Source organism: Notolepis coatsorum (genome assembly GCF_963971535.1).
Source record: "Notolepis coatsorum genome assembly, chromosome: 20".
Taxonomy (NCBI): domain Eukaryota; kingdom Metazoa; phylum Chordata; class Actinopteri; order Aulopiformes; family Paralepididae; genus Notolepis; species Notolepis coatsorum.
In genome coordinates, this window is record NC_140184.1 from 39,158,066 (window position 1) to 39,402,029 (window position 243,964).

The 243,964-nt window shown below is 43.7% G+C and overlaps 1 protein-coding gene across 1 annotated transcript; it reads left to right on the forward strand.

The window, feature by feature from the left end:
- The first annotated feature begins 81,677 nt into the window (after window positions 1-81,677).
- On the forward strand, window positions 81,678-242,531 carry kcnq1.1 (potassium voltage-gated channel, KQT-like subfamily, member 1.1). Its single transcript, XM_084337483.1, has 17 exons — window positions 81,678-81,872; window positions 135,106-135,196; window positions 179,532-179,658; window positions 179,990-180,068; window positions 180,650-180,746; window positions 187,394-187,534; window positions 196,447-196,557; window positions 197,429-197,524; window positions 197,755-197,859; window positions 200,271-200,409; window positions 205,398-205,454; window positions 208,063-208,180; window positions 231,125-231,200; window positions 238,302-238,396; window positions 238,631-238,677; window positions 238,799-238,860; window positions 242,272-242,531. The coding sequence occupies exons 1-17, from the start codon at window positions 81,742-81,744 to the stop codon at window positions 242,515-242,517; spliced, it is 1,818 nt and encodes a 605-aa protein (XP_084193609.1). The 5' UTR covers window positions 81,678-81,741; the 3' UTR covers window positions 242,518-242,531.
- The last annotated feature ends 1,433 nt before the right edge of the window (window positions 242,532-243,964 follow it).

Sequence of the window (243,964 nt, forward strand, 5' to 3'; positions counted from 1 at the left end):
TGTGATTGCATAGTATATTCTCTTTCATTCACAAACATGACTAATATGTGTGTACAGACTTGTTTGATGTGGAAAGCCAATATGATGGGCTCAAAGAATGTGTAAGCATCAACAACCCTTTGTGCATCATGCTTGATGAAATGATAATAATCCCTGTATGTAATAACCTGCTTTTCCACCTTTTGGGCCTCTGGCAATAAATGAGTTGAATTCTAGATTGGTTGTCCTGACTGCACAGTTATTTCCCCTCTAGCTAGGAGTCATAAAGGGGAAACCATTCCACAATGTATATCTTCTTCTATCCAGTTTAGCAAACCTGTGTATACTGTAATTAACCTAGAAATCTACATAGAATATACGACACTCTGTAGACACACAAAAAAGTTATTAGACATCAGACATCCATACATTTCAGATTTCAAATTAAGTGGTAAAAGCCTACTTTTCAAGTATTGAGTACAGTAAGTTTGTGAATGGAAATCAGACCTCTCTCCACTAACGTGAGACTACCTTTTCCCCAATAACCCCCATTCCCCCCTGATAGCACACCTTTTATGACAGACAAACAGTGACAGACCATGACAGTAACAGACAGAGATAGACCGTGACAGAGAGTGAGTGACAGTGACAGAGAGTGAGTGACAGACAGACAGTGACAGTGACGGTGACAGACAGACCTTTTATTTCAATATGCCTTTTCAATGTCACCATGCGGGCTGATCCAATCTTATCCAGTGGATAAGTATCCAGGAGTTCACCAAGTGCCACAAAAGTGAATGTTCTTGTGGGTGCTGGGCTGAGTTCGAAGGCTCTATAATGCTCTCTGTACCAACCACAAAGCTCTTTGACAATGTAGAATACACTCTTGTAAAATGCAGATTTTTATCAATTTCACTAAATTCAGGCAATCCCCCTTCTGCTCTGTGGGCCACTATCATTCCCTTCCTATAGGTTATGCCATTGGTTGTCACACACTGTGCAAGTCGAACCTCAGGCGTGTCAGGGAACTTTTGCCTGATGACTTGTGATATTTCCTCTTTGAGTAAGTCTACTGGTAGAGTGGATACAGCTGAGACCTCTAGCTTAGGCTTGCTCAGACATGGAGAGCTCAGATGGTAAGCATCATCATCTGATGCTTTGAGGCTAAAGAGAGGGGCACATTCTTGAAGCAGCTTGTGTGTCTGATAACCTGTTTAAAAAAGCTATGCTTAGCCTCAAATCGCATTGTCCACTGTCCGACAAGTGGACCAAACAGCCTAATCATCTGGGGGTAGTGCTCCAGATAATGGTGTTTTGGTAGCAGCCTGATGGCAGGGAACAACTCCTGGTATCTCTGCCTGTGCTCTAGGATTTTACTTTCTAAAAAAGCCAGCGAGTCATCACTATGTACAGGGGCAACTACAAGCTCAGTGATGTCCTTCAGATCCATAAGAACAAGCCATGCAGGCTCATCTTCAGGTACAAGTGAACCAACCAAAAAAGGTAAGAACCGGAGCAAACTCCAATTTTCATGAGCGTTTCCTCCCACTGTTTTTCTGCTGGAGAAACTTTGTGACACTACATGAGGTTTGTTTGTCCTGTCGGCCCATTTGTAGGGAAACTTCAGAATGGCGCTGTTCAGATAAGCCAATGTGAAAAGCTTTCTGGATATAAGCACTTTTTTTTTTTTTTTTTTAGCTTTGACCAGTCAGCTGGTTCTTTTTAGCGTTTATCGCTTTTTTCTTCGCATTCATACTTGGTCAAGTTCGACCGACAGAAGCAGGCTGAAAGGGTTCAGATGGGGGGAAAGACACTCTGGGAAAGGCACGGCTGCCGTCCGGGATTCGAACGCGCTCAGCCCCAGATCCGCGCGAGCGCGGTTGTCCACGGCGCTGAAATAGCACTCGCGGTACGTGGTGAGCTACTGGAGCTCCCCCGGATATAAGCACTCTTAAGCAATGAGCTAGCTCTGCAGGGATTATACCCTCCAAAAGGTCATGGGCAAGATCAGGTGGATAGCCAAAGATGATGTGAAAATGAGAGACATTATTTGTGAAGACGCATTCCCTTTTCACTCCACAACAAAATGTCCCTGTATCTTGGGCTTGTTTGACATGGGCCTGATGGAGATCCTTGGTTCTCAGACTGAAAGCACCAGATGCAACAGAATGTTGCTGAATATCACTGCTCTTTCCTGTGCAAATCTGCAGTAGTATTCCCCTGAAAAACTCTCCAAAAATCCAGCGACACTGTGTGCTCCTAGGTTGTCAGCCACTACACTGAATATTGTACCTTTAACTGACTCACCCAACAGTGGGACATAAACACCCAGCTCCTCCAAAGTTTTCAGATCTTGTAGAAGCGGTTCAAAGATTTTTGCATAACCATAGATTTTAACATCATCGGTTTTGCACAAAACTGACAAGTAGATCGATGTTAACGAGGAATGAGAACCCGGAGGCAAGTTAGCCAACACCCAATAAACAGCACAAAGCTTATGCTTCTTTCGCGAGGTGCCAAGGTTTTTTTTTTTTTTTTTTTAACATACACATAAACATAAACATAACAACATAAAATTAGATATACAAGCATTAATTAACAGTACACATCCAATTAAATCACCATTTAAATAAATGTATTATACGAGATATATACCTAATACTTGCTATCTAATACCCTACACACATATGCTCTCGCTCGCTCCCCCCCCCCCGGACCCCTACTTGGATAATCCATCCATTATCATTTGCTCCTTACCAGGCACTACAATTCATATGCTAGCTTTTATTCTCTCCACCACTTCTAACCACATTGCAATTTTGGATTCACTGACACCTAAAATCCTTGCTGTGGATATTTATAGATAAATCACATCGAGATATGTAAGAATCCAAACCTTCCTACAAATTTTTTCCAGTTGAAACCATCGTGATGCTATCAGCTTTTTAGCCGCTGTGATACCTGATAAAACTAATCTCTTTAGCTGTATAGGGACTGCAAACTCAAAAACATCATTCAACAGCAATACAGAGGGGTGTACAGGTATATTCAGAATTAAGAAATTTGATAATTGCTGGGACACTTCTTTCCAGAATTTCTTAACTGGTGGGCAATCCCAGTACATGTGCATAAATGTACCCTCCTCCCCTTTTGTACATAAGGAGCATCTGGAGTTACAGGTTTCAAAGTCATCCACATACAAATTTAGGATGATAGTTGGCTTTTCTCCAGCGAGGAAACTATTACCCTTAAATAGGGAACCATCTCTTGAGGACTTGTACTGATATGTGCCTTCCTGTCTTTGATGGCACTCAACAACGTTATCAATGATATCCCTTCGACCCAACAGTTGCTGCAGGGACTTCAATAATGGGACATATTGGAAACTGTGCTTGTTTTACGATCTAGAATGTATTCCACTGGCTCTACAACACTGAAGTTCTCCTTGTAATACTGCTTACGCAGATGTGCTGTACTTAGGGGGCCACCTTTTTGTATGGACCTTTGCACAGGATTACCAGAATAAATTGCATTAACAGTTTCTCTAATTGTACATTCATCAACAGTGAGAGAAAACAGGGTTTATTCAATGTATGTGATGTATAGATTGGGGGGAGGTGACCACAGCTAAAACGGTGAAATGTGCATGGAAGACGGTGATAGAACGGTGACCAGTGGATTGAATACACTGCCAGCGAGGGTGTTTGTTGACATTCCTTGTGAGAACATCTGAGATAAGGAGCGGTACAGAGCGAGGGAGAGCGGTTCACAGTGAATGAAACGTTTAATGTGTGTAAAGGTTAAACGCAGTTGTCAGACAGCACGTCGCATGACAACCAGAAGGCGGGGCCGTCGTTGTTACGACGAACATCTATAAGTCGAACAGTGTTTCCGGGTGTTGAGCAGACTAGAATCTGACTCAGACTAGAATCTGACCAAGAGCGAGTAGGACTGAGATCACACAGACACTCTCTCCTCTCATTGAGAGAGAGGGGGGGGGGGGGGGATGCCACATCACCAGTAGCTTCGGCTACCACGAGGATGGTCTCGGTAAACGAACATGCCTGACCACTATTGGACTGAATAACAGCAGGACGATAGACGAACACACCGAAAGATCATTAGAATAGACTCTCCAAGGACGATACAATTTGATAACATCTGATAACATCTGATTATGAGGTTCTGTTTATAGCAATAAAACAACGCTTTTCCTCATAAGGTATCTCACGGTGTCGGAGTGTCGAATTCTTACGGAAGTGGAGAATTATTATGGTTTATGGATTGCACTAACGGGGGAGATAAGGATCTTATCTGCCAGTATCGGAGACGTCAGGACCATTAAAATGACACAACGCAGAGGAATTGGATGGAGGGCCAAACAGACGAAGACGTGATACTGGCCAGTTTGATCAGGATCTTACAGTTGGTGCCGATGACAGCCGGATTTGCAAGAGATTAAAACAACGGGAACAGTTGGTTGTTGATGACAGCCGGATTTGCAAGAGATAAGAACAACGGATAAAGACTTTTTCAATAATGGGGCGACAGTGGACAACAGTCATCAATGTGTGGGAGAATCATGATCGAAGCAAGGCCGGCCAGCCCGGGGAGAGAGCGTCGAGTCGAGCGGTCATGAGGCGGACCAGCGCTGTAGGAGAAACATTGTGAGAACATCTGAGATAAGGAGCGGTACAGAGCGAGGGAGAGCGGTTCACAGTGAATGAAACGTTTAATGTGTGTAAAGGTTAAACGCAGTTGTCATGACAGCACCTCGCATGACAACCAGAAGGCGGGGCCTTGTAAGATCCTGATCAAACTGGCCAGTATCACGTCTTCGTCTGTTCCGGAGAAAGATGTGAGTTCACTGTGCACACATGGTTGTTTTGATCTTTTAAGCCAAATAAAAACGAACGAAGATAGTGCATCCGTAAATAAGTAGCGACAGAGAAGCCAGCTGTAATAATATGAGCAGAGAGCCATGTTGTTTTGAAAAACCAAGATGGGTTTTATCTACAGGGAATGAAAAACAAACGGGCCGGTGAAGGAAGGCAGTGTTCTAAGGGGTTAATTCCATTTTTGTTGGTCTGTAATATAAGGGTTGTTTTCCTCGCAAGAGGCGGGAACGCGGGACTGTGAGTCGGGAGAATCTACCTACTTTTTCAGACCTACCGTCATTTGGCATTCAGTCTATTTTTGACCTGTTCAGTACTTGCATGTTAGTAGATCATCTATTGTCATGTGACCTGCAGACATCATTATGACCTGTTTGGCCGACAAGACTCTAAGAAACAGTTTGTTTTGTTGTTAGGCCTTGAAAAAGGAGGGCAGCGTTTGTTTGTTTGAGTAGCCATTAGGAGCGAGACAAGATGGCCGCAAAAAGGAGCCACGAGGAGATAACAACAGATAAAGAACCAGGAAGTGACACGTCAACTAAAACACCATCGAGGAGGAGTAGGTCGCCACCTAGTGGCGGAGGGGGGGGTAGTGCTGGGGAGTTTTCATTACCCATAGGGGAATATTTAGCACAGAGAGTGGATTATTATTATAATAATAATATTAGATATAGAGTTAAATTATACAATGGATTAAATAAGAATTGCACAGAAAGATGGTGCAGTTATTTGAATGGGTTAATTATGGAATAAAGAGGGAGTTTGAATTCCAGTGGGGCCTTCTCACACCTAATAGATAGGCAGGGTCTTCAGAAGACACGTCACCAGAAGAACTGGCGCGCGCTGGGGGTCAAACTGGGATGAAGAGTTGCGCGGAGTGGGTATCGGAAACTGCAAGTGTCACGCCGGAAGACAACAAACAGGGAACCGCCCTGTAAGATGGATAATAGGTGTGGAGAAGGTGGTAGACTAATAGCAAAACAAGGGAAGTCGAATGTACAGACGACTGCCGGTGTTGTGTTTCTGCTTTCAAGGGGGGAATGACACCGACAGCGATGGAGATGACCAGGAGACAGACTGGAGGAGGAGGAAGCCGCAGGGGCCAGGCACCGCAGCCTGGGACACAGATCATCCGCGACGAGAGGGAGGAGACGGCGGCGGTGGAGGAGCAGATGTGGAGAGGACAGCCAGAGACACTGAGCAGTAGCAGACCAGGGGGGACATTTTTGCCTAGGGGACCGCGCCCTGGAGGGGGGACCAGCTCAGGAAAGGAGCCGTCACTGAAAGGGGCCCTTGCCCTAGAAGACGGGACCGGCCCAAGATGGGAGGTGTACTGTAAGAGGGAAGGGAGCGCTCTGATTTGGACGTGGGGTACCTAATAGGGGGGCCGAAGGGTTTAGGGGTGTCGTCTGAAAAGTTGCAATCTGTGTTTTTCTCTGTCTCTCTCCCTCTCTCTCCTCCATGACCGTTGTTTATCCTTTCTGGTTTGGGTGTGATGCGGGTAAAGGAACAGCAGACGGCGGGGCCCTAATTGTTATGAGTCTATTTTTGGTGTATAATTAATTGAAAAACCAAGTAGTCTGTTGATTCTGAAAGTTGATTGAGAATCAAAGGGGGGAATGAGAGAAAACGGGGTTTATTCAATGTATGTAATGTATAGATTGGGGGGAGGTGACCACAGCTAAAACGGTGAAATGTGCATGGAAGACGGTGATAGAACGGTGACCAGTGGATTGAATACACTGCCAGCGAGGGTGTTTGTTGACATTCCTTGTGAGAACATCTGAGATAAGGAGCGGTACAGAGCGAGGGAGAGCGGTTCACAGTGAATGAAACGTTTAATGTGTGTAAAGGTTAAACGCAGTTGTCATGACAGCACGTCGCATGACAACCAGAAGGCGGGGCCATCGTTGTTACGACGAACATCTATAAGTCGAACGGTGTTTCCGGGTGTTGAGCAGACTAGAATCTGACTCAGACTAGAATCTGACCAAGAGCGAGTAGGACTGAGATCACACAGACACTCTCTCCTCTCATTGAGAGAGAGGGGGGGGGGGGGGGGGGGGGGGGGAATGCCACATCACCAGTAGCTTCGGCTACCACGAGGATGGTCTCGGCTAACGAACAGGCCTGACCACTATTGGACTGAATAACAACAGGACGATAGACGAACACACCGAAAGATCATTAGAATAGACTCTCCAAGGACGATACAATTTGATAACATCTGATAACATCTGATTATGAGGTTCTGTTTATAGCAATAAAACAACGCTTTTCCTCATAAGGTATCTCCACGGAAGTGGAGAATTATTATGGTTTATGGATTGCACTAACGGGGGAGATAAGGATCTTATCTGCCAGTATCGGAGACGTCAGGACCATTAAAATGACACAACGCAGAGGAATTGGATGGAGGGACAAACAGACGAAGATGTGATACTGGCCAGTTTGATCAGGATCTTACAACAGTGAGGTTTTTCTGATGAAAGATGTCACTCACAATGTCACAAGATAATGGAACAGGTGCAGAAGAAATCAAATGATGGAGTTCCCCTAAAAACACATCAAGAGCAGTGCTTGGTACATGGACCAAATGCTCCAACTTCAGCAAAGCAGCTGCAAATCCTTGCTCTATGACCTCCTGCAAGTCCTCAGTATGATAATGACTACTTGAAGGAATGGCAGTATCTGACTGCTCTACACACTCCTGACTATTTGCCTCCAATTCATTCAGAGATGCTATTGTAGTTACAATCACTCCAGGTTTAAAATCAACCAATGTGTGATGGCAGTGTTTTCTGTTTTTGTGTGACTTAAATGTGCCAGAAATGTTTGTTTTAAAGTCACAGCCTAAAAACATACAATCAACCGTCTCACTTCTTTTGAGATGTGCATTTATATGACAAAAATAATCCTTCTCTGATACTAAATCCCTGCAAGCACAAAGGCTGCAACTGAATATTGCCTTCTCTTTCTGAGTGACCCCAGTGGAATGGGTTTTATTGTGGTGGACAATAAGGGCATTCCACGTCTTAAATGTAAATGGGCAGTGCAGGTACGTACATGGAAAGGGATAACTACTTCCAAATCGTGGATGCCTTAACCTGTAGTGATGCAAAAGCTTGAACCTACTTGATACAGTTTCTGTGCACCCCTTACATCTCCACATTCGCAGCACCTAACCCTGAAACATAAATCAAGACCATCATTAGTTACATTATTAAAGCTCCGATCTCTAGGCCTAATTATAATAAAAAGGTCTACTGCACTAACAATTCAAAACATTATGGAAATGTACTAGTGCTATCAATTCATAAATAATGGATATATCTTTAAATACAAGGATAAACACTAACCAGCTAAATGTGTTTTAAAGTGTTATGATGCTGTTAAAGAATGCCTTAATAGTGATGCAAAAGCTTGGGACCTACTTGATACTTTATGTTACATTCCCAGCACCTGTAACATAAATCAAGACCATCATTAGTTACATTATTAAAGCTCTGATCTCTAGGCCTAATTATAATAAAAAGGTCTACTGCACTAACAATTCAAAACATTATGGAAATGTACTAGTGCTATCAATTCATAAATAATGGATATATCTTTAAATACAAGGACAAACACTAACCAGCTAAATGTGTTTTAATGTGTTATGATGCTGTTAAAGAATGCCTTAATAGTGATGCAAAAGCTTGGGACCTACTTGATAATTTCTGTTACATTCCCAGCACCTGTAACATAAATCAAGACCATCATTAGTTACATTATTAAAGCTCTGATCTCTAGGCCTAATTATAATAAAAAGGTCTACTGCACTGACAATTCAAAACATTATGGAAATGTACTAGTGCTATCAATTCATAATTAATGGATATAACTTTAAATACAAGGAGACAATTTGACCGTAGACACCATGAACCTGAAACAAACAATAATTTCACTGATCACTGCAGGGTTGAGCTTATTTCCCCTAATGGCAACACACAGAGGTTTTTAAAAAGGAGACAGACCGTAACTCGTTCTTGCATTATTCCAGTTATCACACCCCAGCCTTGAAGAACAGTCTACCTTATAGCCAAATACTTCGTTATAAGAGAATATGTGATACTGACGATAGATTTATTGCACAAGCAGAGGTCCTGCGTGGCAGTTTCCACGAAAGAGGCTACAGTGCCGATTTGACACTCAAAGCCCTGAACAAAACCAAACATATCGATAGGGCCACGTTGTTCACCCCCAGAAAGAAAGAAGACAAAACAGACAAAGTATCTTTTGTGTCTACTTACAGCCCGATCACGAGATACACACGGAGTATTGTCAATAAACATTGGCATATTCTGCAGTCCGACCCTCTTATAGGGGCAGCGTTTCAGCATTCGCCTAACTATTTTTGCCCTTAACTGATTTGCCCTTAAAGAAACCTTCTCATTTTATGTCCAATATCCCAGATGGGAATTTTCCCTGCCAATCCTGTGTACAGTGCCAAGGCATGATTAAAGGTAAATTTTTTGCACATCCTAAAACGGGGAAAAATATACCAGTCAAAGGACGGATTATGTGTAATTCGTCTAATCTGGTGTATTTGCTAAAATGTCCTTGTAATTTTTCTTATGTGGGCAAAACAACGAGAGCCTTTAAATCAAGAATCAGTGAACACAAATGTGCTGTGAGAAATTCAGAAGTCAAGTCGTCGGTAGCTCGACATTTCTCCAAGTGTAAACATACCGTCAACGATCTCAAATATATGGGACTAGAGTTAGTGCTCAGGCCCGCGCGAGGTGGAGACAGACACAAGTTGCTGTTGCAACGTGAATGCTATTATATCCACCTGTTCAATTGCATCGAACCTAGAGGAATGAATGAAGAGAACGTTTTAACCTGTTTCCTCTAACCTCCTTACACCCACAGTGTTATTTCTGGTTTTATTAAAGTTGTTGTTTGTTGCTAAACATGAGGTATGTTTATCAAGGATGCCCAATGTATAATTTGAAACTATTTAATTGAATATGTAAAGGGGCTCAATTAGCCCTAGAAATTAATGGGCATGTTATATGTTATAATATCAAGTTTCTGGTCATTTTGTTTTGTATTGTTTATAATATAGATTGGTGTTAGATATAGATATATCTATATATATGTATAATTTATGGATTTATGATTGGACTCTACTTTGATAGGTCATTCCTTTGGTCACATTGCACCGGCACACCTGCGTTGTGATGTCATTTCCTGCCGTGTCATGTCATGTAATTACCTGCCAGGTGTATTTAACTACCATCTTGAATGTTTTTCCACTGCTAGCCATATCATTGAAGAAGGACATTGTCCGAAACATGTCTGCTATCTATTCAGGCTGCCATTAAAAACATTGAACCTGAGAGTGCTGGTCCGGCTACCCTGCTTTTTGATATAGTTCATTATCTACAAATACCTTATAAAGGTCTTATAACTGAGTGTTATTATTGTGGTAAAGTGTTACCGCATATTATATTAGTTATATATATCCCATATAATCAGTTGTCCCATATAATATTATTGTTTAATGGTAGACTAAGCAACTAACTAGCCAACTAGGTTAGACCACCCAAATCTGTGTTTTTATTTAACTAGACCTCCCGGAGTATGGTGCTAATTGTTAATTGTTGTTAGCATTTTCCAATGCACATACATGTAACGGTTAGCATTAGCTTTGCAGGTTGTTTCCATCCTGGAAGCTGATTGGCTGACTGTGACTGATCCCAGTGTGGTCAGGGGTCAGTTATCTCCCCGACACACTAAAGATTAAGGTTAGGATTTGGAGAGGGCAAGCTGATCCTAGACCAGAGGGGTAACTTCACCCTGCAGAGTCAGACCAACCCTAGCGGCACAAAGTCAACATTACAATCGAGCAAACACAACACCCCCCCCCCCCCCCACATCCACCAGCCAAAAAAGGGCACTTTTTGACTCTGAGGGCAAAAAGGCAGGGGCTCATATCCCCCTAGAGTCCTGTATGTGCATGTGCATGTTGAATGCCAATTCTCATCTCTGGCAAATAAATGTGAACCTATTACTGCTATTGTAGCTCCAGAGGGAACAGTGAATGGTTTCTGCAATGGCTGGCGAAAGCTGACAAAAGCAAAAGGCTTTGAATCCCCACAATACCTTGCAGTGTGTTATGTAAATGGTTGACTCATCATGACCCCTCATGATATCTGGACATAATGACATGTCTTTTAACACTGCTAATCTGACAAATTGGGGATATCTTATTAAATCAGTGGTGTATAGTACCTTGATCCCTTAGCATTAATATAAGCATAATGCTTATATGAAAATTGTATTATGCTGGCCATTCTATACACAACTTGCATCGTGCCTGCACTGTAGATTTATACTGTATGGTCACCTATGTTGATTTAATGATTTCTGCTCTCCCTGCACATCAAAATCAAATCTCACCTGGATCTTCCCTTTTTTATTTTTTTTGCATTTTTACAGCTTTATTGGTCACGCAGGACCGACAGAGGAGAGGGCGAACGGGAGGAGAGGTGGGGAGGACATGCGACAAATAATGACGGGAGCTGGGATCGAACCCGGGTCGGCCGCGTAGGTGCGCGAGGCACTATGGTATGCGCCACGAGGGCGCCCCTCCTGGATCTTCCTTTAATGCGGCTTCTCTTTGTGATTATTGTCAACCCTGCTGTTTCATAAAGGGACCCAACAACTCAACAGAGACATAGACAAAGAGCCACATCTCAAGAATGGCTGGTTCCTCAACCAAATCAACATCATGCAGGCTACATCAATGGCCTTTGTGCATGGTAGACATTTCAATAGCTAGCGGAAACCATTCATAACAATAATTATACACTCTGCTTGTCATTATATTGAGGTCACCATGGTAATGGTAATGTTTTCAGTAACCTACTTGACAGCATGCAGTACACATGCTTTTTCATAGCTTGTAAATTGCTATTTGTTTAGTGTAAAGTCCATAATAACTGTAAGTCTATAACCATAGAAATATAGGCTGCTTTAGATTCACTCTCCCCAAACGGGAGAACACATGAGAGAGACAGAGAGGGGGAGAGAGAGAGAGAGAGAGAGAGAGAGAGAGAGAGAGAGAGAGAGAGAGAGAGAGAGAGAGAGAGAGAGAGAGAGAGAGAGAGAGAGAGAGAGAGAGAGAGAGAGAGAGAGAGAGAGACATTTTATAGAACACACACAGAGAGGGCGGTCAGGTGGCGTAGCCGGAGATTGCGTTCGTCACCAACACCGGAGACGCTGGATTCTCCTGTTCGAATCCAGCTCACAGCTCCGGCGTTGTCACCAGCTTGGCTGGCCGTTCACACTAATACAATTGCAGTATTAGAGGGTGGGAAAGCTGGCGGGGTGGGTCCGGGTCGGTGTAAACAGCGACTCCTACAGTTCGGTCGGGGCGCCTGCTCAGCGCGGATAGGATCTAAGGGGGGTAGTGTGATCCTTCCACACGTTTACACCCTCTCAGTGAGAGTCCGCGCTGCCAGGTGAAAAGAAGCGGTTGATTGGCTAGACGTGTGTCGGAGGAAGCACGTGATAGCCTCCACTCTCCCAGACCGACTGTGGGGGGTAAGTTGCGCAGCGACCAGGAAGGGGATTGGGAATTGGCATAACGACTAAAAAGAAAATCGAGGAAAAAGGAGGGGGGAAAAGATAAAAAAATAAAAATAAATAAACACACACAGAGACTGAGATAGACACAGATGGAGAGGGGCAGAGTGATTGGTTACTGAGAGAGAGGGAACTTCAGTTTTACTGTACAAAACATATTCTACTCAGTAGCAGGTTGACAGGAGATACATATTTGACTCAGTGGAAAATCCTATTGAAAACCCTGCAACACAAGACTTCCAAGTCGGTAGGCCAACTGGACTGGTCAGGTGTTTTTTGTGTGTGATGCTGTTGCAAATTAGGCCTTTTAAATTGTGTGTCCTTGAATGTCCCATAACCTACCCCTATTGCAATTTGATCATTTATTTAGCCATTTTAGCTTCACGTTAGCATTCCACTGACATAATGAGTGTGCACAGGTGCAGAGCGTCCGCCCAACCTGAGAACCATTGGTAGTTCATTCAGAAGGAGAGGAGACGGGGCCAGAATGTCATACTGTAAGTCAGTGGTTGTAGATAATGGTAAATTCTGAAAAAGCAACATTGGATACATTAATTAAAGAGCTGCAACATAGTCATAAAAGGTGCACCACACTATACTTCAGAATTTTTTAATGCAATTCATACAAATACAGAATGCATATTTCTATATTTCTTGTAGATACTTTTTCATCTTAAACTCAACCCCTAAATGATGTGCTTACTCCAATGTAATCCTGTGCGTTCAAACGATCGAAAACCTTAGTGCATATTTAAATGTATATCCTTTGGCCTTGCAAATCCTGCATTGGACATTGGTCAACTGTTGTCTCTATTTGAGAACATTTGCATATCAGATTGGATGCGTCACTGCTTGGTCAGCAGGAGTCGTAGGTAGAGCTGCCGCGGTATTGATTATTTCCTTACCGCACAAATTTGCAAAATATTTCCTACCGCCGCGGTTATTACCGCATGCACACAAAAAAAAAAAAAAAAAGTTTGAATGCATTTTTTTTTTTAGTAGTAGTCTACTCTTTATAGCATATAGCCTGCCTCTAGTCTAAATGTCTATTTTTAGAGGATGACTTTGCAGCATGAATATTGTTTGGGATTCGGCAAGCACGCATTAGTTATTGAAAGTGAAACACGGATTCGAAGTTTACCCTCTGGTCGTGCGCCGTTCACTCGGTGTCGCGGGCAGGAGTGGTTACCCCTAACCCCCCCGACCCTTTCTTATTATTATTACTATAAAGTTACTACTTTATAATAAAGGCATTCGTTTTGTGGCATTAACATTATATAGTTATACGTTCAATAACATCAGCGTATTTACCGGACAATAGCAAGGCAAGCAATACTCTATTCATATCTCAGTTCCTTTCTTTGCTCAGAGCGTGCCGAGTTGTCCCATTCTGCGGTCTGTTAATAAAGTTTTCAATCAGACAAGTGTATAGAACGAAGGGCTTTTATTATAACATTCGTTGCAGACAGTAAAATCATTATGTCTCGTTTAGTACTCCTTAGGAGCGATCGTAGTCCACTCCGGCGGAGAGTTAAAGCTAACGTTATTAGCCGTGTTGTGATGATCTGACATTCAGGAAGTAAAAACCTAATACTCGCTTGCCGATTGGTGGTAACACACTGCATGACGCTACAACGTGTGACGCGACTCTCTTCTGACCAATCAGTGGTCTGCAATGTTTCACGTGACTTTTCTGGTACCCAATAGGGTCGCTTGGAACCTCGAGAGAGGAGTAGGGTATATCTGCAGAGCCGCAAGCCCAACGAGAGGAGGATAATTTATTATTATTATTATAAAAAACAGCAGTGACGCGGTATTCAGCCTACTCTGCGGTGGCCGTGATGTAACAGCGATACCGCGGTAATGCGGTAATCGCGGCAGCTCTAGTCGTAGGCAGCAGCAGGCATCACCTTTTGTAACCTGGAATGGTTGCAACGGAACGGGAGCATTTCACATTCTGCTCCAGTGTCCCAGGGGAGAACTTGAGAATACACAGGGAGGTCTCAGCAGCCTTCAGATCGTTAGAGATGATCGGCCTGTGAGTCACTGCAGTTCATTAGTGGAATAAAAGCCTCTCTTTTCTCACCTTCTCTTCCTCCCAGTTTCCTGTTCTCTTATGAGTTGTCTTTTTCCTTCCTCCTCCAAAATGTGCTCCTCTATCGCCTCTTTCTTCAACCGTCTTCTCTCTTCTTTCAATTAATTTCATCCTTTGTTCTCCATCCCACCTCCTCTTATTGTTCCGCGTCATCTACGGCTCTGCCTTCTTCTCTTTCTCTCCCTCTGTTCAGTGGCGGCCGGTGGGTGCTTCGCCACTAGGGGCGCTATACCAAACATTTTGCAAACATGTACAAGGCACGCATTGGCGAATATTATCACCATTGCCATCGATCAATATATGATCAGTCAGTCAAATGCAACCACGTTTCCAATAGCCCAACACAAACACGCACAGCTCTCTCTCTCTCTCTCTCTCTCTCTCTCTCTCTCTCTCTCTCTCTCTCTCTCTCTCTCTCTCTCTCTCAGATGATGTCAGATCCATTCAATAATAAACACATTTGTAAAGCTCGTTATTTTAAACAAGTTACCATTCATTGTCTGAGTGGTTATGCCCCACATGCGGCGAAATTAGAGAGAGAGAGAGAGAGAGAGAGAGAGAGAGAGCGAGAGAGAGAGAGAGAGAGAGAGAGAGAGAGAGAGAGAGAGCATTTTAGTAAAGTTACATTTTCAACAAGATTGCTGCTATTTAAACACTTCATGGAAACGGGGTAACGTTAACCTTATGTCGACTGTAGTATTGTATGACCTCGACATAACGTTTAAACGTTAACGTTACTCCGTTTCCATGAAGTAATTATAAAAGTGGCCAGCTAAGATAACGGAGCTAACAGCTAGCAGTAGCTAACGTTAGCTGAAAGCTGTAACGTTACAACGTTATGCGGCATCAGTAGACAACGTATCATGTATTAAACTAGAGTTAAGATCGCTAATCTACCTTGTTGTTGGCTTGTTGATAAAGTATATCCACTCCATGGCATTGTCCATCCAGCCTGTGTTGATGTCCATCCATTGTTGTCCCTCCGCATCCATATAGCTTGTTGTTAGCCAATCCATTGTTGTCCCTCCGCATCCATATAGCTTGTTGTTAGCCAACAAGCTGTGTGAGTGAAGAGCTGTGTCTTTGTCCATTTCCGCCTCGAACAGCCTGCAAACTACCTGGCGTTCTATCGCCATGCTCTAAGACAAACTCTAACCTTAACCAACTTTGAAAGAGTGCCTAAGCTTAACAGTCTAAAGAACTTGCAGTCACGGCACGCTCTGCTGCCTGCATCTCACAACAACATCACAACAACACAACTATCTCTCACGGACCAACCTAGGAATAAGCTAGAAATTTGGAACATTAGAAATTGGATTCGGCCAATCAGAGATCGTCTCTGTGAAATTCTGCTACGGAAAAAAATACTGGCGTCGGCCAATCAGAGAGCGTCTCCGCGAAATGCGACTACAGAAATTCTTGACGCTACTGGCTAGACCGCTTCAAATCACGCCCGGATTCCAACATAATAGTCATATTTCAACGCACAACGCGTTATGCACTGATTGGCTGTGACGGATACAGCGATCAAACTGTGACGCCCACTCAGAGCGCTATCGCGTCTAGCCCGGGCGAGAAATACGAAAAAATATAAAAAAATTAAAAAAACGTCACTTCCTGCTCAGGAAAACGAGTGTTTTTTTATTTGAGATAATAACGTTATATTGTGCATTGGAAATACAAACATACTTAAAATGAGTAAATATTATTCATTTTAAACATGTTTATATTATTTATAAGGCTATAAAACAAAAAACAAGGTGCACATAATTCTAATGTATAGAACACATTGGGCCTTGTTTGCCACACATTTTATTATTAAACGATGATTCATCTCTAAAATTAACACCTCACAAAAAGAGAGTGTTTCTGGCCGGTATAACGGCAGCAAAGAAAATGCTCATAATGAGATGGTAACCACCTCATTGTCTCAATATTTACCGTTGGAAGCTGTCCTTCTACGAAGTATTAAGATTAGATGTAACGCTCTGGGTTCTCTGGCGGCTTCCCGTTTTGCGCTCTGATTGGCCGCTGACCTACGCTAGTACGCCCCCCTCGCTATGAGCGTAGCAGGAGGACGGACGCTGAAATTGAACAGCTGTTACCTAACAATGCCCGATGCAAAATGGTTCTCTCCTCTTTGTATACCTTTGTCCTCACAAGTATTCTGCCAGGGAACTTATGGACACGACAATAGTAATAAGTAATAACATTCTGCAATGTTAAATAACGTTTATCCATTCAACTAGCGGTACTAGGTAGCTAGCGTAGCCGCAATGCTATGGTCGATCCCATTGCCGTTAGCATGTAAGCTAACAACAGCGTCTTATAACTACTACTATTGTCGTGTCCATAAGTTCCCTGGCAGAATACTTGTGAGGACAAAGGTATAGAAAGAGTAGAGAACCATTTTGACACGACAATAGTAGTAGTTATAAGGTGTTTGAGCTTGTAACGTTGTACATATTGTGTATACAACATGAGTAGCTAACGTAGCTTAGCTTAGCTTGATAGGTTCGAAACCTAACAATGCCCGATCTAAAATGGTTCTCTCCTCTTTGTATACCTTTGTCCTCACAAGTATTCTGCCAGGGAACTTACAATAGTAATAAGTAATAACATTCTGCAATGTTAAATAACGTTTATCCATTCAACTAGCGGTACTAGGTAGCTAGCCTAGCCGCAATGCTATGGTCGATCCCATTGCCGTTAGCATGTAAGCTAACAACAGCGTCTTATAACTACTACTAGTGTCCATAAGTACTCGCGGAAACAGCTGTTCGATTTCAGCGTCCGTCCTCCTGCTACGCTCATAGCGAGGGGGGCGTACTAGCGTAGGTCAGCTGCCAATCAGAGCGCAAAACGGGAACCCGGAAACGCGGACGCATTGCAAAAAGGCTACACGCGACCAGGGACATTTGGGAATAGGAAGAGGCCGGAGGAGACCTGCTGGTGCACGGCGAGAGGTCTTACTGCACGCGCACACCGGGCAGGCCACCACAAAGGAACGCGTATCCCCCTCCACTGTCGACCACCAGAACCTCCTACGGATAAACTCCAGGGCCCTCATTCACCAACGTGACTTACGCACAGATATGTGCTTAAGCTGTGCGTACAACCATTTCTAAGCAAAGAGTGGGATTCATCAATTTCAACTTGAACTTGACTTCGTGCTTATGTGTACGCACAGCTCTGAGCATGCTTAGCTGACGCCCAGTGGTAGAATATCGTTACTACGGCACAAGCGCTCCTCAGTACATGCATTTGTTTCAACGCGGAAATAAAGACACTGGCGCGTGTTCTGTATGACCCCCGTAATTCATTATAGTTCATTGTGAAATAGCGATATTAGTGTAATTATTGTCAAACCCTAAATAGCATGTGGAATAGGTCTTTCTCTCCGAATGAATGCAGGTTTATATATATAGCGTTATCGGGTGCACTGACTGCGCTCGCAGGAACTGTTTTCAGAGATAGCATCAGATAGGGATGAGTGAATGAATGAGGGGCAGTCTAATTGCAGAGAGAACATAATATTAACTAGAGTCCACTACCCGAGACACCTCCTTCATTTGTACCGCAATTTGGGACCCAAATTGGAGCTATGAGCTTAAAAGCTTTTCCGTGCTTATTTGAAAAGGTCCAGCTGCAGAGCCGGAGAGACAGACAGCAGAGAGACAGACAGACAGACAGATAGACACTGTTCCACAGTGTGTGTGTGTGACCACTAGTCTCCTAGTAGAGACCCCCCCCCCCCCCTCTGGACCACCTCCCAGTAGAGACCCCCCCCCCTCTGGACCACCTCCTAGTAGAGACAAGTTTTCTGAAATGTATGTTTATATATGCAAATGAGGCACTTCCCCATTAAATATGTGGACATGGATGCAATAAGGCAAAATGAAGTAAAATGAACAACTAAATGTGTGTTATTGACGTTTTATTGTCACTAGTTTCATAGAAGACATGTTTAGGAAGCAAAATATAACAAAATCTCAAAATCAACAAAAAAAGTATATTTGCCTATTCACCTGCAATGTCTCGCCTTAATCCTCATCTTCTTCCTAGAGAAGTCTCTACTAGGAGGTGGTCCAGAGGGGGGGGGGGGGGGGGGGAACTGAGTCTCTACTATTAGACTAGTAGTCACACACACGCACGCACGCACGCACACACACACACGCACACACACACACACTGTGGAACAGTGTCTGTCTGTCTGTCTGTCTCTCTGCTGTCTGTCTCTCTGCTGTCTGTCTCTCTGCTGTCTCTCTCAAAATAGTATAAGTGCTATCTTGGCCCTGAGAGTTGCTCTCCGGCTCTGCAGCTGGACCCTTCTCCAATCAGCACGAAAAAAGCTATAAGCTTATAAAACGATTTAATATGCTAAACTTCGTTTTAAATTCCTTAATTCACTTTTGTTTATTTCATAAAGATTTTCCCGACATAATGCTACCTGCCCCGACCAGATCCGTGACTCTGTTGCGATACAGATGAATTATCTACTCAGAAAGCTTATAAAACGATTTAATATGCTAAACTTTGTTTTTAAATTCTTTAATTCACTTTTGTTTATTTCATAAGGATTTTCCCGACATAATGCTACCTGCCCCGACCAGATCCGTGACTCTGTTGCGATACAGATGAATTATCTACTCAGAATAGTATTATAAAGTGGCTATCTTTTATGCTGTAGATCACTGCTGGTATGTGCGTGCAGAACCTTTATTTCAGCGGGGACTGTAGTATTTATTTGACGTTACTGTACAATATATGTGTATTAAAAGACGGAGCTGTCTTTTATTGTATTATAATAATTATTAATATTAAAAATAAATTAAGAAAGGCATTCTTATTCCAGCATGCATTAATGACACTAACGGGCAACGGCAAAACAGTGGTTAATGGTCTTTATTAGTGTTTGCGGTGTCCAGGCAGCAATGGTCTTTTAGGAAGTTAATAGATATAATATCCGACAGTGTACAACACCCTCGGCTTAGTCCACTTTCCCACATTTCATGGGGGTGGTCCATTACCGTATATGGTTAATCGGGGCGGTTCTGGTATGCAAATACGTGAAAGTGTGCACGAGCCTCGGCGCAGGGCCAAGGTGATATTTATCATGACAGGTGTGCGTAGAACCTGCGTACGCACGTGTGGTAAATCCCGTTTATTTTGTGCGTGCACTCATTCTAAATTCTGTGCTTACGTGTGGAAATAGAACATTTTCCACGTCACGTTGATGAATGAGGGCCCAGGGTTCTAGTGGCCCCAGGGTGGCCGGTGAGTGAAGAAGTATGCGCCCACTGCAGCAGGCGTGATCGTGCAGCCTTGGGCACATACAGCCGTCGCGGAGGACCCCCACCAGGATCAGGCTCCCGTGCCAGAGCCGATCTTACCACCTTATCTATGCCCCAAGACACGGGTGCCAAAATCAAGGCCTGTGGAATAATGGGATGGGGGCTCTCCTCTCGACCCGGAGGATCAAATTGGCGCGACAACGCATCAGGTTTAACGTTTTTGGAACCGGGTCGATAGGAGATGTTAAATCGAAATCGAGTGAAGAATAACACCCACCTGGCCTGGCGAGAGTTAAGGCGTTTAGCCCCTTGGATGTAAGCCAAGTTCTTATGATCAGTGCAAACAATGAAGGGATGTGCCGCCCCCTCCAACCAATGTCTCCACTCCTGTAGTGCCAACTTGATTGCCAATAACTCCCGATTACCCACGTCGTAGTTACGCTCGGCCGGAGACAACCGGCGAGAAAAAAAAGCGCAAGGATGCACTTTACCGTCCTTTAAACATCTCTGAGAGATCACCCCCCCCCACCGCGATGTCAGAGGCATCCACCTCCACAATAGACTGAGCCTCTGCATCGTGGCGGATCAGTACAGGGGCGGAGGTAAATCGACGTTTGAGGTCGCAGAAGGCCGACTCTGCCCTAGGCGACCATTCAAAGCCAGGGAGAGAGGACTTAGTGAGAGCTGTTAACGGATTGGCTAAGGCGCTAAAATAGCGAATAAAACGCCTGTAAAGATTTGCAAAGCCCAAAATCCGTTGTAACTCCTTGAAGGCCGTGGCCAATCCAAGACTGCACTCACCTTGGCTGGATCCATGCGAAGATCACCCTTCGTCAACACAAAGCCCAGGAAGGAAATAGTGTCAGTGTAAAACACACACTTCTCTGCCTTAACAAATAGCTGTTGCTCAAGGAGACGGCGAAGCACCTCACGAACATGCAGTTGGTGCTGCACCATATTGCGAGAAAAAATCAGGATGTCATCTAGGTAAACAAAAACCGACACCCCAATTAAGTCCTGCAGCACGTCGTTAACCAGGGCTTGGAAGACTGCTGGAGCATTAGCTAAACCAAAAGGCATGACTAAATACTCATAATGCCTGTAACTGAGGGGTACAATTCCCTGACTGTATTACTAGATATGATACTTACTACCACTACCTTTGTACTTAATATTCGGCCACCCAGTACTCGGCATAAATATATTATGATGAACACTGTCACGTAGATGAAACGGATCCAACACAAATGTACGAATTAGAAATAGGTATTTATTTCTACACAGCGATGGTGTGTAGAGCAAGCACTTAATCAAATCAATCACATTTATGAATGGAAATTAGTATGCACTTTTATGGCAAGAGTATTCGTCGGTATATCAATAGAGAATGTCCAATCTCTGAAGGCGCAGGTGGTACATATATGACCTGGAATAGTTAAGGAATAACAGCAATGATACTTTAATGATTATAGACTGGATACACTAGGGGGGTTAATCCGGTCGCTTGTAAGCCGACAGGAGTAGGAAGGGGGGGGGGGGGGTAGAGTCCGGCTGCCTCATCCGGCCAAGGGTATCCCAGGTGAACCCACTGTAGTGCCGTTCAATGCGCCGGCGATCCTTGGACCACAGATGAAAGCAGGTGGACTCTTTGTGGGCCGGCGTCCTCCGGTCCACGGAGGAGAGACGTGAAGCGACCTCGTCTTGCAGAGCGTCTCCTCACCTTGCGTCCTCTCCAGGGGGGGGGGGTTCCAACACACGGCAGTGTCGGGGGTCTTTATCCATGGAATAATCAACGTATACAAAGCATAATCCGTGCCTGGGAAGGCGGGCTGTCGTCGGTAGAATAATCCGGTATACAGGTCCACTCGCTCGTCGGCTCTGGGGCTCCTCGGGTGCAATCTCACATGGGGTCGATCATCCTGGATAAGCAGCCAGTTTTCTGCCCGAAACGATGGGGTGCTGACTACGGTAGTATTCTCACCGCACGAAGCACTATATATTAACAGACTATTATTAGCTTAATAGACTACGTCCAACTCGACGATATAGTGCCAAATATGACTATTCAAATATTAATATACACGATGTCTCAATACCGATGGTAGGCCGAACTTGGCCTTACTCCCACACGTGGCGTCGCGGGGAGGCTTTACGTCTGTCACTCTATTGGAGGGTAAGAAACTGGACTGAAAAGAAAGTCCTACTTTAGTAGCGCAGTATATATACGCACTATGAACAAATAGTCCCATTAGTGGTGCGGTAGCCAGATTCCTACGCGGAACTAGGACTTGTTCGTACATGTTGAGCGGTACGTTTGAACTGGGTCTGGGGGGTATGGCAGCCTGGCACCAAGGTCTCGACCAATAGTAGAATGGAGACTATTATGGGATGTTCAGTAGGCTAGAATGGATATTCAATGCATATTGTACAAGGAATATACAAGGGATATCAAGGAATATTAGAGAATATACAAATACAATTAAATATATATATATAATAAATATATATATTCGGTTTAATCTGGCCCTTCACAACAATGCCCATTAGGAGTATTAAAAGCAGTCTTCCACTCATCTCCTTCTCTAATCCTGACCAGATTGTATGCATTACGTAAATCAAGTTTAGAGAAGACCTGTGCCCCCTGTAAGCACTCAAAGGCGGTGTCCATGAGAGGTAGGGGATAACGGTTCTTAACGGAAACGTTGTTCAATCCCCTATAATCAATGCACGGTCGCTGACCCCCATCCTTTTTTGCAACAAAACAAAAGAAGCCAGCGCCAGCAGGGGATGTAGAAGGACGGATATGCCCCGCGAGCAATGCCTCCTAAATGTAATCGTTCATAGACACAGTCTCAGGGCGAGAGAGGGAGAACAAACGCCCACGGGGTGGAGAGGTACCGGGTAGAAGATCAATGGGGCAGTCGTATGACCTATGAGGCGGTAGTGCTTTAGCACGCGTTTTAATAAAAAGTTTTCAAGTTCAAGTTTCTTTAATAGTTGTCATACAGAAGTACAGAATACTTTTATACAAAATGCTTCTTTCTGTTACGCTCCAGAGACTGTGCTAGACAAGAGATAAGTATGAAATAAAATAGTATAGCATGTAAAAATAGAAGTAAAAATAGAAGTCACGTACGTAGACACAGTGTTCAGTATATACATATGTACAATGTTCGATGCAGAATAGAAGTAACTGAGTTACCATACAATATACAATATACTATGCAATACCAATATACAATACTATATAGTGCAAAGCAGAAATGGGATGAGGTACGTCCCAAGGTCCCAATAGATCTCGGGTACACCCATTAAATCAGGATTAGGAGGTATGACAGAGTCTGCAACGCTCACCATCATCCTGGAGAGAGAAGAGGGAGACAAAAAAGAAGAAGAAGCCGGGGGCCGCTCCCCATTGAAAGTTCACCCGTTGCCCAATTAATGTCAGGATTGCGTTCGGCTAACCACGGATGACCCAAAACAATAACACACTGAGGAGATCTGATAACATACAATTTTACCCATTCCCACCCCCCACCGGCCACTTGAATGTGCAACCGCGCCGTTCTCTGGGTAATGATCCCATCACCCAGTGGCTGTCCATCCAACGCCTGCACCGGAATAGGCACCTTTAACGTCTCCAAGGCTATACCCCACTCTTCAGCCAACCCCACATGTATCAAATTCCCCGCTGCCCCCGAATCCACCAATGCCCTGGTCCTCTTGAAAGTCTCCCCACAACCCACAGTAACCTCAAAAGAAGTGCGCAAATCACGGGTGAAAGGAGAAGGAAGCCCACCTGCTAAAGCCTCTCCTGAGCTTAGCGAGCCCTCCCGTTTCACGAGTCTGCCCGACAACTGCCGAAGCGATGGCCGGTCCGCCCACACCGGAAACAGCGTTTCTGCTCCACGTACCTCCTCCTCTCGGCGTCGGAGAGCGACAGTGCTCCCAGCTGCATTGGTTCGTCACCCAGTGGTTCACCTGTGTATCGCGGGATGAGATTGACACCGGAAGAGAAGGGGAATCGTACCTGAGGCTGAGACGCTGTTGATCCTCTCTCACGTCCTCTCTCCCGGTGCTGATTGTCCATTCTAATGGCCAGGTTTATGATGCCATCCAGGTGCTCCGGCAATTCGCGAACTGACAGCTCATCCTTCATGCGAACCGAGAGCCCCTGGACAAACAGGACACAGCAGGGTATTTCGGGCCAGGCCGCCTCCCGGGCCAGAATGCGTAAATCAATGGCATAATCTGCCACGGTGAGGAGGCCTTGCCGGCAAGCGATAAGCGGCCCACCGGCTTCATAAATAGAAATGACTCTGGAAGTGTCGAAAACACGTCTTAACTCCTCTGTAAAGGCGTCCGCATCGTGGCAGATCATCGACCCGCTTTCCCATTCTGCCGTAGCCCAGGGCCCTCATGCATCAACGTGTTCTACGCACAGATCTGTGCTTACCCTGTGCGTACGATCATTTCTAAGCAAAGAGTGGGATTCATCAACTTCAACTTGAGCTTGACTTTGTGCGTACATCTACGCACATTTCAGACCTGGCGTACCTAGCGCCCAGTGGTAGAATATATTATTACAACAAGGAAATGAGCTTCTGTGCATAATAACACTGGCACGTTCTGTACGAACCGTAGTTCATTATAGTTCATTGTAAAATAGCAACAGTAGTGTAATTGTGGTCAAAACCCTATAAATAGCATTTGGAATAATAGATCTTTCTCTCAGAATGAATGCAGCATGGTTTATATAGCGTTATCGGAATATACGGGGTGTAGGCTACTGACTGACTGCGCTCCGCGTAGCTTGATTGATTGATTGATTGAAAAGTTTATTAACAGATTGCAGAATGGGTACAGTACAGTACAGCTCAGTACATACAATTGTTAATTGGGGATGCAGACCAACTTTCGTCTTGTTTACATCAGGGTCCCCCATTTTCAATTCATCATAAATCATAAAGCTCAACTCGTTATTATTCTGCGCAGATCGCAGAAACACGGGAACATTTTGATTATATTTAAAAGGCTTTACGTTAAACGAAACAAGTGGAACTTCGAAGCTGTAAGCAGAATACAAGTCATATTAATATAGTGTTCTTCCCCCTTTTTACTGTATAAGAAAGAATAGAAAACGCATTGCAATGACACTATAGTGGACAGACTATGTATATGATGGGATTCAAGTTCATGTATTGAAAGGCAGGCTATCATACATGCAGTGAGATTCATTGTTCTTGTATATGCTCTCGTATTATATTGTTTATATAGGCTACCCAATACTGACGTCAAAATAGATTGTAGTATGCCTCTAGAAATCATATGCAGCAGGTAGAAAATTGACGGGAGATCCATCGCGATTTGGAATAAAATTGAGGAGAACTTTAATCCATGGGGTATTAATCAAACAACACAGGAAAAGGCAGTCATATTCCAGCGCGGTCTTTATTAGCCGACAACAAAATAGATGCATCTAAAAATCATATAGCCAATCGAACACAACTAATAAAGGCATTCATATTACAAGCACGGTTATAATGACACACAACCAACGCCAAACAGTGGTCAACGAACGGTCTTTATTAGTATTTTGAGCTGTCCAGGCAGAATTGCAGCAATGGTCTTAGGGAGCCGTTGATATCTGACATCACCGTTTACAAATCCGCCTTTTATTTATCCCACAATACGCGATAGTGTCTTCTTGGTTCGACAGCAGTGAATTCTCCGTGGAGTTTCTCGGAGTCCCGCTCGGGTCGGTCCATTATTTCACATCCCATGGGGGGTGTTTCCTCATTTTCATGACCATATATGGATAATCATGCACGAGCATTGACGGTAGAACAAAGTGGTATTCATCAACACGGAGGACCATAGAGCCTGCGTACGCACGTGTGATGAATGCCGACTTCCCTGTGCGTACGCTAGTTCTACATTCCGTGCTTACGTGTGGAAGTAGGTCAAGTTCAAAGTCCACGTTGATGCATGAGGGCCCAGGAGAGGGCCCGGCCGGTGAGGAGGGTAATGATATAGGCCACACGGGACATGGTGGAGGGAAACGACCATGGCTGGAGTTGAAACACAAGTGGGTGACAAACTCCCGACAACCCTCCGGGGCTCCTCCGTAGCGCCCAGGCGGCGTCAGCCTTGGCTCCCGAACCTCCTCCGGAAACGCGGAATGCGTTCGCCCTCCCTCGCTGTTGGAAGCCGCATCCTCCAGTGATGAATCCCCTGTAGCCCTCGCCCCGGCAGCCGCCTTGCGAGCGATGTTGGCCGAGGCCAGGGCTGAATCCGCCGTCGTCTGAGCAGTACCGGATATACTGCCCAGGCGACCCAGCTCGCTGCCCACCTCCTTCTGACGTTCCATCACCACCCGCAGACCGTCCTTCTGCACCTGGAGTTCCGCCCAAATTGCCTCCGTGGACAGTAGCGGCTCGTGGATGCTTCGCCACTAGGGGCGCTATACCAAACATTTTGCAAACATGTACAAGGCACGCATTGGCGAATATTATCACCATTGCCATCGATCAATATATGATCAGTCAGTCAAATGCAACCACGTTTCCAATAGCCCAACACAAACACGCACAGCTCTCTCTCTCTCTCTCTCTATCTCTCGCTCTCTCTCTCTCTCTCTCTCGCTCTCTCTCTCTCTCTCTCTCTCTCGCTCTCTCTCTCTCTCTCTCTCTCTCTCTCAGATGATGTCAGATCCATTCAATAATAAACACATTTGTAAAGCTCGTCATTTTAAACAAGTTACCATTCATTGTCTGAGTGGTTATGCACCACACGCGGCGAAATTAGAGAGAGAGAGAGAGAGAGAGAGAGAGAGCGAGAGAGAGAGAGAGCATTTTAGTAAAGTTACATTTTCAACAAGATTGCTGCTATTTAAACACTTCATGGAAACGGGGTAACGTTAACCTTATGTCGACTGTAGTATTGTATGACCTCGACATAACGTTTAAACGTTAACGTTACTCCGTTTCCATGCAGTAATTATAAAAGTGGCCAGCTAAGATAACGGAGCTAACAGCTAGCAGTAGCTAACGTTAGCTGAAAGCTGTAACGTTACAACGTTATGCGGCATCAGTAGACAACGTATCATGTATTAAACTAGAGTTAAGATCGCTAATCTACCTTGTTGTTGGCTTGTTGATAAAGTATATCCACTCCATGGCATTGTCCATCCAGCCTGTGTTGGACAACACCAGAGGGAGCTCCACAAATCATGTCAAACCCAGATTCGGCTCAAATAAGGGACTAAACACGTTTCGCAATTATGCCACATCAATGTGGAACGCCCTACCCAAAGCTGTAAAGGAATGTGGATCACTACCCACTTTCAAAACCTCTCTCAAGGGACACCTACGGGAGACTGCAATTCAACACTGGCCCCTGTAAATATCCTAACCCAATCATTCCAACCCCCTCCAATGTACAGTCATTTACCTAGTATGGTTTTGTCAATAGTTCAATGTACAATTGTGTTTGTTTGTACAGTGTCTCCTCCCCCCCCCCCTCAATGTACAGTGTTACTTGTTTATACAGTATGCCCCCCGCCCCCCCCCCCCCAACCACCTCCAATGTAAATTACCCAGTATGGTTGTCAATATCCCAATGTACCCAACCCCCCCCACCCAACCTCCAATGTACAGTTTCTACGTCAAATGTATATACTCCCTTTTCTTGACTCCTTCTGTATCACAAACAGTACTGTATTTGCAAATCTGGTATGTCATAAATGTATAGATGTAGCAGTACTGACTATCTGTATGTCATGTATGTCATATATGTCTATATGAATTGAAAATGGGGGACCCTGATGGAAACAAGACAAACGTCTTTCTCAGGTCTGCATCCCCTTAACAATTGTATGTATTGAGCCGTACTGTATTGTACCCATTCTGCAATCTGTTAAATAAAGTTTTCATTCATTCATTCATTCATGCTAGGTCGTTTCAAACCAGCGCCCGAGTTCCATCATAATACATCATATTCAACGCAAAGCGCGTGGCTGCGACGGATACAACGATGAACCAGTGCACGGCGGGCACGCGCACTCCAGGCGCAATTGCGCCTAGCCCAGAGAGAAATACGGCGAGGAGAAATGCCTGCGGCTACTAATGAAAAGGTCTATATCAGACAGAATCGTCACTTCCTGTTCAGGAAAACTATTATTAATCTTTGTAAAATTAAGTTATATTGTGCATTGGAAACACAAACATACTTAAAATGAGTAAATATTATTCATTTTAAACATGTTTATATTATTTATAGGGCTATAAAACAAAAAACAAAAACGTTTTTTTTTCTTCTTCTCTCAATTAACAGGTGGGTCGGCGCCCTAGCGCCCCTAGTGGTAGAGCCGCCACTGTCCGTGGAACTCATCTTGGTCGGCTCTTCTGTTACGGTGGTACCAGGTAAGAGAGTGGAGTTCCAATAGTGGTAGCAATAAGGAGACAGAGAGTAGGTTCGCTCTTCACAATTCGTGTATCCTCTTTATTCAGGAACACACTATAGAGCAGTTAGGTAAATAAGAGTACTAAATAATAGAGAACCATAGAAGAGAATACAAGTCACAGCAGGCACTTGTTCTTGGTACCGCCGCGTACTAGTTCTGGAGAGTGTGAAGAGCCGACGAGGAACAGAGAAGACAGGAGTTATTTAAGGGTCAGCATACCAGACATTCCACACTTTCCACAGAGTGACAGCCAATCCCAGGTGACAAACAATAATACAATCAAGAAGGTAAAGTGACAGGTGACAGAATGGTAGCCGGGATCTCAGGTCAACCAGACCCGAGAACCCAGAACGGTACAGTGGATAATGACTTCGATCGTCTCGGGTTACTTGTCTGACAAGTAAAATGTGGAAGCAGGATTTTTTTTCTCCATGCGTTTCATTCAATACAATCCAAAGGGGTGCAGTACCATCCGGAGAGACGATAGGGGGCAGTATTTCCCCAATGGAGATCAGAGAGAGTTCCAGTGGTAACGTGAGGCTAGATTGATGAAATATGAATGGAAATCGCTAATAAAAAGAAAAACGAGATCTCTCGTCGTTGGCACTCAAGTGTTAAAAGGGACCTCTGTTTGACGAGAAATCACTCTCTCCTCTGTTATTCCTCCACAATGGGACCTTACCTGCATACGTAACATTAGAGGCATCCAGTGCTAGAGCACAGGGCGCAAGGACAGAATGGATCCAAATATTACTTACTGCGGCCCAGAAGGTAAATTCAGTACTCCACTAGGTTGAACACTTGTACCTTGACACCAGAGAATGAACAAAAAGCATGTTGTTGTATTATTTATTTATTCATTTTTTCTATTACTTTGTAACAGAATTAGAGGTTATCTAACAAACACAATTATGATTAACTTTTTGTTTTTCATTTCATTGCATTCAAAAAAGAAGAAAAAAAAGGAAAGGAAGAGGAAAAGGAAAAAATGGAAATTGTATTCTATATGTAGCAGGGTGGATAACCTCCGCTTTGTGAGGGTGAGATTATACGAACACCGGATAGCAGGGACACGGAGGAGCTAAGTCCCACCGAACCTCCAACTGTAGTGGCCGCGCTGCTAGACGTTAGACGTCCGGTCTAACAAGCGGCGTACCCCCTCACACCCGGTGAAAGTAGTGATCAATAGTCTCCCCAACATGTTACCTAATTGTTCCGCTGTTGAGAAATCGGGTTAGCACGGGACCCCTTTATACACATTGGCAACTGGCAATAAAAGGGCGACAATTCATTCTCCGTAAATAAATATAGACACAGCAAACCAGGTATACAGTTCTCAGCAGAGTTTTACTGTAATTCAATCTCAACGCTCAACAGTCACAAACATTATGGTCCCCAGTACTGCTCCCTCCATACACAACGTCTCTGTCTCTTAGGCAAAGAAAGCACTACGTTACTCAAAATGCATACACAGTGACCGTTCCCTTTAAAGGCGCCCGACAATAGTGACATGCGTAGCAGTGTATGTCATTGATATACCTTCGCCCTGTGGCGGACTGGCGGCACCCTACTAATACCTTGCACAGCTGTGCTACTGCACGGATGAACACTCGCAGCACACACTTTCCATTCTGACAACACTGGTACCATCACACAATTGAAATAAACCAAACTCAAGTGGGGCCCACACTTTTAAAAGGAAAAGTCACTATAACTAACGTGGCTCCAGCACGCGTGTTCATAACGTCTGTGCTTATTTGACGGTGAAATCAAAATGGTCTCTAGCGACCGTCACCTGGTACACCCCCGCTTGGGATGATGCAGAGTTACAGACAGTCAGTTGGTGGTCTCCGTGGCTGCCAGCGACGTCCAGTAGAGCCCCGGCGAAATGTCCTTCTCTTTGCTGTAAACTGCGGGACTCTACGAGCTAAGCTAGAAAGGCTAACTCAATGCTTGGTATTAACTGGTAGCCGGTGTGGCTACAATAGCTACCGACCTATACTTCTAAAACACCAAACTCCAGTAGTCTTCTCCCGTAGGTCGGCGACCGTCGTTCCAATAACACGACGCCTCGATGCCTCGTGTTCTAATTCGCAAATACTCTGCGCTATATACTATTGTTCAGCCACGTTGTTAGCCTTTAGCTTTTTACTCGGTAGAGCCTCTTCACACGCAACTGCTCCCGTTCATGGACGTCGTAGGAAGGGCGTGCACCTCGCTTCGTCGTGGGTTACACAGTACACCTCTCGTCATTCTTCTGACCACCAGTCTGACTGTCTTGCAGCACCCCCTAGTGTCCGTCCTCCTAAAGGAAATTGTCTGAAAGTCTTATGGAACGTATTCCAATGTCTTATATGAATACCGGAGTCTCTGACAGACACATTCATGTGTCTATGTATGCATCATGGTTTCCTCCTTCCCCTAAAATGTCTATGCAAACCCGGGGGGCTGGGAGGGGGGTTAAGAAGCGACCTGGGCTGTCTTGCAGCCACAGGACCGCCAGAACACTGTCAGAAGACTGTCACAACTGCAAGCAGGCAGGCTACACAGTATATGACTATACTGATGGACAATCTATACTGAAAAGACACTTTTTTATGCCACTGTGGGAATTAGTATGAAATGATGATGTGAATGTCTCTTTCCTCTGAACTTGTTTTAAAAAAAAAAGAAAGAAATATAAAATAAAAAGTTGGTCACAAAAAAAAAGAACACATTGGGCCTCAGCCCAGAGACTTTCACATTGCAAAGGCCTAACCCCCCTCTCACACACACACACACACTTTAATTATTATGGCTGCACAGTCAAATTGTATTACATCAATCATATAGTGACTATGCTGTACGCAAACAAAGTCCAGGAGAAATATTAAAATTCATGTGGAATATCATGATGCAGATAAATAATAGAAAGCATTCACAGAGAGGCGGTTAGGTGGCCGAGCGGAGATTGCGTTCGTCACCAACCCCGGAGCTATGAGCTGGATTCGCCTGTTCGAATCCAGCTCACAGCTCCGGGGTTGTCACCAGCTTGGCTGGCCGTCTGCACTAATACAATTGGCTGTATTAGAGGGTGGGAGAAGCTTGCGGGGTGGGTCCGGGTCGTTGTAAACAGCGACTCCTACAGTTCGGTCGGGGCGCCTGCTAAGCGCGGATAGGACTTGAGGGGGATAGTGTGGTCCTCCCACACGCTACGCCCTCTCGATGAGAATCCGCGCTGCCAGGTGAAAAGAAGCGGTGATTGGCTGGACGTGTGTCGGAGGAAGCACGTGGTAGCCTCCACTCTCCCAGATGATCTGACTGTGGGGGGTAAGTGCGCAGCGACCAGGAAGGGACTGGGAATTGGCATACGACTAACATTGGGATGGGAGAAAATCGGAGGAAAATGGAGGGGGAAAAAGATCAATAAAAAAAAAAAAAAAAGCATTCACAGAGAGCAGTCCACCACAAATATATATATATATATATATATATATATATATATATATATATATATATATATATATATATATATATATATATATATATATATATATATATATATATATATATATATAAATGCATTGTCATGTAGAGTATAAAAACACAACCATAGTCTAGTATTCACTGGACCATACTGTTCTGTTTCTGTTAAGTGCCCACAGCTTTGTATAGCACAATAAAAAAAATGCTTTACCGCTCAAGATACTACACCACATCTCAAAACCTGACATGAACTCGAAGAATGCACTCAAGAGAGTGCAGACCTCCATGAAGGCTAAACAATCTCTCCACTTTGCCATTACTTTCACATGCAACATTTTCTCAAAGGTTTCTTTAAGGTGTTATGAATATTCACAGAATATGTGTTGACTGTACAACTATTTCAGGAAATACATTCATTTGAATATCGAAGGTTTGGCTCGATGGAAAGGTCACAGGGTCAGCAAAAAGTCAAAAGTTTCTTCCCCTTGGGATCATGAATGTGCACAGCAGATTTCATGGCAATCTGGCCATTACCTTTCGAGATCACCTATGACAAACAAACAAATAATTACACCACTATTCTTTTTCAAATTGATTTGAGTAGGCTATCATGTAGTGTAAACTATTCATGCAAATTTGTCTCCAGATACTACTGCTGCCCGAACCACCTACTGTCAAGCTGCTGGCTGCATGTTCAAAGTCAACGACTAGGGGGTTTAAAGCAATTCATTTTGAACTTTCAGCACAGAGCACTGAGCACTGCATGTCCCACTCTGGCCAGTGGGAAATCTGTTGTCATTGAACACAATGGCTCGTGCAAAACCTTTCTTGTACTAAATGTGAACGTGGCTTTACACAGCAGCCATGTCTCATTCGGCCTGGTCTCATTCAGCCTTGTCTCCTTCAACTTTGTCTCCTTCAGCCTTGTCTCCTTCAGCGTTGTCTCCTTCACCCTTTTCTCCTTCAGCCTTTTCTCCTTCAGCCTTTTCTCCTTCAGCCTTGTCTCCTTCAGCCTTGTCTCCTTCAGCCTTGTCTCCTTCAGCCTTGTCTCCTTCAGCTTTGTCTCCTTCAGCCTTTTCTCCTTTAGCCTTGTCTCCTTCACCATTTTCTCCTTCAGCCTTGTCTCCTTCAGCCTTGTCTCCTTAAACCTCGTCTCCTTCACCCTTTTCTCCTTCAGCCATGTCTCATTCAGCCTTGTCTCCTTAAGCCTTGTCTCCTTCACCCTTTTCTCCTTCAGCCATGTCTCATTCAGCCTTGTCTCCTTCAGCCTTGTCTCCTTCAGCCTTTTCTTGTTCAGCCTTTTCTCCTTCAGCCTTGTCTCCTTCAGCCTTTTCTCCTTCAGCCTTTTCTTGTTCAGCCTTGTCTCCTTCAGCCTTGTCTCCTTTAGCCATGCCGCTTGCACTCCCAATTAAATGCCATGTTCCCATTTACTTAAACTTACTTGAATCACAGTGTAAAACTCTACATGGGCATACCTTTAAAACTGCAGACTCCTGTTGTAACAAATATATTCTCTAAACAAAATAATTGTTTTATACATATATTGAACTATATATATACTATTTAATTTGCTGGTTCTCGTGCTGCAAACATTGCATTCTCTGAGCAGCAGTCTCATCCTGTTTGGTCAGGTCTGTTCACTCTTAATTTATTATACATTGCTTTCTGACAGGCTCATGATTTCCCTACAGTATGTATTTTACCTGAATCCTAGAGTAACTGGTATCTTCTGTGTTCTGACAGGGGGAAACGAAAAGGCTGCCCTGGGTGATTGCATATTTCAGAATTGTGACTCACTCACTGTGCTGTGTACCTTGCAATGGCTTGGCAAGTACCCTCTGTACTGGCTTTGTATGAGTTACACATAGATGAAAAGACATGTGGTCTTGCCCTCATTTCAGGATTTCAGGATTTTGAAGATCAGAACAACGGCCATAGCATTGATGTTGCCCTTTCTCATGTGAACTCAAGTGATTCTAACTAAATAAATACATATCAAAAGATCCTTCTCATTCCATGATCTTAAGGATCGCTTTTACTCCATTTGACACTTCAAAGTGTCCTTGTACAGACACTTTGTAATTCAATATTGCAATTTCAATAATGCATGTAATGTCACCTTGTTCAAAAAGGAACCCTCAAGACAAGGCAGTCATCCATTTGGTAGATCAAAGCCACACCTGAAGAAATCTGATCTGCGGAAATAGCTTTGTTGAAGTGAATGCCGCTTTGAATTACAATTTGGTGAAATGTTACCCAGGGCCACTACACTTGACCCTTTATATTCCCCATATTCTCCCTTGGATGAAATCTAATATAGGAGGAGGAAGAAAACCTTTGATGATTTCTACAGTATGTTCAACCTATAGAAAGGTTGAGGTGAGATGGATGCTCATTGGTTATTACGGTACGTACCTCGGTTTTGAAGTCAAGGTTCGGTACGGGTTTTCGGTACAGTGGTGGAAAGTTTGGCTTTCCATGTTCCACTCAGGGGTGATGTAGTGTTGAGTAACTAATTGTACTTGTAGGGCTGTCAACGAATATTCTATATTGAAATTAATAATCGACTTGTAAAAAAAAAAAAAAAAAAAATTATAATAATTATATTAGATTACCGACCTCTATACAGGTGAAAAAACTCATTTTGGCTGGCCTCACAGCCGCAAAAAAATTTATTGCCTCACGTTGGTTTCACCCAGACAGACTCTGTCCAAAGATATGGTTTCTCACCTACAGTACCTTGACGTGATCTATTTGGAGATATCCACGGTACGTGTTATAGGGGTTAGGGAATCTGATATCGCAATTTGGTTGGCTGCAGTGGCAAAGTTGAGGGAACGCATATAATTTTGGAAATTTTTGTTTTGATTCTTGTTTTTTGCTGAGTGATGTATTGTGAGTGTGAATCATGTTGAGGTCCTGGGGTGAGCGGGGGGAGGGGGGGGGGGGGAAGAGAACGAGCGAGTGTCCATGTAGGATGATCACTGTACAGTTGTATCAGTTGTTGTCTTGTCATGTGGTGTTGAGTTATTGTCTTGGGAAGTCTTTTCATGTATTGTTGTTGTATTGTGATATGTTTTGTGTCATGTTGAAAAAAATAATAATAAAAAGAAAAGAAAAATATTTGATCCAAAAAAAATTAATTATATTAGATTGTGAAAAAAACAGCCCCCGGTGGGCGGTCGTTAGTGGTTAACATACCGTTGTATTCATTTGGTACACAGCTGTTCGGTACGGTACACAGTGAAACGGTTCGGTACAGATACGTGTAGGCCTTACACCCCTATTATTTACTGATTTAGCATGACAGTTCTCTAATGCCTTGAAGGTATAAAGACACTCTCAGAATACCTTGACATTTTGAATTGCAGTTGGTTACTTGACACTTGTTTGTGAGTGAGTGAGTGGGGGGGGGGGGGGCTGTCTGATATTTACTATCCTTTAAATGGGATACTGGAGGACAGATGGACCGAAATCACAAATAGCACTTCACATTGAAACATCCAAAGAATATTCAGAAATTTTACTAACAGTTTTAATTAATGTTATTATTTATTGTGCTTTATTGAGATTATTCATATATAATAGGGACCAATAGATTTGTTTTGTATACACACACAGTTGTGACCCTTGCTTTCAATGAGAAATGCTAACAATCCATTTTCATTACTTTATTCCCATATACTGTATAGATGGTTTCGCTGGAATTATGTTGCTGGGGAACAATTGGGACCCAAATGTATTTCCTGTCAATACATCTGGGTCCCAAATAAATATGGGTCCTTTTATAATGTTACTGTGACTTTAAACAGTCTATATGCGGTGCAAAGGCATACCATATTTGTGTGGTAAGATGCTACATTCTGTTTCGGCTCTGCAGTCATACAAAAATTACTGTTGCCAGTTTGAACTTTACAGTGGAGTAGCTGTGCATGTCATGTCATCAGTTTCCTCTTTAGAATTCTCAATACAATTTTCTAACAGTGAAACCCATACAGACTGCCTTACAATCCGTCCTCTGTTGGACATCAGATGTCTCCTGTTTTGTATGCTGCTACTGCTAGTGTGAACAAAACCAATCATTAGGCAATATACTGTATGACTGTGCATCAAGGATGATTGTCCATCACAGTATTACCAAAAGATGTCGCTATAATTATATAGGAAGAGCAAGCATCACACTTGGATCTGGATCATACTGAGTTATATAGTATTCAGTGTTGTATGCTGCTGTGTGGTATCTTCATTACCACAAGAAGGTTCCAGTGTATAAACAAAAAGAAAAGCTGAGATTACAAAAAAATTACAATATTTGAAATATATTACACTGCTGCAAAGTCTTGTACAAGAAGGAGGAAAATTAAAGGAAGAGAGACATGACTGGATGAAAGCTGGTAGGCTACAAGCACATTGTGACTCTGGGCACATCAACAGCTGTCACAACACACCTTGTCCTAATGGTCATGGGAATCCTCTGCTGGGGTACGATGCTGATTGATTGATTGATTGATTGATTGATTGAAAACTGTATTAACAGATTGCAGAATGGGTACAATACAGTACAGCCAGGGAGCGAAATTTACTTTGACTCACCGGCCAGTGGCGGGTAGATGGGAAGAGTCTACCCGCCAAGCATATTTCTTACCTGCCAAAAATGTTTTGATTAAAAAATATATATATATATATTTTATATAAAAAAAAAATTTAAATAAAATATATATTATATAATTATACTTGTAGTTGTATTATCTGCGAGACATCGCCACCACGCAATAAGTCAAAATGCTTGCTATTTGCAAACAGCTCCACTGTCTGTGTGTGTACTGTATACTTGAGTAGCCTCCAGCTCCAGCAAGGATTCTCCGGCCCTGCAGCTAGACCCTATATTCAGCTAGACCCTACATTCAGCATGCAAGGATTCTCCGGCGATGCAGCTGGACCCATTTATAACGTTACTGTTCTTGTGTCAAATCACATTCAACATGCCCTCAGCTAGAATACGCATTCAATCAATGTTATAAGACATTGATATCAGGAGCTATCTGTAGCTACTGCTAGCCCGGTAGATAACGTTAAGACAATTTAGTTTACTGGGACAGATCGACTAACGTGAGCTAGCTAACGCGAGCTAACGAGGGAACGGAGGTATTATGCACTCGAGTCGACTATTGCTGGAGCATTTGTTGATATCAGCAGCTATCAGTAGCTAGCCAGCTAGATACCGTTAGACAATGCCTCGTAATGTATTAAACTAAAAGTGAATAGTTGACTGGGTCATTGTTTAAACAGTAACGGAGGTCCGCTCTTCTAGAGCAGACTGCCTGTGTTGACATGAGCACTGCGAGCAGAAGCCCTTAGCCAATAGTATCCCGCTGCAGGGCTGGGCGGATATGACTCGTTGCCACAGTTTTTTTCAAAATAAGAGTATCATACGAACCTAATTGTTGCTAACTGCCAGAGCCATCGATATTATGACTGGAGATGCGCTTGGGGCGGAAATGAGACCCGCACAAATTTTCAAAATAAGAGTATCGTTATGAACTTGATTGATTACACGTCACACGGCGGGCAGCCCTCTAAGTGTCAAGCGCCAACGGTAAAAACTGACCGCCCCTGGCGGGCGGCGGGCTTTAGTTTCGGTCCCTGAGTACAGCTCAATAGTCAATACAAATAACAAAGAGGATGAAGACCAGAAAAATACTTTCATCTTGTTTACATAAGGGTCCTCCATTGTCAATTCATCAAGACATTTGTGACATACAAGACATACAAATATACGGTACTGAGTAAGAAAGAGAGAACATCATAAAAAATATATATATCCAAAGGGGAAGAAACTGTACATTAGAGGGGGTTGGGGGAGTGGGGTGGGAATTTTGACATTTACAGGGGCCAGTTTCTAATTGCAGCCACCCGTAGGTGCTCTTTGAGTGCGGTTTTGAAGTTGGGTAGGGATTCACATTCCTTTACAGCTGTGGGTAGGGCGTTCCACATTATTGTGGCATAATTGCTAAACGTCTTTAGTCCCTTGTTTGAGCCAAATCTGGGAAGTTTCAATAACCTTGCAGATGTATTCTTTGAGTAAAGTATAGGCTTCGCTATTGCTTAGTCGTTTCCTCAATATCCTAATAGACACACACACACACACACACACACACACACACACACACACACACACACACACACACACACACTCCAGTGCATGGTTAAGGGATAAGTCCCAGTACGCAACAACATTATATGCATTATAACATTATAATAACATTGATTCATAGGCAACCATAATGTTCTGATTATGTCTCTCAATTAGGGAGTTAATTTCACTAACAGGTGAAATGACTTATTATAATAAGTCAAATTGTGCCTCATGGACTACACTATGCATCTGTGAGGGAGGGGTGGGGAAACTTGAGCTCCCCCATTTTCCAATCTCATAACAATGAATGTCAATGAATGGCAACCAAAGTCACCTTGTCTGACTGCCCCCTGGTGTCAGCCTCAGTAAATGGCACTTTATCTACCTTTTTATACTTTATCTACCTTTTTATACTTTATCTACCTTTTTATACGTTATCTACCTTTTATACTTTATCTACCTTTTTATACTTTATCTACCTTTTTATACTTTATCTACTTTTTTATACTTTATCTACCTTTTATACTTTATCTACCTTTTTATACTTTATCTACCTTTTTATACTTTATCATCTACCTTTTTATACTTTATCTACCTTTTTATACTTTATCTACCTTATGTTTGTATTCATCCACTGTTCAACATGGATATGATTGAAAAGCATAGATGCTATTTAAAAATGTTTTATCTAGCAATACTCAGTGCAGACAAAGGCTGTCAGACGATTTTCGTATTAGACTAAAGTACAAATGGGTTCCTCTTGATGGGATATTGTATAACCTTGAACTGTGCTACCTCAATCAAAATAAATTAAAATGTGAAAAGAAACCTGATGAGAAATCCATTCTGTGTGTGTGTGTGTGTGTGTGTGTGTGTGTGCGTGCGTGCGTGCGTGTGTGTGTGTGTGTGTGTATGTTTGGTATTTGTGTTTGTGTGCACCTATGCATGTGTGCATGTTCTGGGTGTTTGTGTGTTAGTGTGTGGAAGGTGGGTATGTGTGTGTGATATCCACTCACATTTTCTCTCACAAAGTCAAGTAACCTTAGATTGCAAGAAGCAATGTTTACACACATGCACACAATCAAATATGGGAACATGGTTGACCTTCAGGATTATTATCTGCCCTCTTTGTACTAATAACAGAATGTAAAATCTGGTGAATGGCATCTATGAATGGCAAGGGTTGGTTGGTAGTTTAATATCTACCTGGCAACAGATCCTGTCAGCACAGGGATACCACCTGACTCCTAAGAAAATTGGCTTCAGTAAACCAGTGTCCTCCTCGTTCCTCTAGGTTGGCCAAGGTCATTATAAAGAATTCCACAATGCAGACTCACACTGTAGTCAAGAGAAGCCATTGTCAGAAATTGTGCGTCAGAAGATGTGTGACTAAATACCAAATGTAATCCTTTTAAGCTTGTGATTTTGATAGCATGCTGCTGTTGACACCTACATTTCCCTCAGGATTAATAATCATTTGTCTATCTAGTGTAAAAAAAAAACTGGGTTTATTTGGACATTAGCCAGAAAAAGATAGAAAATACTGTGAAAACCCATTGGTATTTAAATGTAAATGTATCAATAAGCCGGATGTCAAGATATTCAGATTCTGAAAATCTCAATGTCAGACCCATTCACAGTGGATATGAGCAAATATTAGAAACAATATCTGACTCTAGAGAGCATTCATTTAGTTGTATTTGCATTAAAGGGATAGTTCAGATTTTTGGAACCATAGCCCTATTCCATAATTACCAAATGATGTTGATCGGTAGAGTCCTTTCTCAGCACAATTCATGCTGTTCCTCACGATAGCTCCGGTTAGTTAGCCACAAAGACTAAATGTAACAAAGACTAAATGTAAATATCATGTTTTTTAGAAATATATATAAGGACAAAAAACCTGCTTGTCTATATGACAAGATACAATTCACAATAAACAGACACAGTTACTCCACCAGGCATGTGTCAATGGAAAGATGTACTGTAAGGATGCCAATAACAAATGCAATGAAAAGGACTGTGATGTATAGAGCCACGACTGCATGGAATTCCTTACCACCTGCACTAACTAGGGTTGAAGAAAAACAGACATTTAAAAAACACCTTAAAAATCATATAAGAAAGAATGGTACTGTCAGTTAATTAAACATAGTGGGTGATTGAGAAGATGGGTGATTGGTGAACTTAGATATTTTATTAAAATGTTGTATGTGTTATTGAGGTGTATTGTATTGTTTTATTGTATTGTATTGTATTGATTTTATTGTATTGTATTGATTTGTGTGGACCCCAGTAATAGTAGCCTATGCCTGTGGCAATGGCTAATGGGGATCCGAATAAACTAAACTAAACTAAACAAACGAATGCAAAGTCAATGGGGCCAAACTCCTGTCTGTACACACTGACTGAAGCTCATTCAAATCTACTATCTATGTGTGCACTGTGGAGTAAATTTCATTCAGCTTGTACAGGTGGGAGCTTGACCCCACTGACCGTGGCATTAGTTTGTGGCTAACTAACTGGAGCTAGTGGGAGTGGTTAAGGTTAGGGCTAAGGTAAGGTAAGGAAACTATGATGAGTTATGGCTTTGCAGCTAGGTCGAAAAGTGGCAATTCATGGAGACGTATTTCCAGGCTATGGGATCTACAAATCCAACAGGGAACCCACTTTTAAATATGTTCCCTGGCAACACAATTCCACTGAAACTGTCACTGTCTATCTTTTCAAACTTGATAACATAATGAGATGGGGATTAGAGTCTGCGACTCGGACTGGAGTTATACACACAGCTGACTTGAGACTTGTCTTGGACTCAAGATGTGGTACTTGTTAAGAATCTTTATTTCCCTTTTTAATTTTTTGGGTGCATTAGCATTAAGGAAATGTCTGACAAGCTGAATGTCATTCCCTCCCTAATTATTGTGCATAACCTTATCGTGCGCACAGCCACAATATGCCTGTAAGCTGCAGGAACAACATGTCCCTTGCGTGACATTCTCGTGCTGGTCCCACAACCTCTGCGTGTGTTCACACTACAGGCTACAAAACAACAGGAAATCATTCATGTTCAATCAGGCTGTGAGCCAGGGCCCCAGATTTGGGCCATGGGTACCATCTTTGGGGACTAACTTTAAAAGTGATTTTTGGGAAGGTATACACCCCTACTGCTAGAAAAGATGTGATAGCAATGCAACACTACCAAGCTTATTTTTCAGGCCTCCTGTCCGAAATTACATGCCCCAAATTAATCATGATAGTTCCTGAACCATAAGGCCTATTTAGGGGTATACAAAGTACCCAGAAATCATACTTAAGTGAAAGTATGGGGACCATCTCAAAATTGTACTCAAGTAAAAGTCAGAGTATCTGACTAAAAACACACTTGAGTAAAAGTAAAAAAGTGTCTACTTTTAAATGTACTTACCGTAAGTACTAAAAAGTCAAAGTTTAAACTTTTTTTTATTCCGGGGCAATGAAATGTTCCGTTTCCTCCTCTTCATCACTCGTACTATCGTTTGTGGCCATCTTCTGTAGCTTGTCACTCTGACTGTCTATTCTTCTGATAGCAGGGGTTTAATCAAAGACCACTTTCTAGTCTTGCACAAGGACCAATCAGCGGGTTCATTTTCCATTGATGGGGATTTGATTGGCTGTTTTTAAATAAAGCGCGGCCGCGGGATTAATAACGTTAACGTTAGTTCGGCCAGAGAAACAAATATACTAATTAAAATGGTTGAACCTGCAAGATTTTTACTTTGTACTTTGTAGGTCTGCATTTTAAATCTAAGGAATAAATGTATTTTTTCTCTGAAATGTAATTGAGTAAATGTACAAGTATCCCCAAAAACAGTACTTAATATTGTAACAAATGTACAATTGTAACAAATGTACAATTACTCAAGTACTTTACACCCCTGGCCTATATGCATGTTGCTGGTCTCCTTTGATAGGTAACAAGCTAGGACATGTGAATCCAGTATAAGTAAACCCACATCTATTACCATTCCAGAGTAAATGGAGATACAATGAAGGAAAACATAATATTTGTATCGTCGACAGGTACATATTCTACATTTAAAGGGGACATGCATTGCTATTCCTTGCACTATTTGGGCAACTTTACACAATTCCTGTGAGTCTATTGAACACATCTGTAAGGTTTTTTTCAAAAAAATTCATTGTTTTATATTTCTAATCAAATACTCAAAAGCATAATTTTTCAGCCTCAGGATTTCAGGATGTTATTGGATGGTCTCCGGCTCTCCGCCCCCTAAGCGCTTTGAGTGACAGTCACCCACACAGCATGATACATACGAGAGAGAGATAGAGAGAGAGAGAGAGAGAGAGAGAGAGAGAGAGAGAGAACGAGCAAGAGAGAGAGAGAGAGAGAGAGAGAGAGGGAGAGAGGAGAGATGCGTCCCGACACACACGCAGTCAAGTTTGTGTGTAAATGCTCCGACGAGGGAGAGAGAGGAGAGATGCGTATGGAAGCAAATGAGTGCCAGAAGTATTTGAATTTAATCAGACACCGCATTTATAGCATTGAAAATAATTACTTTGAAAACATGTATAATAACTTTGAAAACATGTATCTGAATTTTTTCCGACACCGCATTTATAGTTTCAGACACCGCATTTATAGTTTGAGACACCGAATTTATAGCATTGCAAATAAATACTTTGAAAATCTTGTATCTGAATTTTTCATCATGTTCGGAAGAAAGGAATAACTTTATTATGTATTTTCACAGCAGAAAAACACTCAACACTGGAGTCAATGAACACCTCTGCTGGAATGCACCCTTGGAACGCCCCCGAGTCACGTCTTGAAATCAACTTTAGTAATAGCTGGGAGTTACCATGGATAGGAGTCTGAGGCAGGGTGTTGAAAGACGACGATAAACATTTATTAAACATCAACGTCAACACTGTTTACTTTGCCAACCGGAAAGTAACAAACAATATGGTCGAAAGACAACGATAAACATTTATATATTTTTTTATCAAATTTCTTTATGTTTCCTTTTCCACAAGAAACAAGACAACACAATACAGTGACAATAATAATAAAAAAGACATCACAGGACAATAACAGCAATAATAATAATAACAATAATGACAAGATAATCAATTACATCAGGGCCCCGTTTCATGTACCGGGATAACCGAGTTAGCCGGATAACTTTAGCTGGATAACTGGGTTAGCCTGACTTTCCGATTTCATGTACGTGGATTTCCCAAATCACCATGACAACATATCCAAAAGTTTGAGCCTGCTCGAAAGCAGAGTTCAAGTTCAACTTAGCCGGATCACGCAGAGCCACGCCCCCGCAAAGAAAGTGACAGCTCGTTTCCTGAAATTATTCCCACAGTCTACGATCTGCATTATACCATTCTGAATTACGTTTTTGTGCTCCATTCTTCCAGAGGGGGCTTTTGAAATGTAAAATAGACCCAAAATGCTGATATTAAATTCACTTTGTCCTAAATAATGCACGTTATATATACCGTGGCGACGGTGGCGCTCGCTCGTGCGATGTACACATGATGTGGTTATTTTAATTGTAACTGGGATTAAGATGTCTGATGAGATGCGCTGTTTGACGGATTTGAGAAATTGAATGAGCCGTTGACGTCACATTAATGAATGAGGATAAAGAGATAAACTTAATTCAAAACAAAGGATATTCTAAACACGGGTCTCTCGTTCATTAATGTATAAACAATGAATTTAACCCATCTGGCCCAGTGGCCCAGCGGTAGTGCTCATGCCTGCCAGTCCAGCGACCGGGGTTCAAATCCCCGTGTTTCCAATATGATTTTTTTTGAATATAATATTAATGATTATACGCCAAAGTAGCCTGGTTTTAAGTTAAAATATTATAAATCTACATGCATTGAGGATGTCATTCTTTATATAGCTCTCAACGTGCACCAAATTGAATTATTCCTATATTGCAAAAAGAAGGACCCCGGTCTTGAACCCGGGTCGTCCGTGTGGAAGTCAAAAGAACAACCCGTTGGACCACATTGGAGATAAGTTAAACATTGACTATACATCAATCAATGGGCAAGAAAGCCGTCTCGTAATTCTGTATAACAGTTAACTAGTTATTTTCGCTAGCAAGATCTCATTTGATTATTCAATCCAGCAGGCAAGTTTAAAGAAATATAATCTGATTGATTGAGGTAATGAGGGACTTAGAATTAGCCTATAGATAACGCATTTAACTTGTCGGCGAGGCGATTGAGCCTATTGCAATCTGTCAATAAAGTCTTAAATCAATTAATCAATCAATGCCGTTGAGAATCAGGGTCTCTGCCATCGATACGTGCTGGCTTTCCACCTAAAACGGGAGCGCGCATCTAGCCTGACTTGAGCCTGACTCTCAAGTCTGGCTTGAGTTAACGAGACTGAATCCTCCTTTGTGAAACAGGAAAATCCCGGCTTTGAACATCGGGTTAACTGAAGCTGGATAATGGACATGTTGATCGACTTAGTTGAACCACGTACATGAAACAGGGCCCAGAGTAATGCAATATCCTATAAAGTGAGATTACCTGAGCAGCACCCATCATCCCCACACTGTAAAAAATAAAAGTTTTTTCACGGGAAATTCACTATTTTACAGATTACTTAGTTTTTTCTACTTCAAGTATAAATGCCATAAAAATACAGTAAATTAACGATAAACATTTATTAAACGTCAACGTCAACACTGTTTACTTTACCAACAAACAATATGGTCGAAAGACAACGATAAACATCAAGGTCAACACTCTTTCCATGTTCCACTCAGGGGATGTTGGGGTGAAGTCATGTCTGCAAAAAGAAAATAAATTGTAAACTGTGATATGAAGAAACAAACAAATAGATTTCTGTCTACTACAAGGTCATTGGATCAAAGAGATGTCTAACTTCTAGAAAAACTTCTATGAAGCACAATCTCAGGAGGCTAATAAAGAACCAAGTGTTTCACTGTAATGTACATGTACCTTATGTGACAAATAAAACAAAACCTTAATTCATTATATTGTTTAAAATATATAAATCAGTACTACTGAGTAATAATGCTAATCAGATCATATGTATGTACAGAGTTGTAGTATTATTATGTACATTGATACAGCAGGTATAAAGACACTATGGTAGTCATACTGGCCAGCAGCGTAACTAGTAAGAGTAGGTAAGGGATATGTACAGATATAGTAGTATCTACAGATATGTAAAAGGATTATATGCAGTTATATGTACAAACACATGTGGATATATATACAGTACATTAAGAATAAATATAATTAGGGTATACACAGCATTATTGTACATGCATGCCATCATACACTTGCCATCCTTCTTATTACTGTGTTGTGTCATCCAAAAATACTTTAATTTAGAGGTAATTCACACCACGACCATGTTACTATCACAAGATAGCGACTTAACAATAACAACAGGTAACGTTTTGTATTCTGGTTGTCACGAGACCGCCGGCCATCTTCGTATAACAGTTAGGGGACAACAAACGGGGTTCTAGATCAAATGTATGCGTTGAGCTGCGTTTTTATTACATATTACATACATGTTCATTTCATAACCTTATATAAGACTTTTGATTTGGATTCTTGATTTTCGATTTGGATTCTAGCTAACGTTACCTAACTAGTAGTAGTACCTAATGTTAGCCTAGCCTGAATGAATGATTGAAAACTTTATTTAACAGATTGCAGAATGGGTACAATACAGTACGGCTCAATACACACAATTGTTAAGGGGATGCAGACCAGAGAAAGACTTTCGTCTTGTTTACATCAGGGTCCCCCATTTTCAATTCGTAGTGGTGCCTGCCATTAGCCTACCTGTTAATTATTGTTTATCATTGAAATCAAACTTACTGTATCAACTTCAGGCTTCAGCCACCTTCTCTTCTCTTTGTCGTCGGGAGGAAAGCGGTAATAAGATACTGTTTTGTTGACATCGTTGAACGTTTATTGCAACACGGAACACAGAACTAACTGACTATTACCGGAGCCCGGCTTCCTGGGTTGTTGTGATCACATGACTGACAAAGCCGTGCAGTGATAGGCCAGAAGTCAATTCGATTAGATCTAGGCTCGATTGCTTATCCTGTCTGAGTAACCCGGATGTTGGGTTTTTACAGCGAAATCCTTACACCGCAATTATGCATTGAATTTTTGACATCGAATTATATACACCGCAATTATGCATCGAATTTTTTAATGAACACTGCATTTTTACATTGAATTTTATTATGCATTCGAATTTTTTTATTAACACTTCATTTTTGGTAAATTCGGAGCAAAAAAATTCAGATACATGATTTTCAAAGTATTTATTTGCAATGCTATAAATTCGGTGTCTGAAACTATAAATGCGGTGTCTGAAACTATAAATGCGGTGTCTGAAAAAATTCAGATACATGTTTTCAAAGTTATTATACATGTTTTCAAAGTAATTATTTTCAATGCTATAAATGCGGTGTCTGATTACATTCAAATACTTCTGGCACTCATTTGCTTCCATAGATGCGTCCCCGACACACACGCAGTCAAGTTTGTGTGTAAATACTCCGATGAGGGAGAGAGAGAGAGGAGAGATGCGTCCCCGACACACACCCAGTCAAGTTTGTGTGTAAATGCTCCGACGAGGGAGAGAGATGGCGCACACACATTTACACACACTCCTGCGAGCGGTCCCGCCGCTCCCTCTCTCTCTCCCTCTCTATCTTTCTCTCCCTCTCTCTCACTCGCTCGTTCTCTGCCTCTCTGTCAAAACCCATTTGAGGAAGTGTCGGGTTACACTATGCGCTACAACCATAGAGGGGCCATTACTGCAAATCAGTACCTTATTCACGTCAGCAATACCGTCAAATCAGAACGGCTTAGTTGAGTGAGGGAAGATCCCGTGAACTCGAGACTAGACTGATGAGTCAATATGATAATTAACGACACAGACCACATTGATATAATCCCACATTGCTAGGAGACCATGCTAAACACTGGAAAAGGCCATTTATAATGCATGGGACCTTTAAAAGGCAATATCACCATTATAAGCAAGATCTTACTTAAACCCTCTTGCTCTTTGGGGAGCATATGTCATTCATGAAATCTCTCCAGCTGGTTCGGTGTTGGGAGATTTTCTCTGCTTCCTTCCATGATGTTCTTTCTTCCTTGAGATCCGCCTCGACAGACCTTCTCCAGCTGTTTCTGGGTTTTCCTGGCTTTCTCTTCCCCTGTGGGTTCCAGGTTAAGGCCTGCCTGGTTGTGTTGGAGGATGGTTTTCTCAGGGTGTGTCCAATCCAGCCCCATTTCCTGCGTTTGATTAGGGTTTCAAGTGGTTCTTGTTGAGTGGTTTGCCAGAGCTGTTAGTTCTGTATCATTAGGGGATCCGCTCGGCATCACTCATGCACTCCCTCGCGTACGTGCACGCGCACTGAATAAATTCCACAAATGTACCTTTAATACCAGTATTCGTCTGACCACACCCCTCATTAGCTTACCTTCATAAGCAGGTGTGTGGTCACCTGCTCTCCTCCTTCTCGCTTTCACCACAAGGAAGTGCCTCGGTAGTACCCCACTTGACGTGTTGTTAGTTGAAAAGAGTTGTGACGAGTTTACATTGTGCTTAGTTTTTTCTTCTCTCATATCTGTTCAAAGGAAAAAGCTAAGTCATAATGTCTTCTTCGGAGAGTAGACCTACTCTTCACCAGCGGTTCTCCATTCCCGCCTCCGTCGTGCGTTTTGGTGCGGGGCTGCTGCCACTTTCGTGGTTGCCGACCCAGCCCAGGAGGCAGCCGATGGGTAGTTTGCCTCTCCGAGGAGCCGAGGCATCGGTGCCGTCGCTCCGGAGATTGGCCTGATCTCGACTCTGGTTCCAGGGAATCGTCCGTTGTTGAACGGGCGGTTGTTTTGGGTCCGGAGGATTTGCGACGCAAACTTTTCGCATCTGCCCGTTCACGTCGCAAGATGGTGGCATGCAGGCGCGAACGGCCTGGGTTTGGGGAATTGCTGGAGACCAGCGAGGATGCGTCCGGCTCTGGATGTCCGATGGAAACTGAGGACTTCATGGAAGAGTCGGACGGATTCTTGTTTAAAGGTCCTGTGGAGGCGAGTAACCCTCCTATCCAGGAAACACCGGAGGGGGTTGAAATGGCTCCTTGGGACGCCTTGTTCGAAGATGACGAGGAACCACCTCGGCCTCATCAGCAGGATGCCCTGCTATCAGCCACATCAGACTGTGGCTCCTCAATGAGTCGAAGCCTGCTGCATGTGAGGGATGCGGGTTCGGTGGAGGAAGGTCAGCAGGGGGAACTGCAGGCTTTGTTTCCCGAGCTCATGGCGGTAGCCGCCGCTGCAAACGGCGTGCCGCTGCCGCTGCCATTGCCTGCTCCTGTCCCTGACGATCTCATAGGTCATCTCTGGCAGCGTCGCCCGGTGAGAGGGGTGGATGTTGTCTACCCATTTTTCCCCTCAATGGGGGCCTATGTTCGTCAGGGTCAGGCGGTTTCTAACATCATGGGACTTGCCCCCGCCTACGTACCAGTTACTTGGGTGTCGGGGTTGGTCAAAGGTATGAGAGAGGGCGTGCCACGGCTTGATAGTCCGATGGCCGCTCTCCTCTGTCCGGATGTGGTGTGGGAACCATTATGCAAGCCGGTTCTCCATGGAAGATCGGCTAGGCGATTGGCATATTGGGGTGACCAGTCATTTATCGCTGGTACACAATCGCTGGATGCGGCTTCTAACATCGCCCACCTAGCTAGATTTGTATCTGGGATAATGACGGGCGGCATGGATCTGACCGAGGTAAAATGCGATCAGATCACCCAGGCGGCAGGAGCTGTCCTGCACCTTACCCAAGTGCGCGCCCTGGCCACCCTGATCCAGCGCCACCTTTGGCTGGAGCAGGCTCGAGTGCCGGAGAAGAAGAGAACCCCTCTTCTGACGGCCAACCTCTCCGATGCTGGACTGTTCGGGAAGGCCCTGCGGCTGATGACCTCAACGTGCAGAGAGATGGCAGAGGAGAGATCCGTTCTCCAACCCCATTTTCCGCCTCCCGTCCTTGCCGGTGGAGTCAGAAGGCTTCCACGACGTCGAGCTTCCTCCGCCGTGCCTACCACTGCCTCTACCGCCGCTGCTGGCCCCTCCAAGAAGGCCAGGAGAAGAGACGGCGCTTCTGCTACCGCCGACCCTTCCACGACCGGAGGAGACGGTAGGGAACGTCGAGACCAGCAGACAGTTAACTACCGTCCCTCCGGGGCTCCTCGGGGTGGCAAGACTCGAGCGGCGCGAGGTGGCAGACGCCGCTAAAAGTGACTTTTTCCCTCTGTGTCCCCTCTCCTCTACACCCTCCCCGGCCCCTTATGATTGTGTTTTGTGCCATGTAAAATAAAAAGTTCCCCGATATAAGGGGAACTATGTTTTTGGTCAAACAAACTGTGTGTTTCTTCAACAAATCATATGATGGGGTTGCGTAAATATGAATCTGCACTATTACGTTGAGAGATGAGTCATGTTGTGTTACGAGATTAAGCAAGGTCTGCAAGCATACACTCAGTCGTAGGAGGTTCTATTAGCCTGACGCTCCACATGCAGGTAGAAACTGGTGGTATTCCATTGCTTAAACAAAGTATATGTGTTCCACAACGCTGTTGTGTTAGTTGCAGTAATACTCGTACACACGTTCCACGGCCTAGCCGTTACTCTCGGTCAGCGTTTGCTATGTACGACATAGACAATGGGTGTAGGATTCACACACATACGACTTGTTTTGTTGTAAATCCTGTTCACATTTTGTGGGTAGCGGGCATTGTATTAGCTCACGCTATACATTAGCATTCTACCGGAGGTTTCAAAATGCTACAGTTGTTATTGTGTGTAGGGAAAGAAGGGTTTTTTGTGAGGGGGTGTCGAATAAACCCCTCCTTCCCACTTGGTTGGTTTAGGAGATTTTATCTCATTCTGCTGAGCCAGTCAGGGCCGAGCCGTTAGAACGTCTTGGCAGGGAGGGGGGGGGGGGGGGGGGGGGGGAGGGTTGTCCTGCCGACTCCTATTACAAACAGGAGCCGTGTACAGGGTTTCCCCCGTCATAGCAATGTTGCTATGGCGACGCCTTCCGTGAGTTAAAGAGTGTTAAGGTGTCGAGTTAGAGCGTAGGGCTTACGGGTCTGCTACGCTCGATTTATGTGTAAACTTGAGTCAGTTGGTCACGTGACTCACAGTTGACATGTCTTTTTCATGACTACGACTCATGTGGGAAGGTTTCTGGGAAAGTTCGGTCTTTACTCTTTGACTAAAGGAGTGACTGGATGTAAAACATGTAAACGGTTTTTTACTCCCAGCTGTGCAGTTGGGTTCATACGGGTGATGCTTCTTCTTTATTATTATAAAGAGTTGGATGAATCTATATGAATTGGAAATGGGGGACCCTGATGGAAACAAGACTAACGTCTTTCTCAGGTCTGCATCCCCTTAACAATTGTGTGTATTGAGCCGTACTGTATTGTACCCATTCTGCAATCTGTTGAATAAAGTTTTCATTCATTCATTCATGGAGTTGGTTGCATCCCGCCCCTCTTGAAGTTCCCCTGGGCGCCTTGGGGATTCAATAAGATGGTCTACATAGCCTATTATTGATGTGGATATGCCCGACGCTCACATAGTGCTAGCTCAGGATGTTCTGCTGGACATTAGGCAACTGACTGGCGCGCCTTGGTTGCTTGGGGTTAAAACAGCGTTTTTATAAAGCAATTGGGATGGGGGTTTTCCTCTTCCGACGACCTGTGTGGTTGTCGACGGGTTCTCGTTCATATCAGGGGATGATAACGGAATGGATCTGAACATATGTAGAAGGGTCTCACGCCCTGGGGGTGGGCCACCGGGCGCGGTTCGCACCGAACGTCTGAGTGGCGCCTTCTTTTTATGTTTAAGATCAACACGCATATCTGCCCCTTCTCCTGGAGTTGGCATGTCGGCGTGGTTAGGGCACGGGACTGGTTCTGGTCACGCTGGTCCGGATCAGTTAAACCCATTGTCCGCCGGGGATGCAGATCTGCTGTTCTGGTACCCTGAGGGACTTGGGCTTTTTTCAGGGGGAAAAATGCTAGGTCGGTCCGGGTGTCGCAGGGTTAAGTGCTATGGAACCCTTGTTGGGTGCATTGTATTCTACACTGTCGTAATGGCTTACGGCCGTGCCAACCTGTACACGCCCGATCTCGGCGGATCTCGGCCGCCACGCAGGTTGGTCTTGGTTAGTACTTGGTTGGGTGACCTCCTGGGAATACCAAGTACGGGGTGTTGGGGCTGGTTTTCCATTCTTGCGCTCTTCTCTTACGCATGGCGAAGAGGGGCCTGTTGGAGTGGTCTTTGACCTCCTCGGGGGACCCTGTGCTCCCTGTATCACCGGGCCCGGTCCGAAGTAATGTTTTCGTTGACCCGTAGGCCCGGGATAACCCTGTTGGAAACTGGAACACAGGTACTGCGGCAGTGCCGCAGATATGTTTTGGAGTTTTTTCCTGAGGGGTTATGGGACCAACCACCGCATAGGGTAACGACTAGGTGGTTGGTTCTCTGGTGTGTTGGAGCAGTGTCAACTCCCGGGTTAACCGGTTGAGGGTGCCCCTGCACGTTCATGACGTCTGCCAATCGTGTCAGCCTTCTCTGCCTCAACCCCTGTGGGTGGGGGTTTTTAAATGGAGGCTTGGTCATGCAACAACGCCAGCATGCGCCCCTTCCGCAGGGGCGGCTGTGTTCAGCTGTCCCCTCTGGCGCCTGTCTCGTCCGCAGTCTCCAGGCTCGGGTTAACAGCCTGTTGCCTGGTTTTTCCCCGGTGCGCTGCCTGCTTCCGTTGGTTAACCTTTTTGTGTGCTTACGGCCATGCTGACTGCCTGTTCTGCAGGGTCAGTGTGCCAGGTGGTGTACTATTGGGGGGACAGGGCCCGCTCGGCTGAGGGGCCTTTGTTCGAATACGCTGGCGATGTGGGGGGCGGGGTCACTAAGTGCCCACCTGGTGGGGTCTTGATGCTGGCATCATGGACTTCTCCGGGCCCCCGTTCCAGGGGGTCCAGTCCCTTTGGTAGGTCTGGGCCTTCCTTCGCGCTCCGCTGCTACGGCCTTGCCACGGGGTTGGGTTTGCCCTTGACCCCGTGTTTCTGGGGGCAGTAACGAGGTTGTTCCCTCCGTTCGTTCCCGGGTGGCATGCGGGTTGTGCGTGTGTGTAGTCGTGGGGTCAGGCCATGGCTGCTCACCCTGTGCGTTGAGTTGCTTGAGTGCCTCTTCGCACGGTCGGGTCCGTCGCCCTCCCGGGAAACCTCTAATAGGGGGGGTGTCCTCCATTAGGGGGGGTCGGGGGGGCTCGGCCCTCCCTGTTCTGATGGTTGTGGGGGGCCTTCAGCGGGGTGTATTTGTCGGCCGGTGGCTCCGCTCAGCCTCCCTATGTGCATGAGTGATGCCGAGCGGATCCCCTAATGATACAGAACGTTAGGTTATGACTATAACCAAGTTCTGTTAATTAGGGGTGACGCTCGGCATCCGACGCCGCTGCAGCCCTTGACCTAAAAAAAAAAGCTTGGGAAGGAGGAGGAGAGCAGGTGACCACACACCTGCTTATGAAGGTAAGCTAACGAGGGGTGTGGTCAGACGAATACTGGTATTAAAGGTACATTTGTGGAATTTATTCAGTGCGCGTGCACGTACGCGAGGGAGTGCATGAGTGATGCCGAGCGTCACCCCTAATTAACAGAACTTGGTTATAGTCATAACCTAACGTTTGTGATGGTGTTTGGCCAGTAGATTCCCAGGATGTGTCGTAAACATCTGTTTATGAAGGTTTGCAGTTTGTTTGAGGTTGCTTTTGTGGTTCTCCATGTTTCTGCTCCGTACAATAGAACTGATTTGACATTGGTGTTGAAGATGCAGAGTTTGGTCTTTATGGAGATGTGGTTTGAATTCCATGTTTGCTTCAGTATTAAAAATGCTGTTCTTGCCTTCCCTATTCTTGCTTTGATGTCTTTGTCGCTGCCTCCGTCCTTCCCCACGATGCTTCCCAGGTATGTGAAGGTGTCCACCTCGTCCAGTGCTTCTCCGTCCAGTTGTACGGCCTCTTCTAAATTGTGGTTCATCTTCATCTCCTTTGTTTTTGCTTTATTGATGTGTAGTCCTGTGGTAGCTGCAATTGTGGCAAGTTTTGTGAGTTTGGTCTGCATTTGTGTTTGTGTGTGTGAGAGGAGGACTATGTCGTCGGCAAAGTCCAAATCCTCTAATTGAGACCACATTGTCCACTGAATGCCCAGATTTTGTTCGGCTGTGGTTTGTTTCATGATCCAGTCGACTGCCAGAAGAAAGAGGAAAGGGGACAGTAGGCAGCCCTGTCTGACTCCTGTCTCTACTGTTGGCCGTTGTGTATTACTCTGCAGGATGATTGTAGGTACAGCTGTTGGATGATGGTTATGAACTTCGTTGGGATACCGTAATGTGCCATGAGTTTCCATATAGTGTCTCTGTCTAGACTGTCGAATGCTTTGTGGAAGTCGATGAATGTGAGGTGGAGAGATGTGTTCCATTCCAGGGTCTGTTCTATGATAATGCGGAGGGTGGCAATGTGATCTGTACATGATCTGTCCTGTCGGAAACCTGCTTGTTCTTCTCGGAATTCTTTCCAGGATGATCCTGCTAAAAATCTTACCTGCCTAGATGTGAGCATGATGCCCCTGTAGTTGTTACAGTCCTTCAGGTTGCCTTTTTTGGGGAGCTTCACCAGGTATCCCTCTGCCCAGTCGCTTGGCACCTTTTCTTCATCCCAGATCTGTCCAAAGAGTTTGTGGAGTAGTGTTGTTGCCATTTCTGGGTCTGCTTTTATGGCCTCTGGGGGTATTCCGTCAGGTCCTGGTGCTTTATTGTTTTTTTTTGTTTTTGAATGGCCTTTTTTATTTCTTGTTTATTGGGCTTGTTGGTATTGACCGGTAGGGAGTGTACCGCTGGATGGATGTTGGCTAGCGCTGTCGGTTTGGGTCTGTTCAGTATGTCTCTGAAATGTTCTGCCCATCTCTTCAGCTGAGCCTCTTGCTTTGTGAGTGTTTTTCCTTCTTTGTCTAATATTGGTCTGTCCGGAGTTTTGCGTTTATTAGCCAGTTTCCTTGTGATGTCGTAGAGTTCCTTCATGTTGTGTTGAGCTGCTGCTTCTTCTGCTTGAGTTGCCAGGTTGTTGATGAATTGTTTTTTGTCGTTCTTGATGCTCCTTTTTACCCGCTTGTCTGCCGTGGTGTAGTCTTGTTGTGCTTTTACTTTTGCAGCTCTTGTGCGACTATTGTTGAGAGTGTCTTTGGCTTGTTTGCGAGTGTGAATTTTCTGTAGTGTTTCTCCTGTCATCCACTTCTTGTGGTGCCTTGTCTTCCTCCCACATGTGTCCTCACATGTCTCCGTCCATGCCCTCTTCATGTTCTGCCAACGTTCATCGATGGATTGATGTTCTTCCAGTTGGCTCAGGGGGTGGAACCGGTTTGAGAGGCTGATTTAAAATTTCTCTCTGGTGTTCTGATCTTGGAGGAGGCTGACATTGTACCTTGTACTGACTTTTTTTGCAGTGTTGGTGAATTTCTTGAGTTTTAACCGGAGAGTTCCTATCAGGAGGTGGTGATCTGTAGCTGCATCGGCTCCTCTTTTCACTCTGACGTCTTGGAGGGATCTCCTGAATTTCTGTCTGATACATATATGGTCAATCTGGTTCTCTGTTTTGTGGTCCGGTGAAATCCATGTGGCTTTATGAACTCTTTTGTGCGGAAAGACGCTGCCTCCTATGACCAGGTTATGGAATGCGCAGAAGTCTGTGAATTGTTCACCATTGTTGTTAATTTCCCCTAGACCATGTTTGCCCATTATTTGCTCTTTTCCTGTGTTGTCTTGTCCTATTTTTGCGTTGAAGTCTCCTGTCAGGATGATGATGTCTTTCTTTTTCTGCCGGTTGATGACTTGCTGTAATATCGAAATGATCTTTTGCTTGCTGTTCTGCCTCGTTAGTGGGTGCGTAGCATTGTATGATTGTGATTTTTTAGCTTTTGGTGAAAAATCTAGCTGTGATGATGCATGCATTTATTGCCTCCCACTCCATGAGGTACCTAGCTGCTTCTCTTGAGAGCATGAGTCCTACTCCCTCTGTGTGTGGGGCATTGTCTTGCTCATGACCCAAGTATATTATTGTTTCTCCACTTGAAAGTTGTGCTTTTCCTGATTGAGTCCATCTTGTTTCACTGAGTCCTATTAAAGAAAGGTTGTACTGTTTCATTTCCGACGCTATCTGGGTGGCTTTACTGGCTTGGTACATTGTTCGAATGTTCCAGGAGCCGATCTTTGTAACGTGTTTAGTTGTGAGAAGGGGGATCAGCTGGGCAACGTCCTTTCGGCTTGAGTTGTCCAGCACCATACTTGTCTGGGGAGAGACACCTTCAACGTCGAAACTTCGCTGTGTATTTTCCATGAATGTTTCTGTAATCATTTTGTTCCGCTAAGCGGGTGATTGGCCCACCTAGAGGTGCTTTTTTTGTCAGGGTATTGCTCCCTTAGCCCTTTGCCCTCTCAGGCCCACCGGGCAGTGGTTGAACCATTCTTCGTCTGTTCCCTCACCCGAGACCAGTTTGTCATGAGTGACCCTACCAGGAGCACTAGGCTCCAGACAACATAGCTCTCAGGATCATAAAGACACGCAAACCTCTCCACCGCAATAAGGTGATGGTTCCAGGAGAGGATAAGCAAGATCCCATGGTTAATAATGCAACTGAATGTGTCCTCCTACTTCATAACTACAAATTTAACTCTGGATGTGATGAAAATACACAAAAAATACAACATTTATGATACCGTTTAAAAAGGTTTTGGCCATGGTTACCATTTACATGTTGACTGTTTTCTGGTAATTTTACTCCGAAACACAATTTCTTTCAATACAGCCATGTTACAAAAACATAAATCTCCCCAAAACATTGAAATAGTAATAAAAAACCATGAATATTGATCAATATGCATATTCAACAGAGCTTCATGCCACGTGACCTATCAATGTTTTCTTAGGGAGTGTTTATACTTAGGGAGGCTGAAGAGTGGGAATAAATACAAGATACTTCTTAGTGGAGGATTAAGGGAGGCTGCCATGGGGTTGTGGGGGCTTGATGTGCTTTCGTTTTTTTTTGCTGCAGTGTGGCTTGTTCTTGCTGTCGCCCTTCGCACACCGGGAATACGTGCACGGCTGTCTGCTGCTCATGTGGGGCGGTGGTTGGTGTAGCCCGTAGTCTGAACACCCCATATACACACTATCCTTTAGTGGACCGATGGGCGTATTTCACGCATTGGCCTGACATTGGGTTGGGCGAGCACACCTGCAGCTGCTGTGCTATTTGTCATAACCTTTGGTTATTATAATAACTTCACCCAAGGCCCAAGCAAAATAATTGTAATGTCTGTAGTATCAAAATAAAGGATACTGGATCAACCACATCAAACATCAGTCACTTTGTAATTGGAAAGTTAATGCTAGCCCCTATGCATGGTTATCTAATGTTAGCTAGATACTAGCTTTGTTGCTAGTGAGGTTACCTCAAAAAGATGAGTGAGTGTTTGTTTTCTTGCCATACTTGCTGGCTTTGCCATGACTATAAATAATCATCCACATTCCGCTACTACCATCTGCTAGCTAAAATTAAACTGAGAGAAACACCATGTTAATTATTAATGTCGGCTACAGGCAGGTTTGGTTACAGGTTTATTGTTGACCACTTAACGTTACTGACTTATTAGGTTACCATTAACGTGGGTTTGAGAGGCTGTAGTGTTAATTTACAGTAGAAAGCTAGAATTACAGTCATTAGTTAGAGAACCACTGTAATTATACAATACAGTTGTACTCTAACTGTTATTGAAAAACAGGTTACAGTTATTAATGCATGACTAATAATGTTAGCAATATTTTCTTGTTACCCTGAGTAACATTAGTCTATATCCATCTTTTAGCCACCATCTCTACATTCAAAAAAGAACATATTGATATAGCCTGATATAACTCTCATTATAAGCATAAGAGACTTACCTGTTCCACCCCTTAGGGTCGGTACCGACCCCAAAATGACATTATGATCATAAATCAATATTTTTCAGTGTTGCATATTTTTTGCGATTTTTAAATCAAACGTTTTCAAGTATTAATCACTAACATGTCACAAAAGCATGTAGAATGTATATTATCATCAATATACGTTAGTTTAGCAATATGTTAAAAGTGCCATTAGAAGTTTTCGATTTTCGATCGTCTATCCAAGCCGGAAAACGGAAATGGACATTTTGAACCATGGGAATTGTCGAATTTTTCCAAACTACACTTCCTGTCACATACTGTGGGGGTTCAAAATTCAGCGTTCTGTATGAATCATATCAATAACTGTTATGATTCGCGATAATAAGCCACAAAAGGTAACGTTTTTGACAAATATTGAAACGCAGTTAGTTTCTCCTCCCTATTGTTAGCATGTAAGAACAATTAGATCTGAAATTAGTTTCAAAACGGTTGCACTGTGGGGAAAATAATAAAGTACACTAGATTACAGTAGATATCATTATCTGTTCTTATGCACGCCTGGTGATACTAAATCCAAATTGAACTCGGGCATTTGAAAGATAATATATGTATATATATATATAAATGTGCGAATTGGCTATAATAAGGTAATGTATAAGCATCTATTCTATATTCTATAATAATATTTCAAATTGGATTGGTCCGGATGGGAGAATTCAGTACTGTATCTACAGAACCTTCGGTTTTATCATCTTCCCTTTATTAATTTCCTTCGATTTTTTTGTACACATGATCTCAAGAAGGTACTGAACGAGATCAGTGGCAGTTTTTTAAGTTTGGTCATTATTATCATGGTGTTATTCACTGTCAAAGATGCAAAGAAAAATCACAATTCATATTCTCCTTTGTTTCATCACAATTTAAGCAAGCCTAGTAATAGACACAATATTTCTGACACTGTGAATACATTCCCTGAAGTCCATAGATGTACCTAGATACCAAGAATATGCAAATAGCCCTTGTAGAAGTGGAGCAATATTCCATTTACCTAGGTATATATTTTATGCGGATTTTCACATCGTGTGGAACAGGTTATGACTTGACTTCGACTTATGACCAAATACTTGGAATAGCCCCTTAACACTTTCCGTGCCGGCCGTGTTTTCCTTTTTACCCCCTTGAATGCCGCCACCCACTTCAATGATAGCGCTCTCATATTTGTGAACGCATAATCTATGTCTTAAATTATGGCTATGTGTCTAATCTGGCCGTCGCTTATCAATGACTTGTTTGCGGTCAACATTGACGAAACAGATTGTTTTTTTAATCGATTAATTTCCGTTTTATACCATTTTGAAAAACTCTCGTTTTTTGAACGTTTCAGGAAAATATAAAGATTCCACATGAATCACCCTTTACTGGAATATTCTGGAATACACAAAAAACTGTAATTTTTTCGGCCTATTTATGAATCGTTTTCAAATAAACGCTAGATTATCTATAGCATATGTGTACTTATGCACGCTAGAGAAGCGAGCTGAAAAATCGAATCTCTCATTTCCTGATCAGCACACACACACACACACACACACACACACACATAGGGCAAACGCTGATATCTCTGTGAGAACAGCTCTGATTATCCCAAGACTGGTAAAATAGATTCCTTACCTGAGATCAGATGTTCTCCAAAAAGATTATTCCAATTCCTGATCGCCATTCCATATATCGATCGCGTTTATTGATCCAACGCTGCATACTTGAAATATGTATTCCACGCTGTTCTGATGGTCCACAATGAGTCTGATGGGCTCGGATTACTTGCCTGAGAAGTAAAATGTGGATTCCGGATTTTTCTTTTCTCATCCATTTTCATTGAGTCCATTCCAAAAGGGTGCATTACCATCCGGGAGACGATAGGGGCGGTATTTTCCCAATGGAGCTCAGAGAGAGTTTGAAGCACTAACGTGATACTAGATTGATGAAATGTGAATTAAAATCGCTAATAAAAAGAAAACGACATATAGCGTCGTTGGCATTGAAAGTGTTAAAGACTTGAGATTTGACTTGGACTTGAGACCAAATACCTGAGAGACTTGACTTGTACTTGTGAGCATCTCTGCAACATAAACATTCTACAGGTTTACACTATGACCTGCTGGGGTAGCGGACTGAGAGCGGGGGACACAAACAGGCTGGAAAAGCTGGTCAGGAAGGCCAGTAACGTGGTAGGGGTGGAGCTGGACTCTCTAGAGGAGGCGCGTGGCTAAGCTCCACGCCATCATGGACAATCCCTCCCACCCACTACACATGGACTTGGCTGATAGAAAGAGCATGTTCAGTGTTAGATGTAACACTGAACGCCACAGGAAGTCCTTCATTCCGACAGCCATTAGACTCTATAATGCATCACTGTGCCTCACTGCATCACTGAGCACAGGGTGACACTACAGCATGGTGAAATCTTCATGGACACTTTACAATTTTTACACTTCTCACAATCTTCCTGGACACTTTACAGTTTTACACTTATTACTGTACATTTGACTGTATATTTCTGTATATTTTTGGCTGTATAGTTTATATTTAAGATTTTAGAATGTATATACATACCAGAATGTATATCCCGGACCGTATTTTATTCCTTATTCTTATTTATTTTATTTCTTATTCTTTTTTAGTCCTATTGACTACCTAAATGTTTATTGTTGTTCAATGTGAGTGATCTGTAGTACCGAATTTCCCTCAGAATTATTAAAGGATTTCTATTCTATTCTATTATTTCCTGTTGCAATAGCTGAGAGGAAATGACAGTTACAGAATACAAATATCTTGGCATCTGGCTTGATGAGAAATTTACATTTAAATACCATATAGACAATCTTGCCAGAAGATTATGGCAAAAAAATTACTTCTTGCACAAACAGAACCAATGATTAGCAGAAAGAAGGTTGTTGAAGCAGTTTTCCTATCAGTGTTGGATTATGGCAGTGTTTCTCAAAGTGTGGGGCGCAGAGGCATGACAGGGTGGGCCTTGAGATTAAAAAAAAAAAAAAAAAAAAAAAATGGATTACAGAGAATTATCACTAAAGTGCTATCTGTTGCCATATTTGGATAAGTTTGACCATTTCTCAAAATCTGAAAATCATTATTTAATAAAACACAGAAAAGGATCACCAAGTTACTCTGGATAAAAAAAACTTTACAGACAACATTGAGACAAAGCTTCCTGACACATCTCATCCAAACTCTTGGAAGAACTCATTGAAATCTCATCTGATACCACCTGGAGAGCTAGTTTCAGAGTGTGGTTCTGAGTACCAAGTATCTCATGATGCAGCAGTTAAGGTGTTGATACCATTCAGCACCACATATCTGTGTGAAGCTGGCTTTTCATCCATGACAGCTCTGAAAACAAAATATAGGGCCAAGTTGAGCCTTGAGGATGACATGCGTGTTGCCTTGTCAAAGACTGACAGCAATAAAGACTGTTTGCTTATTTCCTATGTTTGCTTTGTAAATTCCCAGTCACTGAGTGAAGATCTGCTGTTTTGCAAATATGTCAAAAACAGAGCGACAGCTGATGAGCTTTTCAAAATTATTGACAGTTACCTGACAGAACATGGACTGAAATGGGAGAACTGTGTGGGCTTTTGCTCTGACGGTGCGCAGGCCATGGCAGGGAAAAGGAGGGGGCTACAGGCGCTCATCAAGGGGGTCTCGCCAAACGTGCAATTCACAGAGAGGCGCCAGCGTCAAGACAGCTTAGCCCTGAGCTGAATGAGGTTTTGACAGAAGTTATAAACGTGGTAAATTTCATCAAAACCCGACCCCTGAAAGCGCGCCTGTTCTCTGCGCTGTGTGAGGAGATGGGAGCTGACAATTCTGCAGGCAAGGTGGCTCTCGCGAGGGAAGGTGTTGTCAATTTGAAAGGTCACGATATTGGTGTTATTTCAATAAATTTAAACATGGCCCATTTCATGACTATTTTGTTGAGGCGAGGGAGGGGGGGGGGGGGCCAAAATATTTTGGTCCGCCAAAGGGGGGCCTGACAGAAAAAGTTTGAGAAGCACTGGATTATGGAGATGTGATTCATAGAAATGCTGCTCCGTCCACTCTTAAACCTCTAGACATGGCCTATCATTCTGCTCACAGATGTATAGGGAGTTTTGATTTGATTTGATTTTTATTAGGGATCCCCATTAGCTGGTGCGCCGATAGCAACCAGCTAGTCTTCCTGGGGTCCACACACAAAAAAACATACAAAAACAATCACCATTGCAAAAACATAATTATTAAAAGTCAGTACACACAATGCATAAAGAAACTACTGTAACAATTAAGATAGCTAAAATTACATTAGTGTAAAACAAAAACAAAAAATTTACTTTACAGTGTTAAAAACTATTTAAAAACAATTTAAGATTATTTTAAAAAGTGAATCTACTGTAAATGCAGCAGAGGTTCCGAGGCAGGCCATTCCAAAGAGTTAATGCTCTAAAAATAAAAGATCTCCCCAAAGCGCTGGTTCTAGGACCTGGCAATTCAAGCTGCCCACTACTGGAACCTCTAGTGTAATGCTCATGCACAGTATTACTAAAAACAACCTGATTATGTATAAAAACAAGAGTTTTACTGCTCATGACCAACTTGAACAGCACAAGTATATTAAAACTAAAAGACAATCTATTTTCAACATTAAGCCAAGAGAGGCGGGCATGCATACGGCTCACATTAGACCTTAATGAGCAGCCCAGTACCAACCATGCTGCCCTGTTCTGGACCACCTGGAGCTTCCTGAGGTCACCACTGGCAGCAGATGACCACATCGCAGAGCAATAGTCAAGATGACATAAAACGATAGGTTATAACTATAACCAAGTTATGTGAGTAATGGTGATGCTCAGCGTCACGACTGCACTATACTTCACTAGTGCACGCGCACTGAATAAAAAATTCCACAATGTACCTTTACATCCCAACATTCGTCTGGCCACACCCCTATCAGCTTACCTTCATAAGCAGGTGTGTGGTCACCTACTTGCCTCCTTCCCAAGCTTTCACCACAAGGTGAGATCAAGGGCCACAGCGGCGCCTGACGCTGAGCGTCACCATTACTCACAGAACTTGGTTATAGTTATAACCTATCGTTCTGTTTCGTAATGGATCTCGCTCAGCGTCACGACTGCACAAGGGAGGCTGAGCGAGAGCCATAGCCCGACAAATGTACCCCGCTGAGGCCCCCCACAACCATCAGACCGGGGAGGACCGAGCCCCCCCGACCCTCCCTAATGGAGGTTACCCCCCCTATTGGAGGTTCACAGGAGGGCGACGGATCCGACCGTGCGAAGAGGCACTCAAGCAACTCAACGCACAGGGTGAGCAGGCCGTGGCTTGACCCCACGACTACACACACGCACAACCCGCATGCCACCCGGGAACGAACGGAAGGAACAACCTCGTTACAGCCCCCAAAATCACGGGGTCAAGAGCAAACCCAACCCCGTGGCAAGGCCGTAGCAGCGGAGCGCGAAGGAAGACCCAGACCCACTGAAGGGACTGGATCCCCTGGAAAACGGGGGCCCAGAGAGGTCAATGACGCCAGGCATCAAGACCCCACCAGGTGGTCACTTAGTGACACCGCCCCCCACATCGCCAGCGTATTCGGATAAGGCCCCTCCAAGAGCGGGCCCTTTCCCCCCAATAGCACACCGCCTGGCACACTGACCCTGCAGAACAGGCAGTCAGCATGGCCGTAAGCACACAAAAAAGGTTAACCAACGGAAGCAGGCAGCGCACCGGGGAAACCAGGCAACAGGATGTAACCTGAGCCTGGAGCACTGCGGACGAGACAGGCGCCAAAGGAGTCAGCTGAAAACAGCCCCCCCGGCGGAAGGGGCGTATGCTGGCATTGTTGCATGACAAAGCCTCCATTAAAAAAAACCCACCCAGAGGGGTTTGAGGCAGAGAAGGCTGACATGATTGGCAGACGTCATGAACGTGCAGGGGCACACTCAACCGGGTAACCCGGGAGTTGACTCTGCTCCAACACACCAGGGAACCAACCACCCTGTCGTTACCCTATGCGGTGGTTGTTCCTATAACCCCTCAAGAAAAAACTCCAAAACACACCTGCGGGCATACACTGGCTATACCGCAGTACAAGTGTATCAGTTTTCAAAAAAGGGTTATCCCAGGCCTACGGTATCAACGAAACTTTACTTCGGACCGGGCCCGGCGGCACGGGAAGCACAGGGTTACCAGAGGAGGTCCAAGACCACCCCAACAGCCCCCTCTTCGCCACGCGTGAGAGAGGAGCGAAAAGAATGGAGAACCAGCCCTAAGCACACCGCACTTGGTATTCCCAGGCGGTCTCCCAACCAAGTACTAACCAGGACCGAACCTGCGTAGCGTCCGAGATCGAACGAGATCGGGCGTGTACAGGTTGGCATGGCCGTAAGCCATTACGATAGTGCAGAGTACAACATGTACCCAACAAAGGGTCTCCATAGCGCCTAACTCTGTGACACCCGGACCGACCCGGCCTTTTCCCCCCCCGAAAAAAGCACAAGTCCCTCAGGCAGGGGAGGAAATTAGGCCACTTTACTCGCCAAATGCGAGTATTTTTTAGGTTTGGCGAGTGATTCATGAAGACCACTCGCCAGTCTGGCGACTAGTAAACAAAACAAAAAAAAACATTCTGCAATCACGGTCACTGGCAAACGGTGCACGTCTTCTGAGTGCTCGCTCTAGTTGACAGTGTCACGAGAGCACTGCACAAGACCCGCGGACATATAGAATGTTTAATAAAAGTTCCCGCAGTACTGGCCAACCCGCGGCGGACATATATAATGTTGAATAAAAGTCCCGCGGTACTAGCCATCAGTCAAGGGAGCACTCGCAAACGGATAACGTTAAACACGGCAGAAGATGGAAAACAGACAGACTGACCAACGGGGAACTACATCCAACCCTAGTACAACCCTCGAGTATAAGGCAAGGACACATTTAAATCACAGAGGTGTATGTTAGTCTATTTGAACAGTATACAGTAGTTAGCTTCTAGTTAGCGTTTTAGCTATATAGCTGCTTGCTAGCTAACGTTAGCCCTGTGTGTGTGTGTGCTCAAAGCAGCCAGCCCCATGTTAGCTAGGTGTATTTGTTATGACTATAATGTTTCCAAAAACGCACCGGACTACGACGTAAGGTTACATGTTTTATTGCATGCTCAACCAGTGCACAACAACACACCAACCGAACTGACGATACCACAACACTGACTGTATTTCACAGCCCTGCCCCTGTCGTCCAGCCCACCGTGCCGTCTTAAAGGCACAGTGAACACCGTTGTGATGCCTACCCAGATGCATACACAACATTGACGCGGCTTGACAACCGAGGTTCAAAGTTAACTTGATTGATTGATTGATTGAAAACTTTATTAACAGATTGCAGAATGGGTACAATACAATACGGCTCAATTCTCAATACACACAATTGTTAAGGGGATGCAGACCAGAGAAAGACTTTAGTCTGGTTTACATCAGGGTCCCCCATTTTCAATTCATCATAACATATGACATACACGACATACAGATAGACAGTACTGCTACATCTATACATTTCACATCTATCTATACACTTCACAACATACTTCAGGTTTTTTCTTTCACTTCCCAACCCAGTCCAACCCAGCATCTTTCACTGCCCAGTTCAGCCCAACCCAGTCCAGAATAGATCCCTCTTTCATGTTAATATGTTTTATGCTAATATTGTGAAGAGTAGAGACACTGTTATTAATGTTTTATGTTAATAAATATTTTAAAGAGTAGAGACACGGTGTGATTATTACTAAAGATTGAAAATCAATTTAGACGAAGACATACAAAGAAGTAATTATCACAATTAGCAAAATTTTTTGGCTGGTAAAAAATCAGTTTGGCTGGTAAAAAAAATCAGCTACTCGCCAGTTGGCTGGTAAGCCAAAAAGTTAGTTTCCTCCCCTGCCCTCAGGGTACCAGAACAGCAGATCTGCATCCCCGGCTGACAACGGGTTAACTGACCTGGACCAGCGTGACCAGACCAGTCCCGTGTCCTAACCACGCCGACATGCCCACTCCAGGAGAGGGGGTAGGTATGCGTGTCGATCTAAAACATGAAAAGAGGGCGCCACCCAGACGGTCCCCATTTAGACCGTGCTCAGTGGCCCACCCCAAGGGCGTGAGACCCCTCTACCTATGTTCAGATCTATTCCGTTAACATCCCCCAGATATGAACGAGAATTCATTGAGACAACCTAGTAAACTGGCGCTCGGAAGAGACAAAACTCCATCCCAGTTGCCCTATAAAAACGCTGTTTTAACAAGCAACCAAGGCGCACTTAGCCCCTGTGTGATTCTGTCACAGAAACACACCTGAGCCAGCACTATGTATGCGTCGAGACCCAAACACATCAATGGATAGTCTAGCAAGACACCAAACATTGTTCCTCCAAGTCGCTTGGGAGAATGACACGGAGCCGTCGTGCTTCATGTACCTTCCTCTTTTTATTCAAAAAAGAAAGAACACAGACTGACATGAATCCCTCGTGACGCCGCTGGGGGTAAACATTTTTTACATTTTTACATCCCACCACCCTCCCATAGGGAGGAGAGGGAAATCCCCAGAGACTTCCCACGCAAGCTGTATAGATTGAAAAGAATATATTGCAACATTGAGCCATGTAAAATTTTGGGTTAGGGCTCTCCGAGGAGGAGGCACTGAACCAATACACACTCAATAATCGAATTGAATCGAATACACACACAATAGAGCAGGACTCCTTTTTGAAGTTCTACTCACCTTGACAATCTGAGGAGGAGGCTCTGAACTCTGAGGAGGCTCCCTCACAGGGAAGGAGAGTCCTAACTCACAGAAGGCCCGAGTAGGAGCTTCGTGAGGAGGAGCCCTGACCACTCCCTGAAACAGATCCATCATATGGACCTGAACAGCTCACGGAAGTCTTACCAACAGAGTGTACTCGTACTCTATGGCGGGGCAATTTCTGCGGTGCACACGCCCAATATTCCAGGGCGTGGGACCAGGAAACTCCCTCCCTCCCCCCCCCCCCCCCCCCCTCTTACCCTGTAACGTGCCGAACAGCAACGTGACAGGAACCTTGAAGGACAGGAGGTTGTAACCCCTGCCCATCAAAAGGGGAGGAAAGGATTACCAGTTCACCCCTTTACGACCCCACACCCATGATACGATGTAATGACAAAAAAGAGCATGACACAGTCACAGTCAGCTACATGAAGTGTCTAACAGCTTCACACAGCTCATGTGCTAACCTGCTATCTGATTTTTACTAAGGAAAAAACACAGAATAGAGAGGGCCCCCTTAAGAGCCCCGGTACCAGACTTACACGTGTGCTTCTGTGGCCAATCTAACCCAGTTGTAGATCACAAGACACACACAACCCTTTATCACCACAAAAAATGGCAAATACACTCTACAGAGGAACGCCGTTTTTCATAATGAGAGAATACACAATTCTCGATTAGTATCGGCCACAGGCCTTGCTAAGCACACACGAAAAGTGACCAAACAATCTTTTCTTTAGGAAAATATAGTTTCTCAAGCGGTTTTAGCACAACCCCAGCAACCAAGCTAAGGGTTACATCGTATCCCACAACACAGTGACACAATATATTGTAAACAACATGTCTGAGAGGAGGGTGGGGAAGTCCCCAGGGAACCGGGGGGAACACCCCTCCTACCTTACCCTTAATACGGCCAGTTGAACAGGTAAACCCGTTAATATGTGAACACACTGTTCATTGTCATTACAGGCTGAGAAAAGAATTCATTCTTCACTCATATGTCACTGAGCATAGCTTTATAGGTTAATTTAACCCCCTTAGTTGTGAGTACACGGTACATGAACACACATGATGTTTCTCAACACAACAAACCAGATCATTTTTACATATGTAACAAAAAACCCGATATGCATGGAGAAGCTAATACCAGTGACAAGACAATTCACACACAACTCGCGTCGTATCCTAACTGTATTGCAGCAACACCCGTTTTGGAAAACATCGTTATTACAAAACATTAGAAGGGAAGGAAGAAGACGCGTTTTAAGGTCTGGTCGGGACCTTTCCTACCGTGAGCGCAGACCACGCGAACTGCAGTCTGGCTAACAGGGCACCAATAGTAAACACAGCATCCTGTGTTGACGACACGGGCAGCGTTGCTGCTCCACCCCGCCGCTACGGTTCTCCTTGTTGACGCAGTCCTCGCCGGCCGGGCTCCCGGTAGGTTCGACTAACATCCTCTGTCAAAGATGATGTCGTAGTCAGAGTGTTTAAAGCATGTTATAGTCTCAGAACGTTCAACAGTGTAGCATTTAAGCTAACAGCCGATCGGCTGATAGCCACAAGCTAACGTATACCAGCCTGGTAAACACAGCGAGTTAACGCTGCAGCTAACAGCTGCGCGGCTAACAGCTGACTGGCAGTAGGCCATAACTAGCACGCAAGCTAACCAGCCAACACCTGAACTGTATACAATGACATAACAAGCTACACTGCAGACAGGCTGCTGTCCCAATCCCTTCCCTAACAGGGAAAAGAAAAAGAGATGTCAGAACACAGTTTCAACGGTGATCCAGACACACACGGGGCCCTTTGAGCATGGAACTTCTGATAAAGAAGATCTTATGCCCACATTTCCTCGTTAGGGTAAACTTTCATTTGTATAAAGATGGGGCCTACACGGGACAGAGAAGCATCCGCTCTAGAATCCTGGGATCACCAGAACCTAGCGCGGGCCACTAGATTAGTCATCATGGGCATCAGGCCAAGATCCTCCAACCACCGTTTTAAGCCGAGCAGAGGACCTTAGCCTGGGGTCGGCGTTTCGTAAATTGTTAGCTAACCCCCATAGCATCAACAACAACCAGAGCTCGCAATCAAAACAGTACATACCCAACCTGGAACCCACCGCTTCTCACAACAGTTGTGTGTCCTACAGTCCAGCTGTGTTGCTGGAGGGTCTTACCCCATCCAGCCGCAGCAAGCAGGATTGTAGTTGGGAAGCATGTCAGCGTGAGCTCCTAATACGAAAAAACCAGTGGAGGTGTAGAATGATCATCATCTTCCAGACACTCCAGTAACGAAGACAATATCGCCGTATTTTCTCGAAAATAGTGAGAGAGAAAATAAAGATATGATGTCAACGTATCTCTTGTTTTCCAACTTTCTTCTACTAACAACCTCGTCAAGTGGGGATCTACCGAAGGCACTTCCTTGTGGTGAAAGCGAAGAAGGAGGCGAGTAGGTGACCACACACCTGCTTATGAAGGTAAGCTGATAGGGGTGTGGCCAGACGAATGTTGGGATGTAAAGGTAGATTGTGGAATTTTTTATTCAGTGCGCGTGCACGAGTGAAGTATAGTGCAGTCGTGACGCTGAGCGAGATCCATTACGAAACAGAACTAAACTTTGCACTATCTGACATAAAAGGGGACGGGTAACAAAAGAAGCACATTTCCTGGAAATACCAATTGCTCTTCCCATTTTTAAAACAATATAATTAATATGCTGAGACCAAGACAGAGTGCAATCCAGCATCACTCCAAGGAGTTTAGTACTTTCAACTTGTTGAACTGCTGAATTACACAAGTTTAAATGAAGCTTTGGAGTTGTAGTCTGACATCACTTTGGACCGGCCGTATAGGGATTTATCATTGGGAAAATGGATTATCGGCTATTGTAACAATTCTACCTCATGAACATTGAAAAGCTTTCCATTTTTGCACAAAATGAGTTCCCTTCGAAAATAAAATTCTGCAAATTTTTTTTACGATTAAGTTAATATCTGTTAACCTGCAATGAGTCTCCTGGCCATTTTCGTTTTTGTTTTTGAGGACTGCATACTTTTTTTGCAAACCAAAACAACATACTTTATGTAACACTTCCTCCGGTCCTGGTCCTGTCCAGCTCACACACCAACTCATTATTATTTATTGTCAGTTGTGTTTGTTATGTGTATTATCAGTGTTGTTGTTGTTGTTGTTGTTGTTGTTGTTGTTGTTGTTGTTGTTGTTGTTGTTGTTGTTGTCTCCACTGTGTTAGTCTTGTGTTCCCCTGTCTGTGGTTTGTAAATATGTGTTAGTCTGGTTGTTTAATTGTTATTGTTTTCCCAGTGTACTCTGTGTTCGGTTGGTTCTGTCTATCACACCTGTGTCCTGTTTGTAATTACCCTCTGTTTCTATCAGTGTCTTGTCAATTAGTCTGTGTATATTAGTGTTGTCTGTCCTGCCCTCCTGTGCGCGATCATTGCTAAATGTTACCTTTGTATGTCAGTCGTGTTTTTGTCTTGTGAGGTAAACTGTTCATCACCACGTCGACTTCTGTCTCATTATACTCTGCCACCTGGGTTCATCACCATGCCGAAGAAGCATACTAATCATAACAGAATGATCGCGCCGCCTAACCTGAATCCAGCAGACTGGAGAGATGGAGCGAGCTTCGCGCTCGGGATCCTGGGCGCTTCCGTCCTGCGTGCCGACCAGGCGACCGCTCGGGGTCTGGCACCAGGGGACGCAGTGGCTGGGCCAGCGGCGCCGATGACATCGGGTGCTTGCGCCGCGGCCACCCCTGTGCTGGATTCCTGGGTGGGGAGTCGCCTGGTCCGCAGGGGAGCGTCGGGGAAGGGGCGCGGATCCCGACGTCACAGCCCCAGGGGAGGGGGTTCCCAGGACCACAGGTCTTCCTCACCGGCCTGGTCGAGGTCTCCTCAGCCCTGGGAGGTTCCAGAAGACGAGCCATCACCATGGCAGACCTGGAGGACGATGTCGGATTCCGCTGCCGGAGGGACCCCGGTTGGGGGTCCTGCACCGCGTCCTGCCGCCAGGGAGCCTCCGGTTCGGGGTTCGGCGGGGGGTCTCGCCACCGTGGAGACCCCAGCCCCAGGTCGCGCTCCGGAGCCGTCGCCTCTTCCCTCCATCCTTCCCTGCTCCAACCCTCCTCGTCAGCCCCCTCCCCCCGATCCAGTTCCCGCGAGCCCTGTCCCTCGAACCCCCATCCTCCCCCCTCATCTTTTCGCTGATGCGGCTTCCATCCCCCCCACCCTCCCCGTTCCCGGGGGGCCTGCTGGGTCGCCTGGGAGTCGACCTTCGAGGGCGGGGTACTGTAACACTTCCTCCGGTCCGGACCAGGACCCAGACATTCACATTCACAACCCCCCATCAATAACCCTCAGAACATAACATTGCCAACCGGTGGGCTGATGCAGATCTGGCATCAGCTCACACACCAACTCATTATTATTTATTGTCAGTTGTGTTTGTTATGTGTATTATCTGTGTTGTTGTTGTTGTTGTTGTTGTTGTTGTTGTTGTTGTTGTTGTCTCCACTGTGTTAGTCTTGTGTTCCCCTGTCTGTGGTTTGTAAATATGTGTTAGTCTGGTTGTTTAATTGTTATTGTTTTCCAAGTGTACTCTGTGTTCGGTTGGTTCTGTCTATCACACCTGTGTCCCGTTTGTAATTACCCTCTGTTTCTATCAGTGTCTTGTCAATTAGTCTGTGTATATTAGTGTTGTCTGTCCTGCCCTCCTGTGCGCGATCATTGCTAAATGTTACCTTTGTATGTCAGTCGTGTTTTTGTCTTGTGAAGTAAACTGTTCATCACCACGTCGACTTCTGTCTCATTATACTCTGCCACCTGGGTTCATCACCATGCCGAAGAAGCATACTAATCGTAACAACTTTATACTTATAGCTTATAGACTCTTTTGAAAGATGACATTCTGAAGTTTCTGATTCCAGAAAATGTTTTCACTTTTAGTGCTAACGTAATAGAGTAACATAGGTCTGAACTTGAGTTGTAAAAAAACGTGTTACTCAAGTTTTTCTGTAGTAGTTAGTAGTCCAGAGGTAGTATTTCCCCAGAAGGTGGTATGGCTTACAAATCCAGAGGGAGTCATAGCCTGAAGCCTTATGTAGTACATATCCACATTTCATAAAGATCCATTCAGAAATGAGTGATTAGGAGTGATTTTGGTAAACTGTGTACAAATAAAAACTCAGTTTTCTCATAGACTTCAATTCATTCGGCTGTTTTGCTCTTCCTGTTTTCGTGTTTCTTCGTGTTTTTTGTTTTTTTATTTAGATCCCCATGTGGGGTATCATTGGAAAGCCACACTCATTGGCTACAACGATCCACAATCATTTTCGAGATCGGATCTAGATTGATGGAACTACTGCAGCCTGAGTCGGGAGTGGTATTTTGCACAATACCGTGTACTGTACTGAACGGATTCTGTCGGATTTTGTCACTATCGACAGGCAACAAATAAGCCTTCAATTCGATATATATATTGTATTACAAAATATGCACACCCGAGCCACTAGGGGTTGCCAAAGTGCCGGTTGCAAAAAATCCGAAAAACGTCCCATATGACGGACGTTGCAGCTTAAGAGGTTGCGAATATTTTCATGTTGAGCTATAGATTGTGGATGAATACGCACAGAAATGCTTTATTTGTTTTAAACGAGACGATTTAGAAATGGGCAATGGGGAAATACGTTACAATTTTGCAAGGTGGACCGGCCGGAAACAGCAATGATGTAACCACTAGGCGGGCCATACTTTTTTTTTTTTGGAAAATCAATGGAGTGGGGTGTCTAAAATATGTGTTTTCTTGTGGGGAATTCAAATATGGGATTATTTTTCTAATCGGATAACTCCTACCTACATTGTTTTGGATTTCAAAATGGCCGATTTGACCATTTTTCACCCCTTGGCCATACATGGATGCCAACATGAATCTGAAGGAAATCCTAACATGCAAGGTGTCTAAATTATGTGTTTCTTAATGGGGAATTCAAATATGAGTAAATTTTTGGCATAGGATAACTCTAACCTACATCATTTTGGATTTCAAAATGGCCGATTTTACCATTTTTCACCCCTTGGCCATACATGGATGCCAACATGAATCTGAAGGAAATCCTAACATGCAAGGTGTCTAAATGATGTGTTTCTTAATGGGGAATTCAAATATGAGGTCATTTTTGGGATAGGATAAATATAACCTGCATAATTTTGGATTTCAAAATGGCTGATTTTACCATTTGAACCCATTGGTATTGTATTACAAATTTGCAAAGATAGAAAATATATGGGAAATCATTTATAATGACAAAGCCATCAAATTTATTAACAAGTGAACTGTATATAACTGGATACAACTCCAAAGATCAATAATAATAATACTAACAATAATAAATTGTATTTGTAATGCACACAAACACCTAAGTGCTAAATCTCGATCTCCTGACTTCTTGAACTTTGCCAGGTTCCAATATCTTGATTGGACTCATTCTTGGATGGCAAGATCTCCTACTGTACTGCTTTAGCCACCAACCTACAAACACAAACTTAAAGTCAACGTCAGCCATAAATAGGTGAGCTCTTTCCAGAACTACTCAGCAGAAACCTCTGTAACCATTTTAACAAACGTCTCAATGTATTGAGAAAATCCATGGGCCTCCATCAATCCTCTATCTTCTTAAATTTGATCAGGTTGCACAAGTCCTGGTTGGATTCATTCTTGGACATCAGCCTCCTGCTGGTCTCCTGAGCCCTGATCCCTCCATCCCTTTTTTCTTGTGAAAAGTACTTAGCAGAGGCCTCAGTCACCATTTTAACAACCCTCTCGATGCTTTGTGTGTGGCAAGGCCAGTCGAGAACCTCCATGGGGGTGTTGATTAAGTTCTTCACCTCGGAGGTGCTTAGGGAGCAGGTGAGAGGTGGCTCTGACAAATCTTCTGACCAGCTGATTAAGCCACCAATGCTGGAAGCGTCACTATTGATGTGAGGTGTTCTTCTGATCCTAACACAGGAGTCTCCCAGCTGAGTGTCTGGATCCCCCTCTCCCCTGATGGCCAGGATTCTCTCCACCCCCTCAATTCTCTCTTTTTGATCCTCAGAGCACAGCAGTGTTTGGAGGATGGCTTCACTGTGGGCATACCAAGCAGATCTTCTCACAGTTGGCATCACAACATCCAGCACCTCCTTCCTCTGAGACTTGAGGCAGTCCAGCTGAAACAGGATGTGCCTAGGCCCTTCGATCCAGGAGTGCTTGACCTTCATGTTGAACCAACATGGATAATACACTCCAATGATGAATTCCACAATGCATTGTAGATTATTCAGGTTCTTTCTTTTAAGTTGATGCTTTGACACCCAGAGCCTGAGGAGTCTGTTTGCTGTGGTGAGCCAGCGGCTGTGGTTTACCGGTCCAATCTCCAGCAGAGCCAGCCTTGCAGAAAGCACTCCATCCCTGATTGCACAGACCAGCTTATAGCCATAGTGTTGATCAGTTGAGAGATCTTGAATGAACTTCTCAGGCAGCTTGATCAGCGGAGGGCCAAGAAAGATCCTGGTGAAGTTAGGATTGATCTCCAAGTCTGTAACAGAATCAAGGAGCTGTCCTATTGGCCCAGACAATTTGTTGTCTGACAGAGTAGCCCCATCAACTTCAACAATGAGACGGCGCAGTGGAAGTTCACCAGTGTGCAGGTTGCACACCAACCAGACCAGCTTTCTCCCCAGGTGCAGCTCCAGCTTCCGCATTACACCTGCCTTCACTCCAGTGTTGACATTGGTCGAGTCTCCTCCAATGGCCCACAAGGTCTTATCAGAACCTCTCTCTTTCAGCCAGGCAAACAGGACCTTAGCAATCTTCTCTGCATGGGACTCCTCTTTAGTTGCTTTCTCTGGTGTAAAGTGGAACAGATAGTTGCTGCCAGGCTCACTAGCAACACTATAGTGTTCTTCCTTGATCTTTGCAGGAAAAGATTGGTCACTGCCCTCAGCTTCCATCATCACATTGGTCATGTCAATCCGGCCATCAAAGAGGATACAGGAGATCCCCCCCTCCTCCCTGCACTTCTCCTCAAACTCTTCCCCCAGCTCTTGCATCAACTTTTCTTGTGCTCTCTTAACCTTGTTCTTATCAATCACTTTACTTGTGTCATCTTCTAAGATGAGTCCTGCATCAATCAGAGCTGCAGTTGCTATAGCTGCAGTTGGCCTTAGACCTATGCCATACCTTACACTAGCAAGGGCGATGTTTGGAATCTCATCATAATCTTTCCGTAGCTTTGCTGAAGCTGCAGGGTCAGTTTCAGGAATGAGCTCAACTTCAGGGATTGTAAGGAAGCTCTCAACATCCTTCCTGGCAACCTTGTCTGCTGCTGCAAAGCTTTCTTCTTTGCCCCTTCTCCTTTTCTCTGCCTTCTTTTCCATCTCCTGCCTTTCCAATGTTTTAAGAAGATAGAGGATTGATGGAGCCCCATGGATTTTCTCAATACATTGAGACGTTTGTTAAAATGGTTACAGAGGTTTCTGCTGAGTAGTTCTGGAAAGAGCTCACCTATTTATGGCTGACGTTGACTTTAAGTTTGTGTTTGTAGGTTGGTGGCTAAAGCAGTACAGTAGGAGATCTTGCCATCCAAGAATGAGTCCAATCAAGATATTGGAACCTGGCAAAGTTCAAGAAGTCAGGAGATCGAGATTTAGCACTTAGGTGTTTGTGTGCATTACAAATACAATTTATTATTGTTAGTATTATTATTATTGATCTTTGGAGTTATATCCAGTTATATACAGTTCACTTGTTAATAAATTTGATGGCTTTGTCATTATAAATGATTTCCCATATATTTTTTTATCTTTATAATTTTGTAATACAATACCAATGGGTTCAAATGGTAAAATCAGCCATTTTGAAATCCAAAATTATGCAGGTTATATTTATCCTATCCCAAAAATGACCTCATATTTGAATTCCCCATTAAGAAACACATCATTTAGACACCTTGCATGTTAGGATTTCCTTCAGATACATGTTGGCATCCATGTATGGCCAAGGGGTGAAAAATGGTAAAATCGGCCATTTTGAAATCCAAAATGATGTAGGTTAGAGTTATCCTATCCCAAAAATGAACTCATATTTGAATTCCCCATTAAGAAACACATCATTTAGACACCTTGCATGTTAGGATTTCCTTCAGATTCATGTTGGCATCCATGTATGGCCAAGGGGTGAAAAATGGTCAAATCGGCCATTTTGAAATCCAAAACAATGTAGGTAGGAGTTATCCGATTAGAAAAATAATCCCATATTTGAATTCCCCACAAAAAAACACATATTTTAGACACCCCACTCGATTGATTTTCCAAAAAAAAAAAGTATGGCCCGCCCTACCACTACACCTTCCTATTACTGGTGATATATATGGTCACCACTGCATCCTCTATGATAAAGTGGGTTGGTCCTCTCTGGCAGAGAGGCGAAATAAACATTGGCATCTGTTCATCCATTGTTGGGATATTACCACCTTATACACCTGATTGGAACTATGGACCCTATGCTGAAATAACTGGCTTAATATGCTTAACTCATTCCCTGCCAACAACGATTTAATGCGTGTTTGTCCGCCAATCGTTGAATGCCAACCACGTATATATACGTTATTTGATCGTTGTTTCTTTTATTCGCTATTTCCAATCGTTATCCATCCAGGGAGCCTGTGTAACCATAGGGAATGAGTCTGAGATCGCAAAAGTCCAATACCGCCGCCTGGTGGTATGCGCCCGATGTTGCACTCCCTTTGAGATGTGGCTGTGTGTCAATGAAATTCTTCCGGGCAGACCTTTCTAGTAGCCTGGAACGAGGGCTATACCCGATCGCATTGAATAGTTTTCAGGACCCCCGATTCATTATGCTGTGGTGGGTTATGTCGTGGCCCAAATGGACATATGATCTACCAGATGGCAATCAAATAATTGGAATATTCTTTTTGGAATCTCACCAGCCACAGGTAAGAGCAATTACCGTCAATTTCAGCTTGATTGTGCCTTGTTTTCATATATCGCCCTGATCAGCGTATGCTGTTGTACTAACGAATGCCGTTATTGACAATCAATTAATCAGAAACGACCCCCCCCCCCCCTTTCATGCATTCATGATGGAACATAATATACTGATCATATGCATTTGATTTTTTTATTGTAGCGTGTATAGGGACGAAATGCCAATGGATTAAGTATAATATGCGTCGCAGCCTATTACTCCCAGGAATTACCCTAAACCGCTCTAAAACCATACTTAGATTCACCACGGTATAAAACGGGAATGTATGGATGGAAAAATTATTTCTTTTTCACATCTTGAACAATAGATACTGGATGCCAAATGGGCCATAGTATTGCATCCATAGATAATATATATAGTTATAGCCCTGCAAACAAGGTGAGCGACTCCATAGACACATAGCGTGGCAGCACAGTCATATCCCGTTCCCAGCATGGCGATCAATGAGTTAAGGTCCCCAGAGTACAGACTGAACTTGGACAGTCAGCATTTCTTTGTAATAGCTTTTTTGTGGGAATGATCTTCAACTCACGCTAAAAACCAATACCCCACTATCCTAGGGATAATTACAAAATGATGATTACAAATCTCTCTGCTTCAGGTTGTAACTGTTTTAAATTTTTATCTTTATTTTTTGTATCTGTGTTTTTGTCCTATTAATTCAAGGTATTATTTAAACTGATTTTCTTTTCCTTGTCTTTATTTTACCTGTTTTTATATGCTTGAATCTCGACAGCACTGTCTGTTTTTTGTAAGCTCTGCATCATTGTAAATCAGGGCCACCCTCAATGATTTCCCGAGATATATTATAAATAAAGGTTTGAATGAATTAACACATTAACTGCCACGGAGTTTGCCCGTCTCAACCACTCTCTGCCACCACTCTAAGCCTATGGAGATGTTCACCTTCTTTGCAGGGCTATAACTTTTTTAATTGTATTGCTAAATTGACATTACTATGGCCCATTCAACATCGATTATCTATCGTTCAGGATGTAGTAGGAACGTTATACTTTTTCATTCATAGATTCATATGAAAATACTGTCTAGAATATAAATATGTTTTTATCGTTTTCTGCAGTAATTCCTAGAACGTGAGTTGCATAAACGCATATATAGATTATCAACTGCCGTTTGTTGCCGATACACGCTATATTAAAAATGTCAACTGTACATGATCCTAAACGTTATGACTCATCATGCGCGGATGAACGGGGGGGGGGGGTCGTTTATAATTCCGTGATCGTCAGTAAATGCTTTATGTAGTATGGGTGATATATTGATCAGAGCAGTTTGCATTAATAATAATAAACAAACACGCTGAAAGTATCGTTACTGTCCTCTTACCGTTCGCCGATGAGACTGGAGGAAAAAGATCCCACTTATTTGACGGCGATCTACTAGATCGATTTCCTGTTTGTATAATAATAATAAATGCCCAAATCATATCGATTATTGAGTTATGGCAGCGATCCATATACAAGGATGTGTGTCTAGAGTCCCGCAACAATATGTGAGTGCCGGACGCATTTCCCAGATGCACGGAGATCACCAGAGATCCATTTCCGGTTGTAACTCGCCCGATCATCCACCAGGCGGCAGTATTCAGGGATTAAAGCAAAAAAAATCTCCTGACTGAACTTTTTTTCAGGCCAAGTCATATTCTTATTTTAACCTCCACTGCATTTTTTTTAATAGCGTTAGCGTTTTAAGGGAGCCTACTTGTAGAGCCTACTGTCCTGACTGTGACTATAGACCCTACTGTTGTAGTCAGGCATGCGTTCTTCATGGGACGGGGTTGCACTACGTGCAAACCCAGATAAGTACTCGCTATTTGCATATCAATAGTGCCGGTCGTCAGGTGTGTTAAATACGTTCTCAGATACATTCACACCTAACTTGTTGTGAATGACATGTGTTACATTCCATTCGTAGAGGCAATTAGGCACTGTCTGTAGTCTGTGCTCAAGCGATGGGACATTAAATGCGCATTCGCGGGAGCGTGCGCACGCGCCAGGAGTGCACGTGACGCCATTATGTGCGTGCAATCCCAGTTGATTTCAATAACGCACCACTGGTTGTAGTTGTTGTGCCAGGCAGGGAGGCTGTGTGCTGGAGAGCGTGAATGCAAGTCTTGTGGCTAGCTTCTGATTGATGGCGAGCTAGCACCCTTTTCCAATTACTTTGAACCATGAACTAAATGGCTTGTTATCATACAAACAAGGGACTAAACACGTTTTGCAATTATGCCACAACAACAATGGACAGTCTCCTCCCCACCTTTTGTATTTTTTACCACCCACCCACCCCCTCCTAATGTACAGTCTCCTCCTCATCATATGTATATATTTACTGTTAGGATCTCTGGGTAACAGTACAGTATATTTGCATATCGTATATGTGACAAATGTAACAGTACTATATACCTGTAAGTCATGTATGTCCCTATGTCATAAATGTCATGATGTCATGTATGTTGTGTATGTCATAAATGTCACTATGAATTGAAAATGGGGGACCCTGATGATGTAAACAAGACAAACATCTTTCTCTGGTCTGCATCCCCTTAACAATTGTGTGTATTGCTACTGGATTTACCAGATCCAGAGTGAATGAATTAATGAAAACTTTATTTAATACACGAGACCCTCTTCTTGGGACCAAGTAAGGTTTCGTCGATAATCCAATGTACAGTTACCCCCCCCCCCCCCCCCACCCACCCGCCTACCCAACCACCTCCAATGTACAGTCCCCCCACCCCACCTACCCAACCTCCTCCAATGTACAGTTTCTTCGTCAAATGTATATATACTCTCTTTTTTAGACTATTTTTGTATCACAAACAATACTGTATTTGTAAATCTGGTATGTCATAAATGTATAGATGTAGCAGTACTGTCTATCTGTATGTCGTGTATGTTATGATGAATTGAAAATGGGGGACCCTGATGTAAACAAGATGAAAGTATTTCTCTGGTCTGCATACCCTTAACAATTGTGTGTATTGAGCTGTACTGTATTGTACCCATTCTGCAATCTGTTAATAAAATGTTCAATCAATCAATATTTAACAGATTGCAGAATGGGTACAATTAGGGATGCTCGATATTGGCTTTTTTACCGATACCGATATTCCGATATTGTCCAACTCTTAATTTCGATACCGATACCGATACCGATATCAACCGATACCGATATATGCAGGGTTTCCCCCCAAAAAAACGGAATAATTTCAGGTAACTAATAATTTCACTGGATGCATTCAAAAGGCTTTCTAAATGTAAGCATTATCTGTGCAAAATATGATAAGTAAAAATTAACATTACATATCTCTTGTTGTTGAATTAAACCAACATGCATACTTTTGACAATAAATAAAATAAGAATTGGTTCTTACTTGCTTGCCTGGGTAAATAAAGGTTAAAAAAAAAAAAAAAAAAAAAAATTTTTTTTTTTTTTTAACCGATACCGATATTTTCCGATATCACATTTTACTGCCGATATCGGCCGATAATATCGGTCGGCCGATAATATCGGACATCCCTAGGTACAATACAGTACGGCTCAATACACACAATTGTTAAGGGGATGCAGACCAGAGAAAGACTTTCGTCTTGTTTACATCATCAGGGTCCCCCATTTTCAATTCATAGTGACATTTATGACATTACACAACATTGACATCATGACATTTATGGCATAGTAGGGACATACTACAGGTCAGGTATATAGTAATGTTACATTTGTGACATATGATATGCAAATATACAGTAATCAATGTTACCCATAGATCCTAACAGAGAATATACATTATGATGGGGAAGAGACTGTACATTAGGAGGGGGTAGAAAAAAGATGCATACGGTGGGGAGGAGACTGTCTACACAGATACACCTGTGTGATGTTGCTACGGAGTTAAGCTAATAAAGGTGACTCACAAGTCACAACCACAACAGGGGACTCACGTATTTGTACTGTGAAGTAACTGTTAACACAACAATGACAAATGTGTCGTTACTGTTTTTCTTTTTGACATACTTGCGGCACAAGTTAACTCACCACTCTACAGCCGGCAGTAGCCTAGCCAGTCTCTTGAAACACCGCTATCTTCAAACTTCCACTTAACGTTCTTTTGTTGGGTGGTGGTGCTCATCCTTTTCGTCTGAGAAAACCGCAGCGAGTGCAAGCAGCGTGTTGGCTGTGACGTCTGTAAACAAGGAGAGTTGATGCGCGACTTGGCTGCAAAAAAGACGACTGTCGTAAAACCAAAACACACCAGAGTTTTTAATTATTTTACATTACTATTTTGTTAGCCGCCATGTGGCGGACAGACCTCACAGATGTCACTCCAATAGCCTCCAGCTGCAACCACGGAGCGAGCAGCGTCCTGTCTCTCGAGTCGCTGAGTGATGACTCTGCTTGGCGCGGCGCGATAGGAAAAAAAATGCTATTTGGCGCCTCTGATTGGCTAAATTTTGTTTAAATCTGTATGCATCTACAAATCATATTATACCAAGGTCGCCAATTCCGTCAGACTGCGAATCAAATGGACGGATCTCCCCAATCAAATTGACGGAAATCCGTCTGGAGACGGAACGCTTTAATGCCTGAGTATTGAAGCGTTGCAGAGTTGTGCAGGCTCCCACTATATCAGCCGAGGCTGGGTGAGGGAATTATGAATACCATGGCGAAAAAATGAAATATGATATCAATAACGTCGTACGCCGTGGTTTGGCAGAATTAGCATGACCTTGAAACACGTTGTACGACGTTATTGGCGCCCAATGTGTTAATGCAATACACTTCGGTCCAAGTTGTTTACCTAACAATTGAATTCCACTGAAAAGGTGTGTAGAGGTCTGTAGTGGCTATAATATCGTTTTTATGTTCTCAATGTGCATTTTATTCCAATTTGCTATAGTTTGTACAAGCATGATTAAAAGTTGTGTAAAATCATGTTTGTGTCAATAATGTCATTATCAAAATTACAAGGACCAATCACTTTACTGTAACCCTCTTGTAGTTACTTGCAAGTAGTGCGTGCGAGTGTGTGTATGAGTGAAACAGTGAGAGAGAGGGTGGGGGGGGGGTCCCTCATTGAAATTAAGATTCATGCAGATGCAGATTATGCACAAACGTATCGGGGGGGAGTCCACTGCTTCCGCATAGAAAAAATGCTGGCAACAGCTGGGAACTTTTCACTGCGCGCCCTGCCAAAACGCTGGGCTCTCAAGCGCAACGCGCTGATAAGTAGGCTAGAGGTACCTGCAACAGGTACATACTGTACAAGGGATATTCATTCAGGACAAGTCCCCACATCGAACTGCGCTGTAAATAAACAACAGAAGGGATTACCGCAAATTGAATCGAAGATGAATATGGCCTAACCAGTTGACAGCACTATTTAAAATTTCGTTCTGCTTCTTCCCGTTACACTATCAACTGCGCAAGAGACTGTGTGCACTGGCGCATATCTGTCCTTTTGATCCAGTAAAAGAGACTGGACAGCCAGAATGTCATCCTCAGCCCCGGGCGCGACGAGCCAGTGGAATTTACGGAGGTTCTCTGCCACGGCGCCACAAGGAAACAAACCACCGGAGTTGGAGATGACAGGAGCCATGTCTAATGCACAGGAGCCCAGGACAATTGTCAGCAACAGCAGGTTGTTAGAACGGGACCAAATTACCGTGGAAAGTAACACACGAACCGAGGATATTCCTGTCCACGCCACGGTCACTCACCCATACCTGTCTCATCCCCGGATGTCTATGCGGATGTCCGTGTACAGCGTGCATGGCACTCATCGCTTGACCCGCGCCCCCGCCCAAGGTCGCGTGTATAACTTTCTGGAACGACCATCTGGCTGGAAATGCTTCGTTTATCACTTCAGTGTGTGAGTGCTTTTTAACTGCAATGATTCCTAATTACTGTGTTGAGCACATCCATGTCACTTTCTGAGCTTTTCAAACCTGTACAGAACATCACATGAATGCGTGATGTTATAGTTTATAGTTTAGGAGACAAGAAGGAGGCATTGAATCCAAACAAACAACACAGTCTGTCCAAAATGGTCATATTCTTCTGTCAGTAAACTGAGTGCCGTGATGCATACTGTTAGGGTATCTAAAGAGTGACCTGACCTTGGAAAACGGAATAATGGGTCTGTTGCAGCTGTCAAATGATGGTGCTTGTGCTTAATCTGGGGAACAGAATTATAAATGTATATGATTGCTTATTCAGATACTTTGGATATGTGTTGTTTTGGCAGCTGACTTGAATAGAGTTTGATTGCTTCCGACACCATTCACCTCACAGTGTGCCACTGGTCGCCTTCCATGAAATACTGTGATACATTCGGTTATTATTGTTGTTATCGGCTCACAGTAAACCAAGTTCTGGAAACTGACCCTTTACAGAATGGATCCAGGTTTCAGCGTTCAGGCTTCAGGCTGTGCTTGCTTTGGGAATGTTTGATATGCCTAGCCATGCTATTCTCCCATTCCATCCCACCTTTGTGTTTACTATCTCTCTCCACTTGCTGACAAAGATAGCGGGCAGCTAAACTTTGTGATCTGGCCACACTGGAAGAAGTACTGTCCCTGCCAAGCCACATCAACTTGTGACCCTGTATTGTTGGAATGGGATGCAGGGGCAGCGGAGATTGAGAGGGTGGTTATCATCTCCCACAGTGATTCAAGGGAACTATACAATACAGTGAGTTCAGCGCAACGCAACTGAACTTAGCTCAACTTAACTTAATAAAACCTAAATACTAAATACAACACAGCTTAATATGGCTCGATACTCCACAGCATGACTCAACACCACATGACTTAACACCACATGACTCAACACTGTATGCCAGAACACCACATTAACACCACACGACTCAACACCACCCATTACTTATTATATTATAAATGAAAACCATTATAAACCATATATAGATGTGATTCACATGAGCTTGCATGCAAGCAAGCTTTACTGTGGAAAGAATTGTTTTGCTCATTATTTGTATAAAGTGGTGTATCTGTAGGCTACATGGTGGCGCATCTGTTGGCTCATTTCTATCTACAAATTGCTGCACATAAAATCTTTCATAGGCCATGTCTTAACATTGGGAAAAAACAGCATGTTGCTTCTGGATCATACCTCCTTTGCTTGTATTTTTGCATTATAGTCCAATTGGGATTCATTGTGTAACCTCCTGTTGCTTATGAGGCACTAAAGTGGAGTACTCTTCCACTTATTGTTGACTGGCGGGAGTGTATCCCTTTGTTGGCTTTGTTGTACACAATTGTAAGTCGCTGTGGATAAAAGCGTCAGTTAAGTGACTAAATGGAAATGGGAGTGGATAATTGATTATTATTTTGATGTGTTACATTTGAGCTTGATCTCATTTTGTCTCAAAATTTACACAAAACTAAAGGAAAGGGTTTCAATGACAAGAAAGGAAAACTGATGCATTTGATTTCCTGGGTACTGAATCAACCCTGTAGGGCTACCCCACCTTGGTCAATGGTCACTTAGGCCAGAAGTCATGTTTTATGTTTATTATGTTGAATTCTGAATGTCTTGGTAGTAAGAAATGCGTACTGGAAAATGGTATTTACATAGTATGTACTTATGTAGATTAATGTTAGATAGACAGTACTATTCAATATGTTGTAAAGATTATGTGACTACAGTATTGGTCAACTGAGAATTGTTTTAGTTGAAGACAACCCTAACACCCTATGTGACGGGACATCTGCTCTCTGATTGGTGTTTGCTCTTGCAAGAGGGGCGAGATTGAGAAAGTCACAAAAGTCTAGTTAGCTTTTTTGAACAATGTCTTACTACAACATATAGGGAACAATGTCTTACTACAACATAGGAACAATGGGTCTCATTCCCGAAAATGTTTCAAAGATATATTCTGGAAGACTTATCTTGGAACCACTGAGACATAATCTATGACAAGTACACTCTGAGTCCTGAACGTGCTGGTAATATGTCTTAAGTGGCTGAAAAGGTTGCACAAATTATATTATCTGATATCTGCTTGGAGAATGGCATTCTGTCTTAAACTCGAAAGCGCGTTCCCGTTCAGCTCATTTGCATACAAAACAACGCCTCCATAGCTCCTTATAAGGCAACTGGTGACGCAGCTGTGTGAAATGCAATGGCGGAAGTGCTTTGCAAGTCTTGCGAGCCGCGTGATTACGAAACCTAGCGTCAGTCAGTGCCAATCAGAGAGCGTCTCCGAGAAATGCGGCTAGGTTTCGTAATCACGCTTGCGCCAATCAAAACTAGATTAGATTAATGTATTGGCATCATATACAGCTCGCGGTACACACCTGCCGCAGCGCGCGCACACACACACACGTGCGCGCAGTACTGTATATGAATGAATGAATGACATATAATATATATAGCCTACGGCGGGCTTAATGAATGAACGCAGTATGGCTTATTATTCCATAATTAAGCCTATAGGCTACTGTTCATTCGTAGGTGCACACAAGACTTGTTATGGAATATGAATGCAGTCTATTTCCACCGATTAGCTTTAGTTCTTATTTATTTATCCACTGTCATTTCAGTGTTGGTGTATAGGCTATATAGTGTATTTCAATATAAGTTTAATTGATTAATGATATATTCGAAGGAATGCAGGTTTATAGCTATATCAACCCCCTCCAATGTACAGTAAATGACCAAGTATGGTTTTGTCAATATTCCAATGTACAGTTTTGCTTGTACAGTGTAAGTCTATCCCCCACCCACCCCTCCTACCCAACCTCCTCCAACAGTTTATACGTCAAATGTACTCTCTTTTCTGGACTCTTTTTGTATCACAAACAGTACTGTATTTGCAAATCTGGTATGTCATAAATGTATAGATGTAGCAGTACTGTCTATCTGTGTCGTGTGTGTCATATATGTTATGATGAATTGAAAATGGGGGACCCTGATGTAAACAAGACGAAATTCTTTCTCTGGTCTGCATCCCCTTATGTAATTGAGCTGTACTGTACTGTACCCATTCTGCAATCTGTTAATAAAGTTTTCAATCAATCAATCAATCAAACAAAGGTCTGTCCCATTGTATACCAATCAATGGGATACATTGCATGTTGACCTGCATTCTTTCAAATGTATATAATTAATCATTAAAACAGATGTGTAACAAATAAGAAATACAAATTCCACAGAAGGCATTAAATTATTATTATTTTCAATCATTTCACAATAATTGCATAATTGTGTTTGAATATCTGAGTAATTAAAGTAATTATACATTTGTCCAAAATAGCTGGTTCAGATATGGTTAAGCAGCTGCCCTGTGATCAGATGAATCCATATTATTTATTTTTCCGACATCAAATGCGTAATTTCTTATCGTACAAATATTGTCATATTTATTTTAATTATGATTAAGTAATTAATTCCAAGGAGGCCTGTAGCGTTGACGTGAAGGAATCACTATGAGAACACAGTCTATAAATAACATTTTAAATTAGTCAATCAATCATGAGATTTGATCGTGGGCTGAGAGCATATTTAAGTGTGCTCCTCAGCACTCTTAAATCTGCTCTCAGCCACGATCAAATAAGATCTCAGGAAAGTTTGGGGACTCCCACTCCAAGCCCTAATATGTCTTAAATGGGCCGAAATCTGGCTAAGACAAAATATTTTGTCGTAACTTCGTTCGGGAATGAGACCCAATGTCTTACTACAACATATAGGGAACAATGTCTTACTACAACATAGGGATTTCACTCGCTCCGGTCACTCTTCACCTCTCTCCACTGCTCTCCCCTGCCCCTCGCTCTTCCCAATAGTCATTGAATCCCCAACAATGGGATCCTAGTGTTACAATATTGTGAGTTGCATACATTTTTAGCATGGGTGGCCCCAATGGGAATCAAACCCTTAACCCATGCTCCACGCATTGAGCCACAGGAGTAGTTTTGGTCTATATGCACAACATCCCTGTTGTGGGTGTTGTTTTGCTGGTGTGGAGTGTAGGGACAGCTCTAGTGGAATGGGAGGAAGGCAGGAACAGCCAAAAACGTCCTTATCACTGACCCAGACCTAGAGATTCAGAGGCCTTATCAAAGCTACCCCTGTGTGTGTGATTGCTCCTGACACAATTTCCTCACTGTTCCTTTATAACCCTGTTAGAATCCTTTTATAATCCCTATATTGACAAAAGGGTTCACATTCTGCATTGTATGTATGCTGTTACATTATTTGACATCTTATTATTATCTTGAGAGACACAAAAACAAAAAGGACTATATTTTCTCAATTTGTAGACTGGTCTCAACACAACACTTACTATTGTTCTCTCTCTCTCTCTCTCTCTCTCTCTCTCTCTCTCTCTCTCTCTCTCTCTCTCTCTCTCTCTCTCTCTCCAAAACAGTAACCACAACACTATTTGAATAATGCTTCAGAATTAGGGCTGAACGATTAATCGATTTTAAATCGAAATCGCGATTTGGAATGATGCAATTAACACTTTAATCGCCGATGACGTGTTTAGACGTCATTCCTCGCCATGCTCATTCTGCCAAAGACGCCGTAACTCGTCTTTGATATCAATAATTCAAAAATCTGTGATCGAAATCATATTTCTCCTCCGGAGACATGAGATGTACTGGTGAGCTCCACTCAACTGTCTAACGGTTCAAGAGCGCCATCTGGTGGCCGATCGGCAGAGAGGGAGGGGCGCGCCAAACAGGAAGTGCTCATCCATAATCCGTCCGGGCACTCGCGATCGGTAGCCGGACTCCATCTCAACACACTGGATAATCAATCGCTCGCCCTAACTCAATAAACAACGTTATTTGGACGTATATAGTATTATACAACCTGGAAATGGTTCATCAGGATCAACATCCCATAATCGAAAACTGTCTACTCCACGCTGATCGTCCAACGGGGCGAGGAACATATGGTAAGATCCAGATATTTTCTAACGTATTCTATACTAACTGATCTGATGATCATATGACCCACACTAGATGAATGGTATAACGTTGCCCACGGAATTATAAACGCCCCCTCGCCCATCCGGTCAATATCAGATGATACGTAGTAACTTCTAGAAGTACCTCCAGTTGACATTTTTCATCTGGCAACGATCGCTACCAAACTGTATTTGATCATCAATATAATGCATTTGGAGCTATAAATCAAGTTCTGGAGAAAGCTGCAGAAAACGATAAAAACATACTTATACTTTAGACCATATTTTAGTATGAATATGTGAATGAAAAAGTATATCGTTGCTACACCCTGAACAATGGATATAGGACATTGAATGGGCCATAATAATGGCAATTTAGCAATAGAATTAAAAAAGTTATAGCCCTGCAAAGAAGGGGAACTTCTCCATAGACAAATAGAGCTGGCTAGGGATGGTAAATTATGAATTTGAACCATGGCGATCAAAGTGTTAACAAATCGGAAAAAAATTAAATAATCGCAAATCTTTTTTTCTTCTTTTTTTTCTTCTTCTTTTTAATCGATTTAACCAGGAAGTCCCATTGAGATACAAGATCGGTTTGGGAGAGGGAGGTAAGGGGTTTTAGATTGTGTGTTGTGAAGTTTAGACATCAGAGAGGGAGAGTAAAGTACAGAAAAAATTGTACCGTTGGGTACCGGTATCGATTCCCAGGTAAAAAGAAACATTTTCAAGCCGCATTTTACAATAAACCTCTGTGGGGCTGCTTTAAAAAAAAAAAAATTATAATCGCAAATTGTATCGCAATCGCAATATCTGTCGCAATTAGATTATTTCCCAAAATCGTGCAGCCCTATTCCGAATACTGTTTACTTTCAAAGATTGGATAGACATCCAGACACAATATTGGGCAATTTCATACACTAGTAGTTAGTGGTTTATGAGTTTTATGCCAGTTATTGAGTCAACAATGCAGCTTCTGAATAATCATTGTGCCATAGAATATGTGTGATAGTATACCTTGTGATTTGCTTAGTACTTCTCTACAGTGCCCTTGCTAACCATTATCTCCTTCTCTGCTTTGTCCCTCTGCTCACTGGCCAACAAACTGCAAGTGATCCTAACTATTAATAATGGATAGAGAAAATGCTTTGTTCTTTTGTCTACCGTCTACAATGGCCCTATGAATGCCAGTGCCATAGGACCAATGTTAGGAACAGGCCTAGATGCAGTCAGAGTGTTTCTCTTGGGTAGGTACGATAAAGATATTTTGTGTGTTATACTTAATTACTTACATACATATTGGGGAGGACCAGCCAAGGGGGGGGGGGGGGGGACACACTGTACATTGGAATACTGACAAAGCCATACTTGGTCTTTACTGTACAACTGGGTTAGGACATTTGTAGGGGCCAGTTTCGAATTGCAGTCTCCCTTAGGTGTTTTTTGAGAGTGTTTTTTAAAGTGGGTAGTGATTCACATTCATTTACAGCTTTGGGTAGGGCGTTCCACATTGATGTGGCATAATTGCGAAACGTGTTTAGTCCCTTGTTTGTGCCGAATCTGGGTTTAACATGATTTGTGGAGCTCCCTCTGGTGTTGTGATCGTGGTATTCACTGACCTTTGGGAAGTATTTTGACATGTACATGTAACGTTTTGGAAAACGTTAACCAATGGCATATATTTTGGAAAACTGAGTATTTTCTCTGCAATCAGGACCATGGAGAGATCCCAGCAGCCAGGTTAGTTCATGTGAGTGTAGGACAATGGACGATGCTTCCAAAAATACTTCCTGTTGCCTGATGTGAAACATATTCCCACACACTCATCGTTTTTTTTTTTTTTTTTTTTTTATTATATGTTTTTGGTAGATTTTTATTGGCTTTATTGGACAAGTCCGGCAGAGAGGAAGAACGGGAGGAGAGATGGGGGAAGACATGCGGCAAAGGTCGCCGGGTCCGGGAGTCGAACCCTGGCGCCCCCACACACTCATCCTTGTGTGCCTGCGACCTTCTGCACCCAAGCACAGACTGATCGGCCCTCTAGTATGCCTGATATTGCGATCATTCACACACACAAATCAAATAAAATCGAGCGCTTGTATGACAGTAAGATAAAGGCTAAATGTCATGGTTCGGAGCTCAAAATATCAGAGTCATATTCTATTTGGATGAATATGCGTGTATGTATTCCTCTCTGATCCATTTGAAGTATGGGGGCAACGTAGAGAAGATTGCACCACCTTGGCCATCCCCACGAGACATCCACCACCTTGGCCATCACCACGACACATCCACTCACAGAGAGACAGGGAGACGGGGACAGGGATTAGAGAGTTCCTGTGTTTGTAGTGGGCGGACATAGGAGCAATAGATACATGTAGTAAGCATATATATGAATAGAATAGAAGTACTTAGCCCAGCAATGAAGTAGAGCAGGCATGGTTTAGACGTTGTAGGTCGGACAGAAGACGGTATGATCCATGACCTCAGTGGTGCTCATAACCAATATGGGGTAGAACCGTCACTGCAACCTTGGCCATCACCACGAGACATCCACCACCTTGGCCATCACCACACGACATCCACTCACAGAGAGACAGGGACAGGGGTTAGAGAGTTCCTGTGTTTGTAGTGGGCGGACATAGGAGCAATAAATACCTGTAATAAGCATATATGAATAGAATAGACTCGAAGTACTTAGCCCAGCAATGAAGTAGTGCAGGCATGGTTTAGATGTTGTAGATCGGACGGAAGATGGTATGAAGCTGATCCATGACCTCAGTGGTGCTCATAACCAATATGGGGTAGAACAGTCACTGCAGTCTGTATAATAGATAGATAGATACTTGATTTATCCCCTAGGGGAAATTCTGGGTATCTCATAGGTAAGGGGGCTTGTAGCGGGGCGCCCCTGCATGCTGTGATGTGACCAATGGTAAACAGCACACACACAGTCCATAAAATATCAGATCAACACAAGATTAGATATATAGTGTCCTTACCTTGTCTCTGATGTAATGCAAAAAAAATTATCCAATTATCTGATCGCCATTCCATGTACTGGTCGCAGAGGTCCGTCCCACGTTATCCGGCATTGCATATGAACGAGGGGGGGGGGGGGGGGGGGGGCAGCCTAGTTGATGCATCGTTGTAAGCGCTTGTCCTGCCGGAGTATTTAAACCCCGCCCGCACGGCTCAGCTCGGCCCAGAAAACAAACTACCTCGTTTCAAATCGAGTGCAATAGCGGCCGAAGGCGTTAGAGGGCGGTATTGACCATCTGCCAGCTCAGACACATTCAGAACAGCATGCACAGGCTGCCACAATGAAATTTGGTAATAGCGAATAAAAGAAATAACGATTAAAACCAGAGATATCTCGGGTTTGGCGCCCAGCGCATGGCGAGTTAACCCGGGATATCTCGGGTCTGGCCCCGAATGTGTTAATTGTGCACTGTTGAGCTATATAACGCTGTCTGTATAATGACAATAAAGACTCTAGAAATATTCTATTTTATTTTATTCTAAGCTTAACCCTTTGGGTGCCGTTAACGTAGAACTACGTTTCTGTCGCCTGACGGTTGAGTGCCGGAAACATAGAACTACGTTTTTCCCACAGTATTTCTTTTATTCGCTATTGCCATTCATAATTCAGCGGGGCACCTTGTGCATACTGTTCTGAGTGTGTCTGAGCTGGCAGGCAGTCATATACCGCCCTCTAACGCTTTCGGCCGCTATTGCACTCCATTAGAAACGGTGTATTTTCTTTTCTCTACCGAGCTGCGGCGTGGGTCGGGTCCTAAACACTCCGGCAAAACACACGCTTGTAGGGATGGCTTGGACAACTGACCCCGCCCGCCCGTTCATGTGCAATGCCCAATAAAGTCGGAGACAAGATCGCTGTGGATAACTGGAATGGCAATCAGATAATTGGATTATTTTTTTTGCATTACATCAGAGACCAGGTAAGGACTCTATATATACAATCTGATATTTTTTTATACTGCGATTGAAGCTATCTGTGTGTGCTGTGTGTGGCTGTTGGGTGCAGGATGGGGGGGGGGGGGGGGCGCCGCGCTCCAGGGCCCATTTCATGTATGCACGAGGAAGGATAATAATGATAATCTAGCATTGATTTCAGGAAGATTCGATAATCAGGCGAAAAATTACAACGTGTTTATTGAATTACACAAAAACGCTGTTTTCGCGTCTTTTTCCTGGAATTACTCAGAAGCACCCAAACTATATTCATATTCAAAACGGTATAATTAAAGCGGAAATGTACGGATGAAGAAATTATCTGTTTTTTGCATGTTGACTGGAAGCAACTCACTGACAATCGACGGCGTTATTATTAGACCCATAGCTATAATATAAAATATAGGTTTAGCTCAGTGGCGGCTGCTGACCAAATTTTTTGGTGAAGCACAAATTATTATATTATATTATATGTTAAATTATATTTTTAAAACATCCCCCAATGTGTGTGTCAGTGGTGGCTGTGAGTTAAAAATATTGGGAGGACGGGAGAGATAAAAAAAATGTAATAAAGAAGTACAGACACACAGTGTGGTTATGAAGACAGCAGACAGACACTACAGTTAAAGACAACAGGCACTAGTAAAATACCTTGGAGTAACTCTTGACACACACGCCTCACTTACAAACATCACATCAATAGCTTAGTCAAGAAGGCAAATCAAAAACTATTTGTTTACAGCCAGATCATCAGACCATTTCTCACCCTCACTGTTTCAAACACATATCTACATGCAATTTTTCTTTCACCAATATCTTACTGTCTCCCAATCTGGTCCCTCACAACAAAGGAAATTATAGGAAATGATATGGGTAGACGGGGTGGGGGAAACTGTACAACTGTACAAGCAAAACTGTACATTGGAATATCGACAAAACCATACTTGGTAGAAGAGGGTCTCGTGTATTCTTGGGTTAGGTCATTTACTGTATATTGGAGGGGGTTGGGTTAGGGGACATTACATTCACATCACTCAGCACTATAGGAAATGAATGACACACACACGCGCGTGCACACACGCACACACAGAGGCCAGGCCACAGTGGACCCACAGCCAATTAATTCATAATCAACACAGGCTCCAACTCAATATCAATAACCACAGCGCGCGTTGCCAACACACACTCACGTGCGCCGCGCGTCGTCCTGCATTACACACGCAAGGCCACAGCGGGCCAATTAATTCATAATCAACACAGGCCCACCCCACACAGCTACTAAATGTATTTAAAAAGATTCACTCACCATTGACGACTTACTTCTTACGAGGAAATAGTGTCCCTCGTAAATAGACTCCCTCCCATCTGATCACTTGTAAATTAAATCCATCCTTCGATATTTTCTGATGAAAAAGGTCTCCATTCGTCTTCCCCAGCCAGCCCACTCAGAGCGAGACTAAGTTGGCCCGTCTGACCTGGTAGTCCGATAACCTTGGTCGTGGGGGTCTATCTGGGTTGCTTGGTAGGTTTCAATGCAACTTCCGGTTCTCCCTGGCCACAGGTAAACACATATTTTGCGAATCCTCCCCCAAACTCCTTATACTACCTCCGATTCCTGTACAAAGAGTCGTGTTGACGCTTCCGCCCTAGCCGTGTCATTAGCTGGCACCATTCTCTGATTGGATTTCAAGGCTGTCAACACAATGTGGCACGGCGTGAACGCCAATCAATCAAGTGCGCTCCATCTCACTACCCGCATTTTTTAAACTCAAATAGCCTATTTTGATTGGATAATTATATTCTTAAAGGAAAACTCCAACATTTTGGGAAATTAGCTTATTTAACATCTTCCCTGGAGTTAGACAAGAAGATACATACCTTTTTTGTCTCTGTGCGTGCATTTAGCTTTGGGAACAGTCGCTCCGTTAGCGTAGCTTAGCTTCATCACTGGAAGTGGGGGAGATCCGGAGCTTCATCACTGGAAGTGGTGGAGATCCGGAGCCTGACGTTCCCTTACACTGTATACAGTCACGAAATACACTCCAAATACAACTCCAAAACGTTTATGTAAACATGTTGTGACCTGTGTATTCACCACGTGGAGAAATAAAAAATAATTGAATTAGACAATTACGTTTTATAAGCAAATATACTCTGAACTATTTTTTGCCTAACCACTCCTCTCTGAGCGCAGTCAGTGATTTCAACGTGTCGTCGTGATTGTTGACATTCTCATTCATTCAAAGGATCCGAACCGATTGAAGTTTATGGATACCATGACTTAAAATCCTCTTACCTTGACGATTAAAAGCCTCCCCAATTTAGAAAACAGTAATCCAATGGCTGGTATTGATAATATACTACTAACTACTGGACACTCTGAGCTAACCGGAGCTAACACAGAACAGGATGGTAAAGCATATATAATGACTTCCTTTCTGGGGTTTTCAAAATGAAAGTGCGACGTTTATAGCAGCGGAAAACGTTTATTTTGTACATTATCGAACATTAACACAAACCTAAACTAACGTTACAACTAACCTAAAGTTAGTTTAGGTTCGTGTTAACGTTCGATAATGTACAAAATAAACGTTTTCCGCTGCTATAAACGTCGCACTTTTATTTTGAAAACCCCAGAAAGGAAGTACGCATTAACACGAACCTAAACTAACGTTACAACTAACCTAAAGTTAGTTTAGGTTCGTGTTAACGTTCGATAATGTACAAAATAAACGTTTTCCGCTGCTATAAACGTTGCACTTTTATTTTGAAAACCACAAAAAGGAAGTCATTATATATGCTTTACCATCCTGTTCTGTGTTAGCTCCGGTTAGCTCAGAGCGTCCAGTAGTTAGTAGTATATTATCAATACCAGCCATTGGATTACTGTTTTCTAAATTGGGGAGGCTTTTAATCGTCAAGGTAAGAGGATTTTAAGTCATGGTATCCATAAACTTCAATCGGTTCGGATCCTTTGAATGAATTCTAGGGATGCCCCGATCACGTTTTTTGCCACCGATACCGATCACCGATCGCCGTGAGCCATATCGGCCGATACCGATCCGATACCAATCGTTTTTGATTAAAAAAGAAATAAAAAATTATTTTATATAATTTTTTTTTTTTATAAAATATATATATTATATAATTAGACTTGTACTTGTATTATCTGCGAGACATCGCCACCACGCAACAAGCTCCACTGTCTGTGTGTACTCTAGTAGCCTCCAGCTACGGTCAGGATTCTCCGGAGCTGCAGCTAGACCCTATACTCGAGTAGCCTGCAGCTACGGCCAGGATTCTCCGGAGGTGCAGCTGGACCCTATTGATCATATTCAACAACATGCCCTCAGCTCGAATACGCATCGAATGAGTGTTATAAAACATTGATATCAGGAGCTATCTGTGGCTACTGCTGGCCGGCTATATAACGTTGATACAGCGCCTCTGTGATTATTTAGTTCAGTGGAACATTTCGTTTTGAACAGTGAGCTGGCGTCAGCTAACATGAGCTAGCTGAGGTATCAGTCATACACGTCTCTACTAGAGTTTGCTGGAGCGTTTGTTGATGTCAGGAGCTATCGGTAGCTAGATACCGTTCGGTTAGACAATGCCTCATCATGTATTGGACTGGAAGTGAATGGTTCACTGGGTCATTTTGTAATGGTAGCTAACGTTAGCTAAGGGAGACGCCGTCCTCCCGGCTCCCGTCCCACTAGACTACTAGACTACTAGACCCGTGTTTACATGCGCGCAGGAGGGGCTGGAGGGAGGAGCAGACGCCGCACAGCTCCCGGTGTCTGAGACAGAACTCAGCGAGACGAGCGAGTGAGATCGGTTTTGACGCTCGGCGAAAATAAAGCATTATCACCGATCACCGATCGCATATTTATACTGATTATCGGCCGATAACGATCGGTGGCCGATCGATCGGGGCATCCCTAATGAGAATGTCAACAATCACGACGACACGTTGAAATCACTGACTGCACTCAGAGAGGAGTGGTTAGGCAAAGAATTGTTCTGAGTATATTTGCTTATAAAACGTAATTGTCTAATTCAATTATTTTTTATTTCTCCACGTGGTGAATACACAGGTCACAACATGTTTACATGAACGTTTTGGAGTTGTATTTGGAGTGTATTTCATGACTGTATACAGTGTAAGGGAACGTCAGGCTCCGGATCTCCCCCACTTCCAGTGATGAAGCTCCGGATCTCCCCCACGTCCAGTGATGAAGCTAAGCTACGCTAACGGAGCGACTGTTCCCAAAGCTAAATGCACTCACAGAGACAAAAAAGGTATGTATCTACTTGTCTAACTCCAGGGAAGATGTTAAATAAGCTAATTTCCCAAAATGTTGGAGTTTTCCTTTAAGCCCAACCTGTGCAACCATTTTTGCAGTAAGTGATTGACAGCTGGCCATTACTGCAGTCAGGTCAGAGAGCTCAGAGCTGTCACTTGGACATTTTTGAAGAAAAAAATAATTCACTGGCATTGTTTTTGTTCAAATTCACTGGCATTGTTCACAGAGGAAAATCTTCGAATAAAAAAAAAATAATAATAATAATAATAATAGAAAAAATAAAATAAATAATAATAATAATAAAAAAAAATATATATATATTATATATGTATATTAATAATAATTATATATATATATATATATATATATATATATATATTATACTAGTGAAGTACTGCCTCACTAGTTGTCATGCAATAACCTCCACTGGTTTAGCTCTACAAACAAGGTGCACGTTTACGTGGGGTTAATGGACGGCACGTCCAGATGCACTTCCCGGAAGGTGCGTGGCACTCAATGTGTTAAGCACTTTGGTTTGTGCTATATATGGGAAAGAATCTCTGCCATTGACTAAAAACGAACTTCAATTAATATCTGAAACTACTAACCTTCATACCGTCTTTTACTATTATCCACTTCACTACTAAGTAATCTAACTTGTCTATACTACTACCTACTATGCTAATAATGTCTATACTACTATGCAATCAAGAGTGTATCACTCACAAATTCTGGCACATTTACATTGATGTGGAAACTAGGGCTGGGCGATATGGCCAAAAATGATATCACGATATCGATATCGATAACGATATCATATCACTCTATATCTATAATTATCGAGTAAGTATAAAAAAAATTACAAAATAAATGGACAAGAGAAAAATAAATCTCAATTTGGTCAGTATTGTCATTTGGACAAGCAAAGCCATTACTTTAAAGGAAAACTCCAACATTTTGGGAAATTAGCTTATTTGGCATCTACCCTGGAGTTAGACAAGAAGATACATACCTTTTTCTTCTCTGTGCATGCAGTAGGAGTAGGAAGACACGCACGTTAGCCTAGCTTAGCGTCAGTTACTGGAAGTAGGTTCCTCCATTAGCCTAGTTCCAAACGTCTTCCTACTCCTACTGCATGCACAGAGAAGAAAAAGGTATGCAGATGTAACCCAGGTTTCAGATTCATAACTATTTAGTCATGGGAACATAAATAGTTAATGCCATTGAATAAGAACATAAATAGTTAAGGCTATTATGTAAGATCATAAGTAGTTAATATTATTGGGTACCAAGTCCTTTGAATTACAGCACTGCCCTTTAATTTACTTCATGACGCGAGATAGATATCACGACAGCCACGCCTTGCCTTGCGGCAGGTGAGTCTGCACCACGCAGATGAGATTATAGATTGACGGAAACTGATGCAGCTGAATGCTGCTGGATACTGAAATGAACTAGCGAGATGAAATAGCATGATAAAAACAGTTATCAAACAGTTATAAAAGATTCCCCCAGTTGCACAACCGAAGAAGCGTTGCAGTTAAAGTAGCCTGCGGTTTTGGTGAGTTTCATCAACATTGTGCTGTTCATTTGTCGAATATGCAAAACGGTTAGCTCCATGCTACAAGCTAATAACATTAAGCTAAATAATGTAGCTTCATGCTAGCGAAGCTCCAAGCTTAATTTGGTTAAATGAAAACTAGGAAGGAACCATTTCAGAAGTACTTATAATTGTATTAATATGCTGTACGATAAGAACATAGTCTATATACATTTTGAATGTTTTTGAGAGTTTAATATGGAACGTGAGGAATGTCCCATATGCTAGCACACTTTAGCCTAACTTAGCATGGGACAGACGGACATTCCCACGTGCTGTGATAAGGTAGCCTACTTTAGCTTAGCATAGCTAAAAGTAGCCTGATTGATTATTCATTCTGAAAGCAATGAAAGGATGATGAAGCGATAAAAGATGGTAAATAGCTTTTATTTTCTGAATGTCTGCTTGCAAGCAGGCCAGGTTTTTAGGTTTCCCCAGCACCCCGTTCCACCCTGGAAGCAGTTCCAGACCACCCATCACCACGTGTGCCCACGCGGGATGAGGTGGTGTGCCGGACCGATACAAGATAGCGAGCCAACCCACTGAACCTCTGATATAGCTCAAGGCTAATGCCAGCCTGATGTGAATACCCCTGTTGCTCAACTCCTGTTACCTCAACAGTCCAGTAGAATTGAACTGATTGAACTTGAATCATAAGAACTTCCACGGATTGAACTGACCTATATCCTTTTCTGAGGGGTCATCCCTATGTTCCCCGGGTTCTATGTTCCCCGCTTTTTTTTTCTTTTTTTTAAGGGTTCTATGTTCCCCCATCCGCAAAAGGGTTCTATGTTCCCCGGGTCCTATGTTCCCCCTATGTTTCCCATGTTCCCCGGTAGCCACAAAAGGGTTCTATGTTCCCCGGGTCCTATGTTCCCCCTATGTTTCCCCGGTAGCGATAAAGGCTCGCCCCAGGCTCGCCACAGCAGTGGATTTCAAAGATAGCCACTTTATAGATAATTAATTTGTATCGCAACGGAGTCACGGATCTAGTCGGGCCACGTAGCATTATGTCGAGAAACATTAAATACAATAAACAAGTGTAAAATAAAGAATTTAAAACGAAGTTTAGCCTATTAAATAGTTTTATAAGCGTTAGTTCTTATTTGCGGTCTGTGTGAGAAGCATCCATCTGCAGAACGTCAGCCCAACACTCTCTGTCCCCACGCTGTCAGGCCGTCACAGGCCCGCTCAGCAGCGCCACCCACCAAATGGCTGAATTGCCAATGGCTGAATTGGAGTATTGCACTGTGCTCGCCTCAAAACCTATAGTGTCCCATAAACGTGTAATTACATATAAACTAGTAATCGCGATCGCCGATGGGATCATTGGAATTATTCTTTTTGGAGTACCTCCAAGGACCCCCTATGTCTTTACCGAACCTGAAACATGTTTCTGTAACGATCACAGTGGCTTACTACTACCACCACCAAACTCATACAGAATGCAGCGGCCCACCTGATCTCCAACCTACCAAAATTAACCCATGTTAACCCACTTCTTAGAGAGCTGCACTGGCTTCCAATTGCCGCACAAATTCACTTCAAGGTCCTTGATCTGGCATACCGTGCAGCGACAATGGTCTCTAACTACACACCCTCAATACCCCTAATTCATCTTCTGGTCGTCTCAGAACCACTCCTATCCATACTCCGAGGGATCATCAAAGAGAAGCAGGCTATTCTCTGTCCTTGTTACACAATGGTGGAATGTACTTCCCACCACAGGCAGGACTGCTGAAACCCGCCCAATTTTCCGCCATCAACTAAAAATACACTTCTTCAAACAATATCTGAAATGAAGAAAGAAAGGGGAAAAAAATAAAATAATTACTATCATGCACTTTGCTAACTAAGGAATCTACCTTGCCTATATTACTATATGCTAATATGTCTGCTAGCACCCAAGACTGTAGCACCCAAGGTAAATACTATTTTACAAACAATGTTACCCTTAGCTGCCAGAGTTGTACCCTTCCTGCTGACTTGTTGTACAGAACATGTCACTCTGGATAAAAGCGTCAGCTAAATGACTAAATGTAAATATAAATACTGTTGACCCTGACAATCTGCTCCCTTTCGAGGAGGTATCCGGAGGATGATGTAGGGATCCACCTGGAGCTCTTGCAGTTTAGTGCAGAAGATGTGGGGCTGCATGTAATTGAAGGCCAAGGAGAAATCCACAAAAAGGCTCCTGGCATATGAGCACACCCTTTCTAAGTGACTGTAACTGGTCACTGGTGTGTAATACAGTCATCACCACATCCTCCACTGAGTGGTTTTCCCTAAAGGCAAACTGCAGCTGATCAAGGGTGGGGCTTACTTGTGAGAGGAGGTGGGGTAGTACTAGTCCCTCCAGGCACTTTACCAAAACCAATGTCTGGGTCACAGGTCGGTAGTCACTCTACAGGATGGTTGGTCCTGGGGAAGGCCTTATCTCAGAACGCTTCCACAGTGTAGGGATGGTGTTCTCCCAGAGAGAGCAGTTGAAGAGATGACAGAGAATGCTGAATAGCTTGTCTGAGCATTCATTCACTTTAATGAGATCAGGGCCCAGGCCTTAGATACAATGAGGTGAGCCTCCTCAGGCCCTGCCTCACCACCTCCAGTGATTGGCTGACCCCGGCCCTCTGTGATCTCACACTGGAGTTCATTCTTCAGCCCATCTGTTGTTGCATGAAATCCTGAATGTCAAACCAGCAATAAAAAGGAGTTCAGGTCAGTGACGAATGCTGCCTCCTCTTCTTCCTTCCTTTCTGTAGTTCTCTTAGCTTGCCAGGCCTGCCTCAGATTGCCAGTTTGAAAGAGTAAAATTGTGATTATTGTGGACAATAAATCGATTTGCGATTGCAATACAAAATAATTGGTGTTCTTGCTTGGTTATCAAGGAAAATGCAGAGCTTACTGGTTTTGAAATGTGTATTATTCAACTCAAACTTACAAACTTAACCACATGCCAGATAGGCAAAGTAGTGTAGATAGATAATAAAATAGATCAAATCAAATTAACTTTCCAATGGCAGGTGAAGTCTATGGCCAAAACAGTTAAAGCTGCACCGCTTTAACAATGTTGCTGCCATTGTCTGTTATTATAGTGACCTGGCGCTCCACACACAGGTCCCATGCAGCCAATGCCTCTTTCAGGCCTGGGGGTTTGAAATGGGAAATCTTTGAAATATCAAGTCAAGATGATATGCTGGCCAGTTTGCTCCACTATCTGACTGAGGATGAATGAAAGTGCCATATTTCCATTTGAAATATAGAAACATGTCAGAACATGTCTGCCCCAGAGAATTAAATGCTGTATACTACATGTCCAAAAAGGAAAGTCCGGGCAATGCCCGTACCCAATTATCTGGGCATTGTCCCGAGTGCATCTCCGAAAAGGGCTTTTGTTTTCTCCGGTGTGGTCCTGAGGGAAATATGAGGTTTGCAAGCAGTGGCTTTTCAGCTCAAAGTCATTCTGGACAATGTGCACAGTTAGGCTTTATTCTTTATTATTTCAGTTCAGTCGTTTATCTCTTTATGGGCAAAATGTTAGCAGGCTCCACACAAACAGAGAACAGGTTTGATTGATTGATTGATTGATTGAAAAGTTTATTAACAGATTGCAGAATGGGTACAGTACAGTACAGCTCAATACATACAATTGTTAAGGGGATGCAGACCAGAGAAAGACTTTCGTCTTCTTTACATCAGGGTCCCCCATTTTCAATTCATCATAACATATATGACATACATGACATACAGATAGACAGTACTGCTACATCTATACATTTATGACATATCAGATTTGCAAATACAGTACTGTTTGTGATACAAAATTGTCCAGAAAAAGAGTGTATATACATCTGGCGTAGAAACTGTACATTGGAGGAGGTTGGGTGGGTGGGGTGGGGTTGGGTGGGTTGGGTGAGGGCTGTACATTGGAGGTGGGGGGGGGGGGGGGGGGTTGGGTAGGACACACACACACATTTTACACTGTACATTGGAATACTGACAAAGCCTTACTTGGTCATTTACTGTACAACTAGGTTAGGACATTTGTAGGGGCCAGTTTCGAATTGCAGTCTCACGTAGGTGTTTTTTGAGAGTGTTTTTGAAAGTGGGTAGTGATTCACATTCCTTTACAGCTTTAGGTAGGGCGTTCCACATTGATGTGGCATAATTGCGAAACGTGTTTAGTCCCTTGTTTGAGCCGAATCTGGGTTTTACATGATTTGTGGAGCTCCCTCTGGTGTTGTGATCGTGGTATTCACTGACCTTTGGGAAGTATTTTGACATGTACATGGGTACCTTGGTCGCGTAGTGTATCTTGTAGACCAGGCCCATTGCAAGTTGCTGTACTCTGTCGTCTACTCTAAGCCATCCTAGGTTGTCAAAGTGGGCAGGGGTGAGGTGGGTTCTAGGAGTCAGGTCAAGCAGTAGTCTGACTAGCTTGTTTTGAGATGTTTGTAATTTGTTTTTTAGTGCCTTTGAGGTGCTTTGGTACCATGAGGTGCAAGCATAGTCGTAGTACCCTTGAATGAGTGCTCCTGCTAGAGTCTTCAGGGTATTCTTGTTTACCAGAGAGGAGATCCGGTACAAGAATCGCGTTCGTTGGTTGACTTTTTTTATTACATTGGATGCCATTTTGTCACAGGTCACATTCAGAAACACATACACATCGACTAAAAACTCTTCAATCAATATCTGAAATGATCATGCACTTTGATACTAAGTAATCTACCTTTCCTATAATTACTACCTACTAAGCTAATATGACTATGCACTCAAGACTGTAGCACCCAAGTTCACAATCAAGACACAACAAGCGTCAGCTAAATGACTAAATGCAAATGTTGTTGTTTGGGAAGCACTTAACAGTCTCTGTGGGTATTAACATATTCTCACAATGTTGGATGTATGAAGTCACCGCTATGACAGACTAGGGCTGGCCGATATGACGATATTATATAAATATCTGGTACAGTTCATTAACACTTTGATCGCCATGGTTAAATTCATAATTTACCATCCCTAGCCAGCTCTATTTGTCTATGGAGAAGTTCCCCTTCTTTGCAGGGCTATAACTTTTTAAATTCTATTGCTAAATTGACATTATTATGGCCCATTCAATGTCCTATATCCATTGTTCAGGGTGTAGCAACGATATACTTTTTCATTCACATATTCATACTAAAATATGGTCTAAAGTATAAGTATGTTTTTATCGTTTTCTGCAGCTTTCTCCAGAACTTGATTTATAGCCCCAAATGCATTATATTGATGATCAAATACAGTTTGGTAGCGATCGGTGCCAGATGAAAAATTTCAACTGGAGGTTAAGGGGGGCTCAAAATGCCCCCGACAGTTTACTAATTATGTATATATATTTATCCGGTAATGGAGCGTCTGTGTATCGTACGGTTCAGATGACGCCCAAATAAAAAAAAGCACTGGCTGGCTGCAGACAGCAGCAGCAGCAGCACTGCAGCCAGGTGCTAGTCAGTTTGTGTAAAAATGGCAAGCACAATATAAATCAATCTTCATTACGACTTTAAAAACATAGCCATTAACATTACATAGGCCTACACACATCTTGCCATAGCGTTAGCAGTTTGTACAAAACAACGCACGTTTTAACTATGGTAGCACTAGCCCCAGCTAATACAGTCAACGCTAGCAGAGGAGGAAATGGGAGTCTGAGAGGCGGAGTGTTTAAAGACAATGATAGGCGTTTATTCAACATCCAAGAAGGCTAACATACAACTGTGTTTTACTAACTCCAACCGGGACTATTGCCGCTTTCGTGCGGCTTGTTGATGTTATGAACTCCTCCTAACGTTACCGGAGCTGAAGGTGCCACACGCTAAAATGTCCGTGGGGACCCGCGCCAACCCATAGATAGTTCCAACTCACCGAATGACGTAATCCACCACAGTTGCACTCAATATTTAAATAATGTTAGTCTAAATAAATGTAGACAGATACATAATAATTTCAAGCCGAAAACTAATCTTTCCATTAAGAACTGGCAATCAGGGAATTTAAACATGGTTGACATTGTTTTTTTGTGTTTATATTAAAGAAAGGAAAGTCTAGTGCTGGCTGAGCATATTGTTTGTTTGCACTAAGTTAATACTTTGACAAATGTAGCCTATATTTTTCAGTCAGTTCGGTCTTTGTGTGCCAAACATTATTTAAGGCTGTAAACACTGTAACACTGTAAACCTTTTAATTTTTTTTAATAAATGAGAAGCATGTTTAGATTTGAGTGTTAAATTCTTTTTTTAATAAAAAAAAACCGAACCGAAAACCGTGACCCCAAAACCGTGATACGAACCGAACCGTCCATTTTGTGAACCGTCCCACTCCTACCGTTTAACATAAAAATTCAGTGCCCCCGAAATACAAAAAAAAGCCCCCGAAAATCAATTAAGGGGGGCAAAAAAAGCCCTTGAATTTTTTTTTTAATTTCTAACCCTGTACTACACTACACGTATGAACTCGACATAACGTTATATATCGTATTTGCTTATCGCGTCCCGCTCTGAGCCTTATGAGATACCCCTTATCTCCTATGATACCTACTGTATCCCAACGAACAAAAACTACATGCACCCACACCTGTATGGGGCCCCGCCCCTATGGAGGCGTAGCCTATATAACCATGAGTCTGGTCACCAAACACTCTTCCTCTATTTTCGTTCCAGCGTATCGGCTGTGTGCACCATACGTAACTAGCAGGATGAAAAAGATCAGAGTCATAATGTTGAAAGCTTACCGGAGGTTGCTGGCCCCTGGCATCTTCGACGCATGTTTTCGGCGACACGACGGGCCTATGTTGATGTTCCTCGTCTGATGACAGCAGATCAAGGTTCAGCTGTACAAGATTGGCTGTCGGGCCAGCTTGTACCCAGGTAGGCCCTGTGTCTTCAGGCATGGGTATTAGTGTTAGTAAACCATGCTGCCCGGACTGCGCTATGTTCAATGTGTTGGTGTTGAAAGCGGTCCTTCTGATCCACAAATGGTGTTGATCAGGACGGACGATACGACGTCAGTGTCGTGTATCGACAGACAGGGAGGAGTACGCTCCCCCTGTCTGCACCAGGCGGCGGGCGGCTGGCTATGGGCGTCCTCCATCTGCGCGGCCTGAGGGCTCCCCACATCCCCGGCAGGGAGAATGTGGGTGCAGGTGTACTGTCGCGGGGCGGTCCTCATCCTGACGGGTGAGGATTACGTTTGGACATGGCCAGGCAGGTCTGGGACCGATGCCGTGCCGCCAGGGATTCTTCCCCATACATCTGTTAGGTCAGTTGTTGGGATGGGTACGTTGAGGGGCGCAGGTTCTTGATCCTGATGGTGTTACCATCTGGAATGCGCATGCTCCCTCCACTGTCGCGCTTACGCGGGCAGATGACGTATGTTACAAGTGTGGTGTAAGGCGGGGGGCCGGAACTGTCCTTAGTTACCTCCAGTCTCTCCTTGATAGACTGTCGGCTTCGACGGTGAGGGTATATGCAGCAGCTATATCCTCCTATCATGAGGGGTTTGAGGGGATGTCTTGTTCAGCCACCCTCTTGTGAAGCGTTTCCTGCTTGGCGCTCAACGCGTTAAGCCGGTGCAACGCTCCTTGGCTCCGACTTGGGATCTTCAATTGGTCCTCGGTCGGTTGTCCTTGGCCCCGTTTGAGCCGCTCGAGCAGGCGCCGTTGGGACAGCTGTCCTTCAAGACCGCGTTCCTACTGGCTGTTACTTCCGCTAAACGCGTAGGTGAGCTCTGTGCTCTCTCGGTATGTCCAGAGTGCCTGTCTTTTCGGACCGATTGCGGTGCCACTCTGCGACCTAATCCTGCTTTCGTGCCTAAGAATATCCGGAGTTCCTTCCGCTCCCGGGATATTGTGGTTCAGGCGTTTCGTCCTCCTCCTCACACTAGTGAGTTAGATGCGGGCCTTCACCTGTCATGTCCAGTCCGTGCTTTGGGGATTTACCTCAGCCGTACTCAGGACTTCAGGGTTACCGACCAGCTTTTTGTCTGTTACGGTGGGGCTCGTGCTGGTAAGGCACTGTCGAAGCAGCGCCTGTCCCATTGGTTGTGCGAGGGCATTACCCTCTGCTACACGTTGGCTGGGCAGGATCCCCCTGGGGGCGTCAGGGCGCACTCCACTCGTGGGGTGGCTGCTTCTGCCGCTCTCCTGGGTGGGGCCTCGGTGGAGGACATCTGTGCTGCAGCTTCATGGTCCTCCCCGGGTCCCTTTGTAAGGTTTTACCTCATGGACATGACCGGGGGTTCTGTCTCCCAGGCGGTTCCGGGTGTCTGTGGCCTTTCCTGCTTCCCGTCCTTTGGTCGGGTAGCAGGAGTGTATGGGTATGGGCCACAGTGTGTTGAGTCACACGTGGTTCCGCCTGTACGGTGTGTTCAAGGGGTTCTGTTTCCCTCTTGTTCGCATTCAGGTGGAGTTGACTGCGCCCCCCTTCATTAGGAAGGATGGGGTGACAGGGCTCCCCGCACCCCTTGATGTGGGCTTACGGGTCCTCAGGGGGTACATCTGTCGGGTCTCGCGTCCGCTCTGACCCATATCTCATAAGGCTCAGAGCGGGACGCGATAAGCAAATACGATATATAACGATAGGTTATGTATATAACCTAGTTATATTAGTATTGGCTGAGCGTCCCGCTCTGCGCGGCCCTGAGTTCCCTCTTGAGGAATCTTTTCCTGGAACGAGATTTGGCGAGGAAGAGTGTTTGGTGACCAGACTCATGGTTATATAGGCTACGCCTCCATAGGGGCGGGGCCCCATACAGGTGTGGGTGCATGTAGTTTTTGTTCGTTGGGATACAGTAGGTATCATAGGAGATAAGGGGTATCTCATAAGGCTCAGAGCGGGACGCTCAGCCAATACTAATATAACTAGGTTATATACATAACCTATCGTTAACGTTACTCCGTTTCCATGAAGTGTTTAATTAGCAGCAATCGGTTCTGTTGTTGAACATTTAACGTTAAGTTAACTTAGGTATCCGACGCACTTCCGGCGAGGACAGGAAGCCGTCATAAAACCGTTGTAGTCATATTGTAGTCTTTTAGTCTTATTAACTAAAAGATTTTAACAAAATAAAAAGCAGCAGCACTATTGGATAACTGAGTCATGTTTGCTATGTATTTCTTTCTTTAGGGGAGTAGGACATTTGTTTCACAGTTTTAGCATGATGTTTTATAGATGGCTAGGTTAAACACAGGTTTTTGTTTTTAAGAGGGGGGGTTTGATTTGATTTGATTGAAGTTTATTTCAAGAATGCAACACAACAAACAAACATCAAGTACAGATATAGCCTTAAGCCGTTCAAATAATAAATGTATACATAAATAAATAGTAACAATATATAATCTAATAATCTAAATCTAATCTAATATATAATCTAAAAAAACGAAAGGCTAAAATGCTAAATATATAATCTAAGAATCCAATAATCTAAATCTAATATATAATATAAAAATGCTAAATGCATGAGTCTTTTGTCTTTAATGTTAGCTTGCAAACTCAAAAACTGTCTTGGTAAGCCACATAATGAATTGTTTGGGGAAAAAAGGAAAAACACCGTGATGTGTATCGTGTATCGCCGAAAGGTCAGCCTTTAGTCTGCCAACGACGAAAGGGCCTACCTGGAAGAGGTAGAGAACCTGTCACAGTGGTGTCAGGAGAACTGCCTCTCCCTGAACGTCAGCAAAACAAAAGAGATTATTGTGGACTTCAGGAGGTTGGGGGTCAAGGACTACAGCCCCCTCAGCATCGACGGGGCACCGGTTGAGAGAGTGAACAGTTTCAAGTACCTCGGAGCCCACATATCCGAGGACTTGACATGGACCACACACATTGACAGTGTTGTGAAGAAGGCACGACAACGCCTCTACTTCCTCAGGCGCCTAAGGAAGTTCCAAGTCAGTCAGAAGATCCTTAGGAACTTCTACTCATGTACAATAGAGAGCATCCTGACTGGCAACATCACCTCCTGGTTTGGGAATAGCACTGCACAAGACCGTAGCAGACTACAAAGAGTGACACGTTCAGCCGAACGCACAATTGGAGGGGGGCTTCCCACCCTCCAGAACATTTACAACAAGCGGTGCAAGGGGAAGGCTAAGAGAATTATTAAGGACTCGAGCCACCCGAACAACTGCCTCTTTGAACTGCTGCGGTCAGGCAAGCGATACCGGAGTCTTAAGGCGAGCACAGAAAGACTCAGAAGAAGCTTCTATCCCCAGGCCATCAGGCTGCTAAACGAACAATAATCACTATGCAACAACCATCAAATGCACACAGCACACACACCCTAGGGATGGGTACCTTTCACATTTGAACCGATACCGGTACCCAACGGTACCTTTTTTCGGTACTTTAGTCTCAAGAAATGTAATTTACCTACCTCAGTCGTAAAAAAAAAAATCACACACTCACTCAAACAAACAACACACTGCAGCACCCACTCTCCACACTTTAGATCACACAAACACACTTACACTTTATATTTATTGATAAAGGATTTGCACTACAACTCGTACACCTACTGTGAATTGTACCTAAATTGCACCTCGTCCCATTTCCCCATTTCTGCCTTGCACTATATAGTATTGTATATTAGTACACTGCACAGTATTGTATATTGTATGGTAACTACGTCTATTCTGCATCGAACATTGTACATATGTCTAAACTGAACACTGTGACCTCATTTTTTTTTTACTTCTAATTTTACTATGTTATTTTATTTCATACTTATCTTGTCTTGCACAGTCTCTGGAGCGCAACAGTAAGAAGCATTTTGTATAAAAGTATTCTGTACTTCTGTATGACAACTATTAAAGAAACTTGGAACTTGAAACTTGAAACTTGACAGACTGTTCGAGGGAGTGGTCTTGGGTGAAAACCTGCCAGTCTGTGGCTCTGGGTTCCCTCACCGGACCACACTTGACCTGTTCTCAGTTTCACCTTCTCTTGCTTCAGCCTTTCAGCAGGAACATACCATACTAGCAACATTGTTGTAAACATCTCAGTCATGACCACACCTCTCCTCCAACTTGCACTTTATCTGCTGTTAACACTATGGTCACCAAAAACGCCGTAGCACGTCTTTCCCCGCCATGCTCATTCTGCCAAAGACGCCGTACCACGTCTTTGATATCAATATTTCAAAAATCTGTGATCGAAATCATATTTCTCCCCCGGAGACTTGAGATCTACTGTTGATCCCCTCTCAACTCTCCAACGGTTCAAGAGCGCCATCTGGTGGCCAATCGGCGGATCGCCCAGAGCGGAAACAGGAAATGGAAGCTGGTGCTCATTTCAATTCGGTCCGATCACTCTGTAATAGTCCCAGGACTCGAGCTAGACACAACGGATAGCAATCCGTTACCAATAACTCGATAAACAACATGATTTGGACGTATATACTATTATACAACCTGGAAATGGATCGCATATTTCTACATCCCATAATAGGAATATTTCTGTTCCACGCTCATCGCCCAACGCTATGAGGAAGCTACGGTAAGATTCAGCGTAATTTGTTAACGTGTTTGATACTAACTGCTCTAATGATCATATCACCCACACTAGATGACCCCATCCGGTCAACATCAGATGATCAGTAGTAACTTCTAGAAGCACGTCCATTTGAAATCTTTTATCTCGCGCAGATTCCTATCAAACTGTATTTGATCATCAATATAATGCATTTGGGGCTATAAATCACGTTCTGGAGAAAGCTGCAGAAAACGATAAAAACATACTTATACTTTAGACCGTATTTTAGTATGAATATGTGAATGAAAAAGTATAACGTTGCTACACCCTGAACAATAGATACTTGACGTTGAATGGGCCATAGTAATGTCAATTTAGCAATATAATTTAAAAAGTTATAGCCCTGCAAAGAAGGTAAACATCCCCATAGACAAATAGAGCTGGCGGAGGATGGTCTATTAAGAATATAAGCCTGGCGACCAAAGTGTTAAAAAGGAAATATGGCACACACACACACACCTACCACCACCACCAACACCAACATTGAAAAAAATCTGTATGAAGAACTCGTAAAAAAACGCAAGAGAATGAGAAAAGGAAAACAATCAGAAAAGGTAATGAGTCATGACATTCTAAAATTGTATTCTCAGAGACGTTACATATTTGATTGTGTTTATACAAGGTTATTCAGAGGGGACAGCCAAGTACAACATGTATAAGGGTTCATACGTGCACTGTCTGTCTGTTGCAGTGGCATAGCAACCTGAACACAGTCTTATCTCAGAAATAAATTAGCATTATCTGAAAGTCAGCGAGAGGCTACAGAAGTCTTTGTTGTTGCTCTTGAAATGTTTCTGACCTTGTAGGAGAATAAGGAGGATGTCCTTTCAGAATATTGAAGGGGGCATATTATGGTAAATGGGGATATTGAAGGGGGCATATTATGGTAAATGGGGTTGTATTTATCTCAAGCTCCTTCTTATCTTAGCTTGACCGAGGACAGCCATACTTGTGTAGGAGGGTCCAGAAAAAGACAGAAACAAATCTTTGTTTGAGGAAAGCAGTCGTTGTGATTGGAGGTTGTGATCAATTATTGCCCTTTGTGATGTCAAGGGGGACATCTTTGGATTAGCTTTGTAGCCAGGAACACTGTTTGGCCTACCTGTTTTTTCAGTCTTCGGTGTGTGGTAGCCAGGCAGAGAAGGAAATAATTAATTAAAACATTTGGTGTGTGCTATTTACGTGTTCAATACAAGGGAAGAAAAGACATAATTAAAATAATATTTTGACTAGTTTCTGTGCAAAAAACATAACAAACATGTTCCACAGATTCAAGGAAGTTGTTTGTTTACTTACAGAGGAACAATGTTTTCAAACTTTATTTTCTAAATATGGTAAGTTAGAGTGTGTAGAATGTGTCACACCCCAGTTCCGGCATGCCGGCTGTACGTAGATTCGACAATGTGACTACAGCCACTGCCTGCATAATGCTAGAACAACAATGCCCACCCAATCAGGGGAGGAAACTAACTTTTTGGCTTACCAGCCAACTGGCGAGTATCTGATTTTTTTTACCAGCCAAACACATTTTTTACCAGCCAAAAAAAATCACTAATTGTGATAATTACTTCTTTGTATGTCTTCGTCTAAATATTTATTAGCATAAAACATTAATAACAGTGTCTCTACTTTTCACAATATTAGCATAAAACATATTAACATGAAAGAGGGATCTATTCTGGACTGGGTTGGGCTGAACTGGGCAGTGAAAGATGCTGGGTTGGACTGGGTTGGGCAGTGAAAGAAAAAAAACGAAGTATGTTGTGAAGTGTATAGATAGATGTGAAATGTATAGATGTAGCAGTACTGTCTATCTGTATGTCGTGTATGTCATATGTTATGATGAATTGAAAATGGGGGACCCTGATGTAAACAAGACGAAAGTCTTTCTCTGGTCTGCATCCACTTAACAATTGTGTGTATTGAGCCGTACTGTATTGTACCCATTCTGCAATCTGTTAATAAAGTTTTCAATCAATCAATCAAGTTAACTTTGAACCTTGGTTTTCAAGCTGCGTCAATGTTGTGTATGCATCTGAGTGGCATCACAACGGTGTTCACTGTGCCTTTAAGACGGCACGGTGGTCTTACGATAGTGCTGTGAAGTACCGTCAAGTGTTGTGGTATCGTCAGTTGGGTTGGTGTGCTGTTGTGCACTGGTTGAGCTAGCCCCTTTCGTGACTGCGATGACATGCGATGTGCAAGCCAGGGGCTTTTGAGCATGAAATATAATGTCTAACCTTACGTCATAGTCCGGTGCGTTTTTGGAAACATTATAGTCAGATACACCTAGCTAACATGGGGCTGGCTGCTTTGAGCACACGCTCACACGGGGCTAACGTTAGCTACAGTAGAAGCCCTTAGAAGTCAGGCATTTACTGCTACTCTGCCACTACTCCACCACTCTGATTTTGTGACTCCTATTGTTCTGGACTGGGCCAGATTTCACACCTCCACTGCTCACCCACCAGTTGGGGAGATTTTCATCTTACATTTTTATTCGTCCCAAATGTCCCAGCTCCATCCGATTTCTTAGATTTTTTCACTGTTTATTTATCATGCATTGCAACACTAATATATGGTCAGTACGCCAAGTCAGACTGCCCATATACAAATTATCTTGGGGGTCTGAGGGCAGTAGCCCCCGACCCCCTCCCTGGGGAAGCACTTAAGTTAAGTACCAGCCCCCGAAAATTAACACCTGAATGAGTTCTAAAGTGACATATGAGTGGTAGAGGAGTGGCAGTGGGGATGTGATTCTGGAGGGCTTCTACTGTAGCAAGCAGCTATAGCTAAAACGCTAACTAGAAGCTAACTACTGTATACAGTTCCAATAGACTAACATACACCTCTGTGATTTAAATGTGTCCTTAGTAACTTATACTCAAGGGTTGTACTAGGGTTGGATGCAGTTCCCCGTTGGCTGGAGTCTTTTCTGGAGAAAACAATTATGCAAATCCTTGGCCAAGAACACTTTCTATTCTGATTGAGATAATAGAAATAGAGCACATAGGATGGGCGGCCCACGTCCAGACAATGGACCTTATTCACTAACATTCTTGTAAGTTACCTTGTAAATAAGGTAGTTTGTAAGCGAAAACTTACGATAGTCCCCCCCAGAGTCATCAACGCGTGGAGAGCTGCTCTTAAGTTGCCAAAATGATTGCAGCTGCGAACTCCTTGAATGAAGTACGTCACTCATTCTTAAACTGGAAGCGCATTCTCATACATCTGATTTGCATACAGACACGCCTTGCCAGCTCCTTATAAAGGCCTCTACATGCTACAGCAACTTCAAAGCAACTGCACCACAACATCGACAAAGCAACGGTGTTGTAGACACTCTGCCTTTATGCTTCTGCAACATCGACGCGCAAAGTTAGTTTAACTAAAGTTAGTTTAGGTTCGTGTTAACGTTAGATAATGTACAAAATAAACGTATTTCCGGTGCTTTTAGACGTCGCTCTTTTATTTTGAAATCCCCCAACCGGAAGTGTTATAGTGTCTGTTGCTAGCAGCTTAACTTCTGTCGCCCGTTTCTGTGCTTTTCGAGCTAACGTTACCGTAACGTCATTAGTTTCCAATGGACAGGAGAGAAAGACCTCGGCTCATGCAGCTCAAACTACCTGTTGGAATAAATTAATTGATTGATGTTTAACTTGCCCCTGTGTGTGTCCAGTCATTTCGACTAGCAAACGTTGTATTTAACGTTACCTCAGGATACCATTGTATTTAGTTGGTTAGCTATGTAGCTAATGTGGATAGCATTTTGTATAGCATCAATGCTAGCTGGCTGGCTACAGCTTTATTTACTAAATTATGGAGGCTTTTTAATCGTCAAGGTAAGAGAGGATTTGTCATGATCAACTGAAGGCGTATGCTATGGAACAATATGTGCTTGGGTTTTCAGAAAAAGGCCAGCTATGACGCTAATTATTTAGCTAATATTGATAGCATAGCTTGCTGGCTACAACAATGGCGGATGGTATTCCTCGCTGCAGGACCAATATTATTCTATGACAGCCCCGCCCCCATTCACTACCAACCAATCACTGCTACGCAATATCAACGCAACGGCTGTTTAGGTTAGATTTGGGGGACATGTACGCAACGTCCTCGCAACACAGTCTACAAGACCCTCTAAAACAACCGCGTTGAAATCGCGCCGATGTTGTGTTGCAGTTGCTTTGAAGTTGCTGTAGCATGTAGAGGCCTTAAGGCAAAGGATCGTGTGAAAAACTGATTCAACAGCTCCATATACCGAAAGCGAGAGGATCAGCATTGCATCTGTGCTGTGCTGACCCCGTATTCAACAGGTAGCACAGACGCGATTTGTGACTGATCAAAATTAGATTAGATTCAAATGTATTGTCATCATTCAGCACAAGTAGGCCTACAATACAACAATAATAGGTTTGGCATCTAACTAGGGTACAAATGTAACAGTAAAGTGCAATAGTAACATACAATCAGTGTTGGGCAAGTTACTTTTAAAAAGTAACTAGTTACAGTTACTAGTTACTTCTTCCAAAAAGTAACCAAATTACTTACTCAGTTACAAATTATAAAAGTAACTTGTTACTTCAGAAAGTAACTATTGCGTTACTTTCAAGTGATTTTTTTTTACATAAACAACATACACAAATCTAAACTATTTTAATGTTGCTGTGGGACAAAGTGAGACTAGCCTCCAATCAAATGCCATGTATGTAGATATTATTATAATTAAAATAGATCTTTTGGAACTTTTGATATCATGTATTGCCCCTCAACAGGCCACAACTGGGCAACATTAAATTATGCTTGTTAAATCAAATCAAATTTATTTATAGGGCCCGACAACACACGTTAATGTCCCCATGGGCCGTACAGGTCTTCTTTAAACAAGTCAAGAAGAAAACATAACAATAAGTCAAGAACAGAACAAGAACACCATAAGGTCCAAAAATTTTTAGATGAATGCAAATAAATGAAAGAATGCAAGCACTCCCAGACATACCCCACGCGAAGGTAAGGAAAAACTCACTAAAACCTAACAATAGGGAAAAAAGCTCCACAGGCAGTGTGGAGGAGAGAAACCTTAGAAGGGCCATTCAAGGGGGGATCTCCCTTCTTAGATGTTGGTGATAGTAGTGTTGCAGACGGACAGTTGGTAAGCATGCACTCATGTGTGTAGTGAAACACAGATGAGTGCATGCAATAGCAACTGAACATTTTGAAAGATTAAAGATAGAGCTAATAGCGATAGCAACTGAACATTTTGAAAGATTAAAGATAGAGCTGATAGCGGATCTATTTGAGGCACAGGGGCGGCGCAAAGAGGGTCACGTCCTCCCCGTCTTAGTCACGGGACATTCAACACTCCGGTCATTGCTCAGGGACAGCCGGAGACAGGGAGATAGGGGGCGGCGCAGAGAGGGTCGCGAACTCCCCGACATCATCGCGGGACATCCGGCACTCCGGTCACCACTACGAGACCTCCGGAGACAGGGGGGCACGCAGAGGGGGTCGCAACCTCCCGGCCTTCATCACGGGACGTCCGACACTCCGGTCAACACTCCAGGACAGCAAGTCATAGGGGGACAGGGAGACAGGACAGGCGTTAGACAGCTCATGAGATTGTAGTGGGCGGACATAGCAATAGATACAAGTCAGGGCTCTACGCTAACCTTTTTCACTAGGGGCACAGGTGCTCCTAAATGAAAAAATTTAGGAGCACACAAAGAAATTTAGGAGCACCCAAAAATATTTAGGAGCACAGTGAAAATATTTCAAGTAACAGAGTTAATTTTTTTTTCAAAAATAAATGTATATTTGTACTGTGCGTGCATGTGTGTAAATTAGCTCTTGCTACAACCCTGCATGTTTACATTTTGTATTTTGTACTTGATGTTCATTAACATGTGCTGTCCCTATCAAATAAACTATCAAATCAAACTACTGCTACAAAAGGTTCAGTCACTTAACTTTAGCCCCTTTTATGCATACAATGCTTATGTTTTGGCTGTGTTGCTCTTCTAGAAAAATAATCCTTTCAGGGTTGCCTATTGAAATACTGTACACTTTCCTACTGTACACTTTCCTGATTAATTGAAATGGGGGACCCTGATGTAAACAAGACGAAAGTCTTTCTCTGGTCTGCATCCCCTTAACAATTGTGTGTATTGAGCTGTACTGTATTGTACCCATTCTGCAATCTGTTAATAAAGTTTTCAATCAATCAATCAATCACACCTCCAGTACAGAAACATTGTTTGAGTTTGCGTGTCAGGTAGACCATTGATTGACAGTCGAGTCTGCCAATTACATCACATCGCTTGCACTCCGGCGCTGCAGCTGGACCCATTGCCCACCTCTGCTGTTGATAACGCTAGCCAAGTTATTATACACACAGATACACAGTGGGCCAGTGACTTTGGTGTAGGGGTGTAACAATGCATCGATCCTAAGGGGGAAATTCAACTGCATCGATTTGAAAATGTTAGAATAGATTATCGCAATTTTAATGTGTACACGTTATGTTATTGGCATGTCCGTTACAGCCAACACACCGACATACGCTACTGCATCAACGTTATGATTAACAAAGCAAGGCATTCGTTTTGTTGCATTAACGTTATATTACTATTGCTATCGATAAATCTAGGTGTTCTAAAATCTATTGCTATTGGTAAGAGAGCGACTATAATAAGTTGGTGTCTCGGAAAACGAGAGCCCTGATCGCGGAGTTTCAGGAAGTAAACAAGAAAAATCACTTCACTCTACTGTGATTGGACCGTTGGCTTGAGTGCAATGTGGGACTTGTAGTTTTTTAACAATCTCGCAGCGGAGGAAAAAAAAGACGAGAGGCTATAATCTGTATTCGCACAGCGTGCGCGTAATTGATTTTTACCGTTCGCATCCAAATATTTTTAGGGGCATATGCGAGCAATTTGGTCGCACTGTAGAGCCCTGCAAGTGGTAGGCATATATGTGAATGGAGTAGATATATGAAGTAAGCGTATTATGTGAATAGAATAGAAGTACTTAACCCAGCAATGAAACCACATTGACTGTTAATCTGTTAACAGTCTGTTAATACTGTTAATCAGTTGACAGGACCACGGACAGACGACGGTGAATAACTGATCCAAGGCCTCGGAGGTGCATGTAGAGCAGTCACTACAATCTTGGCCAAGACCCCGAGGCATCCATCACCTTAGTCAGCGCCAGGAGACGGGCACTCAGAGAGAAGGGGGAGGGAGGGGGGGGGGGGGAAGAGGGGGGGAGAGTTAGAGAGTTCCCATGTTTGTGGTGCTGCAAAGGAGCAGACATGTAGTACCCTGTAGTGCCATGTAGTACCATGTAGTACCCTGTAGTGCCATGTAGTACCCTGTAGTGCCATGTAGTACCCTGTAGTACCCTGTAGTGCCATGTAGTACCCTGTAGTGCCCTGTAGTACCATGTAGTACCCTGTAGTGCCATGTAGTGCCATGTAGTGCCATGTAGAGCCATGTAGAGCCATGTAGTACCCTGTAGTGCCATGTAGTACCATGTAGTACTCTGTGGTACCATGTAGTACCCTGTACCCTAACTAAACTACACAGATTAATCTAAAGGTCAGTCCCCGACCAGGTGAGATCAGGGTAGGTTGAAGGAGAGAGAGAAAAGATGAGTCTTAAGCAGGGATTTAAAAGCTTCGACAGAGCAGGCGCCCCTGATGACGGCAGGTAATTTGTTCCACAGGTAGGGAGCGCGGTAGACAAAGGCTCTGTGGCCGGCGGATTTCTTTTTAACCCTAGGGGTCGATAGAAGCCCCGCATTTTGTGAGCGCAGAGCACGAGCGGGCGAGTATCGGGAGATGAGATCGGATAGATAGAGCGGTGCAAGCCCATTTAAAATTTAAAAAAGAGTTAAGGGCTCTACATGCTACAGCAACTGCAACGCAACTGCAACACAACATCAGCGCGACTTCAACGCAACATGTTGCAGAGGGTGTTGTAGAGTGTGTTGCGAGCATGTTGCGTACCTCTCCCCAAAATCTAATCTGAACAACCATTGCGTTGATGTTGCGTAGCAGTGATTGGTTGGTTAGCGAATGGGGGCGGGGCTGTCATAGAATTATATTGGTCCCGCAGGGAGGAATACCATCCTCGAGTTAACGTAATTTATACAAATGGAAGTATTGATTTTGCCGTAACGAATCATTAAAAAAATATACCGTTAACTGGAATATGTTAGTTTATTACACATATGTTGGATTATGTAATTGTCATGACAAACCAATAAAAAATCGCGAATTAACTGGTGGTTATCCTATAGCCCTAGTATGTACATTTCAACAAAGTGGAAATGTAACACAGTAACGTTAATATAATTACATGCATCATTGTTTACAATGAATGGTGGGGCTAATCGAAAGGACTGGACACGGACAAGTTAAACAGCAATCAATTAATTTAATACAACAGCTAACGTTAAAACCAACAAACACAGAACCGGACACAAGCAGAAAAAGAAGCATCATTTTTACTTCCGGTCGGGGGGTTTCAAAATAAAAGAGCGACGTCTAAAAGCACCGGAAATACGTTTATTTTGTACATTATCTAACGTTAACACGAAACTAAACTAACTTTAGATTAGCAGCGGGTCTAGAGCACAGGGCTCATCTGGAGCTACGGAGAGGTATACTAGCGTTAGCCCCGCGGGCTAACTGGCGTTAGCCGCCCGTGAGCTAACCGTGGAGTCACTTCGCTGTGTTGCATTAGTGGGGAAGGGGGGGTATATTGACGAGGCTTGACAAGAGTTTCAAAAATGTTTGGCTGTTGGTTTATATTATATCATCAGGTCTTCTCCTTCCAACGCTGTGAGTTACTGTTGACTATTTACTTCCTCGTGTGACGTCACTTCAAATACGGCTACCAGGACACTCAAATAGCAAAAGCGAGTCGATTAGGTACCATGCAGTGAAAAGCGGCATAAGAGAATACTTCATAATGTTTCATGCAATTAAAAAGTAAATATATATTTAGTAGGCATGATTTATTTATTTTAAATAACAGTGACTTTTCCTTTTTGGTAAGAAAGTCTAGTGCTGGTTGAGCATATTCATACTTTATGTTGAAGGCCTTTGTCTATAATGTGGCCACAAAAATAGAAAAGGTTTAATTTGTTTGTTTTAATGCTTTGTGTGCCAAACATTATTAAAGGTAAACCTTTTTTTTTACCAAATAAATTAGAAGCATGTTTAAATCAGCAATGCCTCCCCTCTCTCTCCTAGCTCTAACAGTCACTTTCAAAATAATGTGCCTTTGATTGATTGATTGAAAACTTTATTAACAGATTGCAGAATGGGTACAATACAGTACAGCTCAATACACACAATTGTTAACCCTTTATTCGCCAATGACGTGTTACCACGTCATTCTCCGCCATGCGTAATCTGCCAATGATGCCGTAAGGCGTCTTTGTGATAAATATTTCAAAAATCTGTCATGTCAATCATATTTTACCCACGGAGACTTGAGACTTGCTGTTGATCTCCTCTCAACTCTCCAACAATTCAAGACCGCCATCTGGTGGCCGATCGGCGAATCGCCCAAACAGGAAGTGACGCGGCAGGAAGTGGTGCTCAACCATATTTCGTCCGGCCACTTGCTATTGCTCCCGGGACTCGAGCTTGATACACTGGATAGCGATCCGTTGCTAATAACTCGATAAACAACATGATTTGGACGTATATACTATTATACAACCTGGAAATGGATCGCATATATCAACATCCCATAATCGCGAACGTTCTGCTCCACGCTGACCACCCAACGGTCAGAGGAAGCTGCGGTAAGTTTCAGCGTGTTTGATTATTATGATCCATATAAACTGCTGTGATCTATGTATCGCCCATACTACATGAATGATTTAACGTCGGCCACGGACTTATAACCCCCCCCCCCCCCCCCCCCCCTCCGGTCACCAGCAGATGATGAGGCATCACGTGTAGGACCTTGTACAATTGAAATTTTTTATCTGACGTCAATCGGTATCAAACTACATTTGATGATGTAATATATGTATTTATAGCTATAACTCGCGTTCTGCAGAATGCTGCAGAAAACGATAAAAACATATTTATACTTTAGACCGTATTTTAGTATGAATATGTGAATGAAAAAGTAGAACGTTGCTACATCCTAAACGATAGATACTCGACGTTGAATGGGCCATTCAAGGCCCATTGAATGGGCCATTTAGCAATACAATTTAAAAAGTTATAGCCCTGCAAAGAAGGGGAACATCTCCATAGACTTACAGTACTGGCAGACAGTGGATTAAGATCAGAATAATCCCTGGCAGATAAAGGGTTAAGGGGATGCAGACCAGAGAAAGACTTTCGTCTTGTTTACATCAGGGTCCCCCATTTTCAATTCATCATAAGATATATGACATACATGACGTACAGATAGACGGTACTGCTACATCTATACATTTATGACATACCAGATTTACAAATACAGTACTGTTGGGGGAAACTGTACAACTGTACATTGGAATATCGACAAAACCTTACTTGGTCCCAAGAAGAGGGTCTCGTGTATTATTGGGTTAGGACATTTAGTGTACATTTACAGGGGTCAGAGAAAAAAGCATGAGCAGCCATTTACCATTTGTAGGTTGGGTCTGGAATCTGGATTGGTTATTTTTGGTACAGAATCAGATGTCAAACTGCCTCATTATTTCAGTTTTTGCATGACTACGTCCTTGAGAATAACTGAAAAGTTGGATTATCTTTAGGCTATATATTATATAATAAAATTAAAAAAAAACGTATCGAACCGAACCGAAAACCGTGAAACCAAAACCGTGATATGAACCGAACCGTAGATTTTGTGAACCGTTCCACCCCTAGCACTTATATATCCGGCGCAGCTCCAAGTTAAATGGAAGGAAAGGGATGTGATAAAGTCCAAGAGGCTTCATCATTCCTGGAAAAGGTGGAACCTGATTAATATTGCACCAGCCCACTGGTACCATTGGAAATGGGCCTATCTGTGCGTCTTGGATTAAAAACCTCTACGGGGCGGGGCTAGGGGGTGGCTACTTGGGCTCAAGCCCTGAATGTTTTCTGCAAAGCCCCGAATCTACTTAAAAAAAAATAAAAAATTTGACAATTAATCATTGTTACATGAAAATATGTTTGCACCAGATTTAGCAGAAGCTAATTTACATCCGTAGTCTATCCAGCTGCTAACTGTATTTGAGTGAGTTAAGTCTTGGTGTTATGGTAGACTCAGACCTAAGCTTTAAATCACAATCAACAAGTTGACAAAAACATGATGATGGCGCTGTTTACGGTTACTGTTGAAAGGCCAGCGCCTTTTAACATGGGGATACGTGGCTGTGTTTGCAGGCCTAAAGCTATATTATATATTATAGCTATGGATCTAATAATATGGTCGATTGTCATTGAGTTTCTTCCGGTCAAGATGCAAAAAACAGATAATTTTTCCATCCATACATTTCCGTTTTATACCGTCGTGAATATGAGTGTAGTTTCAGGGCGGTCTGGTGTCATTTCCAAAATGCTCCGTAATGGCGGGCAATGTGTATTCTAGTAAACGCATTATCGTTTCTTCCTTGGACTAGCTACTGTTCTCAAATCAAATTTAGATTATCGGTATTATGTTTCATCAGGCGCCCCTCCATGCTTTGATCGCAACCAACGGAACACACCACACCACACACACACACCACACACACGCCCCGATCAGCATGAAGGAATTTTTGGATCAACGCAATATTGATACCAGTTCTTACCTTGACCAGGATCTGTCCCGAAAAGAATATTCCAATTATCTGATCGCCATTCCAAGTACTGATTTCGATCAAGGTGCCAACGTAATCCAGCATTAAACATGAACCCGACCCTCGTCGATGCATGCGTTATAAGCGTTTGGCTTGACCGAGTAGTTAGACCCCGCCCGCAGGCCGCAGCTCGGCCCAGACACCAAGCCCAGGCACGTGCACACATAGGGGTGAAGGGGTGCCCGGGCACCTGCCTTTTTCATTTTTCATTAGAAAGTGCCCTTTTTATGCCACCCTCTTTTTTTATTTTATTTTTTTACAGTTGCACATATAGATATACTGCCCTGCCCTAACAAATGAAAGATGTCACGATATAATCTAAATATTAGGTAAAGAAAGAGAGAGAAATGTCACCCCTCCTCCTGGAAGGACCTATTATTTACGCATAGCACGTGGATGGGTGATGATGAGATGATGTAAACCGCGCGCCGGGCCAGCAGTGCACTGAACATGAAATTGATATCCAGCTGTTGTTGAGCTCAGACTCGAGTCGAGACCTCTTTTTTTACAGTTACTATTTCAACTAAAACAAAGCAAGAGTACACTTCATCAGGTAAGGTATTTGCCCAACAAAATAAAATGTCAGGTTTGCAGTGCACTGTATATTTCGGGCATGCATTGCCTTGTGAAGTTGTGATTGTCCATGCTTTTCTCTCATGCAATCAGGCGGCAGGCAGGCTAGAAGTGGCAACACTGCACACTTCCCCCATACTACATTTCTTATTATTCATACCGCGGTGGCATTGCATTATCTCTTTACTTCATGCTTTATCACATTCTCATCTCACCGCCTCACTTGCAAGATGCGCGGCTCTCGTGAAACACGTCGCCAGATCACCCCTCCCCAGCCCCTCCCTGTCTGCTGCTAGTGCTAGGAAAATCACGCAGCATACTCTCTATCCTCTCTCTCTCTCTCTCTCTCTCTCTCTCTCTCTCTCTCTCTCTCTCTCTCTCTCTCTCTCTCTCTCTCTCTCTCTCTCTCTCGCAGGCAGGCTACATAGTGTTTGTCAGGATCCTAGGCCCGGTCCTGGCTGGACTGGGCAGGATGGTAACACTGGGCAGTATCCTCCACCTAACTTTGGGCAATGCCCTCTATCTGACATTGGCCCTCGGCCTGACATTGGCGCCCTACCACCCTCTAGTGGTGACAAACAATCGGTGCGCTCCAGTACACTGGACATCCTGACTACTGTGTTAACTATAATTAATAGTTTGATTAATGTGGTGTCATGGTGTGTACTGTCATTGTCTTTCCCTTCCCTGGTGTGATGTCATGCACTGTTTTGGGTTGTTAGGAGTTGCTTTTGTGTTTAGTTGTGTTTAGTTGTTCTTTGCTTATTGTCTAGGTGTTGTTGTGATTCTGTGTTGGCCAGGTGTTCTTAATTGTTAATTAGTCGGGGTATTTAGGTGTCTGTCTGTCTCCCCTTCGTTGTGGCGACATTCCTCCAGTTACCCCCTGTTCCTCCACGTCGTGTCGCACCGTTCTCCCTCTAGTAAGTCTTAGTGTTTGTTGTTTTTGTATTGTGAAGTTTGTTATTTAGTTTCTGTATTCTCCTTGTATTGCACTGGATTCTAAAGTAAACACCCTTCTCCAAGCTTCACTCCTCGCCTCTGCCTCCTCCATTCCTTCCCTTTCTGTATTATTGCATTCAACCTAACCCCGTCGTGACAGAATGTCGCCACCAACATTAACGAATGCAGCAGGAAAGGCAAGCGATACCATCACCGTTGTCCTGGCCCTGATGGCCGGTGACATGAAGAGTTACTCACTGGCCAAATGGGGGTTCCTACTCCGGAAGATCGACCAGGTCGCCACTGAGAACCCGACACTGCAGACGGCGATGTGGGAGATGGCTGAACATATTGCGGTCCTCATGGAGAAGCATAAGCCGAAGGCTAGTGTAGCTAGCCTGCCGACTGTTCTCAGGCTTACGGTCAGCCTAGATCCTCCCACAGCCGCTGAGGTTGCTCGGATGTCCATCGCCGGTCGGACGTCCACAGCTAACCTAGCTCCGCCGGTTAGCTTAGTGTCAAGAGCTAACCAGCCTCTCCCAGCTAACCTAGCTCCGCCCGTTAGCTTCATGCCAATAGCTAACCAGCCACTCTCAGCTAACCTAGCTCCGCCCGTTAGCTTCGTGCCAATTGCTGACCGGCTGTTCCCCGTTAGCACAGCTCCTCCTGTTAGCTCCGCCACTATAGATGGCCAGACGTCCCCAGTTGGTACAGCTCTACCCGTTAGCTCCGCTCATACAGCTAACCAGACGTCCACAGCTAACATAGCTCCGCCGGTTAGCTTAGTGTCAAGAGCTAACCAGCCACTCCCAGCTAACCTAGCTCCGCCCGTTAGCTTCATGCCATTAGCTAACCAGCCACTCCCAGCTAACCTAGCTCCGCCCGTTAGCTTCGTGCCAATTGCTGACCGGCTGTTCCCCGTTAGCACAGCTCCTCCTGTTAGCTCCGCCACTATAGATGGCCAGACATCCCCAGTTGGTACAGCTCTACCCATTAGCTCCGCTCATACAGCTAACCAGACGTCCACAGCTAACATAGCTCCGCCGGTTAGCTTAGTGTCAAGAGCTAACCAGCCACTCCCAGCTAACCTAGCTCCGCCCGTTAGCTCCGTTTCAATAGCTAACCGGCCGTTTCAAGCTAGCACAGTCTCCACTGCCAGACTAGGCTCCAGGTTCAGGGTGAGCCTAGTATCTGAGAGAGACCAGATGTCTCCAGCTAGCACAGTCTCCACTGCCAGACTAGGCTCCAGGTTCAGGGTGAGCCTAGTACCGGAGACGGACCAGATGTCCCAAGCTAGCCAGGCATCCCCAGCTAACATAGCTCCGCCCGTTAGCCCCCTCCCAATAGCTAACCGGCCGTCCCCAGTTAGCACAGCCCCGCCTGTTAGCCCCGCTACAGTAGCTAACCAGACGCCCACTGCCAACCTAGGCTCCAGGTTCAGGGTGAGCCTGGTAGCGGAGACAGACCAGATGTCTCCAGCTAGCACAGTCTCCACTGCCAGACTAGGCTCCAGGTTCAGGGTGAGCCTAGTACCTGAGACGGACCAGATGTCCCAAGCTAGCCAGGCATTTTCAGCTAGCACAGTTCCCACAGTGAGTCCAGGGCCCACAGTTAGCCTAGCCCCCGAGGCTAGAATGGCTAGTAAGGCCTCCACAGCTGGTCCAGCTTCCACGCCCAGTCCAGCCTCAGCTCTGGGTCCTGGCTCCTCATCCCCGGATCCTACACCACGCCTCGCCGCCGGGACCGATCCGGTCTCCACGCCCTGCCCGGCCTCTCCACCTGGTCCGGCTGCCGTGCCGGCTCCCGGCTCTTCGACGGATCCTGGCTCCCCGTCTGGTCCAGCTCTGCGCCGTGATCGGCGTCCTGGTCCTCGCCGTGGTCTCCGCCGGGGTCTTCGCCGTGGTCTTCGCCGGGGCCTGCGTGGGATCCTGCTCCGGGGGTCGTCGCCGCCGCACCTCCATTCCGGCTCTCCGGAACCGGTCCCTAGTCCGGCGGCTGGAGGGCCTCTCGTCCGGGATCCGGCTCCAGGGTCCAGCTCCCCTTCCCGGGCTTCTACACCTGTACCCACCCCCCCTCGTCGGGCCTCGCTTCCCAGGTCCAGCCCTCCTCGTCGGGCCTCGGTTCTCAGGTTCTGCCCCCCTCCCCGGGTCTCGGTGCCCATCCCCACCCCCCCTCTTCGGACCTCTGTTTCCAGGTCCAGTCCTCCTCCCCGGGCCTCTGTTCCCATCCCCACCCCCCCTCTCCGGGCATCTGCGCCCGTTTTCTACCCCCCTGGCTGCTATGCCCCTCCTGGGTTTTTTGTTCAGCATCCTGGTCCCTCGTCTTCGGGTCCTCTCCCTGGGTCCTCTCCGGGGTTCCGGCTTCCTCCCTCACCTGCTTATGGACGTTGTTTTCGGGTGTCTGGAAGCCACCCGTTGAGGGGGGGGTACTGTCAGGATCCTAGGCCCGGTCCTGGCTGGACTGGGCAGGATGGTAACACTGGGCAGTATCCTCCACCTAACTTTGGGCAATGCCCTCTATCTGACATTGGCCCTCGGCCTGACATTGGCGCCCTACCACCCTCTAGTGGTGACAAACAATCGGTGCGCTCCAGTACACTGGACATCCTGACTACTGTGTTAACTATAATTAATAGTTTGATTAATGTGGTGTCATGGTGTGTACTGTCATTGTCTTTCCCTTCCCTGGTGTGATGTCATGCACTGTTTTGGGTTGTTAGGAGTTGCTTTTGTGTTTAGTTGTGTTTAGTTGTTCTTTGCTTATTGTCTAGGTGTTGTTGTGATTCTGTGTTGGCCAGGTGTTCTTAATTGTTAATTAGTCGGGGTATTTAGGTGTCTGTCTGTCTCCCCTTCGTTGTGGCGACATTCCTCCAGTTACCCCCTGTTCCTCCACGTCGTGTCGCACCGTTCTCCCTCTAGTAAGTCTTAGTGTTTGTTGTTTTTGTATTGTGAAGTTTGTTATTTAGTTTCTGTATTCTCCTTGTATTGCACTGGATTCTACAGTAAACACCCTTCTCCAAGCTTCACTCCTCGCCTCTGCCTCCTCCATTCCTTCCCTTTCTGTATTATTGCATTCAACCTAACCCCGTCGTGACAAGTGTTATTAAAGGGACATTATGTAGTTTTGGTGACATCTAGTGGTGAAACTGAATGTACCATAGACTCGTATTAACCCCAAAAATTACATTTCATACTTTTTGCCCTTTTCTCCTATTGGGCACCTGCCTTTCTAAAGTCCTGTGCACGTCCCTGACCAAGCCACATCGTTTCAAATGGAGTGCAATAGCGGCTGCAAGGCGTTAGGCGGCGGTATTGGACTTTTGCGATCTCAGACCCATCCCCAGTGATAACACAGGCTGCCGGCATGTTTTTATGAATGGAAATATCGAATAAAAGAAACAACGATGAAAATCCGACTATACTCTGGTTTTCGGGGGTCCTGGCGCTCAACGTTCGGCGAGTTAACCCTAGATCTTAGATCCTAATATGAAAAACTATGTGATTTAATGTTCTATGTCTTACCTTGACTTTGTCTATTTTGCTGCTATCTATTTTATGCTTTATGTCTGCACTTTATGCATTGCTCTTGATCTGCCAATGTTGTGCTCATTTTATGCCTGTCTTTTTTTACTGCTGTAAAGCACTATACAAATACAGTGTATTATTATTATTATTATTATTATTATTATTATTATTATTATTATTATTATTATTATTATTATTATTATTATTATTATTATTATTATTATTATTATTATTAATTATTATTATTGTTTGCTTCATTAATTAAAGGGTGTGAATTTAAGTGTTCTCTAGTGCATGTTGTCCGCTTTAAGGTGGTGGTATACGTTAAAGGTTCTCCTACAATCCTAAATCCGCCCCTGCTCTACATTATTGGCAGACTGAGGTCTTAAATGTACTTGCTTCTGGGTATAATGATAATCATTTTTCAAGTGTTTTTCCACTTTTGTTTGATAATATTGGCTATTGCATTTTCTTTTTGAGGCTACACCCACAGGCCTATAATTAGGCTAACTGAACACAGACCTATAACTAGGCTAACTGAACACAGGCCAGAGAATGCTTATTGTTTTTGCTACCAGGTGGCAAGTCTACAAATGTAGTATGGAAGGTCTCAGGATTTATTGCAGCCCTGCTGGATATTTTTTCCTATGTTGCCGGACTGTTGCATAGGCATCCATTGCCGCATCTCTCTCCTTCTCTTTCTCTCTCTTTCTCTCAAGCACACACACACACTACCCAAGGTTGCGTTTTGTCTCCCCTTTTATTTATTATGTACACGGACAGCTGCAGATCGCTTCATGACCAAAGGCATCTGGTTAAGTTTTCAGATGACACTGTCCTGGTATCCCTACTGCAGCGCTCCGAAACTGATCATGGACCTGTACTTCACGACTTTGTGAATTGGTGTGATGAGAATTACTTGGACCTCAATGTCTCTAAGACTAAGGACATGATAATTGACTTCAGACACAACCCCGATCATCAAGCCAGTGTAGCTAGTGTAATTCACGATGAGGACGTCCAGACTGTTGAATCGTACAAATACCTGGGAACTGTGTTTGATTGTAAACTGAAGTTTAACCTAAATACAGAGTCTATTGTTAAAAAAGGTCAGCAGAGGATCTACCTGCTAAGAAAGCTGAACTCTTTTAATGTTAGTGCGAAGATCCTGAGCACTTTTTATAGTTATTTTATTGAAAGCCTCCTAACTTTTTCTTTTATCTGCTGGTTCAGTGGCCTGTCTATTAAAGATAGGAACAGCCTACAGTATATTGTGAAAGTGTGCTCCAAAATAATTGGAGTAAAACAGAGAGACCTATGTTCTCTCTGGACGGACCAGGTGGTCAAGAAGGGGACGAGCATCACAAATCAACCTCTCCATGCTCTGTCTCAGCGGTTTTCACTGTTGCCTTCTGGCCGCCGTTATGACGTCCCACCAAGTAGGACCAACCGCTACGCCAAATCTTTTGTCCCCTCGGCTATCAGACTTTTAAACACAGACAGTAGTCATTTTAAGTAGCCTTTTGCACTTGGTTGTCTGTTTTTACTTTTACTTTTATTGCTGGATTGTATCACATGGAGTGTTTCTCTTTTTATTTTCCGTGCTGTCGTTGAGATGTTTTGTTGTTTGTTTGTCTGTCTTTGTTGCTTGTGGTGAAGCTGCAAATATGAATTGCCCCACGGGGACCAATAAAGTTGTCTGAATCTGAATCTGACACACACACAAACACACACACACACACACACACACACACACACACACACACACACACACACACACACACACACGCACACACCATATTTTACTCCCTCTCTTCCCCAGGACTATGTACTGAATTATTTGTCTGAATTACCATGGGACTTCTTCAAAAGGCCCTGTCTCATATGGTTGACAGGGGTGTATTCTTTTTGACAAGTGGACGTCGATCTTTAAAAAAAAAAATTAAATGTTTTATCTCATTCATTTTATCTCATAAGAACGTAGAATACACATTTACAGACTTTTTTTTTTAAATGGCCATTTGCATGTTCTTGGTATCTGATTCTAGGGACATCTATGGATCTCAGGGAATGTATTCCCAGTGTCAGAAATACTGTGTATGTTACTAGGCTTGAGTAAATTGTAATGAACCAAATGAGAATATCAATTAAATATTTTTTATCTTTGACTGTGAATAACACTATGCTCAAATTGACCAGACCTGAAAAATCTAAGCAAATTAATAGATGGAAGATGATTAAACAGAAGGTTTTGCAGTACTGAATTCTGCCATCCGGACACATGCCATTTGAAATATGATTATAGAATATAGAATATCAGGCATAAAATGGTTATGCGATTAAAATGTGATTAATTAATTACAAATCCTGTAATTAATTAGATTACTTTTTTTAATCGCCTGACAGCACTAATATATATATATAAATATGTCTGATGGGTTTGTGGTAAAAAATTTAAAATACATAAATACAATTTTGTTTAAAGATGTACAAAGAATATATGGAGACATGTTCTCATTCTCTATTGACTCAACTCTTCATATAGTGACTATACAACAGGTAAATATCAGGTTTTCTTTTTTGCTCCACCAGGCAGCAGGAGATCATGTAATCGTTCTGGTGTGTGCATTTGCATCCGTGTGTGTGTGTGTATCTGTCTGCAGCAAATCTCACAAACTACAAGGTCGATTGGTATATATTTTTGTGCACAATTATGACTATATGAACAAGGACCTCTCATGGTTTTGGCAATGCAAGACCTTTTCAATACCTGTCCTGTAGCCAATCGAGTGCTAGCTCCTGCTGGGAGCTGCTAGGGACATGAACAAGTGCACCGTTTTATCTCCACCAGGTGGCAGCATAATACAAATGATCAAGTGAACAGCACATGTTAACTGCAGTGGGTGTAGTAGCTATTAGACACAAAAAACAAGAGGTGAATTCCATGAAGTGGATATTGAAATGATTGCTATCGAGATATCGATCAGGACTCTCAGCCTGATCCAGGCAAGTCGCTCAAGGAAGAAAAACAGGTGTAATAGGGACACTGTGTGGATATAATTTTGGAGATGAAGTTTAAGGCAAGTGTCAAGCTAGCTAACATTAACATCTACCTTTGTTTAAAATTCTTGAAAATCAACTGAGAGTGGCCCTCATTTACAATTATGCCGAGATTACACCAAGGTTTCTGTATAATTGGTGCCAGTCCACGTGTCCTGGAAGATTTCAATGGAGAAATTCTGGTCAAATATTATTTGTGTTCATTGAGCTCATTACAATAATGTTATACCCGATGCTTAATGCTTATTGTCAATCAAAAATGTCACAGTTACCATTCATGATAATTCATGTTACATTACCTCCACCCTGTCTGCACTGTAGCAGCTCTCTCCACTCATGGAAAAGCAGATTGCTTGAGTGTCGGTATCAGTAGTCTGAACACTTACAGTACGTGAAGTGGGTGACATGTTGTTGGCACAATTTGGAAATGCACAAACACTAACCACTGTTTTGATCTCTTATATAATGCTATGCTAGCTGTATTCCAATGCAACAAACTTTTTGTGCTAATGTTAGTTAGTCCTCTCCAACTCAGACTTTCACTGTTGTCTTCCTGCAATCAGAGCCACAGAGTTTGGTCCGGTTGGAGTATGGATGCCATGAATGAATGAATGAATGAAAACTTTATTTAACAGATTGCAGAATGGGTACAATACAGTACGGCTCAATACATACAATTGTTAAGGGGATGCAGACCTGAGAAAGACGTTTGTCTTGTTTCCATCAGGGTCCCCCATTTTCAATTCATATAGACATATATGACATACATGACATACAGATAGTCAGTACTGCTACATCTATACATTTATGACATACCAGATTTGCAAATACAGTACTGTTTGTGATACAGAAGGAGTCAAGAAAAGGGAGTATATACATTTGACGTAGAAACTGTACATTGGAGGTTGGGTGGGGGGGGTTGGGTACATTGGGATATTGACAACCATACTGGGTAATTTACATTGGAGGTGGTTGGGGGGGGGGGGGGGGGGGCGGGGGGCACACTGTATAAACAAGTAACACTGTACATTGAGGGGGGGGGGGGAGGAGACACTGTACAAACAAACACAATTGTACATTGAACTATTGACAAAACCATACTAGGTAAATGACTGTACATTGGAGGGGGTTGGAATGATTGGGTTAGGATATTTACAGGGGCCAGTGTTGAATTGCAGTCTCCCGTAGGTGTCCCTTGAGAGAGGTTTTGAAAGTGGGTAGTGATCCACATTCCTTTACAGCTTTGGGTAGGGCGTTCCACATTGATGTGGCATAATTGCGAAACGTGTTTAGTCCCTTATTTGAGCCGAATCTGGGTTTGACATGATTTGTGGAGCTCCCTCTGGTGTTGTGATCGTGGTATTCACTGACCTTGGGGAAGTATTTTGACATGTACATGGGTACCTTGGTCGTGTAGTGTATCTTGTAGACCAGGCCCATTGCAAGTTGTTGTACTCTGTCGTCTACTCTAAGCCATCCTAGGTTGTCGAAGTGGGCAGGGGTGAGGTGGGTTCTAGGAGTAAGGTCAAGCAGTAGTCTGACCAGTTTGTTTTGAGATGTTTGTAATTTTGTTTTTAGCGCCTTTGAGGTGCTTTGGTACCATGAGGTGCAAGCATAGTCGTAGTACCCCTGAATGAGTGCTCCTGCCAGAGTCTTCAGGGTGTTCTTGTTTACCAGAGAGGAGATCCGGTACAAGAATCGAGTTCGTTGGTTGACTTTTTTTATTACATTGGATGCCATTTTGTCACAGGAGAGATTAGCCTCTAGGATGGACCCCAGGTAGGTAATTTCATCTTTCCTTGTGACAATATTGTCACCCACTGTAACTGAGAAGCCGTCGGTCTTGCTGAGTTTGTTATTTGAACCGAAGAGAATGGACTCTGTTTTGCCCATGTGTAATGATAGTTTGTTATCAGCGAGCCATATGCAGATTCTGCCTAGTTCCGAGCTGAGGGTTTTTTCAACCTGTAACTTGTTCTTGTCAGAGACCAGCAGGGCTGAGTCGTCCGCAAACAGGAACAAGTTGCAGTCACAAGCTGACGACATGTCATTTGCATAAATTAGGAACAGTAGCGGTCCTAGTATGCTTCCTTGTGGAACACCACAGCTCACTGTGAGGGGGGGGGATAGGGTACCGTTTACCTCCACCATCTGTTCCCTCCCCTCAAGGTAGGATTGCATCCAGCTCACTGATAGACTATCAAAACCAATTGCTTTTAGCTTGTCAAACAGAATGGAGTGATTGACCGTGTCAAAGGCCTTTTGTAGGTCCAGCATGACCATGCCGCAGTATTTGCCTGCGTCCACCTCTTGTTTGATGTGGTCATTCAAATAGAGAAGGCATGTGTCAGTTGTTGTGGCCACTGACACACTAGAACTCTTGTTGAAACCTTTATTAACAAATTGTTAATAAATGGCTCTGCCTGCAACAACTCACGCCTCTCAGGATTTCAGAGTGAGACTTCTGTTTGAGTGAGATTTATGTTTCAGTATCAAAAACAAACACTTTTAGTGGACATATGTTACATGGTAAACTAAAAAATAATGGAAATTCGTTTTCACATGCCATTATTATCATAGAGAATACAGTGGTGAGTATTGTAGCTAGCACCAGTAATAAACCTCAGGGCTGAGTGGTAAACAGAGCCCAAGGTGTGGAGGCAGTGGTATTTTTGTAAATTACATCCCCATAGTCCAGAATTGATAGGAAAGTTGATTCAACAATCCTCTTCCTACAAAACAAAGGAAAGCCAATCTGTCATAATTTGCCAATTCTTTACAAAACGCCTCTCAAACAAACAATTCTGAAATCACAAGCCTTTCTATCCAAACCATTATTACATAATATTTGTCAAAAGCAAAGGGTATCAAATGCTTTTGACAGAAAAAGGGCAGCATAGTGTTTTTATTTAATCCAGATACTACTATACTAATGTGGCAGCTGAAATAGTGCTGTGCTCTAAACCCACATTGGTGTGTGGACTTAAAATGTGAGTGACTTGAAAGAAAAGACTGGTTGTTTACCAAAGATGCAGGAGTTCCAGGGTAGTTTGGAGATTGAGTGGTAATTATTTAAATCCCCAATCCTAAATCACCTCAAACAGTGCACCATTAGTTATTTTCATATTGAATTGAGAATCCAAAATAAAAAAATTATTTCCTCAGCTGATGGCAGCTCTCATGATGTTTATTGTTTATTGTTTAAAAGGATCCCCATTAGCTGCCACCTAAGTGGCAAGCTAGTCTTCCTGGGGTCCACACAGAAAGACAACAAAAAACACAAAACATAACAATACATGAGATACATATGACAATCACAATTCACTAAAATTGTCCACTGGCTGTTCCTCAGCTGGTGTCAGCTGGTGGCAGCTCCACACATATTGTGCAGCTAAAATGGTGCATTGGGATTTTTCTCCTAGAAGATATTGCAGTGAGGATTTGTTACTGATATTTTAATAATAATAAAAAATCCTGGGTAATTTGCGGGAATTATGATATAATTTCTTAATATGTTTCACAGGTCTCCACCTCTCCTGGGGATCAGAGTTAACAGTCTGACACTGTACTATCGGTTAAGGGCAAAATAGAATAGTGATAAGTCCTGGGTTGATCCACATCTTAGAAAAGGAAAGGAAAAATAAGTAATCCACTGGGAAAAACCACTGTAGCTGAACTGTCCTTGGTTACTGGAGAATATTTTAGGAGGCCTGGAAAAATCCCCCCTTCCTCTCACAATAGCAGTAAGCAAACAAAAACTCCATGAGGCATGATTCCAATCCAAGATGGCCCCCTGATGGTTAGGACCGCCCCTAACCACACCCATACCTGGAATCTTAAAGGTCAAGTGACCCAAATATGCTGACATTGGCATATCCTAACATATTGGGCCCACACTTCATTTATCAACACATTGACATCTTCTTCATAAAGTAACGCATGTTACACCCCACCCACCCCTCCTACCCAACCTCCCCAAGTCTTTCTCTGGTCTGCATCCCCTTAACAATTGTATGTATTGAGCTGTACTGTACTGTACCCATTCTGCAATCTGTTAATAAAGTTTTCAATCAATCAATCAATCAATGTCTCTGCGGTGGTAGGCAGGCGCTTAGGGGGCTTTCTCATTAGGAATGGGTGCTCCGCTCCGTCCTTGCTCCGTCCTTGAGTGCGAACTCCCCCCCTCCCTCTCCCTCCTCTGGTTTGTGTACACACTGCAGTCTTGGTTCGCTCCGGGTTTTTTAGGTTTGCGGTTTGAGCGTGTAAGCTGCCGTAGACGATGATGTCACACTCGAACGTCAACACATGAACAGTTGAACACACGGTGATGGAAACTGGATGCCCGATATAAAGAAACGAATAACCAATAAATATGAAGTTATCTTTGAACCTCTGTTGTCAAGCCTTGTCAATATACAGTAACCCACCCCCTTTCCTCACGAATGGAACTGGTGTCGTGGAGTCCGCTTTGAGCGTTTCCAGGGTTAGCGGCTAACGCTAGTTAGCTTAGCCTAGTTATGGGATAACTTAGTTAGCAGCTAACGTTAGCCCATTGCTCACGTCAATTATATTGCATGTCATTGAAGGTCCACACTGGTCTGTGTCTAATGAAATTACAATTGCATGTCATTGAAGGTCCGCACTGGTCTGTGTCTAAAATGAAATGAGAGGAAAGCTCTGCACTAAAGCAAGCCTCATCTCAGCCGTGACGTGACAACATACTCGATGTTATATAAAAATTATCTTGCGGTCTACTTGAAAATCACCCTGCGATCTACCAGTCGATCACGGCCGACTGGTTGGGCACCACTAGTCTATAGAAATAAATGCATTCGAACAAGAAACCAATGTATAGACATAGCAATGGCAAAAAAAAAACTGTGTCAGTGTAATATAAAGAAACGCATCTGTGATTTGGCGCACAGTCTGTGACGTCACGGTATTGAAAATCATACCGACGGGATTTCGAAATACCCTAGTATACCGTCATACCGCCAAAGCCTAATCGGTATCGGAAATTAAGAGTTGGACAATATCGGTATATCGGATATGGGTAAAAAAAAAGCCAATATCGAACATCCCTAATAACCATACATCACGATTTTTGTTTGTAGGAAAACGATTGATCAGAACCTATAAACTGTGAGAGTTTATAGGGTATAAACTCTAATATAAAATGTTAGTCATTTAGCAGCATTGGATTCTGAAGATACAGGATCTGGTTGACTTGCATATCTTTTATAATTGTATAATATTTGTAAAACAGATCTATATTCTGCTTCAGGATTGGTTAGTAAAGGGCGGCTACGTGGCGTAGTGGGCAAGGCGCTCGCCACGAATGCGGAGACGCTGGGCCCAGCACTCCACATTGCTTTCAGTTTAGCTGGTCGTTCATACTAATACACATTGGCCGTATTAGGGGGTGGGAAACTGATGGGTGGGGATCGGGCGTTGTGGACAGCGACTCCTACAGGTCGGTTGGTGCGCCTGCGCAGTAGAATCAGGAAGTGTCGGGGCAGCGTGAGCCTCCCACGCGTTACTCCTCGCCACTGAGAGATCGAGCTGCGCAGGTGAAAAGATGCGACTGCTGTTACCTCAAGTACCGGAGGGGACTTGTGCTATGTATGACTTAGTCCACATTGCAGCCGGCTTGTGGGAGGCAAGAAACAGCGTTTGTGACAGGGGAGGGTTGAATTGGATGATCCAAAATTGGGATGGGAGAAAATATAGAAAATGGGAGAAAAAGTGGATCAAAAACAAAAAAAAAGGATTGGTTAGTAAAGTTCCAAAAAGGTTAGAGATACCTTATCAAACTCTTCATAAATGTATTGGACCATACATACATCACATTTATATATGGTCCAATCATGGGTTGGGGCTTTAGGCTACAAGTTCACAAGATTGTTTTAGGCGCCAATGGGCCATTTACTTCTGACACTCTCATTTAGCTTAGCAAGATACCTCTCATATAAATAACATATAATCATGTTATTTTGTATTGATGTGTATGTTATTCAAGAAGTTGTTCCCAATGTCAGTCTCTCTTGAGTGTGGAAACCCCAATTTACATAGCAAGATTTTATTTGTTGAAAACAACTGAACATTTTAAATGTAGTCATGGCCGCAGTTAGAACTGTTGTGTTGACTGAGGTTTTGCTTACTCTGGTCCACATTTTTTATTTGACACATGAAACCCTTCTCTGCTCGTCTTATTTAATGGCGCCATGCTGTAATTGGGCATTGAGTGATTAAGAGGGCTGTGCATAGCTGTGATAAAAGCAACACTCATTTCCCAAACAGCATGGTCATCTTGACATCAGGAGCACAGTCTGACTTCATCACCATATCAAAATTTAAATCATGTCAGCAAGATAGAAAGAGCAATTAAAAGTTTTTATTTTAATAATACTTTAATACTTAAATAATATTTTGCATTTGTGTCTATGTTGTGGCCATGATTTTCATTTATCACCTTGTCAATCAAATCAAATTTATTTGTAAGGCCCGACAACACACGTTAATGTCCCCATGGGCCATACACGTCTTCTTTAAACAAGTCAAGAAGAAACATCACAATAAGTCAAGAACAAAACAAGAACACCATAAGGTCCAACAAATTCAAAAAATAAATGTAAAATAAATGCAACACTCCCAGACATACCCCACACGAAGGTAAGGAAAAACTCACTAAAACCTAGCAATAGGGAAAAAATTACAAGGATTAATGTATCCCCGAAACTGAAACCCCATATATTCATGATTTGCTTTGTTTTTCTGCTCCTATAGATTTCTCATAGTCCTGGCCTGTCTGATTCTCAGTGTTCTCTCAACCATAGACCAGTACCAGGCTCTGGCCCACAGCACACTCTTCTGGGTGGTAAGTGTGAAACTTCCCTATTCTTTCAAATGAAGACCTAAGAGGTCCATTCCCAAAGTGGGTCTGGGATTTTTTCTTTTTTTTTACTATCTTAGTTTAAAGTTACAATCTGATATAATAAATTTGTAACATATACATTTTCATATAAATAAATGTCTATTTTGCCACTTTATATTCATCCAACTGATAATGAGGATTCTATATATACCCAGGTATGCTTTTACATTTGCTGTTCTCTACTGTTCTAAAAAAAATAAAACATTGGTGTCTGGTAGGACATTCCTGGGAAAATCATCCTATGCACAGGAAGTGATGTTTCACCAGCAGTAACAGTGGTTTGTTTGGAATTAATAGACTAAATTCCAAACAATTAAAAGACTAACTCAGTAATTAGCATGCAAAAACAACAATGACGGATTATCACCAATAGATAAATATACAAAAAGGGCCAGGGGGCGCTGATACCCAATTCATCGCCAGGTTTTTATTCAATGGATATAGTTTTAGACTGTGACATTTGCGAGTGCTTAAAATATATCTTATATTATATCTATGGGTCTATTAACGCCGTCGGGTTACATACCGTTTTGAATAGAGTATGGTTTGGGTGTTTTTCTGTAATTCCAGGAAAAAGGCGAGAAAAAGGCGTTTTACTGTAATCCAGTCATCACGTTGTCATTTTTCGGCTGATTATCTAATCATCCTGAAATCAACGCTAGATTATCATTAGTATGTCTCCTCGTCCATACATGAAATTACTGTCGTAGCGGGGCGCTCCCCCCCCCACCCCCACCACAGCCAACGGTAAACAGCCATACATGGTCCACACATATAGCTGTGATCGCGGTAGAAATAAATGTCAGATTAACGATCAAATTTATATATAATCTTCTTACCTTGTATCTGATGTAATGCAAAAGAGATAATCCAAATATCTGATCGCAATTCCAAATAATGCTCCACATTATGGAGGTCCGCACCACACTACCAACCGGTTCACAATGATGGGCGGGCGGAGTTACTGCTCGATGCCACCGTTGTATAGAACTGGTTCGCCCGAGTATTTAAACCCTGCCCGCCCGGCTCAGATCGCCTCCTAAAACACACCAACCCATTTTCAATGAGATGCAATAGCTCCGCCTGGCAGTAGATGGCGGTGTTGACCGTCTGCCAGCTCAGACAGGCTCTGAAGAGGATACCAGAGGCTGCAGCTATGAATTATGAATAGATATAGCGAATAAATGAAATAACGATCCCAAAAACGAGTTACCGGTAACTCGTTTCTGGCGCTCAACGCATGGCGGCCAATAACAAGTTAACTCGTTTATGGCGCAGAATGTGTTAACCACAATGCATGCGAATGATTAGGTTTCAATCTTTCCAGTGTTATCCCCCCCTATAGATAATTATGGAATTATGGACTAAGTCATACATATCAATCCTGGGACAAACTTTTGTCAAATGGAGGTCCGGAGCCTAATATGAATCATCTTCTGGGTTCTTGACCTGAAAAGGTTTTGGGAACCACTGTTCTATGATCGTCACATTTCATCACATTTTCATAATTGTCTGCCCTTGTTTAACTTTCTCAAGTTCTCAAGTAGACTTACATGTAGGTGCAGAATTGTAGAACACATTATAATGGACGGTATAATTTGCACGGTATATGGCTCCCAAAAAGAATACAATTTTATTGTATTACAACATTTTGAGCCCTCATGGGTCCTTTGTCAAATGCTGTAATCATGAGAGTCAGGTGTTCTTGGCTCCGGTCTTGGCTGTTGCATTATTGCCATCTCTAATCGTGTGACTGCTCCACCAGATGGCAGCAATGAATTATATAATAGTACATGGAGTGGACATAGGCAAAATAAGCATGCCACCAAAAATATAAAAGAGCTATATATAAATTCAATGGAAAATAACATAATATATGAACCCATAATACATTTTGGTTGGTCTACTGCTGTGTTCTTGTTACACAGAGAGATCTATGACCATGATCAATGGTTCATGAGACCATGCTTATCTGAAAGAAGCAGGTTGATCCTAAACTCATCCACCTGAGGCTGAGGAATTGATTTGTGGTGAATCTCACACTCTGTGAGTAGTGATTTTACTCAAGTACTGTACTAAAGTACAAATGTGAAGTTTTTGTAATTTACTTTACTTTACTTTACTAGGCCTATTTCCAGTTTAGGATACTTTATACTTTTATTCCACTAAATTTCAAAGCAAATATCCCATAATTATGTACTTTTTAACTTTTTTTTAAATCAACCAAATGTAGCTACAACTTCACAACCGTTACCAAACCACCTAAACTAAGAGATTATTAAGAGATAAGATAAGAGATGCATCAACGATTATTTGTGCCGACATATGAGGATATATTGTTGAACAAGTTTTTTTTAACCCTTGATACTGTTAATAGTACTTTAATCATTTTACTTTAAGTTCTACCAGAGTACTATTCTCAGGGGTTTTCTACTTTTACTTTTGGGCCCTCCTACACCACTGCTCTTTCTTCCTTTTATTTGAACCTGTCTGTTTTCTCTCTGATGGGCAGCAGCACTCCTCTCAGTACTCCTGTTCTCTCCATGATGCATTTAGTGTGTGTGTGTGTGTGTGTGTGTGCGTGTGCGTGTGCGTGTGCGCGTGCGTGTGTGTGTGTGTGCGTGCCAGTGGCGTTGTTAGCCCTGGATGTTTTTCTCCTAGCCCCGGAGCTTAAAAAAAATAAAAAATAAAAATTACATTACATTTTTTTTTTTTTTTTTTTTTACGATGTCAGCAACCCCATTGTCTGTGCTGAATGTTTGTTATTGTTTGGTATTTTTTGTTGGTTTTTAGTACTTTTAATCAATTTTTAGTAAGTAGTTTTCATTTGATCCTATTATTTTTTCATTCACCGGTTTGTGGACTTTTTTTTTTAGTGTCCTGAAAGGCGCCTTATAAATCAAATGCAGTATTATTATTATTATTATTATTATTATTATTATTATTATTATTATTATTATTATTATTATTATTATTATTATTATTATTATTATTATTATTATTATTATTATTATCATCCAGGAGGGAAAAGACACTTTGGATAGTAGGGACTGCATCTCTGCCTGTCCTGACCAGGAAACACTTTGCAACTGTGATCTCCTCTGGCAATAGTTGGATATTGTAATGTGTGGCGAGGGGTTGCAGCAATTCCACTGAGAGAAACTGGTCTGAGGCTGGATAACATGCCTGTATGCCTCTCATAAGTTGTTATCCAACTCATGAGAACCTGCTCTCAAGCTCTTGCAGCATTCTGTCGACGACTGGATAGAACAGTCTCTGTCTCAGCTGATCTCCTGAGCTGAGGTCTGAGCTTGTGCCACAAGATGACTCAACTACATACTCGTCCATCCTTTTCTGCTTCCTCCTTTGGCTGGTAGTATGTTCCTCAATCCAAAGGCCATTACATATGGCCTTTGTCCTGTCTTACATGTCCACTGCCATCTCTGAGGTGCGATAACCTTTGAGTGTGTCCTGCACTGTGCTTTTAAATAGTACAGATAGGTATTGAAGATGTGCACTTTAACGCAGCAGCACCTGGAGCCATCCATACCCATGTCCAGTGTCCACTGACAAAGACATGCTCATGATACTGTGATAAACTATAATAAGCTTTAATCGAACCCTGGTTCATTTCCTCGGATAGTCCGGTTGGTTTGGGGTGGTGTGAAAGCTCATTCACTCTTGCAAGTGAACCCTGCTGCGGTTCATTTAAGATGTGAATGCAAAGTGGACCAAAGGCAGGAAAATACCCCAAAATCTAATTTTTTTTTTATGAGAAGACTGAAACATGTATATAATGAAACACACAATACAGTTTTTTTTCGATTGCTTAAGCATGATTTTGAAAACAGGGCCCGGTGTTTCAAAACACACAATTAGCACAACCACACACACAATTATCAGAACACCTCAGATCCTTTGCTAAATTAAACACTTGTCAAAACCATACACTAATTTATAAAAACTACATTTTGTTACCATATGAAACACATTCATATGACTTAATTCTGTTTGAACCAGTTACACACACTGCTGTGCTTAACCTAAAACATATTTAGCAATTCTACTTCTCAGTGATTAGAGTACTGTAAGTGAAGTACGCAGAGAATGTGCAAATATACAATAAATTCACCAAACACTACACAAGACCAATGCTGTAGACTGATGAAAATATAATTTATTTATCTACATATACCCAAATCAATGATGCAGACTGCTGGGAAAAAAAAGATTTCTCTCCATATACCCAAATCAATGATGCAGACTGATGAAAATATACATTTTCTCTCCATATAACCAAATCAGTCAACATTTCAACATGGAGAATCACAACAAAACATGTCCCAGTATTCATGCTACTATGTGCATAACACTGTAAGCTCAGCAAATATCAGACAAACATAAAATACTGTATCCAGTACAGGTTAAAATTACAGTCAAACAAAACAAAATCTGAAAAAATTTAAATAGAGTACAGAAAATACTAGACATTATCTCTTTGCCTAGCTGGATCTGGCAAGAGAATTTTTTGTTGTGATTCTCCAAGATGACATATTGACTGATTTGGGAAAATGGGAGAAAATTAATATTTTCATCAGTCTGTGAGGTTTTGCCCGCTGCTCACTACCTTTTCTCTGTTTCTTTAAGCCTATACTGTTTATTTCCCTTCTATACTGTTTATTTTCCCTTCTCACTCACTCTCTCTAGCCCCCACCCTCTCGTTCCTTACCCTTAGTGGCCACACCTGTTCGATATTCTATTATCTCTCGCACCTGTGGTGGCAGGCTAATTAGTCCCCCTGTGGGCTTTAAATACCAGGGCGCTTCCCCTCGTTTTGGCGTGGGGTCGTGTTGTATACTTGCCGAGTCATATTCTCTAAACATCTAGACTCTTTCGGGAGATCCTCTGTCTGCCTATGCTGTTCCATTCTCCGGCGTCGAGATGTTTGCTCCAGCCTTCGCCAGCTGTCGCCGTTGCCTGTGGGGGAGACTGGTCTGCGCTCCCTGTACTTCCACGGGAGGCACCCCAGCGTTCCACTGCAGACCCCCGCGCAGCTGTTCGTCCTGACGCACATCCAGACCAGCGCAGACGCTCTCCAGTCCTCAGCGCGCAACGCGCATCTTCCAAGGACGCTCGAGCTTGGCACGCTCCTCCGTACCAGCGCACTGACGCGCATCTTCCGGACCTTCGAGCTTGGCACGCTCCTCCGTACCAGCGCACGGACGCGCATCTTCCGGACCTTCGAGCTTGGCACGCTCCTCCGTACCAGCGCACGGACGCGCATCTTCCAGACCTTCGAGCTTGGCACGCTCCTCCGTACCAGCGCACAGACGCGCATCTTCCAGACCTTCGAGCTTGGCACGCTCTCCAGACCTCAGCGCGCCGACGCGCATCTTCCAGACCTTCCTGCTTGGCACACTCCTCCTCGCAGACGCAACCCGATGCGTCTCTCTGTTCCGACGCGCACACCAAGGTGTGGCGCGCCACTCAGTTCCTCGGCTCCGACAGCGGCTACCCGGTGGACGACATCCTCGCCACCGCCACTGTTCCAGGACTCTGTCCCTCGGCTCGGACAGCCAGCCACCCGGTGGCGATGCCCTCGCCCCGTTGCTGTCCCTGTACCTTTACGCATACGCCTGGGTGAGTTTTGATTGTGATGTCACTCACTCAGCGTAGTGCCCTTGCCCCCGTTCCCGCTGCTGTTCCTGTACCTTTACGCATACGCCTGGGTGAGTTTAGATTGTGATGTCACTCTCCCAGCGTATTGCCTCTGTTAGTTAGTTTGGACATTTCATCTCCCAGCGTATTGCCTCTGTTAGTTAGTTTGGACATTTCATCTCCCAGCGTAATGCCTCTGTTTTTGGTTCTCACTTAGAATAGTATTTTTGGACTTTACATCTCCCCCTGTGTGTTTGTCACACGAAGATATTATTACTTTGTTCACTTTGTTATTTGGACTGTTCTGCACCTGCTCTGTTTTTTCCCTTTTGTGCATTAACTCTCTCCTCTGTCCTGCAGAGCGGCCCAGATGTTTTCCCACCAGTTCCCCAGTTCCTCCCTGTACCCCAGCCCGCCTCCGCGGTCCTCAGTCCCTAGTCCTCCATCCCTAGTTCTCCTAGTCCCTAGTCCTCTATCCCTAGTTCTCCTAGTCCCTAGTCCTCTGTCCCTAGTTCTCCTAGTCCCTAGTCCTCCATCCCTAGTTCTCCTAGTCCCTAGTCCTCTATCCCTAGTTCTCCTAGTCCCTAGTCCTCTATCCCTAGCTCTCCTAGTCCCTAGTCCTCTATCCCTAGTTCTCCTAGTCCCTAGTCCTCTATCCCTAGCTCTCCTAGTCCCTAGTCCTCTCTCCCTAGTTCTCCTTGTCCCTGGTTTACCTAGTCTCTAGTTCCTCTGTCCCAAGGCGTTCCCTTAACCTTCCCTTAGGCGTTCCCTTCCTTCCCATAGTGTTCCCTTTCCCAGCCCGCCTCTTAAAGGCACCTTTCCTTCCCCTCATATTATATTCCTGTATTTGTGATTCTCCCTTAAAGGGACAGTGCCCTTTTCCCTGTTTTTCCCTGTTGTTCAATAAATATCTGTTTCTTGGCAAACCATCATACCTGTCTTGTGTTGTGCGATTGGGGTCGGTTACAAACCATAACAGTACGACCCCACCAAGTCTACGACCCCAGCCAGCACAGACTGTGTATGTTGAGTTTGCCTTTTTTTTTCTTGTCCCCTCTAGCTCCCCTGTTAGCCCTGTTAGCTTCCCTGTTAGCCCAGTTTAGCTTCCTTGTTAGTCCTGTTTAGCTCCCTTGTTAGCCTGTTACTCCCCTGTTTAGCCCAGTTTAGCTTCCCTGTTTTGCTTGTTAGTCTCCCCGGTTAGCTCCCCTGTTTGCTTCCCGTTTTGCCCTGTTTGACTCCCCTGTAGCTAGCCATGCCCTGGCGGCTAACCCAGTCCCTCAGCAGAGCCCCTGTCTGCTAGTCTTGCCCCGGCTGCTAGCACAGCCTCTATGTTTATGCAGCCCTTGCTGCTGGCATGGGCCCTGTAGCTAGCCATGCCCTGGCAGCTAACCCAGTTTCCCTCTGCATGGCCCCGGTCTGCTAGCTTGGCCCCGGCTGTTAGCACAGCCTCTATGTTAATGCAGCCTTGCAGCTGGCATAGGCCCTGTAGCTAGCCAGGCCCAAGCAGCTAACCCGGTCCCTCTGCATGGCCTCCACTTTTTTGTGTAGTTTCTCCCACTGCTAGGACTGCCCTTCAGCTAGCAAGGTCAGTATTCCCACAGCTAGGACTGTCCTTCCAGCTAGCTTGTTCTCTCATGCTGGTCCAGCCCTGTCTGCCAGCCTAGCTCCGGCAGCTAGCGCAGCCTCTATGTAGATGTAGCAGTACAGCTAGCATAGGCCCTGTAGCTATCAGTGCCTTGGCAGCTACCCTTTCCCTCTGCTAGCCTAGCTCGGCAGCTAGCGCAGCCTCTATGTTGATGTAGCAGTACAGCTAGCATAGGCCCTGTAGCTATCAGTGCCCTGGCAGCTACCCTTTCCCTCTGCTAGCCCTTTCCCGGTGCTACCATGGTTACCCCTTTGCTACCCTGCTTGCCCCTCAGTTCCTCTAGACCGGTTCTCTAGACCAGTTCTCTAGACCAGTTCTCTAAACCAGTTCTCTAGACCAGTTCTCTAGCCCAGTTCTCTAGACCAGTTCTCTAGACTAGTTCTCTAGACCCAGTTCCTCTAGACCAGTTCCTCTAGACCAGTTCCCCCAGTTACCCCTCGGCGACCCTGTTTCTTTTGCTAGCCCCACTCTTGTGGTGGCTTCCCCTGCTGGCTTGGCCAGTACCTCTTGTTTTGCCCCCTGCCACTCTGTCTGTATTTGTTTTGGGTCGCCGGGTGGCTCCCGTTGGAGGGGGGGATACTGTGAGGTTTTGCCCGCTGCTCACTACCTTTTCTCTGTTTCTTTAAGCCTATACTGTTTATTTCCCTTCTATACTGTTTATTTTCCCTTCTCACTCACTCTCTCTAGCCCCCACCCTCTCGTTCCTTACCCTTAGTGGCCACACCTGTTCGATATTCTATTATCTCTCGCACCTGTGGTGGCAGGCTAATTAGTCCCCCTGTGGGCTTTAAATACCAGGGCGCTTCCCCTCGTTTTGGCGTGGGGTCGTGTTGTATACTTGCCGAGTCATATTCTCTAAACATCTAGACTCTTTCGGGAGATCCTCTGTCTGCCTATGCTGTTCCATTCTCCGGCGTCGAGATGTTTGCTCCAGCCTTCGCCAGCTGTCGCCGTTGCCTGTGGGGGAGACTGGTCTGCGCTCCCTGTACTTCCACGGGAGGCACCCCAGCGTTCCACTGCAGACCCCCGCGCAGCTGTTCGTCCTGACGCACATCCAGACCAGCGCAGACGCTCTCCAGTCCTCAGCGCGCAACGCGCATCTTCCAAGGACGCTCGAGCTTGGCACGCTCCTCCGTACCAGCGCACTGACGCGCATCTTCCGGACCTTCGAGCTTGGCACGCTCCTCCGTACCAGCGCACGGACGCGCATCTTCCGGACCTTCGAGCTTGGCACGCTCCTCCGTACCAGCGCACGGACGCGCATCTTCCAGACCTTCGAGCTTGGCACGCTCCTCCGTACCAGCGCACAGACGCGCATCTTCCAGACCTTCGAGCTTGGCACGCTCTCCAGACCTCAGCGCGCCGACGCGCATCTTCCAGACCTTCCTGCTTGGCACACTCCTCCTCGCAGACGCAACCCGATGCGTCTCTCTGTTCCGACGCGCACACCAAGGTGTGGCGCGCCACTCAGTTCCTCGGCTCCGACAGCGGCTACCCGGTGGACGACATCCTCGCCACCGCCACTGTTCCAGGACTCTGTCCCTCGGCTCGGACAGCCAGCCACCCGGTGGCGATGCCCTCGCCCCGTTGCTGTCCCTGTACCTTTACGCATACGCCTGGGTGAGTTTTGATTGTGATGTCACTCACTCAGCGTAGTGCCCTTGCCCCCGTTCCCGCTGCTGTTCCTGTACCTTTACGCATACGCCTGGGTGAGTTTAGATTGTGATGTCACTCTCCCAGCGTATTGCCTCTGTTAGTTAGTTTGGACATTTCATCTCCCAGCGTATTGCCTCTGTTAGTTAGTTTGGACATTTCATCTCCCAGCGTAATGCCTCTGTTTTTGGTTCTCACTTAGAATAGTATTTTTGGACTTTACATCTCCCCCTGTGTGTTTGTCACACGAAGATATTATTACTTTGTTCACTTTGTTATTTGGACTGTTCTGCACCTGCTCTGTTTTTTCCCTTTTGTGCATTAACTCTCTCCTCTGTCCTGCAGAGCGGCCCAGATGTTTTCCCACCAGTTCCCCAGTTCCTCCCTGTACCCCAGCCCGCCTCCGCGGTCCTCAGTCCCTAGTCCTCCATCCCTAGTTCTCCTAGTCCCTAGTCCTCTATCCCTAGTTCTCCTAGTCCCTAGTCCTCTGTCCCTAGTTCTCCTAGTCCCTAGTCCTCCATCCCTAGTTCTCCTAGTCCCTAGTCCTCTATCCCTAGTTCTCCTAGTCCCTAGTCCTCTATCCCTAGCTCTCCTAGTCCCTAGTCCTCTATCCCTAGTTCTCCTAGTCCCTAGTCCTCTATCCCTAGCTCTCCTAGTCCCTAGTCCTCTCTCCCTAGTTCTCCTTGTCCCTGGTTTACCTAGTCTCTAGTTCCTCTGTCCCAAGGCGTTCCCTTAACCTTCCCTTAGGCGTTCCCTTCCTTCCCATAGTGTTCCCTTTCCCAGCCCGCCTCTTAAAGGCACCTTTCCTTCCCCTCATATTATATTCCTGTATTTGTGATTCTCCCTTAAAGGGACAGTGCCCTTTTCCCTGTTTTTCCCTGTTGTTCAATAAATATCTGTTTCTTGGCAAACCATCATACCTGTCTTGTGTTGTGCGATTGGGGTCGGTTACAAACCATAACACAGTCTGCATCATTGGTTGTCTTGTGTAGTGTTTGGTGAATGTATTGTATATTTTCACGTTCTCTGTGTACAGTACTTCACTCTCCTTCCATTTTGGTTGAAGACAGGTGAACTCACCTGCTGCATTTTTATAGTGCTTAAACCTGATTGGTGTATCTACAATTAAGCAATGTTGTGTTTGTGCATCTGATGGCTGTGTTTAACCAATTGGCTCATATGTGTGGTAATTTGACATTCTATGTAATGCAAGTATGTTTAGTGTTTTGCAAATCACTGTGTGTATTGTTTTGCAAAAAGTGTGAGGCTGACATTGTGCTTATAGGGGTGCAAATCTGGGCCTATGTTTTGCTCCTTGAGTGTAAGGTTTTGATAATTGTGTAATACTTTTGATTTGAGTGTTTATGCAATTGAAGAAAACTGTAAAGACTAGAGATGAACTGTTTATTTCTTTTGTACATAGGCTGTGCATATGTTTGTTTGTTTGTTTGTTTATTTGCTTATGTGTATGATTCTTAACTGTTTTTATATTGTTATTGGTGTATATGTGTGTATGTATGTACAGTATATCATGTATATATATTATATATATGTATATATATGTGTATATATGTATATTTGTACTCCTGTTGGGGCCTCTTGGACCAGATCAATGTTTTATCTGGCTAAATAAAGGTTAAATAAATAAATAAGAAACTGATGATTTGGTCCTTTGAATTTTCTATGGGGACTGCCCAGATCCCTCTCATGGACATGGACCTCACTTTGAGAACCTCTAATGATTCTAGTTTTTCAGTATTCATCTCTAATTACTCTAAAATTGCGTATTTCTGTGTTAAAAAAAACACAGACACGCCCTCCACCCCCCATCCCCCCGGACTGAAGCCCCCAATGTTTTCTAACCCTAAAAACGCCCCTGGTGCGTGCGTGCATGCGTGTTTGATCATGGAAAACCACGGTGGGAATAAAGTGGATTGTTTCACCGTTTAAATGCTTCTCAACATCCCACCATTGCTACTAAATTAGTGTAAACAGTAATCTAGAAAGTGCACACTGAAAGCCATTTTGAACATGCCAGTAAAACATAAAGTGCCTTTCATAACATGGAGGGCCTTTCACAGTACTCATACATCATGACATTAAACCTGAGTAAATACGAGTATCATATACTCATAGCTCTGATGCAAGACTCTATTATTATTTATCAGGAAAACCAGTTATCCAACTGTCAAAATGTTGGTTCTTGTAACATCTTAAGAGGTTAATACAAATTGATGCATATCAAGTGTGTTGCTAGTGCTACCTTTTAAATAGTTTGTCTCCGGTTCCACGTGCCTCATCAACACAGGTGTGCATTTCGTCTTTTTTCTACCTTGTAAGCACAAGTAAACATTCAATCAGATTTACCTCTTCATGGCAGACAAATGTATTAATTTGTAAACCAATTTCTACAGCAGGTGTAAAATGAACATTCAGATTGATGATCATCGACACCTCAGCAACTCAGCTGCAGAAGAGCGAATGAGAATAGTTACCTTTTGAAAGCTAATTCAGCAGCTCTCAAAGAGTTCCAAAAGTTAAGGTGGATATCCGGTAATTTCCCCACGTCCGTATTGTCTTTTGCAGTCTCTTAAATAACATAAATAACATGAGTAATAAATAATAAATGACGTGAAACTTAAATAACGTGAGTAATAAATAATAAATTACGTGAAACTTGAATAGTGTCAGTAATTAATAATAAATTACGTGAAACTTAAATAACGTGAGTAATAAATAATATATAACATGAAACTTAAATAACGTCAGTAAACTTAAATAACTTGAATAACGTGAATATTGTGTCGTGAGGGGATACGGAAGTGGGGATGATCTGGCCGTATGACTCAGTGTTCACATTATTCAAGTTATTTAAGTTATTTAAGTTTCACGTTATTTATTATTTATTACCCACATTATAGATATAGAGGGCTGAGCCTTTAACACATTTCTTATAGAGGGTATCAGATAGTTTTGCATCAAATAGTAAATGCCACTGTATGCAGAATGCTGTCTGCACAATAATGTACATATTTTCATAGCTCACTGTCAGTAATATTGGACACCACAGGCCATGGTATAATATGGTTATTATGTCGCGGCTAAGGGGCGTAGTTCTGACAGCCCCATAGGTTACCAAGTAGGCTATGGCAATATGAAAGAAAGACACACTTCAATTTAAATAATTGTATAAGTAAATAATAATGTTCAAAAGGAAATAGGCCCTCCTGGCTGCCTGCATTGCAACATACACTAACAAATAGCTGGCATTCTTTTTTTTCGTAGTCGGGCAGATATGCCGACTATATACCAAGGCCAAGCGCTGTTTTAACAAAGGACCTAGGACCATTACTATGCCGTTTTTATATATTTTCAGGTGAGAATGTAACCATTTCGATTCCAGATATGTGATCAGTTCGTCCAAATAACGCCTGTTTGATTGAGCAACTGTGACAAGACTGGGGTTGATGCATGCACTGCTATATTTATTTATCAGTCTCCCCAGTTAGTAGCTAGATTAATACATTTAGTGGAAGTGGCAAATGGCAATAATCAAATAATCAGGATAAAATCATCACTTTATCCGTCTGATTCAGATGACACTATTGGCCATTTTGAGCCTCTCTTGGTCCATATATGGGCATATTGTGTGCCGTGACGCGAGGGCTTCCCCAATCTTGGCACCAAGAGGATTCCTCCTTTTAACTGGGAATGCATCAGCCCCAGTCTCCTCCATAGACCAGACGTTTTTTATTATTATTTTTTTTACGCAGTGATACTGACATGTGAAAAGGAATTGCTGTGGGTATGCTCATTATACCATGACAATGAACCAATCAGATTGCTTGATTTGAGCTACCTGTTTTATAAAGAACAAATTGAGATCACACTGGCACTTCAACACAATCCTCGCTACAATAGCCTCAAATGGTCTGGTGTGACCAGCTTGGACAGCATTCTCACGATACCAGAAGTATGGTCCAAAGAGCTAAGAGTGAAGAGGGGAATCAGCTGGGGAAATGAATGGGAGGCGATGTCTTCATGTATACGATGTATATTTGAATACCGCCTATGTCACAAATGTATCAGTACTAAATGCCCTATGTCCCTATGCCATAAATGTCATGTATGTTGTGTATGTCATAAATGTCTATATGAATTGAAAATGGGGGACCCTGATGGAAACAAGACAAACGTCTTTCTCAGGTCTGCATCCCCTTAACAATTGTATGTATTGAGCCGTACTGTATTGTACCCATTCTGCAATCTGTTAAATAAAGTTTTCATTCATTCATTCATTCATTCATTCACTGAAAACTCAATGCCACATCATTTGCGTTAATGAAACTGACATGTTCAACAGCAATCAACTGCTTATGTCAAAAATAAAGATTTAATATTTTCTGATATTGATGTGAAAATGTGCCAAATCGCTAGCCTAGCTTAGATTCATTGGGTCTCATTCTCGAACGAAGTTATGACAAAATATTTCGTCTTAGCCAGATTTCGGCCTATTTAAGACATATTAGGGCTGGGAGTGGGAGTCTTCAAATTTTCCTGCGATCTTATTTGAGAGCAGATCTAAGAGTGCTGAGGAGCACCGAGCACTTGTCTTAAATATGCTCTCAGCCCACGATCAAATCTCATGATTGATTGACTAATTTAAAATGTTATTATAACTTGACAGACTGTGTTCTCATAGTGATTCCTTCACGTTAACGCTACAGGCCTCCTTGGAATTAATTACTTAATCATAATTAAAATAAATATGACAATATTTGTACGATAAGAAATTACGAATTTGATGTCGGAAAAATAAATAATATGGATTCATCTGATCACAGGGCAGCTGGATTAACCATATCTGAACCAGCTATTTTGGACAAATAATTACTCAGATATTCAAACACAATTATGCAATTATTGTGAAATGATTGAAAATAATAATAATTTAATGCCTTCTGTGGAATTTGTATTTCTTATTTGTTACACATCTGTTTTAATGATTAATTATATACATTTGAAAGAATGCAGGTCAACATGCAATGTATCCCATTGATTGGTATACAATGGGACAGACCTTTGTTTGATTGATTGATTGAAAACTGTATTAACAGATTGCAGAATGGGTACAGTACAGTACAGCTCAATTACATAAGGGGATGCAGACCAGAGAAAGAATTTCGTCTTGTTTACATCAGGGTCCCCCATTTTCAATTCATCATAACATATATGACACACATGACACAGATAGACAGTACTGCTACATCTATACATTTATGACATACCAGATTTGCAAATACAGCAGGGACGCGGGAAGGGGGGGTGCGGGGGGTGCTGCAGCACCCCCTCTCAATTATTGCAAAAAAAAAAAAAAAAAAATGTTATGGCAGTATTTATATATTTGTATATACTGTAACTGTATAACTGTAACACTGTATATTATAAGTTTATCCTGCTCAAAGCACGTCACCATTTTAATATTGTGTGTATTGAGCCGTACTGTATTGTAGCCATTCTCCAATCTGTTAAATAAAGTTTTCATTCATTCATTACACTACTGTATGTACACAATCATACGTGTAAAACCGAGTAGATTTTCGAGTGATGACAGACTGTCACAGACTGATTGAATGACAGGTGAAACAACTAATTGTATTCACCTCCTGTCTCCCGCCCTTCCCACGCGCCACGAACCACTGAGCTACTGTGATACAGTGCTTGCGCAGTCAGTCGATTTGAGCTAGTAGTCAGACTTTGCTAGCACAGAATGTCTCACTCGCAGAAAAGAAAAATATCAGATTTATTTTCGAAACGTCCCGCCGGTCCCAGTGACAGTCCCACTAAATCTGATAAACGTCAGAGAGAGACAGAGACGACAGGTTCAGCCTCAGCATCAGGTATTGAAGAGTTAACTGAGTCTGTTCCCCTATACCCCCCCTCGGGCGCCAGGGGCTTCCACTGAGGGGTGATGCAAATAGGGATGGGGTGTTATGGCAGCTCATGATGGAAAGAGTGCGCACCGAGTCTGATCCCGAGTTGAAGAATTGGCTCCAAAAGAGAGACAACTGGATGTCCAACAACATCCAAAACGAAATCTTACAGCTGCTTGCCCATGATATTCAGCGACAAATTAGAGGCAAAGCATCCAAAAGCCCAATCTTTGGCTTGAGCGCTGACGGAACCACTGATGTCACTCACTGGAAAAGAACAATTCTCGTGTAATATACAGTTAGCCGATGACAACTTGGAAGCTCAGAACTTCTTTTGGGGTTTTTACAATGCCCGGCCCAGACACAACAGCCGAGACGCTGTTTTTGTGTATAAAATACTTTTACGCCTCGACCTGCCCATGGAGAGGCTGATAGGATACTGTTTTGACGGGGCCAGCAACATGTCTGGGGGGTACAGGCTAGACCAGGGGTTCCCAAACTTTTCAGGCCGCGACCCAAAAAAAACTGTGTCAGAGAGCCGCGACCCCCACTATTATAGGAGGTAAAAAAAAATGTAAATGGAAATGTATGGTTGAAACATGCAAACGTTCAAACGCACACACACTAATAAGCATTGGAGGCTTTTAACCAGGGCCGGACTGGGGAAATCATTCAGGCCAGGAAATATAGCCCCAGTCAGGCCACTTTTTAAGCAGGGGGTCTGGGGGTCCCCCACCAGGAATTTCTTTGTTACAAAGACTTAATTTCCTGCATTCTGGTGCAGGCATTTTTTTTATTTGTACCCTTTAAATGCCAGTGTTTGTGATGGCATCACAACTTATTGTTAAAAAACAGGCTAGCATGTATGATTAGCAACAACACAGATTTTTATGGATTTTCAGTTTTTTGTAATTGATAAATACAATATTTTATTCAACTTCAGCCCTGATCATAACACCACATATTCATTTTATAATTCTAACCCTTTAAATGCCAGTGTGTGTGATGGCATATATTTGCAATATATCAAATGCAAAGTACATTTTTCTGGGGGGGATTATTACAGGCTAGCATGTGTCAATGATTAGCAGTTTTTCGTAAGGATCCCGCCTCCACCAATCACATGCGGCTCCCTTTGTGTGTGTGTGAGAGCAAGAGAGAGAGAGAGAGATAGTTCTCCAACTTGTGTGAGTTGCAGTGATCTCCTGGTTGTTCCCCACCTAGGTTATCTAACTATTGCGCTGGTGCAAATAGAAACACTGGCCTGGCCTGCTTCTAAGTTCAGTGGCCTGACCGAAAAAAAAAAAACTTTTTTTTTTTTCTTTTCTTTTTTCATCTGGCGACCCCCCAGCACCCCCTGCCGTTTTATAGTTCCCGCGTGCCTGAAATACAGTACTGTTTGTGATACAAAAAGAGTCCAGAAAAGAGAGTACATTTGACGTAGAAACTGTTGGAGGAGGTTGGGTAGGGATGGGTGGGGGATAGACTTACACTGTACAAGCAAAACTGTACATTGGAATATTGACAAAACCATACTTGGTCATTTACTGTACATTGGAGGGGGTTGATATAGCTATAAACCTGCATTCCTTCGAATATATCATTAATCAATTAAACTTATATTGAAATACACTATATAGCCTATACACCCAGTGGTGCAGTGCTGGTATAACTCGGTATAACGGCGTTATACCTCGGTCACTGAGGCTGAAGTACGCGCAATCGCTTTTTACATGGCATTATCCAACCGGACTCCCGGAGAAGCATGCAGCTGCAGAGCCGCAGAGCCAGCGGCGCTCTCTGGGCCGTGCGCTGACGGCCGCGCTGTGAGGCAATAGTATCCAGCTGCAGGACGAGAGCAGCCAAAAAAAACTGTGCATGCGCGCGCGCACGCGCGTGGAGCGTTTGACCTACTGTCAATTTGCCACTGCACCACTGTATACACCAACACTGAAATGACAGTGGATAAATAAATAAGAACTAAAGCTAATCGGTGGAAATAGACTGCATTAATATTCCATAACAAGTCTTGTGTGCGCCTACGAATGAACAGTAGCCTATAGGCTTATGGAATAATAAGCCTATACTGCGTTCATTCATTACGCCCGCCGTAGGCTATATATATTATATGTCATTCATTCATTCATATACAGTACTGCGCGCTCGCGCGTGTGTGTGTCTGTGTGTGCGCGCGCGCTGCGGCAGGTGTGTACCGCGAGCTGTATATGATGCCAATACATTAATCTAATCTAGTTTTGATGGGCGCAAGCGTGATTACGAAACCTAGCCGCATTTCTCGGAGACGCTCTCTGATTGGCACTGACTGACGCTAGGTTTTGTAATCACGCGGCTCGCAAAGCACTTCCGCCATTCCATTTCACACAGCTGCGTCACCAATTGCCTTATAAGGAACTATGGAGGCGGTGTTTTGTATGCAAATGAGCTGAACGGGAACGCGCTTTGGAGTTTACGACAGAATGCCATTCTCCAAGCAGATATCAGATCATATAATTTCTGCTACCGTTTCAGCCACTTAAGACATATCTCCAGCACGTTCAGGACTCAGAGTGTACTTGTCATAGATTATGTCTCAGTGGTTCCAAGATAAATCTTCCAGAATATATCTTTGGAAAATTTCCGGGAATGAGACCCATTGTCCGTACATCATCAAAACAAGGTAAAATACGGCGGCTGGGTGGCGCAGCGGACTAAGCGCTCGTCACCAACGCAAGAGACACTGGTATCGAATCCGGCTGTCAGCGTTGCCTCCGGCTTGGCCGGCCGTCATACTGGCTCAATTGGCAGAGTCAGCGGGAGGGAAGCCGGTGGGTGGGTCTGGGTCGTTGTAAACAGCGACTCCTACAGTTCGGTCGGGGCGCCTGCACAGCGAGGGAAGGATCTGGAGGGAGGTAGTGTGACCTTCCACACGTTACACTCTCCCAGTGAGAGTCCCCGCTGCCAGGTGAAAATAAGTGGTGGGCTGGGTACACATGTGTCGGAAGAAGCATGTGATAGTCTCCGCCCTCCCAGACCGACGGTAGGGGGTAGAGTGCGCAACGACCAGGAAGGGGATTGGGAATTGGCATAACAACTAACATTGGGAGGGGAGAAAACCGGAAAAAGAAGGGGGAAAAAGATAATAAAAAAAACAAGGTAAAATGCATCATCAATTTGCACCTAAAATATAACAAAAAAAAATTTTTAAACATTCCAAATTTAAAATGTCAATATATTTCAAAGAGCCTAAACATTGCAAAGTTGTTCCACAACCAAATAAGCCTACTTCACTTCTACTGCTACCCTTCTACTGGTACAGTATATGCAATAGTCCCAGGTCTGCTTATTTCCCCAGAGCTGATGATGGAACTAGCCAGGGAGTTCCACGTCTCGATTTCCACTTTGTCACAGGTATGCTTAGAATGAACGAGATGTTCATCTTCGCCCACAGAACGCAGGGTATTGTTTGTAACAATGGAAAACAAATATGGAGCTATTTAGACCACCAAGAAACCAAGCATTTGCTATTTAGAAAAGAGGAAAGCACCCAGATACGATGCTCAAGGGAAATGTATTGTAAACACTGTAGTACTGCTCGCTGCCAGCAGGTGCCACAATTACACATTATCACTTTAACTTTTAATGTAAAACTAGGCCTACTTTCTTTGCAAAAACGTTATTTGTAACATGTGAGGATTATCCAGACTATATATGATACTAATATAATTATACCATCACAGTATCATACCATTGCATCCCTATCCAGACTCACTCAGAACATACCACATTGAACTCATGCGAACAAAAAGAAACTTAATGAGTGGTCATTACTTTGTCAGACTCATTACTGTGTGCATCACCTGTCGCGTGTTCCTGACTCTGTCCTGTTTGCACCTGTGTCACAACAGTTGCATGCTTCCTGTTGGAGAACTATCCAGCAGTGGAAGCTGAGCTAAGAGCTGAAGTTAATGGGGATGGATTGATTTGACTGACTTTTTATCAATGCAGAAGTGTAGTAGTAATAGTAGTAGTAGTGGTGGTGGTGGTAGTAGTAGTAATAGCAGTATAATTGTTAGACTAGAAGTCTTTATTTGTCATGCCGTTTTAACACACACACGCGAGATGGGCGACCCACAGGAACACACACACACATGCACTGAGTCGCCGATGAAATGTCTCTCTGCACTTTTTCCCATCCCGTTGTCCTTCTCCCCATGGGCAGCCGGGAGCAAATAGGGCGTCAATGTGAGCCGCGCCCCGGGAATCAATCCAAGTGCTCCTGTCCGTCTTCGTCAAGGACGCCACAGTGTTAGCGATCTGTTGTGCATGTTTTTCCATTGGGTTTATCTTATCGGGGGGGAAACCCTTGCGAGCACGGGGAGAACATGCAAACTCCACACAGAAAGGCCTGGGGATACCCCACCTGAGTACCTGGCATCATGGAAACCTGGTCCCCAAGCGGGAATCGAACCCTGGACCTTCTTGCTGTGAGGCGACAGTGTTAACCACTACACCACCGTGCCGCTGTAGTAGTAGTTCTGTTTTGTTGTTCCTATTTGTCACTTAATGACTATTTGAAAGAAAAAAAAGATGTTGGCTTGTTAGCATTTGAGTTAAACATTTGTTTATTTGTATACAAATAGTATCTCCCGCCCCAGCATACATACGGTACATGACGTATTCAAACAAAGACACATGAAAACACATCTCAAAGTATTAGATGTGAGAACTAAGACAAAGGGTCAGATAAGATACAAGGCCACCCTATGTCTGATTATCTACAACCTCAGCCTGGAACCTTGACTCTCTAACAGAAATGTTATGTTAAACTTAATCCAGTTTGTGGACGACTACAGCTGTGGCCCTCCTCTTCTTCAGGCCAAGATCTGACCCTAAAAACTCCTAAAGTTAACCCTGAGGCACCAGCTGCCCAACCACACCGCTTCTGTTTGGGTGACAAATCTCCCCTTTCGCAGTCTGCCAAGCTCAGACAAAAGAGAAAATGGAGGGAGTGGATCCTTAAGGGGCGTCTTAGGGAAGAAAAGGAGAGAAAGAGAAGGAGAAGGAGATTACGTGGGGAGGTGGAGGAGGGCTGGAGTGTGGCGGGCACAAGGCCACATGTGGGGTTAAAGTTCACCTCGGCCAGAGGATAATAGGATTAAATGTTGCAGGTCTCCAGTGAGTGGACGCCACAGAATCCCAGATGAATCTGTGCCTTCGGGGTGGGATTAGCAGGGGCCCCTGGCTGGTACAGAGGCTCCTGTGTATGGCACAGCCTTGTGATTAAACACTGAGACTAAGACTAAGACAGCTGGCCTCTTTTGTTACTCTTCCACGTAGACATAAGACAAGCAAATAAGTGTGTGTCTATGTGTCTGTCTGTCTGTCTGTCTGTCTGTCTGTCTGTCTGTCTGTCTGTCTGTCTGTCTGTCTGTCTGTGTGTGGGTGTGTGTCTATGTCTTTGTATCTGTGTCAGAGGGCAAGAACAGTAAAGAATGTTTACCATCCATTGTGTTGGTAAATTTGCAGCCATTTCTGTCATGGAAGAGATACAAGCAAAATTGTCATGGGTTTGGAATGTGAAAGCAGATAATTGTGCATTGGGAGATGGTGCGCTGGTTGGGATTCCTGCCTCTTGCTTGGGTTCCAACCCACTTATCCTAATTGTCAGCCCTTGCCTTTAATACTCACTCCCTCTTGATGCGTTCCTTTGCCCACAAAAATGGTTAAATACGTAGCAATTCTAAAATGAACCAACCTGAATTGCAATCAAACAACCTTTTACATATTCTGCCGTAAAGGGAGTGAAGTTTGCTTAACTTGTGTGTATGAAGCCATGTTTTGTTTGCCTGGAGCCCCAGATGCTATCTGGTTTGACCTCTGTGCTGACCCTGTTATTCTCTCTTACCGCCCTCGATAGAAGCATCTCCTTTGTCCTGCTCACATCCCACAGAGACCATGCTATTCTTTACTTGGCCATTCAGCACAGTCAGAGAAAGTCTTCAGCAGTGTGAAATGTATATCAATGGTTTTCAAAACTTCTGTTGGCCCCCAAACTGGTTTATGGGTTATTCTGTTCATCCAATTAAAATACTCCAATATTTAAGGCTATACTATTAGTCTATCACATTTTATTAAGCCGATCTACAGGGACAGAATTGATACGGCAGTATGTATATATATAACAGGTAGCTTTATATGCTTATGCTGTTTTACATACCCTGCTTTATACTTCATTCTCTTTTGTCCATATTTTATTTAATATCTTGTGTCTTTCAACTAAATAGGAATGGAAAGATACATTATTCCTACTCTACCTATCTTTGGAATAGCATTCAGTAACTGAAGAAACAAATATATCTAGCCTATTGGGTTACAAGCACAGACATTTTCCCAATTTGTAATCCCACATTCTAATCTTTATACAAAATTAACCATGTTCCCTATCCAATACTTCAGTCCTTTCCTCTGACAAAGCCCTGAGCGACTCTTGTGGAATGAGCCATCTGCTTCACTCCTCATTTTTGCTAATGGCTACTAGTAACTGTTACCAAACAGATAACAGTAAAGAAATAAATCCACAAAACGCTATTGATTCCCAATTCAATGGTTAAATGCTTGTCAGGGTTGAGGAAACAAACATGAAGGTATAATCACTTTCTCATTTACACCACTCCATTACTTTACACTTGCTGGTGTAATTGTGTGCTTAGATTGATTTGTTTAGTCCATCAGTGCACATGGGCAAATAAAGGAAACCGGAAACGTGTGTCAAATCTGAATGAACCACAGAAAAACGACAGTAAAAGAAGACCTTCTTGATCATCATTTCAGACATTGAATACCCTAAATATTTTAGATTTGTCTATTTCAACATATATAACATGCTAATAAATTGTTTTCTTGAATAGATTGGAAGTAACATGGACGCATAAAGGGTCGATATTAGTGGAGTGTTAGGAAAATCTATTTCAGCACAGAATGGTTCTACTAGCACATTTAGCAATTAATGACCTTGTGATACTCAGACGATCAATAGTCTTTTAATGAATTTCAGTGGTCAATTTCAGTTTGTAAGGTGAGCACTTGACAAAAGCAAGCGTGTCAAGCAAGAAGTTATTCAGCTGTGATGTGCAATAATTTGACCAGATTATTCATGGAGACGGACAATAGAGTCTTTGATTAAGGATAGAGTTTACTTATGACATGTTGCAACATGGAAAGATCTAGGTTACACAGCAACTAGCCTATATCTCTGTAGAATGGCAAGCTAACAAAGTATCTATACTGGGGAGTAGATGACTATCAGTGTTTCCCCTAGGATTTTTTTCAGGGGGGGTGGCAGGCAACTACTAGTGTTGTTGCGGGGCGTGCGTGTCACGGATACATGGTGTCAACAGTGTTGTCATAGACACGCGCAGTAAGGCGGTTGTTAGTATCGATGCATTAACTGCATTTCTCTACACTGAGCTGAAATTAAACGATTGCACATACATTTGGTAAATAAATATTAACAATATTTATTTACAACACATAAATTAACTTATTTACAATTATACATACAGTAGTGACTGACAACACACATATGAAATATGTACAATACAGGGAGGCACATACAACACTCATAACTATTTACAACCAGTGTCAGAGCGAGCACACTCAAGTTGTTTGGAAATTCTGAGGGCTCAGAGTGCACACTGGATGCTCTGACCGAAGAGTCAGTTCTGTATCGTTAGTGGCTTAGCTTGGCATCACTACTGCACTATCTCGCGTACGTGCACGCGTACTGAATAAACCACAAATGTACCTCTAATACCAGTATTAGTCTGACCACACCCCTCATCAGCTTACCTTCATAAGCAGGTGTGTGGTCACCTGCTCTCCTCCTTCTCGCTTTCACCACAAGGAAGAGGTGCCTCGGTAGATCCCCACACTTGACACCATGATGGAAGAAATTGGATTAGGAACAGCTTGGGAAACAAGGATACGTTGACATCATATCTTTATTTTCTCTCTCACTATTTTCGAGAAAATACGGCGATATTGTCTTCGTACTGGAGTGTCTAGAAGATGATGATCATTCTAAAAACCCTCCACCGGTTTTCGTATTGGGAGCACGCCGCTGCATGCTTCTCAACTGCAGTTCCTTGCTGTGTTTGTTGGGGTGAAACCTGTCAGGCCACAGCTGAACTGTCGGACATGCCGCTGTTGTGAGGAGCGGTGCGTTCCAGGTTGGGTGAGTAGTGTTTGCTGGCGGGCTCCACTTGTCTGTTAGTGCTATGGGGGCTACTTGACAAAGTTTATGGAAACCGGCCCCAGGCTAGGGTCCTTTGTTTAGCCGCCTAGGCGACAGAAGGCCTTGGTCTGGAGACCATTATAGTTTTAACTAGTGGGCCGCGACCATTGACACTGGTGATCCCTGTGTGTTCTGGACGAGTGGATTCTCTCTGTCACCGTGTTAAGACCCCATCTTTCATATCCAAATGAGAGTATTCCTTCACGAGGGGATATGTGCATGTAATGTGCGATAGCGGCAGATTCATGTTCGAAGTCAGCTACACAGGCCAGTTGGTACTGTGCTGATTCCGCCGGATGTTCACCGTTGTGAAGCGGTGTTGACGTCTTGTTTTCTCTTTTCTCTTAAAAAGTGAGGAGAGGTTCAGAACGGCGGCCTGTCTGGGTGAGTGTTATGTCATTGTTTACATGTTCATAGCTTACGGTTAGCCAGTCAGCTGTTAACTGCTGCGTTAGCCTGCTGGATCGCTGCATGGCCTGCTTAAGGGCTACTATTAGCCAGTCAGCTGTTAGCTGCGGGGCTAGCATGTCGTGGTCGCTGGGTAAACGTTAGCTTGCTGCTAGGGCCATGGCTGGCGCGGGGTAGCTTAGCTTCTCGCGCGCCGCCGGAGCTCGCTTCTGAACGCCGTTGGCTTGATGCTATTCTGTTGAACGTGCTTTGATTTTAACATGTTTTACACTCTTGACCGCGACGTCATCCTTGACAGGGGATGTTTCGTCGACCCTGCCCTGAGCCTGGACGGGGATTGCGTCAACAAAGAGGACTGTAGCGACTGGTTGGAGCGGCGACGCTGCCCGGATCGAACAACACAGGTCGGCTGTGTTCTACGGTGTCTTGTGACTGCACTTCGCTGATCTGCGTTCCGGGTAGGTACGGGGTTGGCCAGACCTCATAACACGTCTTCTGGTTTTACTTTGCTAAATGTATTGTGAATAACGGTGTTTTTTCCCAAAACGTGTGTTGTTGCAATGCATTTAGGGTACGTTGCGGGTTATGTGTGAGCTGTTTTTGTCACTGGCAGTTAGCTTCTCCGTGCAGATCGTGATGTATTGATCTGGTTGTTGTGTGAGAAACATCATGGTGTTTATGTGTACCGTGTACTCACTACTAAGGCAACTAACCTATGAAGCTATGCTTGGTGACAAGTGAGTAAAAGAATGTTCTTTCTCAGACTGTAATGACAATGAACAGTGTGTTCACACATTAACAGGTTTTCCTGTTTTAACTGGCCGTATTGAGGGTAAAATAGGAGGATTGTGTTTTCCCCCCCGGTTCCCTGGGGACTTTATCACCTCCTATCAGACATGTTGTGCATTAATTGTGTCTTTTGTGTGGTAGGGATACGATGTAACTCTTAGCTTGATTGCTGAGGTTGTGCTAAATCTGCTGGAGAAACTTATTTCCTAAGGGGAAATTGGTTTGGTTGCTGTCATGTGTGCTTAGCAAGGCCTGTGGTCGATACTAATCAAGAATGATGTATTCTCTCATTGTGAAAAAAACGGCGTTCCTCTGTTGAGTGTTTTTGCCATTTTTTGTAGGTGATGATGGGTTGTGTGTGTCATGTGACCTACAACTGGGTTGTACTGGCCACAGAAGCACATGTGTATGTTGGACCGGGGTTCTTAGAGCCCTCTCTATTCTGTGTTTTTCCTTAGTAAAAATCAGATAGCAGGTTAGCTCATGCGCTGTGTGGAGCTGTGAAACGCTTCATAGAGCTGACTATGACTGTGTCATATTCTCTTTTTGTCGTTACGTCGTATCATGGGTGTGGGGTCGTAAAGGGGTGAACTGGTAACCTTTCCTCTCCCCATTGTTCTGTCGGTCAGGGGTACACCCCCTGTCCTTCAAGGTTCCGGTCACGTGGCGGTTCGGCACGTTACGGGGGGGGGGGGGGGGGGGGGGGGGGGAGTTCCTGGTCCCACGGCCTGGTATATTGGGCGTGTGCACCGCAGGAATTCCCCCGCCATAGAGTATGTCACCGTGCGCGTCTCTGTTGGTAGGACTTCCGTGTGCTGTTCAGGTCCATGTGATGGATCTGTTTTCAGGGGGGGTGGTCAGGGCTCCTCCTCACCAAGCGCCTATTCAGGCCTTCTGTGAGTTCGGACTCCTTCTTCCATGTGAGGAAGCCTCCATCAGAGTACAGAGCCTTCCTCCTCAGATTGTCAAAGTGAGTGGACCCTCTAGAAGGGTCCTTTTCTATTGTATGTATATTCGATTCAATTCGTTTGTTGAGTGTGTATGGGTTCAGTGCCTCTTCCCTGGAGGCCCTAAAACCAGTTTTTTACATGGCTCAAGGTGCAATATATTCTTTTCAATCTGTACAGCTCGCGTGGGAAGTCTCTCTGGGGATCCCCGTCTCTTTCCTATGGGAGGGTGGTGGGATGTAAAAATGTGAACATTTTTTACCCCGGCTGTGTAGACTGGGATACATACTGTTGATGCTTCCTTCTTTCTATTCCAGAAGTGTTGGAGTTAGGGAGTGTCACACCCCTCTTGTCGTTCCCCTGGGCGCCTTGGGGATTCAATGACAGGTCTAAATAGCCTGTTCATTGATGGGGGTGTGTCCCGACGCACGTATAGTGCTAGCTCGCTGTGAACAGGCGATTGGCTGGCACGCCTTGGTTGCTTGTGGTTGAAACAGCGTTTTTATAAAGCAACTGAGATGGGGGTTTTTCCTCTTCCGACGACCACATCCCATGACCTGGGTGGGTTGTCGACGGATTCTCGTTCATGTCTGGGGGATGATGACGGGATGGATCTGAACATATGTAGTGGGGTCTCACGCCCTTGGGGTGGCCACCAGGCGCGGTTCGTCCGAACGTCTGGGTGGCGCCTTCTTTTCATGTTAAGATCGACACGCATATCTGCCCTTCTCCTGGAGTAGGCATGTCGGCGTGGTTAGGGCACGGGACTGGTTCTGGTCACGCTGGTCCAGATCAGTTGAACCCGTTGTCCGCCGGGGATGCAGATCTGCTGTTCTGGTACCCTGAGGGACTTGGGCTTTTTTCAGGGGGAAAAATGCCAGGTCGGTCTGGGTGTCACAGGGTTAAGCGCTATGGAGACCCTGGTTGGGTATGTTTTTACTCAGCACTGTCGTCATGGCTTACAGCCATGCCATTCTGTACGCGCTCGATCTCGTCGGATCTCGGCCGCTACACAGGTTGGTCCTGGTTAGTACTTGGTTGGGAGACCGCCGGGGAATACCAGGTACGGTGTGCTTAGGGGCTGGTTCTCCATTATTTTTCGCTCCTCTCTCACGCATGGCGAAGAGGGGCCTGTGGGGGTGGTTTTTTGACCTCCTCTGGTGACCCTGTGCTTCCCGTACCGCCAGGCCCGGTCCGAAGTGATGTTTGCGACCCGTAGGCCTGGGTTAACCCTTTTTGGAAACTGAAACACTTGTACTGCGGTATAGCCGGTGTATGCCCGCAGGTGTGTTTTGGAGTTTTTTCTTGAGGGGTTATAGGAACAACCACCGCATTGGGTAACACCGAGGTGGTTGATTCCCTGGTGTGTTGGAGCAGTGTCAACTCCCGGGTTCACCGTTTGAGGGTGCCCCTGCACGTTCATGACGTCTGCCAATCGTGTCAGCCTTCTCTGCCTCGACCCCTCTGGGTGGGGGTTTTTAAATGGAGGCTTGGTCATGCAACACCGCCAGCTTACGCTCCTTCCGCCGGGGCGGCTGTGTTCAGCTGTCCCCTCTGGCGCCTGTCTCGTCCGCAGTCTCCAGGCTAGGGTTAACAGCCTGTTGCCTGGTTTTTCCCCGGTGCGCTGCCTGCTTCCGTTGGTTAACCTTTTTGTGTGCTTACGGCCATGCTGACTGCCTGTTCTGCAGGGTCAGTGTGCCAGGCGGTGTACTATTGGGGGGACGGGGCCCGCTCGGCTTACGGCCATACCAACCTGAACACGCCCGATCTCGTCCGATCTCGGAAGCTAAGCAGGTTCTGGCCTGGTTAGTACTTGGATGGGATTCCGCCTGGGAATACCAGGTGCAGTAACTGAGGGGCCTTTGTCCGAATACGCTGGCGATGTGGGGGGCGGGGCACTACGTGCCCACCTGGTGGGGTCTTGATGCTGGCATCATGGACTTCTCCGGGCCCCCATTCCAGGGAGTCCAGTCCTTTTGGTGGGTCTGGGTCTTCCTTCGCGCTCCGCTGCTACGGCCTTGCCACGGGGTTGGGTTTGCCCTTGGCCCCGTGATTCTGGGGGCAGTAACGAGGTTGTTCCTCCGTTCGTTCCTGGGTGGCATGCGGGTTGTGCGTGTGTGTAGTCGTGGGTCAAGCCACGGTCTGCTCACCCTGTGCGTTAAGTTGCTTGAGTGCCTCTTCGCACGGTCGGGTCCGTCGCCTTCCCGTGAAGCCTCTAATAGGGGGGATACCCTCCATTAGGGGGGGTCGGGGGGGCTCGGCCCTCCCTGTTCTGATGGTTTTGGGGGGCTGTCAGCGGGGTGTATTTGTCAGCCAAGTGGCTCCGCTTGGCCTCCCTTGTGCAGTAGTGATGCCAAGCTAAGCCACTAACGATACAGAACGTTAGGTTATGACTATAACCAAGTTCTGTTAGTTAGGGGCGATGCTTGGCATCAGACGGCCGCTGCAGCCCTTGTCCTCACCTTGTGGTGAAAGCTTGGGAAGGAGGAGAGCAGGTGACCACACACCTGCTTATGAAGGTAAGCTGATGAGGGGTGTGGTCAGACTAATACTGGTATTAGAGGTACATTTGTGGTTTATTCAGTACGCGTGCACGTACGCGAGATAGTGCAGTAGTGATGCCAAGCATCGCCCCTAACTAACAGAACTTGGTTATAGTCATAACCTAACGTTTATCAGAGTGGAGCAGATTTTCAGAGTGAATTTATTAACTCACCTTAACTAGGGCCCTATGAAATCCGTCTTATCTTTTCCTGTTTTTGGATATGAATTTTCCTGTTTTCGGATTTCTCTGTTTTCCTGTTTTCAGGCGGTCGGGTGGCGTAGCGGAGATTGCGCTCGTCACCAATGCAAGAGGCTGCGGTCTCGACTCCCGGAGTCAGCATTGCCCTGCGGCTTGGGCCGGTCGTCATACTAACTCGTTTGGCTGAGTTAGGGGGAGGGAAGTCGTGGGTGGTAATCTGGCGTTGTGGACAGCGACGCCTACAGGTCAGGTCTGGGCGCCTGCTCAGCGAAAGGCAGGAAATGGTGAAGGCAGCGTGACCTCCCACGCGTTACGCTTCACCAATGAGTGTCCTCGCTGCCAGGTGAAAAAAGAGCCACTGGCTGTCTCCGCATGTGTCGGAGGAAGCATGTGGTGGACCTAGGATGGCTTAGAGTAGATGACAGAGTACAGCAACTTGCAATGGGCCTGGTCTACAAGATACACTACACGACCAAGGTACCCATGTACATGGCAAAATACTTCCCAAAGGTCAGTGAATACCACGATCACAACACCAGAGGGAGCTCCACAAATCATGTTAAACCCAGATTCGGCTCAAATAAGGGACTAAACACGTTTCGCAATTATGCCACATCAATGTGGAACGCCCTACCCAAAGCTGTAAAGGAATGTGGATCACTACCCACTTTCAAAACCTCTCTCAAGAGACACCTACGGGAGACTGCAATGCAACACTGGCCCCTGTAAATATCCTAACCCAACCCCCTCCAATGTACAGTCATTTACCTAGTATGGTCTTGTCAATAGTCCAATGTACAATTTTGTTTGTTTGTACAGAGTCCCCCCCCCCCCCCCCCTCAATGTACAGTTTTGCTTGTTTATACAATGTGCCCCCCCCCCCCCCCACCCACCTCCAATGTAAATTACCCAGTATGGTTGTCAATATCCCAGTGTACCCAACCCCCCCCACCCAACCTCCTCCAATGTACAGTTTCTACGTCAAATGTATATACTCCCTTTTCTTGACTCCTTCTGTATCACAAACAGTACTGTATTTGCAAATCTGGTATGTCATAAATGTATAGATGTAGCAGTACTGACTATCTGTATGTCATGTATGTCATATATGTCCTGATGAATTGAAAATGGGGGACCCTGGTGTAAACAAGACGAAAGTCTTTCTCTGGTCTGCATCCCCTTAACAATTGTGTGTATTGAGCTGTACTGTATTGTACCCATTCTGCAATCTGTTAATAAAGTTTTCAATCAATCAATCAATCAGACTTCAGGGTTCCCTTGTACCGACCAGTAGGAGGAACATGCGCACAACAACCAGGTAGGGGAGGGGGGGAATTGGCATAACGACTAAATTGGGATGGGGAGAAAGAATAGAAAATCAGGCGGAGAAAAAGAGGATTAAAAAAAAATCCTGTTTTCGGATTTCATGGATTTAATATTTTTTCCTTTGGATTTAACAAAAAAAAATACAAAATTATGTTTTAAACTAACTTTAATAACAGTACATCTGCAAACAGTGCCAGTGTAGTTCAATGTTCAGTGCCAGTTCAGTTATGAGGTTTCTATTTTTTTATTCAGTTCAATGCAGTTCAACTGCCAGTGCAGTGCAATAACTAAATAATAATTAAATAGTTAAATAATACAAAAGAATAATCAGAAAAAAACTGTAAAATGTAATTTATTTCAAAGAGATATCCTTTAAAGGTTCATGCTTCTCCCCATCTCTGGCTGACATCACCATTGTGATACATGATGGTTAGGCCTTTGTGTTTTCCTCAGTGAGGGATTCTCTTTTGTCGGTCAGCAGCATTTTCTACTTGCTGAAGCTTCTCTCTGTATAATTATTTTTTAAGTTTAAATATCAACATTATCTGGCCATCCTCAGTAAATAATACTAGGGCTGACCCCTATTAGTCGAATAGTCGACTAATCGATCGAAAGGAGCCGTAGTCGACTGCCAACCTCTTAGTCCAATGCAAAACAATCTAACGTCACGGTGACCAATTGCAGCCACTCTTATTGTCTGGGACCAAATACGGCCACGCCCCACTCCCAGCAAAAAGTGGGAATCTCTGAACACACTAGACTAGACAAATATAATAATAATAATAATAATAATAATAATAATAATAATAATAATAATAATAATAATAATAATAATAATAATAATAATAATAATAATAATAATAATAATAATAATAATAATAATAATACATCCATTTTATATAGCGCTTTTCCAGCGCACGATGTATCCATCAGTGGACCAATTGCATGTAAATACTATCAAACTTTCCAAACACCAGAGTTGGGACGGGCACGTGCCCACACACACGCACACACACACACACACACACACACACACACACACACACACACACACACACACACACACACACACACACACACACACACACACAAAGTGTAACGTTTTGTTACTTGAAGGAGAGAGAGGAGCTCGCTGATAACAAACTATCATTACACATGGGCAAAACAGAGTCCATTCTCTTCGGTTCAAATAACAAACTCAGCAAGACCGACGGCTTCTCAGTTACAGTGGGTGACAATATTGTCACAAGGAAAGATGAAATTACCTACCTGGGGTCCATCCTAGAGGCTAATCTCTCCTGTGACAAAATGGCATCCAATGTAATAAAAAAAGTCAACCAACGAACTCGATTCTTGTACCGGATCTCCTCTCTGGTAAACAAGAACACCCTGAAGACTCTGGCAGGAGCACTCATTCAGGGGTACTACGACTATGCTTGCACCTCATGGTACCAAAGCACCTCAAAGGCGCTAAAAACAAAATTACAAACATCTCAAAACAAACTGGTCAGACTACTACTTGACCTTACTCCTAGAACCCACCTCACCCCTGCCCACTTCGACAACCTAGGATGGCTTAGAGTAGACGACAGAGTACAACAACTTGCAATGGGCCTGGTCTACAAGATACACTACACGACCAAGGTACCCATGTACATGTCAAAATACTTCCCAAAGGTCAGTGAATACCACGATCACAACACCAGAGGGAGCTCCACAAATCATGTCAAACCCAGATTCGGCTCAAATAAGGGACTAAACACGTTTCGCAATTATGCCACATCAATGTGGAACGCCCTACCCAAAGCTGTAAAGGAATGTGGATCACTACCCACTTTCAAAACCTCTCTCAAGGGACACCTACGGGAGACTGCAATTCAACACTGGCCCCTGTAAATATCCTAACCCAATCATTCCAACCCCCTCCAATGTACAGTCATTTACCTAGTATGGTTTTGTCAATAGTTCAATGTACAATTGTGTTTGTTTGTACAGTGTCTCCCCCCCCCCCCCCCCTCAATGTACAGTGTTACTTGTTTATACAGTGTGCCCCCCGCCCCCCCCCCCCCAACCACCTCCAATGTAAATTACCCAGTATGGTTGTCAATATCCCAATGTACCCAACCCCCCCCACCCAACCTCCAATGTACAGTTTCTACGTCAAATGTATATACTCCCTTTTCTTGACTCCTTCTGTATCACAAACAGTACTGTATTTGCAAATCTGGTATGTCATAAATGTATAGATGTAGCAGTACTGACTATCTGTATGTCATGTATGTCATATATGTCTATATGAATTGAAAATGGGGGACCCTGATGGAAACAAGACAAACGTCTTTCTCAGGTCTGCATCCCCTTAACAATTGTATGTATTGAGCCGTACTGTATTGTACCCATTCTGCAATCTGTTAAATAAAGTTTTCATTCATTCATTCAGAGAGAGAGAGACTTGATTGATTGAAAACTTTACTAACAGATTGCAGAATGGGTACAATACAGTACGGCTGAATACACACAATTGTTAACACATCCGGGGCCAATCACGTAGTACCTCCGGCGCCGGATGGTCCAGTCGATAAAAAAAAAATTCTGAGAGCGCTTCAGATTCTAGGGTCAGGCACCAATTGAAGTCACAAAGGTCTATGTTCTGGTTCTGATAAGATCAGAACCGGCTTGAATCCTACTAGACAGGTGGAATGCCCAGGCCTATACGCATGTTGGAATAAAGTAGTTAAACCATTAGTAGAGAAATAGACTTGTATTTGCTCATACACAATTTTTTCCAACAGTTTGCTAAGTACTGGCAAAATGCTGATAGGCCTGCTATTGGGACCACAGAAAGTTGCTTTTGTGTCTTTCGGTAGTGGGATGATCTTTCCCTCCTTCCACAATTTTGGACACACGCCACTAATCAAGCATATATTAAAAGATTGGTTTCGAAACATATGCCGCAGATATTCTTAACAACTTGCTGTCAAGGAGGTCAGTACCAACAGGTAGAGAGCTCAACAACCTTTCAACCATTCCAGCATAAATCTGGTGGAATTCAAAAGTGCACATCTTATTATTCATGATGTGCTTTTTTATAAGCACATCAGAGTTAGAATTGACAGTACTGTCCATATTCTCTCTAAGTTTAGAGACCTTGTTGACAAAAAAATCATTAAAATAATTTGCGATCTGAAGTGGCTTAGTCAAGTAGTCGCCATCTGATTCTACAAAAGAAATGGAGGTCATCTTTTTACCTATGATTTTCTTCATTACATTCCATAATTTTTTACTGTTGTTACCGCTTTCAGAAATTCTCTTTTGATAGTAGGTTCTTTTATTTATTTTATTCATTTTGGTTACCTGATTTCTTAACGTACAATAACGTTTTCTGTCAACAGAAGATCCAGAAAGAGCAGCAACCTTTTTGGCCTACTATGTGACAAATGGGACCGGAAATGTGGTCAGCTACGAGACAAAGTACCCTACTGTCTCAGTACCTGCTGAGCCATGTTCAGGAAGTTCAAGTTTCAAGTTTCTTTATTAGTTGTCATACAGAAATACAGCATACTTTTGTATGAAATGCTTCTTTCTGTTTTGCTCCTGAGAGTGGAGTAAGAGTAAAAAGATAGGAAGGGCCTTCAACAACCTGCTCACCACACCCTCAGTACCTGCTGAGCCATGTTCAGGAAGGGCCTTCAACAACCTGCTCACCACAACACCTCTTTCACACTGCTAAATTGGAATGTACCTATAGCTCTTATTCCACATTATATTTTTCCTAGGGATGCTCGATATTGGCTTTTTTACCGATACCGATATACCGATATTGTCCAACTCTTAATTTCCGATACCGATATCAACCGATATCAACCGATACCGATATATGCAGGGTTTCCCCCCCCCCCCCCCCAAAAAAAACCAAATAATTTCAGGTAATTAACATTAGATATCTCTTGTTGTGGAATTAACACAACATTATGCATACTTTTGACAATAAATAAAATCAGAATTTGTTCTGGGTAAATAAAGGTTATAGAAATGTAAAAAAATTAAACCGATACCTATATTTTCCGATATCACATTTTAATGCCGATATCGGCCGATAATATCGGTAGGCCGATAATATCGGACATCTTAATTTTTTCCTTATCAATTCAAAAGTGTTGGAGTCAGCTATGACCATATTCTGCCTTAGTGCATTGACCTTGTTAATAAAAAAAAACATTTCTCCCCATTATTTCATTTAAGGTTTTCCAGAGTTCTTTGCCATCATATTTAGTGGGATCTATTCTTCCTTTATAATAATCCTTTTTATATTTTAACATATTTTCCACAGAGCCTGACTTTGCTAGTGATGATTTGGCGTCATCTCTTTTTTTCATGAGCTTTTTTAAAAACGCATTCAGCCACGGAGCCAGTCTGGATCTGGCAGTGCCCTTTTTTATAGCATGTTTGTCAACAATACTCCTAAAGTTGTTCATAAAAATATGTAAAGCGGCCTCTGGCTCCTGAGCTGTATACATTTCTGTCCAGTCTATATTTCTGACATCCTGCAAAAAGCATTCTGAAGTGAATTTCTTATACATTATTTTGTATGTGATTTTGAGACCACATTTAGGGTATTTGGTTTTCCTGGTAATTGCAATATATTGAAATTCTTTATTGGGAAAACCACATTGAGATACAGTATCTAGTTTTCGAGGGGGTCCCACATTTTGTGCAATGTAATACAGAATCAGAACACATAACACACAACAAAAAATAAATAAAGGACACATACAAAAACACAACAGAACAAGTACACATTATAAGAGGATATGTCTCTCAATCTCCATCATAATAACAAATATGCTTACCCCGTGATGACACCGCCAGGCAGCCGCCGCGAGAAAGGCCCAACAAAACATTTAAAGGGTAAGTAGAATACAGGATGTAATAGATATTGAGCTCCAGGACTGTCAGGAGAAGAGGAGCACAATCACCCCGCCCAACGAGCGCCCCAAATCAAACAATCCCCCCCCCCCCCCCCCTGCCTAAAAATAGGAGTAGAGCCAACTAGCTAACCCGTAACACCCATACAGGACGGCTATGCCCCACATCCCCTCACCAGTGCAGGAGCCCCACCAAGATAGCATGTACAATTGACCATAAAGTTAGAACATAGAGCATTTTTAAAAAGGTAAAATGAAGATATGGATCGAATGATCATCGGAAGGTTGTTCTAGTCCGAAGGGGCTTTGAACATGAAGGATTTCTTGGCCATTGCTTTTGAAAATGGAGAAACTGTGAAAAAATACTGTACAGAGTGTCTTAGACGATAAGTGCAAGACCATCAAGAGACCATCAACTGTTTCAGATAGGCAGGATAGTCATAATGGATACATTTGAAAATCAATTGCAGCCAATGTTTCTGTCTTCTTAAAGCAGGAGAAGGCCAGTCGAAGGTTTGATACATAGTATAATGGTGCATTTTGAACGGACAGCCAAGAACAAATCTGCATAGTCTATTGTAAGCCACATTTAGAGGTGATAGATGGGTTTTGGAGGCAGCTTGATAGACAATATCAGCATAGTCCATTAACACATTCCCTGCCACGCAATTTGAGCATCTTATACCATTCTCTGCCAGCACTGTAAGTCTATGGAGATGTTCACCTTCTTTGCAGGGCTATAACTTTTTTAATTGTATTGCTAAATTGACATTACTATGGCCCATTCAACATCGATTATCTATCGTTTAGGATGTAGGAACGTTTTACTTTTTCATCCATACATTCATACGAAAATACCGTCTAGAATATAAATATGTTTTTATCGTTTTCTGCAGTCATTCCTAGAACGTGAGATATAGGCATAAACGCATATATAGATTATCAAATGCCGTTTGTTGCCGATCCACGCTATATTAAAAATGTCAACTGTACATGATCCTAAACGTTATGACTGATCATGCGCGGATGAACGGAGGGGGGGGGGGGTCGTTTATAATTCCGTGATCGTCGTTAAATGCTTTATGTAGTATGGGTGATATATTGATCAGAGCAGTTTGCATGGATAATAATAAACAAACAGGCTGAAAGTAACGTCAGCGTCCTCTTACCGTTCGACGATGATACTGGAGGAAAAAGATCCCACTTATTTGACGGCAATCGCCTAAATCCATTTCCGGTTTGTATAATCATAATACACGGCCAAATCGTATCGATTATTGCGTTATGGCAGCAATCGCTACACACGGACGTGTGTCTAGAGTCCCGCAACAATATGCGAGTGGCCGGACGCATTTCGGAGACGCACCGAGAAAGACGCGGCCATTTCCGGTTTGGCAACTCGCCGATCATCCACCAGGGGGCAGTATTGAAGCGTTGCAGAGTTGTGCCGGCTCACACTGCATCAGACCAGGCTCCGTGAGGGAAATATGAATAACATGGCGAAGAAATGAAATATGATCTCATCAATAACGTTGTATGCTGTGGATTGGCAGAATTAGCATGAACTTGAAACACGTTGTACGACGTTTTTGGCGCAGGATGTGTTAATGGCAAAATAAGTTGTTGTGCAAGTGTCTTTCTAACAGTGAAGGAAAAACAATGTCTAGCTCTATAAAGGACTCCAATGCTGAGATTCATTTTAATAACAATAGAGGTAATATGGAAATTTAATGAGAGTTCGGGGTCAAGCCATACTCCCAAATACTTGATGCGTTCAGCTTTTTGCAGAGGTGTATTATCGGCACATAAAATAACGCATGCCTTAAATTCGGTCGTTTTTTACGAGTACCAAAAATCATAAAGTGCTATTTGGTTTTGTTTAGTATTAGTTTGTTCTCAGCAAGCCATTTCTGTAGTGTCTCAAAGTCAGATTGTAAGGCTGATTGAATCTGGGCTACATTACTTTTGGATGTATATAACACTGTATCGTCTGCATAAAGATGAACGCTGCAATCAGAACAAACAGAAGGTATATATTATTTATAAATATTGAGAAAAGAAGTGGACCAAGGGTTGAACCTTGCGGCACACCACGTTCTTGGACCATTGTATCCAATTGGAACCCTTGGACGACAACACATTGTTTTCTATTATGAAGGTATGTATTGAACCAGAGTAATGCATTGCGTGATAGGCCAACAGAGTGAAGTTTATCTAGAAGTAGGTGGTGGTCAACTAAGTCAAAAGCTTTGCTCAAATCGATAAAAATTGCACCAGTTGGGGGGAGCTCCCGTAGCTCACCGCATATCTCGGCGCTATTTCTGCGTCGGGGAAAACCGTGCTCGTCACGGATCTGGGGGACACGAGTTCGATTCCCGGACCCGCCGTCATTTCTCAGAATGTCTTCCCCTGCTCTACATCCCATTTCAACCTGTTTATGTCGGTCATGCTTGACCAGAAAAGCGATAAACGCTAAAAAATAAAGTTAAAAAAAAAAATTGCACCAGTTAATTTACCATCGTTAGTTGATTTGATTTTATTTTATTGATGGATTAAAAACACACAACAAGGATCCAAAGGATAACATGAGAGAGTAAAACCCTTATTTCCGTCATGGTCCCAGGGCTGTTAGGCCACAACAAAAACACGACAATAATACAAAAATCATACATTTAAAACATTATAAGACTAACCTATCGCTAAAATTGTATACCCCACAATAACTAAAAACTGACAATAACACAAAACTCATACATTTAAAACATTAAAAGACTAACCTATCGCTAAAATTGTATACCCCACAATAACTAAAAACTGATTGGAAACCCATTCAAACTATAGGGGTCTATTCCTCTATTCTGTCCATGAGCCACTTCCTGGTGCTTCTCTTGAAGCTGTGGAGGCTCAAGCTCTGTTTGATGGGGATAGGCAGCTTGTTCCAATCCTGGGCTCCAGATAAAGTAAGGGAGCACTGGCCCAGTTTGGATCGGAAAGAAGCAGGCTTCAGGTTTGCTATGCTTGCTCTAGTTCTGTGGTTGTGGGATTCGTTGACCGGGGTGAAGTAGTTCTGGAGGTATCTAGGGGACCTTTGGTTTATGATATTGTGCACTATGTTCAGTCTGAGCTGGGTAACTCTGGCCTCCACAGGAAGCCAGTTAAGCTCCTGGAAGTGACTCCTCCCTATGTGGGTGCGAGGGCCAAGACCCATTACCACCCTTACCAGCCTATTTTGGGAAACCTGAAGCTTCTTTTTTATGTTCACTGTCAGGCCCTCGAACCACGACACGCTACCATAGTCAAAGTGGCAGAGTACTAGGCTATTTGCTAGTAGCCTGAGGCTATCTCTGCCAAGGAGGTTGGCTTTCCTAGCTAGGTACCTGGTGCGGGCGTTGACTTTGCCCAGTACTTGGGAGGCCATAGCCTCCCCATCTAGGCTCCCGTCTATCATACAGCCTAGATCAGTGGTTCTCAAACTGTGGTACGCGTACCACTAGTGGTACTTGGTGGTACTGCTGGTGGTACTTGAAAACATTTCCAAAAAAGCAAAAAAAAAAAAAAAAAAAGTATTTTTATTTTTTTTCAGGCCACTGAACTTAGAAGCAGGCCAGGCCAGTGTTTCTGGTTGCGGCGGCGCGATAGTTAGATAACCTAAGTGGGGAACAACCAGGAGATCACTGTGACAGAGAGTAATGCAGTCTAAACAGTCATAAATCTTTAATTCAACTTCAGCCCTGATCATAACCATTTATTTTTAGATTTTTTTTGTAATGTCAGATAAAAAATGAAGTACTCCCACTTTTCTGAAAAGAGTTGGTGTTAAATCTGACATTACAAAAAATCCATCAAAATCTGTGTTGCTGCTAATCATTGACACATGCCTAGCCTGTAATAATCCCCCCCAGAAAAATGTGCTTTGCATTTGATATATTGAAAATATTTTACTTTTTTTTTTAACAATAATTTGTGATGCCATCACACAAACTGGCATTTAAAGGGTAAACATTCAAAAATGTATTGAATATGTGTTTTCTTTTCTTTTTTACAATAATTTGTGATGCCCATCACAAACACTGGCATTTAAAGGGTAAAAATTCAAAAATTCCTGCACCAGAATGCAGGAAATTAAGTTTTTGTAACAAAATAATTGTGTGTGTGTGTGTGTGTGTGTGTGTGTGTGTGTGTGTGTGTGTGTGTGTGTGTGTGTGTGTGTGTGTGTGTGTGTGTGTGTGTGTGTGTGTGAGAGAGAATGACGGACAATTGCTTGCTGTGTGTGAGAGAGAGAGAGATAGAGATAGAGAGAGAATTAAGTACATTTGCTGAAATACAGTTGTTCTTAATTGTCTCACTTGCTATGTGAGAATGTTAGTTATTATGTTCTCAATGCCCCTTGCATTGTATGAATTGTGTGGAAGCGTTTGCTAGTTCTAGTGCTACCCCCTTTGTACATTGTGGCTGTGTCTGACAAAAGTTAACAATAAATAATGGTATTAGGAATACATTTGCCTCCTGCGTGAACTGTGCATAGCTGAATAGACTGTATTTTAACGCCGGTCATATGGTGGTACTTGGAGAGCCAGCTACGTTCTCAGGTGGTACTTGGTGTAAAAAGTTTGAGAACCACTGGCCTAGATACTTTGTTTTTATTTGCTGTTTTAGGGTTACAGCTTCTAGCTGGATGTTAAACTCCTGTGCTTTCCTGAGCTTGGGCTTGGAGCCTAATAGTACTGCCTCTGTCTTACCTAGGTGAAGAGAAAGCCTGTTGTCCGAAAGCCACCTGCTGACCCCTGCAAGTTCTTCACCTAGCATCTGTTCTAGTGTGTGCTGATCCTTGTGTGAGACTAGCAGGGCTGAATCGTCTGCAAATAAAAACAAGTTACATGAGCATGCTGCTGACATGTCATTTATGTACAGTAAAAAAAAGGAGAGGTCCTAGCTTCCTTGTGGGACCCCACATACAATGGGCTTGGCCTCTGACATAGTGCCACTGACTCAACCCGCTGCACCCTATCAGCAAGGTAGGAAGAGAACCATCTGACCACTGTCTCAGACATACATCTGACATTGGAGAGCAGTATGTCATGGTTCACTGTGTCAAAAGCCTTCTGTAGGTCTAGAAGAACTAGCCCACATAGCTTACCTGAATCTATCTCCCTCCTGATACTGTCTGTAAGATAAAGAAGACATGTTTCAGTAGAGTAGGACTTCCTAAAGCCGGATTGGAGGTCGTACAGGAGGTCATGGCTGCTTGCATATTCCTGGACTTGTTCATGGACTATCTTCTCTAGGACTTTGGATAACACACTTAAAATTGAGACTGGTCTATAATTGCTGGGGTCAGATTTGCTCCCTTTTTTATATATAGGGATGACTTTGGCATTCTTGAAGTCGGTGGGTACCTTGCCTAGGTCCAGGGAGAGGTTAATAATATGGGTTACTGATGGAGCTATAACTCCGGCTGCATCCCTCAGAAACCTGGCACTGATGCCATCTACACCTGTGGCCTTCTTGATTTTGAGCTCCCCCAGCATCGCAGCCACTTTGACTACTGACACCTTGCTTAAGGAGAACGAGTTTGCCTTAACCCCTCGTTGGCTATAGTAGTTGGCAACAAAGTCTTCCCAAAACTGCTCTGTCTTGGGAGGTAGGTTAGAGACAAGCTTACCTGGCTGCTACTGATGTAAAGAAGTTATTAAAGATTGTGGCTACATTCTTTTTATCAAACTCCATTCCCTTGTCTGTGGACAGGCCTATGTTGGACTCAGTAGTCCTTTGGTTGGCATCGCCCCCACAGCCTAGCTGCTTGAGGGTTTTCCACAGTTTAGTTGGTTCATTGCTGTTCTCCTTGATGGTTTCTGCAAAGTATTCTCTCTTAGCTATCCTGATCTTTTCCTGAGTCTGGTTCCTGAGTTTTTTGAAGTGATCAAAGTCAGCCTTATCGTGAGAACGGTTAAACTTGGCTAGGGCAGAGTCCCTCCGTTTGATACTATCACCTATGGTGTGGTCAAACCATGGGTCTGATCTCTGTTTCACTCTGGTTTGTCTAAGGGGGGCTACATAGTTTATAACCTTCAAGAACAGAGATTTAAAAGTGCCCCATGCTTGGTCTACCTCATTGGCCCTGAGAACTTGAGACCAGTTCACCTGCTCTAGCTGGGCCCTCAGAATGTCCCCCGAGTAATTCTTGAGGGATCTGGCAAAGATAGTTTTATGACCAGTAAAAACATTTCTCTGCACCTTCCTCGAACAATAAATGAGATAGTGGTCACTGACCCCATACTCTATGACCCCACTCCTGGGGATGTTCACTTTGTCTGTAACTAGGATTAAATCAATAGTAGTCTTGGATACATCAGTTACCCGAGTGTGCTCTGAGATCAATTGCTTCAAACTGAACTGTTTACAGAAATTGGTATAAGCTTTGTGGGTTGGAACAGAGGGATTTGTGACATCAGTATTAAAATCGACCATTAACATACATTCTTTCTCCTCCCCTCCCCAAGATGACAATATAGCCTCAAGGCTCTCATAAAAAGAGTTCGAGACTGGGGGTCTGTAGCAAATTCCAAATAGAATTGGCTTGGAATGGGGCTGGTAAATGTCAAAGAACAGGGATTCGATTTCATCAGTAGAGACCGATCTAAGCTCATAGTTAATGTCTGAGCGGATGTAAGCGCAGACTCCGCCGCCGTTTCTGTTTCGATCTCTTCTCACAAGTGAATAATTGTTTATACCAATTTCGGAGCTGTCAATGGAATTATCGAGCCATGTCTCCGAGCAGCAAAACAAACTAGGATTTGTCGCGGTAACGAGAGAGCGGATTTCATCCATTTTGCTGAGTAAGCTTCTCACATTGAGATGGACAAAGTGCAGACCTTTCTCTGCGGTTGCATTAGCAAGTTTAAGAAACGCGTCGGCTGTCACTGAGGAATCCAGCATCTCAGGGGTAGAAGAATATTTAAAATCCGCAGGGGGACTGCAGTCCAACACTGGGCCGGGATTTGGTTGTACATTCCCAGAAATTAAAAGCAGAAGAAGAACTAAAAATCTCTTTCTCATCAAAGAAAGCGGGAGATTTATCTTGATGGCTGTGGTGTCAGAATGAGTGGCCGTGTATGAGAGAGAGCTTTTTAAAACAGTGAGGCTGAGAAGCCGTCTCCAGCTTGCAAAGCTTGCATAGCTGAGCGGGTTAGGGAGTTGCAGAGAAGATGTCATTTGTGAGCTTTAATAGAGCTGTTGATGTTGAATTTTGACCTAAAACCAGATTGATGAGGTGATAAAACATTGTACTTGTCATTTAGAGAGCTGATTATATATCAATTTCTCAAACACTTTGACAATAGAGCAAATAATTGCAATTGGTCTATAATTATTAATTTCAAGTGCATCTCCACCTTTATGCAACGGGGTAATACGAGAGCACTTCCATATGTCAGGCATTTTGAATGTGGACAGTGACATATTAAACAGATCACATAATGGGTACATTCGAATATGGAATGCAAGTTTGAGGAACCTAGGTTCTAAACCGTCTAATCCAGGACCACCACTTAAGCCCCACAGGTAGATGTGTCTGTGGTATATGTGAAGGTTATGTGGATGTGTGTGTGAGAGAGAAAGTGTGTGTGTGTGTGTGTGTGTGTGTGTGTGTGTGTGTGTGTGTGTGTGTGTGTGTGTGTGTGTGTGTGTGTGTGTGTGTGTGTGTGTGTGTGTGTGTGTGTGTGTGTGTGTGTGTGTGTGTGTGTGTGTGTGTGTGTGTGTGTGTGACATCTCAGTAACATCTCAGCCAACACCCCTGACGTTGTGGTGGTTAATGAGAGTAGTATAGAGGTGTTTATTCTAGAGGCTGGCTGTACCTTCGACCACAGCCTGGAGGAAGCCTCTTTAACCAAGTTGCTGAAATATCAGCAGCTCAAGCTAAACATCTCACAACTAGGCTACAAGTGTCAACTTTTAGTTTTTATTTTTGGCAGCCTGGCCTGGGTCATGTTCACAAGCTGGTGGTTAGGGGCCTTCATATGGCCGACATCTCCAAGAGAATATCTGCTATTATTGGTAGGCGCTCTATTTGAAGACAGTGTTGTTTTTTGTACCCATAGAGTAGATATAGGTTTACGGAAATGCTATTGTATCTGTTTTTGAAACATCATCTGTGTCAATATTGTACGTGTACGTTGAATGCTGCACAGTCACAAACGTAATTGAATGACTCTCAATGAGCTAATTGCACTGTAAGGGCTAGATCCACAAAGAATGGATTGCACGGAGCAAGTTGCACCCTTACTTACAATTCATTATGAATTGAAAATGGGGGACCCTGATGTAAACAAGACGAAAGTCTTTCCCTGGTCTGCATCCCCTTAACAATTGTGTGTATTGAGCTGTACTGTATTGTACCCATTCTGCAATCTGTTAATAAAATGTTCATTCAATCAATCACCATGCAGATTGATTGATTGATTGAATGAACGTTTTATTAACAGATTGCAGAATGGGTACAATACAGTACGGCTCAATACACACAATTGTTAAGGGGATGCAGACCAGAGAAAGACTTTCGTCTTGTTTACATCAGGGTCCTCCATTTTCAATTCATAATGAATTGTAAGTAAGGGTGCAACTTGCTCCGTGCAATCCATTCTTTGTGGATTAGTGTTTATGTCCTTTGTATGTGTACTTTGTATTTATGTGGACATAAATAAAGCATCTAAATTTTTTGAATATGGTATGCACTATGCAGACAGAGAAGGTTATGTCGATGTGAGTGTGGTCACATCAGTGTGTTATGTGGAATATGTGAAGGCTGTGTGTGTGTGTGTGTGTGTGTGTGTGTGTGTGTGTGTGTGTGTGTGTGTGTGTGTGTGTGTGTGTGTGTGTGTGTGTGTGTGTGTGTGTGTGTGTGTGTGTGTGTGTGTGTGTGTGTGTGTGTGTGTGTGTGAGAGAGAGATAGAGAGAGTGTTGGTCAATTAAAACATCTTAGCATACGTTGTATTAGGCCTATTTGAAAGAACAGCTTCAAAATGAATAAATAGATACAAAATAATGTTTTGAAAAGTGCTTTTCAGGGCATTGCTGCTTCGTTAGATAGGACAGTGAGTGACAGGAAAGAGAATACATGCTGAGCTACCAGGACGAGGACCAGGACAACTACCACCTCTCCTAGTTGTTTCTACAATGGGGGTGATGGTAGAGAGAAACAGGTTGTGATTAAAAGGTTGCTGGTTTGAATCTCAGGACCAGATTGGAAGGTGAATGAAGGTTGTTCTCCCCTCTGTCAACAACTCCCGTCCAGGTGTTGTTGAGCAAGGCAGCTCAGTGGCCAGTGGTACAAGATGGTGGATGTACTTGGCAGCTCTCAGGTGTACGTTTGTATTTGTATCCCAGGTGTGCGTTTATTGTTTATTGTCTTAGCTGCCAAAGGAATGTCCTCTTAAGGAAATAATACAGAACAGAATATACAGAATGCAAATTAGTAATAACATTTGAATATGGAAAGAAAAGGGAAAAAAGAAAGCATAAAGGAAATCAACATTGAAAACGTAGGCCTGACACAATTAATTCAATATCCAGGTAACACTTTCAGAATGATAACCATACCGGTATGACCAGAACCCTGACAATCTAACATTCCAATGATATGTCACAACAGCCACTGGACAATGAGAGCCATCTGAAAGGGTAACTAATAAACTAATAAAAAACATAAACTAGTCAATCACATCTCTACTACACCAGTCTAATCTACATCACTTAAATATTTTGTAAAACAAAATGTTTTTTTTACTAGCCCATTTTATCTATCTATTTGAAACCTTAAAGCCCCCCCCCCCACTGAAACCACTCCCCCAGGCCATTGCAGTAAATAAAGTTAAATATATATAAATGTATAAAGGTAAATGTCTCCACCTTCCTTCCTCTTCATGATCTCCTCTGTCTCCTCTCCTCTCTGTCTCTCTGACAGGAGATAGTCCTTGTGGTGTTCTTCGGAGTGGAATACGTTGTCCGCCTCTGGTCAGCAGGTTGCAGAAGTAAATATGTGGGTGTCTGGGGCAGACTACGCTTCGCTAGAAAGCCCATCTCCATTATAGGTGAGCACTTAGTTCTCCCAAATCCCCACACACATCCTCCTTGTGTCTTTATCTGTTACTTCTACTCAACCCTGCACCTGGAGTGGCTGTGCATATGTTAAAATACTGCACATACACACAGGCACGCACAGGAATTCACACAGCACCACTGCACCCCACATATAGCCACATAAAAGAAGAGAAAATATATAATTTGTTTTGTGAAAAACATTTCATTATGCCTATAGATTATTGTCTTGGCCTCTGTGCTTCCACATTTTATTCTGTTGTACAGTAGTACATCTATTATCTGTATAATGTTGCAAAGCCCTTCTCCCCATCTAATTTCCAGACCTGATAGTGGTTGTTGCCTCGATCGTTGTGCTCTCAGTGGGGTCCAAAGGTCAGGTGTTTGCCACCTCCGCTGTTAGGTAAGGCTGTGTGTGTGTGTGTGTGTGTGTGTGTGTGTGTGTGTGTGTGTGTGTGTGTGTGTGTGTGTGTGTGTGTGTGTGTGTGTGTGTGTGTGTGTGTGTGTGTGTGTGTGTGTGTGTGTGTGTGTGTGTGTGTGTGTGTGTGTGTGTGTGTGTGTGTGTGTGTGTGTGTGTGTGTGTGTGTGTGTGTGTGTGTGTGTGTGTGTGTGTGTGTGTGTGTGTGTGTGTGTGTGTGTGTGTGTGTGTGTGTGTGTACTTGTGAGAACCAACCCTTGACAGACCCCCATTCTTAGGTTGTCTGTCCTTTTTGATGGGGTCTTCTTTCCCCGCCAACAGATTGTTGTGTTCGTGTATCTCAATCTTAAGCAAACGGACAATGCTGGGATACTCAGGAATGTTCATAGATGATGTCCAATACCGTTTTCGAATGCATTTTGAATGCATGCAACAACGGATGGTCCTCACAACTATATATAAATGCGTTTGTGTGAGAGTGTGTGTGTGTACGAGTGTGGCCTTTCTCTACCTATGTCTGTTTTCAAAATCATGGCTCAGGGATCAAGAATACTATTATTTTGCAGAGGAATCCGCTTCCTGCAGATCTTGCGTATGCTCCATGTGGATCGGCAGGGAGGAACATGGCGTCTCCTAGGGTCTGTTGTCTTTCTCCATCGACAGGTACAGCACACTTCCTTGTTCAGTGCAAGGAAACTATAAAAGAAGGAAGGGTCACAACATCAGAATTCCAGCGTTCTATGCTCTGCTTGGTGCCATTTCTATTGACGTTAAAATTCTAAATATACCAGGAAATATACATCAACCAATACACTAAACGGGTCCTACTAATCACCCCAAAGTACCAGAAAATACCCCAAAATACCCCAAAGTATACCCCAAAATACCAGAAAATACCCCAAAATACCCCAAAGTATACCCCAAAGTATACCCCAAAATACCCCAAAGTACCAGAAAATACCCCAAAAAAACCCAAAATACCCCAAAGTATACCCCAAAATACCCCAAAGTACCCCAAAATACCAGAAAATACCAGATAATACCCCAAAATACCAGAAAATACCCCAATGTATACCCCAAAGTACCAGAAAATACCCCAAAATATACCCCAAAATACCAGAAAATACCCCAAAATACCCCAAAGTACCAGAAAATACCCCAAAATACCCCAAAGTATACCCCAAAATACCAGAAGATACCCCAAAATACCCCCAAAGTACCCCAAAATACCCCAAAGTACCCCAAAATACCCCAAAATACCAGAAAATACCAGAAAATACCCCAGAATACCCCAAAATACCCTAAAATACCCCAATGTATACCCCAAAGTACCAGAAAATACCCCAAATTATCCCAAAATACCCCAAAGTATACCCCAAAGTACCAGAAAATACCCCCAAATACCCCAAAGTACCCCAAAATACCCCAAAGTATACCCCCAAAGTACCAGAAAATACCCCCAAAATACCCTAGAATACCCCAAAGTATACCCCAATGTACCTGAAAATACCAGAAAATACCCCAAAATACCCCAAAGTACCCCAAAATAACCCAAAGTATACCCCAAAGTACCAGAAAATACCAGGAAATACCCCAAAATACCCCAAAATACCCTAGAATACCCCAAAGTATACCCCAAAGTACCAGAGAATACCAGAAAATACCCCAAAATACCCCAAAATACCCTACAATACCCCAACGTATACCCCAGAGTACCAGAAAATACCAGAAAAGACCCCAAAATACCCCAAAGTACCCCAAAATACCCCAAAGTATACCCCAAAGTACCAGAAAATACCCCAAAATACCCCCAAAATACCCTAAAATACCCCAAAGTATACCCCAAAGTACCAGAAAATACCAGAAAATACCCCCAAAATACCCCAAAGTACCCCAAAATACCCCAAAGTATACCCCAAAGTACCAGAAAATACCAGAAAATACCCCAAAATACCCCCAAAATACCCCAAAATACCCCAAAATACCCCAAAGTACCAGAAAATACCCCAAAAATACCCCCAAAGTACCCCAACATATCCCAAAATACCCCAAAGTGCCTGGAAATATACCACTAAGTACCACAAAATACCTAAAATGAAAAACTAAAATGTGCACATTTTGTGTAATAGTGTAATAGTGTAATAGTGTGTAATAGGGTAATACTGTAATACTGTAATACTGTAATAGTGTGTAATAGTGTAATAGTGTGTAATAGTGTAATAGTGTGTAATAGTGTGTAATAGTGTGCTAGTGTAATAGTGTAATAGTGTGTAATAGTGTAATAGTGTAATAGTGTGCTAGTGTGTAATAGTGTAATAGTGTAAGTGTGTAATAGTGTGTAATAGTGTGCTAGTGTAATAGTGTAATGGTGTGTAATAGTGTAATAGTGTGTAATAGTAATAGTGTGTAATAGTGTAATTTTGTGTAATAGTGTGTAATAGTGTGTAATAGTGTGCTAGTGTAATGGTGTATAATAGTGTAATAGTGTGTAATAGTGTAATAGTGTGTAATAGTGTAATTTTGTGTAATAGTGTGTAATAGTGTAATAGTGTGTAATAGTGTGCTAGTGTAATAGTGTAATGGTGTGTAATAGTGTAATAGTGTGTAATAGTGTAATAGTGTTTAATAGTGTAATAGTGTAATAGTGTGTAATAATGTGTAATAGTGTGCTAGTGTAATAGTGTGTAATAGTGTAATAGTGTAATAGTGTGTAATAGTGTCTATTACACTATTACACACTATTACACTATTACACACTATTACACTATTACACACTATTACACAAAATTACACACTATTACACACTATTACACACTATTACACACTATTACACTATTACACACTAGCACACTATTACACTATTACACTAGTACACTATTACACACTATTACACACTATTACACTATTACACTAGCACACTAGCACACTATTACACTATTACACTATTACACACTATTACACTATTACACACTGTTACACTATTACACTATTACACACTATTACACACTATTACACTATTACACACTATTACACTAGCACACTAGCACACTATTACACTATTACACTAGCACACTATTACAGACTATTACACACTTACACACTATTACACTATTACACTAGCACACTATTACACTATTACACACTATTACACTATTACACTATTACACACTATTACACACTATTACATTATTACGCATTATTACACTATTACACACTATTACACTAGCACACTATTACACACTATTACACACTATTACACTATTACACACTATTACACTATTACACACTATTACACTATTACACTATTACACACTAGCACACTATTACACTATTACACACTTACACTAGCACACTATTACACTTTTACACACTATTACACTATTACACTATTACACACTTACACTATTACACTATTACACACTAGCACACTATTACACTAGTACACTATTACACACTATTACACTAGCACACTATTACACTATTACACACTAGTACACACTAGTACACACTATTACACTATTACACTATTACACACTATTACACACTATTACACACTAGCACACTATTACACTATTACACACTATTACACACTATTACACACTATTACACTAGCACACTATTACACTATTACACACTATTACACAATTACACACTATTACACTATTACACACTATTACACACTATTACACACTATCACACTATTACACTATTACACACTATTACTACTATTACACTATTACACTATTACACACTTTTTGGAGTATTTTCTGGTATTTTCCGGTACTATGGGGTATACTTTGGGGTATTTTAGGGTATTTTGGGGTATTTTCTGGTACTTTGGGGTATACTTTGGGGTATTTTAGATAATTTTGGGGTATTTTCTGGTACTTTGGGGTATACTTTGGGACTCCCCTACACTCTCCACCTTCAAAGCTCACCTCAAAACCCACCTGTTCTCCCTTGCCTTCAACCCCCCCCACCCCTAAACCCCCCCCTCCCCTCCAACCTGATTGATATGTCTCCAGTCTTTTTTGTGCCATCAGGCTGTCTCCCCCGTTCCCCCCATGGTCTCATGTTCCTTTTGTTTTTGTTTCTTTGTTGTTTTGTTTTTGTTTCTTTGCTTTCGTTTCTTTGGTTGTACCCCTGCTCCCGACTACTGTCAGCGACTTCGGGTTATTGAGAAGCGCTATATAAATTAAATTAATTATTATTATTATTATTATTTACTTTGGGGTATTTTAGGGTATTTTGGGGTATTTTAGGGTATTTTCTGGTATTTTCTGGTACGTTGGGGTATACTTTGGGGTACTTTGGGGTATTTTCTGGTATTTTCTGGTACTCTGGGGTATACTTTGGGGTATTTTGGGGTACTTTGGGGTATTTTGGGGTATTTTCTGGTACTTTGGGTTGGGGTATACTTTGGGGTATTTTGGGGTATTTTCTGGTATTTTCTGGTACTTTGGGGTATACTTTGGGGTACACTATTACACTATTACACACTAGCACACTATTACACTAGCACACTATTACACTATTACACACTAGTACACACTATTACACACTATTACACTATTACACACTATTACACACTATTACACACTAGCACACTATTACACTATTACACTATTACACACTATTACACACTATTACACACTATTACACTATTACACACTATTACACTAGCACACTAGCACACTATTACACTATTACACTAGCACACTATTACACACTATTACACACTTACACACTATTACACTATTACACTAGCACACTATTACACACTATTACACTATTACACTATTACACACTATTACACTATTACACACTATTACACTATTACACACTATTACACTAGCACACTATTACACACTATTACACACTATTACACTATCACACACTATTACACTATTACACTATTACACACTATTACACTATTACACACTAGCACACTATTACACTATTACACACTATTACACTATTACACTAGCACACTATTACACTTTTACACACTATTACACTATTACACACTTACACTATTACACACTATTACACTATTACACACTAGCACACTATTACACTATTACACTATTACACACTATTACACTATTACACTAGCACACTATTACACTATTACACACTAGTACACACTATTACACACTATTACACTATTACACTATTACACACTATTACACACTAGCACACTATTACACTATTACACTATTACACACTATTACACACTATTACACTAGCACACTATTACACACACACTATTACACAATTACACACTATTACACTATTACACACTATTACACACTATTACACACTATTACACTATTACACACTATTACTACTATTACACTATTACACTATTACACACTATTTGGGGTACTTTGGGGGTATTTTAGGGTATTTTCTGATATTTTCCGGTACTATGGGGTATACTTTGGGGTATTTTAGGGTATGTTCTGGTATTTTCTGGTACTTTGGGGTATACTTTGGGGTATTTTAGATTATTTTGGGGTATTTTCTGGTACTTTGGGGTAAACTTTGGGGTATTTTAGGGTATTTTGGGGTATTTTAGGGTATTTTCTGGTACGTTGGGGTATACTTTGGGGTACTTTGGGGTATTTTCTGGTATTTTCTGGTACTTTGGGGTATACTTTGGGGGTATTTTGGGGTACTTTGGGGTATTTTCTGGTATTTTCTGGTACTTTGGGGTATACTTTGGGGTATTTTAAGGTATTTTGGGGGTATTTTGGGGTATTTTCTGGTACTTTGGGTTGGGGTATACTTTGGGGTATTTTAGGGTATTTTGGGGTATTTTCTGGTATTTTCTGGTACTTTGGGGTATACTTTGGGGTACACTATTACACTATTACACACTAGCACACTATTACACTATTACACTATTACACACTATTACACTATTACACTAGCACACTATTACACTATTACACACTAGTACACACTATTACACACTATTACACTATTACACACTATTACACACTATTACACACTATTATACTAGCACACTATTACACTATTACACACTATTACACAATTACACACTATTACACACTATTACACACTATCACACTATTACACTATTACACACTATTACTACTATTACACTATTACACTATTACACACTATTTGGGGTACTTTGGGGGTATTTTGGGGTATTTTCTGGTATTTTCCGGTACTATGGGGTATTCTTTGGGGTATTTTAGGGTATTTTGGGGTATTTTCTGGTACTTTGGGAATACTTTGGGGTATTTTAGATTATTTTGGGGTATTTTCTGGTACTTTGGGGTATACTTTGGGGTATTTTAGGGTATTTTGGGGTATTTTAGGGTATTTTCTGGTATTTTCTGGTACGTTGGGGTATACTTTGGGGTACTTTAGGGTATTTGTGGTATTTTCTGGTATTATCTGGTACTTTGGGGTATACTTTGGGGTATTTTGGGGTACTTTGGGGTATTTTCTGGTATTCTCTGGTACTTTGGGGTATACTTTGGGGTATTTTCTGGTACTTTGGGTTGGGGTATACTTTGGGGTATTTTAGGGTATTTTGGGGTATTTTGGGGTATTTTCTGGTATTTTCTGGTACTTTGGGGTATACTTTGGGGTATTTGGGGGTATTTTGGGGTATTTTCTGGTATTTTCTGGTACTTTGGGGTATACTTTGGGGTATTTTAGGGTATTTTGGGGTATTTTCTGGTATTTTCTGGTACTTTGGGGTATTTTAGGGTATTTTGGGGGATTTTCTGGTATTTTCTGGTACTTTGGGGTATACTTTGGGGGATTTTCTGGTATTTTGGGGTATACTTTGGGGGATTTGGGGGTATTTTCTGGTACTTTGGGGTGATTAGTAGGACCCCACTAAACAGCTAGTTAGTTACCTGTAACCTGTTGACAGGTTAATGACAGGTCATAAACAAGGATATGGCGATACCATTTAATACACAGTGACTTAATGACCCATCCTTCTTTTATAGTTTCCTTGGTTCAGTGAACATTGTGTCTGACCTTATTTGGCTTTGTGTGGGTACTGTATAGCTACAAAGAGGTGACCAGGGCAGGAATATAATATATTTAATACATTGTATATAATTGAATTACTTTAAGTAGTCATTGTGCTTTTTTCAAGGATTGAAGGATTTTCTTAACTGTTTGGCTAAATATGTGAAGAAATGTTGACTTTTTGAGACTGAGTTCTACTTTATGGACTCCACAATGCTATTGTATAATTTCACGGATGAATATGGGTGGGATATAATTTAAATGTGGTCTGAATGTGTGTTGATCAGGAGCTGATCACTACCTTGTACATCGGTTTCCTGGGCTTGATCTTCTCCTCGTACTTCGTGTACCTGGCAGAGAAGGATGCCGTGGACAGCAGCGGCGTTACCGAGTTTGGCAGCTATGCTGATGCCCTGTGGTGGGGAGTGGTAAGAACCAATGTGTGTGTGTGTGTGTGTGTGTGTGTGTGTGTGTGTGTGTGTGTGTGTGTGTGTGTGTGTGTGTGTGTGTGTGTGTGTGTGTGTGTGTGTGTGTGTGTGTGGTGTGGTGTGTGTGTGTGTGTGTGTGTGTGTGTGTGTGTGCATGTGCGCGCGTGTGCATGTGCATGTGTGAACATTTACTGGTATGTGAAAAATAAGGACCAACTTTGAGAATACACTCCACAGAATAAGTTAGGTTATATTATCGTATAGCTTACGCTCTGCTCGTAGTGGAACCTCTGTGCGTCGTGGGGCGTCTCTGGCTCCGCGGTCGTGGCGGTCAGATATGCCCGGGCGGCGCCCGGTGGTGAGTTTGCCTCTCCGAGGGGCCGTTGAGCCTCCATCTCCCGTGAGATGGCCTGGTTCCGGCCCTGGTTCCCCTGCCAGTGGACGGTCGACAGCTCCTCTGGTGGCTGGGGATTTGCGACGCAGACTCTTCGCCTCTGCTCGCTCTCGTCGTAAGGCGGCGAGCTGCAGGGGTGAACGGCCAGGCTTTGATGTTGTGCTTGAGCCGGACGAGAGTTCTCTTGCCTCGTCTCCATTTCCGATGGAGACTGAGGATCATATGGAGGGGGCGAGAGCTCTCTTGTTCGATGCCCCAGTGGAGACGTATCACTCTCCCCCTCGGGGAGTGGCAGGGAGTGTTGCGTCTCCTTGGGGTCCCTTGTTCTCCGGTGTTGGGTTAGAACCTCCGACCCTGAGACAAGATGCCCAGCTATCTGCCGCGTCGGATGGTGGCGCCCGTGGCAGCCTCCCGTACGTGAGGGACGCGAGTGACGTGGAGGGAGGTACGCAAGGGGAGTTGCTTGCCTTGTTCCCCGAGCTCATGGCGGCCGCCGCAGCCGCTAATGGCGTGGCGTTGCCCCAGCCTCTGCCTGCACCTGTTCCTGATGACATGATAGGTCATCTCTGGCAACGTCGTCCTGTGAGAGAGACGGGCGTTGTCTGCCCATTCTTCCCATCAATGGAGGCCTACGTGAAACAGGGACAGGTAATCTCCCGCATTATTGGCCTTACCCCCGCCTACGTGCCAGTCCCGCAGGTGGCGAGTTTGGTCCAGGGGCTAAAGGACGGGGTGCCTCGGCTTGATAGCCCGATGGCATCCATACTTTGTCCCGAAATGGTGTGGGAGTGACCAGGTGTACATCGCGACTCAGAGCCTAGCTGGGACTTCCAACATCGCGCAGCTAGCGCGCTACATTTCGGGGATGATGGCGGGCGGGTCGGTATTGGATGACCATCAGCAATATCTTCACGCCCAGGCGGCTGGAGCCATCCTGCACCTAACCCAGCTGCAGGCGATAGCCGCGGGGAAGGAGCACGCCCTGGCCACTCTATCCCAGCGCCGACCTCTGAGCAGGTCCTAAATTATTATTATTATACCTTCGGAAAAAGCAACGCCGGCAGAGGACCGCGACCGTTGCCTCTGCCACCACCGCCGCCACTACTGGACCTTCGGCGAAGAAGGCCAGGAGTGGAGGGAGTGCCTCGTCCGCTGCAGCCAGCGGCCCCACGCCCGGAGGTAACGGTAGGGATCGACATGACCAGGCTCCCCAGAACCGTTCCTCCGGGCCGGCTCCCCATGGGGGCAAACACCGCTCTGCACACGGCAGGCGCCGCTAGTGACTCCCCTGTTTACCCCTGCCCCCCCCCCCCCCCCCCCCCCCCCAACATATACTTTTGTTATTAAATAAAAGGTCCCTCCTGGTGAGGGACTGTTTTTTGTTACAAAATGTGTGTTTATTCACTATATATTGGGGATACGATGTATAAACCCTCACCTAGCTGTGGGGTTGTGTGTTTGCTTAGAGAGTAGGACAGTTTTTCTTGAAAAAAAATTCTGGTCGCTATATATATGTGTGCTTAGCAAGGCCTGTGGCTAGCACTCGGTCGAAAGACTTGTCTTCCCTCATCATGAAGAGGACTGTGTTCTTCTTGCAGTAGTAAGAGTGAACTTTACCTTTTTTATCTGAGGGGGTTGTGTGTATTTTGTTACGTTTGGGAAACATGGCATCGAGTCCACAACCAGGTTAGAGTGTTAGCCTACAGAAGTAATCATATATGTAGCTTGTACCGAGGTCTTTGACCCTCTCTTTAAACGTCTGTGTTTTCTCTTTACTTGGTGAAGTACATAAACATGGGTGACGTGTTCGCACATGAGCCTAAAGCCTTGTATAAAAAACCTGTTTTGCAAACGAGTTATCGTCTGTGGCTAGCATGCAAATGGTTGAGCTTATCCTAGTGGATATATGCTTTTTCATGTAGCATGCTAGGTAAACTGGTATCATTGCTGCTTGTTTGTTTTCATCGTATCCGGGGTATAGGGTCATAAGGGGGTGAACTGATAAACCCCTCCCCCCTTTTTTCTGATTGGCCAGGGGGTTGGACCTCCTGTTCTTCGGTCTTCCTGTCACGCTGGGTGGGGAGGGGGGGGGGGGGGGGGGAGTTCCCTGGTCCCACGCCATATTTGGGCAGGTGGGTCACGGAATTTCCCCGGCCATAGAATACGTCACTGGGCGCGTTTCTATTGATCGTGAGGCTTCCGTGAGTTTTTTTCAGACTCCATGTTGTGGACCGCTGTTATTTATCAAGATTGAGTTATGCGGTGTGTGGAAACTGTGTTTTCTGCTCTGCGCTCTATTGCATATGTATTGAGCTTTTGGTCACGTAGCTCAATGTTTACATATATCTTTTCAATTATTACTCACGTGGGAGGTCTCTTGATTGATTGATTGATTGAAAAGTGTATTAACAGATTGCAGAATGGGTACAGTACAGTACAGCTCAATACATACAATTGTTAAGGGGATGCAGACCAGAGAAAGACTTTCGTCTTGTTTACATCAGGGTCCCCCATTTTCAATTAATCATAACATATATGACATACATGACATACAGATAGACAGTACTGCTACATCTATACATTTATGACATATCAGATTTGCAAATACAGTACTGTTTGTGATACAAAAGTGTCCAGAAAAAGAGTGTATATACATTTGACGTAGAAACTGTACATTGGAGGAGGTTGGGTGGGTGCTGTACATTGGAGGTGTGGGGGGGGGGGTGTTGGGTAGGGGGGGGGGACACTGTACACTGTACATTGGAATACTGACAAAGCCATACTTGGTCATTTACTGTAGTTTCAAGTTTCTCAAGTTTCTTTAATAGTTGTCATACAGAAGTACAGAATACTTTTATACAAAATGCTTCTTACTGTTACGCTCCAGAGACTGCTAGACAAGATAAGTATGAAATAACATAGTATAGCATGTAAATTAGAAGTAAAAAAAAATTCAAAATCACAGTGTTCAGTATAGACATATGTACAATGTTCGATGCAGAATAGACGTAACTGAGTTACCATATAATATACAATATACTATGCAGTGTACTAATATACAATCCTATATAGTGCAAAGCAGAAATGGGATGAGGTACAATTTAGGTACAATTTACATTAAGGTGTACGAGTTGTAGTGCAAATCCGTTATCAATAAATATAAAGTGTGGAGTGGGTGCTGCAGTGTGTTTGTTTAAAGTGGGTGTGTGCGTGTGGATGTGTGTGCTATGTGCATTTGATGGTTGTTGTGTAGTGTTTATTGTTCGTTGAGCAGCCTGATGGCCTGGGGATAGAAGCTTCTTCTGAGTCTTTCTGTGCTCGCCTTGAGACTCCGGTATCGCTTGCCTGACCGCAGCAGTTCAAAGAGGCAGTTGTTCGGGTGGCTGGAGTCCTTAATGATTTTCTTAGCCTTACCCCTGCACCACTTGTTGTAAATGTTCTGGAGGGTGGGGAGCCCCCCTCCAATTGTGCGTTCGGCTGAACGTGTCACTCTTTGTAGTCTGCTTCGGTCTTGTGCAGTGCTATTCCCAAACCAGGAGGTGTACTGTCATTTACTGTACTCTCTGGGGGTTCCTGTCCCCTCTCTTGTACAGAGCAGGGTTGACAGGGGTTCTTTCCCTCAGACGCATCATATGGGACCCATATCTGTGTCTTTTGGCCAGCTTCCTATCGCTCGTCCCAGGCGGCATGGAGGGAACGTTATCTGGTTTCTTGTTAGAATTGCCATTGATGTGTTTTGGGTCTCGACGTGTACATAGCGCTGGCCCTGGGTGCTTCTGTGTGGAACCACGCATGGGCTGGTGCGCCTTGGTTGCTCATTGTAGAAACGGCGTTTTTTATAGAGCAACTAGGATGGAGATTTCATCTCTTCCGAGCGCCAGTGTACTAGGTTAGTCTCGACGAATTCCTGCTCATCTCTGGGGGGAGATGACAAAGTAGATCGAAACATTGGCGGAGGGGTCTCACGCCCATGGGGTGGGCCACCGGGCACGGTGCGTTCATGTTCTGACCGTCTTGGTGGCGCCCTCTGTGCCCCCCTCTTAGGACTGGGGATGGTGGCCTGATTAGGACACAGGACTGGTTCTGGTCACGCCGGACCAGGTCAGTTAACCCGTTGTCCGCCAGGGCGCAGATCTGCTGTTCTGGTACCCTGAAGCTGAAGGACTGTGTGCTTTTTCGGGGGGAAAATACCGGGTTGGCCCGGGCGTCGCAGGGTTTGATGTTATGGAGGTGTGTTCGTGGTTACATCACTACGAGTTATCCTTCAATGTTGCTTGGTCCATATTGTGTTGTACCTTGCGCTGTGCTAAGGAGCCTGGTCCTTCTCCATTCTTTTTCGCCCCTCTCTTCCCCTGCTTGGCGGGGCTGGGAGGGGGCTGTCGAGGTGGTCCTATTGTACCCCTCTGGCATCCCTGTGTATGTCCCGGTCCGCCGGGCCCAGGTCCGGACTCGTTCTCGTCTACCTGTTGGCCTGGGTTAACCCCTTCTTGAAAACTGAAACGCTTGTACTGCCTGTATAGCCGGTGTGTACGCGCAGTTGTGTTTCAGATTTTTTTTTCTTGGGGGGGTTAAGGGAACAACCGCCTCCTGTTAAACTAAACATAGGGGGGTGGTTGGTTCCCCGGTGTGTTGGTAGCGGAGGCGACTCTCGGGTTAGGCCGGGCTTGACCCCGTCTGCCTGCGAGTGTGCCCCCGCACTTTTCATGACGTCTGCCAATCATGTCAGCCTTCTCTGCCTCGGCCTCTCTAGGGGGTCGGTTTTTGTGGAGGCTGCGACATGGTGCACAGCATACCGAACGCCCCTTCCGCCGGGGGGTTGTTTTCAGTAGACCCCTTAGGCGCCTGTCTAGTCCGCAGTGCTCTGGGCACAGGTCGAGTTACGCTTTTGACCTGTTGCCAGGATTGAGGGATCAACCTCTTTGGGAGTTGTCTCCCCGGTGCGCCGCCTGGCCCCACAGTATTGTGGGGGTGTAGCCTTTGTGGAGTGCTTCAGGGCGGCGTGCTGTAGGGGGGAAGGGCCTGCTCTTGGATTGGGCCCTGTCCGATACGCTGGCGATGTGGGGGGTGGTGTCACTAGTGACCGTCTGGTGGGGTCTCGATGCTGCGGCATCGTTGGCCTCACCAGGCCCCCTTTTCCAGGGGGTCCTGACCCTCAGGCTGTTCCTGGGGCTGGGTCCTCCTCCGCGCTCTGCTGCTATGGCTTTGCCACAGGGTTGGGTTATTGACCTTTGACCCTGTGATGTTAGGGGCTGTAACATTTTTTTTTCTTTTTTCGTTTGTTCCCTAGTAGCATGTGGGATGCGCGCCTGTGTAGTCGCGGGTCCTTCTGTGTGAAGGTAAGTCCCATGATCTGCTCACCCTGTGCATTGAGTTGCTAAACCCTCTTTGCACAGTCGGATCCGATTCCCTCCCGTCCCCCTCTAGGGGGGTCCGGGGGCTCGGGTCCTCCCCGGTTCTGATGGTTGTGGGGGGCCTCAGCAGGTACATTTGTCGAGCTTCCGCTCTGCTCAGCTCCTGTGTTCCACTACAAGCAGAGCGTAAGCTATACGATAATATAACATACGGTTATCCTATAACCATAGTTATATGAGTATAGCGAGCGCCCTGCTCGGACTCACTGAGGACCCCGTGGTCTTTGCCTTCGGTGGTAAAAGACTTGGGAAGGAGCTGTTAGTATGGCCACGTCCCCGCTTATGTAGAGGAGCGGATGTGGGTGTGGCCAGGCGGATGGGTGTGTACATGTGGAGACATTTTATTCAGAATTAGATTGAAAGGGATATGGTTCCACTCAGTGGCGGCCGGTGGGTACTTCGCCACTAGGGGCGCTATACCAAACATTTTGCAAACATGTACCACGCAACAGACTCATGGCAAGACGTGAGCGATTCGACTCACGCTCACGGCAATGAATCGGCTCTTATGAACGAGTCGCTCAGCTGTTACTACAACAACACACAACCAGTCAAATAAAGTATAGTCTAGACTCTAATTCACAACTTGAAACACTATATAAATAGAAAAGTTAGAAACAAAACTCGCCCCGTCTCCAAACACAGGCAGATCTCTCCCTCTCTCCTTCTCTCTCTCACACACAGCGCGACGTGGAATCGATTCGTTACACAATCAGACCTATTATATACCAAGAATAACTTCAGTATGAGTACAGGGCTGTACACATATTTTGCATATTGTTAAACGAGCCAAGGCTAGCTATTAAACTATCGATATGAATCGAAAATCTGGGACCCTGATGTAAACAAGACAAACGTCTTTCTCTGGTCTGCATCCCCTTAAGCTTAACAATTGTGTGTATTGAGCCGTACTGTATTGTACCCATTCTGCAATCTGTTAATAAAGTTTTCATTCATTCATTCATTCAAACATAGACGATATTGAACAAGCCATAATCCACGTATTTTCAATCCGAGAGAGCTGCAGTAGTTAAATCAATGAGCCATCGACACAGTCAGTGTGGTAACGTTATTATTGCATCCAAGATTGATACATGGCTGGCTAGGCAGTTGGTAGTCATAGTCTTGTTATAAAATAAATAAACAATCAGCAATGTCTCGCTTCATGAATGGCCAGCAGTAGCCTAACAGTACTGCTCCTAAAAAAAAACTATTTACAAACGTTAACGTTAACCACAGAGAGAGAGAGAGAGAGAGAGAGAGAGAGAGAGAGAGAGAGAGAGAGAGAGAGAGAGAGAGAGAGAGAGAGAGAGAGAGAGAGAGAGAGAGAGAGAGAGCGAGAGAGACTCACTGTTTAGTTGACACGTCCAGGGCTTGCCTTGATAAAGTGTATAATCCACTGTTGATGTTTAATTCCAGACCACTGTCCACTGTGTCCAGACTGCATCCGCCATATAGCTTGTTAGCCAAGTGTTAGCTTGTTAGCAGAAGCACCACACAACACAAGTACTTCATTCCTTTGTCCATTTCCGCTCGAACAGACTGCAAACTACCTGGCGTTCTATCGCCATGCTCTAAGACAAACTCTAACCTTAACCAACTTTGAAAGAGTGCCTAAGCTTAACAGTCTAAAGAACTTGCAGTCACGGGCACGGCACGCTCTAAGACAAACAGCTGCCTGCATCACCAACCTAGGAATAAGCTAGAATTGGAATAAGCTAGAATTGGAACATTAGAAATTGGATTCGGCCAATCAGAGATCGTCTCTGTGAAATTCTGCTACGGAAAAAAATACTGGCGTCGGCCAATCAGAGAGCGTCTCCGCGAAATGCGGCTACAGACATTCTTGACGCTACTGGCTAGACCGCTTCAAATCGCGCCCGGATTCCAACATAATAGTCATATTTCAACGCACAACGCGTTATGCACTGATTGGCTGTGACTGATACAGCGATCAAACTGTGACGCGCACTCAGAGCGCTATCGCGTCTAGCCCGGGCCGAGAAATAGGAAAAAATTTAAAAAAACGTGATGTCACTTCCTGCTCACGAAAACGAGTGTTTTTTTATTTGAGATAATAACGTTATATTGTGCATTGGAAATACAAACATACTTAAAATGAGTAAATATTATTCATTTTAAACATGTTTATATTATTTATAGGGCTATAAAACTAAAAACAAAAATATACTTTTTCTTGTTCTACTCTCATATAACCAGGCAGGGCCTGAAGGGGGGGCGGCGCCCTTGCGCCCCTAGTGGCAGAGCCGCCACTGGTTCCACTACGAGCAGAGCGCTCGCTATACTCATATAACTATGGTTATAGGATAACCGTATGTTAAGGTTAAGGTTGGGTTAGTTACAAAACGAATGTAAGTCTATGTAAGCGGCACGGTGGTGTAGTGGTTAACACTGTCGCCTCACAGCTAGAAGGTTGTGTGTTCGATTCCCGCTTGGGGACCAGGTTGCCGTGTTGCCAGTTACCCAGGTGGGGTACCGCCCGGGCCTTTCTGTGTGGAGTTTGCATGTTCTCCTCGTGCTCGCAAGGGTTTCCCCTCCCAATAAGATAAACCCAATGAAAAAACATGCACGTCAGATCGCTAACGCTGTCGCGTCCCTGACGAAGACAGACAGGAGCACTTGGATTGGTCCCCGGGCACGGCGCTCACATCTGCTCCCGGCTGCCCTTGGGGGGAAGGACGACGGGTGTGTGTGCGCGTGGATGTGTTTATGTGTGGATGTGTACACACTATGGGAGTGTGGGCAATGGGGTCTGTCAGTAAGAATGTCTGTGTTGTCCCAAACTTCTGCACTGTATATGATGTGATATGTATCATGTGTGCCTCTTATTGCTCCTTTGTTCTTTTACATGTTGTTTTGTTTACTGTTTTTTTATCTTGTGAGTTATATTATGACATGTGCTGCTGCTTGCTTGGCCAGGTCAGCCTTGTGAAAGATATCTAAAGAGGGCTAAATACCTGGTTAAATAAAGATGAAAAAGATAAGAAGCCTGTACAGTACTCTATACTGTACATGTCCACACAGTTACTGTTATGTTTCATTCCATTTTGGTTGACACTTGTTTTTTCTTTATTTTGTTCTCAAAGGTGACAGTGACCACTATAGGCTATGGAGACAAAGTACCACAAACCTGGATTGGCAAGACTATTGCATCCTGTTTCTCAGTCTTTGCCATTTCCTTCTTTGCCCTGCCAGCGGTAAGTGTACAAGGTAATAGATAATGTGTACACTAGTAACATCTTTGTTCACCCTTCTCTCTCTTGACTTTCCTATCAAATGGAACCGTTGATTGTGAGTATTGTACAGACCTCTAATGTTTCTAAATAAGGGAGTCCAGCTCCACCAGTCTCTCAGAATTCTCTGAATGGGTTATTAAAGGATCACCCCTGGCTTTGTCTGTGGTTCACACAGGTTCTTTAATATAGATTTTTCTCTCTGATAAAGTAGGGGATTTAGAATTGTGAAGTGGCCATTTAAAAAAGGATAAATCTCTAAAAGTAGTTTAGCACTGTAGCACAGGTCACGCCAAGGTCACCAGCTTCAATGCATTCTCGTAGTGGGTGTGTATTGTGTAACATACGGTCCTTTAGTGGTAGAAAGGTGGCTAGGTAGTTAGCAAAACGTTATACTACTCATGTAAAACACTTCATTCTTGCCATAGGCAGACAAATAAAAGGACTTGGAGCTTTGTGTTGTTATACATTTACATTTACATTTAGTCATTTAGCTGACGCTTTTATCCAAAGCAACGTACAAGTTCTGTACAACAAGTCAACACGAAGGGTACAACTCTGGCAAGTAACATTGTTCGTCAAACAGTGTCGAACTTGAGTGCTACAGACTTGAGTGCATACATGTAGTAGTAAAGACATATTAGCATAGTAGGTAATAATATAATGAAGGTAGATTCCTTAGTATTAGAGTGCATACTAGTAAAGGACAGTACGAAGGTTATTTTTTTTGTAATTATTATTATTATTATTTTATTCATCTTTTTCTTCAAAATGACCAACAACCGTCAGAAGTCTATCTTGTGCAGTCGTCACTCTGCAGCGTTTATACACACAGGGGATCCTGGGCTCCGGCTTTGCCCTGAAGGTGCAGCAGAAACAGAGGCAGAAGCACTTCAACAGACAGATCCCAGCAGCAGCCTGTCTTATCCAGGTTAGACTGATGCATGTACATAAAGCCCATGATGTAAAGTAAACTATACATTCCAGTAGCTGAGATGTCTTAAAATCAGGCTCTTGTAGTTTTGTGACCCTTTTGAAAATGTACCTATTAGGTTTGTATGTTTGTTGTATGTGTTTTTAAAATATTGTTTATACCTGTGTGCAGTAGTTACACATGTAGGCATAAAATAAACGAATATCTTCTCTCAACCGGCCTGCCAGTGTTCATGGAGATGCTTTGCAGTGGAGAACCCTGACTCTGCTACCTTTAAGATGTTTCTGAGGAAGAGGCCCATCCTCCCAAGCAGCCCCAAGCCCAAGAAAACGGTCAGCAATGACTTTCAATGCTGGCAATGTCACCGCATGTTCAGCTGCGTTGAACTGATTCAATTAAATTAGTTCAATTTTGTTAGTTCACTAACTTTATTAGCTCTCAGGAGCCATTACAAAGATCACAGTTGTAAAGTACTAAGTTGTACATGAAGAGTCATGAAGGCCCTTGACGTGCCATGAGGGGCAACCAGGCCAGTGTAATGTACAGGTATACAGTAACAACAAGTGGCCTGCTTAGATGTTATTGTTAGGGGTGACAGTGGCTCAGGAGGTAGAGTTGTCTGGTAATCAGAAGGTTCCCGGTTTGATTCCAGCAGTGTGTCGAAGTGTCCTTGAGCAAGACACTTAACCCCTACGTGCTCCCAATAAGCAGGTTGGCACCTTGCATGGTTGCCCCTGCCGTTGGTATGTGAATGTGTGTGTGAATGTGTGAGTGAATGTGTGAATGTAAGGCATAAGTTGTAAAGCGCTTTACATAAAAGCACTATATAAATGCAATCCATTTACTGTTTACCATTTACCATTGTTGGTTGGGAATCTGTATCACTCTTACGTCACATAACTGTAAAGTCCAACGCACACGGCGGGCGATTTTTGCCAGGCGACCGATTTTTTAAGCGAGGCGACCGACAGAATTGTATCGCTTCCATTGTTATGAATGAGACAACCAGGGGTGCAGTCGTAATATCAGAACTGCCTGGCCGCTACGTGCACGCGCATGCGCATACATGTTCCCTCGCGTGCGCACAGAACAGATGATTATTATGCATAAATAGTAGGAAACATGTTTGTATAGGAAATTACTAGTTTTAGTTTAGTTTTTGTAAATATTGCCTTGAAATAGAGAAGCTGAAAAAGGTAGCAGGATGTAGCCTTCAATATATAAAGAAATTATATTGTCAACAGATATGGTTGAAAAACAAACAATGTTTTAAATGTAATTGTAGTTACAATTTCTTTAATTGAATTAACTTAAACTAGAAAAGTAAATACAAACTAAATTAACAATGTAACTTAGTTTACAGAAGGACAGTTTCCTTCTGAAGCACAACTTAATGTCTCATCCTTCCAGTCGGGACCATTTGTCACATAGTGAGAGCTCCACAGTTCAAGCAAACCCCCACAGGGCTTGTATTTTGGTTTTGCACTTCTCGTTCTTTGTTATGTTATTGGTATCCTATTATTATGCAAAGTCTAGGTGATAGATAAGTGCCGGTACTTGGCACACGGCGCGACGAGTCAAGTGAAAGTTGTGAACTCATTTTTGTGTGCGCGTGCATGCACATGCACATCCGTGCACGTACTTCTGCTCAGAAAACTGCTGGGACGGCGTGGTACAGAGTGGGACCACCACTGCACCACTGGAGACAACCCACACGGCAGGAGATTTTCGAGCGACGATCGCGGAGCAACTTCTGTCGCCTGGCTAAATATCGCCTCAATCCTATTTTTTTAGGCGACGGCAGGCGACGCAGCAAGGACAATGAGCAAATAACATGACTTCTACTGGTGTATCATTTGTAATATAAATTAATTTATCAATACATTCATTGATCAATAACCTACGTATTATTACTATGCTTCTTATGTTAATTATTATTAACAGGAACAATTTAAATAAATAACGTTAGTTGGAGAAGCTATATTGGCCGTTTGTCATTAACTAATAAATCGACAATGCGCCACGATGCACCTAATATACTTACAAACAAAATAAGTTGTGGATGTTGACAGAGTTTAATGTCCAGGCTGCAGCTGATGTAGTTTGTAAGGTTTATTGTCAAAAGAAAATGATGGTTGAGAACAGAACAGCGTCTTCCGTGAAAAAACATTCTCTTTCAGCAGGTGCATACGTTTAACAATACTTGTCCAATCGGTGGTAGTGAACGTATTGTAGCGATCAGTCATGCAGTAATGTCAGGAAGAATGAGGAGAGGTTGTATTCTTATATGGTGGTTTCATTCCAGCTCAATATGGGTTTTACAGGTTAATACTTCCCTCGTAATGCACAACACAGTTACCTGCTAATATGCTCGCTTCACGACAACCTACGTCCAGTCCGTCCTCCCATATCTCCCGGGGGGAAACGAACACCCCCCAGCTAAACAGAGCGACACATAATAGCTTATTATACCTGTGAACGGTTGGGTCTGGTGTGGGGCGCTAAGCGATTGTCGTTGAGCGACAGACGATCGCATCGCCAGGCGACGTCGGTCGCCCGCCGTGTGCATTGGACTTAACACACATACAGTAGCCTACTTAACCCACCTGAATTCAACCCAGGGAGATATCATGATTACTTCAAGGGAGATATCGTGATTACTTCAAGGGAAATATGATTACTTCAGACAGGGCTGCTCTGCTATATTAATGTATTCATGTAACAAGTTATATTTGTTGGACAGGTGAAGATGAGGAAAAAGCTGAAGAGCTCTGAGAAGGATAACGGCCCCTGTTCTCCAACCGTCCCCAGCATCACCTATGACTCAGTGTTTGACAATGGGAAGGAGCTGAGTTCTGACGTTTACAGCACAGTAGGCACAGGTACTGCACTCACCCATTATGCAACTGTTGGGATTCCTTTACAGTTTAATCAGTGCGGTCAATTACACTTAAATGGGCACTTCACCAAAAAAAACAATGCCGATTTATTTGGCACCTAATCTCAGTGTTAATTTTGTTGACTAAATTGATGACGAAAGATGTTTGTCAACAAAGGTTTTTTTCATGACGACAACGAGACATGACGTCACGTTATTGAAGACCATGTCACGCTAACGAGACTAAATAGTTTATTAAATATCGTTGACCACAACTGACGACACAAAAATGTAATTTATAAAAACCAGGACGAAATTTCTCTTCATGTATGTTGATATTGTTGACTAAAACAAGACGAGACAAAATAATTATAACTTTTCTTAATGCCATCGTCCCGAGTAGAGCAGTGTGACGGGGAGCTATGTTATTAGCATTAGCTGGAGCTATTTGAAAAGCTAGTTTTAGCTTAACCTTACCTTGGCTAAAGTTGGGACTATTCATAATCCAGCTGCAGACCTGCAAGCAAAGTACAGCAAGTTGGCAAAGGAGTATTCCAAGGTAAATCACTTTTTCACCACTAACATTACATTGTTTGTATTTCCATCTAGCTCGCGTTAGCTAGTGGCTAAGCTAGCTCACGCTAACGTAACGATTGACCTCTCGCACACAATTAATGACATAATGCAGACAGCCATACCCGTGACAATGTTTAGCTTTTAGTGCCAAATGATAAGAGTCTGAGGCGGAGTCTCAAAAGAGAATATTGAATATTTATTTTGCATAAAAAATCACAACAGAGCCTCTGCTACTAGCCAACCTAAACGGAGCCTTCTGGATAGGAAGTGCGCAACAACGTGTAACGTCCGTGCGGAACCAATGTACCAACAACCATTCCGTGGGTGAACTCATTGAGCTTAGTTGTCAATTAATTATACTAATACTAATCTATACAATCACCTGTTGTTGAATAAATACCATTACTTTCTAGTTATTACTAAAAAACAGTATATATAAAACAGTAGCTGTAAAAAAAAAATAAAGTTTTATCATTTATATAATATAATTATTTTTTTTATGTATGCACTGGTATCGGATCAGTATAACCAGACCTAGACCACCTCTAACTTTAACCCCTAACCAGACCTAGACCACCTCTAACTTTAACCCCTAAGTTAGGGTTGTGACTTAGAGGTGGTCTAGGTCCGGATAGGGGTTAAGAGTTGGTCTAGCCCTTTACATCCATCTATCTAAATAATAATAATAAATTATAATGAATGCTTAACTACCCCTAAGTTACCCTAACCAGACCTCTAACTCTAACCACTAACCAGACCTCTTCCATGTGGCACTTTAACACTGACCTCAGAATGTGATTTTATATAATGTTTTTATGAAAGCAGATTGCAATCAGTGTGTACTACTACTAGTACTACTGTGTGTTCTGTTTACCTAGTTTACAGTATCCTGTTATAGAATAAACCGCTGCCAGACACAGCAGAGAGAGAGAGGACAGACATGACAGAGAGGACGGACACAGCAGAGAGAGGACAGGCATGGCAGAGAGAAAGGAAAGACACAGAAAACAGAAGACAGACAGAGTTCAACGTTGTCTTTCTGGTCAGAAACAACGTCACCACATCCGTAATGCTCTCTTTGATGCATACATTGGACCATGTCTACACCAACATATACTGTAGGAGCAACAATACATTGAACCATGTCTACACCAACATATACTGTAGGAGCAACAATACATTGGACCATGTCTACACCAACATATACTGTAGGAGCAACAATACATTGGACCATGTCTACACCAACATATACTGTAGGAGCAACAATACATTGGACCATGTCTACACCAACATATATACTTCCTGTGTATCACTTGTGCCGCCGACTCAGATTCCCCTAGGTTAAAAAATAAATACGCAATTTAAATCAGAAAATGTTCCATGTTGACTATTTCTGACAAGTTTTTTTCCATTAACTAAAAATAGACAAAAATGTCATCCGTTTTCGTCGACTAAATCTAGACTAAAACAAAAAAGACTAAATTGAGACAAAAACTGACTAAGACTAAAATGCTCAGACCTTTAGTTGACTAAAACTGACTAAACGAAAAATAAATGAAGATGACAGGATGAAAACGAAAAAGGAGCACTTGACACATGACTAAGACTAAAACTAAAATGAAAATAGCTGCCAAAATTAACACATACGTATCCCAAGGCTCTAATGTTTTGCATATATTTATTTCATTTTACAGTTATTGAGAGTTAATGAGTTTGACTATGTCCTCCAGTGCTGCCATCGGAGGACACTGAATGCTTGTGTTATGACGTGTTAATTGACACATTACAAGGATTCGGTGTCCTCAAATGACATGACAGGAGGTCATATTCAAACTCTCAATGACTGTTAAACTAAAATAATGTGTGCGAAACCGTTTACAGTATTTTGAGATATGTGTGAGATTATGTGCAAAATAAATCAGCATTGTTTTGTTTTTCCTGTGACGTGCCCCACACTCAATTCAAAAACCTACGCTAGATATTATGCAGTATTTGTAAACATGAACATCTCTTCCCCATGTGCTCAAGATGCACCAGGAACTGTTCCATTGACAGGGAGACTGTTTGTGTAACTTAACACTGTAGCCTAATGTTTGTTTTAGCTCATACACCCAAATGAGTTTCATGTCACCAAATACACGACCACTGCTACCGACAACGTTATGATTTTGATTTCACTGGATGATGGACAAACCAAACCTTATAATGGCTTTATTGATATGGATGGTCTTATGGGCCACTGGCTTTGCTGACCTTTGAACTCTGCTGCTCACGTCCTACTTGACCTTCTATTTGCTTTCTTATATTTTCTTTTTGATCAAATATTTGTATTTATTTTATATTTTATACATAAACAGGGCAAACACAACACGGCAACAATAATAATAACAAGACAACACAATACCACAACAACAATAATAATAATAATAATAATAATAATAATAATAATAATAATAATAATAATAATAATAATAATAATAATAATAATAATAATAATAATAATAATAATAATAATAATAATAATAATAACATTAGCAATCATACAAATAATAAACACATGGAAACATAAAAATCTACTTATACTATTACAGACACCACAAAAGACATTTCCGCCCCCACTCCCACCCCTCTGGACCCCCCAGGACCAACACCCCAACCCTGCTCCGCTGCTATATGGTAGTCTTAACACAATCGCGGCCACTGGGATGAGTCTAATAAATCTCAAGAGGACCAGGAAATGTAAACAGACGTGGGGCTGTTTGTAGAGCTAAATCTATACTTTATAGTATTTACATTTACATTTACATTTAGTCATTTAACTGACGCTTTTATCCAAAGCGACTTACAAGTTCTGTGCGACAAGACAGCAAGAAGGGTATAACTCTATCAGCTGAGTAACAATGTTCATCAAAGTGTTGCGTGTTACAGTGTAGGTTAGTTTATTAGGACAAGTGCATGACATTAAGGTTAGTCGGGGTTAGATTTTTTTATTTTATTTTTTTATTATTTCAGATAATGGTTGAAGAAGTGAGTCTTTAGTCGACGGCGAAAGATTGGACGGGATTCGGCTGTCCTAACTGGGATGGGTAGTTCATTCCACCATTGTGGGGCAAGGACTGAGAATAGGCGGCTTAGTATTGCTATCTGTCCATTCTCATTGTCAATTGAGACCATAAACCGTCCCTTCAAAATGGCTTAAAGAAAAAGAAATCATCTATACGTTCTAATTTTATAGCGCTGTGAATATAAGCGTTATACAGGATTTGGTCTAGTATATTTCCTGGAAGGCGAGATACAGGGCTAATAGCTACTACTGTTATATCCAATGGCATTTCCGTTATACATATGCTACAGAAATAACTCAAACTGCATATGATCGGCACAATCCTCAAGCATGTATGCATGAAAGGGGGGGGCGGGGGACGTCGTTTCTGATGATTGATTACCAATAACCGCGTTAGCCTCATTAGCCTCATTCATTGATCGGATGGATGGCTATCAAAACAAGGCCCGATCGGGATGTACTTTATGTGAAAAAGATCTTACCGTGGGTTGGTGGGATCCCCCCGAGCATTTCCCCGTTATCGATCGCCATCTGGTAGATCGATATGTCCATTGGCTGATAATAAATCCCCTTATTGCATAGTGAAATCCGCATTCCAAAACATAATCCAAGCTACATGCTGCACATCCAGAATCCTGCTAACTGAAAACTCCATTGAAAGTAAAAAAAAACCTGCTCCGTTCAGCCACAGGGCACACTGCATTATCGCGATAGCGCCCCTAAGAGGATCTGGCCGGAATTGCACTTTCTCAAATTCAAAGAGTAGGGTACATCTGCAGTGCATCTCGGCGACCTTGAATATGTTATTAAAATGGAATAAAAGCAAAAACAACTTGCCACGGATATATCCGTGCTTCTGTCCACAACGGGTGGAATCGAAACACGGAGATCTCCGTGGTCGGGCGCCATTGTGTTAACCTTCTCTGCCGCTGCGACCCACTTCTTGCTGTTTTTCCCACCCAATCAATGGCCTGTTACTCTGCGACTCAGTAGGATCCTGCTCTCTGGCAGAAGGTGGTGAGCTTCTGTCAGTGTCCACTTTCTGCACAAATCCTCCGACCAAACACTGTCTCTGTCTTCTCATCCAATCGCTGTCCACGTTAACACCCTCCAAATTATTTTAGAACTAATAGTCAACTTATTACTATTTCATATTACTCTCTTTGCATGCTATTTAATTTTCAGCTTGTGTAAATATCTCAATTGCTGAATTTTAAAGATAGAATGGATTAATATTCAAATGACATGGATATAGCCATTATCAATTACCCTCCATACATTTTTTGTTGTTTCATTATATTGTCCATTCATGTACAGTATATGCGCATGATCATATTTGTGTCTCGCTGCAGATCACCAGCAATCGTGGACATCTTTGTCCTCCCTTCAGTTCTGCTCACCGTCCCCAGGTAAACCCATGTATTCATGCTTCAGTGTTTGAAAGGGAAAATCCACCCTAAAATAGAATGAATGTGTTATTTCTATAATATTGTACAGCTCAGTTATGACTTGAAAATTAAAAGAAGTATCTTCTTAAATCAAGAGACAAATCCTGGAACTGCTCCATAGACAGTGAATAGTGGAACAACTCTTAACACTTTTGGGGCCATTCACGTATATATATATATATATATATATATATATATATATATATATATATATATATATATATATATATATATATATATATATATATATATATATATATATATACATTATTGGGCGCCAACAGTTAACGGTTTTGGATCGGTTTCCCTTTTTTTCGATTTTAATATCCTATTCAATGTCAGGGACCACCTGTATGTTGCTGTTAAAAGGCATACAGGGACTCCGACGGTGCAGTACCGGCCAGATCCTGCTAGTAGGCAGTATCGAGAGTGCAGTAAACCCTGTTCCAGACCGGGTGTAACACTCGAATGTCTCCAGACGGACTTTTCTAGTAATGGGAAACCTAGTGCTTAACTCGATCGCATTGAATCGTTTTTGGGACCCCCGATCCATATGTTGTTGTGGGTTATGTCGTGGACCAGATGAGCATAGGATGGACCAGATGGCGATCAAATAATTGGAATATTATTTTTGGAATACCACCGACCACAGGTAAGGACAATCTGACATCAATTTCAGCTTGATCGTGCATTGTTTTCATCCCCATCCCCCTGATGGGCGTGTGTTGTGGTAATAACGAATGCCGTTATTGGCAATCAATTAATCAGAAATGACCCCCCCCCTTTCAAGCATTCATGATGAAACATAATACCTATCATATGCACTTGATTTGAAAATAATCGCGTGTCCAGTAGGCTTCGGGCGGTATAATTTTTTTCATACCGTCATACCATGATGACATAATACCCCGGTATACGGTATATGACAGTATGCCTTTCATTTTCATCAGGGGGTGGGGGGGGGAGGGGGGGGTGGAGCGGAGCTAAGTTAAGTTAACAATATACTCCTTATCACCATACATAACGCTTATATTGAAACACGTTGACATTAGGGCCGTTCTTTCAACCTAAAAGTGCACTCTCTTCAACCTCAAGCCTAAATTCCTTAGCGACCCGTGTTACCAAGTGTAAACAAACCAGCGCGCACATTCGAGACACACACATATGAAACGAGTCATACGGAGCGTATAACGGAGGCTGACATTCGATCAATATGACTCACAAACTCACGACAGTAGTACACAACTACATATACAGACACACAAAATTTATTCTGCATTGATTAAGTGATAATCAAAACCCAGCTTAAGTCATTAAACCAATGTAGTGAAACGCGAAGCCAATACGCACACACACAGTCGAACTGGAACGCTTTACCAAACATACACTACCACCAGCATTCATATCTCATACGTTCATCTTCCAATCGCTTAACCATAACATAACTTACTTACCGGTACCCAAACAACGTGTCCCTGAGTCCACATTCATGCACGAATCAATTTCAAAACGTTAGAAAAACGCTCCGTTTCCCGATTCCTCAATCATCCAATATCTGGAAGTGGGCCCATGGTTAATAAACCCAACGGAACATGCGCGTTGCGTCACCTGCTCAGCTCTGCTCTGCTCTGACTGAGAGAGGGAAAGACAGACTGCCCTGCTCTCTGCTGGTGCGTGCTGTGCACTACAGAGTTGGCGTACAGTCTGTGACGTCACGGTATTGAAAATCATACCGTCGGTATTTCGAAAATACCCTGGTATACCGTAATACCGTCATACCACCCCAAGCCTAGTGTCCAGGGACGAAACGCCAATGGTTTTAGTAGAATGCACGTTGCGCCCTATAGCCAGCCTCCCATGAAAAAGAAATTTCTTTTTTGCATCTTGAACGGAAGATAGTTACTGTCAAATGACCATGGTATTGTATCCATAGCTATAATATAAAATATAGATTTAGCTCTACAAACAACGTGACGCACAGTGAAACTATGTAATGAAAACCTGGCCGTGCTATAGCTAGATGGGGAAATCGAATGGCCCCGAATGTGTTAAGACACTAGGAGTACCCATGGTGATTTTACAGGGATAGAGGTACATTTTCTAAGTCAGACCAGTAGGCCTAAGCCCTACATTTTAACAAAACTCATTTGGATATAATAGGTCAAACTAAAAGTATTTGAGCCCACAAAGTTGGCCACTAATTTATTGTAAATGGTCCAAGTCCAAAATGTCACTTGATGTCATCAGAATTTCATGTCTTGAGGCTCTGGTTTACAGCTCAGGGAGACAGTTATCTGTGTTTATAGATATTACCTTAACTGTCCAAGATCTATGGAATAGTACAATGGTGCAGTGATTAGCACTGCTATTTTCACAGCAAAAAGGACCTTTCGGTGTGGAATTTGTATTTTCCTAGGTTTATTCCTGACATTGCCCTTGTCCAGGGTACTGGCATTAAAACAGCCTACTGCTCCCATGTGGTTAGGATGGATCAGTTGCAGAGGAATCAGTACATAAGTTAAGCTAAGTAACTTAACTTAAATAAGGTCTGATGTGTTTAACTGTGCAGTGAAAAAAAGCCCTGGCATGTTGGAGATTCCTCTCCAGAGAAACAGCAGCTTTGCAGATGACCTGGAGCTGGAGGCAGAAAGACACAGTGAGCTGACCCCTGTCTCCAGTGTGGCACAGTGAGTCAGTAACAAGCTTGCCGTGTGTGTGTGTGTGTGTGTGTGTGTGTGTGTGTGTGTGTGTGTGTGTGTGTGTGTGTGTGTGTGTGTGTGTGTGTGTGTGTGTGTGTGTGTGTGTGTGTGTGTGTGTGTGTGTGTGTGTGTGTGTGTGTGTGTGTGTGTGTGTGTGTGTGTGTGTGTGTGTGTGTGTGTGTGTGTGTGTGTGTGTGTGGGTGGGTGGGTGGGTGGGTGGGTGGGTGGGTGGGTGGGTGGGTGTGCGTGCGTGCGTGCCTACTGTGCATACCTACTCTAAAATAATGATCACTCTCACACGTGCGTGCGTGTGAGATAGATCATTATTTTAGAGTAGGTATGCACAGTATATGTTACAGTAAATGTGGGAGCACAGTGATTTACACTTTCCCAAGACATGTACATTATCATGTGTCTTGTATGTGTGCATGTTAGAGTAACTGAAACACACATTGTTGTGTAATTACATTGGCACAGCTCGTGTAACGCTCCATCCCATTTGCAGAACACTCCTGAGTCTACTTGAGTCTTTCTGTTGGAGATGCATTAGCAACGTGTTCTTTGCTCAGCTGATCTGACTGAAGGAGTGTTAAGTAACTGACACTTGTGTCATGTTTGTGTGACACTAAGTGGTTTACATGGAGTTATAGATAATTTCCTTTCTAAAAACTGAAGTAATGCTGTAGAGTGGGAATCCCATGCAGCAGTGTCATTAGCTAAAATCAATCGTAGCTAAACACTTCCAACAAGCTCTTCCCATAAATGCAATGCCACATCATGTCCCTCACTAAAAGGTACACTGTGCTAAGGATTTCCCCATGAGCCATGGTAGGAGTATAGTATACATTCTATAGTTATGTATAGTATAGTTTATTACTTTATTACTTATATTACTGATTGATGTTGTCCAGTGTTTGGTCCTTAGATGAGTAGACTGCATAAATGAATAAGCCAGCGAAATATACTTTCATTAACAATCTAATGTGAAAACACTGATTAGCAGCTACATTGCAGAATTAAATCCTCACCAGTGTAATGTAACATAGTGTAACGTAACGTAGTGTAACGTAACGTAGTGAAACCTAATGTAGTGTAGCGTAATGCAACATAACATAGCGTAGCCGTAGCGTAATGTAACGTTCTCTGTGTTTATCTAAAAAGACCCCTGCCTCTGCCTGGATTTTCTTTCTTTCTTTCTGATCCGTATCTGCTTCCATTAATTTGTGCTAAGCTAGGATGGTAAGCGCATTTCACATAATGTTCATTATGTGACCAACCAGAGCAAGTTGAGGTGCACATTTGTATCATGTTTAGTGACTGTACACCTGAGGGTTTTGGAGTTATTGTTTTTCACAACTGACTACTTTGACCATTTATTTTAGTGCCAGTGGCACCATCTGGTAATTTGCCTCTGATTTGCATGGTATCGTGTTTTGCATGGAAATGTACATGGTGATTTGTTTTTGTTCATATTTGCTGTTGGGAGGGAGGGCAGTTTTCATCAGCGTAACATTCAAATATAATAGTATTTAAAAACAAGGGGACCAAGCAGTTGCCACTTATAAGAAAAGATGTACTTCAGTTATGCATATTCCTTATATTACATGGCATGGCTTAGCTCCAGAGAAGATTGTAACCATGTGCTGTTATTAGATTTCACACACAGTAGCCTACAGTGTAATGTGTCATGTGTTAGCTATGCAGTTGACCGCAAAGGTCACATTCCACTTGGCCCCGCCCCCCTGGTTCAAAAGCTCCTATTCTTTACTATGGAGACTGCATGATATTTTTAATTTCAGAAATTTGCTTGAAATGTTTCTTGGTATTGAAGTCTGCTTAGAAACTATGAAGGAAATCATGAAGCTTTTCCAGAGACAAACAGCTGTTATCCAGTTTGCTTGATCTAGCTGAACAGCTCCCATGGCACAACACAAGGGGTGAAATGTCTAAATGTATAGGAGTAAATAGCGAATCGTCCCTGCCGTGGAATGGCTGTTTCCTGGAGGGCTGTTCAGCTATATCAAGCAAACTGTGTCCCTGGGAAATATGTGTATGCTGTCATCTACCCAGTACTACTCAGTCACTATCCAGTCAAATCATATGACTGCCAGATCCGATCAAACTTTTTCTTCTTTTCTTTTCTTTTTTGGCATAGTAAACAGGAAGTGATTTGTTATTTATGAGCGCTTTGTACGATTTGCACCAAATCTGACAAATATATTCCCCAAGCGAGCCACAGTTTTTTCTCTGCATCTCCCTCTCTTCTCACACACACACACACAGCCTGCAGTGACAGGTGCAAAAAGAAAACACACGTGCACATACACAGCGACAAGCGCCTGGAGAGATGGAGAAACACAGCAACCAGCACGAGCAGAGTGGCTCAAAAGTTGGGCAAGTTAACAAACAACAGAGGAGAAGTTACAAACTGTTGAGCAGTCAAGAAATATGTTACAGAGTGTAATGTTAGAAGATGGCGAGTCCAAAAAGACTTAGAAATGCAAACAGTCATAGAAAAGATGTTTTTTTTTATCAAATATGATTTTAAAATAATTGTAATAACAACCTACATTGAATAAAACAATGTGTTTTATTATCCTGATTTATTATCATAATTTCCTACAAACAAGATTTAGGCTGCGTCCCATTCCTCCCCTTGGCCCTACGGCTTGCCCTACCCCTTGGCCCCTACCCCTCGAGTCACCCTTCAGAGCGGAGGCACAAGGGGTGAATTGCACTACGAAATGGGACAGCACTACCAATCAGTTGCCGACAGCGTAATGACGCAACTCACCCACACGCTGACTGTTTACATTACTTACAGGCAGTTTACATCAGAAGGACCATGAAGCTTGCTCTGCATACTATGTAAATGATAACGAATGTCTTCAGTGTTTATGCTTGTATAAAAAGTTTTTTGGTATCAAACTCTTGACATTTTGTGTTGTTATTTTGTAGCACAAGTTTAATCAAATGTTAGTCAGGTTCTTTATATTCATACAGTATGTCAGTCAAATAGAAAATGAATGGGTGAGACTATAATAAAGCATATACAGTAGTACTACATGGTATTGCATGGTACTACATGGCAGTATAGCGTACTACATGATACAACAGAATATGACCATGGTAGTACAGGGTACAACATGGTATTGCAGGTTAATATAGAGTACTGCAGTGTATTACATGGTAGTACGTATTAACTTTTTACTTCTAGGTTCTCTTGATATAAATTCTAGTAATTCGCATGTATATGTAAAGAGAATACAAATCCACTGCAAATATTAACAATTGTAGAAAATACATTTTAATACATTAATTTACCCCCCTCTCCCCAGTACCCACACTATTGTTCTGGCATTTTGTCAATCATGCGTTGAAACAGGGCCAAGAAGCGATCTGTTTTCCTCCCCCTCAAATGTATATACTCTCTTTTAGAAATGCTGTCTCTTAAACAGTATGTCATAAATATCTGGATGTAACTACTGTTTATCTGTATGTCATGAATGTTATGATGAATTGAAAATGGGGGACCCTGATGTAAACAAGACGAAAGTCTTTCTCTGGTCTCCATCCCAATTGTGTGTATTGAGCCGTACTGTATTGTACCCATTCTGCAATCTGTTAATAAAATGTCCAATCAATCCCATAGGTGAAGCGAGACGCTTCGCCAGTAATCATATAACGTTAGGTTATAACTATAACCAAGTTCTGTTAATAGTGGTGACGCTCGGCGTCACTCATGCACTATCCCCGCATGTGCACGCGCACTGAATAAAGACCACAATGTACCTTTATATCCCAATATTTGTCTGACCACACCCCTATCAGCTTCCCATATAAGCAGGGGTGGGGCCACCCCCTCGCCTCCTTCCCAAGCTTTCACCACAAGGCGAGATCAAGGGCTGCAGCGGCGTCGGACGCAGAGCGTCACCACTATTAACAGAACTTGGTTATAGTTATAACCTAACGTTCTGTGACATAGTGGCTCCGCTCGGCGTCACTCATGCACAAGGGAGGCCGAGCGGGAGCCACCGGCTGACAAATACACCCCGCTGAAGGCCCCCCACAACCATCAGAACAGGGAGGGCCGAGCCCCCCCGACCCCCCCTAATGGAGGGCACCCCCCCTATTGGAGGTTTCCCGGGAGGGCGACGGACCCGACCGTGCGAAGAGGCACTCAAGCAACTCAACGCACAGGGTGAGCAGACCGTGGCCTGACCCCACGACTACACACACGCACAACCCGCATGCCACCCGGGAACGAACGGAGGGAACAACCTCGTTACTGCCCCCAGAATCACGGGGTCAAGGGCAAACCCAACCCCGTGGCAAGGCCGTAGCAGCGGAGCGCGAAGGAAGGCCCAGACCCACCAAAGGGACTGGACCCCCTGGAACGGGGGCCCGGAGAAGTCCATGATGCCAGCATCAAGACCCCACCAGGTGGGCACTTAGTGACCCCGCCCCCCACATCGCCAGCGTATTCGGACAAAGGCCCCTCAGCCGAGCGGGCCCTGTCCCCCCAATAGTACACCGCCTGGCACACTGACCCTGCAGAACAGGCAGTCAGCATGGCCGTAAGCACACAAAAAAGGTTAACCAACGGAAGCAGGCAGCGCACGGGGGAAAAAACCAGGCAACAGGCTGTAACCTGAGCCTGGAGCACTGCGGACGAGACAGGCGCCAAAGGAGTCAGCTGAAAACATCCGTCCCGGCGGAAGGGGCGTATGCTGGCGTTGTTGCATGACCAAGCCTCCATTTAAAAAAAAAACACCCAGAGGGGTTGAGGCAGAGAAGGCTGACACGATTGGCAGACGTCATGAACGTGCAGGGGCACCCTCAACCGGGTAACCCGGGAGTTGACACTGCTCCAACACACCAGGGAATCAACCACCTTGGTGTTACCCAATGCGGTGGTTGTTCCTATAACCCCTCAAGAAAAAACTCCAAAACACACCTGCGGGTATACACCGGCTATACCGCAGTACAAGTGTTTCAGTTTTCAAAAAAGGGTTAACCCAGGCCTACGGGTCGACGAAACATTACTTCGGACCGGGCCCGGCGATACGGGAAGCACAGGGTCACCAGAGGAGGTCAAAGACCACCCCAACAGGCCCCTCTTCGCCATGCGTGAGAGAGGAGCGAAAAGAATGGAGAACCAGCCCCAAGCACACCGTACTTGGTATTCCCAGGCGGTCTCCCAACCAAGTACCAGTGCATGTGAGCGGATCGGAGCGTGCGCGGGGCGCGGAGCGGCCGGTTTTGACGTGAGCGAGGAGTGGGTTTTAAAATGAGTCGGCGCGACGTCCGGAGCGAGAGTTCTCCTCCGCTCCAATCCACTCCAGGCCGCTCACAGTGGTTTAACACTGTTGATGTAATATATACATGCAGTACAATGTCAAAGCAACAGATGGCGATGTACAAACATGAAGGCCATTTTCAACCAATGAGAAGGGTTCAGGCTTCGTCACTGTAGAGACGCCCACCATAGATATCTATGACGCCCACACTCACTCTCCTGTTAGAAAAGGTATCGACGCCATTGTTGTTGACGTTAGCTTACATGCTAACGTTAATGGCAGCGACCATAGCATTGTGGCTCGGCTAGCCTATCATCGCTTAATAGAACTAGTGAATGGATAAACAACGTTATTTAACATTGCAGAATGGCTACAATTACAATGCGGCTCAATACAAACAATTGTTAAGGGGCCCAGGGGGTGTAGACTGTTGTAGTTTGAGCTCATTTACACCATGCTCCAAAAAAGAAAAAGAAAAACTGCCGAGCGATCTGGCGCGGGGAGCGGGGAGCGCTCGATTCAAGGTGAGTGGGGAGCGAGCGGAGAGCGACTTGGGGGCGGGGTCAACATGAGCGATTAGCGGAGCGGACCAAGCTTTAAAGAGCGAAGAGCGGATTTCTCGGCCGCGCCGATCCGCTCACGTGGTCTGCCAAGTACTAACCAGGACCAATCTGCGTAGCGGCCGAGATCTGACGAGATCGAGCGTGTATAGGTTGGCATGGCCGTAAGCCATTACGACAGTGCAGAGTACAAAATGTACCCAACCAGGGTCTCCATAGCGCTTAACCCTGTGACACCCGGACCGACCTGGCATTTTCCCCCTGAAAAAGCCCAAGTCCCTCAGGGTACCAGAACAGCAGATCTGCATCCCCGGCGGACAACGGGTTTAACTGATCCGGACCAGCGTGACCAGAACCAGTCCCGTGCCCTAACCACGCCGACATGCCTACTCCAGGAGAAGGGGCAGATATGCGTGTTGATCTTAAACATAAAAAGAAGGCGCCACCCAGACGTTTGGGGGCGAACCGCGCCCGGTGGCCCACCCCCAGGGCGTGAGACCCCTCTACATATGTTCAGATACATTCCGTCATCATCCCCCAGATATAAACGAGAATCCGTCGACAACCAAAACAGGTCGTCGGAAGAGGAAGAACCTCCATCCCAGTTGCTTTATAAAAACGCCATTTTAACCTCAAGCAACCAAGGCGTGCCAGTCATTCGCCTGATTACAGAACACCCCGAGCTAGCACTATACGTGCGTCGGGACACAACCACATCAATGAACAGGCTATTTAGACCTGTCATTGAATCCCCAAGGCGCCCAGGGGAACGACAAGAGGGGTGTGATGCTTCCTAACTCCAACTCTTCTTAATAGAAAAGAAGGAAGCACCAACAGCATGTATCCCAGTCTACACAGCCGGGGGTAAGAATTGTTCAAATTTTTACATCCCACCACCCTCCCATAGGGAGGAGACGGAAATCCCCAGAGAGACTTCCCACGCAAGCTGTACAGATTGAAAAGAATATATTGCACCTTGAGCCATGTAAAAGTTTGGTTTTAGGGCTCTCCGGGGAGGAGGCACTGAACCCATACACACTCAATAATCAAATTGAATCGAATACACACACAATAGAGTAGGACTCCTTCTTGAGGTTCCACTCACCTTGACAATCTGAGGAGGAGGCTCTGTACTCTGAGGAGGCTCCCTCACATGGAAGGAGAGTCCCAACTCACAGAAGGCCCGAATAGGAGCTTCGTGAGGAGGAGCCCTGACCACCCCCCGAAACAGATCCATCATAAGGACCTGAACAGCACACGGAAGTCCTACCAACAGAGACGCGCACAGTGACGTACTCTATGGCGGGGGAATTTCTGCGGTGCACACGCCCAATATTCCAGGGCGTGGGACCAGGAAACTCCCCCCCCCCCCCCCCCCCCCCTCACCCTGTAACGTGCCGAACCGCAACGTGACAGGAACCTTGAAAGACAGGTGGGTTTACCCCTGACCAACAGAAAAAGGGTGAGAAAAGGTTACCAGTTCACCCCTTTATGACCCCACACCCATGATACGATGTAATGACAAAAAAGAGTATGACGCAGTCATAGTCAGCTCCATGAAGCGTCTAACAGCTTCACACAGCGCATGTGCCAACCTGCTATCTGATTTTTACTAAGGAAAAAACACAGAATAGAGAGGGCCCTCTCAAGAGCCCCGGTATCAGACTTACACATGTGCTTCTGTGGCCAGCCCAACCCAGTTGTAGGTCACACGACACACACAACCCATTATCACCTACAAAAAATGGCAAAAACACTCTACAGAGGAACGCCGTTTTTCATAATGAGAGAATACACAATTCTCGATTAGTATCGGCCACAGGCCTTGCTAAGCACACACGAAAAAGTGACCAAACAATCTTTTCTGTAGGAAAATAAAGTTTCTCAAGCAGTTAGCACAACCCCAACAACTAAGCTAAGGGTTACATCGTATCCCTACCACACAGTGACACAATATAGTGTAACAACATGTCTGAGAGGAGGATGAAGAAGTCCCCAGGGAACCGGGGGGAAACACAACCCTCCTACTTTACCCTTAATACGGCCAGTTAAACAGGTAAACCTGTCAATATGTGAACACACTGTTCATTGTCATTACAGGCTGAGAAAAGAATCATTCTTTACTCATATGTCACTAAGCATAGCTTTATAGATTAGTTTAACCCCCTTAGTTGTGAGTACACGGTACATGAACACACAATGTGTCTCAACACAACAAACCAGATCATTTTCACATCTGTAACAATAACCCGATTTGCATGGAGACCAGTGACAAGACAATTCACACATAACTTGCGTTGTATCCTAAATGTAGTGCAGCAACACTCGTTTTGGAAAACATCGTTATTTACAAAACATTTAGAAGGGAAAGCAAGAAGAAGTGTTCAAGGTCTGGTCAGGACCTTGCCTACCGGGAGCGCAGATCAAGCGAATTGCAGTCTCCAACATGGCACCGAAGTTTGACGACACGGGCAGCTCGCTGCTCCAACCCGCCGCTACGGTGCTCCTTGTTGACGCAGTCCTCGCCGGCCTGGCTCAGGGCAGGTTCGACGAACATCCTCTGTCAAAGATGACGTCGTAGTCAAGAGTGTTTAAAACATGTTATAGTCACAGCACGTTCAACAGTGTAGCATTAAGCTAACGGCCGCTCTCCAGCAACCTCCACTGTGGTGTGCACCCATGAAGAGGTAAATGAATAAATGAACTAAAACTCCACCAACACACTGCAGAATGGGCTAGCCCATACACACAATGTCAAGGGGATGCAGACCAGAGAAACACCAGTCCCGCACACCATTCATAGATTCACAAAAAGCACACCAGCCCTAGGCCTCAGCCCATTCACCCATGAAAAAGGTAAACAAGCCCCCGTCAAAACTCCCAACAGTAGACACCGATTGACCGTCAGCATGAATGGTTAAGAGGAGGGAAGACCTTTTTAAAAAGACAGCCCTCAGCGGGGAATCAAAAGAACAGTAACCCAGCATCGTAGCATAGCATTAGCCGCAGGCTCCAGGATAGCCGGGAAAACGACAACGTTTACCCAGATATCCTGCCCCTTGCGCCAATACACAACTCGGTTGTCTCACGGGACAACGAGCAGTATCACTAACGCCAGCATTGTTATGCCTAGTGGCGCAAGCCCTACCTGGGCGCGACCTAGCCACGACAGCTAGCCGCCACGCGACGTCCCTCGATCCGCTGTCAGAAGACGAGGAAACCCCAGGACAGGCCCGATGCGCTGTCAGAACGTGCCGAGAAGATTCCAGGGGCTGGAAAATCTCTGGCGAAAACCCAACATTGTTCAATTTCTCTCTGCATTTCATAACAACTAGTTACATGGAGTGCACTGCAACGTCCATGATGGAAATGAAAAAAAGAGGAAGGGCGAGTATGACCATGTCCGGTGTCTTATAGGGGGACACTGGGGCGGGCCTGGTCAAGTGCATGGGTGCATTGTTTTGGTTAATGAAGTACAGTAGGTACTGGAGATAGGGGTATATCTTGGTATGGTGAAGAGCGAGACGCGATTGGCCAGTACGCTATATAACACACCAACACTTTGCTGTGTCAATTGTTGTTCCATGTTTTAGATTAATACTTCCTAAAGGTCAGTGAAGTCCACGACCACAACACTAGAGGGAGTTCCACAAATCATGGTCAACCCAGATTCAGCTCAAACAAGGGACTAAGCACGTTTCGCAATTATGCCACAATAATGTGGAACACCCTACCCACAGCTGTAAATTAATGTGAATCCCTACCCTCCTTCAAAACCGCTCTCAAAGAGCACCTACGGGTGGCTGCAATTAGAAACTGGCCCTGGTAAATGTCAAAATCCCCCACCCACCCAACCCCCTCCTAAATAAGAACAACATTCTATTTGTTCACTTGCTTTAATAGGCGAAATGACAATAATCAAACAAGTCATGAGCCGGGGGAAACGTGTGTCTGTTTACATCATAGCAGTAGTCTAACTACTTCCCTTTCCGGTGCGTGCACCAATATGTAACCGGAGTGCAATATTCCCTATCTCCTCCCGAGTCTTTAACACGACTACAATAAAGGCTAAAATAAAACAATCCTAGAATAGTAACACTGCAACAGCAAACAGTAAACAGCAGAGTCAAGTGCACCAGTTGCGAACCGGCGGGGCAGAGGCGGGCCGTGTCCAGCGCTGAGGAGAGCTTGCCGACGGCGGTGCAGGTGGCAGGCCGGACCGAGGCCCCGTCACGGGCAACCCAGAGCTGCGTGTGAGGCCAGGCAGCCGAGGAATGACGACGGGCACTGGCGCGGCGACGCGGACTGGCAGATCATCATAGATCGATCGGGGCGGAAGCCGGTCATCGCGAACCGGGCAGAACTTGCGCAGGAATCTCCTGTTCCGAAGCGTGACCCTGCCGGAGCCGTCAATCTTGACCACATACTGATCGTGCTGACGCACCTCCACGACGCAGCCCATCCTGTCCCACTTGTTGGGGTGGAGCCCTGTCTGGTTCTGCACATGGACCAAGTCCCCCACTACGAGCGGAGGGATTTGATTTGATTTTATTAGGGATCCCCATTAGCTGGTGCGATAGCAACCAGCTAGTCTTCCTGGGGTCCACACACAAAGAAACACAAAAACAATCACCATTGCAAAAAACTAAATTATTAAAAGTCAGTACACACAATGCATAATGAACCTACTGTAACAATTAATATAGCTAAAATTACATTAGTGTAAAACAAAAACAAAAAACCACTTTACAGTGTTAAAAACAATTTAAAAACAATTTAAGATTCTTTTAAAAAGTGAATCTACTGTAAATGCAGCAGAGGTTCCGAGGCAGGCCATTCCACAGAGTTAATGCTCTAAAAATAAAAGATCTCCCCAGAGCGCTGGTTCTAGGACCTGGCAATTCAAGCTGCCCACTACTGGAACCTCTAGTGTAATGCTCGTGCACAGTATTACTAAAAACAATCTGATTATGTATAAAAACAGGAGTCTTACTGCTCATGACCAACTTGAACAGCACAAGTATATTAAAAGACAATCTATTTTCAACGTTAAGCCAAGAGAGGCGGGCATGCATACGGCTCACATTAGACCTTAGTGAGCAGCCCAGTACCAACCGTGCTGCCCTGTTCTGGACCACCTGGAGCTTCCTGAGGTCACCACTGGCAGCAGATGACCACATCGCAGAGCAATAGTCAAGATGACATAAAACTAAACTTTGCACTATCTGACATAAAAGGGGACGGGCAACAAAAGAAGCACATTTCCTGGAAATACCAATTGCTCTTCCCATTTTTAAAACAATATAATTAATATGCTGAGACCAAGACAGAGTGCAATCCAGCATCACTCCAAGGAGTTTAGTACTTTCAACTTGTTGAACTGCTGAATTACACAAGTTTAAATGAAGCTTTGGATTTGTAGATAACCTGTGCCTTGTTCCCAGCACAATACATTTAGTCTTGGAGATATTAAGGACAAGTCTATTACATACTACCCAGTCATGCACAACTTTAAGTTCTCTACTCAAAACTTCATTAAGTACATTGCATGATGGTGCCGCGTAATACAATGTTGAATCATCTGCATAAAGAACTGTTGTAGCACATTGAGGGAGGCGTTTAGTGTGCTCTGCCCAGGTGCTCGCTGTGCGGATGTGGCGTTTGCGGAGGGCCTCCTCCCTCGCTGTCAGCGTCTCGCGCCAAGTCTCATCCGGCCTGTACTTTCCGAGGGCAATCGGGATGAAATCACGTATCGGGTGGCCGAACACGCACATGGCCGGGGAAATCTTCGTGTCTGGGTCAGGCGTATTGCGGTATTGCAGAATCGCCCTTTGCACAGCATCGGTGTCGAGGTCGCCCTTCGGGCCAGTGTTGTCGGTGATCAGCCGTTTCATGGTCTTCACCCCAATCTCCACACGGCAGTTGCTGTGGGGGAACGCCACTGATGAAAGGCAGTGGTGGACGCCCCATCTTCGCAGGAAAGACCTGGTCTCGGCAGAGGTGAACTCAGGCCCCCCGTCTGACGAGAGCTCTTCAGGCGTCCCGTATGTCACAAAGGCGCGACGTAAGTGGCATATGAGGTCGGGAGCGCCGCCTGATGTCCTTGAGACAATCGGCCAGTTCGAGTAACGGTCCACCGTCACGAGGTAGTGTACCCCCCTGTGCATGAAAAAGTCAGAACACACCGCCTGGAATGGGTAAACGGCGGGGATGGGCAGGGTCGGTGGGGCCCCAGGTTGCGAGGGCGCCATCCGGTGGCACTGCTTGCAGCTGTTCCGAGCGGCGCTGATGTCGGCTGACATGCCCGGCCAGAACACAGAGGATTCCGCGCGAGCCGTCATCATCGAGACGCCCTGGTGTGCAGCATGGAGGGCGCTCAGTACCTCACCTCGTAGTGAAGGCGGTATGATCACCCTGTCCTTGAACAGGACCACCCAGTGGATGTGATGTCCTCACGGTACTGGTGGAAGCCGCGAATCGCCTCCGGCATCCCGACCCTTGACTCAGGAAAGCCATCAGCCACCATCTCCTTCAACGCGCGCATATCGCCGTCGCTGCTAGTGGCATCCCTGACACGATCCCATGTCACAGACCGTAATGACTCCATCCCCGCGGCGCACCACGTCAGGTCACCATCCTCAATGTCGCTGTCGTCCTCCGGCTCAGCTCGGCGCAGGAGAGACAGCACGTCGGTGTGCATGCTGGGCGAGAGGTGGGTCACCTCGGTGGCGCTGTCGTCTGGAAGGTTCATGAGTGACGGCCGCGAGGTGCCGACCGGCCTGCGGGACATGGCATCTGCCGCCTTGTTCTTCATGCCCGGGACATGGACGATGCGGAAGCGATACCGCAGGGTCTTCTCCTTGAGGTTCCTGAGGCGGGGGTTGGGTATGTCGTCAAGTGCTCTGTCCGCAAGGAGTTTCAGTAACGGCTTGTGATCGACTGCCACAATCAAGTTCTCGCAGCCCAGTACAAAGTAGCGCGCCTTGTCTAGGGCGTCTGCAACCGCGAGGGCCTCGCCCTCCACAGGCGCGTATCTGGACTCCGCTGCGTGCGTGAACCTGCTGCCGACTAGGGTGATCTTCCACCCATCGGTGCAGCAGAAAGGTCTAACTGGTGTGCACAGGCAGTGCTTCTGAAACAACCAAAATCCGATGCCTTCCTTCAACCAGTCTGTGGCAAGGCATGTCGGCCTTGTCGAAGATGCGGACACCGCGCTCGATCTCCTGGACAATCATGTCCTTCGACTCGCAGAATATCTCCTCCAACTCTGGGGACCACTCGAAGCGCGCTCCGCTCTGCAGGAGTGTCCGGAACGGCAGCATACGTTTGGCCATACTGAAGGCGTAGGCCACTTGGTTGACAAGCCCAAACCATGATCTGACGTCAGTGATGTTGCGTGGACGTGAAAAGTCGTGGATCGCCTCCAGGTAGCAGCCGCACGGTCGTACACTGTCCATGGTGATCGTGAAGTCCGCAAAGTCTACCGTGGACGCGCCGAAGATGAACTTCTCCGGGTTGAGGATGATTCCGTTCCTGCCGCACACATCCAGCCATTCTATCGCCTGGAAGTAACTCTCCTCGATCGTGTCAGCCCACAGCAGTGTGTCATCCACGCATTTGGTTTTGTTACCAATGTCCGCAACCACCTCGTCATACCGTCGTGAGTAACCATCCCCCGATGCCATGTACCCCTGCGGGGCCGAGAGGTATCGGTAGCGCCCCCACGGAGTGATGAACGTTGTCTTGTGGCGGTCATCTCTGTGCAGTGGGACGCTGTGATAGCCGTTCCACGCGTCGAACGCGGTTTTCCGTTTCCCGCTCGGCACGCGTCTCGCCTGGTGGAATGGGGACTGCGTGTGGTGGGTTTCGCGGAACGCATGCTTGTTGAGCGCCTGGAAATCAACTGTGCGTCGCGGTTTGCCGTTCTTCTTCGCACAGATCACCATGCGGTGACACCACGTCACCGGTGTACCAACAGGTACCTCTTCCAACACCCCAAGGCGAACGTCCTGGTCGAGGGCCGCCTTCACCTCATCCTGCCAGTGTATGGCTACGGGGATGGGGGTGTGATGGGCGACCGGCGTCGCGTTCTCGTCGAGCATGAGACGGAGCGGCGGGCCAGACATTCTTGGTAGGGGCTGGTGGGGGCATGTATTGAATGTGCTTTGAGCGTATGCCTTGAGTAGGTGCTCGCGTAGGGCCTCCCTGTTAGCTTCCGTCGCCGGCATGGGGAGCGTGGTCGACCTAGCTGGCGGCTCCGCACGCTGCGGGCAGTCGCATAGTCCTGAGGTCGCCAGATTCACCTCCCCAAGCGTTGGGAAACTGTCGGAGATCATACCCAGATCCACGCAGGCTGAGCGGGAGAGGAATATGCGATCGGACGAGTCCGTCACATACGCGATTTGGCGCGTCTCCAACCTCCGAGCGTCGTTGCTGTCACCGGAGAATCTGACCACCGCGGCGCCGAGTATCCGAATGCCTTCGTTGTTCGCCGCCTTCATGGTCATGGACACGGGAATGAGGTCTTCCGTACCTTTATCCCGATCAGGCAGCTCTGGCACCCCGTGTCGGCCATGGCGGGCAGGGTTACCGTGCGGGTGCGTTTCGGGAGGTCGAAGCCCAGTGCTCTGTAATCCTCACGCTTGGCAGTGAGGGAGAGGCTAATGTAGGGCTGCGGGTTGGATGTGCGCTTCATCCACTTGTCACACATATCGTCGTATAGGTGGTGAGCGAGGGGGAGCGTGTGTAGCTGGTCGCCCGCGCTGGCCACGGTGAGCGTGCATAGCTCGACAAAGGCTGCCGTCTGCTCGTCGGACACCTCGTTTGTCCTCTCGAACGGGGGCTTATCCGACCGACCACCCAGGCAGACCTTCTCAAGGTGGTTTTGGCGGCCACATTTCCGGCACGTCTTGCCATATCCGGGGCACTCGTCGCGCCTGGCGCGCCACGGGGGCATTTTGCCGTGGCCCATCCCGCCACAGTAAACGCACGTTCCTTCGGGCTTGACCTTCGGTGTCTCAGGCCTGGTAGCCCCTCTGGTACGGAGATCCTGCTGTTTCCCCCGACGGTATGATCTACTGACCATATCCGTGCTCTGGGGGTCGAGTAGGCACGACGCTGAGCGCTTTCCAGACTCCTTTGCTTCGATGTATTCTATCATGTCCCTTAACGGAATATTCTGGTTCCTTTCACCAAGCAGGTCGAGCTGTATTTCCTGGTCCGCGATGCCGCGGGCGATCACGTCACGTAGTATTTCCTCTGTGAAGTCGTTGACTTGATCGCACCCTGTACAGTTCATCTCGTATTTGCATGTGTCCGCCTGCCCTTTCAAGCGGGCGTGGAACGACCGGATGGGCTCCTCGTGTCCCTGTCGCATGTTAGACAGGGCCACTCGGGCTACCATGATATTCTCCGTGCGGACGGCGAGCGTCTTCATGGCCGCGAGGACATCTCTCTCATCACTGTCCACCAAGCTCCTGCCCTCCGAGCGAGTGAGGTCCTTCCTCAGATCCTCCTCGCAGCACTCTAGAAGCTGTGTGACAACATCGGGTCCGACGAGTTTGGTGCCCCTCTTATACTCGCCCCAGCGGGTTATAAAGTATGACCAAGTCTCGGCTGTCCCGGCTAGTGCTATAGAGGGGCGCCTGAGCTTCTCCATTTTGGTATTAGCCCTCGGCGTCCTGGAGGCTGCAGCATGTTCCGTTGCATGTAGGTTTAGCATAGCCACTACCACTGCTACCTCCTTATGTTCAGCTACATATTCACAATCCTCGACAGGGCATTCAACTTGCACAGACGTCATTGGCACTGTATTCCCAGTAGCTCCACGAAATTAGCAAAGTAGATTTATCTACCAGTTTTGTCCTGCAGGTGGCACCGTTTGTATACAGATTCCCGGGTGGCGTTAGTTGCCGACGTCTCCGTGATCTGTTCGTGTATATACAGATCCCCGGGTGGCATTATTTACTGCCGTCTCCGTGATCTGTTCGTGTACATGTGTCCTCCTTCTTGCTGGCAATCTTCACTTGGCTGAGCTCATTTGTTTGATTATAAATAAGAACAACATTCTATTTGTTCACTTGCTTTAATAGGCGAAATGACAATAATCAAACAAGTCATGAGCCGGGGGAAACGTGTGTCTGTTTACATCATAGCAGTAGTCTAACTACTTCCCTTTCCGGTGCGTGCACCAATATGTAACCGGAGTGCAATATTCCCTACCTCCAATGTACGGTTTCTTCCCCTTCGGATGTATATATTTGTTTATGATCTCTTTTTCTTACACAGTACCGTATATCTGTATGTCTTGTGTTATGTGTGTCATGTGCCCTGATCAGGCGTTCCTAGTGTGATGTGTCATGTCTAGATGTAGTCCTCTGTCCTAGTGTGTAGTCCCCATTGTTTTTCCCCAGGTGTATCCAATTACCATTAACCCAGGTGTGTGTCGTCTCGTCATCCCCTTGTGTATAAGTAGTCTGTCATCCCTTCCGTCTGGTGCTGATCCTGTCTGTTGAGAATGGAGGACCCTTATGTAAACAAGACAAAAGTATTTTTCTGGTCTTCATCCTCTTAGCAGTTGTTAGTATTGAACTGTACTGTATTGTACCCATTCTGCAATATGTTGATAAAGTTTTCAATCAATCAATTAGCTTCCCAACCACTATGTCACCATTGTTGATATAACACATGTGGATTTACAGTCTGGGTCAGTTGAGACTGGTAATATACGCAGCTCTCCTGAGCGATAGTGGCTCAGGGGGTAGAGCAGTCGTCTGATAGTCAGAAGATTTCAAGATTCAAGAGTTTATTCATCACATACATACCAGGGCATACAGTGAAATGTGGTTGGCCATCCCCGCTACGATTGTGGAATAAAACAATAGTAATAGTAGTCATAAAATAAGATAACTAGAATATACATGATAAATAGACATGTTAATAAATCGCTTAAAGGCACTGGATCCTATGTACACTCTAGTTTTTCTTCTATGTCCCTGTCACGTACGTGGGTTGTTCATTATCATTATTGCCATATATTTTAACACCATGTAACATCAGGGTAATATATTATTTGTGTTGTTTTCTATGTGTGGTGTTGTGTCATCTCCTAATCGCCTGTTTCTGTTTCCGCAGATGCCACTCATCTCCCTGATTGGATTGGTTGCACCTGATTGGTGCATCTTCAGGCAGGCAGTGGAGATGGGTGGTTAAATGAGTGGGAGGTGACACACATCGGGGCGCCTCATTCTCTGTCAGTTGCCAGTGATCAGAGGATTGGGAGGTTGCCATTGATTTGACCACTGTGTGTGGATACTCTGTGCTTTGTTTGCCACTGTGTGTGGACTTACCAGTAGCAGGATATATATATATATTGTTGTTGTGGGCCTTAGAGCCATATTCCTTCCTGCTTGGAAGTAAGTATCTATATATATATATATATCTATTTGTATTGCTCTGGTGCTAAGGAATATACTATATATTATATCATATCCTATTATATTATATTATTAGTGTATATATTATTGGCCTTTGCACCATCTCCCTCCATCAAGGGGAATATACTGTAGTGCTCTATGGCTGGGTGGTTCCCAGTGTTTACCTTATATTTTGCTTAGTGTTTGTTTGGTCGTATTTATATATTGCCTGTTTGTTCTCCAATTACCCTTTGCCCTTTGTGTGTGCTGTGGGTTTCAATCCCCACTATAATAAATATTATTTCCCCTTTGGGAACAGTGGGTTTAAATCCCCGCTATAATAAATATCATTTACTATTTGGAACAACGCCTTGTGTTTATTTTCTTACCTGCCTGGGACCGTGCTTATAGCACTACTGGAGGGGCTGGTTTTCACATACAGCCCGCTTCAGCTTATATTTTATAATGTCATTAGACATTACTATGTGACAGTCCCTATGCTATACTTGCTGTTACTAACTACTATGCAACAATCACAACAAGTTATTTTCTTAAAGTGTCCTTTTCTTGTGTGTTTAAACTGACTTATGGGGCGTTTGTGTGTGTTCGAGTGCAGAATGTTGTGTTGTGTGTGTGTGTTCATGTATGTTTGTGTGTGGAGAGATCATTGTTAATTGTTCTGATGGCCTGAGGGAAGAAGCTGAGCCTAGTCTCTCTGTTCTTGTTGCGCGCTTGCCTGACCACAGCAGCTTGAACAGGCTGTTGTTGGGGTGGTGAGGGTCCTTCATTATTCTGCAGGCTTTGGATTTGCACATCCTATTGTATAAGTCATGCAGGGGTGGTAGTGCAATACCCGTAGTCCATTCTGCTGAGCGCACCACTCTCTATAGGGCCTTCCTATCCTGGGCCATGCTGTTTCCAAACCAGGCAGTGATGTTCCCAGTCAGAATGCTCTCTAGAGCAAGACACTTAACCCCTAATTGCTCCCGATGTGCAGGTTGGCACCTTGCATGGTTGCCTCTGCCGTCGGTGTGTGAGTGAATGGGTCAAATGTGAGGAACAGAAATTGTAAAGTGCTTTGGATAAAAGCGCTATATAAATGCACCATTTACCATTTTTTTTTTATTCTTGTTTCCATCATCTACCCAGTAAAATGAGTGAAAATAACAGCACAGTGCTGTTAGGGAGATTGTTAAGCCTTGGCGCAGGTCTGCACTGCCCTCAATGCACTAGAATAATTCTGAGCTGATTCTAAATTCCAACATCCCTCTTGAAAGTAATTCTGCCCATAAGCCTGAGAAATTAGAACATTGTCTCGTGAGACATATTTAAGTCCCACTCTTGCATGTATCATTCAGCAATTTATACAAACAATCCAAACAATAATTTTGATAATATATTATTGGATTCTGTACAAGTGGTGTGCTCAGGTTATTTGGACCTAAGGAATTGATCATATTCACACATCAGCCATTTTTCCTCTTATGTCGTGCTCAGGATCCCACCCAAGGTGAACATGACATGACATGAAGATGAACATGAACCCAACCTGAGCATGACATGAGAGCCAAACGGTGTGAATATGGTCACTTGTGTTCCTACTTGCCTGTGGGGGAGGGGAGGCAGCGTGAGGGGAACGGTGTTGGAGGGGCTCGCATCATGTGTCACACAACGTGACATTCCTGTGCCACATCTGGCTGCTTTCATCTTCTTCGTAACATTGCCCAATGGGTGTGTGTGCCTGCACTGTTGTTGTCACAAAACAAACACAAACAGGAGGGGCGGGGGTGTTTGGAAGAGGGTAGAAGTTAATAGCTTTACTTTTTCCATAAAAGGAGTGTTTGATCAAATAAAACGGTTTTGTTATTTTTCCCCATCTGTGTTGCTCCTTTCTATTATCTGAACTAATCTCCCCTCTGAAGTTTTATAGGCCTGCCTAGATTGACCATGCATGCACGCACACGCATGCACACACACACACACCTCTGTCCTTGACCTAACTGGAACTGACACAGAGCGACAACACTTACCCAGGCCCCCTAATGTACTACCTGCTCTTTCCCTCTGTCTCCTCTTTCTTCTTCCTCTTTCCTCTATCGTATCGCTCTCTCCTATCTTTTCTCCCTCTCTCCTCTCTTTTCTCTTTTTCTCTTCTTTTCTATCTTTCTCTCTCTCCTCTCTTGATTGATTGATTGAAAACTTTATTAACAGATTGCAGAATGGGTACAATACAGTACAGCTCAATACACACAATTGTTAAGGGGATGCAGACCAGAGAAAGACTTTCGTCTTGTTTACATCAGGGTCCCCCATTTTCAATTCATCAGGACATATATGACATACTTGACATACAGATAGTCAGTACTGCTACATCTATACATTTATGACATACCAGATTTGCAAATACAGTACTGTTTGTGATACAGAAGGAGTCAAGAAAAGGGAGTATATACATTTGACGTAGAAACTGTACATTGGAGGAGGTTGGGTGGGGGGGGTTGAGTACATTGGGATATTGACAACCATACTGGGTAATTTACATTGGAGGTGGTTGGGGGGGGGGGGAACACTGTATAAACAAGCAAAACTGTACATTCAGGGGGAGGGGGGGGGGGAGACACTGTACAAACAAGCAAAATTGTACATTGGACTATTGACAAAACCATACTAGGTAAATGACTGTACATTGGAGGGGGTTGGGTTAGGATATTTACAGGGGCCAGTTTTGAATTGCAGTCTCCCGTAGGTGTCCCTTGAGAGAGGTTTTGAAAGTGGGTAGTGATCCACATTCCTTTACAGCTTTGGGTAGGGCGTTCCACATTGATGTGGCATAATTGCGAAACGTGTTTAGTCCCTTGTTTGAGCCGAATCTGGGTTTAACATGATTTGTGGAGCTCCCTCTGGTGTTGTGATCGTGGTATTCACTGACCTTTGGGAAGTATTTTGACATGTACATGGGTACCTTGGTCGTGTAGTGTATCTTGTAGACCAGGCCCATTGCAAGTTGCTGTACTCTGTCGTCTACTCTAAGCCATCCTAGGTTGTCAAAGTGGGCAGGGGTGAGGTGGGTTCTAGGAGTAAGGTCAAGCAGTAGTCTGACCAGTTTGTTTTGAGATGTTTGTAATTTTGTTTTTAGCGCCTTTGAGGTGCTTTGGTACCATGAGGTGCAAGCATAGTCGTAGTACCCCTGAATGAGTGCTCCTGTTAGAGTCTTCAGGGTATTCTTGTTTACCAGAGAGGAGATCCGGTACAAGAATCGAGTTCGTTGGTTGACTTTTTTTATTACATTGGATGCCATTTTGTCACAGGAGAGATTAGCCTCTAGGATGGAACCCAGGTAGGTAATTTCATCTTTCCTTGTGACAATATTGTCACCCACTGTAACTGAGAAGCCGTTGGTCTTGCTGAGGGTCGGTCTCGCCATCTCCTCTCTCTTAATCCCCCTCGCTCTGCCAGGGTAATGAAGGCTGGCAGGCCACAGCCCCTCACTAATAGAAGCTAAATACCCGTCAAAGCTACAACCGCTCAGGGCTTTTTTGCTCTCTTGTTTTTACAAAAACAAACATCCGCCACAAAGCTGCCATTGTTTTTAATGATCCAGTAAACAAAATAGCCAACCTCAAATGGGGATCAAGATTCAAGATTCAAAAGGTTTATTTGTCACATACATACCAGGGCATACAGTGAAATGCGGGTGGCCATGCCCGCTTTGATTGTGCAATAATACAATAGTAAATAAAATAAGTAGAAGATAATAAAATAGACATGATAAAATAGACATGTTAAAAGTCCTGAGATAAATGCAATACAATGTTAGCTACGAATTAAGGCACTGGGTCCTATGTACACTACTATACAATATACAGTTTTACTCTATATCCCCATGCTATACTTGCTATTTCTAAACTATACTATACAAGAACCACAACAGTTCTTTCCTTAAAGGGACCTTTTTTTCCTCATTCCTTTAAAGTGTCCTTTTCATTGTGTTTAGAGTGACCGTTTGTGTGTGAGCGAGTGCAGAATGTGTGTTGTGTGTGTGTGTATGTGTGTGCTCACATGTGTAATTGTGTGTGGAGAGATCAGTGTTCAATGTTCTGATGGCCTGGGGGAAGAAGCTGAGCCTTAGGGGGCTTTCTCACTGCCATTCGGGGTCGAATCAGCTCCGCTCCGTCCTCGTTCCGTCCTTGGGTGCAAACTTCCCCCCTCCCTCTCCCCCCTCTAGTTTGCGTACACACTGCAGTCTTGGTGCGCTCTGGGTTTTGTTTACGGTTTGCGTTTTGAGCGTGTAAGCTGCTGTAGCGATGATGTCACGCTCTAATGTCAACACAGGAAGAATTTAACATACGGTGGTGGAAACTGGATGCTGATATAAAGAAACAAATAACCAATAAATATGAAGTTATATTTGAACCTCTGTTGTCAAGCCTTGTCAATATAACCCACCCCCCTTTTCTCACGAATGGAACTGGTGTCGTGGAGTCCGCTTTGAGCGTTTTCCAGGGTTAACGCTAAGCTAACGCTAGTTAGCTTAGCCTATTTATTACTAGTTAGCAGCTAACATTAGCCCTTCGCTCGCAGCAATTATATTGAATGTCATTGATCTACCGGTCGATCACGGCCGACTGGTTGGGCACCACTGGTCTAATAGAAATAAATGCATTCGAACAAGAAACCAATGTATAGTAGACATAGCAATGGCAAAAAAATTGCCAGGCCTAATGCGAGCCAGGGAAGTCTTGTGCTTGTAACGTGGCTTCATGTTTTCAGCCGTGAGGCTCAACATGCTTGTTTGGTTGAGGTCTGAACTCGCCAAATTGCCATGGGTATTGTCCAGTTGTTGCTGTATGTTTTTATCTGCCCAAAATTCAAGCAAGCATGAAAGCATTACAGTAATGACGTGTGTGTCAGCAAGTTGATACAGCAAGCCTCTCCCGTGTTTTGGTACAAGCTTGCACACGCCCCCCGCTCCCACTGGCGCGCACCCGGAATCACCTATTTCAGCGGTCCAGGTTTGGAGCGAATCAGCGTCCCCGGGGACGGGGGGAGCGTTCTCAGTAGGACGGACACACCCTTTTTGGGTGCGATCGGGCTGTGATTCGACCCCGAATGGTTAGTGAGAAAGCCCCCTAGCTACCAAGTTACAGTAATGCAATGTTAGAAAACAGATTGTAACCTAAATGGGCTTGCAAATCAACAGCATAGTGTCCTAGGTACCGTAATATTATTACCCTATTACCCTGCCTATAACTGTACCCCCCCCTCCCTCCCCCATGCTCATATGACACCCACATTTTCCCAAGGAGATCAATAAAGGAATATCTTATCTTATACAGTACAAAGCCTTGTAGGCCCCAGAATATCTGAGGTGCAGAATTACAACAAAATGTGTAGCATAAACAAATCACAACTTTGGCATCCCTTCTGTGAGCAGTAAATACCTATAAGCTATAAAAGATATGTCTTACATTCTGACTTCTGTTGTTTTCTAGAAATAACCTATTTTTCAAATGGTGAATTCCCATGGTCACATCTGTTTATACAAGAGATAATAAGTCAGGGTTTTGTGCAGACTCTCTCTTCTCGAGCACCTCTCTGAGGGAAGCTGCCATAGCAACATATTTTACTCATATTATTCAAATATCTCACTCTATACAGGATGCAGGACTCCCATAGACGAGCAATCCGTGTGATCCAGAGAATGCGCTACTTTGTGGCCAAGAAGAGATTTCAGGTATGACAATATTTTAAATAAAAAACTTTTTTTTTACCATATTAAGTCCCGTACATAGGTAAAGACAGAAGATGTTGTGAACTTTCAAATGAGGTATTACATGCACACATTTAATGATTTGGATTGGACGGTACAACGACTACAAGTACATTGGTTGTCCGGAAAAATTCTAAATGGACATACAGTACTACATGATTCTGATGATCTGAATGCTTCAATTATTAAGTGGTGTAAAAGTTTTTTATCTGTATTCATTCATATATTAGTACTGTAGTTTGACCTGTGCCATTAAGTGACACCATAAAACATGCATGCTTGGTATATCCTGCCATTGCCCTTGACCAAGGCATGGTCATTACAACTGGAGTTGGTCCCAAGCGCCATACTCTGCGCAATGCTCCTAAATAGAATATAATTTGTCATTTTCGATAAAAGTGTCAGCTAAATGACTGAGTGTGAATGTAAATGTAAATGTATTGCTCCCTTTTCTTTCCCATAAATGTTTCTTCTTCATCCTCTCTTGAATGTTGCCATTACCACATGTCCTTTGGTGTTAGTTGCATTGCTTTGGTGATTAGAAATGTTTAGATGTGTAGGCACATGGTTCAAACATACTGATGTAGTATTTGAGTTAACGCCGCTGGCGTGACAGATGCCAACACTCCAAACAGGACGGCCTCTCTCCTCATACTAGTGTCAATGTTTGTATGGTGAGATGGGGTGGTAACAAAACTCTGTGACAGTCAACTTAACACAACTGTCTGAATCACAGTTCAATAGTGCTTCTAGAGCTGCTGAGAGCCAAGCCAAACAACACCGGACAATGGCCACACTCTTCTCTCTTAGTCGTTTATTAGACTGTGTTCTGCAGTTGTGTTTGCCCTGGTGTCTGACTGTCTGAGTATGGTGTGTGTGTGTGTGTGTGTGTGTGTGTGTGTGTGTGTGTGTGTGTGTGTGTGTGTGTGTGTGTGTGTGTGTGTGTGTGTGTGTGTGTGTGTGTGTGTGTGTGTGTGTGTGTGTGTGTGTGTGTGTGTGTGTGTGTGTGTGTGTGTGTGTGTGTGTGTGTGTGTGTGTGTGTGTGTGTGTGTGTGTGTGTGTGTGTGTGTGTGTGTGTGTGTGTGTGTGTGTGTGTGTGTGTGTGTGTGTGTGTGTGTGCCTGTTTGTCTGTTTGTTTGTCTGCTTGACTGTCTGTATGTGTGTACTTCCTATCTGTCTGAGGGGGGATTTGTTGGGAGGGGGGGTGTATGTTTGTGTGTTTGCGATGTCTTTTTGTGTCCATTGTCTGATGTTGTTTGGCATTTAAAGGTGTGATAATGTTTTAAGACGTCAACTGACACATATGTCGTTATACATAATGCTTGTGGATTTGGTAGAATAATTAGGTAGGTCCATCAGAAGTTGTGTGTCACATCATACATGCTTTTCCAGCACACAGGAGTAGAGTAGAATGCCATTTGGTGTACATTGTAAAATAAATCATGTTGTGTCAACGTATATTTTCAAGTAACCATTTTGAATTGGCTAAATAGCAGCTGAATCAACTAAAATGTATTGAGTGAATATCAAATATTTTTTCTCATATTTAGTTGATTCAACAAAAAAAATCTAATGCAAAAAGGTCAACTAAATATGAGTCATGTCAACTTGATATTTATTCACTTTCTCCAAATAGCCTATTCAACTAAACAAAAATTACAGTGTAATAAGGGTACCTATCCTCACACATGATCACATGAGCATGCCAACACATTTTTCATTGATCGCTCTATACCTGATTAATCAAGCTAGCCAGCTACTCAATTGTACTGATTCTCAAAGTTGAGAGCGATGCACTGCTCTGTTGTTAAGTTGAGAGCGATGCACTGCTCTGTTGTTCTGTAAGGTAATTTAGAATTGAACTTTGTAAAGAAACTCAAAGTATTAAGAGCGATGCACTGCTCTGTTCAGACCCGGCGCCATGGGCGGGCATTGGGGGGCCGGGCCCGCCCACTGAGTCAGCTGTGCCCACCCTGGTATTTTTTTTTTTTTTTTGTCAATCAAAGTCGACTATCCAAATCCTTAGTCGGGGACAGCCCTAGTGGGCACTGATGTCAACAACAACACTACTGAAGCTAGCACGGCACTCTGTGATAATTCGTTTTCTACCCTCAAGAACATCTTTACAGAACATCGCCTTAGTATGCTTCATCGACGCAAGGCCAATTTAATTCAGTTGGCATTTGAGAAGGACTTAACAAAAAAGTTCAGGAATGAGTGGAGGGGCAGTGTTTTAAGAAGATTTCACTCTGTCCCCAAACGCCGCTTGCCGCTCTACTAATGATGGTGAGTAGCCTGTGGAGGAATTTTGTTTGCTTTTTTATGCACCTTATTTTTGTCAGTTCAGTTCAGTTCGTCAGTGAATTCAGAAGTGTTGAATAAATGGAGACTTTTCAAAGATATAGAATAGAATAGAATAGAATAGAATAGAAATGTATTATCCTGAGGGAAATTTGACACTCCAAATCACTCAACATTAAACATTTAGACAGAACAAGTCACGAATAAGAATAACAAAACAAATGGCCTAAGAATAGAATAAAATAGAATAAAAATAGAATAAAAGATACAGTAAATAAATACAGTAAAAATCTACTGACGTCTACAGTAGGTGTAATATTGCACAGTGCTGTTTAAAAAGTAAGAGTCCAGGAAGATGGTAACTGTCACTCTGTGCTCAGTGATGCAGTGAGGCACAGTGATGCATTGTATAGTCTGATGGCTGTCGGAATGAAGGACTTCCTGTGCCGTTCAGTGCTGCATTTAGGTAGTGTGAGTCTAGCACTGAACATGCTCCTCCTGTCAGCCAAGTCTGTGTATAGTGGGTGGGAGGGGTTTTCTCTGATGGCCTGGAGCTTAGCAAGGCTCCTCCTCTCCGCCACCCTCGCTAGGGCGTCCAGCTCCACCCCAACCACGCTACTGGCCTTCCTGACCATCTTATCCAGGTTTGTGTCCCCTGCTCTCAGTCCGCTGCCCCAGCAGGTCTGTTATATATATCCGTTCAGTCTGTTTTTGTATAAGTGAATGTTCTTAAGATAGAGAGAAATTTGATTTTTCAATTGCCTCTCTGCTGTTTAGTTCAGCACCGTGGGCAGCGCCAAGCAAGCCACAGCGCCGTTTTCCCAGCTGAAACGTATAAAAGGGAACCTGTGTTGAAAAACCATTGTGCCCCCCCGAGAACATTTTATGCCCCCCCACTAATTTGTTTCTGCAGCCTGGTCTGGCTCTGTTGTTCTATTAAGTGTTATGAGCGATGCTCTGTTGTAAATGTTATTGTATATTTTTATTGAACTATTTTATCACACTTTTTTACTCTGTCTATTCTATTTTATTATTTTTAGTATTGCACTTTTTTACTCTGTCTATTCTATTTTATTATTTGTATTACTGAATGAAACCGTAAACAGAGAGGCCTATTGGGATGTTAGATCCTAATGTGAAAAACTGTGATATACCTTACCTTGCTACCTCTCTATCTTTTATGCTCTATCTATGCTCGCTTATGCCTGTATTTTTTACTGCTGTGAAGCACTTTGAACTGCAATTTCTGTATGAAAAGTGCTATACAAATAAAGTTTATTATTATTATTTATTATGACAACGTGTTCAAGTCAAATCAAGAGTCAAGAGTCACTTTATTGTCCCATCAGCTGGTAAATTTGTCTTGGGCTTACACCCACTACAGCCACAGACACATACAGACATGACACAACACAACTGACTCCAAACAATACACAATATAAAAGATACAGTAAAGTACCTGCACAGCAGGATGTCTGGCAACACCACATTAGAATAGTATACACAAATAATATAATATTAATATTATAATATTATAGTATACACGATAATATAACAACCAAATATCCGTTTTTCGATAGTTGCCCTTTATCTGGCACTATTTAAAAGTTTAACTGAGATCGGAATAAAGGAGTTTTTAAACCTATTTAGTCCAGAGCGTGGAACTCTAAACCTCCTCCCGGAGGGCAGTAGCTCGTACTCGGCATGTAAGACATGGGAGGGGTCCGAGACTATTCTATTGGCTTGCCTTAGGCAGAGGTTACACCTTTCGTATCATCTTCGTATTGTTTTCTTATGCGTATCGCCGCGACGTCGTGCGCCTGAGTCACACTTTCGTTTTTTTTTCGTTTTTGTCAGCCAAGCACACTGATGTAGTACACTGCCAAAGCAGTAGGTGGCAGTAGGTGGCAAACATGAAGGCAATTTCAACCAATCAGAACGAATGTGCCAATACACTTCCTGGTGGAAGCTCCAGCAAAGAAATGTCAATAAGGCAGGCGCCTATGCCGCGCCACCATCTTGCTTGCTCACTCAATGCAGCAATTCTTTTTTCAGCAAAGCCTAATAAAAGTGCAATAAACAAAACGGATACATTCACTGTGTGTTCTGCCTGTCATTTGTTGATGAAACAAAACTAACATCAACACAAGTGACCACCAAGAGCAGATAGTTTAGTCTAAAAACGATCGGTAGCATTGTTAGCTGCATGCTAACGTCAATGGAGTATGCCATTATACAATATAGCATTGTGGCTAGAAGCTAACGTTAGCTCACGCTACTTAGCCAGCACGAAACTGATGATATCGCGAGCTATCAGTAGTTAGATAACATTAGAGACAACGCTGTGTGTATTAAACAAAGGTGAATAGATGACTGGGCCATTTTGTTTAATGCTTGTTAAGTTGAAAGAGGAACTCTGAGCTAACAGGGTCTGAATCCTGATAGCTCACGTTAGCCAGTTCATGCAATCGGTAATGCTAGCAGAATGAATGGATGTAAACTTTATTTAACATATTGCATATGGGTACAATACAATACGGCTCAATACAAACAATTGTTAAGGGAATGCAGACTGTTGTAGCTTGGACTGGGGTCCTTATAACAATAACTTGACAACACATGGTAGCTGAAGCTATTTGGGACACGGAGCTCTGTCCCAAACACACACACTGTACACAGGAAGGGCACGCAGATGGTATCTACTGCGCATGGGCGTTTTCGCAACAACTGCTCCGTGCTGACTACACGCTGTATTCCTGGCGTTTTTTTTGCGTATCTCCAAACGCAAACACAATTTTGCGTTTTAGCCGTATCCACAAAAAAACGCCAAAAAACGCGTTTCTGTGTAGATAGGACATGATACGTCGTCAAAAACGTATAAAAAAACGCCAGGAATACACTAGTCTAACCTCAGCCTTAGAGTAAGTAGCCTGTTCAAACATAGACTGCAGGGATGGGTGACCTTTCACCCCTATGATCTTCCATGCAGTCTGCATCAGACGGACCAGTTTGGACTTTAATTGTACAGACAGGTTACCAAACCAAGCTGTAATACCGTATCTGATGAGACTCTCTAATACAGATTGGTAGAAAAGTAACATACATGTTTGATCTACACCATGCACTCTAAGGCGACGTAGAAAGTGGAGTCATTGTTGTAGTCTGCTACACAGGCTATCTACATGCGTGTTCCAGGTTAGTGTGTTATCGACAAAAATCCCAAGATATTTATATGAAGAGACCTGTGAGATGGACTGTGTGTGGATGACCACAGGCCTGTGATCCCCAACACCTCTGGGGTCAAACACCATCTCCTCAGTCTTCTTAACATTTAAAACCAGACAGTTATTGTCGCACCAGTTTACAAACCTCTGGATTTCCAAATAATAAAAAAAAAAAGATCCCCTCCACTCAAAAAAAGGAGTGACAGGCAGGCCACGTGAGCGGATCGGCGCGGCCGAGAAATCCGCTCTTCGCTCATTAAAGCTTGGTCCGCTCCGCTAATCGCTCATGTTGACCCCGCCCCCAAGTCGCTCTCCGCTCGCTCCCCACTCACCTTGAATCGAGCGCTCCCCGCTCCCCGCGCCAGATCGCTCGGCAGTTTTTCTTTTTCTTTTTTGGAGCATGGTGTAAATGAGCTCAAACTACAACAGTCTACACCCCCTGGGCCCCTTAACAATTGTTTGTATTGAGCCGCATTGTAATTGTAGCCATTCTGCAATGTTAAATAACGTTGTTTATCCATTCACTAGCTCTACTAAGCGATGATAGGCTAGCCGAGCCACAATGCTATGGTCGCTGCCATTAACGTTAGCATGTAAGCTAACGTCAACAACAATGGCGTCGATACTTTTTTTAACAGGAGTGAGTGTGGGCGTCATAGATATCTATGGTGGGCGTCTCTACAGTGACGAAGCCTGAACCCTTCTCATTGGTTGAAAATGGCCTTCATGTTTGTACATCGCCATCTGTTGCTTTGGCATTGTACTGCATGTATATATTACATCAACAGTGTTAAACCACTGTGAGCGGCCTGGAGTGGATTGGAGCGGAGGAGAACTCTCGCTCCGGACGTCGCGCCGACTCATTTTAAAACCCACTCCTCGCTCACGTCAAAACGGCCCGCTCCGCGCCCCGCGCCGCTCACGCTCCGATCCGCTCACATGGCCTGGTGACAGGTTAACATGACATTGACTATACAGATTGTGACTATACTGGTCATGGGGTCATCAATATGTGTCCTTCGTTAGGCGTCATGTATGTGTACAGCAAATTATATGGTAATCCGGCCATAACTTTTCTAGATATCTTGTTCACAAACAGACAGCCAAAGAAGAGCAGGAAGAGATCTAGTGGAGTTTAACCGTCTGTAGTGTGATAGCAAAGGGTTAACCTTCTGTAGTGTGGTAGTGAAAGGGTTAACCCTTTGTTGTGTAGCAGTGAAAGGGTTAATCTTCTGTATTGTCACAGTGAAAGGGTTAACCATTTGGTAGTGCGGTAGTGAAAGGGTTAAACAATGACTCATATTTGTTACCTCTGCAGAGGAGGTTATGTTCTAATTTATTTATTTTTAACTCCACTAGATCTATTCCATATCTGTTGGACTATAATGAAATTGGTATGTGTTCTCCAACAAATAAAGATGTCATAATTTGAATTTATAAGAAAAGAAAATGCATTATAGATACACAGGTACCTGTAGGTTATGTCTGTCTGCATGACATGAGATTAACTGCTTCAATTTGTTGTGTTCAACTTTTGTAGCAAGCTCGTAAACCATATGATGTTCGAGATGTGATTGAGCAATACTCCCAGGGTCACCTCAACCTCATGGTGCGAATCAAGGAGCTGCAGAGAAGGTGAGATCCTTCTCCAAGTTGATACCTCCTGGATGGATGGATGGATGGATGGATGAATGATGGATGCATGGATTGAATAGACTAAAATGATCAAATGTGTTGGAATGAAGGCAGGTGGGTGATTAAGTCGACCAAAAAAGGCACTGTCACAATGGATAGATATAGAGATGTTTAAAGAGAGAGAGAGAGAGATATTTATATCAAACAGTCATGACTTTGATTTATTTATCCTAGACTGGACCAGTCTCTGGGGAAGCTAACTATGTTCCAGACGAGCTCAGGTACTGAGAATAACATTGTTTGTCACTCTGTCACAGTACATTTGCTGTGGAACACAGTATGGTGCATTAACCATGTCCCTCTGTCTTTACTGTTTACTCCACTCCTGTTTTTTCTCTGAAGAGCGGGCCAAGGACAAAGGCACCAACACGATTGGATCCAGACTCAGCCGGATGGAGGATAAGGTAGGAGGCATGCAATGCTATTAGGAGAGCAGAGTGGTGCTCACCAATTGCTCTTCCTGAAAGTGTGTTTCATGAACAAAATGTATCTCCACCTAAACATATAATTTTTATGATTTCACTGTAAGTTTCTCAAGGTTGTGAGCAGGTTTTATGACACTCAAGCACATGAACCATGTGAACCCCATTCAAAATGTTTAATTAATTAAAAATACATGGGTGTCGAATCGATTTGAATATTAGTTTGACTTCAAAACAAGACTCCAAATGCTCCTTATGCACAAATGGGGACGAGGGAAAATTTTTTGGATCCACTTTTTCTCCCATTTTTCTATATTTTTCTCCCATCCCCCAATTTCGTATCATCCAATTCAACCCTCCCCTGTCACGAACGCTGTTTCTTGCCTCCCACAAGCCGGCTGCAATGTGGACTAAGTCATACATAGCACAAGTCCCCTCCGGTACTTGAGGTAACAGCAGTCGCATCTTTTCACCTGCGCAGCTCGATCTCTCAGTGTCGAGGAGTAACGCGTGGGAGGCTCACGCTGCCCCCGACACTTCCTGATTCTACTGCGCAGGCGCACCAACCGACTTGTAGGAGTCGCTTGTTCACAACGTTCGATCCCCACCCTTCAGTTTTCCCTCCCCGTAATACGGCCAATGTGTATTACTGCGGACGACCAGCTAAACTGAAAACAATGTGGAGAGCTGGATTCGAACACGCGAATCCTAGCGTCTCCACACTGGTGGCGAGTGCCTTGCCCACTACACCACCTAGCCGCCCACAGGACGAGGGAACATTTATGCACATGTACTGGGACTGCCCACCAGTTAAGATATTCTGGAAAGAGGTGACCCAGCAATTATCAAATCTCTTAACTCTGAATATACCTGTACACCCCTCTGTATTACTGCTGAATGATGTTTTTGAGTGTGCAGTACATCCACAGCTAAAGAGATTGGTTTTATCGGGTATCACAGTGGCTAAAAAGCTGATAGCATCACGATGGTTCCAACCGGAAAAAATTTGCCGAAAGGTCTGGATTATTACATATCTCGATGTGATTTATCAAGAAATATCTACAGCAAGAATTTTGGGTCTCAATGAATCCAAAATGACAATGTGGTTAGAAGTGGTGGAGAGAATAAAAGCTAGCATATAATGGTAGTGTCTGGTTAGGAGCGAGGGATAATGGATGGATTATCCAATGGGGGGTCCGGGAGGGGGGGGTACGAGCTAGAGCATATGTGTGTAGGGTATTAGATAGCAGGTATTAGGGGTATATCCTGTATAAGACATTTAAGTAAATGGTGATTTCATTGGATGTGCACTGTTAATAATGCTTGTATATCTTATCGTGTGTTGTCATGTTTGTTTATATGTTTGTTTAAAAAATAATAATAAAAAAAAAAAAAAAAAACGTTTCTCAAGGTTGTGAGCAGGTTTTATGACACTCAAGCACATGAACCATGTGAACCCCATTCAAAATGTTTAATTCATTAAAAATACATGGGTGTCGAATCGATTTGAATATTAGTTTGACTTCAAAGCATGGTTCAAACATCTATTATGTAGTGTTTGAGTTAACACTGCTGGCGTGATGGATGCTAACACTCTAAGTGTTCATTCTCATCTAATCCGACAATGCGGCACCTCACTGCACGTTGGTGTGGATGGGCCACATGCTGTGAGCTTTTTGATCCCCCCCCAATTCCTCGACTTCTGTTGTGATCGATTGGCCACTGCAGTGTGGGGAGGGGTTGCGCGACTCGAGTAAAACAAATTTTTGGCAATCCCAGTCGTCCCCCAACTACCCCCATTCAAAAGCAGGGGAAACTTGTGTTTTTTCCCACATGGTCTGATTGAATGAGTCCTAACAGGATGGCCTCTCTCATCATACTAGTGTCAATCTCTGTATGGTGAGATGAGGTGGTAAAGAAACTCTGTGACAAACAGTCAACTTCACACATCTGAATCACAGTTCAATAGTGGACAAGTTTAATCTTTTGGAGATGCAAGGTTTTCACCTGCCATCAGCAATATGGTCTCAGTCAGATGTTCAAAGCATTGATAGTTCCATATGACCAAGCCCATAAATTGGGGACTAGATAAGGAAACGAATTGATACTACATACTGTTTTATTCATGTTTTTGTTTGAAAGCCTGCGACTAAATTTTTACCAGATTTTCTCACAAGATTTAACTTTTTTTTCTTTATTTAAAATCACAAGTTTCTGAGGTTTCCCTCATTTACAGAAACAACTGTTGTGGAATATTTTTAATGAGCCAAACAGGGAAACTGTAGAAATTCAGATGAGTCCATTTGTATATATAGAAATATAGAACATAGTTTATTTCTGTGGCCACAGAGCTCAGTTTACAATCAGACACACGAACGTCTGACCAGAAAGTGAGAAAGAGCTTTGGTCAGACTTACAATAAATACATTGACATGACGTATATAAGATGCCCAGATATGACAAGAAAGGTAAACAAAAATGTGATAGTGAGAAAACAAAAACAAAAGATGGGTTTAGGGACTTTGTTATGTCTTCACATCAGAACTGGAGTCCAGGCCAAATGTCATATCTCCTAAACCTTGGCGTTGTTATAAGAACACTGTCAGACTGTCGCCTAGTGTCTGAGCTGTAGCTAGTTAACCTATATTAACTAGTCGAGGCTATCGACATAGAATATGTATTTTAACACAGAACTATATGGCATGATAATATTTTCCAAGACACAACGATCATATTAGTTGAAATATTCACAGAAAATGTAAAAAAAAATACATTTAATGTAAATCAGCTGAAAACAATTACCACACAATGGTCAGAAATTATATGCTTAAACCTCCAACTTCAGAGAGAGTTTTGCCTTTAATGGTTCACGGATGCAGAAATGCTGCAAATGTTGCATAAATGTCCAGTGTGTTTTAGTAGGCCTCTCACTGGTATCCATCTGTGTTTAAAAGCCAAATCAGTAATGAGTTTACAAAACTATTTCACTTCAGGCAATCAGAGTCTCACAAAACAGCCTGATATGAAAGTCCTCTTAACTGTAATGACAGGTTACTCCCATAACAATTTCCCCAAAACAGAATCGGATAACAATGGCAGGATATCCGATTAGCTTTCAAGATCTCTGTTTGTTTTGGTTTTCATGAAAACGTTCATCTTCTAATTAACCACAACACAGGTTTGGTTTGCTTGCGATTAAAGAACTTGGTCATTTGTTTGTCATCATTTGTGTTTTTCAAAGTTATGTAAGTCACTACCACACAAAATCAAAAGACAACTGTGTCTTACAATACACAGCATGCATGGTGTGCTGTACTTGACATTGTTTGACATTTGTTTTAAGTCTTTTGAACACGTTGAAATATAACTGTCTATCTGTTACTATCCTCACAGATCTCACACATGGGCCACACACTGAGCCACGTGGCAGAGTCCCTCACTCGTCTGCTTGACCAAAGGGACATGGTCAGTGCAGGCAGGGGGAGGCCACGCAGTGCTGGGACCTCCAGTTTCCTCCTCAGCCAGGATAGCCTTCCCAGTTATGAGCAGCTTTCCTCCCCCTCTTCTCCCCCAGCCACCTCCTCCACCAACACAGGCCTCACCTTCCTTCATCCAGCCAGCCAGGATGACAGCTCCTGATGTGGGGCTGAAGCCAAAGCTGCTCTCCCTTTTCCCTGCTTTTCTTTCTTCATGATCCATAAAGTCAACTCAAATCTGTTCCTCTCTCTCTCTCTCTCTCTCTCTCTCTCTCTCTCTCTCTCTCTCTCTCTCTCTCTCTCTCTCTCTCTCTCTCTCTCTCTCTCTCTCTATATATATATGTCTCTCTCTTGTTCTCTTTCTCTCTCTGTTTGTCTCTCTCCAAAGAGTATACAGATATAATATTTTGACTGAGAATTGACAGTAGTAATGATATTTTAATTATGATCTCTCAATACACTATTATTGATTTGATGTATTATAAATTTGATCATCTTTAAAGCACATGGTCACCTAGAAAGTATTCCTATAACAGGTTTGCCATTTTGGTAATGTTTGTATCTGCATGTGCATTGTACTTGAAATTCATCACCAGTGACATGCTATACTGTAATACAGTCAACTCTATGCCTTTGAAATATAACTTTGTTGTGCAATCATCGTGGGTGACAGGTTTTATTTAATCAAATGTTTTTATTATTCTATTTTATAAAGACTGAAATATATAGTAGCAATAACTGAATGTGGAAGAGCAGTGCCTGACTAAAATTAATAAACAGAATGTTTATTGTTATTTAGCCAACCCAAAAATATATATCTTTGTATCACTTGTATAGTCTCAATAGATATGAAACATGGTTCCCTTTCCTGCAACCCAGGCTTCACTGTAAGGTTGCTGCTTTGCTACTTTCTGCAGCTTAGAATACACCAACTTTTACCTCATTCACAAAATTGTCACATCAAATGTCTTCTGCATTTTGTGTGTCTCTGCCAGGAAGCATAAAGTCTTTTATGGCATAAAGTCTGCTGGGAGTTGGGAGTGGCAAGCAGCATGGCTAATACCACATCCTTTAGACAGCTGACCTGTGGGTAGCCAACCCTATTTTACGCCAATGCGTGAAATACACCCGCCTGTCCTCTACAGGATAGGTCAGTGTCACATGAAACGGTTATGGTGCATTGATAATGACACGCAGTTATGAATGTGCAGTTATTAAGGTGCATTACCAGCACCCCCCCCCCCCCCGCAAAAAAGAAGAAGGGCTTTGACCAATGGTCGCTGCTGTAGTAGGCAAGTGCTTTCACCTCTACAGCCACATTATGGTTATGTTTAGGGTTACGGTTATTTTTTATTTATTTATTTTTATAAATTTTTTATTTCTCTGTTTTTCTCCCCGTCCCAATTTAGTCGTTGTGCCAAGTTTTTTTTTTAATGGTTAGGGTTAAAGTTAGTTTTAATGGTTCGTTTAACAATTATCGTTAGTTTAATGTAATGGTGTGGTTACGGTTATGGTTTAAATTAGCTGTCGGAAAAGTGTGTCAAGGTCAAAAGCACTCGCCTACCTGGCCGGCAAAGTTAACCACGGAGACTACGGATAGCGCCAAGGGC

What these genes read in the sequence shown, in the direction of transcription:
- kcnq1.1 (XM_084337483.1), top strand. Translation starts at nt 81,742, where the DNA reads ATGTCTATGCGGATGTCCGTGTACAGCGTGCATGGCACTCATCGCTTG. An exon ending in TTGTCTTTCTCCATCGACAG is followed by an intron (nt 180,747 to 187,393) that starts GTACAGCACACT and finishes TGTGTTGATCAG; the next exon opens with GAGCTGATCACTACCTTGTA. An exon ending in TATGTTCCAGACGAGCTCAG is followed by an intron (nt 238,678 to 238,798) that starts GTACTGAGAATA and finishes TTTTCTCTGAAG; the next exon opens with AGCGGGCCAAGGACAAAGGC.